Source organism: Rhinopithecus roxellana, chromosome 13 (genome assembly GCF_007565055.1).
Source record: "Rhinopithecus roxellana isolate Shanxi Qingling chromosome 13, ASM756505v1, whole genome shotgun sequence".
NCBI classification, from domain to species: domain Eukaryota; kingdom Metazoa; phylum Chordata; class Mammalia; order Primates; family Cercopithecidae; genus Rhinopithecus; species Rhinopithecus roxellana.
In genome coordinates this window covers 117240749-117465268 of record NC_044561.1, presented here as the reverse complement: position 1 = coordinate 117465268, position 224520 = coordinate 117240749, and the positions used below count along the sequence as shown (strand labels likewise).

The window sequence follows — 224520 nt, the reverse complement described above, 5'->3', positions numbered from 1 at the left end:
TGAATAAGCACTGCCCATGAAGTTACTCTCAAAGTTGGTGGTTCCCAGCGAGGGGGTTAGAGAAGAGGGTCCCTCAACCAACAGTAGGCTTGAGTTTAGGCACACCCTGTCCTCAGGAGCCTGGCTCCCCCACCCAACCCAGCCCTGTCACTGATGGGCCGTGTGCTCCCTCACTCCCTCTTTCTGTGCCTCAGTTTCCTCTTCTGCTGAGGAGACTGCAATCCCTGCCCTATGGCCTTCATCATAGGCAATGCAGTTGTGAGGCGCAAATGAGATAGATTATAGTGATAAAGAGGTTTTAGGCTGGGCATGGTGGCTCACACCTGTAATCCCAGCATGTTAGAGGAGGCTAAGGCAGGTGGATCACTTGAGGTCAAGAGTTTGAGACCAGCCTGGCCAACATGGCAAAACCCCATCTCTACTAAAAAAGAAAATACAAAAATTAGCCAAGTCTGGTGGCACGTGCCTGTAAACCCAGCTAGTTGGGAGACTGAGGCAGGAGAAGCACTTGAACCCGGGAGGCGGAGGTTGCAGTGAGCCGAGATCAAGCCACTGCACTCCAGCCTGGGTGACAGAGCAAGACTCCATCTGGGAAAAAAAAAAAAAGTTTTCAAAACTCTGGAATGATGCTGGGATTCCAAGAAGGATGGGCTTAGAGGAACCACAGGAGAGGAGGTGGGAGTGGGAATGAGGAGGAAATTGTTTTAATCTGTAGCCTTTGATAAAAACCCACAGAGGGAGAGCAGGTGGGTAGCCAGCCCAGTTGGCCGGTCTGCAGACACTGTGTGTGTGTGTTTGTGTGTGTTGGATGAGTTGGGGGCGGGGGTGGCTGTATTAAACTCACTTTGGATGGTTTACAAAGGAGGCGGCTTCCTGAGCCCCAGGATTGGAGACTCAGAGCCAGGTAGGGTTGGTTGAAGACAGCATCCCCTGTTGGCTCAGGGGTAGGACACAGCCAGGCTGATGCCTCCTCTTCTAGTCTTGACCACAGGCAGCTCTAGGAAGTCTGATGGGTCTCCCGCCGTGCCTGGAATGCATTTAAGGTGTTTTGTACCATGCGTGAACTTAAGAGCATTGCTGGTTCACTGCCTTGAGGTCTTTGCAGGACTCTTCCAGGGCAGTGTAAGGGAGGGGACCTAGGAACCATGGGGGTCAGATTTGGGATTCAGGCAAGAAGGGAAGTTTCATAATCTGATGGACCTACAGAAGACCCGGCTGTTCTGGAAGAGATGCAGGCCCAGATGATGACCTTTGGAGGTGCCACGCCTGAAAAAGTGATACGAAGATGCTCTCCCCCAAATAAGAAACTTAAAATACAAATAATACCTAAACTGTAAAACATGAAACTTGCATGTATGCTGAAACTAAAATAGCTCTTAGGTTCTTGCTTTGTGCGAAACTCTGACTATGCCTATGGAGGCCAAAGTTCCCACTCCCTCTCACTCTCTCGGCCTGTCTTGCTGGTACACTCAATGGAGTCAGGTGGCCATAGGTCAGGCCCTGTGCTAAGCCCTTCACCTCCTGTATGTGGTGGCAGAACAGCTGTATGGTTCAGCACATGGTTGCTGGTTCAAATCTTGGCTCTGTCCCTTAACATCTAGAACTTTCTTACTTTTCTGGGGGTGATGAATACCATGTTACCTGCCTCTTCAGATTGAAAATATGAACACAGAACTTAGAACAATTCCCAGCATGGTGTGAGCCGATGGTAAATGCACTGTTACTTTCCATTCTTTGCAATATCTCCATGATGTAGGTATTCATCCACCCATTTTGCAGATGAGGAAAATTGAGCCTTGGGGAGATGGAATGATTGGTTCAAGGTATCACAGTGAGGGAAGGACAGAGCTGGGACTGAAACCCAGAGCCTGTGCTCTCTTACAGAACCACACTGCTCCCACCATGAAAGAGTGAACTTCCCATCACTGCAGATGAGCCAGCTGAGGGGAGATGCTAGTCAACAGGGATGTAGCAGGGGACATTTGTCTATTGGATATGAGTGCAATGATTCAGAATTCCTGAAGGAGCTCAGGGAAGGAAGGAGGGGGTCTCTGAAGAAGCCTGAGGAAATAACTCCTTAGGTTGTCAGAGATGGAGGCACTCTAAGATATCAGCTCATCTGGCCCCCTGTTTTTCCTATGGGGAAACAGGTCTGGAGAAAGTGTCGTGATTTGTAAGGATCACACAGCAAGTCAGTGACAGAGCCTGGACTGAATGGGGAGTCATATTTTGTCCACAGACCAACTGCAGGTAAGACCCTCATGGAGGGCAACAGATGCCAGGGCACCCCATGTGTCAGAACATTCATTCACTCCAGGCTGTCTTGACCAGGTGCCTACATTACAGTTACTACTATTACTACTACTGCTGCTGCTGCTGCTACTACTACTACTACTTCTACTTCTACTTCTACTTCTACTAGTACTACTACTTCTTCTTCTTCCTCTTCCTCTTCTTCTTCTTCCTTCCTCTTCCTCTTCTTCTTCTTTTTTTTTTTTTTTTTTTTTTTTTTTTTTTTGAGATGGAGTCTCATTCTGTCACCCAGGCTGGAGTGCAGTGGTGTACAATCACTTCTTAGTGATCTTTTAAAGCTATTTACATCTTGAGGCTGTAGAGTCACAGCTACTCTCCCTTCAGACACCAGATACAAGTTTGGGGGTCTCCAGGGCCACCATCACTTCATACTGACTGGCTACAAACAAGGGGGTTCCTGTGACTACCCTCGTACTCAATAATTCACTAGAAAGACTCACAGAACTCACTGAAAGCTATTCTACTCAAGTCACATTTATTACAAACAAAGAATGTGAATCAGAACCAGCCAAAGGAAAGGGACATAGGGTGGAATCTGGGAGGGTTCCAAATGCTAAACACTTGTGTCCTCGGTATCTGTTACCTAGCCAGCATTGGTAAGTAACAGTTTGTCAAAGTATGGCCAACCAGGGAAGCTAACCAGTGCTTTAGTGTCCAGAGTTTTTATTGGGACTTCATTATGTAGAGGTGATTGATTGAATCATTGCCCACATGGTTAAACTTAACCTCCATACCCCTCCCCACACCCAAACGTCAAGCTGACATCACATAGCCCAAAGCCCCAATCCTTTAACCCTGTGGTTGATTTTTCTGGCATGGCCAGCACTCACCACAAGCCATCTTGTTAGCATAAACTATGAGTTGTGGTCCCAGGAGCCCACCATGAATAACAAAGACACTCCTGTTAATCAGGATATCATAAGGAGAAATTACTTCCTAGGAGCCAGGACAAAACTCAGACCTCTCTCTCAAGGCCCAGTTCCTAACTACACAACCCTGTATCTCTTCCTATCCACAGCTTCTCCACTACACTGAGTTCCTTGAGAGAGGGGCTATCTGTGATTCATCTCTATATCCATGCATTAGTTAGTGTAAGCTTGGCTGAGGTGATAGACTCCACAGTTCATAACTGCTATACACCATATAAGTTTGTCATAGAACAGGATAGACAGCTGTCCCTCATCACAGTGATTCAGGAGACCCAGGTTTTTTTCCATCTGTGGTTCTACATATCCTAGGGCTGTGTTGGTCTCTGCATCTGGCCAAAGGAAAAGGAAAGAGAGTATGGAGAATGGAATTTGCTTCCTAAAATCCTTCACCAGGAAAATAGCACACATCACTTCTGCTCATATTCCACTAGCCAGACCTCAGTTATTTGGCCTCAACTAACTTGAAGGGAGGCTGGGAAATATGGACTACGTGTGTCCTCAGGGAGAAGAGAAGGATGTGGATTTTGGTAAACAGACAAGACAGTACAGCCTCTAGTACCATCCGCATTGTCCCACTTAGGTCTTGGGGCAGAGTAGATATTCGGTGAGTGCTTATTGAGGAAACGGATATGGTGGCCAAAGAGGCAGTATGGTTGGGGAGTAGGGGTGGGTTGGGGCTTTGGAATTGGACAGACCTAGTTTCTAATCCTGGCTATATCACTTCCTTGCTGCATGTGGAAGATGCCATCACTGATTGGATTCTGCAGGAGCACACACTGAGAGTCACCTAGGCTGCAAGATGTTTATTAGGGATCAAAACCTGTGAGAGGAAGAAGGAGAATGTAGAATAGGGCAGAGGAAGAAGTCTAACTTGATGCAGGCCTGAGAAAGTCCAACCCAGTGGGAGCTCCAGAGCAAGGATTGCTTGCAGAGCATCTCCCATTGGGCTTTTATACCCCTCCCCTGCTCAGTTACTGGGTGATATGGTTTGGCTGTGTCCCCACCCACATCTCATCTTAAATTCCCACATGTTGTCAGAGTGACCCAGTGGGAGGTAATTGAATCGTGGGGGCAAGTCTTTCCCGTGCTGTTCTCATGGTAGTGAATAAGTCTCATGAGATCTGATGATTTTAAAAAGAGGAGTTACTCTGCACAAGTTCTCTCTCTCTTTGCCTGCTGCCATCTATTGTAAGACGTGACTTGCTCCTCCTTGTCTTCCACCATGATTGGGAGGCTTCCCTAGCCACTTAGAACCGTAAGTCCCATTAAACCTCTTTCTTTTGTAAATTGCCCAGTCTCAGGTATGTCTTTATCAGTAGCATGGAAATGAACTAATACATTGGGTATGGGCTGCTCTGGGAAGGGCATGACCTTGGGTGAGACAGCTCTCTGAAGCTGGGGCAGGCCTTGAAGAAACTGACAGCTGGAAGTTGTCTACTGACCACACTTCCCACTGCAGAGAAGCAAGTCCTTCTTGAAGGGATAAATGCATGATGCATCTCTCTGTCTACCACATACCCAGCAGTCATTCCTGACCCTCCTCCCATCTCTGCCTCCACTACAGAGACATGAGCAAAACTCATGAGCAAAACTCATTTCCTAGCTTCCTTTGCATCTAGGAGTAGCCTTGTGATCCAGGAGACAGAATTGTCCACGAAACATAAGTGAAAGCTCACCTGGGGGTTCCTGAGAAAGACTTTCTTCTATGATAAAATAAGAGATGAAAGCAAACAAAGTCTCTCTTGCTACCTTGGCTTTCCCCCTTATTCTTGCTTTTAGATGCAGGTTGGGGGTCATGGGTGCTGATGCTGTGGCAGCCATTTCACAACCATGAAGGGAAGGTCAAGAGAATTGCCAAGATGCCAACCCACTTGATTTTGAAGCTACTAAATCAATTCTTGAACCATCTACAACCAGACTTCTTGTTAAGTAAATAATAACTGTTCTCAAGATTTCAGTCCTTGTTCATCAGGTTTTTTGTTACTTGGAGCGAAACACATTCTATCTGTTAAAATGTATGACCCAGGGCAGGTCACACAATGTCTCTTAAACTTCATGCTTTTGTTGAGACCTTTCTGACACACCAAAGCTCTTCCCATACGCCAGATGCTTCTCTACGCAGGAGGTTTCCTGGCAGAGCATGGGTATGTGTGTGGGAATGGGGGAGTGGTGCAATTAATGTGGCCTTTGTACAGAGCCCATTACAAATGGGTGGGATTGGTTATGCGCACAAGGTGGTTTTTAGGTATGTGGATGAGGGGAAAAGGAGATCCCTGAGCCTCATCAGAAATACAAAAAGAAATTATAACATCATTTGAGATACATGAAAGTTAAGCAGAAAAGGGAGAGTGGAATGAAATTCTCAAAAAAGAAAGTAAGTGTAGTAATGCAATATTGCTGTGATAATACCGCATAACAAGCAACCCTGATGACAACAAACATTTTTTTTCTTGCTCATACATCTGTGGGTTGACTGTGTTGGCTCTGCTTCAGACTAAGGGAAAGGGTCAGGTTTCCTCCAGTTGTTTCTCATGTTGGGACCAGTGCCAACGGAGTATGTTTGTCTTACGGTGGATGGCAGAAGTGCAGGAATGAAAGCCTCTGCTCCTATCATGTCTGCATAGATCCTATTGGCCAAATCAAGTCCCATGACTGAGCCCAACAACAGTGGTGTGGGGGAAGTAAACTCTACCAAATCTAGAGGGAAGTACTTACCACAAAAGGGTGGATATATGATTTCTTTTCTTTGAGACAGGGTCTTCCTCTGTTGCCCAAGCTGGAGCACAGTGGCACCATCATAGCTCTTTGCAGCCTCAAATTCCTGGGCTCAGACTGTTCTCCCACCTCAGTCTCCCAAAGTGCTGCGATTACAGGCAAAAGTCACCACACCTGGCCATATGATTATTTTATAAGGAGTGAAGAACTGGGAATAAAAACCCAATCTACCACTGCAGAAGTCACAGAGAAAAATGTGGTCAGAGGAAGGGGTTCCTTGGGTGTCCAGTCTCCAGCCATGATGACATTATCCCTTCAGGCCCCCTGATCCTTTTGGGCTGCACTGATACTCACCAAGAACCCTCCCTCCAACTCCACTCATTATTTCATTTCGCAAGTTTAGTTTTTCCTCCATGTTCTCTTCTTTCCTCTGTCTCTTCTTCCCCCCAATCCTATCTAATATCAGTCAGTAGAATTATCTTTCTTAGTATTTACTTGGATTGGATCCCTGTATACAGGTAGAGACAGTGGGAAAAGGTTTTTACACAGCTCATTAATGGCTCATAATTGGCACTGTTATGTTATAAAAAACTATTTTTTCCCCCTGATTTCAATAAGAATGAAAGGATGTCAAGATGGTAGAAGCTAAGTAAGTGGTAGTACTTAACTTTCACAGACAAGGTGAGTGCAAGTTCTGTAGTGGGCAACGTGAACCAATAGCAATCAGGAGGTTTGACATGCAGGGATTTTTACCAGAAGCTAATCAATCCTGGTGTCCTTGGGGAGATGAAATAGCTGGACCATCTGCTAAAGTATTACTGGACAAACTGTAGGTTTGATAGGTAGAAGCCTTACTTGAGTCGCTGCAATAGAGAGCCACGGCCTCATACCTAGTTCCCAGACCTAAATAAGTTCACAGACCCAGACAGCCTTGACTACAGAGGAAGGACCCCACAATGATACCTTTGTGAGAGGACAAAGGTGTTCTTTCAGTTTTTTGAGGAATCTTCAACCTGTTTTCCAAAATGGCTGTACTAATTTACATTCCCACCCAGAGTACACAAGGGTTCCCATCTCTTCATATCCTCACTAACACTTGTCATTCATCTGTTTGGTAACAGCCATTCCAACAGGTGTGAGGTGAAATCTGATCGTGGTTTTAATGTGCATTTTCCTAATGATTAGAGATGTTGAGTATTTTGTCATATATCTATTGGGCAATTGTATCTAATCTTTAGTGAAGTGCCTGTTGAGAACCTTTGCTCATATTTAATTGGGTTATTTGTTTGCCTGCTGTTGAGTCTTTGAATTCCTTATATATTTTGGATATCAGCCCCTTTTCAGATGTATAGTTTGCAAATATTTTCTCTCAATTCGTGGATTGTTTCTTCAGTCTGATAATTATTTCCTTTGTTATGTAGCCTAGAAGTTATATAACCTAGAAGAAATGGATGACTTCCTAGAAGCATGTGACCTACAACGATTGAATCTTTATGGGAAGTTTAGACATTAGTAATTCAACCTCTTTACTTTTGATAGGTCTCCTCAGGTTATCTATTTCCTCTTGAGTCAGTTTTGGTAGTTTGTGTCTTTCTAGGAATTTGTCCTTCTCCACTCTTCTAGTGGACTTCTAGAATACAGATGGGATCATGCAGCTCTGTTGCTTACCTATGCCTTTTTTAGCTCTATATTTTCTGCAGCATTAATCTCCAAAATCAGGGGCAAGCACTGTAAGGAATGCACAATATTGAATGTGAAAGTAGATATTATTAATTTCTACCTATGTATTATTGAAAAATAAATATGTTTAATATATTGCTAATATATTGAGAGTTGTATTTGTGAATAAGCTTTAAAGGTACACAATTTCTTTTTTTACACTTTTAGGTTCAGAGATACATGTGTAGATTTGTTATATAGGTAAATTGCATGTCATGGGGGTTTGGAGTAGAGACATTTCATCCCCCAGGTAATAAACATAGGACCTGATAGGTAATTTTTTTATTCTTACCCTCCTCCCAACTTCCACCCTCAGGTAGGCCCCAGCAACTCCCGTCCTCTCCTTTATGTTCATGTGTATTCAATATTTGGCTCTTACTGATAAGTGAGAACACATGGTATTTGGTTTTCTGTTTCTATGTTAAGTTTACTTAGATTAATGGTCTCCAGCTCCATCCATGTTGCTGCAAAGAACATAATCTTGTTCTTTTTTATGGTTGCGTAGTATTCCATGGCATATAGGAATCACATTTTCTTTATCCAGTCTACCATTGATGGGCATTTAAGTTGATTCCGTGTCTTTGCTATTGTGAATAGTGCTGCAATGAACATATATGTGTCTTTGTGGTAGAATGATTTCTATGCCTTTGGGTATGTATTCAATAATAGGATTGCTGGGTTGAATAGAACTTCTGTTTTAAGTTCTTTGACAAGTTGATAGACTGCTTTCCACAATGGCTGAACTAATTTACATTCACACCGGCAGTGTATAAGTGTTCTCTTTTCTCTGCAACCTCTTTGGCATCTGTCATTTTTTGACTTTTTAAAAATAACCATTCTGACTGGTGTGAAATGGTATCTCATTGTGGTTTTGATTTACACTTCTCTAGTGATTAGTAACATTGAGCAATTTTTCATATGCTTGCTGGCCATGTGTATGTCTTCTTTTGAAAAATGTTCATGCCTTTTGCCCACTTTTTAATGGGGTTGTTTTTTGCTTGTTAATTTGTTCAAGTTCCTTATAGTTTCTAGATATTAGGCTTTTGCTGGAGGTATAGTTTGCAAATATTTTCTCCCATTCTGTAGGTTTTCTGTTTACTGATATTTCTTCTTGCTGTACAGAGCTCTTTAGTTTGATTAGGTCCCATTTGTCAATTTCTGTTTTTGTTGCAATTGTTTTTGGAGTCTTCATCATGAAATCTTAGTGAGGGCTTATGTACAGAGTGGTATTTCCTAGGTTATCTTCCCAGGTTTTTATAGTTTTAGGTTTTACATTTAAGTCTTTAATCCATCTTGAGTTGATTTTTGCATACAGTGTAAGAAAGGGATCCAGTTTCAATCTTTTGCGTATGATTAGTCAGTTATTCCAGCACCATTTATTCAATAGGGAGTCCTTTCTCCATTACTTATTCTTTTAGTTTTGCGAGTGAACTCTTCTTTTCTTTCCCTCTGAAGTCGTGTCAGATCTTCTAAGATTCAGTCTTCAGAATTTAAACAGAGCATGTGTCTAAGGTGAGTTCTTTAGGAATTAATCCTGTCCTGGAAACAATGTGCTCTTTTGGTGTCAAAATTTGAGACTTCAGGCCAGGTGCAGTGGCTCATTCCTGTAATCCCAGCACTTTGGGAGGCTGAGGTGGGCAGATCACTTGAGTTCAGGAGTTTGAGACCAGCCTGACCAACATGGTGAAACCCTGTCTCTACTAAAAATATGAAAATTAGCCGGGTGTGGTGGTGTACAGGTGGTGCACCTGTAATCCCAGCTACTTGGAAGTCTGAGGCAGAAGTGCTTGAACCTGGAGGCAGAGGTTGCAGTGAGCCGAGATTGTGTCACTGCACTCCAGCCTGGGTGACAGAGCAAGACCTTGTCCCCCCCCCAAAAAAAAAAATTCAGTCTTCAGCTAATAGAACTTATCCTCTCAAATAGGATTAATTGTCCAACTCTTCTAATTCTGTGTTTCCCTGCACCCTGGATTCTCATGGGGTGTTTTGTGCCTGCCTTCTAAATGTCCTCCCTTCCCCTGGTCTACCTGTTCTTTCATCCCTATGAGGAGATGTCCTGTCACTTACTATACCTTGATTCCCATTTATTCCAGTCCAACTATTGGATATTTCTTTTAAGTTTTCAAACATTCTACTTCCAGAAAGTCATCAAACCCAATTGCATTTTCTTGAAAGTTCTTATTTATTTGTTATTAAAGTGTTCTCATCTCTTCCACTAACTCTTTCACCTTCTTAGGAGTTAATTGTACAAATTGTCTTTGTTTTTCCTTTTGCTTTTTTATCCCAGGGTAGTTAATAGTGGAGGTAGTGAAAACCAACCACTTAAAGCTAACAAGCAGACACTAAGTATTTTAAATGCATGACATTTAATCCTATCAATGATATAATTAGACAGACACTGACATCATCCCTATTATGCAGATGAGGAAACTGGTGGCCTGAAAATTTACATGATTTACCCTGAGTAATTTACTGTGACTCCAGGGCCCACCCTTTTAACCTCCACCCTCCACCCTCTATCTCTGGTGGTAGAGAGGGTAATTACCTCCTCTCCTAACTGTTTTCCTTTGCTATTCTTGGCTGCTAGGTTCTCTGAGCTTTCTTATCGGTCACGACGTAAAAGTGTTGATCAGGGCAAAATAGCAGCAAGCACAATGCCCCGTGAGTGCTTATCTAACAAGCTGGCAACCTGCAAATATATCTAATATTCAGGAAAACTTTGTAGCTGCTTTTAAAAACTCTCCCAGCTGCAGAGATTTGAGTCCTGTCTGCTTCAGGTCTGTGGTATTGAGCCAAGGCCATACTCAGCAGACAGAAGATAACCCTTTGTGAATATCAGAGGCTGGCAAAACATGGCTGATGGGCAAAATCTGGCCCGATGTCTGTTTTTTTTTTTTTTTCTTTGAGCTAAGAACAATTTTTACATATGTGTTTATTTATTTATGTATTTATTTTTGAAACAGAGTATCACTCTCGCCCAGGCTGGAGTGCAGTGGTGGGATCTTGGCTCACTGCAACCTCCACCTCCTGGGTTCAAGCATTTCTCCTGCCTCAGCCTCCTGAGTAGCTGGGATCACAGGCATGTGCCATCATGCCCAGCTAATTTTTGTATTTTTAGTAAAGACGTGGTTTCACCATGTTGGCCAGGCTGGTCTCAAACTCCTGACCTCAAGTGATCCGCCCACCTCGGCCTCCGAAAGTACTGGGATTATAGGCATGAGCCACCACGCCCAGTCGGTTTTTACTGTTTTAAATGGTTAGGGTGGGAAACAAGGGAAGACCATTTCATGATGTGAAAAATCATGTAAAATTCACATTTCAGTGTTATGAATAAAATTCTATTGGCCCACAGCTATGCTCATTTAATGATGTGTGTTCAGTCTTCATATTGACAGATTGAACTGAGGCAGGAGAATAGGGTTTGGACCTGGGAACTTAAGGCCAGTGTGTGCTGACTTCCTAAAGCTGGATCAAAAGGGAAACACTTGGGTCTGGGGGCAGGGACTCTAAGACCAATTAACACCAACTTCCAAAAGCTAAACCAAAAGGAAAAACTTCATCTTGCCATGCTGGGATAACAAGGAATCAAAGGTTACTCTCCATACAACCTTCCACCATGTCTCAGATGGAAAGGAAAGTGCCTCGGATTGTCTGTGGGCCAAGTGCCGGCCATCCCCTCATCTGCATAGGGTGCCATTCCACTCCGTCTCCAGATGACTGCGGACCAATTCACTTCAGCCTTTAATTAGCCACGGGCCAAATCCTTCATCCAGATAAAGAATGGACATCTTTAGCGGCACCATTGTTCTTCCTACCACACTCTTCCACAATCTTGATGGAGTAACTCCAGCTCCAGAGCTAGCAGGAAGGTGAAACTTAGAAGGTGTATTTGATTTTGTTTTCAATCAGCCCTATCCAGTGTAAGGTGCATGTGTGAGATACAAATTCATGCGTTTGAACTCAAAGAATGGACTTAGAGACCCAGAGAATAGTGAAAGTGAGACTTTTAATGACCATCTTGCAAGACTGGGTGTCTAATGAGCAGGTGCACCCAGCACAGTCACAACAAGCAATTCATCCTCTAGTGCACGGGTCTCTCCCCAGGTTCCCCAAAGGCTGAGTACTGTGGGGTCACATTCTTCCCGGACTTCACCTACTGATGGTGGTTAGGGGCCTTAGATGTTCTGTTTTAGGGTTGTCTTGCTGCATTTTGTTGCAGCCCACAATGCATTGCAATCCTAGTTCGCTCAGGGGCTTTTTAAGTATTTGACTTATGACCTAATGACCTAAGTATCTGGGGAGGCTGATAAGAACAAAGTGAGCTATTTTGCAGGCTAGTAAACTTTCATTTTAGACTAAATGGCTTTGGTTTGAGTGAGGGCAACTAAGCGAAGGAGGAAGGGGAGAAGGGAGAGGCTGACAAGCAGGCATCGGCTATCCAAGCAGAAGCCTAGTATATCTTGTTTCTTCTGTAGTTTGCTGACCTAAGCCAATTCAAGGCACTTTGTCTTGGAAATGGACCACTGTATACATTATTTCCTTCACATGGATGCGCTTTGGTCAAGGAATCGAGGCAGACATCCAGGCCTGCATGACTCAGCAGGGTTGGTGTGCAGGCTCACACCTCCACTTGTTATATAACCTGTTTGTGTAAGTTCGTACTTGGCTCTATGCCACTATTGTCTGTAAAAGGTATGACTGTCCTGCCGACACTGCACGGGGCTCTGGGGACATGGCTGGGCTTGGCTCTTGGGCGTGGCTCGACATGGTTCGGCTCGCTGGTGCCCAGAGGAACAGAGAGAGCCTATGTCCGTCTTGCAGGCAGGCGGTAGGGAGCCAGGAACCAGCTTGTACCCAGAAAAAGAGTTAAGCTGCTGACCCTGAAGGCAAGGGAGAGCCGGCAGCACAGCGGTGTGTGGGAGCAGCCAGCGCAAGCAGCTAAAACAGGGCAGACAGTGTGAGAAAACTGCTGATGAGAGAAGAGTGTGTAAGAGCTGTTGATGAGAGAACTGCTGAATAAAACTACATTTCACCTGCCTACGGCACCCCGCCCAGTGTTTTTCAGCTATCTGCCCATCCACCCACTCCCCTTGGACCTCAGTATGGGCCTGAACCTGACCCCAAGCAGGACATTTGGCTTAGTTGTGGACCTGACATCCAGCTCCTGTCCTGTTCCCCAAATCTCCAGGGCCCAAAGCCTAGATGATCCTTTATTTTCTATAAGGCAAAACATGAGTTTGGTACTCATTTTTGTAGCCGATAGGGACCTCAAAACGAGTACTTATAAACCCAGAAAACTTCGTAACCAGGCCCTTGAGCTGCTTGCTCGGGCCCACTCCCACCTGTGGAGTGTTTTCCACTTTAATAAATCTCTGCTTTCGGAGAATGGCTTGAACCCGGGAGGCAGAGGTTGCAGCGAGCCAAGATCGCACCACTGCACTCCAGTCTGGGCGACAGAGTGAGATTCTGTCTCAAAGATAAATAAATAAATAAATAAAATAAAAAATCAATCCCTGCTTTCACTGCTTTGTTGCTTTGTTTTGTTCCTTTGTCACTGTGTGTTTTGTCCAATTCTTTGTTCAAAACGCCGAGGACCCGGACAACTCACACTCAAGGCCCTCCGTCTGGTCACAGAGTAGTTGTGACAGATTCCATGTGGCCCGCAAAGCCTAAAATACTTCCTTTCTGTCCCCTACAGAAAAGATTTGCCAGTCCCTGGTACAGATAATTCAAAAGCATCCACTGAGCAGACTCCCTCAGGGAGCTCAGGAAGTCCTTGGTCTTAAGGCCTGGTGGAGACATGAGCTTTTGCCATCTGAAGCTTTGTTTAACAGGAAATAAAGGATCATCTAGGCTTTGGCCCCCGGAGATTTGAGTGACAGGACAGGAGCTGGATAGGGCTGATTAAAAACAAAATCAAGTGCACTTTCTAAGCTTCAGTATCCTGCTAGCTCTAGAATTGGAGTTACTCCATCAAGATTGCTGAAAAAAGCACGGGAGGAGGAAAACTACTGCCCCTAAAGATTTCTGATATAGTTTGGATATTTGTCCCCCTAGATCTCACACTGAAATGTAATTTGCAGTGTTGGAGGTGGGGCCTAGTGGGAGGTATCTGGGTCATGGGGGCAGATCCCTCATGGCTTGGTGCTGTCCTGGTTATAGTGAGTGAGTCATCAGATCTGACTGTTTAAAAGCGTGTGACACCCCCTACCTCCCACTCCACCTCCCTCCCTTTCTCCTGCTGTCACCATGTAACAGACTGCTTCCCTTCATCTTCCACCATGAGTAAAGCCCCCTGTAGGCCTCCCCAGAAGCTGGATAGACGCTGATGCCATCCTTGAAACTGTAAGCCTACAGAACCGTGAGCCAATTAAACCTCTTTTCTTGTAAATTACCCAGTCTCAGGTGTTCCTTTATAGCACGGCAAGAATGGCCTAATACAATGTCCACATTCTAGTCCCCAGGACCTGTGAGTATGTTACCTTGCATGGCAAAAGGGAATTGATTAAAGTTGCTATCATCTGTCCTTGAGTTGGGGCGAGGAGCCTGGATTATCCAGGTAGATCCAATCTAATCACAGGGCTCCTTAAGAGCAGACAACCAGTAGCAACTGTGGTCAGAGAAAGGGACGTGGTGATGGAAGTAGGGTTGCCTACACGCTATGTTGCCGGCTTTGAAGATGGAGGAAGGGGGTCTCTGAAAGCTGGAAGAGGCCAGGAAGCAGATATCCACCTACAGTTTCCCGAAAGGCACATGGCCCTGCTGATACCTCAATCTCAGCCCCGTGAGACCCTTGCTGGACTCTGGCCCACAAAACTGTGAGATAATAAGGTAAGGTAAGATATTTGTCTTGTTTTAATCCACTACGTTTTGGTAATTTTTAATACCAGAAAACTTAATAGCAAAAATAGTAGAAAATGTATACGGAGGGTGAGCTGGGTCCACCTCTTTAAATCACCCTCTTGCCAGATTTTCTCATGTCTCTGATATAATTTTTGGTTGTCTAAATATATTTAGGATCATGTTATGTTTTAGAACTACAGAAAAAACCTCAGCATGTCTTGTGAATGTCCTATTTTATGCTTGAAAATGAAATATTTGAATCTAATTAACTTCATTTTGGTTATCACTGATGGACAGAGACTCAAACTTGACTTTTATTCCCAGTCTGGAGTGATTTGCATCACATGATCGGTCTCACTCCAAAAGCATTGTATAAAGAGGATGTATGTTTATTTTATTTTATTTTATTTTATTTATTTTTTTGAGACGGAGTTTCACTCTGTTGCCCAGGCTGGAGTGCAATGGCACCATCTCAGGTCACTGCAACATCTGCCCCTGGGTTCAGGTGATTCTCCTGCCTCCCCCATCCCGAGTAGCTGGGATTACAGGCACCTGCCACCATGCCCAGCTAATTTTTGTGTTTTTAGTGAAGATGGGGTTTCACCATGTTGGCCAGGCTGGTCTCAAATTCTTGACCTCACGTGATCTGCCTGCCTTGGCCTCCCAAAGTGCTGGGATTACAGGCATGAGCCACCATGCCTGGCCAAGAGGATGTATGTTTATTGTGCATAATCCCTACATGAGCAAACTTGATAAATGTAAGATTTCATTTTAGCAATTTTTTAAAGTCAAAAAAATATAAATGGTTGAGTAAGAGTTATGCAAATTATTAAATTTTTGGTTTCTTTCCAGTTAGGTAGGCATCTTTCTGTTTTTCTGATGTGACTTTGGAGTACTTCCTGTCTTTAACCTGTTGCATATTATTGGGTAAGCGATTCAACCTTTTCCCCAAATCATGAAATCTGCTTGGAACATTTGTAATAACGTAGATTTTTAAGGAGCAATTTTGCATTTTCTATTTATTTCAGTCATAACATTTTAACAGATTTTTCTTCTACGTGCAGAAATATGGACACATTATACAAACATAATGCTGGGTGAAACTAGACAGACCTAAGAGACTCCGTCATGATATCACTTATATAATGTTCAAAAACAGGGATAATCTATTGTGTTAGAAGTCAGGATAATAGTTGCTTGGGGGATGGAGGGATATTGGGAAGTGGCACAGTGGGAAGTTTTAGGATGCTGGCAATGTCATATTTTTGATCCAGGTGTTGGTTTCATGAGTATGTTCGCTCTGTAATGGGTTTGTCAGCTGTCTCAAGACTTGTGCATTTTCTGGAGTATGTTTTATTGAAATTAAAAGCTTTTTTATGAATAAAAACATATCAGAATCACCAGGACACAGCCAATACAGTGCTTAGCTAAGAACTCATACCATTGAATAGGTATGGAAATAAATATATTAAAAAGATAAAAGTTTAATTTCCAGCTCACAGTTAAGAAATGAACAACAATAAAAATAACAAAAGGGCCAGGTATAGTGGCTCACACCTGTAATCCCAGCACTTTGGGAGGCCGAGGCAGGCAGATCACTTGAGGTCAGGAGTTCGAGACCAGCCTGTCCAAGGTGAAACCCTGTCTCTACTAGAAATATAGAAATTAGCTGGGCATGGTGGTGGGTGCCTGTAATCCCAGCTACTTGGTAGGCTGAGCAGGAGAATCGCTTGAGCCTAGGAGGTTGCAGTGAGCCGAGATTGCGCCACTGCACTCCAGCCCGGGTGACAGAGTGAGCCTCTGTCTCAAAAACAAAACAAAAAACAAATATCAATGAAAAGATGTGGAAGGGAGAATTAATAAACACAAGTACCTAGAATAATCAGAAAAGGGAAAGGAAATAGTAGAACTCAGAATTGTTCCTGTGGAAAAAAAATACTAGCTAGTGTAATAAAGACAAAGGCACATACGTACAAAATATTGCAAATGACCATAAAACAAAACTGAAAAAAATTATGATACTATTTTATGCACAAAAATGTGAAAAATCTAAGACCAGCCAAGATACAGTACCAGAGACCAGAGGTAACCTCCCTTCTGGATCAACAAAAGAAGGGGCAAAACAATGGTTTGCAAGACACTGTATATCCATCAACAAAGAACAGTGATCCCTGAGAAATGGGAAGCAAATGGAGTGAGCCCTGTTATGGAAGAATTGTGCCACCCTCCACCTAATTCATATGTTGAAGTCCTAACCTTCGATATGAATATATTTGGAGGTAGGGTCTTTAGGGAAGTAATTAAGGTTAAATGAGGCCATAAGGGTGGGACCCTAGTCAGATAGGATTGGTGTCCTTATAAGAAAAGGAAGAGGTGGGGCACAGCGGCTCATGCCTGTAATCCTGGCACTTTGGGAGGCTGAGATGGGAGAATTGCTTGAGCCCAGGAGTCTGAGACCAGCCTGGGCAACTGAGAGAGACCCTGCCTCTTTAACTAAAAACACACATACACACATACACTAAAAATCCCTCCTTTCCCCAGTGTAAGCACAGAGTAAAGTCATGGAAGGACATGGAAGGACATTTACCATCAGGGGGCAGGTCCTCAACAGAAACTGAATTTGCCGTCATCTTGATCATGGACTTCCAGCCTCCAGACGTGGAAGAGCATAAATGTCTGTTGTTGAAGCCACCCTATCTGGGATCTTTTGTCATGGCAGCCCAGGCTAATGCATTCTACAATTGACCCAGTGAGTTTTCAGGTTGCAGTGCCAAGACAGGGAACTTGGCAGAATCCGTGAGTTGAGGACACTGGCTGAGAGCCTGGGAAAACCAAGGTAGGCAGACTTCTCAGGACAGAGTCCCAGAGAGAAGAGAATTACACAGAGCACCCCAGGTGTTTGCAGAGTGTCTCCCTTACTTGGCAGATTGCTGATCAGTGCATGTGTGAGATGGAGCTACGTGAGACTGGGGGAAGACGTGCTCCCTCAATACCAAGAACAGTGTCTGCTCCCACAGTCAGACTGGACAACCTTCAGAGTCACGGGCTTCTTGTTATCCAGGTCTCAGCTCAGGTGCTGTCTTCTGGGCGAGACCTTCTGTGACCTCCCCAGTTAGGTGTTTTTGTTTGTTTTTTGAGACAGTCTTACTCTGTCACTCAGGCTGCAGTGCAGTGGCACCACCTCTGCCTCCCTGCAACCTCTGTCTCCCAGGTTCAAGTGATTCTCCTGCCTCAGCCTCCTGAGTAGCTGGAATTACAGGCATGTGCCACCACGCCTGGCTAATTTTTAAAGTAGAGATGGGATTTCACCATGTTGGCCAGGCTGGTCTCGAACTCCTGACCTCAGGTGATCCATCTGCCTCAGCCTCCCAGAATGCTGGGATTATAGGAGTGAGCCACCGCACCTGGCCCCCAATTAGTTTTGAGCTTCCTGCTTCTAGGTACAGTCTCTTGCACATGACTGTTTGTTTATATCCAGTGTGTTTTCATTCTCAGAAATTCTGCATATCCTTATATTTTTATTTTCTGCTTCCCTTAAAGGGCCATTTCCACGAGAGAAGGAATGTTGTCTTCTCGAAGGTTGTATCCCCAGTACACAGAATAGTGCCTGGCAATTAAGGAGTTAATTATAGGTAAAAGTTATGATGCAGTTAACAGACATCAAAAGGTATAAAATGAAAGAAGGGTGGGGAAGTGGAAGGGAGTTTTCATCAATTGTAGTAGGGAGACAAAATTTATTGTAATAGAAAAGCTCATTTAATTGAGGTTTAAGTGCATTGTTTAAAGGTGTGATGTTTCAAGGAGCAGGAAAAAATCAAAGTAATCTATCAAAACCTTTAGAGGAATTTGGGAAGAACTAATGTCAGAGCTGATAAATTTAGAAAGAATGGTATAAATATATTACTTAGTTATACTAGGTAGTCACCAGGAATTACACTGTGAGAGTTGCGTTGGTGTGGAGAGAGGGGGTGGCAAATTACTGTTTTCTGTAATATGTCCATAAATATTTAATTTCTAGCCATAGGGACATTTTGCTTTGATTAATTTTTTTCTAATAGAGGAATTCAAACACAGGAAGAAACCTTAGATAAATCTGTAAAGGACTAGGATGAGAGATTTCATTCATTAATTTTTGGGAAGCATACGCGTAGAGAAAGCATCTCTGTCTTATTCTTAGACACGTGTACATATGGAGTCGGTTCCTTTCCTCTTGTGAATCATTTTGAGCCAAGCATAATGAAAGCACCTTTGTATAGTACTTGGTATTGTGGGTTTGCGTTTTTTTGGGGGGGGGGGAGGTGGATGGTTCTAGTCCAATGTTTCAGGCCCTTAAAAAAGGAATTGTTTATAACATGAGTCCAGAAGCAGTCACATCAGAGGGGAGTGTTCCCAGGCAGGTGGAGTGGGAAGCGACTTCCTGAGGCAGACGTCAATGTTGTCCCTAAATGGATGGCCCTTGTGGTTGTGGGATTTGAGGCCACAATGTCAGGAAGCGCATGGTCCCTCCTCTGTGTTTGGGGGCAGGAGAGAGGGCCTGACTTCATCAATTATGCAGGCAAATAACTCCACCTGTGGTGAGAATGGGCCTTGCAGAGTCTGAGGGCCATTCTCTGGGGTCACTATCTTGATAATCACCAGCTGTGTCCAGTTGGAAAATCACCCTTCCAGCTTGTTCACTTCCAAATGTGGGACTGTGGGGCATTTCCTGGCAAGGCTGTGGACAGTGATCTGACAGCCCAGGGCCTCGAAACAGCTCAGCTTCCAGCTCTGCAGCCTCTGCCTCCTTTTCCTCCTTTTCCTCTAGGCATGGCCCAACATGTCTTTGCTGTGTGCGGAAGGACATCTACCCTTTTTGGGAACTCTGCTTTCTGGTATGACCAGGTGTGGTGTTTGCAGCCATGAAGTTCACATGTAGGTATAAGGTGAGGTTTCAGACGTGGATTTGGGATTAGGACCAATTAGAAACACCTATACATCACCTGTGGTTACCTTGGGAAGAGTCTGCTCTTTGGGAGGGATACCACCATCCCCCAGAAGGTGCCCCTTGGTGATTATCATCGGTCAAGGCATGTTTTGCACACTCATGGTATGGATGAGAGCTTTTCAGACCTGCCAAATGTTGAATTTCGTTTGATGTTTCTGAAAGGGAGCCTGTCTCTTGTGGGTTGTGGTTCACGCACGTGGAATATTGTTTTCTGGTCATGTAACCAAGAGTTAAGTCTGCGAATATAGTCAGTGGTTGGTGGAGCTGTCAGATAACCAGGTGTTATCAGCTAGCTTATGCAGCATAACAAACCACCCCGGACTCTGTGACTTAATACAACTATTTATTGAGCTCACAACTCTGGGATGGCAGTTTGGGGTAGGTTCATGTGGGCAGTTCTGTGATTTTGCCAAGTTTGGCTTATCTCAGCTGGAACTCACTCATCTGAAGTTGGCTGCTGGATGGGCACAGGGCTTTCTGATGTCAGCTGGGGCACCTTCCTTTTCTCTGCAGGGTCTCCCATCATCCAGCAGGCTAGCATGGGCTTGTTCTCATGGTAACGGGTCTGACCAAGAGCAGTAAGAGGGCAAGGCCAGTGAGCAAGCACTTTTCAAGTTTCTGCTTGCATAGTGTTCGCTGCTGTCTCATTGGCTAGAGCAAGTCATATGGCCAAGTTGGGAGTCCATGTCAGAGTCATTAAACAAAATCAGAGCCATTCCTGCAAGCTGTGCACAGCACCAGGGAACAGCTGACACCGAGCCCACTGTTCCCATCCAAACATACCTCAGAGCAGAGAAAACGGCTCCTGTTATCCTAAAAGAAATCGAGGCTCCATTTTGTGACTCCTCAACAAGGTCATGTGTGAACCTCTGATCCCTTTGATCCCTTTTGTAGGAATGGTGGTAATAAAAATAATGATCAGTGACATTGATAACGACAGCTAACCTTGTTTATCACATTCCAGACACTTCTAATTGCATACAAGGATTATTTCATTTAATTCTTAGCCCCATGAGAATGAGAAGCTACATATACCAACATTACATATATCTCAAAAACCTGTAAGTGGAGAATGATATTGATAGTAAGAGAAATTTACACAAAATTCTAAAACACATAAAGCAATAATTTTTACATTTGTGTTTAAATAATGGAAATGATAAACTCGAAGCAGCTACTTTCAGAGGAGGATGGCAACTGGTGGAATGAAACACGTGGGAACCTTGATTATAATTATTGGGAAGAGCAGACTCTTCCCAGTAATCAAGGGGGTTGAGTTCTGACTGAAGTTTAAGAGTCGTAGAGGTTGCCTAGGTGCTAGTTATATTCTCTCTGTACTGTTGATGTCTAAAATATTTCAGAAAGAAACTAGAGGTTGCTTAACCCACAAAAATACTTAAGTATATTAAAAATCTACAGTAAAATCAATGGATCAATGGAATAAGATTTTAAAATCCAGAAATGGACCCAATTTTCTAATTAAAGGAGTGTCACTCAAAAAGGTGAAATGGGACATTTAATACATAGCAAAGAGACAACTGGGCAACCATTTGGGGAAAAAGTAAACTTAGATCCATGGCTCATATTTGTACTAATGTCACTCGCAAATGGATTGAAGATTTAAATATTTAAAATGAAAGTCCAAAAGTAGTGGTGAGCTCTCAGCCTCTGGGAATCACAGCTTTATAGGATGTGAGGTTTGGAAGTGACTTTATGGGTTACCTGTACTACAGGCGTGCACCACCACAGCTGGCTAATTTTTGTATTTTTAGTAGGGATGGGATTTTGCCATGTTGGCCAGGCTAGTCTTGAACTCCTGGCCTCACGTGATCCACCCACCTCGGCCTCCCAAGGTGCTGGGATTACAGGCGTACCATCTCTTTTATAGATGGGGAAACTGAAGGACAGGGGTAGAAGTGCATTTTTGCCCAGGCATTGAGCCCACTCAAATCGGCACTAGTGCCAGAGTTTCAACTAGATCCCAGGTTGTGGAGTAGAGTTTCTGTGCACTGGTGACCAGCTTGCCTGAATCCAGTGAGGCAGAACCCCCACGCACACAAGTTACATGAAATGGGTTTGGTACTTACAGACAGACAGCAAGGGACAACAGAAGCCTGCGATTCATTGCAGGCCAGTCCCCCAGGCTCAGGAAATCTTCCCCGGCGTGAATGGAGTCTCTGTGTGTGCCCCAATTGTACCACAGCTGAGAGACCCCAAAAGACAGCCCAGCCTGGGTTGTATACTTCAGGGGTAACACAATAGGCTGGGCTAAAACACCTAAGGATACTCTGTAGGGGAAAGGGGAATAGAGCCTGGGCTGTTGTAACCAGTTCCTATGTATCTCAGGATGTTGCATTCCTAGCACTCACCAAGTTAGTCCTGAGAATCATGCAAGAAAGCGGGTGGCCAGGCATCGTGGCTTATGCCTATAATCCCAGCACTTTATGAGGCCAAGGTGGGTGGATCACTTGAATTCAGGAGTTCAAGGCCAGCCTGGCCCACATAGGCCAGCCTAACCCCAACTCTACTAAAAATACAAAAATTAGCCAGTTGTGGTGGCACACATCTGTAATCCCAGCTACTTGGGAAGCTGAGGCAGGAGACTCGCTTGAACCCGGGATGTGGAGGTTGCACAGTGATCTGAGATCGCACATCTGCACTCCAGCCTGGGTGATAGAGTGAGACTCTGTCTCAAAAAAAAAAAAAGTTGGGGGATGGAGGGGTGGCGTGACAGGTAAGGAGAACTGGGTTGGTGGGTTGGCCCAAGGCCACCTGGAGAACTGTCCTGCACAGATCAACCAAAAGGTAATATTCGGTGACGACTTGTGCACCAGGCACTGTGCCAGGACTTTACCTAGATTATCTTATGTTTTCTCACCAAATGAACTAGTTGCTGTCATTATGCCCATTTCACAAATGAGGAAGTTGAGGCTGCGTGAGGTGGCTGAACTGCCAGTGGCGTGGCCTATGTGCTTTGCCACACTGTATCCCCTGGAAGGGTGGTGGCTGGTGGCCCATGGCTCTGGTGGGAGTGTGCAGGGCTGCAGTGGAACAGTGCTTCAAGGATAAGTTGGGGCAGGATACGGGGAAGATGGGAGGACAGGACAAGGAATTTGGAATCCAGCAGCAGCAGCTATGTGCAGGGGAAGAGTTTCCTCTCCTTTCACACAAAGCTGGCCATGCGCTTTCTATCCTAGATGAGCCAGCTGTGCCCATTCAGCTGCAGCAATGGCATTGGGGCCAAACCAGTTTTTAAAGGGCTCTGGCTGTGGGAAGTGGAGAACCTGCTGCCAGCCAGGCCGGGCCAGGGTGTAAACTGGAAAAAGGCTTCTCTTCCTCCAGTCATTGTTTTTTACAGTAGTTCTCCATCTTTGATATACAATATTTGTACATATTGATGGGGTACATGTGATATTTTGGTATATGCATACCATGTATCATAATCGAAGCAGGGTAGTTAGGATATCCATCACCTCTCCCCCGGGGTTTGTTGGAGGCAGGATGGCATTGTGCAGTGTGAACAATCACAGGTGGCCCTGGGGGAAAGCTGGACTGAGGCAGGATGGGACGCTCACTCTAGGTGAGTTGGGTGACAGTGGTCATGGCTAAAGTGTAAAGATAGAGTTCAGGGAAGGAGAGGAGGGGGGTAGGGGTCTGGCACTGGGCCGTAAACAGTAGCATCCAGTTAGGAACTGCAATTTCATAAACCAAGCTTTTTTTTATCATATTGCACACCAATAAAAAGTACAAGGGATTTGGGAGGCTGAGGTGGGTGGATCACTTGAGCCTAGGAGTTTGAGACCAGCCTGGGCAACATGGTGAAACCCCATCTCTACTAAAAAATACAAAAAACTAGCCAGGCACGGTGGCGCAAGCCTGTAATCCCAGCTACTCGGGAGGCTGAGGCAGGAGAACGGCCTGTACTGGGAAGGTGGAGGTTGCAGTGAGCCAGGATTGCACCACTGCACTCCAACCTTGGCAACAGAGCAAGACTTGGTTGCCAAAAAAAAGAAAAAAGAAAAATAAAAGGGATGGCTATACACAGCTGCAGGAATGAATCTTGAAAAAATGGTGCTGAAGAAAAGCCAGACAGAAAAGATAACAATATGAGTCCATTTATATAAAACGATAGAAAAGGAGGCAAACTCAGTTGATGGCAATAACAGTTAGGGCGGTGTTTACCTGGGGAGGTGGTGGGGAGGGAGGTGGGTGAAATCACTGATGAACAGGGGCGCATGGGAACTATCAGGGGTGATGGAAACATTCCATTTTGTTTTGGGTCATGGCTACAGAGATGGAGATGTGAAAATGTATCATTTTAAAACAAGCAAAAAAAGCCCTTCTAAATCAGTGTCCAGCGTGTATGCAACATACAAGAAATCAGGCAAATGCTACGCTGCTTCCTCCCAGGTGAACTCCGCTGCACACACAGATGCCACGTTCTGTGCTTCACACACCCTTACCCCCGATGCCAGTGTGCTCCTGCCAGCCACCTGCCACACTGAGGCCACAATGTAGGTCTGGGGTTGGGCAGCGGAGGGTGCGGCACAGGGTGAGCGTGTTCTCCCAAGCGTGTGGCATGGCTGGGGCTGCCAGCACTGGTTTAGGTGGGCAGAGGCTCTCCTATGCTGCCCCAGGACTCGGGTGGAAGCCCATGAATCTTTACCTCTGCCACTCATGTGAGTTAGTATGTTTGCCCTGTTGCCCTCAGATGTGGCATCCTTTTTGCAGTGCCCAACCTGGACACATGTGCATTCATGTCTTGCCCATTAGACTGCCCAGGGCAAACCACGTGGCTTCAAACCATTTTCCTACACTTCTTACCTGGTACAGGCAGCAGTTCTACGGTGGTTTGAATTTGGCATCTCAAGTTGGCAACAAGTGTGCAGAAGCACCCAAAGTCACAGGTAACCCTCCATGGGGTCCTGGACCTGGGCGCCAGCTTCTCACCCCCACCCGGGACTCACTTCCTAAGATGGAACCCGTGGGATTGAAGGTCTGGGGGGGGCCAGGCACGTGGCTCATACCTGTAATCCCAGCACTCTGAGTGGCAGGAGAATCACTTGATGCCTGGAGTTTGAGACAAGTCTGGGCAATATTGCAAGACCCCCATCTCTACAAAAATAAAAATTAGCCAGGCATGCATGGTGGCTTGTGCCTGTAGTCCTAGCTACTCGGGAGGCTGAGGCCTTGCTTGAGCCCGAGAGCTCCAGGCTGCAGTGAGCCATGATCGCACCACTGCACTCCAGCCTGAGCGACAGGGAACCTCTGTCTCCAAGGAAAAAAAAAAGATCTGGGAGTTGTCGGGTACATCCTGCAAATCTCAAGGCAAGTTCCAGGTGATCCTGAAATGGGCGACTGTCCCATTGGTGGCCCTCAGAGCCTGCTGCTGTTCACCTGCTCGTGCAGCCCCTCCCCTGGGAGCTGCGCTGATCCCGTTACTTACTTTAACCCAGCGGTTCTCAATCCAGGGGGCCTTTGTCCTCCAGGTGACATTGGGCAATCTCTGGGGACATTTTTAGTTGTTGGGCCTGATGGGGGTGCTACTGGCAATGAGTAGAAGCCAGGGATTCCACTAAACATCCTGGAACACACAGAGAAACCTCCTTCAATTCCTCTGCCCTCGCCAAACAGAATGAGACCAGTCCAGTGTCAATGGTGCCTATGCTGAGAGGCCCTGCTTTGCCCGATGAAGCATGGCGGGGTGATGCTCCATCGGTTCTGGGCTCAGCCTTCAAGATGCCATTAGCTTCTGCTTCATCCTCAGACCCCAGCCACCATGCAAGTTAGTTTCCCAGCGCTGCCATAACAAGGTACCACAAACTGGGCAGTTTAGGGCAACAGAAATATATTCTCAGTTCTGGAGGCTGGAAGGCCAAAATCAAGGTGTTGGCAGGGCTGGGTCCTTCTGGAGGCTCTGGGGGAGAATCTGTTCCATGCCTGTCTCTTGGCTCCTGGCAGTCCTTGGCATTTCATGGCTGGTGTTGGCATAACTCTAGTCTCCTCCTCTGTCTTCACATGGCCTTCGTCCCTGTGTGTGTCTGTCTTCTAACCTCCTTAGAAGGACATCTGACGTTGGATTTAGGGCTTAACCTAATCCAGTATGACCTCATCTTAACTAGTTACATCTCCAAAGACTTTGTTCTCATCTTTGCACATATAACTAGTTAAGATGAGGTCATATACAACCATACATCAGGTTGTATTTTGAGGTTCTGGGCAGATATGAATTTTGGGAGTACACTATTCAGCCTACCACATGTAAGAAGTCCAATTCAGCTGGTCATGGTGGCTCACGTCTGTAATCCCAGCACTTTGTGAGGCTGAGGTGGGTGAATCACTTGAACCCAGGAGTTCAAGACCAGCCTGGGCAACATAGTGAGACCCATTCTCTCTAAAAAAAAAAAAGAAAAAGAAAAAGAAAAATTAGCCAGACATAGCAGCGTGCACCTGTCGTCCCAGCTACTCAGGAGGTTGAGGTGGGAGGATCACCTGAACCCAGGGAGGTCGAGGCTGCAGTGAGCCATGATCATGCCACTGCATGTTAGCCTGGGTGACAGGATGAGACCCTATCTCACAAAAACAAAAAAACAAAACAAAAAACAAAAAAGCCCAGTGCTCCTAAGACCACCATGTGATGAGGGAGCCCAAGCTGGCTCCATGAACAGGCCACACGGATGGAGAAAGAGAAGAGAGATGCCCCGTCAACCCCAGATGTTTCAGTCATCTCAGTTGAGCTCTGGATCTGGAGAGAAACTGTCTTTTTCGCTCCAACTCCAGTGTCCTGTTGCCCTAGCCAACCATGTGGAGCAGGAGAACCATCTAGTCAACCCACAGGTTTGTGAGATAGAATGAATAATCATTGTAACCCATAAGCTTGGGGATTCTTCATTAGGCAGCAATCGATAACGGACATGAGGCCAGGGCTGAGCTGTTATTGACGGTGTTGTCCCCACTCTCACAGGGGAGATAATTCCCTCTCCCAGATCTGAGGTGTCCCGTGGGGCTGTGCAGCCTCACACCTGAGCACAGAAGTCTGGTCTGGTCTAGACAGGTCCTGCCTTCTCCTTCCTACCTCCCCTCCCTACCCTCCCAGCCTCAGGATAGCCCTGGTCACATTCTCTCCACCTGGCACTGATGCAAGGGACCGAATGAGCATCTTGCTGAGGGCCTCCTTAGAGGGAGTTGGGATGTCTGGCCCGGCAGAAGTTCTTTGGCCTCAGAAGCCTGCAAGAGGAGCTGGGGCAGAAAGGAGACGGCAGGTCTGCAGTGCCCAGCACAGGCCCCAGAGGGCGGGCAGCCAGCCAGGCAACTTCCCAAATGTCATCCTTTGCTTCTGGTCAACACCCAGCCCATCCCCAGGAATAATTCTAGTCCCCAGAAGCCCAGCTCAGGAGTCACATGGTACTTGTCTGGAAAGGAAGTCAGTTGGTAGGTAGTTCTGGCTCACCAGATGAGTAGTTAAAATTAATTGACCAGATCATACACCCACTTGGGGAAACAGTTTGGCAGGTTTTATTTTGAAGTTAAGCATACCTACCCTATGATCAAGCATTTCTACTCCCACGTATTTACCCAAAATAAATGAAAACATATGTCCAAAAAGACTTGTACAAGAATGTTGATAGCAGCTTTAGGCATAATTGCCAAAACCTAGAAACACACACATGACTCTCACCAGGAGAACAGAAAACAGACTGTGCCTGATCGCTTACAATGGTATCCTGTTCAGGGACAAAAAGGAAGAGATTAAAGACAGGCAGGGGACAACATGGATGAATTTAAAAGCCATTAAGTGAAAGAAGCAGACACATGTGCATACCCAGTGCTTCCATTGGTATGAAATTCTAGAAAAGGCAAAACCTAGCCGTAGTGGTAGAAATCAGAGCAGTGGTTGCCCAGAGCAGTAGGGGCAGGGGTTGGCTGGAAAGGGGTGTGGGAGATCTCTAGGGTGACAGGAATATCCTGTAGCTTGACTGGGACATACATGTGTGTCAAACTCATCAATCTGGCCAGGTGTGGTGGCGCACACCTGTAATCCCAGCACTTTGGGAGGCTGAGGTGGGCCAGTCACCTGAGGTCAGGAGTTTGAGACTAGCCTAACATGGTGAAACCTCATGTTTACTAAAAATACAAAAATTAGCCAGGTGTGGTGGCACATGCCTGTAATCCCAGCTACTCGGGAGGCTGAGGCAGGAGAATCCCTTGACTCCAGGAGGTGGAGGTTGCAGTGAGCCAAGATCATGCCCCTATATTCCAGCCTGAGCAATGGAGCAAGACGCAAGATTCCATCTCAAAGACAAGAAAACAAAACTGCATCAATCCGTACACCTAAAATGTGGGCATTTTAGAGGATGTAGGATGTAAATTGTACCTCAATTTTTAAGTTTGAAATTTTAAAAAAATTAAGATCCTTTAAAAGCAAAGATTAGCCAGGCCCTAGCTTTCCCAAGCCAAATGTCTGTCCATCTGTCAGTTATGACCAGTTACACATTTGGCCAGTGACTTTTGTCAGGGTGGGTCAGTGTCAATTTGATAATTTGTGCTCATGTGTGATTGATTTGATGGTAGAGTAATGGGCTGGATCTCGGTCAGTCAGCGGCAGGCCTCTTGGATTTGGAGGTGGAAGGGATGGCTCATCACTGGGTAAACATTGCACCATGGTGAAGGGTCAGGTAGTGGTCTGCCTGGTTCCCACCCAGGCTCTCCTGCTGTCTAGCTCTATGACCTTGGGCAAGTCACTAACCCTTCCGAGCCTCAGTTTTCTCATCTGTGAAATGTATACAATCGTTGTATCTATCACATGGGGTTGGTGAGATGATGAAATGAGCCAGTGGGTCTGCAGTGCCCAGCACGGGCTCCAGCACACGTGCTCTGGCAGCGTGATCTGTTATTCCTGTTTTTATTTCTCCATCTGGTGGCAGGAAAGGATACGAGTGGAGGCCCCCTTCCTGTGTTTCCAGACAGATGCTGCTGCTGTTTGCTGGAAGAAGAGCTCAGGACCTGGGGCAGAGGAGCAGGGCTGAGGAGGCCTGGGTGCAGGGAGCTCCCCCAGAGGGCCGTGGGAGAGGGGACCCTGCTGTCTGAGGTCAGGCCTGGCCTCTGGTTCTCTACTTCCTGGGGACAACTCAGCCAGCTTGAAGGCAGGGTCTCCCATCCCGGGCAGGCAGGAAGCCAGCTCTGTAGGCCAGCAATGGCAAGTGGGCAGAAGGCTGTGACTGGGGTGGGGGGCCCAAACGGAGATAATGACAGCACAAAGTGTCCCCCAGGCCCCTCTTGTCGAGGCGGGGAGCAGCTGATAAACTCATCCTCACGTGGGTATTTGGGACTAATACAATCACCCTGCCAGGGGAACTTGCAGTTTAAAAGAGAAGTCTGGATAGAGCAATGCATAACTCAAAGGAATACTTGGCTCTGGTGAATTTCACGTGTCTACAGCAGGTCTAGTTTTCTGGTCAGGGGCTTTGGTCTGGAGTAACCCCTTCCCATTGCCACCCGATAAAAGAAAAAATAACCAGGTACCCACCTGTTTCACCTTCTCGCAAGGGAGAAGGATGTTGACAGTGTGGTGCTGGGGTGTTCTGAGTTCTGACGTCATGCTAGGATCATCCTAGGATCATAGCACTTATTAAGGGCTTTACTACATATGAAGTGATATTACATTGTCTTGTTGTCAGAGCCACTCCGTGGGGTTGTAGGTGTAGGGCAGTTGCATATGGAGGCTAAGCATGGAGGTGAATGACCTGTGTCACCCACTCATAGATGGCAGAACTGGATTCAAACCCATTGTCTGACCCTAAAGCCCACTTGGCTCCTAGTCATTCTGTTAGGCCGGCTACACTGCTCTGCAGTTCCTAATTATGACCACCAGGAGGCACCACCACTCCACACGTGAGTACTCTCCGCACTGTTGCTGAGAAGGCTTAAAATCACATCACTACTTTTATTTACCACAGTAATATTAATAGCTACTATTAATTTAGCACTTGCTATGTGTTAGGTCTGCACTAAGCACTACATGCTTTATTTCATATATTTCTCATACATCTCTAACATTTGGAGCAGACCGTTTCACAGAAACACAGTGAAATTCAAAACCAGGTCTGTGTCTTCAAAGCCTGTCCTTTTAACCATATCCTCAGTGAAAGTCAGAAACTAGATGCTTGGAGGCCGCATTTGGTCAGCAAACTTGGTTTTGTTGGTTGGTTTGTGTTTGGTGGTTTTTGTTTTTGGCTGGCAGTGTTCCAACACACATTGAATTTAAATGCTTTTTGGCAGGGCAGCCCCTCTCCACTTAGGCCCAGTCCTCATCACTTCCTCTCATATGTCCCCCTGTCTCCTTCCTTTGCTTATGTTACCTGCCTGACCCTGACGTCACTGGAATTCGCAGCTTGTGATCATGAGTTTGTCGACTCCTTTTATACTAATAATATATTTTGGATGGGAGTCAAGGGATTTCAGGGAAGCTTGGAGGTTTAGGAAGGCACCCAGGAAAGTTAACAAATGATGTGGCTGAGAGTCGTTGTGGAGATGCGTGAAGGAGCCCTGTCCTTCAGTGTCTACCCTGGACCTATCAGTAAATGTCCCTTGTGCTCTGTCAGCATAGCGTGCATGGCACCTGCAAAGACGTGTGGATTTCCTGGGCTGGACAGTGGTGAGCTGGAGGTGGAGCATGCCGCATTTTGACTTGGCACTACTCTCCCAGAAGAGTGACCTGGTTACTGTGTACTCACAGAATCCTTCCTGAATTGCGTCTGTTTCCTTTCACCTGGCCTGTGAACCAGTGATTGGACTTAACCAGCACCGTGGGATTTCTAATCATTGAGCACCCCATCTGACTGAACTGTGCTCCCTCAAACTCACAAGTTGAAGTTCAAAGCCCCAGTGCCTCAGGATATGACTGTATTTGGAGACAGGGTGTTTAAAGAGGTGATTAAGTTAAAAATGAGGCCATTAGGGTGGGCCCTAATTCAATCTACCAGGTGTCCTAATAAGAAGAAGAGGCTTGGACACACAGAGAGACCCCAGAGGTGGAGAGGCACAGAGGGATGGCCATCTAGCCTTGGAAGAAACAAAGCCTGCTAGCACCTTGGCTTTGGAGTCCCAGTCTCCAGAACTGTGAGAACATTAATTTCTGTTGTTTAAACCATTTCTGTTTTTATGGTAGCCCAAGCTGATTAACATGCTGTCCCTCAAAGGTGGGCTGGGCAGTGACTGAGACAGGGCGGGCTGAGCTGAGGATAAGTCTGGTCAGCAGCCAGCCTTGCAGGGCGCTGTGGCTCAAGCCTGTGATCCCAGCACTTTGGGAGGCTGAGGCAGGAGGATTGCTTGGGCTCAGGAGTTCAAGACCAGCCTGGCCAACGTGATGAGACTCTGTCTCTACAAAAATTAGCCAGGTGTAGTGACACGTGTCTGTAGTCTCAGCTACTCGGGAGGCTGAGGTGGGAGGATCGCTTGAGTCCGGGAGGTTGCAGCTGCCGTGAACTAAGATCGCACCACTGTACTCCAGCCTGGGCAACAGAGTAAGACCCTGTCTCAAAAAAAAAAAAAAAAAAAAAAAAAAAAAAAAAACCAGCCTGACAGGGGAAGAGGAAGGAGCTTGGAGACCACCCTCCTACTCCCCACTCCCTTGTGTAAGACAGGTGGAGGAATTAATGCATGTGCTTTGTTTGTTACACTCTTACTATTAGTGATGAGAACCACTTCTTCATAGATGAGAGCATAAAGAAGCCAAATTCTTGGTTTCTAAGTTCAAAAAGATGGTGGAGGAGTAAGATAGAGGAAGCTGGAAGGGGAGATGCGGTCTGGCTCTCTTCAGATTGGAAGGGTCCACCTACCACCTGCAGAGTGAGGAAAGACCCACCTAAATCCTCGTGAGGTTTCAAGACATGGTGGATGAAGAGAAAATCTAAAAGTTACCAGAGAAGGGTGCAAAAAGTAAGCAGTATACAAAGAAATGGGAGGCAGAATAATATTCTACCTTCAACAGCAGCAAGGCTGGAAACGAGAAGTCAATGAAGCCGTGCCTTCAATATTCAGAGAGAAAGTTATTTTCAGCCTAAATGTCTTCACCCAGTCAAACCGTCAATCAAGTGTGAGGGTAAGACGAAAACATTTGCAGAACTGCACCTTTATTTCTCATCCATCCTTTCTTAGAAAGGGCCTGGAAGATGCATTCCACCACAACAAAGAAGCAAGATAGGAAGGAGGAATGGATGGGATCCTGCAAAGAGAGGGCCCGTCATAGAGGAAAGCAGGGGGGGTTGCTAAGTAATAAAAGGAAGCATCTGATGATGGCTGGAATCTGCCTGAGAAAGAGATCAGATTGGAGCACAAAGTGTCTGGCTATAATCAGAAGGGGTTTACAGCTCTGAGCTTTGGGGAAAAATGAGTGACAGGAAGGAAAATTAAGCACATGAAAAACAAAAATGAAAAATTATTCAAGGAAAAAAATATGTTGCTTTGACCCATCAGCAAACATCAGTTACAGAATAGGAATAATGTAAGCCTGGAATATTGATTAACCACAGTGATTGTGCAGTTCACTGGGAGGACACAGAGGGGGAAGCAAGATGGAGGAGGAACACTGAATCCTCTTTCTCCATGAAAAGAAGTGAATAAAAGGCATGAAAACATCTATAAATCGGTTAGGCTCATGCCAGCACTTTTGAGGCCGAGGTGGGTGGATCACGAGGCCAGGAGATCGAGACCATCCTGGCTAACACGGTGAAACCCCATCTCTACTAAAAATACAAGACATTAGCCAGCCATGGTGGCGGGCGCCTGTAGCCCCACCTACTTGGGAGGCTGAGGCAGGAGAATGGTGTGAACCCGGGAGGCAGAGGTTGCAGTGAGCCGAGATTGCACCATTGCATTCCAGCCTGGGCGGGAGAGCAAGACTCTGTCTCAGAAAAGAGAAAAAATCTATAAAACAAGTAATAGTGTGTGCATATTCAGTTGTTAAAAAGAGTTGAGCGTATTTACCCCCAGGTGGTGAGAGTCACAGATTGAAGGAGGGAAGGGCAGAGGACACCCTGACATCATTATAAGCTTCATGGTCTGGTTTGACTTTTGTTTTTTGTTTTTGTTTGAGATGGAGTCTTGCTCTGTACCCCAGTGGTGCAATCTCAGCTCACTGCAAGCTCTGCCTCCTGGGTTCATGCCATTCTCCTGCCTCAGCCTCCCGAGTAACTGGGACTACAGCAGGTGCCCGCCACCACACCTGGCTAATTTTCTGGGGGTTTTTTTGTTTGTTTGTTTGTTTTTGTTTGCCTTTTTTTTTTTTTTTTTTTTTTTTTTTTGAGACGGAGTCTCGCGCTGTCGCCCAGGCTGGAGTGCAGTGGCCGGATCTCAGCTCACTGCAAGCTCCGCCTCCCGGGTTCACGCCATTCTCCTGCCTCAGCCTCCCGAGCAGCTGGGACTACAGGCGCCCGCCACCTCGCCCGGCTAGTTTTTTGTATTTTTTAGTAGAGACGGGGTTTCGCCGTGTTAGCTAGGTTGGTCTCGATCTCCTGACCTCGCGATCCACCCGTCTCGGCCTCCCAAAGTGCTGGGATTACAGGCTTGAGCTACCGCGCCCGGCCGCTTTTTTTTTTTTTAGTAGAGACAGGGTTTCACCGTGTTAGCCAGGATGGTCTCAATCTCCTCACCTTGTGATCCGCCCACCTCAGCCTCCCAAAGTGCTGGGATTACAGACATAAGCCACTGTGCCCAGCCTGATTTGACTTTTTAAGGCAGGGATATGTGGTCAGTCTTCCATATCTGTGGGTTCTGCATGATGGATTCAACCAATCACAGATCAAACATATATTTTTTAAAAATACAACAGTAAAAATTAATATAAATAAAACCAAAACAGTATAACAATTATTTACATAGCAGTTATATTGGATTAGGTGTTACCAGTAATCTAGAGATGATTTCAAGTACACAGGAAGATACGCATAGGTTATTTGCAAATTCTATGCCATTTTGAATAGGAGACTTAAGCATCTGTGGATTTTGGTATCTGTAGAAGGTCCTGGAACCAATCCCCTGTAGGTATCAAGGGTTGATTATATTATTAAAATGTTTCGTTGTTTGTTTTTTGAGATGGAGTTACACTCTTGTTGCCCAGGCTGGAGCGCAATGGTGTGATCTCGGCTCATCACAACCTCTGCCTCCCAGGTTCAAGTGATTCTCCTGCCTCAGCCTTCTGAGTAGCTGGGATTACAGGCATGCATCACCGTCCTGACTAATTTTGTATTTTTAGTAGAGACAGGGTTTCTCCATGTTGGTCAGGCTGGTCTTGAACTCCCGACCTCAGGTGATTGGCCTGCCTTGGCCTCCCAAAGTGCTGGGATGACAGGCATGAGCCACTGCACCCGGCTGCAGTTATATTAAAGTTTTAAAGTTGAAGTCAAGGACCTTGAAAATTAGCACATCACACCCATGTAGATGTTGCTTCTATTTTAAAACTGTGTGAAAGGCCTGCGCAGGGCACCACCAGCGTGATTTTTACACTGCCAGGTCTGAGTCCCCTTTTCTTCTCCCCCTAGGGCCTTTTCTAACGCTGAGGGTGTCTTAGCTCAGGCTGCCATAACAAAACATCACAGACTGGGTGACTCCAGCAACAGAAATTTGTTTTCTTGCAGTTCTGGAGGCTGGAAAGTCCATGATCAAGGCGCCCGCATGGCTGGTTTCTGGTGAGGGCCCTTCCTGGCTTGGCGACGGCTGCCTTCTCTCTGTGTCCTCACCTGGTGTGCGGGAGGGGGATTCTGGTGTCTCCTCTTAGGATACTGATCCCATCATGAAGACTTTACCCTTGTGACCTCTTCTCAACCTGTCACCTACCAAAGGCCCCATCTCCAGATACCATCACCTTGAAGGTCAGAGCTTCAACATATGAATTTTGGGGAGACACAATTCAGACCACAGCAGAACGCAACAGTGAAATCACAACTGGCCCCTGCATCCTTCCTCTGTTGACTGGAACTTCTTCAAAGTGGTTTCTTTAACTGCTTTGCACTTGAACTTCAGAAAGCTCGTTTCTGTCCTCTGATTCTCTTCCTGTGCCTCAAAGTCAGCCTTGGCATTGGGTACAGGGGGCACAACAGTCACATGGCAAATGCATAGTGGTGCAGGCCCCAGGGCCGAGGTTCTGACTTGAGGACTGCGGGCTCCTCGTCCAGTGCTCTCGCCTGTGGTGCCCACAAGTATGTGTCCAGTTTCCAGTGGCATTCTGTGTCGTGGCAATTTGGATTCCTGTCCTTCACGGTCACCACCCTTGTCTAACGTCACCACCTCCTCTCCCCTGGATGACTGTGCAGCCCACTCCTCCACCCCCACCATCCCTTCCCCTCCCCTCTCAACCTGTAAAACTGCCATTTGGGTCACGCCTCTCCTAAACTTAGATGACTTCCCATTGTTCTTACAACACAGTCCAAACTCCTCTTGCAGCCTGGTCAGGCCCCTGCCGGCTTCTCAAACTCATCTCATGCCATTTCTGCAGCCAATGCTGGTTTCCTTGTTATTTCAGAGCAAGCCAGCATCTTCCCACCCCCGGCGTCTGTGTGCCTGTTCTTCTGCCAGGAACTCTGTTCTGGTGCTGTCCTTGCCAGTTCTTTGCTTCCTTTGGGTCTCCACTCAACAGTCAGCTCCGTTCCCTCTCTGAGGTGCCACACGCTACCTGTCCCCATTCCCTCTTTGAGGTGCCACATGCTACCTGTCTCCTGTCATGTTACCCTATCATATCTTGTCACCACCTTACACTTGCTGTTTATTCATTAGCATATTTGTATAAGAAAATGTTGATTGGAATCTTTCCTGTTGCCCAGGAGGGTGACTAGGGATCCCTGCAGAGGAGAAAGAGGGTGTAAGCGTGGCAGGAGTTGATTCGCAGTGGGGCCACACATCACCTCCCCGCCCCTGGCCCCTCACACTCATCCCTGGAGCTCATGAGAAGGATGGACAGTGGCTCCTCCCTGGTCAGCACCCGTATGCGTCCACACCTCCGAGCCCTGCAGGAAAATGACCGCAGGCTGGGGCAGACCCTCCAGGGTACTTCCGCAAAAGGCCTTTCTTCCCCACCTTCTCCCCATCTAAAACAGGCCTCCTTTATTCTTGCTCATAGCAGCGATTTTCGGCCCTTCTCAGCAGCCTCCCAATCGGAAGTCTTCTCTGCGTCTGCGCGTGTCCTTGCTTAGGGCTTATTTCTCCTGCTATCCTGACGTCCAGAAGGCTGGAGACCTGCCTGGTCTGTGTCACTTGTCACTTTGCCACAGCAGCTGACACTTAATAGTTCATTAAATGCTTGCTGAATGAATGCCAACTGACCTGTTTCTGTATTTAATAGAAACCTCTGGAAGGCAGCCTTCCTCTACTTGGAAGCAGAGCTCTAAAGCAGAAGGTCAAACACAGGCAAGGCCAGGCTGGCAGAGAGATGGGCAGGTGGGTGGTGGGTGGCCACACCTTCTGGTAGCAGGAGCAAGATTGGGGAGGACAGAAGCAAAGCTTGTACCCTGCAGGCAGAGTGAAACAGGGACCAGAGAGATTAAGGGTGACACTGGTCTCTTCATTCTCAGGCCCAGGTTCTTAAAAAAAAACATATAATAAAACATGAGAATGTGAGTTGTTATGAGCCAGACCCCTACAAATATACCATGATTTGCAATCCCAAAAAGTGTCCTCTGGGAATGGTAATAGTATTCCCATTTTTCAGATAAGGAAAGCAAGACTTAGAGAAAGATAAGCAAACAACATTTATTATATTAAATTGTCCCAGGCAATTCACACATACTGTCTCTTTACTCAGTAGGCTGAGCTATACCTATTACCATTACGGTTTTGCATATGAGAAAACCAGATCTCCAAGTGGAAAGTCTTCCAGGTGTCACAGCCAGAAAGGGTAGGGCTGGTCCTAGAACCCCAAAGCTGCTGCCATCCTCAGTCTCTGATTTTTGCCCGATGCTGTGCAACCTCTGTTGTGCCTGAAGTCCTTTCTGGTCTCTCTGGTCCTCAGCCAAGCCCTCTCTCTCCAGACTAGATCCACTCCCCAATGTCATCATCTTTTTCCTTCATTTGAAGGACAATGACAGGTCATCTGGTTCACTTTGCCAGGATCAGGCCATGTTGCAGAAATAAATGTGTCTAGTAACTCATGCATGTCCCCCTACACGTGTTGAAACCTAAGACAAAATTAGAAGCATATTAGATGATGCCTGCAGGGGCAGCCGGTGTGCACAGGACTGTTTGATCCTGCACCAAAATGTCCCCAGACCACTAAGTTTGAGTTCTTATATCTCCTTCCCTTGCCCAGCATTGCTTCTCATGGCTTTTGGTGTACCCTCCTCCAGCAGACAGTTTTTTGCTGACTTCCCTTATATGCTAGAGGCTGGAAGATAAAGTTGCTGGGGTTGTGTGTAAAGTGATGATCTGGGTGCTTTTTGCAAGTCAAGCCCCCAGGGCTTTAGTGCCTGAGCTCTCTTCCCTCCTGGAGTTTTGCTTCCTACGTGCAAGTGGATGAAATTTGGAAAAGGAGATATGTGGGGTCTGATGTCATTTTAATTCTCGGCTTCAAGCAAATTATGTGACCTCCAGCAAGTACCTTGGCCTCTCTGGGCAACATGTTTGTCCCCTGAAAATGTGTTGTGACATTTGGCAAAAGCATCGCAGTGAGTTCCACAAACTTGCATTTTTCCTCCAGGGCACATTTCCTCTAGGACAGTGGTCCCCAACCTTTTTGGCACCAGCGACCAGGTTCGTGGAAGACAACTGTCCCACGGCTGGCAGGTAGCGGGGAGATGGTTTCGGGATGAAACTGTTGCACATCAGGTCATCATGCATTAGATTCTTATAAGGAGCGCGCAACCTACATCCCTCGCATGCGCAGTTCACAATAGGGTTCACGTTACTATGAGAATCGAATGCCGCTGTAGATCTGGCAGGAGGTGGGGCTCAGGTGGTAATGCTCGCTTGCCCACCACTTACCTCCTGCTGTGTGGCCCGGTTCCTAACAGGCCACGGACCGGCGCAGGGGTTGGGGACTCCTTCTCTGGAATGATTCCATTTCCCATCCCTGCTGACTAGTTGTGGCCATCAGGGAATGGGAAACAGTGACAGGCATCACTTCGTTTCCTGCTTCTGCAGGATCCTCAGCTCACTCACCACTGGCTGGCTATAGAGGACCCAGGGGAGGGCTCCAAGGGTGAACGGGGTGGCAGAGCCAATGGAGAGAAGAACCTGGGATCCCCAGATAGTCTTGATGACTTGGAGGAGGCTTGGAGGAATCAACTCCATTGGGTTTAGCTGCTGAGATAGTCTTAATGACTTGGAGGAGGCTTGGAGGAATCAACTCTGTTGGGTTTAGCTGCTGAGATGGGAGCTGTTCCTGCAGCGTAGCCTAGCACATCCTGAATAGTACACAATGCAAGAAACTTGACCTCCCAGTACAGAGATGAAATATTATTATATAATAATGATAATACTATTTTAAGGACTTTACCTATATTAATTCATTGTTACAAACAGCCCTTCGAAGAGGAGACTATTATCTCCAAGTTAGACAGGTGGAAACACAAGTGAAGAAACTTGCCTGAGCTCATACAACTTGTAGGCAGCCAAGTGAATACTCTCCCAGGCAGGCTGTGAAGCAGCCCTCTCTCCTAACCACTGCCCCCACACTGCCTCTCACTCTGACGACCCTTCAGAGTTTCATGGGCTTGAGGTTATTCGTTTTGGGTAATTTGGGAAGCAGAGCTGGTTAATTACTGATGGGTTGAACATTTTTTTAAAACTCCTGAATCTGTAACAGCACGTCAGATCTTTTATGCATGGGAGTTACTTCAAACTTTCAAGAACAGATAATTCCATGCTAACGGATGTATGTATATGTGTGTGCTGTGCAGCAGTATGAACGGTCATGTGGTTTGTGTCCATGCGTGTATGTCTGCATGAGACAGGCATGTATGTGTAAGATGCACTTGAGTAGTGGATGGGGGATATGAAGGACATTTGTATGCATTTGGTATGTGTGTATATGTGTGTGGTGGGCTTATATGTGGTATGTATGTGATCTGTGTATATGCGTTTGTGTTATTGCATGATATGTGTGTACATGCGGCATGCACGTGTGCATGGGCATGGTGTACGTGTGGTATGTGGTGTGTGTCCATATGCTATGCATGTGTGTATGTGTGTGATGTGGGTCTGTGTAATGTGCCAAGTTTGATGTGTGTGTGAGTGTGTTATGTGTGTGCATGCATCTGTATGTGTTTTGGGTGCTGTGTATATGTGTGTCCCACCCACACATGCATACTAGCTACACATATGCATACCACATAACATACCTATACACATATACCTTGCCCTCGCCAAGCACACCATGCACAGGCATGCATGTGATGTACACAGATGCATACCACCACATGCACAGCACACTTATGCATCCATACATGCTGCACACACATCACATGGACACAACTCACCCTTACATATGAAACACACAAGACCACACTGCACACTCTCATACCACCTCCACATTCACACCATCCACACATGCACCGCTCTACACCACCACGCTGGGAGTCAGAGCTGGCCTGGACCCCAGGAGATGGCTGCAGAGGGCGAATGTTTGGGAATAAGCACCATTCGTGAGGTTCACCTTCAATCTGAGCACAGCCACCCTGTTTCCAATTCAAAAAGATCCCCATGCAGCTATGTGGATTCTGCCTCAATTTCCTCCAGAGAGAATTCTCTGAAATTCTTAATGAGGTTCACAGTTGCAGAGTGACAGCCTCTGGGCTGTGTGCTCAGGAAAGCGTGGCACACGGGAGCATGTGCCAGTCCTAACTCCAGCCCTGGTCATTTGTTGGGGCACAGCCCAGATGTCACCTCACCCAGGAAGCCTTTGACCCTCGCAGGATGGGGCGCCCCTGTTCCGCATTCCCCTGGTTCCCCTTTTTCCACTGGTCACATGGTATTCATAAATGTATACTTTTGTGGTTTATAATATGAAGTTGCTAGTATTATAATATTATATGTTCCATCTCTGTCTCCCCAAATGGACCTTAACTCCAGGAAGGCAGACTGTGCCCCATCCTGCTGGCATCCCCGGTGCTCAGCCGAGGGCCTGGCGGAGAGGAGCTGCTCTGTTTGTATTCTTGCTGAATGAACGCATCGAATTTTAGCATCGTGGGCTCTGAAAATTAATCTGTGCCATGTTGCCCACATTCCAATCCAGTGTAAAAATGTATGTGTATCTTTCCAGGGAGGAATTACTAGTGGGCAATTTTGGGACCAGCCATGCCTGCCTTCTGGGGTGGTCGGGGGACAGTCTCAGCCTCAGCCCAGGTTGTGCCTCCTGCTTGGAGATGCGTTTGTAGGGGGAGGTGTGAGATGGAGAAAGCTGAGGGAGGCGCTTGGCCCTGGGAAGGGTGAGTGGGGTTGGTCCCTGGGCCAGCTCTGTGGGCAGTGGGGGCAGGCTGCAGGCAGGAGTTAAAGGTGTTCACAATGTTGGGGCCACTGCTCTAGGGTACAGCAATAACTTGAAGCCTCAAGGTGTGAGGGACCCCGACCACAGACTGACCCCGACCGCAGACTGGCCCTGGCAGGTGGAGGATGCTGCAGGGAGAACCTGGCCCACGACAAGGCTGGGGGACCCAGGGCTGGCAGCTTTGGGAGCGCAGGGATGGGGAGTGGGAGAGCCCATGGCAGAGACCCCAGTGCTTTTACAGCAGGTGGGACCCTGGGCTCTTGGATGCTCTGTGGGTCGTGGCCAGCGTCACTGCAGGATGGAGTAGTAAAACATGCAGCAGACGCTGCCTCCCAGGAAGGAGGAAGCCCCTGGTGTGGGGTGGTTGTTCCAGGGCTGAAAATCTTATAGTCACAGGTAAGGTCAGAGCCAGAGACATTTGGAGCAATACTGATGTGACCCCACTTGGACCATGGGCATAGCCAGTATGGTAGGCTATTGCCTTAGAAACATATAGGCCTGGATGGGGATTCTGGTTCAAGCAATTTCCTGAGTGGGTACTCTCAGAAGAGAGTTACATCCTCAGCAGGGCGGGGTGGGAGGAAGGAGCTTAGCAAGGATGGTGTTGCTGCTGGAGGCGGCTTCAGGCTGCTCCCAGGGACTCGGGTTGTGAATGGGACCACAGAATTGGCGTCTCCATTATTTGGTCATTAGCTTTGGCAGCTCAAGGGGGTAATGACTGGGATGGCACTCAGGACCTGGGGATGGGCTCTGGCAACAGAAGAGCCCGGGGAGAGGGGGACACCAGCGCCAACCACTGTAGTCGGCGCTACAGACGGAAGGATTGTGTCCTCCCAGAATTTGACTATTGGAATCCTAACCCTCAATGGGCCAGCATTTGGGGGCGGGGCCTTTGGAAGGTGACCGAGTGGAGCCCTCAGGATTAGGGTGAGCGCTGTTAAATTCTGGAGAGTGCCCTCCCCTCCCGCCCTGTCGGACACAGAGAGGATGGATGTTTACACACCAGCAAGTGAACCCTCCCCCGACGCTGAAGCTGCCAGTGCCTTGATCTTAGACCTCCCAGCCTCCACAAATGTGAGCAGTAAGTTTGTGTTGCTGTGAGCCACCTGGCCCATGGCACTCTGTTATGGCAGCTGGGATGGACTAAGACAGGTGCTGTCCACTCCATGGCCCTGAAATCAGCCTTTAGGTTCTATTTCCACTCTCTGGGGCCCCAGAACACACCCGTGCGACAGTCCCCAGTATCTGCAGGCAGGGTGCTTAGGTTCTGCTTGAGGCCTCTGTGTGTCCCGTACAGCCCAGAGGCTGGCCTTGGCATGTGGACGCTTGGAAGACTCCTGAGCTCCTGGTGCAGCTGTGAGGGATGGCAGCAGGCCTCTGCCTCAGCACCACTTTACAAGGAGGGCCTTGTACTCTTGTCATTGTGGGCTGTCTGCGTGGATCCCAGTGATGCTGTTTTCGCAAACGTGGAAGCAAGAGTTGAATATTAAACTGTCTAAGCCGTCATGTTACTGACAAGCTCCACACAGAAAAGGAAATTGTAACCACATGAAATATTTATGCCGCACGTTGCGGTGCTGCTGCTGATGGGATGGCAGGTGGCTGGTTTGTTTGGGGTTTTCTTTCTTATTTTTCCAAAGTGGATTACAAAATGCCCTCCAGTGGGGAAACTGCACCCCACTCCTGGGCTGTCATCTGGAAGGAGGGGTTTACCGTGATTGGAGAGTGAGAGGCTGGGAGAGCTGTCCTGAGGGTGTAGGCTCCTCTATCTGAGTCCCGAGCCTGGCTGGGAGCAGGGGCACCTGCCCCCACCTCAAAATGGCTGCAATGCAGGGTGCAAGCGTTGCAGCTTTCCAGCAGGCAATTGGTATTTTTCCAGATGTAGTTAAAACAGTCAGGTATTATTTGCCTTTTGTTGTTGTTGTTAGTATCACCATCTAATATCTGCTGGGAAACCTGGTTTAAAGAATCCCGTCTAGGATGCTTCCTACACTCAGGTTTGAAAAACCCCTTGGCCTCCTCCCTGGGTTCCCACTGCTCACTTCCACAAGCCTGGGAGGCCCCATCCTCCAGAGGAAGGGCTCGCCACTGTCACCAGCCGATGCAAGTTCCTGTGTGGCGGCACTCTTGCCCATACCCCTTTTCATCATCACAAGAGCCCTACAGGTCTGTACCACCGTTACCCCCTTAGAGGGCAAGACTGAGGTCAGGGTGCTCCCATCAGCTACACAAACCCACACGGGCTGGTAAAGGTCAGGCAAGACTTTGACCTGAGTCCATCTGGCCCGAGGGGCTCTATGCTTACTTTAGGAGGTTCAACCCTGACTCACCAAGGACAAGGAAACACAGACTTGTTTTCAGCTTTCAGAAGTTTTATTATAAAGAGATTTGAGAGAAGCACTGGGCACCAAGACAGACACTCGCCAGGGCCATGAAACAGCTGCAAACGACGTCAAGAACCCAAACCCAAACCAAACCCCAAAACCACGCACACGGTAGGATAAGCTGCAACTTTGTTCTCAAGGTTTCTTCATAAATAGACAAAAGTCGTCGCTGGCAATTTAAAACAGATGAACACATGGTTAAAAGGAGAGCGGTGCTCCGGGGTGGCTAGCAATCGTCCGGTCCTTGCTGTGAGGATGACGAAACGGTTTGGCAGCCGCTTTTGTGCACGTCTCCCTTAAGATAAAACTTAAAAATGTGCTAAGGATCATATAAAATGATTTTTACCTTAAAGGAAACTACTTTTTCTCCCCACAAAATAATCTTACAGATGTCTTCAGCACAGTTCTAAAACACGTAGTCAACTACTTACACGGAACCAACAGTTTCTAGGTTTCGTAATCTTTTGTTCACACTGGAAAACCGATGTGCACGTCTATGATGGGGGCCGGCCCCCTGGCCCATGCATCTGGGGTGGGTGTCCGTTGGTAAGCGACCCCGCCAGGGGCAGCCCACCTGAGCTGGGGCTGGGGCCAGGCATCCAGACATAGGGTACCGTGCGCAGGGCGAAGACAGGGTCCACAGTTACCCTGGAGCAAGCAGGTCAGCGGGCAGAAGGTTCCTGCAGGTTCTTTGGGCTGGCGGCGGGCAGTGGGCTGCCTCTGCAGAGTCTGGTGGGAGGTCGAGGAAGAGACTCAGCCCTCGGCAATGGGTGTGTCACTGCTCCCTCCGATGGGCCACCCCGCCTCTGGCCAGGGCCTCTTTTCTGCTGTCAGCCCTTCAGGCTCTGAGCAGTGCCTTCCAGCGAGCCTCGGGGATGGTGGGGAGGCGGGATTAGGTGAGGTAGAGCGATTTGTCCCTAGGGAGCAGGCTGTGAGAGAGAGGAGGGGCTGTCAAAGCTGTTGGGTACCTCCCCAGGCCAGGGGAGCACCAGGACCCCTGCACTCTACACGCCCCCCCAACCCCCACTGGATTCAGCTGCCCCTCTGCAGCCGAATGAGGGACTTGCAGCTGCTCCCCCACCCCCACCGCATTCTGCACCAAGCCCCTCCTGGAATCCCAGCAGGGGACCACCTGGTCCTCAGCCCTGGGTGAAAGGGCAGTAGTGTGTCTGTCCTTCATCGAGGCGCATGCTGATGGCACCATTGCTCTCACAGCCGTTTTTAATCACAGGAATTTGTAAATCTCAAACTGAATTAAGGGAGGGACAGGTGCTTTTTATGTTTTTAAAACAGCCCTGTTGCAGTCCGACCTCCATGCTGGATGTGATGGGCCAGCCTCAGGAGGCTTGGACATTGCATGACACTCCCCTACATGCCCTAAGTATTCTGACTTTTGAGAAGGAAAGTTGGGGGCGGGAAAGGGCTGGGCAGGAGGGTCTGCACGTGCTTGGGGTGCAGGGAAGGGATTCTTGCTGAGCCGAGTCCGCCCACCCACGTAGAATCTCACCCCAGGCATGTCAGAAACGGGACATGCACGGTGGCCACTTGTTCAGTGCCCAAGGGTGCTGGCGGGGTCAGTAGAGGAATCAGCCCTGTGCTGGGAGGATGAGGCTGGGGCTGGGGGCAGGGGTTCTCAGCAGCAAGGTGGCCACCCAACAAGTGCGCTGTGGCTTCCAGGGTGTGGCGCTATCCCTGGAACAGCTGCTTGGCATTACATTCCCCAGGTGTGGCTGTGGCACTCATTTTTGCCAAGGGAATGGGAACCCGGCTGGCGGGTGAAGGAGCAAGCATCCCTCCTCACTGCATCCTCCCTCTCCTGCTGGCTGGAGTGAAAGGTCACTCTTCCCCGGAGCTGGGGTGGCGTGGATCCAGGAAGACCTCTTAGAGGGAGGCGTTAGCATGGGTTTGAAAGGTGGAGTGCAGGACGGGAACGGAGGCCCACGGGAGGACTAGGTAGGACGCTGGGGTGCAGGGGAAAGGGGTCTCTAAGGTGTCTAATTCCTTGGGATAGATAGTGGGTCCGTTCTCCCACCGTGTCTCACCCAGGTCCCCTGTCCTGCATTCTCAGCTGTTCTAGTCTTGGGAGCTGCCCTGCCCAGTAGGCTCCACTCCCCACCGGGGCAGCCCACAGCCGAGGGCTGACTGATGAAGGGGTTAAAAAAGCCAGTTCCCTGACCTCCAGGTGGGAGCCACTCTAGCACAGTTCATGCTCCAGGGCTCCCACGGGATGAGGCACAAGCGAGTCTTCAGCTGAGGCCACATCCCCCCTCGGCTCCTTCCCCCACCCCATTCTGCCTCCCTCACCCCCTTCGCCTGCAGGCTTTCCCCAGCACATCCCCAAGGGCACCCAATCCCTGCTGCCTCAGGCTCTGCTTCTAGGGAACTGGCCTAAGATGCAGGACTCATCTGTGAATGTCACGTGGAAGCATTTGTGAAAAAAACAGGAGCAAGGAAGGAGCAGCAAGACTGAAGACTAGTCAGTTTCCCAAGCAGGCCTCAGCATCAGGCCAGCAGAGTCCTTCCGGGGCCTGGCTCTGCGGTGTCATCTGAGGTCTCGATCCCCTCGGCAGGGCTGACAGTGACTGCAGTGTCCTCCCCTGTCCACGTTGCCCGTGGTCATTCTCCCATCCCTGGCCATCCTATTCCCAGTCTCCCTGGCTGGCAGGACAAAGGCAGGGACAGGTGAGGACTAACCTGCAGGTGCTGATGCCACACTCCCCGCTGGGGTAGCTGCTGTCCCAGTCCCCGCTGCTGGTGGGGTTGGATGGGCCAGGTGAGCAGGACCCCGAGCTGCTGGGGAACTCAGAGATGTGTGGGAAGTCCTACAGATGGGGAAGGAGGAGGCCATGAGCCAAGGAGAGAAGGGGGCAGACTGTCCCAGGCCTCCCGGGGTGGGAGCCCCTGTGTCCAAGGGTGTCCACACAGAAGAGACACTGCCTCCATGTCACCCAGAATTGCCTCTCTGCCTCCAGGGCTGCTGCCTTGCTCCCAGTAGAGCACCCTGAGAAATATTCAACCCTTGTCTTGGCTGAATCAGGGGCTGAAGGACTTTGCTTTCAGGGCCTTTCCCTTTGTGGGCCTCAGTTTCCCAATCTGTAAAATGGAATTACTAAGCCCATTGACCTCTAAGGGCCATGTGAACCTTGTAGCAATCTCTGTGGAACAATTAGCAGGGGTAAGGTCTCGAAGGCTTTGGGAAAGGCCAGGGCTAGGGCTGAGGATGCAGGAAGCAGGGACTGGAATATCCTGAGTCAGTCTGGCAACTTGTGAACTGTTCACTGCAGCCAGCACATCTCAGATAAGGTGTGTGAGACCCACTTCCTAGACGTGGTAACTGAGGCTCAGAGAGGTCAGGTGCCAAGGCTGAGGTTATATCACCGGTCAGTGGCAGGGCTGGGCTTTGAAAGGGCAAAGCCGCTTCCCCTCCCCACACAGTTACAGAGAGCTGTTCCTGCTCTTCCCTGCTTACCTGTGGCCCTGGAGGTGAGGGGCTCATCGCCAGCTGCACCTGGAGTGCCATGGGGGTGGGCAGGACAGGGGGCTGGGGGGCTGGGGACATGCTAACAGGTGGACTGAGGAGGGCGCCCTGGGCGTGAGGGGGCAGTGACAGCTGCTGGTGCAGTGTGGGGCTGAGCGGGAAGGAGGGTGGTGGTGGCGGGGACGCACTGAGGCCTGGCAGCAGAGACTTGGAGCCCAGCGTCCGGGCGAGGCTGGCCGGGGAGGCCCCGCTGCGGAAGGCCTGCAGGTCCGACGGCGTCAGGAAGGAGGCCAGGCCTGGCATGGCATACATGGGCTGCTTGGGTGGGAGCATTTTGGCTGGTGGGTTTGCCTGAGTGCTCTTGGTCTCACCTTGATCCGGGGAGCTCTGGAAGGAGACAGGTATCAGTCACTGGAGAACAGAAGAGGGACGAACCAGAACTTGGGCTGTGAGGCCAGGAGGCTCTGCAACCCACTGACACGGCCCCTGGCTGGCTCTCTTGGGAGAGAGCTTGGACTAACCAGAGCTAGCACAGGGGCCTTAGTCCCCTTGGCTCTGAACATCCAGCCACCCACTGCTTTTATCTTTGGGGGGGTCCCCTCCCCATGGGGGAATCCATGCGCCTCAGCCTGGCCAGTGGGACAAGCACCATCCCACTGAGCCAGCTCTAATCATGCCCCTTCCAGCTTCTCTGCCTTTGCAGATGTTGTTCCCTTGACTTTGAACCGCCTTTTACTTGGCCTTTTATGGACCAATTTGTGTGCCATCTCCTCTGTAACAGGAACAACACCCACCTCCACTTGGGTCACGCATCCACAGCCACACCTAGCTTCCTACATTGCTGGTGTTGACAGAGGAGGCCGGGGGTGTGGTGACGAGGTGCCATATTTTGGTGTAGCATGTCCCAAGCCCCATCAGTGGTCAGAAGTAAAAGCCACATAAAACTGGCAAAACTGGGTTTGAATCCTAGTGCAGCCCCTTCAACAAACTGGATCTTTTCAGGCAAGTTGCTCAACCCCTCTGGGTGTTGGGTTCTTGTTGGAAGAATCCAGTGGAAAGAAATGCGTGTAAAGTGCCCAGAATGAGCCTGGCACGCTGTAGGTGCCCTGCAGACATGACCATGTAGTTCTGACCCATCCTTTCTAAGACCTGGGGTGCTGGCCTTCCCACGGGCCCCGGTTCTTGCTCCATTCCTCAAATGGCCCCACTCTGATCAGGGCTGTGCCTGGAGATTCCAGGTGTTACCTTGGAGACGAGGCTAGCCCGGTAGGCTGCCAGAGCCTTCAGATATTCCTTCTTGGCTGCTTCTGTCTTCCTCTTATAGGCCTGGAAGAGTCAACACATGAGCAACACTGGGGAGAAAGTTGCAGAAGAGATGTGGTGCAGGGTCCTGGGGTGGGAAGGCATGGATTCAAGGATCATGAATGGATGAGGGGGGTGGGGTCAGAAGCTGAGTCAGCCAGCCACTGGCCCCATTCTGGGAGCACTGCAGAGAAACTGCGGAGACCAGGCCATATCCCAGTTCCTCAGCAACTCCCTGTGTGGCCTTAGCCAACAGGCTTCACTTCTCTGGGTCTCCACGTTACATCAGCACAACTGATCACAGAAAGACAAGGCCCTTTGAAGCCCCCATTCTGATCCAGCGCAGTGCAGATTTCTTAATGCTGAGTCACCTGTGCAACCTAGAACGAACCTACTTGTTCATAGTATATTAGGCTGGATTCGGTGTGCTAATATCTTTTATTAAAAATTTTAGACCTAGATTCATATGTTATCGTAGGATTGGTCCGCGTTTGTTCACACCTCCTTGTTTCCACGGCTTTTGGTAGAAACAAGGAGGTGTGAACGACTTCGAGCTTAGCCTCGTGTGACTTGTGTTGGCCAATAAAAGCACAAATGTGATGCAAGCAGAGACTGACAAAGTGATCACATGTTAGTGAGCCCTCTTGCTACTCTTGGAACTCTTACTTAAAAAAATTATTTTTGTACATGAGTAAGTTCTTTAATGGTGATTTCTGAGATTTCGGTGCACCCACCATCTGAGCACTGTACACTGTACCTCATGTATAATCTTTTATCCTTCACCACCCCCATCCTTTCCCCCAAGTCCCAGAAGTCCACTGTATCATTCTTATGCCTTTGTGTCCTCATAGCTTACTTCCCACTTACGAGAACATACAATGTTTGGATTTCCATTCCTGAGTTACTTCACTTAGGATAATTGTCTCCAATTCCATCCAGGTTGCTGCAAATGCTATTATTTCCTACCTTTTTATGGCTGAGTGGTATTCCATGGTGTGTGTGTGTGTGTGTGTGTATGCACATACACACACACACACCCCCTATATTTTCTTTATCCACTCATTGATTGATGGGCATTTGGGCTGGTTCCATATTTTTGCAGTTGTGAACTGGGCTGCTACAAATATGTGTGCAAGTATCTTTTTTGTACAATTACTTCTCCTCTGGATGGATACCCAGCAGTGGGACTGCTGGATCAAACAATAGATCTACTTTTAGTTCTTTGGGGAATCTCCACACTGTTTTTCATAGTGGATGTACTAGTTTATATTCCCACCAACAGTGTAAAAGCGTTCCCTTTTTGCCACATCCATGCCAACATCTATTTTTATGATTATGGACATTCTTGAAGGAGTAAGGTGGTTTTGATTTGCATTTCCCTGATCATAATGATGTTAAGTATTTTTTAATATGTTTGTTGGTCATTTGTATGTTTTGAGAATTGTCCATCCATTTCCCTAGCCCAATTTTTGATGGGATTGTTTTTTTTTCTTGCTGATTTGAGTTCCTTTGTAGATTCTGGATATTAGTCTTTTGTCGGAAGTACAGATTGTGAAGATTTTCTCCCACCCTGTGGGTTGTCTGCTTACCCTGCTGGTTATTTCTTTTGCTGTGCAGCTTTTTAGTTTAATTAAGTCCCATCTATTTATCTCTGCTTTTGTTGCATTTGCTTTTGGGTTCCTTGGTCATGAAGTCTTTGCCTAAGCCAATGTCTAGAAGGGTTTTTCCAGTGTTATCTTCTAGAATTTGTAAGGTTTCAAGTCTTAGATTTAAGTCTTTGATCCATTTTGAGTTGATTTTTGTATAAGCTGAGAGATGAGGATCCAGTTTCACTCTTCTACATGTGGCTTGCCAATTATCCCAGCACCATTCGTTGAATAAGGTGTCCTTTCCCCACTTTGTTTTTGTTTGCTTTGTCAAAGATCAGTTGGTTGTAAGGATTTGGCTTTATTTCTGGGTTCTCTATTCTTTTCCATTGGTCTATATGCCTATTTTTATACCAGTATCATGCTGTTTTGGTGACTATAGCCTTATAGTACAGTTTGAAGTCAGGTAATGTGATGCCTCCAGATTTGTTCTTTTTGCTTAGTCATGCTTTGGCTATGAGGGCTCTTTTTTGGTTCCACATGAATTTTAGGATTGTTTTTTCTAGTTCTGTGAAGAATGACGGTGGTATTTTGATGGGAATTGCATTGAATTTATAGATTGCTTTTGGCAGTATGGTCATTTTCACACTATTGATTCTACCCATCCATCAGCATGGGATGTGTTTCCATTGGTTTCATCTGTGATTTCTTTCAGCAGTGTTTTGTAGTTTTCCTCGTAGAGAGAGGTCTTCCACCTCCTTGGCTAGGTATATTCCTAAGTATTTTATTTATTTATTTTTTAATTTTTTTGCAGCTAAAGGGGGTTGAGGTATTGATTTGATTCTCAGCTTGGTCACTGTTGGTGTATAGCAGAGCTATTGATTTGTATACATTAATTTTGTATCCTGAAACTTTGCTGAATTCATTTACCAGTTCTAGGAGGTTTTTGGATGAGTCTTTAGGTATATGATAATCCCATCAGCAAACTGTGACGGTTTGATTTCCTCTTTACTCATTTGGATGCCCTTTCTTTCTTTCTCTTGTCTGACTGCTCTGGCCAGGACTTCCAGTACTGCATTGAATAAAAGTGGTGACAGTGGGCATCCTTGTCTTGTTCTAGTTCTCAGGGGGAATGCTTTCAACTTTTTCCCATTCAGTATAATGTTGGCTCTGGATTTATCATAGATGGCTTTTATTACCTTAAGGTATGTCCCTTTTATGCCGATTTTGCTGAGAGTTTTAATCAAAGGGATGCTCAATTTTGTCAAATGCTTTTTCTGTGTCTATTGAGATGATCATGCGGTTTTAAATTCTGTTTATGTGGTATATCGCATTTATTGACTTGTGTATGTTAAACCATTCCTGCATCCATGGTATGAAACCCACTTGATCATGGTGGATTATCTTTCTGATACACCATTGAATTCAGTTAGCTAGTATTGTGTTGAGGATTTTTGCATTCATGTTCATCTAGGTATACAATCATGTCATCAGCAAACAGCAACACTTTGACTTCCTCTTTACAGATTTGGATGCTCTTTCTTTCTCTTGTCTGACTGCTCTGGCTAGGACAGTATTCTGTTGAATAGAAGTGGTAAGAGTGGGCATCCTTGTCTTGTTCCAGTTCTCAAGGGGAATGCTTCCAATTTTTCCCCATTCACTATAATGTTGGCTCTGGTTTATCATAGATGGCTTTTGTTACCTTAAGGCATGTCCCTTCTATGCTGATTTTGGGCATAGAAGGAATATTGGCCTGTAGTTTCCTTTTTTGTTGTTGTTGTTCTGTCCTTTCCTGGTTTGGGTATTAGGGTGATTAACTGGCTTCATAGAATAATTTAGGAAGGATTCCCTCTTTATTTTGTGGAATGGTGTCCTTTAAAAGTCTCATAGAATTCAGCTGTGAATCTATCTGGTCCTGAACTTTTTTTTTGGTTGGTAACTTTTTAATTACCATTTCAATCTCACTGCTTGTTTATTGGTCTGTTCAGAGCTTCTATTTCTTCCTGATTTAATCTAGGAGGATTGTATATTTCCAGGAATTTATCCGTCTCCTCTAGGTTTTCTAGTTTATGTACATAAAAGTGTTCATAGTAGCCTGGATGATCTTTTGTATTTCTGTGGTATCGGTTGTAATATCTCATGTTTTGTTTCTAAGTGAGCTTATTTGGATCTTCTCTCTTCTTTTCTTGGTTAATCTCACTAATGGTCTATCAGTTTTATCTTTTCAAAGAACCAGCTTTTTGTTTATCTTTTGTATTTTTTGGTTTCAATTTCATTTAGTTCTGCTCTGATCTTGGTCATTTCTTTTCTTCTGCTGCGTTTGGATTTGGTGTGTTCTCTTTCTCTAGTTCCTTAAGGCATGACCTTAGATTGTCTATTTGTACTCTTTCGGACTTTTTGATGTAGGCATTTAATGCTATGAGCTTTCCTCTTAGCACCGCTTTTGCTGTATCCCAGAGGTTTTGATAGGTTATGTTACTATTATCGTTCAAAGAATTTTATAATATCCATCTTGATTTCATTGTTGACCCAACAATCATTCAGGAGCAGGTTATTTAATTATTTCCATGTATTTGCATTGTTTTGAGGGTTCCTTCTGGAGTTGATTTCCAGTTTTATTTTACTGTGGTCTGAGAGGGTACTTGATATAATTTCTATTTTCTTAAATTTGTTGAGACTTGTTTTATGGCCTATTGTATGGTCTATCTTGGAGAATGTTCCATGTGCTGATGAATAGAATGTTCTATAAATATCTGTTAAGTCCATTTGTTGTAGGGTATAGTTTAAGTTCATTGTTTCTTTGTTCTTCTGTCGTGATGACCTGTCTAGTGCTGTCAGTGGAGTATTGAAGTTTCCCACTATTGTTGTTTTACTGTCATTCTCATTTCTTATGTCTAGTAGTAATTGTTTTTTAAATTTGGGAGCTCCAATGTTAGATGCATATACATTTAGGACTGCGATATTTTCCTGTTGGACTAGTTTTATCATTATATAATGTCCCTCTTTGTCTTTTTAAACTGCTGTTGCTTTAAAGTTTGTTTGGTCTGATATAAGAATAGCTATTCCTGCTCACTTTTGGTATCCATTTGCATGAAGTATCTTTTTCCACCCCTTTACCTTAAGTTTATGTGAGTCCTTATGTGTCAGGTGAGTCTCTTGAAGACAGCAGATACTCAGTTGGTCAATTCTTATTCATTCTGCTATTCGGTATTTTTAAGTGGAGCATTTAGGCCATTTACATTCAATGTTAGTATTGAGATGTGAGGTACTATTCTTCTATTCGTTGTGCTATTTGTTGCCCAAATACCTTGTAGTTTTTAAAAAATTGTGTTATTATTTTAGAGGTCCTGTTAGATTTATGCTTTAAGGAGATTCCATTTTGGTGTATTTCAAAAATTTGTTTCAAGACTGAGCTCTTTTTAGTAGTTCTTGCAGTGCTGGCTTGGTAGTGGCAAATTCTCTCAGCATTGGTTTGAAAAAAAGAACTGTATTTTTCCTTCATTTATGAAACTTAGTTTTGCTGGATACAAAATTCTTGGCTAATTGTTTAAGGACCCCAATCCCTTCTGGCTTATAGGGTTTCTGCTGAGAAATCTGCTGTTAATCTGATAGGGTTTCCTTTCCTTTTTTTGTGATGAGTTTCTCAGGTGTTCTTTGAGTTTCTTGTATTTGGATGTCTAGATCTCTAGCAAGGTCAAGGAAGTTTTCCTCAATTATTCCCTCAAATATATTTTCCAAACTTTTATATTTCTCTTCTTCCTCAGGAACACCAATTATTCTTAGATTTGGTCATTTAACATAATCCCAAACTTCTTGGAGGCATTGTCCATTTGTTAAAATTCTTTGTCTTTGTTGAATTGGGTTAATTTGAAAGCCTTGTCTTTGAGCTCTGAAGTTCTTTCTTCCACTCGTTCAATTCTATTGCTGAGACTTTCCAGTGTATTTTGCATTTCTCTGTGTCCTTCATTTCTAGAAGTTGTGATTGTTTTTATTTATGCTCTTTCTCTGGAGACTTTTCTATTCATATCCTGTATAATTTTATTTTAACAACCTTCTGAATTCTTTTTCTGGCAATTCAGAGATTTTGTCTTGGTTTGGATCCATTGCGGTTGAGCTAGTGTTATCTTTTGGGGATGGTAAATAACTTTGTTTTGTCATATTACCAGAATTATTTTTCTGGTTCCTTCTCATTTGGGTAAACTATGTCAGAGGGAAGATCTGGGAGTCAAGCGCTGCTGTTCAGATTCTCCTGTTCCTTGGGGTTGTCCCCCTTTCCCTAGGGATGTGTTTTCCTGAGAACCCTGCTGCAGTGATTGTTATTTCTCTTCTGGATCTAGCCACCCAGCGGAGCTACCGGGCTCCAGGCTAGTACTGGGGAGTGTCTGCAAGGAGTCCTGTAATGTGATCTGTCTTCAGGTCTCTCCTCCATGGATATCAACACCTGCTCCGATGGAAGTAGCAGGGGAGTGAAGTGGACTCCATGAGGGTCCTTAGTTGTATTTTTAAGTGCACTGGCTTTGTGTTGGCCTCCAGCCAGGAGGTGGCACTTTCAAGAGTGCATCAGCTGCAATAGTATAGGGAGAATACAAGCTTGCCCTAGTGTCAGGCGGTGGGCGGGGCCATAGAGTTCCCAAGAGATTATGTCCTTTGTCTTGGTCTTTCTCTACCTGCCCTGTTAGCCTATCAGGTAGGGGCAGGGTTAGGCGTGTCTGAGCTCAGACTCTCCTTAGGTGGGGCTTGCTGCAGATGCTGTGGGGGGTGTGGTTCCCAGGGGGATTATGGCTCACTCTGCTGCATCACACAGGTCATCAGGGAAGTGAGGGAAAGCTGGCAGCCACAGGCTGGTCTCACTCCCACCATGCACCCCCAACAGCACTGAGTTTACTTCCAGGCAGCCAGTGAACAGGGCTGAGAACTTGCCCCAGGCTACAGGCCTCCCAGCTGAGAAAGCAAGCCAACTCACAGTTCCTTGGCTGTCCCAGAGAGTCTGCAGCAGCAATCCACCTCCTTCAAAGGGTCTATGGATTCTTCTGGCTTTCCTAGCATGTTCCTGTGGTAGTTCTTGGAGCAAAAGTTTACAATGTGAGTCTCCACGTGCTGCTCTGTCTGTCCGAGTGGGAGCTGCAAGTTAGTCCTGCCTCCTTTCCATCATTTTTCTGCTCTAAAGCTGCTCTTGGAACTCTGACTTGCTATGTGAATAAACATGAGCTAGTCTGCTGGATGATGAGAGACACATGTCCCAGTTTGGCTCCACTGCTCCAACTGACAGCCATCCAACTCCCAGAAGCAGAGATGCCTAATTTACTGTAGTTTACCACTGATGCAAATGGGTGAGCCCAGCCAAGAGCAGCAGCAGAACCATCCTGCTGAGCCCAGAACAGTTCATGGATCCTCAGAATCATAAGTTGAATACATGATTATTGTTTTAAACCATTAAATTTTGGTATTGTTTATTACACATTCAAAATTAAATGATGCAGTTAGCTTCATTATGTTTTAGTGTCAAGGTTACATTGTATATAAGGATTTGTGAAGGTTTTCTTATTTTTCTAAGTCTTGGAATTATGAACTCTTTGATGATTTGAAAGAACTTTCCTATCCATCATCTAGGCTTGAAACGTTTGGGGGATAGGCAGGGGTTTTTTATTTCCTGTTATTTTCTCACTACCTCTCTTGGTTGTTAGTGTATTAATAGTAAAATAAGAATATAAGTCACATTTCTAAATGTGATTTCAAAAACTGACACAAGCTAACATCCAGCCTTATGCTTAATAGTGAAACATGAGAGGTAATGCAAAGTAAGAATACCACTATCCCCACCATTGCTGAACATCTCTTTTTTAGAAGTCCTAGTCAACATAACTGGGAAAGAAAACAAATTAGAAATCTGAGAAGTGAGGAGACAAAATAAGGAGACAAGGCTGGATCTAGTGGCTCATGCCTCTAATCCCAGCACTTTGGGAGGCATTTGAGGCTAAGAGTTTGTCAGCCTGAGCAACACAGCAAGACCCTGTCTCTATGAAAAAACAAAATGAAATAAATTTTGTGGGGCATGGTGATGCACAGCATGCCTGCAGGCCCAGCTACTTGGGAAGATGAGCTAGGAAAAGTGCTTGAGTCCAGGAGTTCAAGGCTGCAGTGAGCTATGATCGTGCCACTAACCTCTAGCCTGGGTGACAGAGTGACACCCTGTCTCTTAAACAACAAAGGAGACAAAATTATTATTTGTAAAAGATATATGTGTATAAATATGTACATAACTGTAGACACTTTTTTTAAGCCTAGAAGATTCAGGAATTAAAAATGATCAGAAATGATTAATTTGTAACTGCCAAGCTTACTATTTTCATTCCTAACTTTTTATACATCAACAAGTTGCTAGGAAAATGGGGAGAAACATGCCATTTATAATGCATTAAGTAAAAGGAGAGAGATGCCCATTATTGGATGGAAATAAATATATGCCAAGTAAATATATTCTTGGGTTAGAAATAAAACACCAGGCGGGTAAGCAGAAATGAAACCGACACGGGCTGGGACTCTCAACCGCCTTTGCTTGCCTCTGGGCTGTGCTGAATGAGGTCAGAGAAAGCATCGGTGGAAGGAATGCCTGGGGACATAGCACTTGAGACCACTGTCTCTCCAGACGGTATAAAAGGGCAAGGAAATTCCTCCACCAAACAAAAAAAACCTGCAGTCTTTTGAAAGGGAATTGGTTGCCAACAAAACACACAAATGAAAAAGACAGATGTCGCTGTAGCAAAAGCCTCAGTGCCCTGCCAATATCCCCCGGTCCTTACCCCTGTCCTACAAACATGCTCTACTTCCAGCTGCCACCGGCTATATTCCTTTGCCTGGAGGTCCCTCTGGTGGCAGGAGCCTGGCATGTGTAGCAGGTCAGAGGTGCTGCAGAAGGAAGGAATGCTGGTGTCCACCCCAGCACCCTTGCCCCTCAGACAGGATGACCCTGAGGCCCGGCACATTCTAAGCAGGCTCCTGAGTTCCCAGCAGGACTGTGCTCTAGTTGCCCATGGTGGATTCTCCTGGGACAATGTGCCCTTTCCTGGCTGCCCTCCTTTCCCTGTCTCATTTCCCTACTCTCCTACCAGAGGTGGCGGTCATCTCACAAATAAACTCTCTGCATTATAACATATTCCAAAATTACCTAAAATTTCAGAATACAGTAAAGGAGATGTTTCAAATAAGTCAGTAATTCATCTCTCTGCCCCAAGCCTGCTACTTTCCCCATATTTCCCATCCAGTGACTGGCATCTCCATTTACTCAGAATGCAAGCCAGATGCAAGGAGGCTGCCAGGATGTCCCCTACCCCAAACCATTCTGGAAGATGCTCCAGGCCCCACCTTCCCCCACCTGGATGACTGTGCACCCTCCACATCTACTCTTACCTGCCTTATGCTGCCATTCTGGTCTCTCCTCTGCGTAAAACTCTTCACTGGTTTTCTCTGCGTAAAACTCTTTACTGGTTTTCTCTCCTCTTAGAACAGGGCCTGACTCCTTCCAAGGTCTGCAAAGCCCAGCATAATCTGGCCCCTGCCTGCCTTTCCAGCTCCGTCTCTGCCTTGGGGACTCTCACTGTCCCCTCTCTGGCCATCCTGGTCTCCTTTCAGTCCCCTGTGCTTTTCCACGCCCCTTCCCTTACCAGGCCTCCCTGCCTGGAACACTTCCCCTCCTCCAAAGAGAACTCACTCTTCAGGTCTCACCTGGAGACCTGACCCCAGGGACAATGTCCGTCCCTGCTCTTTCCACTCTCATGAACTATGTATCCTCCTGGTACATGGCACAATCACAACTGTAATTTTACATTTACTCATTGCTTATTTGATTCATGTCTCTCATGCCAACATCCCAATTGAGCCTCCTGCTTCTACAGATGTGAGTTCAAATCCTGACTCTACCTTGATCCACGCTGGTGACCCTGGGCGAGTCACTTTACCTCTTGGTGTCTCTACCAAAACAGGAAAGCAATGGCTACTCCACAGGGTGTTATAAGGATTCAGTGAAATACCGGAGGGAGAGCTCAGCCCAGACAAGAGCTCAGAGAATGAGTTGCCAGCACCCCTGTTTTACAGACATGAAAACTGAGGCTCAGAGTTTAGGTGGTCAGCCTGAGGTCACACAGCTGGCAACTCCATTTGCTTACCAGCTAGTTCTGCTCTCTATTCTCCCTGGAGGCCTTTAGAGGAGGCCACAGTCACATGGTCAGCGGGATAGGAAGCTCTGGCCTGGACTCCAGACTTTTAGGGTTGGAGGGAGAAGATGGATGGAGATGCTTGTTCTCGTTTTATCAAGGGGGAAGCAGAGGTTCACAGTGGTTAAGTTGCTAGTAAATGCAGTTGGTTAGTAGAATTGGAAGGCAACCAGCTTCCCAGTTTATGGATGGGCAACTGAGCCCAGGAAAGACCTCTGCAAGAGTCTCTAGTTCCAGAGCTGGGCCTGGTTTCAGACCTTCAAAGTGTGTCCTTGGCTCCAGGACCACAAAGCCTCAGGGGATGGCCCAGAAAGAGAGGGAGGCTCACCTGCTTCTGTTCCTCTCCCAGGCTGTCCCACATGGAGGCCACGATTTTGGACACGTCACCGAAAGTGGCACTAGGGTTCTGACCCTTGATGGCGGCCTGAGTGTCTCTGAAGAAGAGTGCGTAGGCGGACACAGGCTTCTGTGGCTCGTTGGGGTCCTTCTTTTTCTTCTTCTTTGGGTTCTTGGCCTTTTTTCCCGGGTCGGCTGAAGGTCTCTTTTCTCCCGATATCTGCCCAAGTGAGAAGAGTCAGATAACCAAAGGGCCTCCTGCCAAAGGCAATCAACACAGACTCCGGCCAAGCTGCACTTTTCCAGCCCTGCTCATGCACAGATAACCACTCGCGAGGTGGAAAGGGCAATGGCCAGACAGACACACACACCCTGGGTGGGTGTTTAACTCATTAAAGAGAACCAGCATGATTGTAAAGTTGATTCAGAGAAATGCAGGAGGAGAAGACGACTGCATAGTCACTGAAAGAATGGAAAGAATGCTGGAATTAGATTACTAAATTACACGTAAAAGTGGTTAGTGCCAATAGAACACTAAAACTATCACCTTTAGGACTTTTAATCTTTTCTACTGGACAGAAATTGGCATCTCTACTAGGCAAAGTTAATTTGCCTTATAGTCAGACAAAAATCACTTATATCTCTTATTACATTTTCCCCCCCAAGGTAACCTCTTCTTTTACAGAGTTATAAAATCCCCTAATCAATAATGAATAATGAATCAAAGCAAAGGTCCACTTTCCTAGAGAATCAGATAATTCTTGAGTGAGCCTGTTAGCCAGTGCCTTGGTATGACATTGAAAGAATGTGCAGTTATTTGTGGGCCTATTTCCAAGTTTGGAGTGTGTGTGCATGTGTGTAGATATATGTGTGTATATATACATGTGTATATGTGTGTATATATACGTGTGTGTGTGTGTATATATATCTGCTCTCCTACTTGTGATCACAAATAATCCCCAAAAAGGATCCTGCATTACAAAAGGCTGGTCTCCACCACTATGTTTCAGCTGTGCAGCTTTGAGCAGGTGGCTTAGTCTCTGGACCCCTGTAAAGTGGGGAGGGGATGAAGCTAAAGCGACTGTTACTGGGTCAGCCGTGGAGCCAGTGGCTTCACCCTGGACAGACCGCAGGACCACGATCCTGTGAACACTGACTTCGGGCTTCCAGAGCGGGGGAGGGGGTGGTTGGGATGCCCACCACAGACCTCAGTGGGACTCTGTTGGGTCACTCAACCCATGCAGGTACAGGGGACTTTGGTCAAAAGCCCTGGACCCTGCAGTGAAGACTCTGGCTCTAGGAGCCAAGAAGATGGAGGTGACACATTGAACTGATGATAAAGCCATGGGCCAGTAGGCATGATCAGGCATCCATCTCTGAAGAACATGGTTCTGTTCCTGAGGCTTATCTCTGTAGCCACCCCCTTCTCCAAGCCCCAGTTACATTAGCACCATGGTGTGGTGCTAGCAAGATCAGGGATGAAGAGGCATGCTGTCATTGATAAAGTCCTGAACAGTCACAGCAGGGCAGGGGGTTGAAGGCACATGCACTGGACTACACCTGTAGCCTCCTGGGTTTGAACCCTGGTTCCCCAACTTACTAGCTGTATGATAACAGATACATAGGGCCGGGCACGGTGGCTCAAGCCTGTAATCTCAGCACTTTGGGAGGCTGAGACGGGCGGATCACGAGGTCAGGAGATCGAGACCATCCTGGCTAACCCGGTGAAACCCCATCTCTACTAAAAAATACAAAAAACTAGCCGGGCAAGGTGGCGGGCGCCTGTAGTCCCAGCTACTCGGGAGGCTGAGGCAGAAGAATGGCGTAAACCTGGGAGGCGGAGCTTGCAGTGAGCTGAGATCCGGCCACTGCACTCCAGCCTGGGCGACAGAGCAAGACTCCGTCTCAAAAAAAAAAGAAAATAGATACATTATTTCCCCATCTGCCAAACAGAGATAATAACGGTCCCTGCCCCAGAGGACTTTTATGAGGATTACATGGACGTATACTTGTTACGTGTTTAGAGCAGTGTCTGGCCTATAGGGAGTGTTTGTTAAACAAAAACCGTTCCTGCAAGAACTATAATAGAGGTCGAGTCATCCTTAGGATGAAGCTGGGCCAGGATCCAGAGGTAAACTCCCTCTTCCCCCGAAGTCCAGGGTTACTGCCCCAGGTCTCTGGGAGGCCACCATGTGGAAGGAACACTGGATCGACAGAGGTAGGAGGCATGAAGGGAGGTAAGTCTTGATTCCACCACTAGCTCGCTGGGAGGCCCCAGGCAAACACCTTCTGTCTTTGGCCTTTCTGGGCCTCTGTTTTTCTCCCTGGTAAGACCAGATGTTCTCTCACTGGGAGGTGGATTTGGAGTCAATGCAAAGAAGGGCCAGAGCCTGGACAGGTGGCAGGTTCTCATCCCTACTATGTCTACCATGTTCTTGAAGAGGACAAACCACTCGACTCCAGGAATGTTGGGGGGACCTATGTTCCCACCGGGGGGGGTCATTTTTGCACCCCACCCTCAAGGTCAGTGAATACTCTAGGCCCAGAGGTGCTGCCTTCTGGACCACACAGTTTTGTCAGAATATTTTCTCCTAAAAGGGCCAAATGGCTGCAAATGTGACCCCAATGGCCTTGCTGAAGCCGTCCACACCTCTGAAATCGCCTACTGGCCTTCAGGAGTCAGGCTTTGCCAACTTTCACAGGATTTTCTCACTCCATTCCCTCGACATTTGTTGGAATTTTCTCTGCTTTACACACAAGGCTGTGGAAGCCCCGAGGGGGGACACAGCTTGTCAAGGACACTCAGCACATGGAGCAGCCAAAGCCCTACGTCCCAAGGCCCATAGGTGCCATCCCCCTGACCAGGTGCTCCACCTGCCAATGTGCCTTTTCCTTGGCTTCCAGCATGGCCTGGGTATCTTAACAGAAAACCATTGAGCTCTGTGGCGGATATCTCAACCACCACCAGGAAGGCCTGCTCAGTCCCAAGACATCGGGCTTTTCTAGTCTTGACTAGAGGGAGGCGATGCCCATTTCCCCACAGGACCCCTTCCCTGCCAACAGGAGAGCAGCTTCAGGCTCTGTTCCTCCACTGCACATACCTTGAAATGCGCTTCTGACTCCTCTTCCTGCGTGGAGCTGGAGGGAGAGGGGGTTGCTGACTTGCTCCCCGGGGGTGATGGGGAGCTGTGGGCGATGCTGCTCCGGATGCCCATCTGCGAGATGAGCTGGGACTGGCTGAGGGCACTCATGTGGCTGGCCAGCATTGCCGGGCGACCCAGCAGGGGCCCGGGCCGGCCTGAGTCATAGGCAGCCACCTCCGAGTGGACCATCTCCTGGATCTAAGAGAGGAGGACAGGGGGTTTGAGTTAGGAAGGATCTGTCCTGCCACTCCATCACATCTGTGCTAGCAGACTGGGAGGAGGGAATGCAGAGGAGAAGTGATGGGTGCGGCTCCTGCTCTGATCCCTGACAGGCGAATCTCAAGATGGAGCCCCAACGCACTCGTGGGAAAACGGCAGCTCCGTGGCTGTGTGCCATTCTACTGACACTCACCTCGGACAGATGCTTCGCATTTCAGCCCCTGCCAGAGAGCTCAGTCCCGTTATGTTGGATCATTTGATGAGACTGAGTCTTCCCTCCTGGAATGTGATATGTCTCGGCATGAACTAAGCAGTCAGCATGACAGCAAAGCACACGGATGCTGGACACTAACTACATTTTGAATCCTGGTCCTGCCATCTACCAGCTGGGTGACTTTGGCCAAGTTACTTAACCTCTTTGTGCCTCAGTTTCTTCATCTGTAAAATGTGGATACGAGCAAACCTACACTCTAGAGTTCTTAAAGATCAAATGTACCTGGCATACCATGAGCCCTATACTGTATAAGCATGTGTTAAATACACTGAATAAATTTCTTGATAAAGTTGAGCACTTTCCTTCCTACAGGTCAGCAATTTTATTGTTAACTCCATTCCCCATTATATTTTCTAACTGGTTACTTCTGGAATATAAGCAAACTACTGGTTTTTACATATAAGCATTTCTCACACTAAACACACATTTAGAATAAGACTTTGGACCTAAATATGTGTCCACGCCCTGTTCAGTGAAGCATACCTATTTGCATACTCGTACGAGTTTTCTTTCCTCTGCATCTGTGGCTATTTCCCCTTTCTAATTTCTAACATCAAGTATCTGTTTTTCTCTCACTTTTTCTTCATTAGGAAAACAAATGGCCTTTCAGTTTTATGTGGGTTTTGTTTCTTTTCTCCTCAAAAGAATCAAATCTCAAGTTTATCACTTCTGCCTCTGTTTTCTAATTCTTTAATATCTCATCTTATCTTTATCCCTTCCTCCGCATTTTAAAGATTTATAGTTGTTGCTTCCCCCTCAATTTTGAGTCATATTTTATTTTTTAATTGACAAATGACAAATTGTATATATTTATATGTACGATATGTTTTGATGCATATATACACTGTGAAATCATTAATATATTCATCACCTCATATAGCATTGCTCAGATGAGAACATTTAAAATCTACTTTCTTTGTTCCAAGAGTTGTTCAAGAAGAGTTCTGGAATACCATTTGACCCAGCAATCCCATTACTGGGTATGTACCCACAGGAATATAAATCATTCTATTATAAAGATACATGCACGTGTATGTTCACTGCAGCATTATTCACAATAGCAAAGACACGGAATCAGCCCAGATGCCCATCAATGATAGACTAGATAAAGAAAATGTGGTACATATACACCATGGAGTACTATACAGTCATAAAAAGGAATGAGATCATGTCCTTTGCAGGGACATGGATAGAGCTGGAAGCCATCAACCTCAGCAAACTAACGCAGGAACAGAAAACCAAACACCTCATGTTCTCACTTATGAGTGGAAGCTGACCAATGTGAACACTTAGACACAGGGAGGGAAACCACACACTGGAGCCTGTTGTCAGGGGCAAGAGGAGGGAGAGCATCAAGAAAAATGCTAATGCATGCTGGGTTTAATACCTAAGTGATAGGTTGATAGGTACAGCAAACTACCATGGCACACATTTACCTATGTAACCTGCACACCCTGCACATATACCCTGGAACTTAGAGAATCTAACTAAAAGAGTTCTGGAAATTCTAAGTGGCTAATTTTCTTTTGGCTACCATTTCTAGTAACAAAAATGATGAAAGAATGGGGTCTGTACTATTCACAAGTTTGAGACTTTGTTAAGGTTTTCTTTGGGACCCAAATATGATTAAATTGTGTACATATTCCACAGTCCTTATAAAGAATAGGGCATGTTTGCAGATGAATACAGCAGTATAATATTTATCCATTCCATCAGCGATTATTCTTTAGATTCCTCACCTTTTTGGCTCTTTAATCTGACACAGGCTTGTCCAGATTGCCTGCAATTTTTTCTGCTTTCATAAAAAATTTCCCTTTAATGCATAAAGTGTTTTGGGAATTTGATGTTGGTTTTGTTTTGTTTTTGAGACGGAGTATTGCTTTGTCGCCCAGGCTGGAGTGCAGTGGGCTCACTGCAACCTTTGCCTCCTGGGTTCAAGTGATTCTCCTGCCTCAGCCTCCCAGGTAAGCTGGGACTATAGGTGGAGCCCCCATGCCTAATTTTTATATTTTTAGTAGAGACAGGGTTTTGCCATATTAGCCAGGCTGGTCTCAAACTCCTGACCTCAAGTGATCTGCCCACCTCGGCCTCCCAAAGTGCTGGGATTACAGGCATGAGCCACCACGCCCAGCCCTGATGTTCGTTTTTATTGCAAAAAGAAGACAATTATATTTTCATTATGGGGATTAAACTAGTATCTTTTTGGTCTCATATTTTGCCTCGAATTCCGTGGAGTCTGGTATTAATAATGCTGTCCTTGCCTGTATATGTGTTTGAATGTGTCTGGCATGTCTTTTTTTATTACATATCTCTTAGTTTTTATTTTTTAGGGTTACTTTTGTCAAATGGTGTTTTTGTTATGATCAGCTTTAGAAAATGAACTTTTCCCTTATGCCCTAGAACAGAATAAACAACATATAAATTACATTTTCCTTAGAGAATGGAAGAGCTTAAACAGAAAACCATCTGAGGCCCAGTGCTTTTTGTTTTCACAATATCCTTCATGGCTAATAGGTCTATTTTAGTTTCCATTTTTTCTTGAGTCAGTTTTGGTAAATTTTATATATATATGCATACATACACACATTTATTCATTTTATCCAGATACTAACACATACTAGCATATAACTGGATAATATGTTTTTAAATACACTCTATGGTTTTCATCCATTCCCATTCACAATTGTAATATTGTGAATACATGTTGCTTTTTAAAATTTTCCTTTTCAAAAGTTTATATATTTATTTTTTATTTGAGACGTAGTCTTGCTCTGTTGCCCACACTGGAGTGCAGTGACACTATCTCGGCTCACCACAACCTCCACCTCCTGGGTTCAAGCGATTTTCCTGCCTCAGCCTCCTAAGTAGCTGGGATTACAGGCCCATGTCACCACACCTGGCTACTTTTTGTATTTTTAGTAGAGAAGGGGTTTTGCCATGTTGGCCAAGCTGGTCTCAAACTCTTGACCTCAAGTGATCCGATCTCAGCCTCCCAAAGGGCTGGAATTACAGGCATGAGTCACTGCACCCAGCCAAAACTTTATATATTTCAACTGTCTAGCCAAAGAACCAGTTCTTAAATTTTTTAAAAAATTGACAACTTTCATAATTCATTAAATTCTGCTTTCTTCTCTATTAATGTTGACTTGAGGTATCATGTTGTTGTTTACATAGGTTTTCAAATTAAGCTATTTTTCACAGTTTCTTTTTCAGTAATAGAAACATCTAGGGCAGGAATTGAGACAAGCAATTTTGCCATGCAGGAGGCATTTCTCTGAAGACATTTTTGGTTCTGACAGCTGGAGGGTGGGAAGCTACAGGCATCTGCTGGGTTGTGGCCAGGGATGTTCCCACCAAACAAAGAATTGTTCATCCCAAAATGTCAATAGTGCTGAGGTTGAGAAACCCTGCTCTGTAACTATGATTTTTCTCCTGAGGAGAATTTTAGCTACATGTAAATATTTTTAAAATAGTCTATGCTGATTATTTTATTTCTTACCCTAAAATTATTTGGAAGAGTGATTTTATTTAATGTATCCTTCATTATGATCAGAGACCATGAATCCTAGAATTTTATCTTTTTGGAATGTAGTGAGGTTTTTGTTATAGCTTAGGATATGATCAATTTGTTTTTCCTTTTTTAAAACGTTTAGGTTCAGGGCTATATGTGAAGGTTTGTTATATAGACAAATTGCATGTCACAGGGGTTTGGTGTACAGACTATTTTGTCACCCAAGTATGATCCATTTTTGTAAAACTGTTCATGTATATTGGAAATAATACTGTATATTGTACAAATTTCTCCATATGTCTATTCAATAAACAGTTTTGACTACTTTAGGTGTAAAATCTCAAAAGAATTGGCTTATTTCACTTAGCTTAAGGTCTCAAGGTTCATCCATGTGGTAGCTAAATTGGAACTTTCTTCCCTATTTAAGGCTGAGCAATACACCCTTGTGTGTATAGACTACCTTTTGCTTATCCATTCATCTGCTGGTAGGCACTTGGTTGCGCATTATGAATAATGCCGCTAGGAACATGGGTGCACACGTATCTCGTGGAGACTCTGCTTTCAATTCTCTTGAGTAGACACCCAGAATTCCAACTGCTGTATCATATAGTAACTCTGTTTTTAATTTTAGGAAACCACCATACTGTTTCCCATAGTGGCTATACCACTTCAATTCCCACCAGCAACACACAAGGGTTCCGGTTGCAGTTTCTACACATCCATGCCACTTGTTTCTCTCTCTCCCGCTCTTTTCAATAGAGGTCATCCTAATAGGTGTGAGGTAGAGTGAAACTCATTCTTGTCCATAAAAATGCAAACAAATTTTGTCTCGTAGGGATATAATTGATCCCACCCTGTAAAAAAGGTGATTGCAAACATTATGTGTGGTGGCTCCATAGCTATTAACCCGTTTTGCATTTCTTAGAAAATTTATTTCACCATTCCTGTTCGCCTACATATGTGTCCATTCTTCAGATTTGCCTTTGAATCTGTTGTCATATCTTACCGGATTCCTCATTAATCATGACTTAAATGAATTTCTGGCACACTTTCATCTTATATTTATATGAGAATTATGATGTTACCTTTAGAAAGTTATGCATTACAACAAAGATGATCGTTATGGCATTTAATTCCAAAAAAACTGGAAATAATGTAAACATTCACTAACTGAGAGATGGAAAAATCTGCAGTGTATTCACATAATGGAATTCTGTAGAGGGTTCACCTGACCAACCTGGACCTACATCTGCCAGTGTAGATGAACTCAAAGACAATAACCAGTGAAGAGAGTTTCAGAAGGACACGTATAGTATAATGCCTTTATGAACACGTTTAAAATATAAAACATCACTGTCAGGTGTTCAAGGATATATGAAAATGTAGTAAAAGCATAAAAACACCCACTATAGAATAGTGGTTATTTCCTTCTAAGAACAGAGAGGTACAAAGGGACCTTAACTTGTACCTGCAATATTTATTCAAAAGCAGATCCAAAGCAGCAGCAACAACAATATGGGCTCTTCCAAGCAGAGTATTAAATTTAAATGTGATGGGTTCCGGGAAGTCTGGAATGAGGGGAAATGGCTGGTACCCACGTGACTTAATTGGCCATATTAGGCACCCTGAAATGTCTGAAATAGGGTCAGCCTCATCCCCTCACCTCCAACCTGGGCTCCAGACTCCCACATCCAATTGCCTGAGTGACATCTTCCCTCGGATGCCCTGCAAGCATATCAAACTTCACACGCTGCAATGGAGTGTGTTTCTCCTGAAACCTGTTCCTCCTCCAGTTTTACAAAATAGTAAAATGGCACTGGCATTCTTGCTGTCACCCAAGCCACAAACCTGAACATAAACCCTGTCTTCTCTCTTTCCCTTACAACCCCAGGCACTGGCCAGGACATGCCATTGTTGGTTCCACCTCCATAATGAATCCTGCGTCTTTCACACTCCTCACATCCCAACCAATTAACATCTCTCTAAAACACATACACAAATCAGGCCAGGCTACCATCCTCCTCAAAATTCTTCACTGGCTTGTTGATCCTCTTAGAATAAAATCCGATCCCCCAAATAATAATGACAACAATAACGGCTTTTTTGAATCTCAAAGTTTCTTTGAAATAAAAACATTGCACTATGATGTTTTTTACACGTGGGTAACAGATTTAATTTTGCTGATATTCACTAGGTCCTTTGGAACATTTTCCACTTTCTTCAGATAAGTGATATTTTCTACAATTATTTGATTATTGCCTTTTTGCTAAGCTTCCTATTAAACACATTGAATCATCAGGATGTTTTATCTTTTCAGGCATAATTTTGAGCCCTTTAACTTCTCCCTTGGAGTTTTAGGAGTAAACCTGGAGCTGATCATCTTCGCTTATTTGGTTACAACCAGTGTTGCTCGCTGCTTTCACTGAACTTTTACATCCAGTGGTCACATCTCGATATGGTTTGGCACACAAATCTCATCTTGAATTGTAGCTTCCATAATTGCCATATGTTGTGGGAGGGACCCAACAGGAGGTAATCGAATTATGGGAGTGGGTCTTTCCTGTGCTGTTCTTGTGATAGTGAATAAGCTCATGAGATCTGATGGTTTTACAAATGGGAGTTCCCCTGCACAAGACAAGAGTCTGCCACCATGTAAGACGTGCCTTTGCTTCTCTTTTGCCTTCCGCCATGATTGTGAGGCCTCCCCAGCCCTGTGGAACTGTGAGTCCATTAAATCTCTTTCCTTTATAAATTATCCAGTCTTGGGTATGTCTTTATTAGCAGCGTGGGAACAGACTAATACACACGTTTTACCTGAAAGCCATCTTTCCTGATTGCAAATTCTTCTCATCACATGGATATACCATATAATTGAAGTTTATTATGAATGTTTTTGCCTATTTTTTGGAGTAAGATTCTTTAGAACTACAGATTTTGTACAATTGTCCAGTGACTTTTCTTTATATCCTAATTCCTGGATTCAAGCCAGCATACTGCAAAAGCAAATGCTTGTTGGACCTATTTAATAAAATTAAAGCCATAACAGCAGAACTGGATGCAATCCAGGAAGGATGTCAAGTCTCTGTGGAGAAGCTTCATTCTTGCTATAGTTACAAATATATTCTCAATATATGGTCAGACCTTTCATGAGTCCATGCTTTGTGATGGACACAATGCCAGGCTTTGGGGATGAGAGCGCCCACTTCCCCAACTGCACTTCAGGGTCTCACAGTCAATTAGAGAGACAGTTCCCTTCATAAAGACAGTACATGACTGGCTATTCATAGATAAAAACCAGCGAGACATGGGGACAGCCACTAAGCATCCCAGGTTTTCTAGGGCATTTAAAACTTTGTCCTAATTTCCCCAAGGTGAAAAATGTGCCCCTAATTTGAGGCCTGCTAGCTGAGGATGCCCGCTGTAGTGGATGCTGTTGGTGCCGGATCCCACCCCCTTTACCATGCTGCTGTACCCATTCCCCTGTGTTCTGGGAGCATTGGCACCTGCCCCCATCTCCAGAAAAGTGGCCAAATGGGAGCTGCTTCTCCCAGGAGGTTATGACATCTCCTTAACACCAACAGCCCGCCTTGTAGCAGACCTCACCACTGCTTGACTGGCACAGGGGTACTAAAGGCCACCCTGTTTGCCTGCAGCGAAGCTGCGCTCCAGGGCTCCCTGTGGAATCAGGCTGAAATGAGTCTCCAGCCGAGGCTAAATCCATGCTCAGCCCCTTCCCTTGCAATCCCTGATTCCTGCAGCTCCTCCCTCAGTAAACAACCTTCACAAGAATCCCATCTCAGGCTCTGCTTCTAGAAAGCCTCTGCCTCCATCGGTCCAGCTCCCGTCTCCCCTGTCTGTCGGCTGCATCTCATCAACATCACTCCTCTCCCATCTTCAAATTAACATCTCTCTTAGCTCCAGGTCCCCTGAAAACTTCTGCCCCAACTGTCCTTCGTCTCCATGCAGCCAACTGTGCAAAGAATTGTCTCTCCTCACTGTCCTTGGGCCACTCCTTCCACCAGCGACTCACCTGGCATCTGTCCTCATTACTACCCATACCATTGTAATCAGTGTCCTTACCACCATCCTCATCAGGAGGAAGAGAGGAGGAAGAAGAGGAGAGATTTTTATCTAGCACTTAATATGTGCCAGACACTGTGCTGAGCATGTCCACATATGACTCATTTAATCACAACTACCATAGGAGGCAGAATATAACCATCCCCAGCAGAAAAAGCCAAGTCTCAGAGAGGCCAAGAGACTTGCCCATAATCACACAGCTGCTAAACGTGGAGCTGAGCTTCTCTAAAGTATCGCCCTCCTCCCTAAGTTACGATGCCTTCCCCAAGACACTTCTCCATCCTCAACTACTGCGCCTGCTGCCTCCCCTCCCAGCCCCCTTCTCTTCATCAAGGGCCTGGTGCTTGGCTGCCCAACCACCTCTCCAGCCAGTCCTTCCTGCTCTTCTTCAGCCCACCCACTAAACACTGGTGTTCCTCAGGTTCTGTCTGACATTTCCTCCCATCTTACTTTCCTTCCAAGTGAGTCTGTGACTCCTCCATGGACACCTACAGATGGGGCATTCCCCATGATGATTCTAAAATTCCCGTGTTGCACCTAAAAACGTGTTCTGCTTAAAGGCAATTTCAGCCTTTAGAAGAAGAAAGGTGAGCTCACAAGAGAGGGACACAGAAGTGGTGAGACCCTGTCCATCCCTCCATGCATTCTAGAAAACTCTACCAGTTCACAAGACCTCTACTCCAGTCAGAATCCATACCCCACTGCCCCAACACTTTTAGCAGCTACGGCCTTTATTCCTGATCAGCTGCAGCAGATGCAGTGGGGGCCCTGCCCCTCGGCCCTCGGCCCACCTCGGGGGTCCCTACAGAGGGTTATTGTACATGCAGACGGCTTCCCTCCCTCCCTGTGTTCTCTGGCCCAAACATCCTGGAATTGCTAACCAACTGGGGCCCCAGGAATGACCCTCAGCCAGTGAGAACGGTTTGCAGATGAAACCTCCACTTCCTCTCCCCTCAGTGGGATGATTCTGAGTTGTGTCCCGGAAGACTTGACATCCTTCCTGGATCACATCCACAAGTCTCTCAGAGGGTCCACAGCAGGACCCCATTCCTGTTGCCCACAGTGGTAACAACCCATGACTTTCTTTCCTTTCAATCTCACCTGCCTTCTTCCCTCCAAGGGCTTCCTGGGTTCACCCCGAGACAAACTTCTTGCACCCAAACCTTTGTGTCAGGGTCTGCTTTCAGGGCTATCTCAAGCTCTGCAGCTCTGGTCCCAGCCTCCAGCATGGCCTCCTGAGTCCCGGTGCCATGGTGGCCCCTGCAGTGACTGTTCTGGGGCATGAAATGTCACCTCCCTGTTCTCCATCTCTCAGGAGCTCCCACGGGCCCACTTAGCCATGACCTAGCTGTGTAAAATGCCCCTTGAAGATCTGTACACTCTCTCTCCTCCTGACCTCTCCAGCCCCTTCCCAGAGTTCCCTGGGGACATGTGGGCTTCTCTCTAGACTGGGCACCTGCCCTCTGTGTCATCCTCCTTTATGGCTTATCTGAAACCTCACCTCCTCAGAGAAGCCCTCCCTCTTCAGCTCCATCCTCTGGCCTCACCCTCTTGCCAAGCCTCTCGCAGAGCTCTCCACATTGCCTCCCAGCATCTGCTCGAGTGCAGAAACACCTGCCTCCCAGCACCAGGCAGAGGGCTGGGCAGTCAGCTGGCACTCATGAGATGCCTGGGAACCAAGTGAAGCCAGCCTCCTGCTTCGCTCATGGAAACATATGGCCACGCTCCCGAGCCACATCTGCACCCGCCCCAGGAAGGAGGAGGCAACAGGAACGAGGCGGCTGTGAACATAATTAGGATCGCAGAGCTTAATAGCTTCGCAGGGCTGCAGGAACACAAGGGCGTTTTTCACAAACTCCCCGTTTGCAGTCTCTGTGGAGAGCAGCCTGGTGTGCTCAGCGTAACCCCACACAGTGAGGAGAGAACAAGACAAATCACACCTTCCTCCTTCCCGCCTTCTGCCGATTCACAGAGCTGGCAGCCGCCCTGCGTCCTCCGAGGCCTGAACGAGTTATCATTCAACACAGCCTCACACTCAGCCCAGGAAGGTGGAAATTTTTTTTTCTTTTTTTCCACTATGAATTTTTTTTTTTTAATTTTCTTCAGCCCAGAAAGGTGGAATTTTCCCCCCACAATTAAATGTTTTTCTTTTCTTTTTGTTTACAGGTCAGAGTTGTATACATGTATAGGGTCCAGTCTGATGTGCTGAGAGATGTATACAATGTGGAATGTATTTTCTGATGACAGCAAAGGCTGTGTTCAATTGTGCTCTTATTTAAGTCCCTGCTTCAGTTTGAGAGGGTTCAGAAACTTCTCCTTAACTCCCGGACTCTGTTGCCCAGGCTGGAGTGCAGTGGTGCAACGACTGCTCACTGCAGCCTCCATCTCCCAGGCTCAGGTGATCCTCCCACCTCAGCCTCCCTAGTAGCTGGGACCACAGGCAGAGCCATGGCATCCAGCTAATTTTTTGTATTTTTGTAGATACAGGGTCTCTCTATGTTGCCCAGGCTGTTCTTGAACTCCTGGGCTCAAGCAATCCACCCTCCTCAGCTCCCCAAAGTGCTGGGATTGTAGGTGTGAGGCGTGGCACCCAGCACTTCTCATTAATTTCTGAGCACAATCAGAAATTACAGCATAGCAAGAGTGACCTTTATTCCAGTTGTCAATAGGTTCCTTACCTCCATCTGAGACCACTGAACTTCACTGTCCATATCATTATCGGCATTTTGGTCAAAATCATTCAACAAGTCTCTAGGAAGTTCCAAACTTGCCCGCATCTTCCTGCCTTCTTCTGAGCCCTCCAAACGCTTTCAGCCTCTGCTTGGTACCCAGTTCCAAAGTTGATTCCACATTTCCAGGTACCTTTATAACATTGCCCCACTACTGGTACCAATTTTCTGTATCAGTTCATTTTCATACTGCTACAAAGAACTATCTGACCCTGAGTAATTTAAAAGAGCAGCGCTTTCCATTAGATCCCAATGTCCTTGTTTTACAGAAAATGATAGAAATAATAATAACGATAATAATATCTAGTATTATAGTGAGGGCTCACTACACCCCAGGAACCATGCTAGGAGAGTCACCAGCAAATCTTTGATGTAAACACTCTTACCACCCCCGTTTGACAGTAAAGACACTGAAACCCAGAGAGGTTAAGTGACTTGCCTAAGATCACACAGCCAGAAACTGGGAAAGCCAGAATTCTGCCTGTCTTCTGAGGCTGAGCTGTTTTTCACTGTATCCATACAGATCTTAACAGCTTCAACACAGGGTAACAATGACCTTGCCCTCATGGGGCAGCTGTGAGGATCAAATGAAAAGGTAACTTTGTACAGAGTCAGACACATAGTGAGTGTTCAAGAGAAAAGTTTTCCTTTTTTCATCCCTTCATGAACTTGCTTAAGGTATGAGCTTGAACTAGATCTCCACTGGGCTAAGAAGAGGTGAGAAATGACCGGGCGCCATGGCTCATGCCTGTAATCACCTGAGGTCAGGAGTTCGAGACCAGCCTGACCAACATGGTGAAACTCTGTCTCTACTAAAAATACAAAGATTAGCTGGGCATGGTGGTGGGCTCCTGTAATCCCAGCTACTTGGAAGGCTGAGGCAGGAGAATCACTTGAACCTGGGAGGTAGAGGTTGCAATAAGCTGCAATTGCACCATTGCACTCCAGCCTGGGTGACAGAGTGAGAATCCATCTCAAAAAAAAAAAAAAGAAGAAGAAGAGGTGAGAAACAATAGAAGGTTCTGAAATCTGAGAGGGAGGCCAGGAGGGAGGCTCCAAAGACACTAAAAATGACAGCACACTGCATGGCACAGGAGGGCGCTTCACAAATATTTGCTACATTTGTCAGATCCAGGGGTTGACAAACTCTGTAAAGGGTCAGATAGTAAATATTTTAGGCTTTGCGGGCCAGATGGTCTCTAATCACTACTCAAATCAATTCTGCTGCAGGAGCAGGAAAGCAGCCATAGATGAGAATGCAAATGAAGGGCTGTGGTTGTGTTCCGATAAAACTTTATTTACAAAAATGGGCAGAGGACCTTTGGCCCAGGGCCATAGACTGGCAACCCTTCTGGTAATGGAGTGTGGTAAGTAGAAGCAATGGTAGAAATGCTATCCTTTATGTGGCAGGTAGCATTTGCCAGACACTGACCTGTTGACCACAGTTTCTTCTTACTCAGGCATGCAAGAAAGGGGTGCTTATCATCAACATTTTACAGACGAGGAAACTGAGGCTCAGAATGAGAAGTCACGTGCCCAAGGTCATTTGGCTGTAGGTGGCAGAGCTGGATTCACAGGAATGTCTGTGTGGCTCCCAGGCCTGTGTCCTCAGCCCTACCCCATTGCTGCACCCACTTGCCCGGCACAGCCTCAGCGAACACCTACTCAGTGTGCTCTCACTTGGCCAAGCCCTGCGCTGGCCACAAGTGGGGCTCTTGCTCTGACCTGGCATTGCAGCCTCTCTCTAAAATCAGTGCAGCTGTGACCCCTGCATGCCCCCATGGCCCCTTCACAACCACGGCACTCAGTTCTCCAGCTGCTGGGCATATGGGCTTCTGACAGCTCACAGCTGCACCCCTCTCCAGGAATTGCCTGTGGCTGGTGGAGCTGCTTCCCCCATGGTTACAAGTCCTTTGAAGGGGTGGTCTACACTCAGTCATGTGGGGGTTCAAAGGCCCAGCCCCCTTGACTCAATTTGGGACATCTCAGAAGGGGTATCCTAGCATTCCAGAGCTCACTGGATTGGCTGAGGCCTCTGTAGCAATGCACGTTGGTTCAAGCTCTCTCTGCCCCAGGCTGCTTCCTTTATTTCTCATGGGTGACGTTCCTGAGAGTGCTCCCCCAAAACTTGCTGTACACAATCTCTATCTCAGAGTCTGTTTCCAGGGAACCTGACTGATGACAACCACCTGGCTGGCCCATGCCACCCCATTACCCAGCACATTCAAGCTCTCTGCATCTCCCAGGCATCGAGCAGGGTCCCAATGCCTGGGCCAGAACCAGCCTCTCCCCATGCAACAGCCGCGCCTCCCTCCAGCCCTTCAGCAACCCTTGTTGAGCATGTCCAGTGCTGAGTGCAGATGCTGGGTTAGAGAACACATGGCTGACCAGAACACAGTCCCTCCTTCCAGAGGCCTTGCGTGGTGGTGGCGGGGCGAACAGGAGTAAGACGTGTGCAGAGACCTTCCCACCTAGTCTGCAGAAGAAGGTGGCCACCGAGAGGAAGTGGAGTCTGGCCTAACTCTTGCAGCTGCTCAGGAGTTAGCTGGTGAAGAGGGTGCGGGTGTCCAGGAAGAGGAAACAGTCTGTGCAAAGCCGTGGAGCTGACATGGACCTGGCAGGACCCAAGATGGCTTCACTGAGGCTTCAGAGGCCAGCAGGGATGGACAGCAAAAGGCCTGAGAGCCAGAGTTGGGGAAGGTTCTCCCAGGCCCATGGGGAGCCACTGAAGGGATTTCAGCAGGGGAGGGATGTGTTCAGAATTGCCCTATGGAACCATTCTGGCTGCACATGGATGAAGCAGTTGAGAGAGGAGACAAGAGGTCCCAGAGAGGGGGCTGGAGTACGGTCTATGGCAGTGGCCAAATCTACCAGGTAGGTCCGAGAGGCACTGAGGAAGACTGATATTGATAGGTGATTGAGTGGAATGTGTGAGATGAGTAGTGGCTGAGCCAAGCAAGACTCCTGGGATGAAATGGTGATAAGAGGTGCCTATTGCCGTTCTCTGAGGTGGAGACATAGAAGGAGAAGCAGGATTGGGCAGAGTGAAGGTGATGAGCACAGGCAGAAACGTGTTAAGTTTCGGGAATCAACATGGTGTCTATGGAAGCTAACATGTTCACAGGGTCTGGGGATTAGGACGTCGACATCTTTGCGGGGGATTCTTATCCAGCCCACCATACTCGGATCAATGATGTGAGCAGTCAACGACAAAGCTCCTTCATACCAGTCCTGGAAGGAGAAGAAGAGTCTGGAGTCCAGCCTAGAAGTCTAGACCTGGCAGAGAGGCCCAGATGGTGACAGAGACCCAGAAGTTGGCCACTGTTCTGTCCTCTGACTCTGAGCTTCCTTGAGTCACTGCCTCGAGCCTGTTTCTCATGTCCTCTGTAGGCCTCTGTCTTGAGCTGCCCTCATCACAACTCTCTCTGCGGCCATTTCCCTTCTCTAGACCTCCCGGAGCTCCAAGCTGTTCCTGGTACTCCATTCATTCATTCATTCAATAAACATTCCCTGAAGACTGTTATGTCTGAGACCCTGAGCTAGAAACACCCCATCTCAGGAGTACACCTTCTGGTGGGGGAGGCAGAAATGCGCCCACAATTTTAACCAGTGCAGCAACCCAGGTGTGCCTGGGGTCCTGTGGGGTGCCAGAGAAGGAGCCCCTCCAATACCTGAAGAGCCAGAAAGCCTTTCCACAGGAAAAAACAAAACAAAACAAAATGGAACTGACTCTTGAAGTCTGCCGAAGATAAGGAGGGTGCAGAGGGTATATCAGGAGCAAGAACGGCACATGCAAAGGCACCGAGGCATGGGCCAGTGTGATGAGCTCTGCAAGCTGCCTAGAGCCTGGCAGGGCTGGAGTGATGGGTAGGGTGGGATATAAGGATAAAGGGGTATCCAGAGGCTGGGACTTGGTGGAGGGTAAGTGTGCTTGTAGGTGCTAAGGGGGTGGCCACAGGCAAAGGGTGTGGGCACTGACAACTGACAAGAAGCCTTATGGTCTGCAGCATATCTGCCTCCCCAGTGAAAGTCGACATGTCTCAGTCCTCTGAGAAGGCAGCAGAGACTCTGTGTATTAGTTTCCTATTGCTACTGTAATAAATTACCACAAACTTAATGCTGTAAAATAACACAAATTTCTTCCCTTGCAGAAGCAAGAACAGCACATGCACTTCCTGGAAGTCAGAAGTCCAAAATCAGTCTCACTGAACTAAAGTGAAGGTGTTGGCAGGGCTAGTTCTCTCTGGAGGCTTCGGGGGAGAAGCATTTCCATAACTTTTTTTTTTTTTTGGATGAATTGTATCCTCATGCCTTGGCTTGTGGCCCCATATTACATGACCTTTTTGCTCTCTGCTTCTGTGGTCTCATCAGCAGTGGCTCTGTGTGTTGGGCCCTCCCATCTCCCTCTTGTAAGTACTTCTGAAATTACATGATTGAGCTCACACAAAGAAACCGGAGCCATATGCCCATCACAAGATCTTTACCTTCATCACATCTGCAAAGCCCGTTTTGATCGATAAGGTAACACAGTCACAGGCCCCAGGGATCAGGACATGGGCATCTGGTGAGGCACGATTCAGCTTACTGCATCCCAGAATCAATGATGTGGGAAGTCACAACTAAAGCTCCCCCATGCCAGTCTTCCCAGGGGCACACTGCTCTCTGAGATGTCCTGGGGCTTTAAGCGTCAAATAATTGAAAATTATCTCTTTTTTGGAAAAAAAAAAATCCAGCACAAAAGAGAGGAAAAGAGAACCAATAGGAAGCCTCCCCCAGGCCTGCCCCTGGCCCCAAAGCCTCGTCGGTAAGTATTTCTAATACACTTTCATGCTTGGCGGGAGATCCTTCGCACGCTGACAAATTTCTCCTGAAATTTAGATGTCTTGTTCAGAATAATAGCTGTAGCGCACAGGTGCCCAGCTGCTATTGTAAAATCAGTAAGCATTTAATTGAAACAAACGACTATAATAATAGTATATTATCCCTGCAGGCCGAGCGCCATCACAGTTTTAATTATTGAGTTAAGAGTCAGACTAATTTATCCTTTAAGGCAACAACCCCATTCCTGGTGATACTGATCATCGTGTTATGAATATGAAGCCACCAGCGGAGAAGCAGAGAAATGAAAAGCAATTTGTCCCCTTTGGGGGCTGGTTTTGTCTTTGAAGAAAGGTTTGCAAATACAGGTCACTGAGCCCCTGGGTCTGGGATTGCTCAACCGGGGGTGTGAGGTTTCTGTTCAGGTTGGGATGGGGCTGTGGTGGGAGGGGAGTCCCCGTGTTCGCCATCTCTGCAATGCAGACCCTCTCTCCTCTGCTCAGAGCCAGCTATAGTTCCCTACTACATCTCAAGTAAAAGCCAAAATCCTTACTGAGCCACAAGCCCCTATAAACTCAACCACCACCACCACCTGGCACCTCTCTGACCTCCTCCACTACACTCCTCTCCATCACATCCAGCCCTTGCTCTTCCTTCAACACCCGAGCAGGCTCCCACCACAGGGCTCTCTTCTAGCTCAGTGCATTTTTGCCCCCAGGAGATACTTGGCATTATTTGGAGACATTTTTGTTGTTACAACCGCAGGGACGCTCCTGGCATCTGGTAGGTAGAGGCCAGAGAAGCTGGTCAACATCCTGCAATGCACAGGGCAGCCCCGCAACGAAGAACAATCCAGTCCAAGATGTCAGTAGTGCTGAGCTGGGAAACCCTGGGGGTTACCCACTGCCTCTGCATGGAAAGTTCTTCCCCCACCCAGCAGGGGGTGCTCACCCTGTTCCCTCCCTCACCTCCTGCAAGACTTCCTTCAAACCAGTTTTCCCAGAAGGCCATCCCTGACCATCCTACCCAGTACTGCAACGCGCTCCCCTGTCCCACACACCGGGCCAGCGTTCCCCAATGCATTATGCTTCTGTTCTTTCTTCCAAAGCACTTAACACGTGCTAACATACTGCATGACTTATTTAGTAGTTTATTGTTTATTATCTCACTCCCCCTGCTAGGATGTAAATTCCACATGGGTAAAGATCTTTGTTTTGTTCACTGATGTATTGCCGGTACCTAGACCAGCAGCCACCCGACACTGTGATACCTAGCAGGGGATTCAGTGAATGTTGAATGAGTCATCCACCAACCTCCCCCTCGCTTCACCCTCCATGTCCGCTGGGCCTCCAAAAGCACATGCCACCTCCTCCTGGTCTCCCAAATCCACCCCTTCTTGCCAAAGTTCCGAGCCCACTTCATTTTCCTGGACTATGGTAAGTCTCTTACCATAGGCAGCTGAGGCATTTCTCCAGCAAGTGCTTTTGGGTAACTCCCATGGGCCACATGGTGCATTCTTGGTTGGTTCTTTGAGGGCAGAAACAGTGGCCTGTGAACTGTCATAGCCCCAGGACCTACACGGTGATGGTCAATGAGCCACAGGATCTGAGACCCAAAGAATGCACGCACAGACCTTGCCATGCAGAAGGGGCCACCAAGTCCAGCGGGACAAACAGATGGAATGAGCTAATCGCACCAACATAGCACAACCCACACTACTAATGCACTCACCCACTCGACAAACGCAGCGCGCTCCTGTGACACAGTATCTCACCCCTTTCAGTGAATGGGGAAAGGAGCATTGCAGAGGAGTCCTGCTCAGTCACACAGGCTTCTTCCAGCGCAGTACTATTTTATGCTACCAAGGAACGGTGGCTGAACACAGAGGGTGCTAATAGAGCAGGACTCCGCAAACAGTGGAGGAAGCAGCGCCGCTTCCAATGCCCCATTTGCCCACCCTCCCCCACCGTACCACTTGGCCACATGCTCTGGTGTAAAAGTGCCAACTGCTTGCTTCTCCATCTTTGTGCATTTTGCCCTTGTCTCCGTAATTCAGCAGTGAACCTCACACCTGCTTCCATCAAAATGCAGCCCCACCCTTCCTCAAACCCCCTTGCATCAAAATGCCTCCCCAGTTGTTAGAGGGTTTTTAAGGAAGAATTTAACAGTGCTTTTTAATTGTCCAGGTATACACATTAGGAATGTTACGGTTTTCTGTTAGTGCTGTGGTTACAAAGTTGCATAGACCTTGAGTAGTTTGTACCAGCTCTATTTTTCCCATAAACTCTTGTTCTTAGGATTTTGCAGGTTTTTCAGGAAGGCATGTGTCACTTTATAGCAGGCACATCTGTATTTATTAAATATCTGCTATGTGCCAGGCCCTGTGCTGAGCACTGCTATGTGCCTGCCCTGTGGAGCTCATCTACATCCAAATCAATACACAGTCACTGAGGTGGTGAGGGCCGAGAGGGAAGCCACAGGCCAAGTGAGGCTGAAAGATCAGGGGTCAAGGGCACACTGGGCATCAGGAAAGGCCCTGATTTGGCAGGAGTGAAGGATAGTGGGAGGGGTAAGGAGGGTTGGGGAAGGAGGAGTTTAGAGGTACAGGCAGGGGCCAGGCTGGGTGGGCCTTGAACACCAGGGGAAGACATTGGACTTTATCCTGAGGGTCTCTGGAAACCCAGAAGAGTTTTAGGCAGAGCAGTGACTTGTATTTCCGAAAGGCCAGCTTGGCTGCTAAGAGTAGGGGAGAGTGGCCAGCCGTGGAAGGCTGAGCTTGGGGATGACATCCAAGTGGGGGTCTCCAGGTGGGGGCCGATTGCATGATCTGGTGCTTAGGAGAGGGGATAGAGTGGTGGAAATGGCCTGGACTCCTTTGTGGTACCCAGCCATGAGTGTGGAGCATCAGGAGAGTCCTATAAAGGAGGGTGCAAAAGGGTGGCCTGAGCGGTGGAGGACACCAGGAGCCTGATCTAATACAGCCAAAGTCAAGGATGATAAAGACAGCAGGTGCCCAATGGGTTTGGCAATGTGAAGGCCATCAGTGCCCCTAACCAGAGGAGTTTTATAGTCGCAGGAAGACAGGGGCCAAGGTGAATGGGAGGGGAGGACATACAGACAGCCAGAGTCGACGACCCCCTCTTGGAAGCTCTGCTGGGACCACGATGGGAGAGAGGAGACAGTATGCAGGTGTCACAGGATGACTTTCTATTTAGATGCTGAGCAGAAAGTGCAATTGTGGAGGGCAGGTGTTTCCATCACAGCAATTCCCCATGGGCATCCTAACTGCAGAGCTGGGTGCTGTAACATGGCTTTGCCACTCACAGGCCACGTTCTCATTTTTGGGGTCAAGTGGTTCTTTTAACAACCCTGTGAGGTCGCTGCTGCTATTTCCACTTTACAGATGAGCAAATGGAGCCTCCAAGAGGTGAGGTCCATGGCTTCCTGTCTGCTGCGCACACACAGCAGGATCAGGATCCAAACCCAGGTCAGTTTGACCCCAGAGTCTGACCTCTTTTCACTATTGAGGGCAGAGGAGCATGGTATAGGCTGGGCTGGCCTCACCACATCCTCTTACCCACAGTTACAGAGTGCCCAAAAGGGCATGATGCTTGTTATCGCCAAGCAGGTCAGCACAGCGATATCCGTCTTGTTTTGACTAATCTTTGTGACTTATCTCTCTGTATCTTTGTGAAGAACTGAGAGGGAACCACTGGTCAAAAACAATGACAAACCGCAGAACTGCTGTGATGGAAGCAGAGCTGGAGGGCAAGGCTTGTTGTTCAGCATCAGCACCGTGGCAACCCTGAGTGTCAGGGGGCTGCTAGGACTCCAGAGTTCGCCCCCAAGGGACGAAGCTTGGGGAGCCAGGAGGGGCAGATCACAGGGGACGAGGACTTGCTCTGGCAGGCACTGGGGAGCCAGAGTGGTGTGTGAGTGGGGGATGGCCCAGCAGGTTTCCCTGTGCTCAGGGCAAGAGGCTAAAGGCAGGGTCAAGAGGCACCTGGGGCAGATGTCATGGACGGGAGAGAGCTGAGGAGGCAGAACTGGCCGCCCTTGGTCACAGCAGGTGGATAACTAAAAATGACTGTCCAAGCTGTGATTCCTCCAACTGCCTGAATTTGATCTTCAGTTTCTATTTCAAAAAGGGTCTGAGAGCCCTGCCCACAGCACCAGGGCTGGGAGGGGCATCGGTGAATGTGGCAGGGAACCTTTCCTCCCCCATCTGAGTGACCGGGAGGGCACATTTTACTCCTTTGCCTCTTAGTCTGTCTATATCACTGGAATGTAAGCTCCATGAATCAGGGATTGCCAACAGTTTTGTTCACTGCTCAGGGCTTAGAAGAGTGCCCAGTACATAGTAGGGGCTCAATAACAGTGTGAGGGCTGAATGAATGAGTGCGTGAGTGATCCTGATGGAATGAAGCAGTGAAACTCCAATGTCTTGGCTCAAGGTTTGCAGCTCTAAGCGCTGCAGCCAGGGTTTGGGAGCAGAAAGAAGGTTATTTCCTCCTCCAGCAATGAGGTCCACATAAGCAGATGCCCCTCTCCCAGAAGCAGTCCAGCCCCACCCTAGGCTGCTGCTGGAGGCTCTACTAGACCCCAGCCCTGCCCCCTGCCCAGCCACAGCACCCCCTCTGGGAATGGAGCAGCTCCTTCCACCTGGGACCAGTTGGCCTCTTCCACCACTCCTCACTTTTGGACTCAGTTCAAATGCCCCTGCCTCCAGGAGGCCTTCTCTGGCTCTCCCACCTAAATCAGGATCCCTGCTGATTCTCCCTCCTGACACCCTGTTATTTTTTCCATTGAACTTGTCACAGCTGTAGTCATACCTTTGGCTGAGTGTGTACATGGCTCTGGTTGTGTGCTCCATTTATGAAAGTGGGAACTGTGGCTGGTACTTTGCTCTGAGCCATTTCCCCAGTGCCCAGCCTGAGGCATGGCACCTGTTGGGCACTCAGCACATGTTGAGGAATGAGCCAGGTGGGCCTGGGAGCTCTGGGCCCCAGACTGGCAGCCTCCATGATCTCCTAAATGGGACCTCCTTCCTACATCCTCCACCCCGAAGCATTTGAGGCACGCCTCGGTCGGGCCCCCACTTTCTCCAAGCCTCTGCTTGTCCTGCTCCCCACTGGCCCCTACACACTGAACATTCCTGCCTTCTCGCCTTCGCCTGTGCACTTCCTTCTGCCAGTGATGCCTCACCCGTCCCAAAGCACCTAGGCACTGGCTGAAGTCAGCTAGTCTCTGGGGCCTATTTGAGCTCGACCAGCCGCTTTCTCTCTCTGGGCCTCCTCAATTAAGGATCTCCAAATGGGGCAGAGATGGAATCAGATCTGCATCCAGTAAGTTCCCACTGGCTGCCCCCACGGGGATGAACTGGAGCAGGAGACACAGAAGCAGGGAGACCAGGTCAGAGGCTTCTGCAGCTGCACAGGCCAGGGCAGAGAGGCCTAAGCTGGGATGGGGCAGTGGAGGCGGGACAGACTCAAGGTAGGAAGCCTGGTGGTAGGTTCTGGGTGGGCTCAGCATGGCTCAGGGATCCCAGGCAGGTGGTGGGACCTCCGCATGACGGGGAAATGTAAGAAGGAGGGGAGGGTGACCCCCCTCCCCTGAACGCTGAACATTCTCCATTCTGAATTGGCACGTGTGCTAATTAAAACCATCTTTCCAAAGAATTTATTACAGGCTATTCCGAGCTAATTATAAATTCTCTGAAGCCGATCCTGAGCAGTCTGCTAATGCAGTGTTGAAATCTCTTTGGCCACCCTCGTTTAAATTATTCATCAGGCCCTGCAACAGTTGTGAACTGTAATTTAAACAGTCAGCTCATGAATATTCAATTAACACAACAAACACTGGCGTGTTTTACTGCCTCGTCGCTCAATATTTTGTATCCTTACCCGTGTTTACATGTTTTTATGAACTCTCGAGAAAAGTGTTGCCTGTTGAAGTGCCTGGTTAAGCTGAGATTGAAATGCCCAAGGTGGGGAGGAGGCGGCAGGAAAAGCTTCCCAGATCCTTTCCTAGGAGAGTTGTGGGTGCTCAGGGATGGGGCTCAGTGGCCTCACCCCACAGAAGAGGGAGGGAGGCCAGAGAAGGTCAGGACTGGCCCTGAGGTCACACAGTGGACCTGAGGCATAGACAGGACTTGGAGTTCTGGGGTGGTTCCTCCCGCCTAATTTACCACAAATTAATAGATAAAGGGGGTCTGGGGAGGTCTAGCCTCTGAGACAATGTCGGGGGGGCAGAAGAAGCCACATATTCCCTGCTCTCCAGCCCCCCCCTTTTTCAGGTTTATTATTGATTTTTATTTTTGAGGTAAAACAAATTCCTAGGGTTTTTTAAATCCACAATTTAAGAGGAATGCCCACTATTAATATCAAGGAGTAATCTTTAATTCAAAATATAATGTTTACCTTCTTTTTCCCCCTCTTCTCACCCTTTCCCCATGAATCCCCAAAGTCCATTGAGTCATTCTTATGTCTTTGCATCCTCATAGCTTAGCTCCCACTTATGAGTGAGAATATATAATGTTTGGTTTTCCGTTCCTGAGTTACTTCACTTAGAAGAATAGTCTCCAATCACACCCAGGTTGCTGCAAATGCCATTAATTCATTCCTTTCTATGGCTGAGTAGTATTCCATTGTGTGTGTATATATGTTTGTGTGTGTGTGTGTAGAAACTGTATAAGAAACTGTGGTGTGTGTGTGTGTATATATATATATATAGTGTATATATATATCCACTTTATCCACTTGTTGATTGATGGGCATTTGGGTTGGTTCCACATTTTTGCAATTATGAATTGTGCTGCTATAATCATGCGGAAAGAAGTCATTATCCCCAGCCCCTTTTCGGCAATGGCCAAATGTTGACCAATCAGGTACAGCCATTCAAGACAGCAGGCCATCTTAGAATCCAAGCTGGCTTAAAGATCAGAGATCCCCCTACCCCAGACTCCGTGGCCATGTCAGAGGACTATGTGTCCCCACCCCGCCCCACCGTGAGCTTTAGGGCCTCTCAACCTGTAAACAGTTTGGAAGGCTCCACAAATGGCTCCTCATTTATCCTCACATCCCTCCTCTGAGGCAGGCACTATGATGGTTACCATTTTTTACAGATGAGAAAGCTGAGGCTGAGAGGGCGAAGAAGCTTGCCCAGGATAGAGCTGGGGCTTGAGCTGGAATCTTCTAGCCCCAAGGTCCCTGCTCTCCTGATGGCATCAAATTGCTCCTCCACTGAGGATCTGGGTTCTGTCTGAGGGTGGGGGAAGCTGTAACTCATTCCTCCCAAGGATCCAGACATGTGGTGGGAGCGGGGAAAATAACATTTTTCGCACATAGGATTAGTTCAGATTTTTTAAAAGTTCTACAAAATTCAGTGCTGACACGGGCAGGAGAACTCTGGTATCTCTGGCACCATGAGTGGGGGTGCAGCTGATGTGCCCATTTGCTGGATGGTGTGTAGGGATTAAGTGCAGTGATGCTGGGCAGACCCACCTGGTCTGAACACTTCTCCAGAACACACTGCACAGCTCCACCCCCTCAGCTGCCTCATCCATACAATGGGGTGACCATAGAGTCTACCTCGAAGGTTTCATGAGAAAGAATGCATGAGGAAGCACTCAGCAAAGTGCCTGAGAAATAGTAGAAAAGACCTCGATCCACTAGAGCTCCCACGATCACCACCATCTCTCATCCAAATCAAAATGACTTGGCAATATGCTTCAAAACGTGCATGTCTTCTGGCCCACCACTCATTCCAATTTTATTTAAAAATAATTGTTGAATGCCTCCTATGCACCAGGCACTGATTTTGGTTCTGGGGATATAGCAGTGAACAAAACAGACCAAGTCCCTGCTCTCAGGGCACTGGCGTTCCAGTGAAGGAGACAGAGGTGACACCAGACACACAAATAAACATATCGTGCTTTAGACAGTGGTAAGTGCCAGGGAGGAAAACAGAGCAGGGAAGATGAGCTCGAGGTGCTGGGTGGGGGATGGGTTGCAATTTTAGAAAGGGTGGGTAGAAAGGCCTCCTGAGAATGACATCTGAGTCACTTTTTAAGAAAGACAGAGGTATGAGAATGTACTCTGCAGATGTCTGCGGAAGAGTGTTTCAGGCAGAGGGAACAGAATGGCAAAGAGCCCGAGGCAGGCTCGTGCCTGGCATGTTCAAGGACTGGTGAAGAGGCTGGCAGGGCTGGAGACAAGTAAGCAATGGCGGGGGGGGGGGTGGCATGCAGATTATGTGGGGTCTTATGAACATTATAAGTCACTGGCTCTCACTTTGAGAGAGATGTGAAGGCACTGGGAGGCTGTAAACCAGGTCCTCACCTAGAGCTCTCTCACTGAGAGGAAAGATAGTCTGGGATGATGACCCCTAGCTGTGTGGCCTGAGCAACTGGGAGGATGGAGCTGTCTTTTGGTGAGATGGGAAGGAGTGGAGGGCAGTGGAGGAGCAGTGCAGGGGAAGTGTTAGGACATTGGATTTAGAGACAGTACGTTTCAGATGCCTGTTAGACAACCACAGTGATACTTGGTGCTGGAGATAAAAATTTGAAAGTTCTCAGGACATAGAGAGTATTTAAAACCACAAAACTGGATGGGATCATGGAGTACCTGTGATAGATAAAAAGAGGACTGAGCCCTGGGGCCCCTTCAGTGCTCAGAGGTAAACCCAGGAGACTCACACAGAGGGAACAGAGAGAAGCGGGAGAGTGTGCGTCCCAGCAACCAAGTGAGGAAAGCGTTGAGCAAGGCTGAGAAAGTGGCCAGTGATGTCAAAGGTTGATGAGCAGGCAAGTAAGTCAAGGGCTGAGCACTGACCCTGGAATTCAGCAACATGGAGGTCATTAAAAACCATGAAGTGGGAAGCTTCAGTGAAGGGCTTAAAACAAAAGCCAAGAAAGGGTGGGAGGACAGAATTTTGGAAAACTGAACGCACATGACTATTTCAAGAAGTTTTGAAATTCCAAAGGAGATACATGTACAAATAGAAAGGATAAATCCGCAAAAATGCTTGACTGTTTTTGTAGTACAGGGTCTCACAGCTTTGGCATTAACGCTATATGAGGCCAGATAATTTTTGGTGGTAGGGGTGGGGGTGCTGTCCTGTACATTATAGGATGCTTAGCAGCATCCCTAGCCTCTACTAAACTAACTCCAGTTGTGACTATCCAAAAGGTCTCCAGACACTGCCAAATGTCTCCAGGGGGGCAAAGCTGCCCCTGTTAAGAACCACTGATGTAGTAGAAGTTCTTGTTCCCTTCCTGGGCTCCCTTTGCTGGAGCAGCACCCCATCCCCTAGCTGCTGGGAACATCAGTTGGTGAAGGCTCTCAGCTGGCTGCTTCTTCAGAGGACACCCCTTGCCAACAGGTACTGCAGCCCCAGGAGGTCACTCAATCCCCCAATCTCTGGCCAATGACAAATGGACATGAGGGTGCCAAGGCTACCCCTTTACCCTATGATGGGATCAACTATGTGGTGCAATTTATGCTCCAGAACGCCCCTGGGGGCAGGCAGAGTCTCGAGGCATCCAAGGGAAACTTCTCTGTCTGCCTTAACATCTCTCCCTCCCTCTCCTGAGATCCCACCCTCAAAAAATCATTTTCACCACTCCCAAGCAGCCCATCCCAAAAGAGTTTATCATAGAAAAGATCAGAAATAGTCTAAATGTCCATCAACAGAAGGTTAAGTACATGATGAAACACCCATAGGATGGAATGTTATCTAGCCACTAAAAGGAAGAGCAAGACCTGTAATTATGCACGTGGAAGTATACACATGATACACTGGTGCAGAAAATTGGCAGGTCCTAGAACTGCTCCAATAGAACACACTGGAAAGTACAAGAAAAGGCGTCACGTTTGGATCCCATTTATGTAAATTTTGTATATATTTTTATATATTGTATATATTTGTATACTGTATATTTTTGTGTATTGTATATATTGTCTTTGTATACAATGCACAAAGATAAGACTGAAAAGATACTTAGTAAATGGTTGGGTTAATAATGATTATTTGTGGATGGTGCAGTTTTAACAATTTTTACTTCTATTTGTTGGTTTAATTTTTTTTTTTTCACAGTGAACATGTGCCATTTTATTTTAAATCCAATCCACAAAGCTATGATTTGGGAAGAAAGTAAAAGATGTAAGAATACTTCATTTCAAAATTTATAGGATACAGCCAAAGCCATACTAAGAAAAAAATGTACAGCCATAAACTTTTTATTAAACAATAAACAATAAAAGTAAATGAATTAAAGGATTCAAAATAAAAAATTTAAACATCTACAGAAAGAAGGGATTAATAAACATAAAGGAGGAAAACATTAAGAAAGAGAAAAGGGCCAGGCGCGGTGGCTCAAGCCTGTAATCCCAGCACTTTGGGAGGCCGAGACGGGCGGATCACGAGGTCAGGAGATCGAGACCATCCTGGCTAACACTGTGAAACCCCGTCTCTACTAAAAAATACAAAAAAAACTAGCCGGGCGAGGTGGCGGGCGCCTGTAGTCCCAGCTACTCGGGAGGCTGAGGCAGGAGAATGGCGTAAACCCGGGAGGCGGAGCTTGCAGTGAGCTGAGATCCGGCCACTGCACTCCAGCCCGGGCGACAGAGCGAGACTCCGTCTCAAAAAAAAAAAAAAAAAGAAAAAAAAAGAAAGAGAAAAGTAATAGAATTGGAACATAACTCTGATGCTTAGTCCTCTGAATAAAATGAATAAAACAATGTAGATAAAGCAATAAGATGGATAAACCCTGGGTAAAGATGAACAGAAAAGAGAGGGAGAAACTACCAATATATGACTTTAGCATTATGAATCAGGGTGTAATTATAGATACGAAGACCATAAAAGAGATAAGGTAATACCATATACAACTCCATGGTAATAACCGTATAGATTTCAATGTAATAGTCATCTTATGAAGATGGTATAACCTCAGTACAGAAGTATGAGATCTCAGTGTAACAGTCAATAGATCACAGTGTAATAGATTACTCAGTAGATCTCAGTGTAATAGTCATCTTATAAAGACAGTGGAACCTCAAGACAGAAGTATGATAAAGCTATTTTATAAAAAGCCAGCCATGGATGCATTTTATCACAGAATTTGGGAAAAGTAAAGACACATGACTGTGGAAAAAACTCAGGAATGTAAAAGAAAAACCCTAAGTAACACTAAATCAAATCCAGTCTCATATTAAAAAATATATGTATGTAGTATATGCATGCATTTTTAGAAGTGTACATATACACGCACACCATAATCAAGCCAAACACGTTAATACTGGGGAATCTATTAATGAAATTTCCCACCTCAATGTACCAAGGAAGAAAGATGATCTATTCACCTCAACACATACTAAATAGGTACTTGAAAACCTCAACAAAAACTATGAGTAAGCTGAAAAATTAAGGATGGTTTTTAAAAGATGCTAAAGAAAACTGACTTCATGCCATCAGTGAATTGCATTTCCATTAAATTGGGTGAGGAGGCAGGGATCACTGGTCACCGATATCAGCACTAGAAAATAAAGTTCAGCTCCACGTAATGAAACAAAAGGAAAATGAGTTACAACCACTGAAAAGTATCTTCTCTGTAGATCGGAGGGCATTTCTGTAAACCTCCCAAATCTCAAATTCTAAAAAGTTATACAATTTGAGACAGCCAAATAAAAATAAATATCAGACCATAGGAAGATTCAGAGACCTGCTGTTTCTGTGAAGTTCTTAGGGGTCCAGTCAAAGTCAAAGACAAATGTCTGCATCTTGCTTCCCTACCACAAAAAAGGAAGTGCAGGGCCTAGGAGTCTTCTTCAGGTTCTGAAGGCTCACATTCCACACCCAGGGCTATGCTCCAGCCCATGTATTAGGTGACATGGGGAGCAGAACAGGACAGAGCTCCCCAGTGGTCCAGGTTTCAATGCAAGGAGACCTACCACGTGGGCCATCGGATACAACAGAGCCTAGGGTGTTGACTGGACATCTCAGTGATGGCATGAAATGTCGTTCAGAGCTTATAATAGAAGTACAATACAGGTGCCCAGGATTCTGAGTACAGCCATACCATTTATAGAACATAATTAGACTTCTTGGCCGGGCGCGGTGGCTCAAGCCTGTAATCCCAGCACTTTGGGAGGCCAAGACAGGCAGATCACGAGGTCAGGAGATCGAGACCATCTCTGGCTAACACGGTGAAACCCCGTCTCTACTAAAAATAGAAAAAGCTAGCCGGGCGAGGTGGCGGCGCCTGTAGTCCCAGCTACTCGGGAGGCTGAGGCAGGAGAATGGCATGAACCCGGGAGGCGGAGCTTGCAGTGAGCTGAGATCTGGCCACTGCACTCCAGCCTGGGTGACAGAGCGAGACTCCGTCTCAAAAAAAAAAAAAAAAAATTAGACTTCTTTTAGGAAACAGCTCCTGGAGTGTTATCAGGCTGTGGTGCAGATGGGACACTTGGCCACGGGCCATGGATCTGGAGTTGGCTATTAAGAGGTGGGTTCGGTTGGACAAACCAACTCATCATAACATCAGAGGCCCCCAGCAGCAGTCCCTCCTAAGATGGAAATGGCATATTCAGGACAGAGCCCAAGCAGGACCAGAAGCATGAGGACACGGAATGGGAGGACAGCCCGGCCTCTCACGTCACATGCCATAACTGTACCAGGGTCCCTCCCACAGCTCACACCCATGGCTGTATTGAGGGTCGTGTGCAACCAGCTAAAAGAAGAAGAAAGACCCAAGTATGATTTACAGATGAGTCGGGTCCATACAGAGGCATGAGCCAAAAGTGGACAGTGGCTCTATCACAGCAGCATGCATGGAAGTGGGGCTTGAAAGCGACTAGAGAGAAGCCTTCCAGGGAGGCGGTGATGAGCTGTGGACACTGCACCTAATCGTGTACTTTGTGTGGAAGGAGAAGTGGCCTGAGATGTGAGAATATACAGTCAACTCTCACTATTCACGGTAGTTATTTTCTATAAAGTCACCGCAAATACTGAATTAGTGAATACTCATTGCTCCTAGGGGAAATACAGGATTGGGTTCCCATGAGCCCCTGGTCACAATATTTTTATCAATCGATCAATACAGAACCTTGTTTGATGTGTGTTTCTGTTCAAAGACACCTCACTGAATATATACTGTTAACTCATTAACACTGAACTCAGCACTATAACTCAAGGCTGAATGAAGCTTATCTGACACACCTGTTTTCTCCATAAGGCACATTACGGCCTTCTTGCACTTAGGAACACTAGACAGAAAAATTCAGTACTACATTTGGGGGCCATTTTAAACAGTGAAATTGGGAACAAAGAAGCACAAAAATGCAAAAAACATAGCACTAAATAGACCATAAAAAGGATACTTGTTTACAGTACCAAGGCTAAACTGGAAGGCAAAATGTCCCTTTGTTTGCCCTCTGCTGGGGACGTGCCCACTGGATGACTCACATTTTCTGCTGCTCTGTGCATGTTTGCAAATGACCACGAAAGCATGGCGAGTGTTGATTTTGGGTTACAAATGGATTTCGATGAGTAAATAACATTTATCAATTCACAAATACAGAAATTCTCCAATTATGAGGATCTGTAGTTTACAGATTCACCGGCAATGGCCCATAACTGGCTATCTGCTCAGGAGACTGGAGGCAAAAGAACTGTGGTCTTGGAGACAAGCTGATCTGGGATGGCAGCATACACATGGAGGTGTGGGAGTGAGCCTAGGGTGTGATTTTTGAATCGTGCATTTTGCCAATCCGAAAGCATTTGCCACAGAAGAGGCACTGACCGGTCAAGGAGATGAAATGGCTCAGGCTGTTGATGGTAGCCACACTTCACCACTGGCCACCACAGCACTGGCACTAGGCACGTGAATGGAGTAGCCAGGGTGACAAAGATGAAGGATCTATGTGAACTCAGTGGCATGAACACCCATTTAGCAAGGCCAGTCTAGCTGATGCTGCTCTGAATTTCCAACGGGTCAGCAACAGAGACCAGTTCTGAGCCCTCAAGACCAACCAGCCACCCAGTGGCAAGTTGGCTACACTGGACTCCTCCGATCATGGACAGGTCAGCAGTCATCCCCTCGGGGACAGATGTTCTGGGCATGAGGTTGTGTCTCCTGTCTGCAGAGCCTCAGCCAGCACTACTCTCTGGGACCCTTGAGTGGGGCATCCTTGGGGTCCACGCTTACCCCAAGCACACCTTCCCTAGAAGGTAAGGCTGAGCAAAGGCCTCGTCCATAGGCCTGGAACCCCACACAGCATAGCATCCACTGTGACAGTGAAAGCAGTATGGGAATGGGGCCCTTGCCACGGGCCCTATCACATATCCCACCATCCAGAAGCCACCAGCCTCAAAAAATGCTGGAATGGCCTCCTTCAAGTGCAGGTGAAGCCTCAGCTTGGAGACGCCGCTCGGAAAAGGCAGGCTGCTGTCCTTCGGGACGTGGTACTTGTATTAAATCAGGGACCTCCCTATGGCGTTCTGAATAATACATAGTCCAGGAGTCCAGGGGTGGAAACAGGAGTGGCCCTGCTCACTATCCCTCCCTAGGATCCCCTAGGGGATATCATGCTTCCTGACTCTGCAGCTCTGGGCTCTGCCGGGTTGGAGGACCTGGCCCCCCAAAGGGGGTGGGTGCACTCTTGCCAGAGAACACAGCAACGGTTCCAGTGAACCACAAGTTATGGCCACTGCCATGGTCCTTTGGACTTCTAACATCCAAGGACTAGCAGGTGAGGAGTCACCATCGTGGCAGGGGAACTGCTCCCACAGAGCAGGAGGAGGAAGGGCTGCTGTGATTCAACAGGGCAGGGAGGAATCCACGCATAGCCCAGGTGACTGGGCACTCGTGAGCGCTTCCTGGAACGCCCTTCTCCACTGCAACTGCGGGTGGACGTGTGCAAGAACCATGGCCAGAAAGTACATGATGGCCTCCCAAAGTGCTGGGATCCCTTCCGTGCCTCCCTTCTGTCTCTTCCTTCCTCTATCTTTCCCTTCTACCTCACTTCCTTCCTTCCTTTCTTCTTTCTTTCCTTTCCTCCCTCCTTCCCATCCTTTTTCTCTCTGGTTTCAGACCTATGTCATGGTCTGAAGCTCCCCCCACCTCCCTTTCCCTCTCTCTCTCCTCTTACATGTCTAATCCTGTCTGGTGCCTGCTTCTTGGTAGACTCCAACTCATGTACAACTAGAATCTGTCTTTGGGAGAAAAATTTTACCTGTTTGATAGAAACACACTGAGGACCTGCTTGGGGTGGAGGGTGGACCCCAAGGACACCCCACTCAGGGGTCACTAAGCTCATTTCTAAGGAAGCAGGTCCTGCCCGTGGAGGAGCCTTGGTTTCATGGGGACAGAGGTAAGTATAGAGGAGATGCCAGGGCTGAGGGGCTCACAGTGTGACAGACAGAATCGAGAGGAGTCCCAGGTACGGAACATGCCACAACTCACAACATGTGAGCGAGGGATACACTCACAGGCCTACGGTGAATGTGGCATGATAAGGCAGGGAAATGCAGAAATGAGTAAACTGTTTGTGCCGGGTACCCCTGTGAGACCACGTGGGCATCCACTGTCAGTTCACCAGTGCTTGAGAAGGTGGACTTCCTGAGGGAACCAGAAAGGATACAGAGCCCTCCATGTGGTTGGCAGGGAAGAAAACAGAGACAGCTCACACATAAAGTGCTTAGAGACAAATAATAGCATTGCCATGGCTCCCGTGCTGAGTACTTTATAACTATGACAGCATCTAATTTTCAAAGCAACTCACAAGGTAAGGATGATTAACACATCTATTTTACACACAAAAAAAACACTAAAGTTCACAGGGCCTGGGTAACTTGCTGAACACGCATGTGGCTGGAGAAACTCATTTAAATCCAGGTCTCTCCAAGTCCAAGGCCAGTGACATTAATTCTGGCAACGTGCTGACTCCGTCTCAGCAGGGCCATGGGCACAGAGAAGACAGGGAGAGTCCCAGTTAAGGGGCTGTTCCCGAAGGACAGTTTTGTCTCCAGCATCATCGGCCGGCCACTGCTCACTTGTGCTGTGGATGCGTGCGTGGGTGGCTGGCCTTCCACCACGTGCTGAGGGCAAAGTGAGCCTGCTCCCTACCACATCTGGAATTCATTTTGCAGTGGGTTATGGGAAAGTACAGTTCTGGTTTAGTGTGATCAAGGTCACTTAGGCTGGGCGTGGTGGCTCACACCTATAATCCCAACAATTTGGGAGGCCAAAGGGGGAGGATCACTTGAGGCCAGGAGTACAAGACAAGCCTGGGCAACACAGGGAAACCCCATCTCTAAAAAACAAAAAAATAAAAAAAATTAGCCAGACATGGGGGTATGCGTCTGTGATCCCAGCTACTCAGGAGGCTGAGGCAAGAGGATTGCTTGAGTCAGGAAGGTAGAGGCTGCAGTGAGCCATGACTGCACCACTACACTCCAGCCTGGGCAACAGAGCGAGACTCTGTCTGAAAAAAAAAAAAGGTCAACCTAGTGGAAGCATGCAGGAGGGCACAGCCAATGTACTGGCTAGAGTTAATCTGCTTCTCAGAGCAGGGACACAGAAGCAGAAGGTAAGAAGGTGTCAGGTTCACAAGGCAGACAAAAAGGGAGTGGTTGGGGGTCTTGTGTGCAGAGGGACAGGGGCCTCAGGTCTGGGGTTCCCAAAGGAGAAGAGGAGTCCTGTGGGATGGGGTAGCAACTATCTCAGGCTGATCCTTCGGTCTCAGAATCTCGGTTTACAGCTCCATAATTTGCTGTTACCCTGTGCTTCTGACCAACGTCCAGTTCTTCTGGGCCAGTTGCTACCAGTGCTACAAATGTCTAGTTTGAGTCCTTTGTTCACTTGATCACACTCTGTCCTCCTATGATCTCGAAGAATGGGCTTCGCTGATCCATCCCTTCCCTAGAATATGCACACCCCTCTCCCCCACAAGCAGTGGGAAGAATCTTGTGTTCTGGTCACACAGATGTCCCTGATACCTCCCCTGCCCTAGGCCCCCTTTCTTTTCCTTGTTGCATTTTGTTCCTGGTTCTACTTAGGCCCTTGGTGCACAATTGCCCATAAAGCAGCACCCCAGGATGAGGCATCATGCAATTCAGGAAAACCTGGAGTCTTTCTGATCACAGGCCGGGACTGTCATCCTGCCAGAGGGTCTCCTTCAAGGCCTGTGACAATGGGAGGCGTACAGGGTAGGAAGGAACCAGGAACCACAGGCAGAGGTGTTGGTCCTCGAGATTCTCTGGAGGAAAAAGTCTGCAACCATCAAGAGTGTGATGAAACCCTCAAGGCAAACAGAAACACAAACACGTCCCATGTGTCCTAAAGCAATTGAGAACTCAGGGCTCCACGGAGGATGACCACAGCCCAGTAGTTCTGGGCTGGCATTAGAAGACCCCGAAGGTGTGGTTAGGCATGGGCTGCTGGGCCCAGCCAAGTCTCCCAGTCACCAGGTCTAGGGAGGAGCCTGAGAATCTGCATCTCTAACAGGTCCCCAGGCAATGCTGCTGCTGCTGCTGGCCTTAGGATCACGTTTCCAGAAGCAGCTCAGCAGTAGTCTGTCTTGCTGGATCCCCTGCTGGGAGAGTGGCTGCCAAAGGCACACACCTGCCCCTTTCTCAAGAACTGCCCTTAGCCAAAAGGGGCCATCTTTTTTTTTTTTTTTTTTTTAATTTTACTTTAAGTTCTGGGATACATGTGCAGAACGTGCAGGTTTGTTACATAGGTATACATGTGCCATGGTGGTTTGCTGCACCCATCAACCCGTCATCTAGGTTTTGAGCCCCACATGCATTAGGTATTTGTCCTAATGCTCTCCCTCCTCTGGGGGGCCATCTTACATAGGAAGTTATACAGGAGCTCCACCTACTCCTGGCCTGTGACCTACGGCTGATTCACACTTCACACTGGGGAACAAATGCCAGCAACTCTGTGGCCTAATCCACACTGCAGTGCTGCCTGTGGGACGAGGCAGACCTCCCTCTAGCGCGGCTTCCAATAGCATCTCTAATGTCTCATTTACTCTTCACAACATCCCTGGGAGGAAACTGTGGCACAGAGAGGTTAAGCAGCTTGGCTGAGGTCACACAGCTGGTTACATGTGCAGCTGATGCTGCCTGACCTTGGAGCTCTACCTCCTAACCTGGTGGCTCTCTGGAGCCAGCTGTGATCCACACCCTCCAGGGACTTGAATCTCTTCAGGAGCTCATTCATGAAATGCTTTAGAGGCCCCCTCTCCCTTGAGCCTTTCCACAACGCCCTGGGGTGATTTGGGTTTTGTCCATTCAACAGGTGAAGAAGGTGAGGCCGGAAGGAAAGTGACTTGCCTCCCACAATATCTTAGTGGTGGCAGAGACAGGAAGTTAAACCCAGACTTCCTGATTCGCGGTCTTGTTATCAGTTTCCGGGGTGACAGGAAGAACTAACCATGCTTAGTTGGTTAGTTGAAGATTCTTCAGGGCTCCAGCATCCCAGTCCCTCAGCTCCACCCAACACACACACCCCATGACAGGTTCTTACTACTCACCTGACATTCCTTCCCTTTTTCCTTGCTACCAGGGGTTTGGAGACAGAGCCATTGAGCCAACATTTTTGCCCTCCTAACCCTGTCTCGGCTGAGAGCTTTGACCAACACCCACACTTGATGGGGAGACGGGGCAAGGGTCCCACCTTTGCCCACCATCCCAGCTTAGAAGCCTGGGCCAAGAATAGGGTGAGGGATGTTTTTGTTTTGAGGACATAAAGCAATTCGGGTCAGGGGAATCAGGGTCCCATCCTGTCTCCATCACTTTCTAGCTGTGTGTCTTGGGACAAGCCCCCTGCCCTTTGGGTCTTGGGAACACCTCTGTAAAGGAGCAGGATTCTATCTCCCTTAAAGCCGATGGGAGGGCTAGAAGAGATGAAGGAGACTGCAGCGTAAGACAGAAGAGGCTATAGGGTCCCCATGCGACCTAGTCTCCAAAAATGGTGTAGCATTCTAGTTTGAGGTGTTTACAGAGGCATTTATTTTTCATTCATTCATTCATTCTTCAGTCGGTCGGTCGGTCAGTCAACAAACCTTTTAAGACACCTGCTGCATCCCACACATGAAGCAAAGCATCAGAAATATTCATTGGCACGTTTAATCCTCACAGTCACTCTGTGGAGCAGACGGCATCAGCTCCGTCTCACCTGAGGCTCTGACAGAGAGAGAGAGTAATTCACCCATGGTCACGCACTGGGGTAGAACAGGGACCCAGGACCCCAGACTCCCAGTTAAGTGCTACTGCTTGGGCAAGCAGCTGCCACCACCACAGCCCGGGCCCCAGCCCAACCCAGCTGCTGAGCTTAAATCTCTGATGGGACACACTTGTCCTGGAAACGCTCCCAGCCTCCAGTCTTCCATAGTGCCCCGATACTCTCTCCTACAGCTTTAATATTTAGATGAGCTGTATTTGTCTTGCTGCCTTTTATAAAGACTCCGAGTTCTAAATGGACAAAGCCACAAGATGAGAGAAAGAGAGCTCATGAGACTGACTTTTTATTATCCAGCCAGAGCAGGGGGAAAATGACTCCAATAAATCTCAAGTTTTATGTGCTCCAGACATTCTGCCGAGCCAAAGACGGCTTCTCAGCAATGCCGACGGTACATTAAAAGCTCATTTTCCCAAACATGGTCCTGAATATGCACTCGGAGGAAAGAGCCATTACACCCAGTAATATCGAAGCTGCAGCTGACGAATGTCACTGTGATTTTCCCTGAATTCTCCCTCATGACTCAGGAGCAGCTCTCAGAGTTCATACCCTGTTAGGCTTGGCATCCTGCCTGGCGTGGAAGTTAAACACCTGGCCCTTGCACTCAGCCTCGAGTGCTCTGATTAGGAGCCCAGCAGGGGGTGGAAAGGGTGGGTACCAGAGGGCAGCTGAGCGACCATAAAATATCACAAATTGTTTTATGAATTTCAGCGGAAGGGGTACTGATCAGGTCTGAACAGGGAGGTCCACGCAAATAGGAAATTTCTTCCTCTCAGGCTTTCCCACTGTCCTCTGGCTCCCAAGGCTACCACCTCCAGGAAGCCTTCGGTGCCGGGACTGTCCTCTGAGCTCAGCACTTCTTCCATTTCTTGTTCCAAGCTGCAAGTGCCTCACACTTCATTTTGAGATTATTTATGAATATGAATGGCTCAACTCAGAGCTGGGCAGATAAAGTGGGTCTCCACTTTGTCCCACTCACTGCCTTGCTCATTTACTCATCCACTTTGGAAGGCTGCATAGGCTAGATATGGAGAGCCCAGGCTGGGGAGTCGGGCTGCTTGGGTTCAATTCCTGGCACCATCATTTTGATAACTGTGTAGCCAAGTCATTTACCCCTCTGTGCCTCTGTTTTCTCATCTGTAAAATGGCAACAATAACAGTACCTTCTCAAGGTCAAGGATTAAGTGAGATTATAAATAGAAAAGGTTTAAGTAGGTGCCAGTTCCATAGTAACTGCTAAATAAATGTTACATGACAGTTCTGAATAATTCACCCATTCGTTTAGGAAAAGTTCACTGAGAGGATACAAAGTCAAATAAGGTGTGGTTCTTGACCTCCAAAGGCCAAGGTGAGGTATCTGGCCCCATGGGCATGAGCAGTGCTGCAAGGGACTGGCCATTGTGACATTCTTGGGGACGCTCCACATGTCACTGAGCTGCCCACGTCAGCTCTTGCCTGGCACAGAGGTGGTGAAGCTGAAATAACAGCCACAAGGAAAGTCGGGTTGACGCCAAGCTGAAATCACGGCCGCTGTTCCCTGCCCACCACTCCTAGACAGTGAGCACCCCAGGGCATCTTTCAATCTTCTGCAGCTTAGGTCACTACTCAGCAAACAACAAAGGTTCACCCCATACTCATACTCAGCCAGGCAGGTGCAGGGAGCACTGGGCTTAGAGTCAGAGGCCCAGGTTCAAGTTCCAGCTCTATCCTTTTTCTGGCTATGTGACCCTGGACAAGTAATTCCCTTCTCCCATTCATTAGTAATTAACAAACAGACATTGAAGGCCACCTGCTAACCAGGCCCTTTGCTAGATGCTGGGGCCAGAGGAAGACACAAGGCCCGGGCTCAGCCTTCAGGCCATCCAGGGGCATTTACCGCCGCTGGTAAATGCACCACCACATATTGCCATGAATTCAGACTGATCCCACCTTAATTTACATTTCTGATATGCTGTTCATCATGGTTTTCTGTGTTAATTTTGCCTTTTCAAAATATTTCATTAAAACACTATTTTTATCTTGATGACTGAGTTTTTGGACACACCCTTAAATTTTATGGTTGAGGCACGAGTCTCACCTGCCTCACCCTAGTTCCGGCCCAGAGCATTCAGGCAGCCTATGTGAGAAGATGACTTCTGAATTGGGTCCTCGTACAAGAACAGGAGTTCACTGGGTGGACAAGGTGGAATAGGCTTCTCAGCAGAGCGAACAGCATGCGGAGGCTCTAAACCAGGGGTGATTTTGCTCCCAGGGGATGTTTGGCAATGTCTAGAGACATTTGCCATTTTGATTTTGACTACGGTAGTGCTACTAGAGGCCAGGAATAGCGAGTGGAGGCCAGGAATGCTGCTAGACATCCTACAAGGCACAGGACTCCCCCAATAACAGAGAAGTATCCTACCCAAAATGTCAGTGGTGCCGAAGTTGGGAAAGCCGGTGCTAAAGAACACAGGTGGGAAACACCATGGTTTAAGATGCTGCCTCAGGCCAGGTGTGGTGGCTCACGCCTGTAATCCTGGCACGTTGGGAGGCTGAGGCAAGCGGCTTGCATGAGCTCAGGAGTTCAAGACCAGCTTGGGCAACATGGTGAAATCCTGTCTCTACTAAAAATAAAAAAATAAAAAATAAAAGAGATGTTACCTCAGCCCGATCCCGTGGCTTCTTTAAGCCTCAGTTTCTGCATCTGAAAAATAGGTACCCCAACGGTTCCTACCTTAAAGGGTGCTGGGAGGAGGGAATGGCACCAAGACTCTGCAGAGCAGGTTCTCAGTGAATATCTGTGCCCCCTCGTCTCCCAGTATGAACACATCCCAAACCGCAGAGCAAACAGTTCTCAAAAGAGACAGCGTCCCTGGTTCCAAAGAAAACTGGGACATGGAGAAGAACATGTTTTGTTCCTTTCCGACTTTTCTTGTAGGGAAAACCATGAATCTTATCTCGTCAACAAACGTGATCCTGTTCACGGAAAACCAGCCTGCGTGTTAGCTTATCACTGGCCTGAGTTTTAACAGGGAGTGAATTTTTATGACCGAGTTGTAAACCTTTGCAAAAACCATTTTTAAACTAAAGAACGCTGACAGATTCTTAACTACTATAGCTGCTAAATTAAGCATGAGGGATGGGATGGGGGGTTTATGAAAGAAGAGAGAAGTGCCCTAAAAGAGTTAGTGGAGGTAAAATAATGTTCATTAAAAATAGAAAAACAAACACATACAAAAAAATCTTTTGTGTTCAACTTCACACTCGTACATCATAATGTTCCAGTAAAAGGCCATTTCCCCCTGAGATAATAAAAGAATTGAATTTTTCCTTATCGGTCATCTATTTTTCTAGCCGAAGCTATTACTCCCGCTCTGGGGTTGCTAGGCAACAAGAAATATTAATAGCAGCTTTTATTAGCTTAGCTTTTGCAGCCGAGTACCAGAATGAGAAAATGGGAAACATAAATGTGTTACATAAATCTTTCAACCTTTCAGAGCCGGTGTTAGTCTCTGTTTCCATAATGATTTATTGAAGTGATGGTTCATTTATGAGAAAAAGGAGTTCAGGGTAAGAAAACGGAGCAGTCCCCTGCAGGAGTGTTTGAAAATAAATAATTATAGTAGGGGAGCAAAAGCTGTTTAAAGCCATTTTTCTGAGTTTTATAAAATGTAAAAAGACGTATTTCTTTCACTTACTGCCTCTGAAAAACAGGGGCCAGGAGTTTCATCTGGACTCTGATAAATACAAAGGAAGCCCTGGGTCTCTGGTTACCACTGTTTAGGACCCTCAGAGACCCGTTTGGGAGATCAGTGCTCCCCCTGACTTCCATCCCCAGAGGGACGTTAGACAAAAACATGGCACCCTGGACAAGCCCAACTCGGAGGTGCCCCGGTAACCCCCTGCTTCGACTAAGATGGATCCTTCCCTTGGTCACGATGCCAAGAAGCATTGCATCTTGGGCCCCCGCTTTCTTGGCAAGCAGTGGAACTGTCACTTCGCTGTTGCTTTTAAGCTCTAAGCTCTGACAGAGGTCCTAGTGTAATTAATATGCCTTCCCCTGCCTGTCCCCACAGCTGGGGGCCCTCCCGCTATCCCCAGCCACCTCAGCCTCCGACAAAGTTGGTAACCAGCAGGTCAGCCTGGATAAACTTAGAGATGAGGCTGAAGCCACCCCAGCCCCGTCAATCAAGTGGATAAAGTAATAAACAGAGCAGCTTACATTTACCAATTGCCTATGTGTGACACTTCACCTGCGTCGGATCGCTGACTCTTTATAAACTCCTATGAGGCAGGTAACAATATCTCCATTTACAGATAAAGAAACCGAGGCTCAGGGAGGATCAACCCCTTGCTCTGCGTCACAGCGTTGGGGGTAACGAGGAGGGGAGCTGGGATTTGAACTTAGGTCGGCCTGACCACGTAGCCTATGCACCTGACTACTAGATGATACTGTATCCCAAGAAACCAAAAATGCACAGAGAAAACCCAAAATGTCATCATGGTAGGTTACAAAATTAGCTACACATTCTTGCCTCTCTGTGTCCATGCCCTTCTACGATGTGACTCTACCATTTCTCTCTTCAAGAGGTGGGATCTATTTCTCCAGCCCTTGCTCTGGGATTTGCCATGTGACAGGCTTTGACCAATGCGTCAGGGGCAAATAGGATGTGTGCAGAGGTTTGAAAAGTACTGCACATTGGGGTGTACCCTCTCTTGCTACCCCGGGCACCCTGTGTCCATCACCATGTGAACGATACTAGGCCACCATATGATGAGAGACACACATCTCTCTTCCCCCTCCCCCCGCTTTTTTTTTTGAGACAGTCTCACTCTGTCACCCAGGCTGGAGTACAGTGGCATGATCTCGGCTCACTGCAACCTTGGCTTCCCTGGTTCAAGTGATTCTCTTGCTTCAGCTTCCCGAGTAGCTAGGACCACAGGTGCAAGACACCATGCCCAGCTAATTTTTGTATTTTTAGTAGAGATGGGGTTTTACTATGTTGGCCAGGCTGGTCTTGAACTCCTGACCTCAAGTAATCTGCCCATCTTGGCCTCCCGAAGTGCTGATATGACAGGTGAGCCACGATGCCCAGCCTTGAGACATAAACCTCTCATCAGGAGATATGAGAGTGACCAAATCGTTCTCCTTTGGTCTCAGCTGACATTGAGTCAACCACTGCAATGTCAATAAGGCCATTCTAGAATAAGCAGCTGCAGGCAGGCTGTAAGCTGGACCTCAGAAATCACCTGAATCAGTCCAGATCAAAAGAACTACCTCGCTGACCTGCCGAATAACAAGAAATCATAAGAATGTATTGTTTTAAGTCATTAGGTATTGCGGTAGTTTGTTACACAGCAAAAGCTAACTGATACAATCATAAGACAAGACCAAACTAAAAATGTTATGTATTAAGAGTAATGAAGGCCAGGCGCGGTGGCTCAAGCCTGTAATCCCAGCACTTTGGGAGGCCGAGACGGGCGGATCACGAGGTCAGGAGATCAAGACCATCCTGGCTAACACGGTGAAACCCCATCTCTACTAAAATAATACAAAAAAAAAACTAGCTGGGCAAGGTGGCGGGTGCCTATAGTCCCAGCTACTCGGGAGGCTGAGGCAAGAGAATGGTGTAAACCCGGGAGGCGGAGCTTGCAGTGAGCTGAGATCCGGCCACTGCGCTCCAGCCTGGGCCACAGAGCAAGACTCCATCTCAAAAAAAAAAAAAAAAAAGAGTAAGGAAATGAATAGGTTGGACTAGGGGGTCCCTATTGCCCCTGTGTTTCAGAAGACCAGAGGACCAAGGGTTGAGGGTCTTTTTTCCTTGTGCCTGCAACTCAGGAGGGCATTCCTATGTCTCAACTTGTGAGAATCTAACAGGAATAGACCATGCCTTCTTTGGGGAGGAGGAAAGTGGCAGGGAAGAGGAAAGAGAAAGGAGATTGGAGGGGAATAGTTTAGAACCGGAAGAAAATGGGGGAGGTATTAGGAGGTCTATCAAGGACCTCCCAGAGTCAATACCCAGACACTGTCCCTAAGTCCAAGGCCCTGCCCCCAGGATCAAGTCCCCACTCCAAGTTTTAAGCCCTGCCCCCAGGCTCTGGGCACAGGAACCATCTCTAAAGCAAGGGGGTCAAGTGGCAACTAAGGTACAGCTCAGCCCCCTCCCCAACAGCCTAGCCCAGGGCACCAGCATGGAAAGGCCCTTCGCTTGGGGTGGGGGACCCTGGGCCACAACCCCTAGCCCTGTGTGAGCAGCATGAAGGGCCTATCCTGGCAAGATGCTTTGGGACAGGGACCTAGAGCACAAAGGATCTGAAACACAGCACTGAGTACTGCGTTTGATAGGATTTGAGCCCCTCTAGACCAGTGGTATGTGTGATGTTGGCAGTGGGAGGACTATTGAACTTCAAATCCAGGTACTTGTCTAGTACGTCACTGCTAACAAAACAATTATACCCATTTTCCTATTTGTGAGTTCACCAGAGCTGAAATCCCAATCCCCATTTCATAGATAGGAAAACTGAGGCTGGGAGAGAAGTAACTTGTCCAAGATCCCAAAGAAAGCAAACAGGAGTCAAAGCTGGGAGGAGAATGCATGAATGACACCTGCATACCTCTCCTGCACTAAGTGAGTCCCACAGCAAGACCACACAGCTCCAGGGACCCACAGGGCTTGGCACAGGAGGGACCCACAGGGCTTGGTGCAGGAAACACCCACATTTCCCTGATCACCAGAATCTATGGCTACTGTTGGGGGAGCTTTGCCAGAATTCATTTCTGGTTGGGTCCAGCCTCCATCTGCCCGAGGCTCTCCCAGGAGTTTCTCTGGTCTCACAAAAGGTGCAGGTTCCCCAGTAATCTGTCTGGGAACGTCCAACTCTGTCATCTCCCAGGGTAATTCCTCTCCTGGGTAAGCCAGGAGCATAAGCTCGAACATTTCCCAAGCATGACTCCAAAATAAATGATTTCAGACTTAACAGAAGCAGCTTAATAAATTCCACTCTTCGAGTTTCTTTGGGTATTTTAGAAACTGATTTATACATACAATATCTCTCTCGAAATGAGACAATCAACACAGGATAAAATTATTGAGTTATGAAAATCAGGGTCAGACAGAGGTGCAGTACTTTAAATTAAACTGGCAAAATATATCTTTCATACTAAATTGACTCTTTTTGTCTTGGAAATGAATGTTTAATCAGTTAAGATGCTCAAGTGGAGGGAGAAACCTTAAGCATATTTAATTTTGTAAAAGGGGTTCGATTCCAATACTGTACATGACTCCTGCTAGCTGCCATACCTTTAAAGCAGAAGACTAACTCCCACACATGCATGCAAGGCTGAACAGGCCAGGGCAGGGGACCAGAAAGAATTGGTGGCCTCTGGGATCAGAGCCAAAGGGGCTTTGGCATTTATGAGATGGCTGTCAAATACCTTGGCCTTGCCCGCCTCTCCAGGGATGACATCCTCAGTGTATCTCAATCTGTGCAGACAACGCCTGAAGCACCCTGGCCATCAGTGCATCCTCTGTGCCACCTGTGACCCTGCAGCCCAGCCGCACCATCCCTCAGTCATCTGGTAAAACTGAGAGGTGGATGGATGACAGGGGATAGAGCTGGGTTTGCATTCTGACCTTGCTGTTTAGGAGCTGTATGACAGTAATTCATTCACAAAGTACTTATAGAATCTACTCTGCATCAGGGGACACTTCCTCTAGGAAGTGATAACCCCACATCTAAGGGACCTCTTCCGGGCACAGAGCACCACACACTGATGCTATTAGAGAATGTACCACAGTTTAGAAATCGGCTTTTCACCTTCTCTCCATCTGCACCAGGAGTCCCTCAAGGGCATCTTGTAGGTCCCAAGCCTAGAACAATGCCTGTACCTAGTGGGTGCTCAATGAAGGCTGTCACACAGCTGAGGATCACTGTGGTAGGTTGAAAAATGCCCCCCAAAGATATCAGGTCCTAATCCTTGGAACCTGTAAATGGTACTGTATTTAGAAAAGAGGGTCTTTGTAGATGTGACTAAGGATCCTGAGATGGGAGATTATCCTAGATTATCCCCAAATGCCCTAAATGCCGTCACAAATGTCCTTAGAAGAGGGGCAAAGGCAGTTTTGCTGACAGAGGGAAGGCAATGTGAAGACAGAGGCAGAGATCAGAATGATGCAGCCACGAGCCAGGGAAGACCAGCAACCCCCAGGAGCCAGAGGAGAAGCAAGGCTGGGTTCTCCCCCAACAGCCTCTGGGGAAAGTGAGTTCCTTCTGACACTGTGATTTCAGCCCAAGGAGACTGCTTCTGGACTTCTAGAGGTGTGACAGAGTAAATCTGTTTTTTTAAGCCCCCAAGTTGGTGGAAATCTCTTAGAGCAGCCATGGCACACTAATATAATCACCTGCCACCTTGGGGTCTCCATCCCTTCATGATAGTATTATCACGATCCCTCGGTTTGCTTCTTGGGGGCATTATGCAAGAAAACATTTGAAAGCCCTCTGCACGGTGCTTGACACCCAGCAGGTGTTAACACCAATTCCAGTGTCACCCACGTAGCGCGTATGCCCATGCACATAGAGCCACGCCCCTTTGTCCTGTGGTTCAGATGAATTTAAAAACTTCGTCTTGAAGAGCCCCTTGTCTCTCTTCACCAGACAGTCCCAATGCATGTACATCTTCTTATCTGGTTTTCCCAGTTGGTCCGGGTGCCCTCCCCTGGGTAATAGAGTTTGGCTTATCTTTCATGACATAAAGAGGGAATATAAAATTCAGTGAACCCTTGCAAAGTCTGACTAATGGAAGAATTAAGGCTATCTGAATTTGTGAAGCCTCTTAAACATGAGCTAGTTTTAAAGAAAATCTGGGAAGAGACTGCGAGTGCCTATTTGGACAGAGCCCAACAAAAGCATTTCCTAGGAGGGGAGATTAGGGGGTCATCTTTGATAAAAAGATAACATGCTTTGTAATTATCAGAGCTATTGTAATCAGGTGGCCCTACAAATGTACCTGAGGGTGTCTGCAGTCTGCTCCTTTAGGTAAATGAGACTTAAGGGAAAACACTGCCATTTAGTTACAGTGGGAATTCATTTTTACTACAAATAACAATAGCAAATGCTCATTGAATGTTTACTTTCTGCCAGACATTTGCTAAGACTTTACATACATTATCTCTGATACACTTCATCACAGTCTTCAGGTGGGTACGATTATGATTCCGAGACAAGGGAACCGAGGCTTCAAAGGTGAAGCCAGGATCTAACTCGGGTGTCTGGGATCAACCACCACCCCACACTGCCTCCATTCACCCCAGTACCAAAGGCAGCGACACAGTGGCCCCAAACTGTAGCCATGCTCACCCCTGCACCACATCCCTGCTAGCAGATGACAAGGTGCCCACCTGGCCCTGCTCTCGCTTGTATCACCATAAATCCCAAACAGGGATGGTCCTGAGCAGTGAGGTTCCTGCTAGAAAATGAGCCCAGTAAGCAAGTAAGGTACAAACATTCTAACGAACTAGAAACCCATGTATGCCTAGTGTTCCATTATTGAAATGCTAAGCATCTGGGAATTATTTATATCCTACTGCTCAAGTTCATTGCCAAGGTCTGAATGCAAAAATTCGAAAAATTGCAACCTCAGGCATCAATGGGTTAAAACCATTCCAGACATGGCGGTGTGAGTCTGAATCGCTAGGTTTGAGAGAGAGAAGAGGAAGCTGAGGACTTGCATTATTGATGGACCCACCAGGAAAAAATTTCTGGAGAAACGGGCATCCATTTTCATTGAACTCTTTCGTGAGAACCAAACACTGTAAAATGTGGATCTCGAGTTCGTTTCCTCCCATCCTCCTTCCCTTCCTTGTCTCCTTTTATTTCTCACCTAGCTTCAAAAACAAACAAAAAAATGTGACATGCCTTACAATATTACACAGAGGACACCAGCTTTTTTAAACAAGGAAGTTTGGTGGTAATAAAAGAAGACTAAACAAAATACAGTTGAGATCGTTTGACTACAAAGCCACGTCCTAAGGTCCCAGGGGTCTGCTAGAATTGGGCCACAGATTTGGCTGTGGCTTCTGAAGAGTCATATCAGAGGTAGACACAAGCCACCCCAAACCATGAGATTCTGCTAGGAAAATCAACTAAGCAGCCCTCCTCCTGTGCCACAGGTGCGTGTGTGACTCAAGACGACAAAATAGTGAACAGCTTCCTCCTAGACATAGTGTTCTGTCCAGCGATACTGTCACGGTCCTCTCTGCCAGAGATGTCAGAGAAGATGCTGGCTGCCAGCAGCCATCAAGCCTGTTGTGTGCAAATGGGCCTTGTGACACTGGTGGGGTTCCTGGATTGAACCATGCCTGAAACCCTGTATCCACTCCCTGGATATTTCAGATTCTTTTGCATAAGTTTGAGTTTGGTCCCTGTCACTTAAAAATGAATGTAGGCCGGGCGCGGTGGCTCAAGCCTGTAATCCCAGCACATTGGGAGGCCGAGACAGGCGGATCACGAGGTCAGGAGATCAAGACCATCCTGGCTAAGATGGTGAAACCCTGCCTCTACTAAAAAATACAAAAAACTAGCCGGGCGAGGTGGCGGGCGCCTGTAGTCCCAGCTACTCAGGAGGCTGAGGCAGGAGAATGGCGTAAACCCGGGAGGCGGAGCTTGCAGTGAGCTGAGATCTGGCCACTGCACTCCAGCCCGGGCGACACATCGAGACTCCGTCTCAAAAAAAAAAAAAAAAGAAAAGAAAAATGAATGTAAGAGTCATGACTAGTACGTAATATTAAGTGTGAAGGGAAAAATAACAAAAATAAACACAAGTCCCAGTTGTTGAGAAGAAGCACTAGAATCCCCTTAAGGAGATTTTTCTATGGTATTAAAAAAAAAAAAAAAAAAAAAAAAAACCAGCTCTACTGTTCTACCATTCTTCTATAGATTTTGATGGCTCAAATCAGCCATTATTACTTTTTTTTTTTTTTTTTTTTTGAGACAGGGTCTTGCTGTGTGGCCCAGGCTGGAGTGCAGTGGCACCATCTCGGCTCACTGCAACCTTTACTTCCCAGGTTCAAGCAATTCTCGTGCCTCAACCTTCTGAGTAGCTGGTATTATAGGTGTGTGCCACCATGCCTGGCTAATTTTTGTATTTTTAGTAGAGACGGAATTTCGCCATGTTGACCAGGATGGTCTTGAACTCCTGGCCTCAAGTGATCTGCCTGCCTTGGTCTCCCAAAGTACTGGGATTAGAGCAGTGAGCCACCATGCCTGGCCTCAAATCAGCCATTCTAAGGATATATATCTCCTCAGAATGGGATTCAGGACCCTTATGATGCAGGCCCTGCTGAGCTCTTTCATCTCCTCTCTCTCTCCTTGACTCCAGGTCCTTCCTCTTTATCCCAATAAAAAGAATGAACTACATGCCATTCCCAAGCATGGCACGAGCACCCTTGCTGCCCTCCTTTTGTACCTGCTATTCCCCTAATCTGGGAAAGGTTCTTTCTTGCCTTCGTCTGCCTGCTACATTTTTACCTATCCCATGAACTTTAACTCAGTAATCACCCTCTTCTCTAGCAGCTTAAGCAAGATACAATTTTTTAAAATTATATGATTCCATTTCTATGAAATGTCCAGAATAGGCAAATTTATAGACACAGAAAGTCAATCAGTGGTTGCCTAGGGCTGAAGATTTCAGGGGGTGGGTTGGGAGTGATGGCCAAAAATATGATGTTTCTTCCTGTTGTTTTTTTGAGAAAGGGTCTTACTCTGTCACCACGGCCCTGAACTCCCAGGCTCGAGTGATCCTCTCACCTCAGCCTCCCAAGTAGCTAGGACTACAGGTACATACCACCACACCTGGCTAATTATTTTGTTTTGTAGAGACAGGGTCTTGCTATGTTGCCAAGGCTGGTCTTGAACTCCTAGACTCAAGCGATCCTCCTACCTTAGTATCCCAAACTGCTGCGGTTACAGGCGTGAACCACCGTGCCTAGCAATACAACATTTTTCTTTTCTTTTTGTGACAGGGTCTTGCCATGTTGCCCAGAGTGCCATGCCTTTTTACAGGCACGATCCCACTACTGGTTAGCAGGGGAGTTTTGACCTGCTCTGTTTCCGATCTTGGCCAGTTTACCCCTCCTTAGGCAACCTGGTGGTCCCCCACTCCCAGGAGGTCACCATATTGATGCCAAAGCTAGTGCAGCCAACTGATTTGCATAGTGCACTACAGCCCAGAACTCCTGGGCTCAAGTGATCCTCCTACACAGCCTCCCAAGTAGCTGAGATTATAGGTACACATCACTGTGCCTAGCTAGTGTTTCTTTATGGGGTGATGAAATGTTCTAAAATCAATTGTGTTAATGGTCACACAACTCTGTGAATATACGAAAAGCCATTAAGTAGTATACTTTAAATGGGTGAATTGTATGGAATATAAATTATACCTCAATAAAACTGTTAAAAAATAAAAATGAGATTATCCTATTAATAAATAATGCAAATCAATACCGAGATATTGTACCCAGAGCTCCAGAAGGAAGGAGCGTGCTGACATTAGATTTCTCTCCATGCCCACCCGCCGTGTCCCACAGACTCCCACACAAGCAACCTGCTGAACCCAGACCCTGCCCATGAGTAGAGGGTTCTTATCAAAGCATCAACATTCTTCTGCTTCCCTCTCAACCCCCTCCCTGCTGTCATCAGCAGGAACTGCAGCAGGTGACAGGGACTCACCGTGGGCAGCTGGCCCGACAGCAGGTGGCTGTCCTGTGCTAGCATGTTGGACACCATGATGGCTGGGAGGTCCATGGCCTGATAGGAGTAGGCAGGGAGCAGACCGTTGGGGGTGAGGCCGTGGCACAGCGGGTGGTAGCTGGCTTCGTGGTCCCCCAGGTGCAGGAGGGATGGCTCAGGGAGATTGGGAGGTGTTATCGGGGGGATCTCATAGTCTTCGTTGTTCTCGCTCTGGCTGTTGAAGGTCTAAAACATCAAAAAGACATGTTGGTAGGGGTCAGTGCCTTACAGCACAGAACATGACCGACAACATCAATAACAGCAACGACAATAATGATAGCAACCCCTTAGCAAAGGAGAGAAGGGATGACGCCTCTGCAAGGCAGAGGGTCAAGACGGTGCCCTAACTTGCTCAGACTCCTGCCCTATCCCCAAACAGATGCTTCCTCCCACCAAAGGCTCTGCACACAAAAGCCTGCCCTCCTGGAGAATGGGGGCCAGCTTCTCTGTTTCTCTCTGGTTTCCCACCAGATCTGGCCATCACAGCCCACCTTAGATCCATCTTTCTGGCCCACCCATTTCACAGATGGGGACTCAGGTCCAGGGAGGAAAGCAGTCCATCCAAGGCTGGGGGAAGAGTTGGGAATGGAGCTGAAGTGTCCTGATTCCATGCCTGGTGATCTTTCCAGGGAAGGTAGGCCATTTTCTCTTGTGCTCCCAACACTCAGCCCAGGGCTTCTCAGTCTTTCTCATCTTGGTAAATGGCACAAACATCCTCTCAGGAGCACAAGCAAGAAACCAGGAGTCACCTGGGCACCTTCCCTTCCAATACTTCCTTGTTTATTTTTTCCCACCTTGCCAAACTGTCCAGGAACCTCCAGGACAACGCTGAATAGAAATGGTGAGAGCAGACATCCTGGCCTTTTTCCTTATCATAAAGAGCTCAATATTTCACCACAAAGGATGCCATTTGCCATGGGTTCTTTGAGGTATTCATTAGCAAGTTGAGGGACCTCCTGGTGGGTCAAAATGTGTGGCTTTATTAAAATCGCGCATGGCTTTTCAATTTTATCAAATTCTTTCCCCCTGCATCTACTGACAGGTTCAAATGACCTTTCTCCTTTAATTCAGTTAATGTAGTAAACATGTAATTTGGTTTTCTAATAAGATCGATCTTGCATTCCTGGAATAACCCCTATTTGGTCATGACGTATTATTCTTTTTATAGATTGTTGGTTTTTGTTGGCTGATATTTTGTTTAGGACTTTTGTATCAGGTTCACAAGTGTGACTGGCCTGTAATTTTCCTGTCTCATACTGTCCTTGTTGGAGTTTTAGTACCAAGGTTACATTGGCTTGAGGAGTCATTCTTCCATTTCTACACTCTGGAAGAGATTAGACCTAGCAGAAGAGAGATGTGTCAACTGGAAGATAACTCAGAAGAAATTATCCAGAATTCGGCATAGAGGGTCAAAAATATGAAAGAGAGTTTATGTGCACAGCAGGCAGAGTAAGAGTATCTAATGGATGCCTGTTCAATCAGCATTCTGGAAGGAGAAGAGTGAGAGAACAGGTCAGGGGAGAACTGAGGAGATAAGAGTTGAGAATGTTCCAGAACAGAGGAAGGATATCAAAGGCACTGGTAAATATAAAGGTAAATGTTTTTCATACTTTTTCTTTCATTTTTTAAATGGACATAAAATAATGGTACATACTTATGGATACACAGTGATGTTTTGATACAAATAATGCATAACGATCAGATCAGGGTAACTGGCATATCCAGCATCTTGAACATTTATCATTTGTGTTGGGAACATTCAACATCTTCCTTCTAGCTCTTTCAGACTGTATAACTACATAACATATTGTTACGTACAGTGTTAAATCTTAAATCAATCAAGAAATACACATATAGGTGGGGGGAAACCTAAACCACAATAGCATGTAAGAAATCACATCTTCTAGCATCACTGTATTGTTTGTTAAGAGCGTGTGTTAAAATAGTGAAGGTCACTGAGCCTGTCACAGGACCTGGTTGGTGGTGGCCAGTCCCAAGTGTCTGCTGGGTGAAGTCACTGAGCAGTGGGGATAGCTGGGTGTGCGTACAGCCTGTGGCAATGGCAGAAAGCATAAGACACCTGAATTCCATGGGGAGGAGCCCTAGACTACCGTTTACAGTGGTAGACCAGACTGAGAGGGTAAGTGCCTTGCCACCCTGGGACCCACCACCGGGACCCAGAGCCCACATGGCCCTTTGCTCATTGCCTCCCTCTGCAGAGCTGCAGTGGGATGATCTCACAGATGCGCAGTCATCTGGGAACAGGCCATGACCGTGCCCACCTTCCTGCTTCACCTTCGCCTTCTCTGTTCTCATGCTAGAGTTCCTCAGGCTGTCCTGAACTCCCCTCTCTTCCTGCCCTACGTTGCCTCCCCAGGTGGACCTCAACCAGTCTGGGTTTCGATTCTCATCTAGGTGCTGCATTTACCCTCCAGCCTTGGTCACTCATCTGAGCTCCAGGGCTGAGCCCCTCCATGCGCAGTCAATGTTCTCGTTTGTTGATCATAATACCCCTTCCCCTGGCGTGCCCCTGTGTCCTCCCCATCTCATCAAGTGACACTACCTTCCATCCAGTTCATAGAACCACGAACCTGGGAGTCACCCTCCGGCATCTCTCAAATCCAATGAAATGCCTCCAAAATATCTTTAAAATCTGTTTCTCTCTCACTGCCACTATCCTAGTTCAGGCCACCACCACCTCTTACCAGCCCTTTTCATTGGTCACTCTGGGCTGCTCTATTCTCTTTCTGTAGCCAGAGTGGTCTCTATCAAGATGATCATCACACGCTGTCAATCCTACATCAAATGGTGAGCTCCCCACTGCCTTCAGGATGAAGTCCACAGTCCCAGATCCAGCCCTGGAAGTTCTTGCATGGCCTGGCCCCGCCACCGCTCTAACCACAGTGACCTCTCCTGCCTCTGGGCTCTCCCCTACGTGGTTCCGTCTGCTGGACTGCTCCACCCACCACACGTTGTCTCTCCCGTGGCTCCTACTCATCTCTCCACAATAGGTTTTGTTTAAATGTCTTCCCTGATACTCCAGGGTAGATAAAACCCCATTTCACACACCCAAGATTGCCCAGAATTTTTCCTTGGCGACACTCATCATATAAGTAGTTAACTGACTTTTTTTTTTTTTTTTTTGAGGCGGAGTCTCGCTCTGTCGCCCAGGCTGGAGTGCAGTGGTGCAATCTCAGCTCACTGCAAGCTCCGCCTCCCGGGTTCACGCCATTCTCCTGCCTCAGCCTCCTGAGTAGCTGGGACTACAGGCGCCCACCACCTCGCCCAGCTAGTTTTTTGTATTTTTAGTAGAGACGGGGTTTCACCATGTTAGCCAGGATGGTCTCGATCTCCTGACCTCGTGATCCGCCCGTCTCGGCCTCCCAAAGTGCTGGGATTACAGGCTTGAGCCACCACGCCCGGCCTAACTGACTTCTTATGTGATTATTTGTCTGATGTTTAATGTGAGTTTTACTCCCTATATCCCCAGTGCCTTGGTCAGAACCTGGCACAGAGTCGGAACACAAAATAAGAGCTCAGAAACAATGAGTTGGCCTGTAATCTCAGCACTTTGGGAGGCCAAGATGGGAGGATTGCTTGAGCCCAGGAGTTTGAGGCCACTCTGGGCAACATGGTGAAACCCCATCTCTCCAAAAAAAAAAAAAAAAAAAAAAAAAATTCGCTGGGTGTGGTGCCATGTACCTGAAGTCCCAGCTACTTCGGGGACTAAGGTGGAGGATCATTTGAGCCCAGGAGGTCAAGGCTGAAGCGAGCTGTGATTGTGCCACTGCACTCCAGCCTGGGTGGCAGAGTGAGACCTCATCTTAAAAAAAAAAAAAAAAAACAGAGTTGAATTGCCAGCCAGGTCCTGCGGTGGACGCCGTAAACATGCGTCTCACTCAAGCTTCATAACTGCCCTGGAGGTGGGAACTACTGTCCCTATCACACAGGAGGCAGTGTGGTGCAGTGGTTAAGAGCCAGGCAGCTTGGATTTGCATACTGGCTCTGCCACTTACTGCCTGTGTGTGTGACTCTGGGTAAATCACTAACCCTCTGATACAGTTTGGATATTTGTCCCCTCCAAATCTCACGTTGAAAAGTTACCCACTGTTACAGGTGGGGCTAAGCCAAAAGTGTTTGGGTCATGGGGCAGATCCTTCAGTAGTGGCTTGGGATCCTCCCTGTGGTAATGAGCGAGTTTTCGCTCTATTCATTCACGCAAGAGCTGGATGTTTAAAGAGACTGGCACCTCTTCCCCTCTCTCTCTCATTCTTTCTCCTGCCATGTGACATGCCCACTCCCCCCTTCACCTTCTGCCAAGAGTAAAAGCTTCCTGAGGCCTCATCAAAACCTGAGCAGATGCAGGTGCCATGCTGATACAGCCTGCACAGCCATGAGCCAATCAAACCTCTTTTCTTTGTAAAAGATCTAGTCTCAAGTATTCCTTTATGGCAATGCAAAACAGACTAAAACACCCTCTCTGTGCCTCAGTTTCCTCATGTGTGAGAAAGCGAGTAATGACAGTACGTATCTACAGGGCTGCTATGAAGAGTAAACAAATCAGTAACATGTAAGTTTCTCAGGACAATGTCGAGCACACAGTCAGTGATGTCAGTGTTAGTTATTGCTATCCTTGTTGCCCTTATCTGGAGTTTCAGAGATGGTTGGGACTTCCCCAAGGACACAGAATAAGTAAACAGTGGCACACTGGGATATGGGGGACAGGGACACAAGCAAAAGGTAAGTAGAATCAAAATGGTTGCAGGTAGTCATGAATACTCTGATACTATGGGGGGACACACACAAGGGATTGTATAGGGAGCATCAAAGGAGTACAGTCTTGCCTTAGAATGGGCAGAGGGGTTGGGAAGGCTTCCTGGAGGTGGTGACTCTGAAATGGAAAGCCAGCAGTGGGACTCTACTTTCTGGGGTGATATGACATCTGTGGCTTATTGCCACCTAAAGAAAATCGGCTCCCAGCCCATCTCAGTGGTCAGGCTGAAGACACACATCACCCTGTGGTGCTCAGACCTGTGTTGCGTGAGCTAGGAACATTCATGAATGAGGATCCTGAGCCAGTGAGCTGCTGTTTACTTATTCTGTGTCTTTGGGGAAGTCCTTTAATTGTCTTGTCATCAGTGCCTAGCACAGTGCACAGTAATGACTCATGACAACACAATAAATGGGCACAGGAAATGGGGGAATGTCCCAGGCTCTAGTTTCAAACCACAGCTGTCCTTCCCAACATACTATACACCCCTCAACCACCTGCTGTTCATGTGTTTGACCGCCACCTCCCTCCTTGTCCTTCAGCATCTTTACAATAGGTGCTGGCACAGAGCAGATGCCCAGTGAATGCTAAGTGATTGCTCAAGTCCATTCCTTTCAGTCAAAAAACAAAACTTCAATCCACTGGAACTGGCCCAATTGACCAGAAGCCTTTTGGAAAAATAAGCATATGCTGCATCAAAATATTGGAATCACACAATGATGACAATTCACTTAAAGAGGCAATTAGCACACTTAAAAATAACTAAGCATGCAAACATGAACATGCCTCTTCTGAATGCAATCAAATCCTACACGCACGACACTGAACACAAAACAACTTGTCCTGAGTATCTACTATATGCCAGGCACAGAGCCCAGCATGTCCATATACATTCTCCATTTAATTCATATGTGTTCTGTAGAGAAGTGATTATCTTCATTTTGCAGATGAGGGACATGGAGCTTAGAGAGTAGAGGTGTCACATAGCTAGATCTTGGTTGTGATTCAGACCCAGGTCTTGTGACTCCAAACCCAGTATTTTCCTACCAAATTGGCCATTCCAAGGTGCCTAATTTTCTCTCTACCACTGGCATCCTCATGAAAATACAGAAAGAGATGCCAAGTCGTAAGAGCTTTCCCAGTTAAAAATATTAGTAAAATCTTACAGGAAATCTGGGAAGAGTTACCTCTTCCTTTCCACTCATTCTTTCTCAAACCCATTCCAATCATGTTTTCATCCCACTTCCACCAAAACTGCTTAGGAAGGTCATCAATGACCTCCATCTTCTTAAATCCAGTGGTCAATGCTCAGTCTTCATCTGGCCATCTGACTTGACCTTATCAGTGGAATTTGATATAATTAGTGCATCCTCCCCCCTGGGAACAAACTTCTTCACTTGGCTTCTGGGACACCAGAGATATTGGTCCTTCAACATCACAGGCCATTTATTCTGTATGTCCTTTGTTGGTTCCCATTCTTCTCCTTAGTCTATGGATGATGACATGTCCCAGAGCTCAGATCTTAAGACCCTCCTCTAAACATACTCACTCCTTGGTGCTCTCATCCAGACTTGTGGCATTATGGACCATCTGTATGCTGCTGAGCTCCAGTTCTTACCTCCAGGCCAGACCTTCCCCCTGAAACGCAGACTCACATAGCCCACTGTTATTTGTCCTTCCCTTTAGATGTTAATTGATATCTCAAACAACTTAACACATTTAAGAGAGAACCTACCCCTCCCACAGTCTTCTCCACCTCAGCTAATGGCCACTCCATCCTTCTGGTTGCTCAGGCCAGAAACCAAGATGTCATCCTTGACCCCTCTCTTCCTTTCACATCCTACACAAAATATGTCCAAAAATGCCATCAGCTCCACCTTGAGCTATCGCCCTCTTTGCCCTGGATGACTGCAGTACTCTCCTCCCTGGCCTCTTGGCCTCCCTGCCTCCACCCTTGCTAAGGTCCATTTTCACCTCAGGGCCAGAACTATCCTGCTAAAATATAAGCTGTGCTCACAACCCTCTAGGGCTCTCCTTCTCACTCAGATAAGGAACAATGGCCCCCACCCCGTGCTATGTAGTGTTGCTTTCCCCAATCCCACATGTCCTTTTTTACCTCTCTGACATCATCATCTCCTATTCCTCTTGTTCATACCACTCCAGCTACTCCAGGCACATTTCTGCCCCAGAGTCTTTGCAAGGGCTGCTCCCTCCCTTTAGAACACTCTGCTCTCAATATCCACACAGCCTATTGTTTTTTCGCCACTGAATGGTCTTGACACCCCTATAGAAAATCAACTGGCCATAGATGTATTGGTTTATTTCTAGACTCTCAATTCTATTCCGTTGGTCTATATGCCTGTCCTTATGCCAGTACCACATTGTTTTGATTACTGTTGCTTTATGGAAATTGGGAAGTGTGAGTCCTCCAGCCTGTTATTTTTTTAAGATTATTGGTGTTTTCAGGCCCCCTTGCAATTTCACATGAATTTGAGGATCAGATTTTCCATTCCTGCAGAAAAGACCAGTGGAAATTTGATAGGGATTGCACTGAATCTGTAGATGCTCAGATACTATTTCCATCTCAACAATATTGTCTTCCAATCCACAGACATGGATATCTTTCAATTTATTTAGATCTTTAATTTCTTTCGGCAATGTTGTGTAGTTTTCAGTTTAGAAGTTTTTTCCCCTTCTTAGTTAAATTTATTCCTACATATTTTATTCTCTTAGATGTTATTATATATGGAATTGTTTTTTTTAGTTTCCTTTATGGGTTGTTCATTGTTGGTTTATAGAAACACAAGTGGTTTTTCCATACTGACCTTGCCTTGAAACTTTGATGAATTCATTTATTAACTATTTGTTATAATTTTAAGGAACAGCAAAAATTTTACACCATTGGAGGAACCAAAGTAGAAGAAAACAGAACTTTATCAATCTAGAAAAATCTGTGAAAAAAATAGGATTGAACTATCAAACATAATAAAGAATACTCATAAAATGGCAGCATTAAGACTAAATATTCATAACACAATAGGAATGATTTCAATTGCTTCATTAAAAGACAAAATATTTTTATTAAAATACATACAGTATATGATTTATAATAGACATGCCTAAAATAAAATGACCTGTAAGGTTAAAAATAAATAGACATTAGCCAAGCGTGGTGGCTCACGCCTGTAATCTCAGTACTTTGGGAGACCAAGGTGGGCAGATCACCTCAGGTCAGGAGTCCAAGATGAGCCTGGCCAACATGGTGAAACTCCAACTCTACTAAAAATACAAAAATTTGTTGGGCATGGTGGCGAGTGCCTGTAATCCCAGCTACTCAGGAGGCTGAGACAGGAGAATCCCTTGAACCTGGGAAGTGGAGGTTGCAGTGAGCTGAGACTGTGCCACTGTCCTCCATCCTGAGTGACAGAACGAGACTCTGTCATAAAACAGACAGATAGATGGATGGATGGATGGATGGATGGATGGATAGATAGATAGATAGATAGATAGATAGATAGATAGATAGATAGATCAGGCCAATAAAAAGCAGAGTGGCAAAATTAATTACAAATTAAGTACAAATCAGGGCAAAAAAAGCATTAAAATATCAAAAGGAACACTTAAGTCAATAAATGATATAAATCTAAGAAGAAATCAGACATAAACTTTTATGTAAATTGATAAAACCATAGAAATATAAAATGTAAAAAATTGTTCGTACAAAACCATAAACAAAATGGGCAAATCACAGTCAGAAATGAGTGAGGATTGAGGATTTGAATAACACAATTCACTCTTTTGATTTATTCTTTTCAAATGTCCATGGAACGCTCGCAAAATATAACCAGGTAAGCTACAAAGAGAATCTCAAACTCTTTAAAAGGTATACATTAGATAGATCACATTCTAAGACCTAAATACACTGACACGCTTTGGCTCCGCATCCCCATCCAAATCTCATGTCAAATTGTAATTCTCAGAGTTCAGGCAGGGGCTTGGTGGAAGGTGGTTGGATCATGGGGACTGATTTCCCCCTTGCTGTTCTCGTGATTAAGTAAGTTCTCACAAGATCGGGTTGTTTGAAAGTGTGTAGCCCTTCCCCCATCTCCCTCTCTCCTGCTGCCATGTGAAGATGTACTTGCTTCCCTTTCACCCTTCTACCATGATTGTAAGTTTCCTGAGGCCTCCCTAGCCATGCCTCCTGTACAGCCTGTAGAACTGTGAATCAATTAAACCTCTTTTCTTTACAAACTACCCAGTCTCAGGTAGTTCTTTCTAACAATGTGAAAACAGACTAGTACATGTACCAACCTAGTTATTAACAAAAACAAACAAGCTGAATAAAAATGGAGGGAGGGAAATCCTCCTACATACTTAAACACTTTAAGAGCAATCATCTAAGTAACTTCTGTGTTAAAGAGGAAATCACAACTGAAATGATGAGACTACCACCTGACAAAACTTTTGAGAGATGGACAATGAAAAATTATACCTTTTTATCGAAACGAATTTATTAGAAGACAAGAAAGACAAACAAACTCAGCACTCAACTCAAAAAGGTAGAAATAGAATAATAAAATAAATGGAAAGTCTATAGGAGAAAACGTAATACAATGGAAAACAAATTTTAGATAAGAAATGTAAGGAAGAGATAGTTTTTTGAAAAGCCTAATAAGGAACCACCGACAAGAAAAAAGAAAACGATACCCAAAAGGGAATGAAAAATATATTACTTCTTTAAAAGCCATTGAGAATTCCTTTGATACAGTATCAGGCTAATTTTGATCAATATTTATAATTTTCAGCTTGTTAATTCTACCATTTAAATCTTCCAAACTATTACTTTCCTTTTTCTGCTTGATCCTTTGATTTCTGAGAGAAGTGTTTTAAAAATTTCCACTGTGATTGTGATTTTATCAACCTGCTGTATTGCTTCATATATTTCAAAGCTATGTTGCTTTATATATTTTTGCTTCATATACTTCAAAGTTATGTTGTTATGTATTTACAAATCAATTGTTATTGTATCTGCTTGGTGAAGTGTTCCTTTTATTAGTGACGGCTTTCTACTTTATCCCAGTTAGTGCTCACATGAAGGTTCTCAGGCTGCCATTTTGACTATCGATCTCCATTTCCCACCACCATGCTGTATAAGAAAGAGGTGAAGATTCGCTGAGGGAGTAGTGGGTGATCTGACCTTTCTCCCAAGAGCTTGTTAAGAGTTGGAGTATAGCATAAAAGGAGAAGTGGCATTCACTCCCTGGAGATGCACGGTGAGAAATGATTCTTAGGAGAACCCAACTTGTGTCCCTAGAGTTGAATCCCGATTATGTATTCCAACAACCTTCAAGCTTTGTTGGGAGCAATATTTGAAATACATGGAAACATAAGGTGCTGTAATTCTCATGTATTGAGAGTTACATTGTTGATCTGCAGAAAGAGCTCTGGCTTTGGAGTTACACTGACACAGGGAATCTTACTTGCTGAGGGCTTCTGGTAACTTATCCAAAATGCCTACTACTCAGTTTCCCTTGCCTACAAAACCCCACCTGAGAGCCGAGGGAGCTACACAAGGAAACAAATGGGAAAACACACGAACAGAAAGTCAGCATAAATCCCACACACACACCCAAGGAAGAAAAAAAAGACCTCAGATGATAAGCAGAACAAGTAAAAAAACGGCATTTTCATTTTACAGATGAGGAAACTGAGGTTCAAAAGGGAAAAATGACTTATCCAAAGTCATATGGGTAGCACTTATGAAAATGAGGACAAGAAGCCCTGCCTACCAGTAGCCAAAGCTTTGCTCTGCCACTGTTCCAGCTCCTCCCAACACACACATGAACCCTGGGTTAGGCCAGGGCAGGCCTGCTCTACGCCTCTTGTTCCAGTGTCAGGTTAACAGTGTTTTCTTTCACTCTAAACAGTGTCTTGGTTTGGCCAATGAACTATATGGTCACCCTTCCATCTTGCCATTTTAACAAGTAAAACGCACACCAGCCAGAATATCTCAGCTACCACATCACCGATCGTTAGGGAAATGCAAATCAAAACCATAATGAGATACCATCTCACACCAGTCAGAATAGCTATTAAGAAAAAGTTGGCCGGGCACGGTGGCTCAAGCCTGTAATCCCAGCACTTTGGGAGGCCGAGGCAGGCGGATCACGAGGTCAGGAGATCGAGACCATCCTGGCTAACACGGTGAAACCCCGTCTCTACTGAAAAATACAAAAAACTAGCCGGGCGAGGTGGCGGGCGCCTGTAGTCCCAGCTACTCGGGAGGCTAAGACAGGAGAATGGCGTGAACCTGGGAGGCGGAGCTTGCAATGAGCTGAGATCCGGCCACTGCACTCACTCCAACCTGGGTGACAGAGCGAGACTCCGTCTCAAAAAAAAAAAAAAAGAAAAAGAAAAAGTCAAAAAATAACAGATCCTGGCAAGGTTAGAGAGAAAAGGTAAAACTTACACTGTTGGTAGGAGTGTAAATTAGTTCAACCAGTTGTGGAAAGCAATATAGCAATCACTCAAAGAACGAAAAGCAGAACTACCATTCATTCAACCCAACAATCCCATTACCAGATATATACCCAGAGGAACATAAATCATTCTTCCATAAAGACACATGTATGCAAATGTTTGTTGCAGGACTATTCACAGCAGACATGGAATCAACCTGAATGACCATCAACGGCAGATTGGATAAAGAAAATGAGGTATGTAGTACATATACACAGTATACACCATGGAATACTATGCAATCATAAAAAAGGATGACATGTCTTCTGCAGGAACATGGATGGAGTTGGAGGCCACTGTCCTTAGCAAACTGATGCAGGAACAGAAAAGCAAATACCACATGTTCTCATTCATGAGTGAGAGCTAAATGACAAGAACTCATAAACACAAAAAAGGAACAGCAGACACTGAGGTCTACTTGAGGGTGGGAGGAGGGAGAGGAGCAGAAAAAATAACTAATGGGTACTAGGCTGAATGCCTGGGTGATAAAATAATCTGTACAACAAATCCCCATGATACAAGTTTATACCTATATAACAAACCTTCACATGTACCCCTGAACCTAAAATACAAGTTTTTGAAAAGTCATCTCAGCTAAAAGACTGTAGTGCAATTCAGTGTTTCTCAACTCTGTTTTCACAACAGAGAATGGCATCTTATCCAAACTCCAAATCCCATCAACTGGAGTTGAGCTCCTAGCACTGTAACTTCTTACCACGGGGATAGTGATTTCATGAATTCTGCCGGGAATGAAACGCAATTTTGTCAGGCTTGTCTGTGTCCATAATGACCGAGTCAAATTAATCATCTCAGATAATACCCCTGTGTCACCCATCCCAGACATGTTTAATAGAATCTTTCTGATTCGAGTCTCACCATACATCTGATCTGGAGAATTGCAGCACTTCTGAAAATCAGGACAATTATGCCTTTTGCTTGGCCTGTCATTTTCCTGGACTAAATTTGCTCCTTAAAAAATAAAAAACTAAAATTCCGTATCATATATAAGTCAAACGGGAGTGAAAAGCCATATCGTTAAAATGAAGCGTGGATTCTGGAGGAGGTGGGGGAGGGGAATGTAATATCTTTTTTCAGCCTTTATCTACAGGCAGAACCTCCGAGCCGAGCCAGGGCACTCACACAGGAATGCGTCTAATACCCTCCCGCCGGCAGTCTGCCACACTGCCAGCCACGGTTGCTCTGTGGCTATTCCTGACCCTGAAATGTTTGGATCGGGGCAGACAGAGGCATCATAATGGGACAATGACAGACAGTCACATTAGACAGGAGTTTTGTTGACTAAAACCCTATCTGGGAACAAACATGATAATCCCCATGTGTTCTGGCTCGGAACACAATCTGACTCAAGCTGCAGTTCCAGCAGCATCCTGGGTGATTCACCGTGCAGGGACGGGGAGGCTCTGGAAAGATACATGATTGGTGGGTGGGTCTGGGGGTCCTTTTCTTTAGGAAGAAGCAGTCCCAGCAGAACTTAAGTAGCAAAAGTGGCAAGGCTGGGGATAACTTGTGGGCAACAGCATTTGAATGAGAACAGGCAGCCTGAACCAGGCATTGCCCCCATCTTACAGTTAAAAGTGAGTTAAGGAAGCTCACTTTTCCAATAAGTGGTAGACTTTTTTGGGGGGGTGTGGCAGTGGGGGGAGACAGGGTCTAGCTCTGTCAGCCAGGCTAGAGTGCAGTAGCATGATCTTGGCTCACTGCAGCCTCTGACTCCCGGGCTCAAGCCATCCTCCCATCACAGCCTCCTGAATAGCTGGGACTACAGGCACCAGCCACCAAACCTGGTTAATTTTTTTGTATTTTTTGTAGAGATGGGATTTTGCCATGTTGCCCAGGCTGGTCTCAAACTCCTGAGCTCAAGCGATCCACCCACCTTGGCCTCCCAAAGTGCTGGGATTATAGACGTGAGCCACTGTGCCAAACTCTGTTTTGTTAATTGACTTTTCTTTTTTGAAACAGGGTCTTGCTCTGTTGCTCAGGCTGGAGTACAGTGGCATGATCACAGCTCACTGCAGCCTCAATCTCCCAGGTTCAAGCAATCTTCCTACCTGAGACTCCCAAGAAGCTGAGACTAGAGGCATGTGCCATCATGTCCTACTAATTTTTCTTTTTTTTTTGTAGAGACAGGGTCTTGCTATATTGCCCAGACTGGTCTCAAACTCCTGGCCTCAAGCAATCCTCCCTGCTTTCCATTCCGCAGTACTGGGATTACGTGAGTGAGCTACCATGCCCAGCCTCAAATGACGTTTTTATAGCTACATATCCAACTGCCTCTTTGATACTTTCCTTCCCTTGGATGTCCCACACAAGGGCCCAGCAAACTTTTTCTGCAGATAATACATATTTTTGGCTTTGTGAATCATATGGTCTCTGTCACAACTATTCAACTCTATTGCTATAGCATGAAAGTAGTCATAGGCCATATTTAAACTAAGGAGGATCCCATGTTCCAGTAAAGCTTTATTTACACAAAACACGTGGAGGGTCAGATTTGGTCAAAGGCCCATGATTTCTTTGACATGTCCAGAACTGAGCTCGTGGTCCTCCTTGTACCCACCAAGTCCGTTTCCCCCTCAGTACTCCTCTACCAGTGGCTCCATTTGGGAACCTGGGAGTGATGTTCAGTTCCTCCCTCTCTCACTCCCATTTCCAATCAGTCACAAAGTCCTGCCAGCCCCACCTCCCCATGTATCTCAAATCTTCCCACCATGATCCATCTGCAGAGCAACCATCCTAGTCCAAGCGGTTATCACCTCCCACAAGGACTGCTATAATCGCCTCCTCAATGATCTCCTAACTTCTAATCTCCTTCCTTCCAAATTGTTCTCTCCATAGCAGCCAGGGTAGAGGTTCTACACACAAAACTGATAGTGATACTCCTGTTAGGTGATGTCCCCTTTACGCTCAGGATACAGTGTGTGTGAAATCCTCTCTTCAGCCTGCGAAGTCCTGCATGATCCAGCCCAGTCGCGTTCCAGTCTCACCTCCTATGACACCCCCTCATCGCTATGGCCAGCCTGGATGGTGTCTGACATGCCACGTGCCTTTCTCCTTCAGGGGGGACTCGAACATCACTCCCAGGTTCCCATCTTGAGCCACTGGTGGAGAAATACTGAGGGGGAAACATGCTTGGTGGGTATGAGGAGGACCACAAGCTCAGTTTTGGACATGTCAACATTCCTAAAACAGTTAGGATCAGCAAATCACAGACCATGGACCAAATCTGGCCCTCCACTTTTTTTTTTTTTTTATAAACCCCACATGAATGTGTTTCATGTTCTAAAATCACCATTACCTCTGCCATTTTTCTATTGTTTTATTCTATGTATTTGCATATTACATGCTACAAATATTACTCCTGATTTGCCACTTGATTTATAACTTCTGCCATATCAAGGGTTTTACATTTATGTTAATAACATTAAATGTATTAATGTATGATTTCTGGCTTTCACATCATGCTTAGAAAATGGCTTCTCTATGCTGGTATTACTAAGACATTCAACCATGACATTCTTCAGACACGGGCCTGGCTGGATCTGAAGGCCATGATCCTTCCTTACGCCACACTACTTTCCCACAGTAGCCTCAAAGTGGGAGCTCCTTTGGCTCCAAGACATTGTGAGATGCTTAGACTTCCCTTTAAATCACTACAAGGGATGCCACGCCATATGAACATGCCCTGCCCACATGTCAATGCTGGGAGGCCTTACAAGGGAGGTGGGGGTATCCCAGCTCCTACACGATCACTCCTGATGCTGTCCTGGGTCACTCACCTCTGTCCACATCACACGTGGTTGGGAGCTGCTCTTGACCATCCCAGCCGTCATTCAGATAAGTCTCCCAGCTCTTCTACCGCACTCCCTCCACTCCAACCGCATTCCTCAAACATGCCAGGCACACTCCCACTGTGGGGCCTTGGCACTGGCTGTTCCTTCTACTGCAATGTCCTTTCCCAGATCTCACCCCCTCGCCCCTTCAAGTCTTTGCTCAAATGTCACTATCTCAGCAGCACCTTCCCTGGCCACCCTGTTTGCAAGTGGAGCTCCTGCGGGCACACCCAGTTCCCCTACCTGCTCAGTTTCCCCACAGAACTGTTACCTGCAAACATACAGTATACTTTACTTTTTAAAAATAATGATTATGGCTGGTTGCGGTGGCTCATGTCTGTAATCCTAGCACTTTGGGAGGCCAAGGCAGGTGGACCACTTGAGGTCAGGAGTTCAAGACCAGCCTGGCCAACATGGTGAAACCCCGTCTCTACTAAAAATACAAAAATTAGCCGGGCATAGTGGTGCACGCCTGTAATCCCAGCTACTCAGGAGGCTGAGGCAAGAGAATTGCTTGAACCTGGGAGGCGGAGGTTGCAGTGAGCTGAGATTACACCACTGCACTCCAGCCTGGATGACACAGCAAGACTCCAACTCAAAATAATAATAATAATGATTATTGCCTGTCCCCTTCACTAGGATATAAATTCCATCATTTGGTCACTGATATATTCCAAGGGCCAAGGACAGTACCTTGCACATAGTAGGTCCTCAATAAACATTTACTGAACAAAAGAATGCATGAATGAGTAAGGACTGGAGTGTCTGACTGCTTTGTTCACAGTCTCATCTTAGCGCCTACACCGCTGCCCGGCACACAGTAGGTGCTTAGTAAATATGTTTTGGAGTGAATGAATGAACGTCCTAATGGTCTGCTATGGCATTGGGCCCGGTGCTGCACCATCTTTCCTGCAAGCTGTAAGTCAGCAAAGGTCTGAAAGCAGCCTCCCCGTCAGAGACGCTGTTCAGCATGAAATCATTCTAACTTGGCCCATCAGGGTCTCCTGGTTCCCGATCCTTATCTTAGCATCTCCCCATGAAGATTTGAGCCCCTACCTCTGACAGGCTGTGTGACCTTGGACAAGTCACTGATCCCTTTTCTGGGCCTCAGTTACACCAACTGTAAAAAGGGGCAATTGGATCAAGGATTTTAAAAATCAAATTCAATTCATGCCTGTGCTCCTTGTGTGCAGGTACCCAGGCACACACAAGGCAGTGCTGATTTTAAAAGCAGCCAAAATGATGAGTAGGCTCTCTAGTTGTTTCTGTCTTAAAATAAGCTTCTGGAAAAATGATGTCTATTTGCAGCTTTTTTTTCTTTCCCATTTCTACCTTCTGAAAACGACAGAAGTAGCATTGCCTAAAAATGTGCCAAGCGCCAGCTGCCTGTGGATGAAGGCACTTAAGTTCTCCAAGAATGGTCCTCATGAGTGCCCTGAGATCCCAGGACACCAGGCTGTGCAGTGAAGTCCTCTAGAGCACACTGCTCCATGGACACTGCCCTGCTCAGACCCTTCAGAGCAGGGTCCCAGCCTCGGCTTGGTATCCACGGCCTCCTGGACCAAGTCCTGCAACCTTGCCTGATACTAGCCACAGTGAACTCACTGTAGGCCCCAGACACTGCATTCTGTGGTATCACCGTGCCCCTGGGTGTGCTGGCCCCTCTGCTCATCCATTTTCCTCCCAGGAGACAGTGACAGGACTTCTACACAATACCCTACTGCCTTCCCAGGTGGTGGCACAACAAATGGGGCCCAGTGATCTGGGCAGAATAGAGCAAGGCCTGCTCCTCTTGCAGCCTGGACCCCATGCTCCTGTTACTATGCCCCAAACATTCCATCAGGGGACTGCCACCCAGAGCTCATCTACTCCCCTAAGATGTAGTGAGCACCCACTCTGAACTAGGCTTGTGCTGCAACCTACAGTTACTAGTAAAATTTTTTAAAAAATAGCTCAGCCCCCATCCTCACATTGTTCTGACCTGCTTTTCTAAAGCTTTTTTCAAAAAGTAATAGCAGAAACCATTTATATAGCACTTACCATGGGTAGGGGTATCCCTATCCTATGTACTTTTCACACATGAATTTGTTAATCTTCACAATAACTCTATGAGGCAGGTGTTATTATTATACCCATTTCACAGAGGAAAAAACAGAGCCACAGAAATGTGAAACTTGCACAAAGTCACACAACTGGTAAGAAGGGATGGAGCCATGATTCCAACTCAGTGGTTCAGCTCAGGGGAACTGAATCCAGCCAACAACCAAAAGACGGAACTTGGAAGTGAATCCCCCTTCAGTCAAGCCATCAGATGAGACCACAGCCCTGATTGTCACATTAAGATCTCCAAGAGATCTTAAGCCAGAGGCACCCCATGAAGCCACACTTGATTCCTGACCTGCAGTAACTGAGATGATTAACATATGCTGGGTTTTTTTTTTTTTTTTTTTCCTGAGACAGAGTCTTGCTCTATTGCCCAGGCTGGAGTTCAGTGGCGTGATCTCGGCTCACTGTAACCTCCACCTCCTGGATTCAAGTGATTCTCTGGCCTCAGCCTCCTGAGTAGCTGGGATTACAGACACATGCCACCACACCCAGCTAATTTTTATATTTTTAGTAGAGATGGAATTTCTCCATATTGGCCAGGCTGGTCTTGAACTCCTGACCTCAAGTGACCCACCCATCTATGCCTCCCAAAGTGCTAGGATTACAGGCATGAACCACTGTGCCCAGCCCTAATATATGCTGTTTTTAAAATTAAAAAGCCTAGTTCATGAATTGGCACCCTTAACGACCGTGTGATTCTGCTTCTTTAAAAACAGAAGGGACTGGGCTCCCGCATGTGTGATGCTGAGCTTCCATGTTGATTCTGTCTTCATAGGCAGCTTCTGACTGCCTCCTCTCCCATTCTCTAACTGCTCTTCAGGGTGGGCATGTACCGGTGCCCCACCAGCTTATGAACCCCCTCAGCATGGGCTCTCCCCTTGCAGTGCTTGGGGAAGGCAAGGTACACTAGGCCAGCACTTCTCCACCTGTAACGTGCACACAAATCAAGTAGGGATCTGTTAAAACAAAGATTCTGATTTAGGAGACTCTAAATCAGATTCTGGGTGGGGACTGAGACACTGCATGCCTAACAAGCTCCAGGGGATGATGCCGGTCCGTGACCACACTGGGGATAGCACGGCCTGAATCATTAAAAGCACTTTGACTCAGACTAACCACGGTTCAAATTCCAGTCTGTCACATGCAGCTGGGAGTCCTTGACCTCTGAGAAGAGAAGAGGCTTACTCAAGGTCACACAATAAATTAGAGTTACCTGGAGCCATAACCAAAACCCATTGTTCTCCCTTCTAGTCCAGAGTCCCCAGAATGCAGCTAAATCCACCCTCCTAAGTTCTGAGTCTGGACACATTTGAGTGTGTGCGTGTATATCCCTGTATGCGCCTACACCCGTGAATGAGTGTCAGATGTGCTTGTGAATGTGTCTAAACAGCATCTGTACCAGTGGGTTTCTGAGAGTTGTTCATCACCAGATATTAGCTTACCAGATACCAACTCCACTCCTACCATGTGCCAGGTCCCTGCCCCCATGAAACCCACAGTCTAGGAGGAAAGCAGCCATTAAGCAAATAAACAGAAACTAAAATCTCATTTGTGTGTGCTTGTGCACATGTGAGAGTACTGCTCACATTAGCCCAAGAGCCAGGTGATTTATTATCTCCATTTCATTGCAGAAACTGAGGCAACGAGAGATTAAGTAACTTGCCCAGAAGCACACAGCAATGCTCGACGTGCCTTTCCATACACTGAGCATGCCTACAAGTTGTGTTTGTATTTGCTTGTATTTGTGCATGAATGTATCTGTATACAAGCATGTGTGTGTCTGTGACCAGAGAAACTTTTCCAAAGATATCTTCACATGTTCCATTAACAAGATTTTCTGGCACTGCAGCACAGCATCACAAAAACCACACATACACACACATACACACGCATAGGCATGTGCTTTAAGATGTTGATGTTTTGGTCGGGCGTGGTGGCTCATGCCTGTAATCCCAGAACTTTGGGAAGCCGAGGTGGGCAGATCACGAGGTCAAGAGATCAAGACCATCTTGGCCAACATGGTGAAACCCCGTCTCTACTAAAAATACAAAAATTAGCTGGGTGTGGTAGCGTGTGCCTGTAATCCCAGCTACTCGGGAGGCTGAAGCAGGAGAATTGCTTGAACCCAGGAGGTGGAGGTTGCAGTGAGCCAAGATCGTGACACTGCACTCCAGCCTGGAGACAGAGCAAGACTCAGTCAAAAAAAAAAAAGAAAAGAAAAGAAAAAATGTTGATATTTCAAACATTTCCTAAAACTCTGTCCACAGGGAAATAGAAGTGGAAGGCCAAAGCCTGCAGAGCTGAGCAGATCTGGGGAAGCCCGTGCCACCTGCTTCCCTGGGGCAAGCCACAGCCAGAGCAATTTCACAGCTCATCATCCATTATGAGGCTAAAATAATTCCTCCCCTCCCAGGAACTTAAATACATTGTTCAGGCCGTAAAAGGCTCGTCCATCCATGTTCCCAGTGGGAACGTACTACCCTAGTGACCGGATTAACACAAGATACAAATGACCAAACCTGGCTAGGTTCCCTTCCCTGACCGCCCTGTCTCTAAAATTTGAGATACTTGTAAAAATACAATGCCTTGATCTTTCTCTTTTTTTCATACCTTATTGAGGCATAGAATACAACAGAAAAGTGCACAAATCATAAATGTACAGCTCAATGAATTTTCATAAAATGAACAGATTTGTGTAAACAGCACTCAAAGGGAGGGAGAAAACCTTCCCAGCACCTCTGAAGTCCCTCAAAGTCCCTCTAGTCACTCCCCACCCCTCTTCCAGGATAACTGCAATTCACATTTCTATCTCCATTGATTAGTTTTGCCTGTTCACGTGCAGTATGTAAATGGCATTGTCTAGAAAGTTCTGTCTTGTCTGGTTTCTTTCACTCAATGTGTTTGTGAGACTCATCTGCTTGATGGCATGTGGTTACACATCATTCATTCTCATTGCTGCATAGTAGTCCACTGTGTAAGAATATTTCAGAATCATTTATCCAGTCTACTGTTGATGAGCATTTGGATTGTTTTCAGTTTTGAGCTTTAATGAAAAACACTCCTATAAATTTTTTTTTTTTTTTTTTTTTTTTGAGAAAGGGTCTCACTCTGTCACCAAGGCTGGAGTGCAATGGCTCACTGCAGCCTCAATCTCCAGGTGTCTCCAGCCACATGTCTCAAGTGATCCTCCCACCTTAGCCTCTCAAGTAGCTGAGACTACAGGTATGTACCACCACACCTGGCTAATTGTTTAGTTTTTTAAAACAGGGGTCTCACTACGTTGCCCAGGCTGGTCTTGAACTCCTGGGCTCAAGTGATCTTCCCACCTCAGAATTCCAAAGTGCTAGGATTACAGGCGTGAGCCACCATGCCTGGCCTGAATATTCTTATGTGCATCTTTTGGTGAACATACAAAGGCATTTGTGGAGTTGAACTACTGAGTCACAGAGACATATGTTCAGCTTTAGATACTGCAAAATGGCATCTATGGTGGTACCAATTTACACAGCAGTGGGTGAGGGTACCGGTTCCTCCAGATCCTTGTCAACTTTGTCTTTTACATGTTCTCCATTTCAGTAAGAGTGCATCATGTTAATAAATTTTAAAGCCGGGCACGGTGGCTCACACCTGTAATCCCAGCACTTTGGGAGACTGGGGTGGGCAGATCACTTGAGGTCAGGAGTTTGAGACCAGCCTGGCCAACATGGCAAAACCCCGTCTCTACTAAAAATACAAAAATTAGCCAGGCATGGTGGCATGTGCCTGTAATCCCAGCTACTGGGGAGGCTGAGACAGGATAATCACTTGAAGCCGGGAGGCGGAGGTTGCAGTGAGCCAAGATCTCACCTCTGTACTCCAGCCTGGGTGAGAGAGTGAGACTCCATCTCAAAAAATACATACATACATACATACATACATACATACATACATACATACATACATACATTTTAAAAGGCTTCCTCATCCCTTCCCATTATATCTTTCCCGTTGCAATCGCCAACAATGGTTTATGAAGGCTAGTGGCAACAATACAACTACAACTGCTCAGTTTACACACTGCACAAGTGTAACCACTAGCCACAAACTTCCCACCCTTGAGGGCCATCCCAGCAGTCAACAGCCAAAGGTCATATCGTGCTAACTTTTAAAGCCTTTGGGCAGTTACGAAGAACTTCACTGAAGGTTTTCTTCAGGGGACTTACAAGAGCAAGATGCCACCTCCCAATGCACAGCAACCTTCCTCAGAGCCCTCCTTCCCCATCTCTCTCTCCAAAGGCAACAGTCACTCTCATGGCCCACTCATCCTTCCCCAGCTGGACCCACACTCCTCTTAAAGCCATGCACCCCAGCTCCTCAGTCTGCTCTCAGCACCCTCCCAACTATGAGCTCAACCTCACTGGGTGGCTGTCGGCACAGACCCTCCTACCTCACAAGCAGATGCATCCTCTAAGGCCTGCATCACTGGCCTGACCTGAGGGCTTCTGGGCCTCTACTTGGGGCTGATTATGTACCTGTCCCATTTTACCTTACTGAAAATAATGTTTTCCATCTATAAAATGGGTATTTTCGTAGCACCTTAGGCTCACTACCATTTGCTATGTACCAAGCACTAGAATAACTACTTTGTATAAACACATCTAATTTACTTCTGCATCACTTTGAGGAACTTCTAAAGACAAAATTGAAACTCAGAAAACTTGGTTAACCTGTCCAAGCTTCCCCAGCCACGTGTGTCAAGATTATCATTTGAGCCCAGTTCTGCCTTCTCATGTCATTACCTTTATAACCCAGAGCCTTATCATCATCCCCAGGGGGCTGAAATGTGACACACAGCCTCCAGCTTCATTGCGGGGCCCTCTCGGCATTGGTGTGACTCAGCCAGGTGGGGAAGGCCAGTCTCTGACCTCTGGGGCAGACCGTCATCCGTCCTGGGCGCTCGGGCGGTGGGTGAAGGGGGCTGAGCCCGTGGCTGTAAGTCAACCTGGAAGGTCCCTCAGAGATAGTCATCCAATTGCCATTCACAGATGCGAAAACCAGAGCCCAGAGAGGACAAATGACCAGTCTGAGGGGACACAGGGAGAGGGGCCAGACCCAGGATCCAGACCCTCCAGAAGGTAAGAACCCAGTCCCATTCTGAGGAAGTGCCCACTCCTGGCTTCATTTCCACTTCTTGGTCACGGGTGAGCTCACATGCAGCAATGAACAATATATAAAATCTTTGTTCTCTGACCCTGCCCAGCAAAAACCCAGGTCCTACAGGGGATGCTAAGTTCGAGGTGACTGGGAGAGGGGAAGAGTGCTGTTTTTAAGAAAATCCTTGAAATCACGTGTCCACCCCACTGCTATCCCCTCCCCCAAGCCCCTGCACTTCCCACATCATCATCATTGTTTCCATCCCATTTAGAGAGAGTGAACATTTCCTGGGATTCAATTTCTCTCATAATAGTTGGAAGGAAACAAAACTATATGCCATAAACATTCACTGCATTGTATGAAAAATATCTTTATGACAGGGGAGGCACCATAAATGCAGACCAAAGTCCTCCCCACATCCATCCCCCAATGCCTCCATGCCTGTGCCCTCGAATATTTAAACATCTCACAGGCAGGAATCAAGAGCTTTAAAATAAATACATTTTTGGCCATTGGGATGTAAAATTAAGATTGGTGAGATAAGTACTCATTCCTCCTCGGCAGTTTTCTCTCAATGAAAATAAGAGAAGCTAGGTCATTTTTTCTGGGTATGTGTTTAGCGTTGATGGGGAGAGCTCATTAGTTCAATCTGACATATACTCAATTCTCTCCATATACATAGGATGGGCTTTTTCCCCCTCCTTGTATTTTATTCTCCAACTGTGAAGTGATGTTAAATTTCATCAGATGTGAACAAAATCTATGGTCTTGAAATAGTTTCCTTTAAGGTCCCCGGTATTTATTCAGAACTCATGAATCATGTTCTGATAACACAACCATAATTATTTTTAAAGTGTGATGTTTGTGGCTTTAATAGGAAATGCTTGCAAAAGGCCTTTTCTCTTTGATTGTTTGTAATCTTAGCAGTAATCACTGCTGTTACCTTCTCCGCACCACAGCGGGCAAAACACAATTTCATTTTAATATGAATCGCGAGCTCTTCACCCAGGTTTTAATTAAAGCAATAAAAGCCTTGTCATCTTTGCCCTTTACAGTGTACACAGACTCAGAGGCTAGAGTTACTAAGACGGAAATCTTAGATTTCAACAGTAGCAGGAGGGTGGCCTGCCTCCAATACATTTCCTGGGAAGGGTTTTTATTAGTTTCAAAAAATCTCACCCTCCTCTGACTCTCTGTGCTGCAGTTTCCTCCTCTGTAAAATGGGACAGCAATAGTGCCTACCTACACAGTTAATATGAGGATGAAATGAGATCACCCATGGAAAACATTTAGCCCCAGAGCCTGAGCCTAAGGAGGTACAGGGCAAATGTTAATGATCATTGTTATCATCATTATTTAGCGCTGGAGAAAGCAGACCATCTACCCTCATTATCACATGAGGAAACAGGTTCAGAGTGATACCAGCATAAGTGAAGGCCTAACAGCGGGTGGAACCTCGAACTCAGAGCTCCTGACTCTTTTTCCCATTCTGGGCATCTGACACCGCCCCCTGCTGGAAGGAGGCTGTGACTAGCATAGACCTAGGGTGGGGAGATGGTACCATCAGGAGGCCAGAAGACAAGGAGCTGGTGATCCTACAGAGGTCTGAGATCTCCTCTATAGGATCACCAGCTCCTTGTCTTCTGGCCTCCTGATGGTATCATCTCCCCACCCTAGGTCTATGCTTGATCCAAGTAGTGGGAGAAACAGACCAGGCAACCTTGGGGATCTGTGAAGGAAGGTTGCTGCACAAACATATGGTGGTGCTGGAACCAAGAGCAAGAATCACAAACTCCAAGTTCTTGTGTGTCTGTTACATGCAGGTGTGGTACAAGGCACTGAGAAGCCTCATTCTGTAGCATGAGGATGTTGGCCTGTATGACATGATGGCTGCACTCCAGTACACATTCTGCTGGAGCATCGGGAAGGGATGCTACAGGAGCAGAGGGGCCAGGGGGAACACTGGGTGCTGCTCATGCCCTATGAGGCTCACAGCCAGCAGGTTCACATTTGGTGGCACACACTGTACCCCAGAGACCTGAGGGCACCCCAGGGAGGACCTCATGTGTAAGTCCCCAGTATCTTCAGGTTCAACTGTGCGGTGTCATTCCCCTTGCAAACAGCTCTGTAGCCACTGGGATTCTCACTCTAGGAACAAAGTACTCTATTCCCAGCCTTGCCTTAGAACACGTCTTTTGCTTGCCTCCTGCCTCAACAGGAATTTCAGAGGAATTGACATCCTTCTCCCTCTCCACTGACCCATCCATTCAGACCCCTGCTGATTGTCCCTATAAATCCTACCACACCCAGTCCCATTGGCATCCAGCCCCTCATTCTTCCAGTCTTCAGTTCTGAGTCCCACCTTCCCATGCACCCCACCCTGGCATCCTTCCAGAACCCTTTAGCTCAGCCACCATGCTGTGCTCAGTTGCGGGCTCCTCGCCTCCCAGGACCTTCTCCCCCATGCAGCTCCCTGCTCCCAAGGCACACCAGGCCCCTGCCAATGCCATGGCCTGCTCACTTCCAAAATCACCAGCCAGCTTCCCACTCTGAAGAGGGTGTCCTTGCCATCCAGCTGCTTCCCAGTAGCTCTTCCGCTGCACTGGACCCTGGGCATGCTGTCTTGTCTATACACCGCTTAGATTCCCTGATCCTTTATGACCGTCTCTTTTTAGCAAAAAAGCTGTTGTGTCCTTCTGACGCACCTGCCTGGCAGACCTCTTGCCCTGTATTAACCCACCCGTCTCTCCCACAGCACCAGCACCAGGAGCTCATTCTCCCATGCCCTACAGCAAATACCCCAGACCTCCCCACCACCTCTCACCTACAGTCCCCTGGCTCTTGGCCCACCAACTCTCTGAGAAGACTGACACTTTCAGGTACAGACACCCTCTGCTCCCAGCCAACCCACCTACAAAGTCACACTCCTTTTCTCTGCTGTCCTCCACACCCAGCACTCCCAGCTAAGGCCAGAGCCACCACCTCTGAGCAGGATCCAGACTCTCCCATTTTCTCTGAAATCTGAAAGCATCCCTTAGCTTTTCCCCCTCCTAAACCCAGAGCTTCATCCTCTCTCCTGACACCTTCCATTGATGACTAAATATTCTAAAGGCCTTTCTTAAAAAAAAAAAAAAAAAAAAAAAAAAAAAAAAAAAAAATCCCTTCTATGGAATCCTCATCTCATTGAGCTCGGCCCTGGCCCTTGTCCTGCACAACTAAACTTCTCATACAAGTTGTCTATATTTACTGTTTACATGTCCTCACCTCACGCTTCTCAATCTGCCCATGGGAACTGCACAATGATCCTGCACATGAAAACTGCTTATACTGAAGCCCAGAGTAACTTCCCTTTTGCTAAGATGATTGGACACATTTCAACTTTCATCTCACCCAACCCCTCAGAAGTGTTTGAGCTAATTGACTCTCTCCTTCTTTTTATTTAAATTTTATTTAACTTTCTAAAGTTATAATAAATTCCCATGGTTTAAAACTCCCTAAACATAAAAAAGATACAGTGAAAAGTATTTTTTCTATCCCTGCCCAGCACCTGCACAGTCCCCATACCACACACACACATGCATGGAGGTACATGCCTATACAATGTGCAAAGCCACTACTAGCTGCCATATATCCTTCCAAGGTTATTTAATCAAATGCAAGCACATAGAAATATACATTCTTATCACCTTTTTGTATAAATGGTAGCATACTGTACTTACTGTTTTACATCTTTTTTCATAAAGCAATATCAAAATGAATAGTCTTGAATACATCATTTATCATATGTACAGATATATCTGTAGGGCATATTTCCAAAAAAAGAATTGCTGGGTTGAAGGTCAATGTATTTGTAATTTTTATAGATGTTGTCAATTTACCCTGCCCACAGCAATGTATAAAAGTACCTGTTTCCCCGTAAGAACTCCAATCGAGTGTGTTATCAAACCTCTGGATTTTGGTCAATCCAATTGGTAAAAAATGGCTCTCTTATGATTTATCTCATGAATGATTCTTAGCACTTTTCACTTACTTAAGAGCCACTTGTATTTCTTTTTCTGTAAACTATTGGTTCATATCTCCTTCCTTTTTTTCTACCAGGGTTTTGAACTGATCCAGCAACTCTTTATGTATAAGGGTGATTAGTTCTTCAACTATGGTGTGAGTTGAAAATATTCTTGCCCAACTTTTGTCTACTGACTTTACTTATGCTGGTTTGGCCATACAAAAGTCATATGTTGATTTTATGTTAATTTTTATATTTATATTAATTTAGTTTTATGTTAATTTATGGTCCAATTTTAAGTCTTTTCTGCTGAGGCTTTGAATAGTAGAAATGCCTTCCCCACACCAAAGTTGTAAAGTATACCTTAAGGTTTGTTTTGCTGGTGCCTTTATGGTTCCCTTGAGTATATTTAAATGTTTGATTTAACATTTATCAAATCATTTTTTATTTTTAATTTTTGTGTGGACATCGATGTACATATTTATAGAGTACATGAGACATTGTGGTACAGGCATGCAATAATAATTACATCATGGAGAACAGGGTATCCATCCCCTCAAGCATTTATCCTTGTGTTACTAACAACCCAATTATACTCTTTTAGTTATTTTAAAATATGCAATTATTGACTACTTTGTTGTACTATCAAATATTAAATCGTATTCATTCTTTCTATTTTGTACACAGTAATCATCCCCACGTCCCTCTCTGCCCCATTACCCTTCCCAGCCTCTGGTAACCATCCTTCTACTCTCTTATCTCCATAGGTTGTCTTGATTTTTAGACCCCACAAATAAGTGAGAACATGCAATGTTTATCTTTCTGTGCCTGGCTTATTTCACTTAACATGATGATCTCTAGTTCCATCCATGTTGTTGCAAATAGACAGGATCTCATTCTCTTTTTATGGCTGAATAGTACTCCATTGTGTATAAATACCACATTCTCTTTATCCATTCATCTGTTGATGGACACTTAGGTTTCTTCCAAGTCTTGGCTGTTGTGAACAGTGCTGCAACAAACATGGGAGTGCCGACATCTTCAATATACTGATTTCCTCTCTTTGGGGTATATACCCAGCAGTCAGATTGATGGATCATATGGTAGCTCTATTTTTAGTTTTTTGAGGAACCTCCAAACTGTTCTCCACAGTAATTGTATAATTTTACATTCCCACCAACAGTGTACGAGGGTTCCCTTTTCTCCATATCCTCACCAGCATTTGTTACTGCCTGTCTTTTGAATATAAGCCATTTTAACTGAGGCAAGATCATATTTCACTGTAGTTTTGATTTGCATTTCTCTGCTGATCAGTGATATTGAGCAACTTTTCATGTGCCTGTTTGCCATTGCAGGTCTTCTTTTAAGAAATGTCTATTCAAATTTTTGGCCCATTTTTAATTAGATCATGAGATTTTTTTTCCTATAGAGTCATTTGAGCTCCTTATATATTCTGATTGTTAATCTCATCAGGTAGTTTGCAAATATTTTCTCCCATTCTGTGGGCTGTCTCTTCATTTTGTTGATTGTTTCCTTTGCTGTACAGAAGCCTTTTAACTTGATGTGATCCCATTATCAAGGAACTGTGGATCCGACATCCTTTTCCCTTAGATCCCCTCTCTTTTTCTTGAATTACTCTGCCCCTGGTTTCTAAGACTCCAAGTTCTCCTCCTACTTCTCAAACTACTCCTTCTTAATCTACTTCACAGTCTTCTCCTCCTCCTCTACTTTGCCTTCAAATGTTGGAGCACAACATCTCAGAGTCATTGGTCCTCTGCTCTTCTCATTCTTTCCTCTCTCTCCATAAATCTCCTTCACTCCCAAGGTTTTGACATCATGGGCTGAAGATTTCCAAATTTACTACTCTCATGAGCTCCAGATTTGTACCATCATCTACCTACTGAACACCTCCATGTGGATGAGCATCTCAAATGTAACACATCCAAGTCTGGCATCATCAAACCTGCATCTCCTAAGGGTTTCCCCAACTCAGAAAATGGTACCACCATGCCTAAAAATGGGCTCTTGGTAGAAGCCTAGGAGTCATCATTTTCCCCTCCATTTCTCTCTCCCTCTATGTCCATCACTGTCAAGACCCACCAACTTTATCTCCAATGCATCTACTTCTTTTCATCCCCTCTGCTATAGTCTAGATCTTGATCCTTTACTTGGCCTATTACCACACTCTCCCACTTGGTCTCCCTGTATTCATTCTTGTCATTGAGAGCTTTTAATACTGCAAATCTGATATCATTCATGACATTCAGTCTGACTCTAACACACACACACACAAAGTTCTTTCAATAATTCCTGTAAAAATGTGAGCTCTTTAGCAGAAGTGGTATTTAGAGCCAAGAGAATGGAAAACTCCACACACAGCCAGGAAGGCTGTGATGAGGAGGTGACATTTGCAGTGCCCCTGAAGGAACAAATAGGCATTTGTTGGTTGAAAAACACTAGGGGATTCCCATCAGAGGAAACAATGCATACAAAAACACCAAGTTGTAAATGAGTGCAAGAGGTGACCAGAGGCTCTTGTGTGACCAAAGCATTATATATAAAATAAAGTCATAGCTAGTTTTTCCGAACTCTGGTGCTTTACATACTCTCAATTTAGCTTCCTCTGAAGTACAGCCTGAGATGGGGATGCCTGTGAAAATGACTTGAAGAGGGCTCTCAGAAGAAGGAAGGGAGGCAGGACATGACAGGGGAGGAGCTGAGTAGGGATTTGGCCTCAGCTGGAGTCTGGCTGGATTAGCTGGAGCCCATGAAGAGTTGCAGAGTTGGTCACCCCTTGAGATAAGGATGTTGGTTTCTAGACCTCCCCTTCTATGCTCTCCTGGGTTCACAGTTCCAGTTTTCCAAAGAAGGAGTAGCTGTGAATAGTTAGCAGCCAACACTCACAGCAGCTGAATGATAAGCGGGACTCTGGGGAGGCAGCAAGAGAATCCACAACACACATACACACACACCTCATTTACTTCTCATGACACTCTAGGAGGCAGGCGCTACTCCTCCCATTTGATAGGAAGCTGCTATCACTTGCATAAGGAAATCTGGCTCATGCTGAGGCATGGAGGAGCTGGAATTTGAATCCAGGTCTGCTGAGTCCCAAGTCCACTACTCCCTTTCCTCCTCACCTCATCCCAGGAAGGAGGAGACTCTTTCTGGGTCACATAATCTGGAAATATCCATTCCTGTAAATCCTGGACAGAGTCTGCTCTCAACAGGAAAGAACTGACCTCTACCAGGTCCTCTACCCGCCTGGAGCTGCTGATGGGGACACAGCTGTATCTGAGAATTATACCTCATTCTCAGGCCACCCTGGCAAGTCTGGTACAAAAGTAACCCAAGGTCCAAGGAGGGAGAGGGAGTGTGATCATTTGTAAAAGCTAAAGCAGCTATGTGAAAATTTCTGTGGAGACTTGCAAAAACCAAACAATGGAGCATGCGTTTGCAGAAAAAACTTCAAGCCCATAGAGCTGCTGTGAAAGTTTTCAAAAAGGGACACAGTCAGCTAATACATACCCTAGAGGAGCCTCTGTCTCAGCTGCGGTTTCTAAGTAAAGAAGATGGTATTTCAGGAGAAGTGTTACATTAAAGAGCAGGTTTGTAATATGATTTGAATGTTCTGAGCCAGGCATAGTGACTCACACCTGTAATCCCACCACTTTGGGAGGCCAAGATGGGCAGATCACTTAAGGTCAGGAGTTCAAGACCAGCCTGGCCAACATGGTGAAACCTTGTCTTAAAAATACAAAAAAAAAAAAAAAAATCAGCTGGGTGTAGTCGTGGGCACTTGTAACCCCAGCTACTTGGGAGGCTGAGGCAGGAGAATCACTTGGACCCAGGAGGTGGAGGTTGCAGTGAGCCAAGATCCGGCCACTATACTCCAGCCTGGGCAATAGTGAGACTCTGTCACAAAAAAAAAAAAAAAAAAAAGATTGGATGTTCCGGAAGCAAATGTTTTCCAGAAATGGCTTCCCACTGATATTCAGAGCCTTGCATATAACAGGTGCCCAATAAACATTTGCTGATTGGGTGAACCTTGTATTTAACTGTATTTACAAAAAATATTTTATGCCATTTAGAGTGTTTATCCTCTGAATCCTCTAATGGCTGTGACAGCTTCATTTTACCCAAATGTTGATGTCAATCATTAATCCAGTATTTGGGACAATACAATTCCTGCAGTTGATGAGACAATACATTGTGAAAGGGTGCTTGTGTGTGTGTGTGTGTGTGTGTGTGTGTGTGTCGTGAGTTCAAGAAGCACTCCAGGGAAAAGAGGAAGGAAATATATAGGACTTTCATCATTAAAGACTAGAAGCCAGTAGGGTCCCACTGAGCTGTAGGAAGCTATTGGTACCAGAAAAGTCTAAGTTACTTTTCAATAAAATCAGCATGAATCATATCCCATATGTTTCCTACATGTGGTAGTTTGTGAAAAGGCCACAATACTTTGCAGCCTTTCCCATCAAAAGGTAGAGGCTATTTCCCCATTCCTTGATTCTAGGCTGGTCCTGTGACTGGCTTTGGCCAACAGAATGTGTTGGAAGTAGATGTGTGTTTATTTCAAGCCTGGACCTCAAGAAATCTTGCAACTTCTGCTCTTGCTGTCCTGAGAACCCTTCTCCTACCATGTGAACAACCTGAAGCTAGCCTGCTGGAGGCTGAGAGACCATGTGGAACACAGGTGATCCTTCCAAACCAACCGGCCCATTGCTGATCTGGCAGTGTATTGCTGCTGCTAAAGTGATCCTAGGCAACGCCAGAAGAACCACACAACTGAACTCAGCTAAATTGCCGACCCACAAAATCATTAACTAGATAAACATTTGTTGTTTTAAGTCACTAAGTTTTGAGGTGTTTGTTATGCAGCAAAAACTAACAGATATGCTATAAGAAATCTAACTGCAATTGCAAAATTTGTTCACATTAAGATTGGCTCATGCCACTGGCTAGACTTAATTAATCTCAGAGAATTTTGATATCTTCTTCATAAAGTCCTAAGTTAGGGAGACCCTCTGGGTCACAGCATAAAAGATTTAGAAGGACCCTCAGGAAGTCCAACCACCTTGTTCCACTGTTAGAAACATTGAAGTTCAGAGAAGAGCAGGGGCTACCATCACTCATTACACAAATATTTTCTGAGTGCTCTCAGTGTTCCAGACACTATGCCCCACTGGGATACATAGCATTGGACCAGAGAGACCAGATCCTTTCCCCATGGTGGTCAGTTTAGGGTGGAAATCAGGCATTAACTATGTCATCACAAGATAAGTAGACCACAGTGACAAACATCATGAATTAAAAAGATCTGGTGCCATTTTAATGAGAATCATGGAAAGGGGACCTCACGTGGGTTTGGCAGTCACAAAGAGCTCTCTGTAGAAGTGACATTTAGGCTGAGGCAAGTCAGCGGACAAGGCAAGGGAAGCTTGTGGAGCTCTGAGTCTGAGCTTCACAAGTTCGAATTGCCAGCTCTAGTGCTCCCTGGCTGAGTCACCTTGATTGAATCAGCCAGCATCCTGGATCTTCAGTTACATTATCTATAAAATCGACTGAACAATAATTCGACTGAACTCATTCTCGAGGTTGTTGTGAAGATTAACTGAAACAACCATTGAGAAAAAGGCTTTGCAAGCTGCAAAGTGTTGGGGGGAACTGTTGAGGATATGACTTTTAATGGTTTGGGGAAGGTGACATTTATTTGTACCAAGTCTCCTCTCCAAAGTACTGTGCTCCCATCTGCCCAGACCTAGAGCAGACACAGAGTCCCACTGAGTCCCACTTTCCCTTGTTGGTGGAAGGACATTGCCAATGCTTTCTAGAAGGTTCCAGGACAGAATTCACCATAATATAGTTCTGAAAACCAGGGCTCAATATGTTAACAAAAATACTATCTAAACATTGTGAAAAGGCTCAGATGAGATGCCAGGGCTAACTCTGGTCTGCTGAGAAGACATTTCAGTTGATTATGTACAATTAAATGACATCAGTGGATTCTTCCAAAATAACCACTTTCAGGGCCTGGAGTCTTGCCCACCAGTCTTGCATGTTGGTGCATGTCAATGCAATATAAAGGCAGCTTTGCAGCAGTGGCATGATGCTCACACAGGGACAGGCCAGAGAGGGGCATGGTATGGTGGCCCTGCCATGAGCGATCCTGCAGTGGCAGGGGAGTGGGTGCAGCACCCTGCAGCAGAGCTTCCATGCCCCACTAAGACTACAGTATCTTCCTCACTAGTAGTGCCTCCTAGGGCCACAGACCCTTGTCTTACTCATCTATGGCCTCCATGGGACCTGTCACAGAATAGGGACATAAATATTTGTGAGTTAATAGGCTTCTATTGCCTCAGCTGGAAAATATGTCCCGGGCCTGATGGCTGAGGGGCCACCCAACTTGGACTGCCATAGCCCCCACAATGGTAGAGACAGAGGGTGAGGTCAGCTCCAGGACCGGGGTTGCCCTCCCATTTCCCAAATTTCTCAGCAACTACAACCCTTCTTGGCTCTCCAATCAGTGTCCTGAGCTGGTCCCACCCAGCAAGCACCACTGCCTTAAGGAGCCATCCTCCACGATGCCATGCCTGCAATGAGAACACTCCCTGGTATCCCATTCTGCCATTGAGGACCTTCCCTGGGGTCCTGGCCTGCAGTAAGGACCCTCCCTGAGGCCCAGACTAAACTGAGGACCCTCCCTGGGGCTCCAGCCTGCACTGAGGACCCTCCCTGGGACTCCTGCCTGCAGTGAGGACCCTCCCTGAGGCCCAGCCTACAGTGAGGACCCTCCCTGGGGCTCCTGCCTGCAGTGAGGACCCTCCCTGGGGCCCAGCCTAAACTGAGGACCCTCCCTGGGGCTCCTGCCTACAGTAAGGACCCTCCCTGGGGCTCCTGCCTGCAGTGAGGACCCTCCCTGGCATCAATCAGATTCTGCAGGGATGACCTTCCCCAGGGTTCTGACCTGTAGTGAGGACCCTCCCTGATCTCAGCCTGCAGTGAGGACCCATCCTGGGACCCCAGCCTGCAGTAAGGACCCACCCTGGGATCCCAGCCTGCAGTGAGGACCCACCCTGGGACCCCAGCCTGCAGTGAGGACCCATCCTGGGACCCCAGCCTGCAGTGAGGACCCATCCTGGGACCCCAGCCTGCAGTGAGGACCTACCCTGGGATCCCAGCCTGCAGTGAGGGCCCACCCTGGGATCCCAGCCTGCAGTGAGGGCCCACCCTGGCATCACGTTCTGCAGGGAGACCCTGCCTGGACCCTCAGCCTGCAGCAAGGACCCTCTGTGGCATCATAGTCTATAGCAAGGATGCTCCCAGCTGAGAGAAACCTTAATTTTCAGAGACCAGGCTCTCAGTGGAAAATCTGATTCCAACTGACATCTGTGATCCCCAACGGGCTGGGGTTGGGACAGCCTTGCCCAGGAATGACTCTGCTTCCTTTGCTACCGGGAAGGCCCTCACAGGAAGCCCCTGCTCTCCTCCCTTGTGCCCTGTCCGCAACGCTCCCCTGTGGCCTTCAACAACTCCCAGCGGGCAGGGGAACCATGCATGCCTATGCATGGGTGTGTGCATCCAAACCAGAACATGTCCTCATGGTTGCTGTGTAGTGGCAAGAGGCAGGCAGCACCAGGCACCTCAACTCACTGCTGCTGAAAAGCTGCCCCAAGCGTGGGGAGTGTGGGCAATACATTTCAAGTTTCATCCAGTTCCCAATCCATTTTAAGCCAACAGTAGCCAGGTAGCTGGTTTACAGAGAACACTATAGTCCCACTTTGATTGTGCCTTTTAAGGATTTGCTATTTGCTATTCTTGATCATTGAGAGAGAGGACAGCAGCAGGCTGTGCTGGCCCCCACTTTGCACCCCCCACTCCACCCAGGAAGAGCTCGGCTCCAGCCAGCCCAAATCTTAAGTTCAAGAAGGATGGGGCACCCACCTGGCTGGTTGACAGGAGCTCTGGGTTTCCGTCACTCATCCCCACGTAGGCACTGTCACCATCAAACTAGAATAGAGAGAGAGGGAGAAGCAGCTCTGATTAAAATGTTCTCAGGAAGGCACCAGGAGAAGCAGTCCGAGGAAGGCAGGACTGAATGCAGGGGACTATGGGGGCTGCAGAAGCCAAATCAGAGCCCAGGATGCCCAAGGCCCCATTTCAGCAGGGTTACCTCTAGGGTGGAAGGAGCAGCCCCTGTTCCATGGCCCTCAAGTGTTCAGGTTCATGCTGTTAATCACACTTAGAATGAAAATAGGAAAACCTTTCTGCCCTCTATAACTTATCCATAGACACAGCAGGCTGCCTTGTCAGGTGCTGAGCTGCTCATTCTTGGAAGTATGCAAACACCTCCCTTGACCAAAATGATATCAAGTGATCAGCTAAAGCTGATCCCGTGTGCTGGGGGAGGCCAAGAACACCAGAGCCTTGATCATGACAGCCTTCCCCAGACATGCCCTCCGGGTCCTGCCATCCTGAGTGGTTGTGGCCCATCACCTATGCCATCCCAGCCCCTAGGGCCATGCCTGGCTACAGGCAGTGAGGACTCTGGTAGAGACTATGTACAGGAACTATATCCTGTGTACAAAGAAGGTGCTAAGTCTGGATTCAGGAAGATTTCCCTATAAATATGCCTAAAAATTCAGGAGCAGGTGCAGGGGAAGAGATGTGGGCTCTGGGACCCCTGTCTCCCTCTTTGCCCTGAAGTGTGATCTCAAGCTGGTGTCTCAACTTCTGAGATTCCTCATCTGTTAAATGAGGGTGATGCCTGTAGGCCCCTCTTCATAGGATGTTGCACTGTAGGGCACTTGACTCAACACATTAATAGGGAGAGCACTTAATTCCAGTTAGTTCCCTTCCTTTGAGCTACGTGTCTTAGATAGGGTTCCCTAGAAGCAGAGCCTGAGGCAAGGGTTCAGATGCATGTGGTTATTAAGTGCTCCTTAGGAATAACCTGTTAAGTGTGGGGGGCAAGCCGGACAGGAGTGGGTATAGCTAAGCAAGGATGTGGTCTTGGCTGAAGACATCCTTCAGCCTGTTCTGGTGGGGAGCTCTAGGGCATGAATTGTACTGCAGAGTTAGTTCCAACACGAAGGAAGGGGTGGCTGTTGTAGCCCAGGTAAGGAAATCATCTGCCATGGGCTGCCCTCAGGGGATAACCTTCTGAGCAAGGTGGACCCCAATTGGCCAAGGACAATTCTTCAGAGAACTATACTGCCTGTGAGCCATTTGTAGGCAGCTCCTGCTCAAGGCGGGTAGGAGATGTCTGTGCTGGTCAGTAAAGGGTTCTGGGTGGGGCACCAATAGCAAACAGCCATTTTATTTTAATTGAACCATTTATTTATTAAGATATATTCACATGGTTCAAAATTCCAAGAGTACAAAAAGCAACACCACCCCACCTCCCAGCCATCCACTGCCCCTCTCCAGAGGCAATGTCTCCCAGCCTTTTTATATCCTTTCAAAGACTGTCCACATATACACACTTTAGAGTCATTTATTCTATTCAGACAGCATGCTATATGGCTTTGCACTTTATTTTTCTCTTAGCAACACATCTTAGAAAATGTTTTACATCAGAACATAATTCTTTCTTCTGTATCCAGTATTCCACAGTATAGATATAACACATATATTTAACTAGTTGAGCACATGGGTAGTTTCTAGTCTTCTGCTATCCCAATATTGCTCCCATAAATATTTCTGTGCATCCATCATTGAGCACGGGTGTGAGTTTATCTGTAGGATTCATTTGTGTAATTGCTGGGTCCGGCTGTATGTGCATTTGTAATTTAGACAGACATCACCCAGCTGCCCTCACGGAGGCTGCAGAAATCCACACGCCCACAAACATGTGAAATGTCAGTTTACCCAGCCCCCTTCACTCAGAGAAGCTTTGCTTGACAACTGGCTCAGATGCCAGCCCCAGCCCCAGCCCCTGTGGGCTAAGAGCCCACCACCCTTTCTACCACCACTTTCGATGTCCTCGCCCCGTCTTCCCTTGGTCTTTGTTCCATAGCTCCTATTACCTTCTAGCATTCTCTATATTTACTATATTCATTGCTTACTATTAGATTCCTCCTACTAAAATGGAGGCTCCCAGGGATCAGGGATCTTTGTCTATCTATACCTTGATGCCTCCCAAGCTCCTAGAACAGTGCCTGGCACAGAGAAGGTACTCAATAAATGTTTGTTGAATAAGTAAATAAAGCAGCCAATACCACATTCAGATAGCCTCTGACCAGGCCTATCTTCCCATCTAGGCAGTTGGGTTGATGGTTACACCAAAGAGCCTCCTCAGCACAGGGACGGGGAGAGTCCCTCAGTGATTGCTGGATGATTAAAAGAAAAGGCTGTTCCATGCCTAGAGTTTGGGCACTGACCCCGAATGCAGGACTCCATCCAGCACACTGCACCCAGAGCTCATGCTGCAAGACCCTGCTTAGAGGCTATCTCCTCCAGGAGGCCTGCCATGCTCTCACCTCCTCTGGCTGTTCCTCTTATAACATAGACTGTCTCCACATTTATCATTTGTCCTAGAGTGGAAGCAACATGGAGGCTGGAACTGTGTCCTGGTCATCTCCAAATCTCCCAGAGCCTGGCATTAGGGATGGGGCTACAAATTAGGCAGGGTAGGGGCGCTTTCAGCAAAAGCTCCTGGGTACTTGACTTGATGTGTGACCATGGCCATTGATCATTTTGACAAAAGTAAAACTTTTTTAAAACCACACGTAACTTATAAGTAGACCCTAACAGAAAGAATAATGGGAGATGGAAGAACATTAAGTTTAATGAAGTGTTTGAAACATTTTATAAAGCAATAGTAATCAAACAGTATGGTATAGGAATATACATAAGAAACAGAGGGAAAGATGTCCAAAAAACCTTTGAATGGTCACCATTTATTAAATGCTGGTGAGAACAGAGCCACTGCAAGGCAGGGGCCAGCATCTGCTTCATTCCCCAATATGCACAGTAGACAATCAATAAATATTTGGTGACTGAATATTCCTGCCACTGAGCAAAATGCTTTACATAAAAGACCTAATTTAATCCTCACAACAACCCAATGAAGAAAGTATTCTTTTCCCTGCTAAAACCAAGGAAATGGGTAGAGAGAGGATAAGTAGTTGTCCAAGATCACACAGCTGGGGAGGGATGGGATTTAAGAGTCCCTTGTTGGATTTTTTCTGCTTGGACTCTCCCACTAGCAGAAAGTGCATTCACAGCAGGGACCCATGCTTTTCTAGATCCTACTACATAATCAATAGTCTGCCTCGGGCCTGGCGCATAACAGGTGCTTGATAAGTGTGTTAGAGGTTCAGGAGAGGGAGGAATTATCCAGAGAGCAGTGGGAATGGCACTGGAGATGGAGGGCAAGGGGGCCTGGTCTCTGATGAGAGTGTGTCAGGGGCAGGCAAGGGGGTGGGCAGTGGATTCCCATGAGGTCACCAGAGACTGTCTTATTCATTCACTCCGTGATTCAACCAATGTCTAGGAAAGAGCTGCCACTTGCTGGAGTAGAGCTTGCTTCTGGCTTTCAAGGAGCACTTGAGAAGTTGGCAGAGGTTCCTGAGGCAGGGCCTGGGTCTCCTCAGTTCAGTTACCCCTGGGCACCTTGCACGGTGCCCTGGAGCCTGCTGGGCTCAGAACCAGCTGCCAAGCAGTGGTGAGCAGAGGCCCTGAAGGGGCGGGGAGGCCTGTTCTCTGCCCACCTCTGCCAGGGTTCCACCACATCGGAGCCCTTGGAGGGCATGAAGGAATCGATGGCGGACACTGAGGGTTTCCAGGCTCCCCCGGGCTTGGCTTCCAGGACTCTAAGGCCTGGGGCTTACCCCCTCAGCCCCTCCTCATCTGGGACCTTTTCTGGGTAAAAGAACTTGAAAGCCAAGGGCAGAGGTCACAGTCACCTCTGCCCTCAGACACAGCAGGGCTACCTCGTCCTCCACATGTGCACAGACAAGATCAAAAACACCCACATCTACACCCACCACAGTGCATACGCTGTGTGAACACAAAGGTACACGATGTACACCATGTGCACAGTGTGGGCAGCGCACACACGCACCACAAACCTATGTTTGTGTGGACCCATGTCACGCAGCACAGCGTTCAACACGGCAGCATTCAACTCACTCATGTACCATGTCCATGGGTAACACAAACCAACGCACACACAGCACAAGCGTGAGTGTGGCACATGTCAGAGATCCTTTATACAGCTGGGCACGTAATAACCACAGCATGCACACAAGGAAAGCAGGGTGTGCCCAAATGTGTATAAACATTCCATGCGTTTACAGCCATTTAAATGTGACTGACATAAATGTGAACACAAACATACACTGCATGTGCATAGAGACATACAAAGCAAAGATGCACATGAACTTCAATTCTATGCATATTTCACAGTTTATCAGTTCCTTGGTCAAAAGCCTTTCTTTTATACCGCACAGCCTTCCCTATGCTTTAAAATGTGAGAAAAAAAATGTAGGGAGAAACAACAGCTTAAGAATTTCCATGAACGCCAGGAGAACATCCTCTTACCAGTGACTGGAATAGATTAATTTTCCCCATTTCATATTCTAATTATAATTCCTTTTCCCATTGCCATCTTCAGTCCTCATTACAGCTGGAAGATTGTTCTGCAAAAGCCAGGCCTTCATCTTCTCTTCCCAAGAGTTTTGTCATGGAAATGAGTTTTGGAATCTGAAAGAACCCACATTTTTGCAAATATCGAATGTGTAGGGATAACCCTTTCATGACGGCCACCAGGGACACAGCTTACAGGGGCTTCTAAGGAGTCTGTCTCTCCCCTACCTCTCCTTTCCCTGTGTGGTCCCCTCAGGGAAAAGAGCTCCTCAGCCACTATTCCAACAGCCACCCCCCAACCTAAGCACACCATGCTTCGCCAAACGATTTTTAAAGGAAACTTAGCAAATAGGCAGCCAAGGTGAAGAGCCCCGATCTTAGAGAGTCAGATCCCAGGTCCATCTGTGCCACGTTGGGCAAATTGCTTAATTGCTTTAAGCCTCAGTTTTCTCATTCTTATGACCACAGAGTCACTGATTCATGACAAGTATAAATAAAATATTTGTGGGGTAAACAGATGTGATAAGTGGGTAGATGAACGGATACAAAGGAGGAAGGAGTAAAGGATGAGATGGATGGATGGGCAGATGGGTGGATGAATGGATGGGTGGATAGATGATTGATAGATGGGTGATGGATAGATGGATGATCAGCGGGTGATAGACGGGTAATAGACGCAACGGATATACGGGTGAATGAACAGATGGGTGAGGGATTGTACACATTAGCACTGTCCAACAGAAATATAATAAAAGTTACAAATGTGATCCACATGTGTAATTCAACTTTTTCTAGTAGCCACAGTTTTTTTATGGGGCACATGAGATGTTTCAACACAGGCATGCAATATGTAATAATCACATCATGGAGAATGGGGTATCTGTCCCCTCAAGCATTTATGTCTTGTGTTACAGACAATCCAATTATACTCTTTTCATTATTTTTAAATGTAGTAGCCACAGTTTAAAAATATTAACAGATAAAAATTGTAATGCTATATTTTATTTAACTCAACATATTCATAACATGATTTCAACACGTAATCAATATAAAATGATTAATGAATGGTTTATTAATGAGATGGAGGAATGGATGGATGGACGAATAGATGGGTGGTTGGGGTGTATGGACAGGATGGCTGGGATGAGAGGGAGGAGTGGATGAATGGATAGGTGAAATGGGATGACTGTGTGAGTGTGAACAGACAAATGTATGGAAAGAGATTGGGATGGTGGATGAGATGAACACTGATGGGTGAGATGGGTGTTGGGGATGCATGGATAGATGCCTGTATGTGTGGGTTCCTGGGTGGATAAAATGGGTTGAGTGGTTGGGTGGAATGGATAGGTGCATAGACCTGTGGGTCTGGTATTTCCTTCTCACTCGATTCACACTTTCTCTGGACAATGTCATGGCTACTCATGGTTGCAACATCACCAATTCTCAAATCCTCATCTTTAGCCAAATTACCTCCAGATTCCAATATATAGTTTTCTCCCTATCTCCCCTATTTGCCCATGAGCACCTCAAATTCAACACCTCCAGCACTGAACTCATAGCATGTACATGAACTTTCTGTTTCTCCAGCACTCCCCTGTCATAACAGAAACTGTCACCTTCCACAGTCCCACAGTCAGTACCCCTGGGGTGACTCTGGTCTCCCTGCCATCTACATCCCTCTGATCCAATCACCTGCTACATCTTTCTGCTCAGCTTCCCTAAGAGTATTCTGAGTGTGAACACAAAGGTAAACAATGCATGTGGTATGCACAGCGTGGGGGCACACACAGGCACCACAAACCCATCTTGGTGGGTCCATATCACACAATCCATCTCACACCTTGGCTATCACTAGCGATCTTTGGGCAATCGCTTCACTCCTCAGATCCAAACCCTGCAGAGACTCCACATCACTTAGCCTATATCCAGGACCCTCCAGGACAGCCCCAAGTCTCAGTTCCCATGGGGTCCTCAGCATAGTGGGAGACTCCAGTGCTCCCACTTTTTTTTTTTTTTTTTTTTGAGATGGAGTTTTGCTCTGTCGCCCAGGCTGGAATGTAGTGGCGTGATCTCAGTTCACTGTAACCTCCACCTCCCAAGTTCAAGTGATTCTCCTGCCTTAGCCTCCTGAGTAGCTGGGATTACAGGCATGCACCACTATGCCTGGCTAAATTTGTATTTTTAGTAGAGACGGGGTTTCACCATGTTGGCCAGGCTGGTCTCAAATTCCTGCTGTCAAGTGACCTGCCTGCCTCGGCCTCCCAAAGTGCTGGGATTATAGGCATGAACCACCACACCCAGCAAGTGTCCCCACTCTTACACATCGTCCCACCATCAGCCTGGAGCACTCTCCCTTTCTCTATCCACTGAAATCCACCTCTTCCTAGCCCCTCTTTATTTCTGGCTACGAACTCCAACCTTAACACTGTCTTGCTTGCTTTTATAAACCCATATTCTTGGACCTAATCAAAAGCTTCCATCTAAAATCAGCTTTGGACTTAATTCAACTCCTGTGTGCAGTGTAACACACTGGGTAACAGCACTGATCTGACAATGGTTCCACTACTTACGAGCTCAGTGACTTTAACTTCACCTTGCCTTCCTTTCCTCACCTATAAAACAATTATGGCAGCTACATTGCTACCTCATAAGGTTTTTGGTATCTGTTATCAGACATCAGCTATGAGTTAGCATTCTTAAGCATTATGTTACAGATATTAACTATTTTTGACAGGTGCTTAATAAATGTTACCTATTATCATTGTTATGATATACTCAACTCCTATCCCTTTATCAGCCCGCATCTCCCTCAGTCTAGCAGATGACATTGTCTCCTCTGTCACTGAGGAATTGAAGCCATCAGATATTCCCTCAATTCTCCCAACCTTCCCTACGTTATTTACATCATGCTCATCTCGACTTCTTTTCTGTTAGTCTGAAAAGGTATCTCCCTCCTGTTCAAGGTCAGCCTCTTCACCTTGACCCTGTCCCTCCCACGTCTTCCGCCCATTCACTCCCACTCTTAGTCCTGGGTCTAAGATCTCAATTCAAATGTGCTGAGGCAAAACAAGCCCAAGGCAATGCTTTTGTTGTACGGTGTACTGGGCACCTATCGTGTACTGAGGAATATGCTCCCAGCCACTGGGGAATCTACGAGTGAATTTTGCCACTGCCCCTTGGGAAATCTATGCAAATAGATCATCACAAAGGCTCTGAAAAGAGATAAATGCAAAGGTACTTGAAGGCAACAGTTACTGTTCATTGAACGATATCTTGTGAGTGCTTACTGTGTGCCAGGCAGTGTGCTAGGTGTCAGGCATGCCAGAATGACGACACAGCCCCTGCCTTCAAGGAACCCTCAGTCCTTTGGAGAAGATGACAGCTATGGAGGGAGAATAAAACCTTCCTATTCTCTGAATCTACAAAGGAAAAGATGTTCTTTGACCACAGTCCCAAGCTGCAAACAATGAAATCCCAAACTTAAAAGTTTAAAGCTCATCCTCATTGGTCACTGGGAGCTTTACAGTCCCACCTCTGAAAGTCAAACAATCAATAATAGTCTCACTCCTAACAGCCACATGTCCACCATGGGGACAGCCAGCCAGTCTCAGAACCTCCTGCTCTGAAAGTCCTCCTATCCCAGGACTCCATGCTTCCCCAAACCCTGAAAAGATCAGCTCTTGCTTGATTTGGGGAGACTACCTTTGCAAAGTATACCAATGAATTCAGCTTCTTGCTTTTGATATTGAATGATGCCCTCTTCTTTGACACATGTGACAAAGGCCAGGATAAGGTTAGCCAAGGGGAGCAGAAACAAGGCAGAGGGTCTTTCCAGAGAAGCATCCTGAAAAAGTGACTTGGAGGCAGTCATGACGTAGGAAGCATGGGAGGTGACCAGGCAAAGAGCAGGGAATATGACATCCAAGGCTGCTGTGAGCACTGGCCAGAGAGCACCTACTGTATACCAGCCCTTGTCCCAGAGGTGTGCCCAGCCATCTCACTGGAACCCCCTAGAAATCCCAAGGCTTCCATAAGCAGCCCCACTATCGAGATGAGCAAGGTGAGGCTCAGAGTGGTTGGGAGCTCGTCCAAAGCCACCCAGGAAGTCTGAACTTGGCCTTGACCCCAGGTACCAAAGCAGCAGCTGTTCCGTAGAAGCTGTTGCTCTTCCCCTCTGCACAGAGACACAGATCAAAGACCAGGGATGCACAGCCATCAGCCTAGCCAGTCACAGGCACTGACAGCTGCGCCTCACTGAGATCTAAAGAGGAAACAATCAAAGCAGCACACACTGCTCCCGCCTGCCCCACATCGGGCCGTGAGAACGCTCATTCTGCACAGATAAAACACAGCTCTAAAGAGAGAGGCAGCTGCAACCTAGGTCCTGCCGAGAGTGCGGTTTTATGTGGAAGTCTCATGGGGAAATACACATCAGGGCCAGGAAGATGCCGGGGGAGGGGTGCAGGCAAAGAGGCCGGCACAGATGGAAGAGGAACAGGAATAGAGCATGGCGTGGGAAGCCTCAGTCTCAGTCTGAACCGGGCCCTGTACACCAATTCCAGGCCCATCACTACATGGAGAAACATGATGGCACAGTGGATACAAACACAGGCCCTGGTCTGGCTGCCAGGGTTCAAATCCCAGGCTTGTTGCTTTCAAGCTGTTGGGTTTTTTAACTACGTTACTGTGTCTCAGTTTTCTCATCTGCAAAATGGGTATGTCTGTCATTTGCATTAACTATACAGAAATTCAACATTGTGCTTAGAACATTGCCTACCTAGAGAAGGCACTCAATCATTATTAGCTATTTCGTATTATTGAATCCTAAGAATGCTGCCAGTTGCTATAACTACCTCTCTTCTGTAGATGAAGAAACTGAGTGGGGCTTCGTGCAAATCTCTGAGGTCTTAATCATGGAAAAGACCCTTGATGCCTGTGCCCACTGTATGTAATTTGAAATAAAATTTGCAAATTAAAGTCTTTGTAAGAAAGTCCAACTGCAAGGGCCGATTTTTCCCAACAACAACGTCTCCCATGCTTTGTTCCTAAGATATCAGATATTAATCTTTTTTCAAAAATGTTTTTCTCCTGATTGATGCGCCTGCTTTGCTGGGTACAATGCACATTTGTATTCTGCCTGGTGATAAATCCTCCCCTACGACGGAGGCCCAGAAAGTTTAGGGGATCTGCCTAAGACCACACAGCCAAGACTTGCCTGAGCTGAGTCTGAAGTCCAGGCTGCTGGCTCCTAAGAGTACACCCTGGCTTCCCACCCCCACGGCGTGCAAGCCACGTGAACCAGAGAAGGTGACCTCATGACTATGGGCCTGGGACCTTAACTATCAGAAGCAGGGACAACGCTTTGGGCACTGCCTGCCACAGAAGCTGGGGATGTCCCTTGTAAGCAAGCTCAGTGCTTTGAGCCCCTGCAGAACCCTTGTCTCCACCGCCAACAAGAGTTGGCTTGGATGGCGCCATCTATTTCAGTCAATAAAAGACATGGAGGGGTAGTGTAAAAATGGCAGTGATCACTATGGCACCACAGGTAAGGGCTGCCAGGCACCTGGGCTCCTCTGGGAGGTGGGAATCATTGTCCCCTCCCACCTGGCTCTAGCTGTGCTCTTTCTAGACCTCCTCCATCTAGAATGATGGCCGCTTACCACATGTGGCTTCTGAGCACTTGAATTGTAGCTAGTCCAAACTGAGATGTGGGTAAGTGTAAAGTCCACACTGAATCTCAAAGACTTCAGAGCAAGAATGATGACGATGACAACAAAAGGGAATGTAAAATACCTTGTCAATATTTGTATATTGATGATGTATTAGAATAATATTAATATTTGGGATATACTGGGTTAACTAAAATATTAAAATTAATGTCACCTGTTTCTTTTCACTTTTTCTGAACATGGCTATTAGAAAATTCAAAATCATGTATATGGCCTGCATCGTATTTCTACTGGATGGTGCTGGTCTAGTCATTGTCTGCTCCTGACCCAGAACCCCAGAGACGGAAGAGTTGACATCAGCAGTAGCCGAATCCATTTCTCCGTGATAGATATGGGAGAAATGGGGTTTGCAGAGGGAGAGTGACATGCTGAAGGCAAGAATCTGGTAACGAGGCATTCAAATGTTAACTGACGCCTTACTATGTATGCTCTGGGTACTGGGAAACAGCAGAGAACAAAGTAGAGGGCCACATCCCAGTCTAGGGTGAAGCCAGTTTGCAGGCTGGGGGTGAACATGGTGATGACACAGGAATCTCTCCCCAGCCATGGGATCTTGGGGACCTGGGCAGCTGGACTCAGCACTAGTCCCTCAGCCCCTCACAGTTGGCTGGATCACAGATCTCACAGGCTGCAGGCAGGAACTCCAGCTCCAACGTAGGGCAGATCTGTCCCCAGGACCACCAGTGAGTCCCATCCTAGTACACTCACCAGCTGCAGCTGCCCAGAGGGCCTGGCCTGATGGGCAGGGCAGCCCCCTAGCATAGATAGCATGGAGGCCTGGCAGGCCTGTATTTCTTCCCTCCCTGGTACTGCCACTGGTAGCTCACACACCGTCTGCATTACTGCAGATTTATGGCAAAAATTATCCTCTCTCTCGGCTCCATTTAAAGCCATTTGGAGCTCTCTCCCATCCCCGATTGTAAATCTAATTGCACATTCCAAACAGACAAGCGCTCATTAAGCTTTAATTATGCACATGTTGTTTTCAACAAACATTTTCATTTGGCGCTGTGAGGGGGAATGGTTCAAAGAGGGCTGCAGACACTGCCTGGGGCTGGAGGGAGCTGGACTGGGAAGTGGGGCAAGGTGTAATGAGATGAGGCCATCCAAGAGGCAGGGCCAGGACCTCATCTGATTGGGCTCACGACTGTGAGGCCTTTCCCTGGGCTTCTGCTGTGGGGGATGCCAACATACATGCTCTCAGCTAGTCTCACCGGCACTCCCTAAGTCCCCAGAGTCTCATTGAAGCCAGACCCATGGACCTCTCCAGTGATAAGAGGGAAGATAGGGACCCACGGTCTGGCTCAGAAGGACAAAATCCCCAACCAAGAGCCAGTTTCATCAGAGCCTGTGGGCTCGTCCCTGCTCCCAGCCGCCCGCCACAGTGCAGCTGGAGGCCTCTTCTTCAGCACCATCTTCCCTTCCCTCATTCATTCACTCATTTATTCCACAACCATTGACTGAGCACCAACTGGCTCAGGCAGTGCAGGGTCAGTGGGGACCATGATGGGTAAGGCCTCTGCGTGGCTCTCCCCAAGTCACTCTCCATCAAGTCTCATTCCCTCCACTGGGGAAAAGTTTTAATTCTTGGCCACAGCATTCACTTGAGCCTCTGCCACCTGCCAGCCCGACGGTCCAGGCTCCCTCCCACCCGTCATGCGCCCATCCCCTCTTCTGCCTTTCCAAGCTCCCTGCCCAGACCACACTCTCCCGCATGCCTCATCCAGGCCTCTGTGGCAGCTGTGTCTCCCCCTGAAACTCCCCGCTGTTCCTCACTATTCATGCCCATTCAACTCCCATGCTGTCCCTCTTCCAGAAGCCACTGCTGATTCCCACTCCTGGGCTGGCCTGGCCACGCCTCTGCCATGGGGGCACCCTGTAAAACATGTGTTGGACCCTAGCGCCACAATATCACAACAGCCGCACGTCTGACTCTTAAGACCAGCCTGCTCACTACATCCCGAGACACCATCACATTCAGAGATGGAAAGGAAAGGCACCACTCACTGTGTGTCCTTGAAAAAGGCCTCCCCCTTTCTAGGCCTCAGTTTCCTCACTTGTACCTGGAAGGGTTGAACGGGTGACGCCCTCTGGGCCCCTGGGGCGTTCCATCAGTTTTAAGTTTTATGATCTGCCCAGGAGCTAGGCCACATTCTTCCCATCAGGAGCCATGGAGGTGACCAAGGCATGCTGACAGTGCCACACAGAGGGTGGAGACAGGGGTGGTGGAAAACCCAAGGCCACTCCTCAAAAAGCTTCCAAAAATACAAGCAAGTGAAATCAGCATGTGCTTTAAAATGGAAATCAGATTCCATTCAGTGTCTGGATAGCTACCTGTTGTTTCAGGTACCGAACAGACTCTGAGGGTGAAATCTACAGACAAGAAATATACTGGGAAGTGCTATAGGAGAGTGGGGGAGCAGGCCAGGCCAGAGGGACAAGTCAAACTGTGATGCAGTCACAACAGAGGCCTCCACCTGTCCCAAGGGGAGCTCCGGAACTGGGATGGCCCAGCAGAGGTGTCCCAGTTTGAGGCAGGGAGCTAAGCACTGTGTATCCCCACATGGGATGGCCATTGGATCCAGGATGCCCAGGGGGCAAGCGTTGATGACCTTGGCCAAGTCTTCCTCTTTCCACCAAAGGCACCATGGAGCTGCCCTTTCCACCAAAGGCACCATGGAGCTGCCCAGAGAGAGGCTCAGCTGATAGGGGCAGCAGCCAGCACTCTAAGCAGCAGACAGAATGTGTGCCTGGATCTGAGGAGGGACTAGGGTGACACACGACAGCATCCACTATGGCTACGATCATTTATTCCTTAGAACAAATGTGTGCAGTGTTTACATCACACTGATGACAAGCCAGGCACTCTTAATTGAATGACAAATATCTATTCCTGTAATCCTCACAACCACCTCACGAGGTAAGTTACTGAGGCTCCCATTTTACAGATAAGGAGACTGAGGCGAGGGAGGTTATGTAGCTTGCCCAAGGCCACACAGCTAGGAAGGGGTGGAGTGAGGATTCAAATCCAGGAAGTTCAACTCCAGAGCCTACACTGTAACAAGAAGGCTGTGCTGCTGCCAGGTCTTGCCCTGTTACCTCCCAAAACATGCAGCTGCCCAGCTCCCGGCTCTCCCCAGAGGCTGGGCTGCGGTCAGCGGTCTAGAGCCTCAGGTTGCCCTGCGCTGCCAAAATTTTATTTGACAATTATCTATCATCCAAGCGGTTGGGAACAAGTCCCAAAACTGATTCTTGCCGAAGACCATTAACTAAAAGCCGCGTGAGCGTACGTCGGTGGCACTGTGGTGTGGGGGGAGCAGGCGTGCCTGAGACACTGAGCAGCAGATGATGTGGAAGATATTTTTCTCCCCAGCACTACAAAACAAGCCCTCAATCACGCCACAAAGGGCTCGTGTTGTCGGAAGGGAAATATGTCAACGACAGCGTTTGCTCTTAGAGCGGTTCAAAAAGAAGAAGAAAAGAAATCTTTGAAATTGTAATTTGACCTAGAAATGTTTTTCTAGGTCATCTGAACTTGGCACTTATGCCTCTAACCCCAAACCTAACACAGACAAAGTGCCAGGTTCACTTCCTTCTACCAGTACCAGATAACACAGGAAACAGTATTTGTAAACACTGCTGGTGTATTTTTAAGCGCCGTCTCAACATCGGCCTTTGGACTGGGAGCTGTGAGAACACTGGTGAAGCACAGCTCTGGAAGCGGGCAGATCTGGGTTCAAGTCCAGGGTCTGCACTTAGTTACTGCGTGGCAGTGGGCAGGGATCTTACCTCTCTCATCCTCAGATTCCTCCTCTGGAGAACAGGAATGGAACAGGCAGGGTTTTGCAAGCTACCTAGCAGTGTGCAGAGAAAGGCTAGCTCCCTGCTTTCGCCCCAGTTGCCTTCCCAGGCAGAGAGCCACCCCTCTGTTCTTGACTACTGAACCCCTCTGATCCAGATCTGGGCTCTCTCCTGGAGACCCAGGAGGGCAGTTGGGGGCTCTGTCCTAAGAGGCCTTTTCTCTCCCAGAAATCAGAAAACTGCACTCGAAGGCATAGCATGTGCCAATGAGTTATTCTAATTCATCTTTACTATGGACCCTGTAAGATAAATAACGAGGCCTCAGGGCTGGGAGGGTTTTAACCCTCTGGCTTCTGCAAATCCCACTGGGGAAACCAAGGCCAGAGCTGATAGATGACCCAACGTTATTGGCAACAGCATGTCCAGAGTTACAACCGCCAAATTGTTGGGTCCTCTAAGCCTGCACCTCCAGAAGCAGCCAGATTTGGCCCCGTTACTGTCAAAAGTCCACGGGCACAGTGAACATTCCTGTCTTCTCCAAGCCCTGACCTCAGCACCTACAATGTACGTGGCCACATGCCAGGTGCAGAGGGGCACTAGGGACCTAGAACCAATTCCCAGGGAAGCTCAGATCCATAGGGAAAATGGGTATCTGCACGATGACACGTGGGGAGTGATAAAGCAGTAAGGTGGAGATACGCCAGGTAGAGCGGTCGGTGCGCATCCGGGAGGCAGTGAGTCCAGAGCGAGCAAAGGCTAGGCAGCCAGGTGTGGAGAAAACCGGTGTGTGTGCTGGGGAGCGGGGAGAAGGGGTGTCTAGAAGTCACTGAGGTGGGTTACAGTACAGAATGGGAGAGAGAAAATCAACATTCACTAAAGAAAACAGGTGCGTGTTTAAAGCAATATTCTTAAAGACCAACGGAAGGATGCCCAATCTGGCCAGAGAGTGAAACATTCCATGAAGCCACAATTAAAGCAGTGTGGCAGTAACAGAAAACAAGAATTCTACATCAAAGAAACAGAAGGAAAAGTACAATGTTGGACCCAGTCAGGTATGGAAATGTATCAAGATTAAGGAGGACATTTACTTTATGCCAGGTAACGTGTGATGTGCTTTACACATGATCTTCTGCTCAATCTTTACAACGATCCTAGGAAGGAGATATCATCATCCTGTTTTACAGAGGAAAAAACAAGCTCAATCTAAGCAATGTGCTCATAGCTCACACAAAGTGGCAAAACCAAAATCTTCATTCTGCTAAAGCTCATGCTTATAAGAGCTACTCTATTTTGTCTGGCCTTTTGCAAACAAAGAGACAAGGACTAATTATTTAATAAACAGAATGGGGACAAGAGGGTTATCCTGTTCCTATTTAGGAACACTGAACTAGATATCCACAGAAAGACACCCACCAAAATGCACTCCAAGCGGATTAAAGAGTTAAGCATAAAAAGTCATGCTACAGGGAAACAGAAAACAGAACAGAATGTTTATCAGATCTGTGGAGGCAGGATAACTTCTTCAGTCCTCAAAGCAATCACAGAGGAAGAGAGATTGACAGATTCAAATACATATGCATTAATATCTTCTGTGGAAGAAAACATAATAAAACCAAAATGAAAAGGACATCAGACTAAGAAAATATCAGCACCAACTATAAGACAGTTAATATATACAAGGTGGAAATAGCTCAGTCAAATTAAACAGAAAACAAGATGCCAACAGACAAAAAGACATGGGATTCAAACAAAAGTCACGCAAGAGGTGTTATCTTAAGAAACAAATATGGAAGGGAAAAAAGGGACACCCGATTCAACCGCAAGTGGGGAAATGCACATACAACAAACTTACTGCAATGCAACTGGGATATTTCATACCACTGCTGACACGGGAAACAGGTTCCAGCTTAATGGAAGACAATATGGCAGCCACTCTTAGGCAGACACAGCCAGCCAGAGGCAGGGGACGAGGACTCAAGGGCTTAAAACAGTCTTGCTTAAAACAGTCTTTTACTCTGAGTGCTGGGGATGGTAAAGTGATATACAGAAAACACAGTTGTTTGTTGTTTTTTGGTGTTCTTTTTGAGACAGATCCTTACTCTCACCCAGGCTGGAGTGGAGTGGCATGGTCTCAGCTCACTGCAACCTCGGCCTCCCGGGTTCAAGCGATTCTCCTACCTCAGCCTCCTGAGTAGCTGGGATTACAGGCGTGCGCCACCATGCCCGCCTAATTTTTGTATCTTTAGTAGAGATGGGGTTTCATCATGTTGGCCAGGCTGGTCTCGAACTCCTAACCTCAGGTGATCTGCCCACCTCAGCCTCCCAAAGTGCTGGGATTGATTACAGGCGTGAGCCACCGCAACTGGTGGACAGAGTCTTTGTCCTGGAGCTCATGGTCTAGGGAAGAGGACAGGACCAGGAATCAGAATATGGGTGGGTGATAAGTCGATAGGAAGCCAGGTTCATGGGGCCTAGACAAGGGCCTTGTAAAAAGACTTCATGGAAGAGGTGGTTTCTAAAGCAGATCTACCCGCGACATGCACAGAACTAGCCAGGCGAGGGCAGAGGCCAGTGGGAACAGCATTCACCAAAGCCTGGGAGCTGGAGGGAAGGGCCCATTCATGGAGTAGAAAGGTGGTGCAAGATAAGACAGAAAGGCAAGCAGGGCCTTATCACAAGGGAGCTTCAAGGGCCAGACTGGGGAGGTGAGACTGAAGCCCAGAATGTGAGCTGCACTTCAGAAACTGGCCTCTGGCTTCTGGGTGGAGAATGGGTTGCAGATGCTAAGATGGGGAAACAGGAGTCTGAGCAGGGCTTGGGCAGGGAAGAAACACTGGCTAACGCAATAATAAGTAAAACAGCGTGGCAGTCATTCAAAAATAGACATCTATACTGATGGTTAGAATGAGAAGCAGGTTTGGAGCCAGAATAAAACCACGACAGCCCCAGCATGTTGTGTCGAATACGGCCTTGAGAGTGTCAGAGATGAGTGAAAATTGCCAAGGGCAAGGGATCACCCAGGAGTCAGAAAGGGGGTGACTCATGCAATTTGCAAACCCTAATTTCCTCTCCTTGGTCACACACTTCCTTCTGATTTCTTTCTTCTGATGATTCATTAAAAAAAAAAAAAAAAAAATCTCCTTTTAAATTCACATCAGAAATGTTTGAGTACCTGGGCTCACCCTGCCCTAAACTTTAACCCCTGCCCCTGAACCAGCAAAACCAACATAACCCCAGGTGGCTAAGAAGACACTGGCTGCTGAGAAACCAGAAGCCAGCCAAGGGGAAACAAGGGGTTTCAGGCTCTGCAATAGCTTCCAGAGGCCTCCATGGGCCCTTCTGTGCCCCAGGAGGGTTTTCAGCAGCGACTCATATACACAGACCCACAGCTCTCAGCCAGAACTCGTGCAGTTTCAGAATTTGTTTGAATTTCAGAAAAGTAATGAAGTGCAAATTCTGCAAATTATGCCATAGCTTCAGTGGAGCCTCAGGCAACACCTGCAATGGAACACATTCATATTTCTGCAGTGGAACATATGAATATTCACACAAGTGGGGTAAGTAAAGATTACAAAGAGCCTCGCGTCAGCTCAGGTCAGATTTTGGGGGCCAAATGAGTTTGCAGCATATAAAACAACTTTTGGTTGCAGGGCTTTTTGGATTGCAGATAAGGCAGTTTCAAGCTGAATCAAGCACCAGGACTCATGTGCTAGGACACTGTCCCTCTGTATGCCCATTTTACACAGGAGGAAACTGAGGCTCAGAAAGTTAAAGGAAACTGCGCAAGTTCTCATAGCTATTAAGTGGCTGAACTGGGATCTAAACCCAGGTCTAATGTCTTTCCCTACACCCTCATGGATCCTCCCAGAGGCTGAAATGTCAGGCAGAGCGTTTAACGTGACAGGGAATGTGGACAGCACAGGGAGTGGGTCAAGGCCAGGTGCAACAGGAATGGGGCTGCCCAGGTACCCAGAGAAACCACTGGCACTCCTCCTCAGCTGGCCCCTGCATGGTGTCTGTCCTCTGAGGCAGGTCCAGGATCCTCCAGCCACCCTCAAAGGTCCAGAGTTCCCCGCATCCTCTGCACCCAGGACGCATCCTTCATCCTTCTGCAGAGGTTTGCTGAGTGCCCCACTTCAAGCCAGGTCCTGTCCTGGGGGCTGGGACACAACAAGAAGCAAGGTAGACACGGTCCCAGCCCCTGCAGGCCTCAGAGTCCACCGCAGGAGGCAGGCAACAAGCAGGCAAACCCACAAAGGTGGTCACACATTGCATCGTGCTAAGTGCTATGTAGCAAACACAGGAAGTGCAGAGACAGAGGGTCTCTCTGTAGAGGCCACAATTAAACTGAGGGAGCCCGGAAGGGAGAGGAGGAGGCTGTCAGGCAACAAGTAGTGGGTGGGAGCATGTAAGGCAGAGGGAGCAGCAATGCAAAGTCCCTGAGGTCCACAAGTAGAAGCTCTCGCATGCAGGGGGAATAACGCGCAGGACACAGTAGGCAGAGGTGCGGGGCGAGGACGTGACGTGGAGTCCTAGGGCCACCATAAGGCACTCAGATTTCATCCTAAATGGGAAGCCCTTGGAGAGTTCTTGCAGGGGAGTAACATGCATTAATTTATAGTTTAAAAGATGACTCAGCTAGCCACATGGAGGATGGATTCCATGAGGTTCCATTCCTTGAGTCTCAGCTTTCTCCTCTATAAACTGGACGCACGAGAAATCCTATGAAAAGCATAGCTCAGGAGTGTCTGGCATACAGTTGACTTCCAGAAGATGGGAGAACAAAGACAGCCTTCTAACCTAGTCACAAACCAGGAGAACCCAGTCATCAGTCATTCATAGTCGCTTCCCTGCCCAAAACCCTTCTAAGGCTCCCCTCTGTCTTCAAAACAAAGATTCACCTCTTTCTCTTGGTCCCAAGGTCCTGCTTGACCTGGTCCCTGATGATTTCACCATCCTTCACCCTCCCACCATCTCCCATGTGGCCTCTACTCTTCTGCCAACTGAGCCACTTCTGGGGCATGCCAGGGCCCTTTGCCTAGAGACAAGTTCTTTATATTGACATTGCCACCAGCCTGCCCTGTGTTCCTACAGACGTGGACACATACCAACCCAGATCAGCCCGAGAAATGAGAGGCTCAAAGAGTGGCTGAGGGTGTGCATGTTGGAGCATGGGTGTTGGGAGTGGAAGGACTATGTTAAGAGACACCTCTGCTTGTGCATGAATGTGATGACAGATGGGTGCAAGGGGCACCACAAGAGACAGGAGGAAAGGGTCGGTTCTGTCTGAGCAGACAGAGGAGGCTTCTATGCAGTGGGTTTCATATGATTTTCTGACTGAAGGTGATATATTAGTTTCCTAGGGCTGCTGTCACAAATCACCATAAACGGGTGGCTTAAAACACAAAATTTATTCTCTTACAGTCTGGAAAGTCAGAAGTCTAAAATCAACCTCACTGGGCTAAAACCAAGGTGTCATTAGGGTTGGCTGCTCTGGAGGTTCCAAGAGAAAATCTATTTCCTTGCCTTTTCCATCTAGTGGCTGCTTGTATTCCTTAACTTGTGGTCCCTTCCTCCATCTTCATAGCACATCACCCGTCTCTCCTTCCGTCCTCACATTACCTTCTCCTGACTCTGTGCCCCCTCCTCACTTACAAGGACCATTGTGATTCTACAGGGCCCACCCAGACAACCCAAGATACTCTCCCCATCCCAAGATCCTTAATCACATCTGCAGAGCCCCTTTTGCCATTTAAAGCAACATACACAGGTTTCAAAGATTAGGACCTGGCTATACTTAAAGGGCATTATTCAACCACCCACAGTGCGTCCCGTGAGTAGTGTCTCAGTCCGCCTATATGTCTGGAGAAGGCAGAGTGGGAAGCACCTGCTGTGGCAGACTTTACTACTGCTCTCCAATATCCGGCTCTCCTCTCCTTCCTGGCACACAGGACACTACACCTCGGGCTCCCCTTGCCATTTATTGGAACCACGTGTCTAGCTTAGGCCAATGGGTTATGAGCAGAAACAACATGGGTCTCCTTCTGGGTGGAAGTATAGAAAAGCAAACTTGAGATCTGCAGGCTCTCTCTAGAGGACCAGCAAGGTTCCAGATGGTCAAGACTTGGCCAACCTACAGCCCTGAGTGATTTGTGGAGCAGAGCCCAACCGTTCCTTCTCTGCTGATTGTCATGGAACATGTAGTAAGAGCAAAAATAAGCCTTCCTCATAAGCAACTGAGATTCAGGGGGTTGTTACTGCATCAAAACCCTAACATGCTCAGTTAGGTTTAGGCCAGGTGCAGTGGCTCACACCTGTAATACTAGAGCTTTGGGGGGCCAGGGCAAGAAGATAGCTGAGATCAGCAGTTTGACACCAGCCTGGGCAACACAGCAAGGCCCCGTCTCTCAAAAAACATATATATATATATATATATATATATATATATATATATATATATTTTTTTTTTTTTTTTTTTTTTTTTTTTTTTTAATTAGCCAGGCATGGTGGTATGCACCTGTAGTCCTCATCAGGAGGCTAAGATGGGAGGACTGCTTGAGCCCAGGAGTTTGATGCTACAGTGAGCTATTATTATCTCACCGCACTAGAGCCTGGGTGACAGAGCAAGACCCTTTCTCTAAAAAACATATAAGCTGAATAGCAATGATCATGTGCTGATCATCTACCATGAGCCAAGCACTTTACCTACATTGCATGTAACCCTCATAATCACCACCCAAGCAAGGTCGGAATTCACTACTTTTCTTTGTTTTGTTCTGAGACAGAGTTTTGCTCTTGTTGCCCAGGCTGGATTGCAATGGCATGATTTCAACTCACTGCAACCTCCGCCTCCTGGGTTCGAGCAATTCTCCTGCCTCAGACTCCCGAGTAGCTGGGGTTACAGGTGTGCACCAGCACACCCGGGTTTTTTTTTTTTTTTTTTTTTTTTGTGTGTGTGTGTTTTCAGTAGATATGGGGTTTCACCATATTGGCCAGGCTGGTCTTGAACTCCCATCCTCAAGTGATCTGCTCGCCTTGGCCTCCCAAAGTGCTGGGATTACAAGCGTGAGCCACCGTGCCCAGCCTATCTACTCTATCTTAAAGGCAGAAAACTCAAATACAGAGAGGTGGAGGTGAAGGCTCTCTACCTAGGAAGTGGTGGAGTTGGGATTCAAACCCACAACAATGTGGCTCCAAAGCAAACTCTTAACTACCGCAAGGGTCATTCCTGAAGGGCACCATAAGTTTCCGGACCCTTCTCTGGCCCCAGACAGCTATCGCCCTGAAGGTCAGCAGGGGCTTCTGGCCAATGCAGGTGAATCCTGGGGCCAGAATCCTCAATGACTATGTGAGCCCATCCCTGGGGCCTGGAGCCCAGAAACAAACTCCCTTCACCCCAAAATCTGGCCTGAACCTCTTCTGATTGCTGGGCTGGTTCTTATTCATGCACTCACGCATCCATGCACTGAAAGAATATTTGCTGTGCATGTAATAGTGCCAGGCACTATTCTGGACTCCTGGGAGATGGCAATGAACAAAGACCCCTGGAGTTTACCCTCTTGCATTGGAGACAGAAAACAATACATAGTCAATAAGTGACTTTCATGGTCTATGGAAAGAAGAAAGAGTTGAGCAGGTCAGGGGTATTGGGAACGTCGAGATGGAAGGTATGCAAATTTAAACAGAGCAGTCAAGGTGGGCCTCACTGAGGAAGTGATAGTGGAGCCATGACTGGAAGGAGGTGAGGGAGTGAGACTAGCAGATGTGTTGGGGAGAGCATTCCAGGGCCCAACAACCTGTGTGCAGGCCCTAAGATGGGAGCCACTGGCAGGTGTGACCTTGGTCAGCAAAGAGACCAGCAAAGACGGGCAGAGCAAGCAGGGGGGAGGGGGAGGGGGAGGGGGAGGGGGAGGGGGAGGGGGAGGGGGAGGGGGAGGCCAGAGAGGCAACTGGGGATGGAGTGTGCCCTACAGATGGCACTGAGATTACCCCTCCCCAGGGAGAGGAAGCCAGCACTTTTTCCACCGGCCTTATCTGATGCTGTGGTTGGGGAGCCAGCGAGGGCAGGCGTGAGGGCTGCATAGCTCGGCACATCCGAGGAACCTCAGCAGGGCCTCAGAGCAGCTGACATCCGCTTGGCCTGCGGCTTCTTCCTGTGGCTTCTGCAACTCAGGTTGCCCTGATGGCTGCTATTTTTGCTCCTGTTTGGGGTTCTGTGGTGGGCTCCTTGTGCGCATTGTTGAGTCTGCTCTGCTCAGAGCAAATATGAGGGGTTAAACATTCCAAGTGTCTTTGGAAACATTACTATCCAGCAAGTGGGAAAGAGGAGGATGTTTGTTATACATGTCATCTCGTCAATCCTCGTGACCCTCCAAGCTCAGAGAGGCTAGGTGACTTTCCAAGGTCACACAGCCAAATCAAACCACAGTTTGAGGATCCTACTCCAGTCTGTCTAGGTCTGAAGACCCTTAATTTGCAGGGAGGTCTTTGCATTTACTGCCTAAATTAATAGTCCTGTGCTGTCTGGCCTTGCAGCATGTGTGAGAATAAAGGTACATCGTCGTGGGTGATGTCCTCCCAGAGCACCACAGCACTGACGGGGAGGACAATGACTAAAGTGGGCACAGGGAAGGGGACCCTGGCTCAGACAGCGGGTAGACAGCAGGGGAAATCAGAGAAGGCTTCTGGAAAGCCATGGATGTTGTGACCACACCTGCAAGAATAAACAGGAGTCCAAGGGGTAAAAGAAACATTCTGGACAAAGGGGTCTGAAAGCAAAATTAAGAGGCACAATCGCTTGGTCAGTGAGGAAGGGGATTTAGGAGGGAGCAGGACAGTGATTCTGTAGGAGGCAGAAGCTAGCTTGTGGACTGCAAAAAGTGAGGCCAGACAGGTGCCCAGCTCCCCCAGGTGGGTATATTAAAGATACAGAACAGATCCACCTGATTATAAAAGACACCCAACCACAGGCTTTAAGCAGGGAGGGATGTGCGCATCAGGCAGTTCTCAGAGATCCCACTGGCTGCTGTGAGCAGAACAGACTAAGGGGGAAGGGTGGAGGCAGGGAGGCCTGGGAGGAGGCTCCTCCAGTCACCCCGGTGACAGGTAATAGTGAAGCAGGGAGACATCATTGCACTCTGAAGGTATAGCCAGCAGCACGTGCAGGCGGATTAGATGCAGGGAGTAAGGCAGACAGAGGGGTCAAAGATGATCCCACATCTGTGGCCTAAGCCGAGGGGTGGACAGTCATATATACAAAGTGGGCACAAAGTAGAAGGGGAATTTTGAAGTTGGGGGGGCGGTGTGAATCAGGAAAAGGGCCATTGAGAGTAACTGTCCCCTTCCAGATGAGCCCCCTGGGGTGAGGACATGCAAATCAAAGCTGCCTTTCTACGCCAATCCCCCCATGACTAGGGGGCAGCTGCTCCCATGGCCTCAATTCTCTTCACAGCAAGGAAGACCCAGGGAGGTTAAGTGAGCTGCCTCAAGCCTCACAACTAGAAGTCAAGAGAGCAAAGGCTGAAAATCCAGGTCCACCCAATTCCTACTCCAGGCTCAGCTCAACACCCAACAGCAGGAGGTTCCCAAGGCCCTCCCTGGAAAATAGCTCCCCAGGCCCAGGAGAAGCTGGAGAATTCACTCCCCATCTCCCCATCTATGATATTTCAGGCCTCACTTTGCAACTGTCCAGATGTGTGAACATCTGCCAGGCCCCCTGGCTAGACAGAGATGGCAGCTCTTGGGCAGCCCTGGGCCTCCCAGTGGGTGGCACAGAGGCTGCCCCAGTAGGCCCCCAGCTGCCTCCACGGGAAACCCCGCCTCCATGCCCCTGCTTCCAATTTCATTAATTACCGGTTTGTTCATGCACAGTGCAGCAGGGGAGAGTCATCAGGGATGCCGCCGGCCGAGGAAAGGAAATTAATTTCAAACATGAAGCTCATCCTGCTCTGGAGGCTCCCACACACCCGATTTCCAATACAGTGAAAGACCAGGGGTTGAGGCCATCAGCCTGGATTCTTCTTCTGAGGGAATCAGAGGTCCAAAGGGGATGAAGAACTGGCCCAAGATCACACAGCAATTACTAATGGCAGGAAAAGCCCTGCAACTCAGGCCTCCCACTTCTGCACACCTTCATTCTTCCCATAAATACTCAGCAGGTGCCCACTGTGTTTGGGCCCCTGCGTGCCAGCAGACACCCTGGTTTCAGGCAAAGGCTCTCCAGGGCCTCTTCCCTCCCCAGGAGAACATGTTATTTACTGAGCACCAACAATGTGCTTTATATATTTTATCCCACTTAGTCCTCCTAACAATCTGTCATTTTATAGGCAAGGAAACTCTGACTCAGAGAGGTTGCTGAGGTCACACAGCAAGCAAGGAACAGAGCCATGACTTCAAACAAGGTCTTAAACCTGGGTTTAAGCTTCTGTTCTCCAGGCAGGGAGCATGTGTGGGGGTGCAGTTCTCAGCCACTCTCTCCCTTCCAAGACTCCCTTCCTTCCAGTACCCTCCTTCCCAGCCAGGGGCTCTCAGCAAACAGGTCGTCAGGTAGCAATCTGAACGCTGGCTTACTGGCTGGCTGTTTTCCCAGGGCGCCACCAACACAGTGCTGATGAGTGGTATTCAGTAAGTTGTTCAGGAATTAACACTAAAAGGATCGGTTGGTTCTGTTTCAAAATGGCCAGTCTCTGCCATAAACTCCTCTCCCAGTCAAGAACCCATGGAAGTGACCAGAAACACAAAGAATTCCTATCAGCCAGGGCTGTGAAACAGACGTGGCCCTCCCTTCAAGCTCCCCACATTCCAGAGCCTCTGACTCTAAGCACAAGAAGCGATTTCCCTGGATCATACACACAGATGCACACAAACACATGCCCCTGTGAGTCACGCCCTCCTCCTGAGCTGAGCCGACATCCTAGGTTATTTGTTCATTCATTCATGCCTCATTAATGAGGTCCTTCCACCTACCAGTCTTATGCAGTGTGTGAACATGTGCATGTGTGCATACATACACACATGAACACATGTAAATGCTTATATATACACACTATCATGACAACACAAGTAGGCATCAGTGTCCCCATTTTATGGATGAAGAGACTGAGACTTGGAAAGCTCAAGGAACTTGCCCTATGTCACAGATTGTATTTGTGGCCGAGCTGAGATTTGTAAGCAGTGCCTAACCCAGGCCCCAGTTAGCTACGTTCTGTGGCCAGCTGGCTCCTCAGCCTTCCCTTGCAGACCTGGGCCCACTGCCTCCTGCAGGCTTTCAGACCCACAGTGGAGAAGGTGGAAACCATCCCAGGAGGCAGAGAAGCTGGTGTTTCCTGGTCTCTCCCGGTTCACCCAGGAGGTTCCAAATGACACAAGGCAGACCTGAGCGGGAGGCTTCTGTTGCTGGGACGCACATGCTTGAAGCCAGATTTCACCAATGGCTGTGATAAATCAGAGCTCCAGAAGAGGTCGGGCCTCCCGGTCTGCTGGGTGCAGCGCCATCAACAGCAACAAGCCCCGCCCCCAGCCCAGCCAACTCCCATCACCAAGATAGCCTCCCAGGCACAGCTGGGATGGCCATTCACCTTAGGTTTCTGCATTTGAAATCTCTGCCACCTATTAAGGGCATGTGTGTCCCCTTAAGTTTGACTAGGTCCTTTCTCATTTGTTGCTGTCCTGTCTTCTACAAAAGTATGGTGCGTGGAGATCCCAACTGGTTATTTTTCAATGTCCTTACTTAACAAAAGGAAAAGGTGGCATTCACCACATTTGAGGAGGAATTTTTATTGATTCCCCAAACTCCAAAATCCAGTGGAAGAGGCAGCTCGGGTATTCCTGGTGACGTCCTCAGCTGCTTCTCACCCCTCTTGCCTTCTTGGAAGGCCCCTGTCACTCTTTAGCCCAGGTGTTCTCTGGGCTCCTCCCAAGCCATGGGCCATCCCCATCCCTGCTCCCATTGTTTCCAGTCTGAATCAGCCAGACCCCCAACCCACACCTGGCCAGGCCTACTGTAGGGTGTGCTGAATGAATGAATGAATGCTCCCGAGCAGCCTGGGCACCAAGGCCACAGCCTGACCCTGCTCTCCAGAGGCCAGCCCCAATGGCCTCCAGAATTCCTCTCCAAGAAGGAGCTGCCAACTGCAGGCCTCCTGGCCCCTCTCAAGCATCTTCATACCAAAATGTGACAAGCAGCAGTCCAGGTCCCTGCCTGCCCCCATCCAGACATCACCTGTCTTCAGCCCAGAGGGACGGCCTGACCGCCTCCACTTCACGGGGCGGCGGGCACCCGCTGCTTACCTTCTGCAGAAACACACCTGCAATGCACCAGCGTCTTGCAAGTAGAAGGGGCCCGAGTCTCTTCCACAGAAGCCCAGGCAGCGAGAGAACGCGCCCGCGACAGCCTCTGTGCGAGTCTGCTGCATAATCAGCAGAGAAAGAGGAAAAAATGCCAGAAATAGCAAGCTTTATAAGCCCTCCTGACAACTCTTGGTCCTCTATTGGCTGGAGGCCCAGCACCCCCACCCCCCCCCATCCCGTTCGTATAAGGTGAAATGGAAAAACCTGTTATTTAACCTCTTTTATCAAAATCCATCTCCTATTCCAATTTGGGCCTGTGTGTTCGGAGCTCCTGGTGGCGGTCTCCACGCCAGGTCTCGGGGAGCAGCAGGGGAGGCAGCCCCTAAATACAGCGCAGCTCCACGTCACTTGTGGCTTAAGAGCCTTCCCCACTCACACACACTGCCTTGGGAGGGGTGGTGCACTGGAAGAGCCTTCGGAAGGCAAACTGGTGGCACCTGTCAACGTGTGAAACTTGCATGCCCTTTCATTCAGCAATTAGACTTCTGAGCATCCATCCTGCAGAAATACCTGTAGTCAGTGCATGGATGCATGCCCAAGGATGTTGCTTGTTACAGAGAGAATTAGAGACAGCTAAATGTTGAAAGCCAGGATCTGGCTGAATAAATTGAAATACATCCGATGGAATGAGGAAGGCGTGTAGGTACTGACTTGGAACTGGCTGAGAGAAAAAGTCAAGGACATGGTTCCATTTTTATAAAAACAATAACGGTGTATATATATGTGTTTGAACATGGACTATAAAAGATACCAGGCTGTTAATAGCGGTTACACTAGGGAGGAGGAGATATTTTCAGTTGCTGCTTTTTCTTGCTTGCTTCATTTTTTTTTTCTTTACCACAAGCATGTATTACATTTGTAATTTAAAACAAAAAAATAAGAACTGCCCCCCCGGTTCCTTTCCACTCTTCTGAAGCCATCAGGCCAAAGGCCAAGGTCACCCACCACAAGCCTTGATCGGGCTTGGAATAAAGCTGGCCCAAGGCACTAAGGATTAACCAGCAGTCTCTCATCAGCTTTCACACAAATGCCGTTAAACTAGGGCTCCATGAAGAAGGCAGACTTTGAAATAAGACAGACCTGGGTTCGAATCCTAGCTCTGCCTGCTGGAATGGGCTAACTTCCCTGAGCCTCAGTTTCTTCACCTGTAAAATGGGGATAATAGTACCTATTAAGTGTCATGTACTGTGCCGAGTGATATTAAACTAATTTTAATTTTTTGGACATTTCAGAAGCAGCAAAGGCTGTGAGGAGGCATCACAGAGCTGAGAGGATCCAGACTAAGCAGGAAGAGCTCTGGGGAATCATCCTATTCCTGAACACTTGTAACAATACTAAAGTAAGTGACAGAGAGAACGGCCTAGGAACAGCAAATTTCATGTGGCAAAGGGGGCTGGTGCCCAGCATGTCTGCAGGAAAAGGGAGGGGCTGGAAGGGGGATTACAAAAGGCTCCAGAAAGGAAAAAGTCTTGCTTCCCTGCCTCTGTACCTTTTTCATGCTGTTCCCTCTTCCTGTAATGCTCTTCCCCTGACCTTCACACAATGGACTGCTTCTCACCCTTCCAGCTCTGCTCAAAGATCTCCTTCCTCCCCACAGAGAGCTCCTCTAATCTCACCTGCACCTGAATCACTTTGTCCATAGCACACTCCTCCAGCCAATGGTTTCTGCTTATGTGTTTGATGGCTTTTGTTTCTGTGTTTATTGTTCTTCTCTAGGCTCGGAGCTTCTTGATGGTCAAGATCGTCTGTCTTGCTCATCTCTGGGTCCTGGCTCCCAGCATGCGGCCTGGCACACAGTGGGTGCTCACCAAATAGAAAGTGCACACAACTCATAGATCCAAGGTCCATGGCACTTGTCTCAAGGCAAAAGAGAGGTGCATTTTGCACTGTGATACAAAGATGGATGGAAATTTCAGACATACCAAAGATTTAGAAACACACACACACACAAAGCTGTAAGCGTGCAAGAACAAACTCCATGAATAGTTATATAAGCTTAGGATGAGAAAGAACTTTCTAGGCTCAAATTTGTGTGGACAAGGCTATTTATTGCATCGTTATTTATAAGAAGATGAAAATGACAATAAAGTCCATTGATAGAGGATTGCATAAATAAATCACAGCTGTCCACAGAATGGAATACTATGCAGCCATGAAAATGATGGGCATTTGTTGATGCTGAAAGAAGCCATGTTGCTTGTTCAATGTTAAACTTCTTCATCAGAAACAAGAGATAAGTAAAAGGTATAATTGACTGTCACAGAGAAAACACAAAGGTAAAAATCCTTCAAGTACCATTTATTTATTCATTCACTTATTTATTCACTCAAAAAACTTTTTATTTATTACCTCTGCCTCCTCCCTACTTCACATAGGTCATAATTCCAGAAGTTGGAGCAATGTGTGAACAGAACACTGCCCCTGTCCTCAAAGGAAGCCCAGCTCTCACACAGAGGTGAGTATGATATAATTGAGACAGTGCTCACGGCTAAAGGTCTCAGAGTGGTCGCCTGGGCGAGGGCTTCATGAAAAAGGTGAGGTTTGGAGAAGGGGCAGAGTTTGAGTACATAGAGAAGGAACGAGGCATTTTAAAAGGCAGAAGCTGGGTGATACCAGACAAGCACAGAAAGCCCCTGCATTCTTCATCAAACGCTTACTGAACCCTACCATCTGTAGGAGAGAGAGTTTATAGGAGCTAAGCCGAGGCCCAGATTCTGGACTGGATTCTGCCAAAAGTACTGGGAGGAGGCATTTGGAGTTGTGATTGTACCATCCACAGGTGTGCAGGTGAGAAAGCATCCTCCCAATCCTGACTTATACATCCCGAGAGCACCAGCCCCACAGAGAAGGCAGGGCTGGGGCAGGTGCACCTGCCTGGCAGGTTGGATAACTGAGGCTTAGCAAGGCAAATCCCAGGGTGTGAGACCGGATTCCAGGTGCAGTGCTCTTGGCATTGCAATAAATCTTCAGGTGGAGGTATTTAATGTGGGTTGGCGGAGGGGAGTCCCATCTCTACGGCCCCTCTGCTCAGCTCCTTCTGGGGTGGAGACAAGAAGGGCCTCTGCACCATGGAGAAACTCAGCATTTTTGTAGTTCTTTTTTAATTTTTCAGATTCTGAGGCAACGTGATGGTTATGGTTCAAAACAAAGAGAGATGACTCAGCTTCCTGTGGAGGAGCTGCAGCCTTTTGGAAATGATCTTTCAGTTTTAATGCTTCTCTCTTCTTATCCACAGAGGCAGCTTGTCCAAGCTACTCATTTTCTTCTTTTCTTTTTTTATTTATGTATTTATTTAATTAATTTATTTATTGAGACAGGGTCTCCCTCTATTGCCCAGGCTGCAGTGCAGTGGCCTGATCATAACTCATTGCAGCCTTAAATTCCTGGGCTCAAGAGATCCTCCTGCTTCGGCCTCCCAAGTATCTGGGACTACAGGCATGTGCCACCACACCCTGCTAATTTTTGTATTTTTTCTTTTTTTGTAAAAATAGGGTCTCACTATATTGCCCAGGCTGGTCTCTAACTCCTGTCCTGAAGCAATCCTCCTGTCCTGGCCTCCCAAAGTGCTGGGATGACAGGCATGAGACATGTTACTTGTTTCCTTGTTGTTCAGCTGTTCCCAGGGTGAGGGGCAGGGACAATGACCGGGCTCTGTGGCCAGAATGCCTGGGTTTGAATCCTGGCTGTACCCTTAGATCCTGGCCAAACTTAGATCCTCTCTGAGCCTTTGTTTACTAACATTAAGATGGGAATAACAGTTCCCTCCTGGTGGGGTTTTTGTGCAAAGCAGCTGTCATTGATGGAAAGTGCCTGGTGTGGTCCATAACCATCACTGTTAATAGCCAACAGCCGCCATGCTGAGGGTCTACTGTGCTTTGATGATCTCATTTAATCCTCACACCTGCACAAAACAAGTTCCCATTTTACAGATGAGGAAGCTGAGGCTCACAGTAACGAGTTGACTTCCATCTTCTTATTCATGAGGGTCAGTGCACACAGCCCAGGCAAACTCACAATTGAATCATTATAAGCTTTTGTCCTTTGATTTTCACTACAGTAGCAACCAAGCCCATCTCAGCCCCTTGCTGTCTTTATTCACAAAATGGAGACAAACATTCTGAGATTGCTGAGATGTCCCAGCCAAGGTTTACCAAAAACAACTCTGTGAAGGACTCAGGAACCTTCCATCATATCACATCATTCCTTCCTCTGGGGCAAGGAGGAACCCACAGAGAGCTGAGCTCTTCCTGCGCGACATCCCAAGGAGAGGCCAGAAGCGAGTCAGGAAACCCCTTCAAGTCAACAGAAAACACCAAAGCTGAGAGAGGGTGTGAGCTTACGCAAATAAAAAGAACAGGGCTTTAGGCCAGGTACAGTGGCTTGTGCCTGTAATCCCAACACTTTGGGAGACTGAGGTGGGTGGATCACATGAGGTCAGGAGTTCGAGACCAGCCTGGCTAACATGGTGAAACCCCATCTCTACTAAAAATACAAAAATTAGCCAGGTGTGGTGGCACATACCTGTAATCCCAGCTACTCAGGAGGCTGAGGCAGGAGCAACGCTTGATTCTGGGAGGCAGAAGTTGCAGTGAGCCAAGATGGCACCATTGCACTCCAGCCTGGGCAACAAGAGTGAAATTCCATCTCAAAAAAAAAAAAAAGGAAAACGAACAGGGCTTTAAAATCACCTGTTATCCAAATGGCGACCCTGCACCATGATATTAACACTGGGACTCAAACCTTTGTCCTAGAACCAACTTTTTTTCTTAAACGTAGTGCAGGTGAACATAAGGTAACCCACAGCAGCCCAAACCCAAGCTTCCACGCCCCTTCCCTCACATCACCCTGAAGCATACGCTGACAGAGCAACCTTAATAGTAACTGACTAATTTTAAACCCTGTGATTACCAGGGTTGATTTCCACGGAACCTTCCTTTCGCAGCACCGAGAACCTCTCATGAGCGGTAATTGCCAAGTTCAATTTTAGCTCTGTCATACCCAACCATCAGTGCTAACTAAGGCGGCTGCTTCATCACCAGGTAAGCTGGTAATGAAGTCGGCTTCATAGCTGCATTTCACAATATTGTGATGCCCCCGTCAGCACCTGCTAAGTGCTGAGAAGCTGCAAGCTTCCATTAAACAAATCTCACCCAAGGGAAGTGACTAAAGCCGTTTTGCGCTTCTAAGGTGCCCTGTCTACATCCTCAGGCCCACTGGGATTTTGTGTTTGCTTAATCCCATGTGCCTCCTCTCTGCAAAGCACTGACCACCAACGCGCCACACCACACCCCTAGGGTGCCCTGATCGCTGCCTCATCCTCTGCAGTCACCTCTCATTCCCGCTCCATCCCTGCAACTCTGGCTCAGCCTCTCACCCTTCTGGCCCGGATCCCCATAGCAGCCTTTTTTTAGCTCACCCTCCCCCATTTATTTTCCAGGCCAATCAGCAGAGTTTTCTTAGGAAAAAAAAAAGTTGCCAGGTGCGATTGCTCACACCTGTAATCCCAGCAATTTGAGAGGCCGAGATGGGAGGATTGCTTGAGGTCAGGAATTCAAGACCCATCTCTGAAAAACAGACCAAAAAAACTATCTGGGCATGGTGACGCATGCCTGTAATCCCACCTTCTCAGGAGCCTCATGCAATAGGATCACTTGAGCCCAGGAGTTCAAGGCTGCAGTGAACTATAATCACGCCACTACAATTCAGTCTGGGTGACAGAGCAGGACACCATCTCTTCACAAAAAAAGTGACGTCCCACCATTTAAAATCCTTCAACGGCCCCCACTGCCCTCAAGGTAGAAAGTCTTTACATTGTGTTTTCTTTCTTTCTTTCTTTTTTTTTTTGAGACAGAGTCTCGCTCTGTCGCCCAGGCTGGAGTGCAGTGGCGCCATCTCGGCTCACTGCAAGCTCTGCCTCCCGGGTTCACACCATTCTCCTGCCTCAGTTTTCTTTTAAGGTTCTTGACTGAGCTCTGCACCAAGCTCCTAGACCCAAGGCCCCATCCCTCAGTCACACTGTCCCAGGGACTTGTCTGCAGTACCCCAAGCCCCATACACCCCTGCACTGCACCATCCAGGTGAACAAGTGCCACGACTTCATTTTCCGTAAGGAAAAATGTCTCATACAGTGCATGACTCCCTGCCCCTTAACTATAGAAGGAAACCTCTGCAGCATATCGGAGCATATCCCTGTGGTCACTCAGTAGCAGCACCGACTGAATCACATAAGCACCCCATAAGACACTCTTGGGGTGTTTAGTAAGCATGTACTCTGTGCCAGGCACTGGTACTTTCTGTCACCTCTTTAATCCTTAGGCAATCTAGCAAAACGAAATGAGTTGTTTTTCTTTTCAGGTGTGCCAACAGGCTCAGAGACGTTAAGGAAGCTCTTGAAGTCACACAGCTTCTACGCTGCAAGGTCGGTTTAAACTCATGTCTGACTATACGAACGGTCTCACCAAATGAACCCTCGCTCATCTTCCAGCCCCACCACATGTATTCATTTGTGGGACTTACACACAATGCCACATTCCAGCCGCATTTTGTTAAAATGCCTCACTAGTCTTGGCATCCGTCCTCCTAATCAGTTTCCATCCTCTACACATATACACCCTCCCCCGGCTGGGTTCCGGCAACAGAACTGTACTCTGAGTGCAGCAGAGAGTGCTTGGGCCGACTTTGTGCTAACTTCAGCTTTTGCCCAGAAATTGGCAGAAGCTAGACCAAGGTTTTATCCTTTCTACTTACTCAACTCCTCCAGTTCCAATATGATGAAATCTCTGTGCAAGCCTTACCACAAATTAAGTAGATGCAATTATTATCCCCATTTTACAGAGGAGGAAACTGAGGCACAGAGAGGTTAAGTAACTTACTAGATGTGCACAGCTAGTAACTGTCACAGAGAGAATTGGAACTAAGGTCCTAGGACCTAACACACATGCCCACCACCAATATGCTACGCTGTCCCTGAGGCACTCACTAATCACCTCATTTTACAGATAAGGACACTGGGGCTCCAAGAGACAAGGGGGTTACCCAAGCTGGGGCTTTGCCATCCTGTCTGGATGGCTATAGACGCAGGTGAAGCCAGCAACTCCAGGAAGCTCCACCCTGAACTCCCAGCTGAGGCAAGACCATGCTTCTAGAAGCGAGGGCACCTGTCCACTCCTGCCAGAGCTGCACAAGGAGGCCATAAGGCAGAACACTAGGGCTGGAAAAACTCCCTGGCCTTCACAGCTGCCTCAGATGCCCCCCCACCATGCCTGGACCCATTGTGCTGGGGGCAGGCATCACAGACCAGTCATCCCCTCAATGCAGGGAGCGACCAATGCTCTTTGCCTGCCATGTGGTGGCTGGGCCTCCACTTCAGCTAAAGCCAGTGTGGAAATAAGTCCTGGGGCATGAAGATGCAGGTTCGAATCCCAGCTCTGTCAAATACTAGCTGTGAACCCCGGGTAAAGAACTGAAGCCCTCTGTAAAGTGGGGTGTTAATGCCACCACCTCGCTGGCTATCTGAAGACTGAAGGAGCTCACAGGCTCAGCACCCTCCCTCTCAGAGTAGATTTGCTGCCATTTCAGTGCTCACCTCCAGCAGCATCCTCATAACTCCTAGTGCACCCATCAGGACATGGGGCGGGAGCCAGGACTGCTTCAACTTATCTCATTTGAGACATGCTTTCCGGGACAAGCATTTTATTATTAAGTAATAGTAAAATCTGAGGTTGAACGGAAACCCAAAGTCAGGACTGAACTTCTCAGTCCTACCTCAGGCAGGACGGGAGGGCTAAGGGGTCCCGGTGGGTCATCCCACAGCAGGTGGAGTTGTGAGTGGGGCCTGCATCTGTGCCAGGCCCTTCTCCTGGCCGTCACTGGGACAGGCTGCCAGTCCACGTGACATATCCTGGTTGCCACGGTTTCTGTTTATTCCTGGGAAGAAAGTTCCATTGACATGGGTCCTGTAAGAGGAGAGTTTGCTTCACTCCCCCGCACAGTCACTGGGGTCCCCGCATTGTCCACAAGCAGTAGACTGAAGGTGCTGACATTCACAGCCCTCAAAGCTCCCTCTTCACTTAACTGAGGGAGGGGGAAGCTGGCCCTATTTCCAGATGAGAAAACTGAGGCTCAGGACTGGGCAGCTACTTGCACGGTTTCATGGAGACATTGGCGAGAAGCAGGAACCCACACTCCTGACTCCTCCCATTTTTCCAACCTGTGCTGCTTCATTAATGATCATTATTCTGGCACCCAGTGATGCTGGGCCTTTTCCAAAACCACAGCCCCTGATCTGCCTTGAGAGAAGCTGTTGAAGGCTCCAGGAACATCAACGGCTGCTTATGCGACTGGGCAGGCAGCTCCCCAGAGTGACTCGATGCTCCGGTTGCCCCCAGGATGGCCCTCCCAGCCTTGCATATGGACATAGAGGCTGGCTTAGGGTTGGAGACCTGGGGTGTGGCTGGGGAGGGTCCCCAAGTCATTCCTCTGTGCACCCTCCCTACGGGCCTCCCCAACATCTGATCACCTCATTCTCAATCCACGGTTCAAAGACTACCAGCCAGCAGGACTGAGTCCAAACCCCCTCACTTCCCTCACACATCAGTCCTCCCAAATCCTCCGCAACTGACCCCTTCCTTGCTTCATCCTCCCCCTTCCTCAGGCTGAACCCTGTCCCCACAACACCCTTCCCAACGCTCCAGTCTCTCCTGGGTCTCCTCTCCCAGTCCACAAAACCCAGGAGCTGCCCGTGGGAAGACATCAGCTACCTCACTCCTGAGACTGCACCGCACGGGAATGCTCAGGGGACCTCTGCAAACCAGAATTTCCTTTCTCAGCCCAAGGTTGCCAACACTTAAAAGAAACTGGCGGCCGGGCGCGGTGGCTCAAGCCTGTAATCCCAGCACTTTGGGAGGCCGAGACGGGCGGATCACGAGGTCAGGAGATCGAGACCATCCTGGCGAACACGGTGAAACCCCGTCTCTACTAAAAAATACAAAAAACTAGCCGGGCGAGGTGGCGGGCACCTGTAGTCCCAGCTACTCGGGAGGCTGAGGCAGGAGAATGGCATAAACCCGGGAGGCGGAGCTTGCAGTGAGCTGAGATCCGGCCACTACACTCCAGCCCGGGCGACAGAGCGAGACTCCATCTCAAAAAAAAAAAAAAAGAAAGAAAGAAAGAAGAAACTGGCACTTTCTTAGGGTGGTCAAGTGTGCTGGCCTCCTCCTTCCACAGGGCGTTTGCACGTGCTCTTCCCTGTCTGGAATGCTTCCCCCGTGCCCATCATCTAGCAACTCCTAGTCTTCCCACAGTCCCCGAAATGCTCTCCGTTGCCTGGTCTCCCGGCCCAGTGTGGGTCTCCTTCATCACACCTGTTCTGCTTTCGTTATGTGTCATCATGTGATTATTCACTGGCTAGACTAGAGGCCACATGCCCACTGCACGAGGCCTGTCTTGTTCACCCCAGAGTCCCTGCCACAGTGCCTGGCACACAGCAGGGGCTCGAAGAATGTCTGCTTTCTGAAGAGTGGGAGCAGCTGTGTAGATTACAAAGATGACCACTAATCATAATCATAGCTTCCTGTCCTGCATGCATGCCCTCGGCACTGTGAGGTTGCCACTCCTCTTATCGTTCTCTCTTTATGCTTTGAATGTGGGCTTGGCCATACGCTTGTATTTGACAAATGGGACAACAGCAAATGTGACATAAGCAAAGGCTTGAAAAGCACCAGGACACTGGGGTTTGCTCTTTCTTGCTGCACCAAGGAGCCTGGAAGCCTCAGGTACACATGCCCGAGCTAGCCTGCTGGAGGACAGGAGATCACGCACGGAGCTGAGCCAACAACCAGCCAGCCCCCAGCCAGCAGCGTGCAAACTGCCAGCCATGCGAGGGAGGCTGTCCCAGATCACCCAACTCCCAGGCCACTGGCCAACAGACCACGATGCAGGGAGAGCCTGTAGGGACAACCAGCCTAGCCAGGAAGCCTTGCAGCCAACCCACAGAATCATGAGCTTGATGAAATGGTTGTTGTTTTAAGCCATTAATTCTGGTGGCTTACTGCACAGCAATACACAACCCATACAGGACCTAATAGAAGAGGATTTGCCCTGATACGCTCACAGCCAAAGAACATGTGTCTGGTCTACTCAAGTTGAAAACAACAAAGCCTCTTGGGGGCTGGGAAGCAGCTGGGATCAGGGAAGTTCAGACCCTGAGTTTGAGCCTGCTGGCCTATGACATTGGCGTGAGCTGGAACAAGGTGGGCACTCACCTCTGTTGGTAGGTCTGCCTGTCTCCACCAGCGGGAATGACATACGCCATGCCAAGCCTTCTCAGGTCAATGGTCTGAGTCTAAATGAGGACCACATGAAAGGGTCTCCAAAAGGAAGCTAAAGACCCCTGTGCATGCAAGAATATGTGGTGCAGAATAAAGAGCATGACTTCAGAGCTAGACGGATTCAGGTTCATGATCCATTCTGCTTCTTATTTTATTGTATTTTATTTTATTTATTTTTTTTTGAGATAGAGTTTCACTCCTGTTACCCAGGCTGGAGTGAAATGGTGCAATCTTGGCTCACTGCAACCTCTACCTCCCGGGTTCAAGCAATTCCCCTGTCTCACTCTCCCAAGTAGCTGGGATTATAGGCATGCGCCTCCATGCCCATCTAATTTTTTGTGTTTTTAGTAGAGACGGGGTTTCACCATGTTGGTCAGGCTGGTCCTGAACCCCTGACCTCAGGTGATCCACCCGCCTCGGCCCCCCAAAGTGCTGGGATTACAGGCATGAGCCACCGCACCCGGAGTTTCACTCTTATTGCCCAGGCTGGAGTACAGTGGTACAATCTTGGTTCACTGCAACCTCCGCCTCCTGGGTTCAAGCGATTATCCTGCCTCAGCCTCCTGAATAGCTAGGATTACAGGCGCTTGCCACCACACCCAGCTAATTTTTTGTATTTTTGTATTTTTAGTAGAGACGGGGTTTCACCATGTTGGCCAGGCAGGTCTCGAACTCCTGACCTCAGATGATTCATCCGCCTCAGCCTCCCAAAGTGCTGGGATTACAGGCAGATCCACTCTGCTTCTTACAGGCTGTGTGACCTTGGGCAAGTTTCTCTGAGCTTCAGGTATCCCATTTGTGGCATGGTAATAGTAATACATAACTTGCAGGGCTATCGTAGGGGTTAAATAAGATAGTATACAAAAGACACCTAGCACAATGCTTGGCACATAGTTAAGTATTCAATAAATAGTAGTTCCTCCTCGTCCCCACCCCCACTCTGCTGGTACCTTTCATTCAACCATCTTATCCCCACATCACCGCTTAGCACTAACAGTTTCCATGTTTGATATCAGCATCTCGTGCCAGGTTCCAAGCTGTGACTGTAGCTTATATAACATCCTATGCAAGAAAGGCTTACAGGGAAGATGACGGAGAAAGAGTTGGATGTTCCCAGCTTTGACTGGGAGAGAAAACTCAGGCCACAGAGGTGGAGAACAGAGCGAAGAAGACTGAAGATAATTCAGAACCGAATCCTCCCCGCAAGGTCCTGACGCACCCAAGCTCAGTCTGTCTTCATCTGGGATAATGAGTTGTGCTCCTTCCTCCATTCACCCCCAAGGCACCAGTGCACAGAATGGGGCTGGCTGCATGGGAAGGGGAGAGAAAGAAGGCTCACCACAGCGGCCAGACACCCAGCTGTCACCAAGATTCCCGGACAGAGCATGACTCCAGGGATGCTGCTGGCAGCTTGGCCTGGCCTCTGCCCCACAAAACACTTACAGCAAAAATAGATTACCTTTGCCTGGAGTAGCCCAAATGTCCAAAAAATGATCTATAGAAAGGGTGCAGGATGGACTCCAGCCACCCCAACACACACACACACACACACACACACACACACACACACACACACACACACACACACACACACACACACGAAGCCTGAATCCAGGGAGGGCAAACAATGTGGAGAAGCTGGCTCAGAGTTGGGTTGGGAAGGGGGTCCCAGGGCAGAGGGTATGACACTGCACCATTGCGCCTGCCCCAAAGCCCTCCATGGCTCCCCAGTACAGAATCCAAATCCCAGAGCCTGGCACTGAGTGTCCTCCTAGCCCCTCTGTACGAGCTTCTGCCTATCCAGGCAGGTCTGCAGTAATTTCCAAGGCCGCCAGTTCCCCTTCCCTTTCCACACACCCTCTCCCTAGGTGGTGTGGTCCCTTAGGAAGAGAAAGTATGTTCCTGGCAAGCAGGTTTGGGTTCCAATCCCACTGTGACCCCGGCCTAGTGCCCTTACCTCTCGAACCTCAGCTCCTTACCTGCACAGTGGAGGTGGCTTTCTAAATAGGATTGTTGTGAGTATTAAATAAATAATGTAAGTGAAATACGCATCCTATGATGGATACTAAATAAATGCCTCTGCCCTTCCCCATTCCTCTATGTTCTCCTCCTACTCTTGGAGGTCTCGCCTAAAGGTTCCCTCTGCCAGGAAGTCCTCCCTGAACACTGCAGGCCTCAGGGGTACTCTCTCTCTCTCTCTACCCCACCTTGACCTTGGGCTCTGAAATAAGGGCTGCCTCTTCCTGTGCAAACCCTCCCCCAATCCCCACCCTCAGCCTCCATCACATCCTGAGGACCAGGACAAAGGACCAACCACAACCATCACCTTGTGAGCCTGCAGCACATGCAGCTCCCAGAAAGGAGAAGCAGCCACCCCAGGGGACACAGCAGAGTCCACACTGGAGCCCAAGTCCTGCCTCCCAGTCCACCCTCCTCAAGGCCATTCTCAGGCGAAGATACTGTGACCAGATGACCACGAGTTCCACCCAGAACCCCTCTTTCAGGCTGTGTACCCACTCCCCAGGGGCTGAGTGCTGATGCCCACAGCTGCCCACAGCTGCTCCCTCTGGAGAAACACCTGCTGGGAGATGGCACAGGAGGCATGACACCTCTCCCTCTCCTGAGCAGCCCATGGCCAATGACTAATTGATATGTAGGGTGCAGAGGCACCACCCCAGCCTCCAGATAGGATGCACTTCCTGGTAACATTCCTGCTTCAGGGCCTGCTCCCTTTCTCCTGTGAGCACTCCCCACAGAACTTCTCGCACAAGAATCCTTGCCTCAGGCTCTGCTTCTAGAATCTCAGCCTACCACAAATGCCTTGATTCTCAAATCATAGCCCTCTGACCAGCATCATCTAGGCCTTGTTTAAAATGCCAGATCTCTGGACCTGCCCCAGATCTATGGAATCAGAATCTGCGTTCTCACAAGACCCTCATGTGATTCAGGTGCTCTTCCGTTTCAGATGTGCTGGTTTGAGGTAGGCAGTCACCAGCCCTCTGTGGGGATTAGCCAACTAACCTGGGTATTAACCAAACCCACTCCTCTCTCATGATAATCGTATTGCTAATATGCATGTTATCTGCTACAGTCTGAATGCTGTGTCCCCCCCAAAATTCACATGTTGAAATCCTGATGGTATCGCAGAGCCCTCCTGATGAGGATCAGTGCCCTTATAAACGAGAGCCCAGAGAGCTAGCTGGCCCCCTCCACCATGTGAGGCCGGAGTGAAACAAGGGCTGTCTATGAGGAAGTGTGCCATCATCAGACACCAGACTTGCCATGCCTTGATCTTGGACTTCCCAGCCTCCAGAACTGTGAGAAATAATAAATACCACTCAATCTCTGGTATTCTGTTACCTGAGCCCCAGTGAGCTAAGACATTATCCAAACTTGACCATCAACTACAGAAATGAGCCAGGTAATGGAGACATTCACCACCTGACCACCACCTGTGGGGGTCAACATGGTCCCCTTTGCTCCAGGTGAGTGTGATCCCCAACATTACCCAGGTGGAAGCTTCTCACCCTTCCAGTTTGAGCTCTAACCTCTAGTGACCATACTTGATCACTAGAATTCTGTTTCTCTTTGGTGCCTCAGGGTCTGCATTAGTCAATTACAGCCCTTGCCTCTACTTCCTTCTTGAAGGGACTTTGCCCCGGCCACCAGACAGCTAGGAAAGGTTCCCCAAAAGCACTCCCGGGGAAGGTGTCAGAAAGAGAGGTGGATGAGATTTGTCCAGGCCCCTGGAGGATACGTGGAGGGGAGCAAGGCCCACTGATGTCTCTGCTTAGAGGAAGAAGCTGCTGACCTGCCCTCAGTCAGAAATGGCAGGGAAGGCATCAACCCCTCTCCAACCCCTTGTCTTTAGCCCACCCCAGGGTGTGAGCCCCCAATCCTGGTGTGAGCCCCTCAAAGCCCCTCTGAGGGGATGTCCATGACCTTTGCAAAACTAAATGCAATAACCAAGTCCTATGTGCAGAGAAGACCCCAGAGTCAGCCCCAAAGGCTGCAATAATCCAGGCATGTGTTTGGACAGGAGGCACCCTGCAAAGCTCCGTCAACTCTGCCTGTTGCCTGAGGAGGGAAGCGGTTCACCTTTTGCTAATCGTCCTAATTCATTTTTTATTACTAACTTTCCTGTTTTTTATTTGCTGTCTGATTGAAGATATTACCAAAGGCATTTAAACAGCATCAGACCGTACCACAATGGCAAACATAACTCTTTTTATTGAAATCTGCATTAATATACATATAAGTCCCCAATCACAAAGACCTCAGGGTCCACATGCTAGACCTAAATGAAGGCAGATTTGGCAGGAGGTATATACACAGTGGAAGGGTTTTCAAAAGGTAATAAGCTGCGCCAGGAGAGCAGGATAAAATGGGCACTTTCTCGTGCTTCTGGGGAGTGGGGGTGACCCTTTCGGAAAATGACAGGTCAGCATGAATCAGGTGCCATAAAAATGCTCACTCTTTTTTGACCCAGAAATTTTACTTCCTGAGTCTTCTTTGATACTCCACTCTCCACCATACCCCAGATCCAACTCATCCCCAAACTGCATACATCTTCCCTCCTGTTACCTCCCACACCCTTCTCTTCATTTCCACTCCATCACCACAGTCCAAGCCAGAGTGGACCAACAGAACTTTCTGCAGGGATGGAAATGTCTGTATCTGCACGGCCCAATAGGGGCTAAAACACCCATATGTGGCTAGCGAGTACTCCAAATATAGCTAGTGTGAATGAACTAAATTTTGTTTTATTTTCCCATATTTTAAATGAAAAGAGCCACACGTGGCTACTGGCTACCTTATTGGATAGCGTGGCTGCAAGCCATCATCAATTCTCCCTTGAACCACAGGCACCACCTCCCAACTATTCTCCTGCCTCCACTCTTGCCCCATCCCATATTTCCCCCCACAGAACTACTACAAAGATTCTTCTAAAATGCAGCACACCTCCATGACTCCCACTGCTCTTAAGTCAAAGTCCAAGTGCCCAGACATGGCCTCCGAAGCCCATGTCTCCTGGCGACACTGGGCAGCCCAGCCCCAGGGAGCCCACAGTGTCACAGATACTAGATGGGAAGGGCAGTAGCACAGGGAAGGACAGCAGTGAAGGCCTCCAGGAGGGGGTGGGACTTGAGCAGAAATTTCACAGACGTGTGTGTTTAGCCAGGTGTGGTGGCACATGCCTGTAGTCCCAGCTACTTGGGAGGCCGAGGTGGGAGGATCACTTGAGCCCAGGAGTTGGAGACCAGCTTGGGCAACATGGTGAAACCCCTCATCAAAAAATTTAAAAATTAGTCAGGTGTAGTGGCCCGTGCCTGTAGTCCCAGCTGCTCAGTAGGCTGAGGCAGGAAGATTGCTTCAGCCCAGGAGGTTGAGGCTGCAGTGAGCCATGTTTGTACCACTGCACTCCAGCCTGGGCAACAGAGCAAGCCTCTGTATTTTAAAGAAAAAAAAAAAAAAAAAAAAGATGTGTGTGTAGGAGTTTGCCTGGTGGGAAACACTAAAACCAGAGGCCTGGCAGTCAGAGTCGCTCTGAAGTCTCCACCCATGAGCAAACAACAGAGATCCCCACACTTGCAAAGCTGATATGCTAGTGAATGGGATAGAGGAGGAAGGAGAGAAGGGCATAAACAATAAACATCAGGGATAGGTAGAAAGAAAGCGATGGGTAAGGGGCTTCCAGTGGACCATGGTAGGGCAGTGCAGTTTGCAAACCTTGAGTATTAAGAAGGCAAAGTGTCAAACACTGCCCTTGAATCTGCACCGTGAGATCATAACAGGTGACTCCCCTCATTTCCTAAACTTTTTGGCAGGTAACAGTGTTCATAATTTATAGTTTAATTTTTTTTTTAAGAGGAATGATAATTTTAGGAGAGAAGCCACCCAAAAGTCCTGCTTGCTCAACAGAAACATCCCCAAAGGCTGGAGATAGATTTTATTATCTCCGAAGGCCAGGCCAACTGTGCCCCAGATACCCCAGCCCAAGCAACTGGGAGTGACGCCTCCCTCCTGACAAAGGCAAGGTCATCATTCCCAGGGAGATGGGAAGGGAACAAAATGGGCTGCATCTGCCAGCCCTTGCCCCAAAAGGTCAAGCATTGATTAAAAGCCATGAAGACAAGGATTTCAAACATCATCTCTCTTGAATTATATCTCAACTTTCCTCCTTGGGCTCAGCTGAAGATGGTCCTGGCATGTTTCTACAATAAGAATTCTAAAATTCGCATGGATTGACACCCGCAGGCCCCAAACACTGTGTCCCTCACATATATGTGTTTAATCCTCCTGGCAACAACATATAAACAGGGTAAGTGAGGCCTAGAGAGGGTGAGTGGATTCTTCTTAGAAACACAGCCTGGGCTATGTTACGGTGGTCATCTCTGAAAAATATAACCTGCCTAATTCACTTGTTCAATCTTTCAACCACTTTTTACTGAGCACCTACTATAGATCAGACACCATGGGGATGCAATGGTAAACAAAATAAGCATGAGCCTATTGCTTCTTAAAGTTTATTATACTGAAGGGGGAGCAACCAAGTAATTTCACAGATATATGATGCCACGAAGAAAAATACTCAGAGGCAGCCGGGCACGGTGGCTCACACCTGTCATCCCAGCACTTTGGGAGGCCGAGGCGGGTGGATCACGAGGTCAGGAGTTTGCGACCAGCCTGGCCAACATGGTGAAACACCATCTCTACTAAAAATATAAAAATTAGCTGGGCATGGTGGTGTGTGCCTGTAATCCCAGCTACTCGGGAGGCTGAGGTAGGAGAATCGCTTGAACCTGGGAGGTAGAGGTTGCAGTGAGCTGAGATCACACCACTGCACTCCAACCTGGGTGACAGAGCGAGACTCCATCTCAAAAAAATTAATTAATTAATTAAAAATTAAAAAATAAAAATGCTCAGAGGCTATGGCAGAGAAAAAGCGAGATAACCGCACAGATGAGCAAGTCAGACTCTGGAAGATGAGGATGAAGCTGAGGCCGGGCCGGAGCCAACCATGTGAAGAATGAGGGCAAGAACATTCCAGGCAAAGGGAACAGCACGTACAAAGCCCCCAAGTGCAAAAGAACATGGCGGGTCTGAGAAATAGCAAGAAGACCAGGTGACTGGAATGGAGTCATTGAGGGGGTGACTGGAATGGAGTCATTGAGGGGGTGACTGGAATGGAGTCATTGAGGGGGTGACTGGAATGGAGTCATTGAGGGGGTGACTGGAATGGAGTCATTGAGGGGGACTGACTGACTTTGCTCATCACCATGTTCCCAGCATGAAGTCTGGTCCTAGAACAGAGGCTGGAAATGCAGACAGGGGCGAGCTTACGTGAGGACTTATGGGCCAAAGAAGGAGTTGGATGTTATCTACTCACCAGGGTAAGGCATTGGAAGGCTTTAAGCAGAAACCTAAGAAGATATGATTTAGGTTTGTCAGAGTTCATCAAGCTGCAACAGAAAGCCATTGAGCAGCTTTGTGGGTTCCTCCACGCCTTTTTTAATTTTTTATTTTTTGAGACAGGGTCTCACTCTGTCACCCAGATTGGAGTGCAGTGGCATGATCTCAGCTCACTGCAACCTCTGCCTCCAGGGTTCAAGTGATTCTCCTGCCTCAGCCTCCCAAGTAGCTGAGATTACAGGCGCGAGCCACCATGCCCGGCTATTTTTTTTTTCCGTATTTTTAGTAGAGACGGGGTTTCACCATGTTGGCCAGGCTGGTCGCAAACTCCTGACCTAGAATGATCCATCCACCTCTGCCTCCCAAAGTGCTGGGATTACAGGTGTGAGCCACCACGCCCGGCCCCATTCAGCAGGTTTTTATAGAGAAGGGACAGGATCCAATATGCATCATGAAGACATCAATGGTGGCCACCATGGCTCCTCAGCTCATCCTGACCTTTGGTCACTGGATAGTAAATGTCTCCAAACTCCATGGAAAGCTAAGTTTCCCCCGCTGGCATGTGGGAGGTGGCCACCTTTCGGCAAAGCAAGACAAAGCAGCAAATGACAGGGCATGTTGACAGAGCGTTAGACAGAAGTATGGCCATAGGCAGATGAAAAATTGTCCCACCTCAACAGGCCGTGACTTGCTGTTAGCATCAAGCCATTAAGGAAACACAATGATGTGCTTCGCTGATCCTGAAGGACATAATCCAGGTCGGCACGCAGACATTTAGTACTCCGTCCAAAGGAGCAGTAAAGCAACCAACACGAGAGCAGCTGGAGGAAACCTGCACTGTGCAAGTGGGCGGCCAGGCCCTTCAGTGCTTTTTATTCCTTCTCTCATTTAAAATCAAAGCCTGGCTCTTAGGCATCTGTAGACAGATTTGGAAAGGGAATTGAAGCTAACTACACCAGGTGCTTAAACATACATCATTACCTCATTTAATTTCATAAACAAGTAAGCATTGCTCATCACATTTTGTGAGAAAACTGAAATCAGAGATAATAAATAGCTTTCCAAATGCCCCTGGCTCCCTTCTTCAGCCTCACCTCTTGACACTCTCAGCCCCTTCTATGCCTTTGCATATGCCGTTCCTTCTACCTGGAATGCTTTTCTCTACCTTCTTCACTTGGCCAAGTTCTACTCACCTTCAAGCACAGGCAAGTGTCCCTTCCTCTGAGAAGCCTTCCCTGACTGTCCCCAGCCTAGCCTGGGGTCCCACACTCTCCTGTGCGGCTTCAACATAATGCTTACCACACACATTTGAAATTGTTTATTTCTGTCTCTCTAATAAGATCATGCTTCTCAAGGACAAGGACCATGTCTTTATCACCTGTTCCTGCCTGGCACCTACCACAAAGCCTTGCATACAGCAGGCAGTGCATGCTCTTTGGATGGCTGTATAAAGGAGGGAGAGAGGGAAGGAAGGAAGGAAGGAAGGAAGGAAGGAAGGAAGGAAGGAAGGAAGGAAGGAAGGAAGGAAGGAAGGAAGGAAGGAAGGAAGGAAGGAAGGAAGGAAGGAAGGAAGGAAGGAAGGGTGGGTGGAGGGAGGGGGGGAGGGAGGCAGGAAAGGAAGGAAGGAAGGAAAGAAAAAATTTAACTCTTCATAGGTGGCAAAGCCAAGATTTGATCCCAGGCCAGTATGTCCAAAGCATATCTCCCGGCGTGTGTGTGTGTGGGTGTGTGTGTGGGTGTGTGTGTGTTATATAGATCAATCAGAAAATGTACACAGTGTGGAATATATTTAGGACTCCATTCGTCCTTCCAAAAGAGATGCCAAAAATACCAGCCCACAGGGGAAAAAAGGAGGATGATGAATACGGGGGAAAGAAAGGGTTAACCAAACCCTTTTCCTTGTTGCAAGATAATTTCACCTTTGTTAATTGCAGAGCATAACTTCCCTGGAAACCTGATGAAGGTGGGATGTTAACTATGTTACCAGGCAACTCTGCTTACAGTAAAAATGACCCCTGATTGGTAAGTTGCATTTGAACTGGGAGGAACTATAAATAAGTTATAAATATCTGAAAAAGAAGCCATACTTTGGGGTTTCCTAGATGCAGTGACATTTGTACCTGACATGCCCCTGGGTCCTTGAAGCTAAGCCTAGGGAACTGTTACAATGGATATGGCTGCTGGGAGAATAAGGCTTCTAAGCCAGGGTGGCTCCCACAGCCACCCATTGCGTATCTCATCCCTTTGCACTTGAACTAGATCCTGGGAGGGAGGGGGCAACAAAGAGAATAGCTCCTGGCCACCTTGGTGGACCACTGCAGAGACTGTTGCAAGAATTACTAGTGCAGAAGAGAACAGCTCACGTGCCTTGCTGGCAGGCTGTGTCAGGCTGTGTCCCAAATCTTTCGAGGACACTGGTGCCAAGTGTCCCCTGTGTTCATCTTGTGAGTCTGAATGTTTCATTGGTCCTTAAAAACTCCCTGTGGGAATTGCAGTGAGAAAGAAGGGAACTGATACAGGAGAGAAAAGAGACAGTCCCAATGGGAACAAGCGCTACACTGATCCTGAACTGAAAAGCTCCTTAGACTGTATAATTTATAAAGGCACTAAAACCTAGTATAGGGTCTATGCTCACTGTTCTACAGAGGGCCCAGTTGACCTAAACAGTGCTTGGAGGAAGAAATGAGGGAGGGGAAGACTTACTTGCTCTCCCATAGACCTATAACCACCAACCTGAGATGCAAATGTGATTATGTGAAGAAACCATGACTCAGAGAGGCTAAGTGACAGGTCCAAAGTTATACAGCTTATAAGTGTCAGGATATGAACCCAGGCACTTCCATCAAACTCAAAGGCACATCTGGATCCAACATCTGGGTTTGCATAAAAATGAGCCTCCATCTCAGGTGGACATAGAGAACACAGAAAGCATGAGAGTGGGGGTGGGAGACCTTCCTAAATAATGTAAACAGGAAATAAATTTGCAGAATAAATGAGACATAAAGAGCCCAGGGTCCATCTTCCACATCATAAAGTTCAGTTCAAGTCAAAACACAGCACGATGGAACAATAAAATGTATGCATGGGATTGACCCTGGGTTATACTACTGAGTCGATTCATTTCCAACAAGTTTCTAAATCATTCCTGCAAATTAGGCCCAGCTTCGACATAAGCACATTTTAATTAGCTGTGATGTAAAGGCGCTCTAAGACACGGGACTAGCGATCCACTCTTCCAGCCCTACAGCAGGAGGAAGTGAGCTCCCCCTGGCACCCTGACAGCTGGAGAGCAAGCTCGGGCCAAATTTCAGCTCTGCCTAACAACCTCCTCTGCCGCCCTTCTGTTACTTGATTCATCCGGACCTCAGTCTTCTCACCTAAAAAATGGGGACAAATGTGCCCAGCATAGTTCTTAGGAAGACTTAAGGCACATAAGAAAACAAGAAAAGGCTGGGATCAGAAACATTACGAGATTGCTAGAAACTAAGAAGTCAAAGAAACAGACTGACAACGAAGCCTGTGAGTACTAAGAAACCGGCACACAACACTTAACTGAACCCCAGAACATTCCCAGAGAGAGGAAGCCTGCGCTGGGACCCCTGTGTCTGTCCAAAGCCCTAGGAGAAGCTGTTTGTTGGTTTTGCCCCCAGGCTAATGCCAAGGAGAAGAATTCTCTAATTGAAATGAGAAATCTCCCTGGGAGACTCCCTCCTGTGGGTGGGCCAGTGCCCACCAGTGCCCTGGGGGTAACTGCTGGCTTACCTGAGGGACAAAGAGGCCCACAAGGACATCGTAGGCTCATCCCACACTGCAATAGAGTCTGCACTCACACAGCACATCCAGGGCGTTTCTACTCAGCATCCACACTGCTCACCCACGCAGTCATGGCTTCCACCCGTGCTGAGGAAACTCGCAACCACAGGACAGATCTAGACCCCCCCCTCCCATTTACAAATTTAAATGTCAACCAAGAATCACCAGGCATTTGTAGAAAATATCAGCATAAAAGAGAGGCCTAAAAGTAAACAGAAGAACCACCAATTAAACAGAGTTAAATGCAGGAAACAAAAGACCACTTTTTTAAAAATCGAATTACCATCTTCAAAGAGATTCAAGATAGTCAAATATCCATAAAAGAATAGACCATGATGAGATGAGATCAATCAAGAAACTCAGAATTCCAGGAAAATAAAAAAATGATTACAGAAATAAAAACAACGAATGTATTAAAAGTAAGGAATTGAAGAAAGGGTTTGATGAGAAGTACACCCTCCACACCCTTTTCAGTGGATACCCCGGGACACAGGGCTGTGTGTGGAGAAGGGAGAGGGACAGAGAGTGACAGGGACTTCACTTGTGTCTTTCCTCTTCTAAAATACTTCTGTGTGTCTTACAAGGAGCAAAACCAATGTTTAAAAAATAAAAGAGTGGCAGGACTCAAGAGAGAAGGGGAAATGGTAGAAAGTGAAGTGCAGTGGGGAGTGAGTTAATGAACGGTAGCCACACCACAATAGCCTATGTTATGGCTAAAGGTGACCCACTCCTTTGCCTCTGAGCTTCCTGGGAGTTCAGTGAAGGTGAAAGGCAAAGCCAGGGACACTGACCTGCACTGAGGCTGGGCAGAGCAGACGGCCTCTTGTTGAACGAGACAGGACTCCAGCCCAAAGAGAAAGCCCTGGCTCTTGTCCAGAGGTGACCTCCTTAAGCATGGCCCAGAAGCCCCTTGGAGACCCATCTGGAGTCCTCCCTAACAGATAGGAAGGTATATGACAGCTCAGTCCAAGGACTCTGGAATCCCACTGTGGAGTAGAGCATCTTTAAGCCCCTAAAAACTCCATTAATTACCATTCGTCTTCCTTTGGACCCAAAAAGTAACTATCCTGCCTTTCCTACGCAGAGCAGGTGACACATCTCTCTCACTTCATGAGACAAAGAAGAACCTTGAGCAAGTGAGTGACAGTCACTAAAAGTCATCCACATGCTGGCCCTTGACTTCCTGGGAACCAAAAGGAAGGTGTATTTTCTCTGCAGGATGCATCTCCCTGAGATGGTCACAGTGTTACTCCCCGGCCATCTTCCATATGCTCATCCCCCAACCCCAGGAATATCAGCGGCTGGGCTGGCAGCTCACCCTTCAATGGGACTGCCCTCTGCTGCAGTGAACTCCTTCGCCCAAGGGAACTGCCTGCTGTTCACCTTTAGGCCTCTCACTTATGCTGAAGTGACCGGATGATGCAGGAATCAAAGGCTTGGGCAGTACCCTCATCTCTGTCTGGGGCAACACTGAAGAGCCATCATAGCGCCAGAGCTCCCTGTGGGATGGCATTCATCAGAACCACAGGCCAGGCCAGGCCAGCTTCTCCCCCGCCCAAGCATGTTTCCTCCTGTGTCCCCCGCAGTTGCACCCCTTCCACCCACCTCACCGCAGACAACTTCCCCACATACACCTTCCATGAGCAACTCTCCATCTCAGAGTCCATTTCCAGGCAACCCAATGTGAGACTTTCCCCATGGTGAAGAAGACTCTCCCCACGACTCACCAAGGGGCTTGAGAAGGACACCTAACCATGTCCCCACCAGGGCTCCATGCCCCAGGCCAGCAATACATCTCTACTGTCCTCAGTTAAGGCAGGACAATCCTGCCACGTTCTAGTCTAGACCAGAGGTTCTCTAAGTGTGGATCCCAGGCTGGCACCATCAGCACCATTGACTTGCTGGTAGTGCTAACTTTCAGCTCCTCCCCAGGCCTGCTGAGTCAGAACTTCTGGGAGTGGAGCACAGCAGTCTGTTTTAACTGCGCTCCAGGTGATTCTGGTGGGCTAAAGTTTGAGAAGCAGAGTATCTATCGCAGGCTACTGGGGGAAATCAAATGCAAGTCATTAGACTTTCCCACCAGCAGAAGACCAAGAGACAGTCGTTGAGGATGGTCAGAATCCAGCAGCGTGATGCATTCCGTGCTTTTGCACTGCACCCCTGGTTCCAGGCACACTCCTCTACTTAAAGCCCCACAGGCTGGGGTGCAAGGCTCTTCATAACCATCTCTGCTGATGTCCCAACTCGCACACAGGCAGGTTTCCCCTCCTTAGGCTTACAGTATCCCCAAACCACCCCTGCAATGGCTGCTCCCTCTGCCTGGAACACCCCCTACCACTCTACATGCCCCCAGGTAGCCCACCTGGCATTCCTGTAAGACTCTGCCGTTGTAAACCTTCCCACACTCCTGGCGTTGGCACTGCTCAGCCAATTTTATATTTAATTATTACTCTGCATTTTGAGCCAATTGACTATAAATCCACATAGCCATTCACCCAGTAAATAAAACTAATAAAACTTTTCTATGGAGTCACTGAGCCTCCATGACAGCGCTGAATCCCCAGCACCCAGTAGGCACTCAATAAAAACCTGCTGAACATCTGAGAAACCCAGCAGTAAACAGGCCATTAAATATTGAAAAACCACAATCAGGTTGCTCATGCCAGCAGGCACCAGAATTAGCAACTGTACAGTAGCAAGTTTTAAATATCAGGGAAATTGATCAAAATGTATTATCCTGTGTCATACAACATCGTTTCACTAAGATATAAAATTACAATTTATCACAACTCATTAGGTTAATAATCACTTACCATATGTTTTTACTGTTGCTCCCAAACCATGCTGAAAAATCACCCTGTAGGTCTGAATCCATGTAAATAAGATGACTGTCAACCCCTTGGATATAGGATTACTGAAGGGAGACAGTGGACTGAAGCCCTGGCCAGAAAGCACGGGCCCTGCGGCGGCGCTGCAATTCCCTTCACCACTAACCTCTAGTTTACCTGTGCTACACTTTCTTCCCACATCACTGGTCCTCAACCAGAGGCAAAGTCTGGAGACATTTTTGTTTGTCACTACTCGGGGAAGGGGGATGCTCTTGGCATCGACTCGGTAGGGCCTGGGATATGGCTAAACGTTCTACAATGCATGCAACAACTCCCACAACAAAGGGTTATTAGGTCCAAAATGTCAGTAGCGCCGAGGCTGGGAAACAGCACTCTAGATTAGACAGAACTTCCATACCGATTACTTTAATCTGATCTTCACAGCAACAACAGAAGGCAGGCATTTCTGTCCCCGTGTACAGATAAGAACGCTGAGACCTGAGCAGCTAAGTGATGGTATAAGGTCACCTGCCCAAGTCCGTGGATGGTGCAGCTGTGATTTGAACCAATTTCTCTGCCTCCAAAACCCACTTTCTCTGCTACACAGATTCAAGAAGGTAGCAGAAGGTGGAGGAAATGAGCAACTCTCTCCCGGTTCATAATTCCGGACACTCCAATGAGAGACTCCTTCAACCCAGAGGCTCAGGAAAATCAGGTCTAGGGACCAAGACAGGGGAGCATCCGATGTTGGGACTGCCAGCAGCCCAGGGCCAGAAGTGGTGGTTCATGCATGTAGTCCCAGCATTTCGGGAGGCCAAAGTGGAAGGATCATTTGAGCCCAGGAGTTTGAGCCTGCCCTGAGCTATGATTGTACCACTGCACTCCAGCCTGCGCAACAGAGCAAGACTGTGTCTCTAGAAAAAAAAGAAGAAGAAGAACATGGCGGGGCAGCTGTGGGGCATCCTCCAGCAGCTGGTGCAGAAAAGCAAGTTCCTCTCGCATTTTAACTTTCAGTTGGGCTGCTCTTTGTGGATGAAAATGAAAGCATTTCCTGCTGGGGCCAAGTGCTACACACACGTGATCTCCAACCCTCCAGCTCCGAAGGGGAGATGTCAATGTCCCCATTTGACAGATGAGGAGACTGAGTCCAGGGAGGTTAAATAACTTGCCCGCCCTGATGGTGGTGAAGGCAGTGTTCAAACCCAAGCCTGCCAGGTTCCAGAAACCATGCTGCCTTCATATCCTGAGACCAACTCCAGGAAATCAGAGAAGCAAAATAGATTGCCCTACAGAATCACATGGGGCAAGAAGCCACACAGCAGGGGGATCCCTGGACCAAGGGAGAGGCACAGGACATTGCCCTTCATGCAGGCTCAGCTCCTCTTCCCGTCTACAGGCTGCTCTGTTTGCCAGGCTCTGTCCTCTGAGCCCACTTTGGAAAGCTCCTCTAGGAATGGAAGGTCAGCCAAAGACTCTGCGCCTCTGCCCTGCCCTGCCCTGGACTCCTTGTGCCCCACAAAGTCTTCAGATGACAACAGCCAAACAGATGCTAAGTTCCTCAAGCCACAGGTTACAACTGGCAAGCCCTAGATTCATTCATTCTACAAATATTTGCTGAGCATCTATGTGTCAGGCTAGCACTGGGAATACAAAAGTAAAGGCAGATACAGTGGTTCCTGTCCTCTCAAGGACAGCAGGCCCATCTCCTCAAAAAGCACCATTCCCACCAGCATTCCCTCCCAGTGCACCCTCCACAGTTAGAAAGGACGTTCTCAGCCTTTATTTCACTATATTTCCACCCCCACACCATCCCTCTAGCCTGAGGGTCACCGATTTGCCTTCCCTTTGCACACAGGGAAACAGAGGCCCAAAGAAGGGCACTGACAGGCTCAAAGTCACCCAGCAGATTGGGGGCAGCAGTGCCAGGCTTGGGCTGCTGGTCCTACCATGCAAAAGTCCTGGGGTCCTTCCTGGAGGAGCCTCCAGCACAGGTTGGGGGAGGAGCTACAGGGAACATGTTCAGATGGAAAGTAAATGAGAGCTTCCTAGCAGAGAAGCAGACATCCATCTAGTGTTTCCTGGGACCAGCCATCTCAGCTCTAAGCCCACCCATCCCAGGGTACCTTCCATGGGACTCCCTAGCAGCCACCTGTGCCCCTGAAGAAAGGATCTGCGGGAATCTCACCCACCAAGGATGCTGGGCAGGCCTCACGCAGGTCAAGTCCAGATCAAGTCTGTAGTTTAACCCCACTTCATGAATTTTTGTCAAAAAGAGCCTCCAATCGTTCATTAACCAAGCTCGCCCAGATCTCATCCTTACAAGATGCTGTGCCCAGAGCTGTGTGGGTGGGAAGTTGAATCCTTCACCCACCAGCACATATTTACTGAGCAATTATGAGTCAGGCACCATGCCATGTGCTGGGCAGAATTCCTGCCTGCCAGGAGCCCACAAAAGCCTGTACACAAACAACCAAACAACTGCTACACAAAGTGTGGTCCTTGGATGGGCAGTAACATCACCTGGGTAGCTCATTAGACATACCAATTCCTAGGGCCCCATGCCAGACCAACTGAATCAAATCCCTGGGGGTGGAGCCCAAGAATCTGTTTTTAAAATCTTGCCAGACAAAAGACACGGAATCAACCCAAATGCCCATCAGTGTTAACCTGGATAAAGAGAATGTGGTACATATACACCATGGAATACTATGCGGCCATAAAAAGGAACAAGATCATGTCCTTTGCAGGGGCACAGATGGAAATGGAAGCCATTATCCTCAGCAAACTAACATAGGAACAGAAAACCAAACACTGCATGTTCTCACTTATAAGTGGGAGCTGAACAATGAGAACACATGGACACAGGGAGGGGAACAACACACACCGGGGCCTGTTAAGGGGATGGGGCGGGGAGGGAGGGAGGGAGAGCATCAGGATAAATAGCTAATGCATTCAGGGCTTAACACCTAGGTGATGGGTTGATAGGTGCAGCAAACCACCATGGCACATGTTTACCTATGTAACAAACCTGCACATCCTGCACATGTATCCGGGAACTTAAAATAAAATAAAATATTGAAAAAATCTTGCCAGATGATTCTTCATGTGTACATAGATTTGAGAAACACTATTCTAGACCACAAGTCCTTCCTCAACTTCCCTATTTAAAATCACAAACCAGCCCCAAGCCTTGGGACCCCCAACTCCCTTTCCTGTTCCATTTTTCTCCAAAAGTCATATTCCAAACAATCATGATACCATATATTTCACCCATATATTTATGACTTCCCACACTGATAGATAAGCTCCAGAGGGCAGTGATTTGAGTGACTTTTGTTCACTGCTGCAGCATCAGTTGCCTTGTACAGTGCCTAGCACCAAGAAGTGCTCAATAAATACTGCTGGTAGAATGATGGATGGCAGAACATGCCACATCCTATGTGGTACCAGTTCTTGGGGAAGCCTGGAAGGAAAGAGAAGTTTGCTGGCTGTGAAGCACCACATGGGGAAGGTGGCACCCAGGTTGGCCTTGATGAAGGCCTTCATCCCTTCAGTCCAGGGATGAAGGATGCTGGAACAGAGATGCTAAGCCTCTTCCTGGAATGGCCCCAGATGGTTGATATTGTTGTTATCTAATTAGTAGCTGGTATGTGCCAAGAACTGTCCTAACCTGTATCACCTCACTTAACCTTCCAGAAACTCAGAGGTAGGCAATGTCGTCTTTGAGAGATCACCAAGACTCAGAGATATTAAATGATTTTCCCTGCCCACAAAAAGACTTGTATAAGAATGTTCACAGCAGCTTTACTTATAATAGCTCCAACTTGGAAACAAACCCAAATGTCCACCTGCAGGTGAACGGATAAACCAATTGTATTATATGTATACAATATAATATTACTCAGCAATTAAATGGAACAAACTAGGGATATATGCAACAACCTTGATGAATGTTGAAGACATTATATTGAGCAAAAAGAAGACAGACACACAAATGTTTATGCTGCATATCAAGTTCTAGAACTTAAACATGGTTAATATACCTAAATTGAACTTAAAGAAAGCACTGGTAACAGAAATCAGGTAAGTAGTGGCCTCTGGAGGTGGGCATAGGGCGTGCTGACTACAAAGGGATGTGAGGGAACTTTCTGGGATGACGGAAATGTTCTTTCTCTATCTGGAGTGGGATGTTGGTTACATGAGTGTTAATATTTGTCAAAACTCATGGAACTGTACATTTAAAATCTTCATGTTATTGTATGTAAATCATATCTCAGTAAAAAATGAGCTAAAAATCATTTGCCCTAGGTCACTGAGCAACAAACGGACATTTGAACCCAGGCTTGCCCAGCTCCAATGGCCAGTTTACATTAGTTTGCCATAGTTGAGCAGGGATCCCCCAGCTGTCCCCCAGCCTGGTAAGATGCCTTGCTAAAATCTGAACCAGGAGTTCATAGTTACCCTAAGAAAGATGTTATAGGCTCTAAACCCCTAAACCATGACAGAGACTTGCAAAAAAGCCAAACAAGTGTCCTGCTGGGAGTCAACCCTGGGCTTAGGCCTCATCTTCACTCCTTACTTGCTGTGTAATCTGTGAGTACACTCCTCTGTGACTCAGTTTCCCCTTCTGTAAAGCAAAGAAGGAGGAGACCAATGGTTCCCAGCATGGAGCCACAGATGATGGGAGCCATGGGGCCACAAATCCCTATGCTCAAAAAGAACCTTTATTACATTAAATAGTAATGAGTCTTATTCATACCTGGTAAGCTGTTTTTCTACTGCATGCTAATATTGTGATTAATAAAATACACATCTATTTCAAAGCAAAAATAAAACCATAACAGCTTTTCATTAGTGTGTATTTTCTCAAACAAAAGATACCAAAAGAACAACCAATGTTCGTGACTTTGGTTTAAAGAGGCTGGGAATCTCTGTGTAGAGGATCGCTAAGGGGACAGTCGCCAAGGGGATGGTCGCCAAGGGGACGGTCGCCAAGAGCCCTTCCAGGTCAACTGCCCCATAGTTGTCGGGCATCGCTTGGGCAAATGCTTGCCCTTATGTATATAAAGCCTGGCTCCCTGTGCAAGGAGCCTCATCTGGGCTCCAGGGACAGAGCCCCCCATGTGTGGGTGTGTCCACCCCACAATGTGTGGATGCAGCCAGGCCTGCAGGCCCCAAGTGTGGTCACTACTGCGCCCTGAGCCTCAGTGTCCCCTCCAGCTTTGATAGTGACTAGTGTAAAAGTGGAGCTTGGGCATTTCCCTCCCCAACCTCTTCCCCTCCACTTCTTGAGCCAGAAAAGGGGAGTTCCCGGTCACCGCCCGGCCCTACCAGCCAAGCACCACCACTAAGGCCATGCCCACTAGGGAATCCCTTACCAAAACACCTCTAGCCCCTAGCTAAGTATGGTGACCTCTCCCCTCCCACCTCACCCTGCTCTAGCCTGAAGGACTGAGTAGCAGGTTTCACATCCCAGTGCAAACTCAGACCTTCCTTTCACCTATTCAGTGGCTCAGCAGCATCCCCACCCCCATCCCTGCCCCGCCCCATTCTAGACACATCCTCAGCTATGGGCCAGGGGGTCCTACATCCCACACAGAAAGAAACCAGAATCGCTGGCCTCTCATTCCCTCCCTGCCGGCCCTTCCCGGCGAGATTCGCACAGGTTCTGGTGCTGAGTCAGAGGTTTACAGAGCATCGTAATAAAGCAGGGGGTTCGGCTGAGTCCTGCCTCAAAAGGCCCCTATTAGGGGCAGCCCCACCCTGGCGAGATTTATAGAAACACCACCCTCAAACGCAGCGCTCCAGGCTAAGCCCCTACCCACTCAGACTTTGAGGCACAAATGCCCAGCCCACCCACACCCGCAAACCAGAGGCTGTAACCTACCTCGCCAACTTCACGTTTTGAAAAATAACAGAGCCAAGGGCAGAAGACAGGCCAGCTGCCCCCACACCCAACCTTCTCCTCCCTGAAAACTCCACTTGCTACTTTTAATCTATTTCTCCTCCATCAGACTGGAGGCAGCTCCTGAGGCTACCATCCCCCCCCCCCCTCTTCGGCTTCTAACTTTGCAGGTCACTGGACAAAAGAGAACCACCCCCACTCTTCGCGAGACCTCATTTGTCGCCCACCACCGCCCCACATCGCGCAGGCCCTAGTGGCCTGGACTCTTCCCGCCCCTGGCGAATTGCGGGGAGGCTCTGCCAGAAGCCGCTCCCCTAGGGCCTGAGGACGCACTCCGGGAGGCCCAGCCAGGGAAGCCCCCGGATCCGCGCCAGGACGCCCCCCTCCTGCCGCATCCCCACTACCAGGGGCCTGACGAAAAGCCTGCGAGGTTGGGGAGAGACCCTGGGGAGCGCCGATGCAGCCACTGGACGCGCACTCACCCCGCATCGCCAAGGAGCCCGCGCGTCTGCTCTGGGGCCACGGGAAACCCACGCGCGCTGTTCAATCCGGGCTCCGAGTGACGAAAAGCCGCGCCTGGCTCCAGCCGGCCCGGGACCCACGCACCTACCGGCGGACGCGCGGACAGTCTCGCTTCCTAACTAAGTTTGAAAGTTCCCTCCCCGGCGACCGAAGGGGACGTGGACTGCACAGAGGCACCCAGGCCATCCGGGCTGGGCCAGGCGGGGCAGTGAGACCTGACGCCTCGGGTTCGGGGTTCCAGGCACGCAAGCCTCCATCGCTGGGAACGCGCCCGGCGCAGCGCAGCGGGGACCTGGCTGGGGTAGGGGGAGGAGATCCTGGAAACATGGAGGAGGGAGGGTGTCCCGCACTACAGCCCCAGCCTGGAGGGACGCCGGCTAACCGTTCCCAGGAGGGGACAGGCCTCTATTGGCCGCCGCCTACTAGGAATCCGAGGCCCCGCCGGGCAGTGACTGCCAATTACTAAACTGCCCAATTAGTGTGCAGCGGCGCTGAAAAGTTAAACCTCGACGCGCGACTGTGGATGACCGAGGTGTGGCCGTCCCTGGGTGTGACCGCGTGTGACTGTGTGGCCGTCAGGACCATCTGTGTCTGAGGCTCACCGTCCAGCGGGGTGGCTGTGTGTGACAGCGTGCGCCTGGGTGAGGCGTTGTGGCTGCGAGCGTGTGACTGTCGAGCGACTTCTTTGTGTGACTGTCCCCCGCTGTGCCTGAGTGTGACAGCGGGTGAGGGCATGTCACGGTGTGTGGGGCATCGGAGCGTCCGTGGGTGACTCGTCTGTGGCGGTAAGACTGTTCGTGGGTGAGCGGCTGGGTGTCGTTGTGTATAGGTGACTGTCAGGGTGACTTTCGTGGGACGGCGGGACCGTGTGAGCATTGCCTGGCCGACTGCGTGTGGCCGTGGGCCACTGTGTCAGCTTGTGAATGACTGCGAGGCTGTCAGTGGGACGTGAGTGAGGGGCCACTGTGTCGTCGCACGGGTGGCTGTCGGGATGACTTCTGCCCGCGATCCCAACAACTTAGGGCGTGAGCTTGGCCGCGAGGGGATCGAAGTGAGCCGCCCGTGCCCGTCGGCGGGGCTGATGTGCGCGGCCCCGTGGGACCCCTGGAGCGCCCGCGTCCGGAGCTGCCAGGTGACTCCGGCCCCGCCCGCCGGGGACCCCCGCCCGCCCCCGCCTACCTTGCCGCCGTGGTAATAGTCCAGGTGCGCCAGGCCGGTCGGCTCGGCCCCGGGCCGCGCGCCCACCGCGGGCGCCGAGGGGTACAGGCGGACGTCCATGGCGGGCGCGGCGGCGGCGGCGGCGGCTCCCGCGGGCAGTGCCTGGGCGGGCGGCGGGTGGGAGCCAGTGTGCGAGCGGGACTGCGAGCGCGGGGGGCGGGCCGGGGGCGGTGCCCGGAGGAGCGCCCCGCCCCCGCCCCGCCCGCGCGCGCTATTGTTCCGGCCTCGGGCGCTGCCTAGGGCCGGGGGCCTGGGGGCCCCGGGGCCCAGGCCGGGGCGGGAAGGTCCGTCCTCCGGGCTGGCTCCCCGCTGGGTCCCCCGCTCGGCCCTGCATCCCTGAGTGGGCGCGCCTGTCCAGACGGCGCTTTTCCGTCCCGCCTTTCGCCACCCACGGTGAGGAGAGAGAGAAGCCCGAACGACACCCCTCCCCAGAAGTGGGACACTCCCTTGCCCTAAATATTTGAGGCGGCGCTGGCCCCCGCCCCGCGGCGTGGGTGCGGGGGGAGAAGAGGAAGGTGGTGACAGGACCACTTTGGAGATGGGTGCTGCCTTCCCCGGGGGACGCGAGCCAGCGCTGGAGGATGCTCTTAGGATGCCCGCCCCCTCCTCATCTCACTGATCTGAGTCAGTTTGAGAGCCCCTCCCGGAAATTGCCGCGCTTAAACTCTCACTCACTTATGGGGAAACTGAGTCAAAGACTTGCAGCACCAGTAATGGAGCTCCAGGAGGGTGGGCTCCCTTGCTCCCAAAGGATCCAGAACTGAAACCACTTGGAGAAGGCAGAAGGACCCCACCCCTTTTAATGATAGGGAGGGGAGGGCTGTAGTAATGCCTAGAGCTGGAAGTTCTGAAGAGGGGTCTAGGATCTGCCCGCAGTCACGGTCTCTTGGAGTGAGGAAAGAAAGAAACTGAGATTGAAGTGGGATGACTCTGATGGTGGGTCAGAAAGGTGACTGTGAAACGGGGATCCTCCCCAACCAAAAAAAACCCCTCTAGTTCTTGATATCACTTGCTGGTTGCTAGCCTGTTGCACCCCATCCCCCTTTTCATGCACGAATTGTCTACACTAGCAATCTCCACTAGCAATCTCACTGCTCACTGACTGCTCCAGCCAGGTATGTCTGACTGGGAGAGGCCAGGAAACAGAAGTCAGCCAGAATGGCATTCTTGTGTGGCATCAGGATATAGGATGCCACTGGGAGAAAAGGACTTGAGCTTCCTGCCCACTCAGGAGCTAGCTTAGAACTTAGTTCTCAACTGCTGCTTGGGCTTTGCTGGTCCTGGCCTAGAACTAGGACCGTAAGAAAGATGCATTAACAAAAGATAGGTGTGGGAAACAGACATTCACTGAAGGCTTGGGAACAACAGAGGGAAATTATAGCTCAGAAAGGAAAGAACTTCCAAATAAATTTCAGCAGTCATTGTTTCTAGAAATACAATGCCACACCTCATCAGAAAAAATTTTCCATTGTCCTGTCTCTATTTTTTTCATCTGAATAGCCAAATGACCAGCACTCTTTATTGAAAAGATCACCACCACCTGCCCCCCTACCCACACACACACATACTCTTCTGCAGTGCTAACATTGTCATAAATCAAGTAGTCTATATGTACATGAGACTGTTCCTGAATTCTCCTGTTCTGTTAGCCTATTTTTCTCTCCCTGTGCCATTAACACAATGTCTGGATTACTGTGGCCTTATCAGTCTAAATGTCCCGTGAAATAAGTCTACCCACTTTGTTCTTTAAGACTGCATTGGCTCTTCTTGATGTTTATACTTTCACAGAAATTTTGGAATCAGCGTACCTACTTATATGCATACATACAAACACACTGACACAGTCTTGCTGGGATTTCAATTGGTATCACTTTGAACCTTTAGATCAATTGGAATAAAATTAACATTTTCAATAGTAAAACTTCTTATCCATGAACATGGTATGTCCCTTCATTTATTTGGAGTTTTAAAAAAAGTTATCTCAGTAATGTTTTGTAGTTTTCTGTGTGGAGACCTTGCACATCTTTTATTAGATTTAGCTCTAGGTATTTTTTGTTGCTATTGTGAATGGCTTCTTTATTTTCTGTTTGTTGTCAGTACGGGGTTGTTGTTTTACAACAAGTCCACAAGTTCTTTGACAACCTTCCCAAGAAGTAGAGTCTAACACTCTTCCCCTTGGGAAAGGGTTAGTCTTAGTGAATGGGTTTTAACAAAAAGAATGTGACAGAAGTGAATCTATGTGACTTCTGAGGCTAGCTAGATCATAAAAGTTAATAGGGCTTCTACCTGGCTACCTCTCTCGGGACTTTTGTCTTTGGAACACTAAGCTATCATATGAGAACTCTTAGGCTGCCATGCACTGAAGAAGCCCAAACTAACCCACACAGAAAAATCATATGCAGAGACCCTGATACTAAGTAAAGAGGGATTCCTAGCCAGTCCCCAGCTGTGCCAGCTCCTACTGTTCCTGTTCTGTTATCTGACTGCACCCACATGAAAAATGCTGAACTGTGCAGATGAGCCCTTCTTGAATCCAAAATGCACAGAAACCATGAGAGATAATAAATGATTATTGATATTTTAAGCCACAAAGTTTTGGAGTGATTTGTTACTTAGCAATATAGGTCTGAAACATAATATAAATAGATTTTTATATAATGACCTTGTAACCAGCAACATTGCCAAACTCATTTATTAATTCTAGTAATTCATCTGCAGATTCTTTTCTTTAAAAAAAATTTTTTTCTATCTCATCTGTAAAAATGAGAGTTTTAGTTTTTTCTTTTCAATTCTTATAAGTTTTGTTTCTTTTTCTTGCCTTGTTGCACTGGCTAATATCACCAATATAATTTTGGAAAGAAGCAATAGTAGCACTCTTGTCCCATTCCTGATCTCCAAAGGAAAGATATCAACATTTCACCATAGTTATAATGCTTGCTGTAGTTTTATGTTTTGTTTGTTTAATTTTGCTTTTTTGTTGTTGTTGTTGTTTTGAGATGGAGTCTCACTCTGTCACCAGGCTGGAGTGCAGTGGTGCAATATCGGCTCACTGCAACCTCCCATTCTCTGGTTCAAGCGATTCTCCTGCCTCAGCCTCCCGAGTAGCTGGGATTACAGGTGCATGCCACCATGCCCAGCTAATTTTTGTATTTTTAGTAGAGACAGGGTTTCACCATGTTGGCCATGATGGTCTTGATCTCCTGGCCTTGTGATCCAGTTTTTTTTACAGAGACCTCTGTTGCAGGTTGGGGAAATCAGTCTTCACAGAAATACTCTGGGTCAGGAAATAAGACTGCTGTGGCCATTTTACAGATGAGAAGATTGAGAGCCAGTGAGGAATGCACGTCGTGACAGTTAATAGTAGAGCCAGGACTACACCTAAGTCTGGAAATTCCACCTGGAACACTTCCTACTGCCCATATTTCCACAGTGTTGGTCCCACTAACTCTGGCCAGAGGTGTAGAACAATGTCCGCCAGAGTTTGAAGACGCATGTGCAATGGGTCAGCTACAGGCAGCTATTTGACTTCTCTGGAGCCTGCCAGCAGCAGCAACCATAAACCCTGCCAGTCACCTATATCCACTTCCTTCCCTGGGGAGGGAGCCAGCACCAAGGAGATACCTGAGAAGTCCAGCAGCAAAGTCCAATAAGGCCCCAAAGCTTGATCTTGCCACTTCATGTTGGCAGTTGATCAGACAGGAAGCTGATGACTCAGTTCCCCCAAAGAAACACCACAGCCTCATCTGTTGTCTTGAAGATGGGAGTGATGCTTCAGTTCTCCTCTCTTCCCTTTGATTGCAAAGAAATACCTGTGAGAGAGGAACCTCAGATCTCAGCCAGTAGCCCAGCTGGTCCAGTCTGGAGACTCAGAGTATTTGTTCATCTTCCAGCTCTCAGTTCTGGTATCATAAATAGCTGAGATATCAGAATATATATGGGTTTTAATATGTTTTATTAACCTCTAGGTATGGTAAAAACAACACATCAGGAGATGATTGCTATGGAAAAGATAGTTTGGTACTCCCAGGTGTCAGGAGAAGGGGACATGCCATGTCACTGGGGGCCACTGGGGAAGCACCAGGTCAGTCAGGAGGCAGAGGGAGAAGGAACTGTGGGTAAGAGCCTTTACTGTGGTTTCTGCAGGAAGGAGCAGACAAGGCAGGGTCGGCAGGTTTACGATTGGCATGTTTGAATAATTTCAGCAGCTCTGGGGTATAGGGGCTGTCCCTAGTTGTCTGGTACTGAGCCTGGAGTAATTGGGCCAGGTAGATAGTGAGTGGGAGTGTGAGAGCCCAATAATACAGGTGGTTGGAAGTGTATGCTCTGTATTGGTTTGCATTTGAAAATATGCTCACGGGCTCACAGGTGAGCGTTTCCTATTTCTAGGTATTGGCTAACCCTAGAAGGGGCAGTCCCTCCAGGGTCCGCAAGACCCCAGATGTCAAAGTATCAGAATAGAGAAAATAAGACATGGTTAATACAAAATGTGTCCACTTACTTATGGGATCCAAGAGGGAAATGAGTCCTACTCCATCTATTGCTCCTTTACCTAGGGGATGTCTTGGCTTTAAATCAAAAGGACTAATCCCTAAAAAAAAACTATGGCAGAGGAACTAAATACTCAATTGTAGGAGCACTTAGATCTAGTAATGAATCTTCTTCCTCTTTCTCCTTATAGGCACATGGTAGACTTGTACTCCCCCACCCACTTGAACTTAGGTGTGACCCTGTGACACTTTAGCTAATGGAACATGAACAGAAGTGGTGTGTGTCACTTACAGGTGGAAGCTTTAAGGGCCTGAGCATATTTAATCCTATTCTCTGAGCCATAAAAATCCTAACAAATGTCAACTCATTTTTTAAGACCTAATTCAAGTAACATTTGTTTGGTTAAGACTTCTCTAAGACTCCAACTTAGTGCTCCAATTTGCTGCTCCAATAACCATCTGCATACAGGACTACTAGTGTGAATCTCAAAGAACTGCAACATCACATTTGCCCAATGAGTTTCTCCAAGGCGAGGACCATAACTCACTCATCTCAGTGTCACCAGTGACTAGCACAGGGACTAACAAATCCTGGATGCTTCATGCCCACCTTTGGGGAGACCTTCCTAGATACACACATACAGACATACCCCTTCCTACACACACACACACACTCACACACACACAAAGAATTTAATTGTTCAGATTCCAGTTCACAGATGGGCCATGTTTGCCAGTGAGGGAAGTCACAATTCAGCCCTCCGGTGAGGCCCTAGCTACATCTGTCTCTGTCCCCTCCTTCCCAGTAGCCAGCATACATGTGGTGGAATATGTTAAGCTGGATTGAGGTGCAGAAAATGGAAGTCCACTGGGAAAACCTCACTTCAAAAGCTCAACTTCTCTTAGTTGAGGTCAAAAGCAGATCCTGAGACATAGATTCTGGTGCACGTAGTTTATGGGAGAGCAATTCCAGGACACACAGGTAGTGACGTGGGAAAGTGAGACAAGAAAGGAAGACAGTCAAGAAAGGGCGTATTATCCAACAAATTACTACCATGAGTGACTAGAGCCTAACTCCACTGGGGAATTCTGGAAATAGTGTAGAGCACATACTCAGAGTTATCCCCTTAAAGAACAAGGAATTGGGGTCTTTACCCACCAACTCTCTTAACACACTTGGTTAAAGCCTACTGTCTGGGGCATTCATTCCTGGCAGCTCAGAATGAGAGGCACAACAGGGCTGTGGCAACCAGAGAAAGCCCTTAAGCAAAGAGGTGGGTACAAGCTATACACTTCTCCTCCAGGAACTTGGTTGGTGGGTAGCTATTGTCTGAGGCAGCAGTTGGCATTCTTAGAGCCCTGGCCATGGTGCCCTCTGGCCAACAGCATGCCAACTTGTCCATTATTTCTGACAATGAGCCAAAGAAGCCCACAATTTGCACTCAAAGTGTCTGCTGGACAAAAGATCTAATGGACCAACATGTGTGTGACAGACTTTGGCACAAAGTGACTTACTCTGGCACCTGTATATAAGAATACCAGATGAGATGTGAAAGACTCTGAATGCAAGTCCTAGACTCTGCTCAACTCCCTTAGCCAACAATCTCATGACGTAGGTCGTCCCTATCTTATAAATGAGGAAACTGAGGCACAGAGAGGCCAAGTAACTTACCTGCCATTAGAACAAGTTGTAGCCAGGATGTGCAACTAGCCAATTTGGCTCCCAAATTCACACTCATAACTACTACACCTCACTGCATCTTTCTGATCTGTCATACCAATTTCAGATTAAGGTAAAAAGAAAACCCTATTAGTATTTTACTTGAAATTACATTTTTCAATTAACTTGGGGAGAATTAAATTTTTTATTAAAAGTTATTTTAATTCAGATAGACAGGAATACTATTAAAGTTTTCAAAGTTGATATTGTATCCAAGAAAAAATTTAAAACTCTCTTATTTGCTCTGTTTTTCTATAGATTCCCTTTGACTTTCAGTGTAGATGGTCATGTTATCTGGAAGGGGGGATTGATTCTGTTCTTCCTTTTCAATCTTCTTACCACTTCTTTCTTTGTCTTTTCTTATTGCATTGTCCAGCACCTCTAGAATCAATGTTAAATAGAAGTGGTGATATCAGGCATTCTTGTCATGTTCCTTACTTCAGTGAACCTACTTCTTATATTCCACCATTAAGCCATTAAGTAAGATACTTACTGTAGCTTTTGGTAATATATTTTATCAATTAATAAAGTTTCTTTTTATTCCTAGTCGCTAAGATATTTTTTCTGGCATGAATTAATTGTAGTTTACAATGTGGTTTACTTTTGGCATCTATTGAAATAGCCATCTGGGTTTTATCATCTAACCTATTAATGATATGTACTATATATATAGATATTATTCATAATGAACCATCCTTGAATACCTTGGGTAATTGTTGGGACTTCTATTTGGTTCTAATTTTATTATTATTATTGGAAACAGGGGTCTCACTCTGTCACCCAGGCTGGAGTCCAGTGATGTGATCATAGCTCACTGCCACCTCGAACTCCTGGGCCCAAGTGATCCTTCTGCCTCAGCCTCCCATGTGACTAGGATTAAAGCCATGAGCCACTACCTCCAGTCATAATTTATTTTCTAATATATTGCTAAACTCCATTTGAAGTTATTTCACTTAGGGTTTTTTTTTTTTGGCGTCTATATTAATAACCAAAATTGGTATAAAATTCTGTGCTATTGTTGCCAAGCTTTATGTGTCAAGGTTATACTGGTTTTGCCTAATGAATAGGAAAGGAGAATTTTAATAACTGATTCAACTTCTTAAATTATAAAAAAATTTATACTTAAAAAATTTTATACTTCTTAAATTATAGTTGGATGATCATATCATTTTTTCTTGGTAAATGTTGGTATGCTTTTCTAGAACATTGTTCATTTCACTTAGCTTTTCAAACGTATTGGGTTAAACGTGTCTTGAGTATTACCTTGTGATTTTTGAAATGCTCTTGTATCTGTTACATATGTTCTTTCTCTTCTTTTCTTAATCAATCATACTTAAAGTTTGTCTGTCATTAAACTATATTTTTATTCTATATTTCTATTTTCTATATTCTCCAAGTTTTTTATAGTAACTGGGAAGAAAAATTAACATTTTTGCAAACAAAGATAATACACGTAAAGCACCTAGTACTTAGAAAGCATTTGGCAATATTGGTTAAATTAATACAAGAAAAATATTTTTTAGCATATGCCAGGGACTAGAGATTCAAACTATGATTGAGACATGATTTGTACTCATAGTTGAAATGGGGAGACAGACAGGTAAGTGGTCAATTAAGTATAGTATGATAAACATAATAGAGTTAAGTACAAAGTGAATTGGGAACACAGAGGAGGACTTCCTGAGGGAGGTGATGCTGAGCTGGGCACTGTAGGATGAGTAGGAGTTAGGCAGGTGAAAGAGATGGCTGTTTCTTGTCCTTGCTTTTGGACTCATTTTCAAGTGGCTCAGCTCTGAGCAAGGGTGAGCTGCCCGGACCCAGGAATTTGTGATCTTAGGCTCCTTCATTTTTACAAGAGAATGTCTACTAATGTTTCCCTCTTCTAAGGATGACAATACTTCACTTTGGTCCTACATGCCCTTCTGGTGCCATATTTTCTATCACCTGCTATAGCACAGGCTTTGGCAAAGGAAAATAAAGATAAGAGTTAGCTGCTACTTCTCACCTTGAAGAAGACCTTTGGCAAAGCCCCTTGTAGTAATGACAATTCCCCAACTGCTGGTGGCTTCGTAAGCAAGCCGACTTTAAGGGACACAAGAAGACAAGAACATAAAAATAAAAGATGCACTACTCTCTGGTCACTCCCTTCCAACTCTCTACTGAGCCTTGGAAAATCATTCTGCAGAAGCCTAAATGTCCTTGTCCAAAAACGTTCAGAGAAGGAGGGCTTTTAATAGCCAAAATTAGACAGGGACAGTAGTCGAGTTAATGGCCATGAGAAAAATAAAGGGTTTTAAAGTCCTGGAGTGCTGACAACAACCATTCAGCTATGGCCTCCCTCAAGACAATATGTTTATTGAGCACTTACTAGGTGCTAAGTGGGTGGCATGTATCATCTCACATAATATACCCACTGTGAGGTTGTTGCTAATGTTACCGTCCCCAGTTTACAGGTCAGGAAAGTGGAGTTTAGAGAGGTTAGATGGCTTGCCCTACAAAACTCTAGGCCTGAGATTCAAACCCAGAGCATTCACACACCATCTCCTATGGGGACATGTCCCCAGTGCTTGGGACAGTGAAGGCCCTGGGTAACTAAATAATGAATGGATTAAGTGAACAGAAGAATGAATTACCATGAAAACTAGAAAGCAACATGAGAGCATTATTTTTGCTATAATCGTTGGTAAGTGGGGGAATTGACTAGCCAGGAACATGAGGAAACTTTCTGAAGTAACCCTACTATACTGTATCTCGATGAAGGCTTAGGTTACACAACCAGTCACATTCCTCAAAACCCAGAAAATATACATTTAAGGTTTGTACATTGCATTGTATGTAAATTTCACATTTAAAAAATTACAAACAAATAGTAGACTCTAATTGATGATACACATACTGATGTATTTTAGGGGAAGTGGAAGGATGTCTGCAATTGGAAATGCACCCACAAAAGAAGACAGCTTGTTGAATGGATAGAGAAACAGATAGATGGATAGTAAGTATGTGATAAAACCAGGAGAGGAAAGTAATGGTGGAATCCAGGTGGTGGTTTACAGGTGTTCACTCTGATATTCTTTCCACATTGTTTATTAAGCTGTCATCATAAAATGTGGAGGGAAAATCCCTTGTGTGTTATGGTGGCAGCTGGGGAAACATTTGTGCCTGCATCATGCTACTTACCATGCTTTCCACTATGGAAGAATGTAGAGGTAGCCCTTCCTCTTTGTCCTCCTTCCTTCCCTCAGGGTCTCCCTCATTCCACCCAGGGAATAGCAACAAAGTGTCAACACTGGGTTGGTGGCAGATCCAAGTTCCACTATTCCCTGCTCACCTCTGCTCATGCCACATCGATTACTTCCTCTGCCTTGACCTCAACTAAAGGGAATGTAGCGTTGTATGGAGATCACGTTTACATGGGACCACACTCTACCATCCACCTTGGACAGCAGGAACCTGACGTCTCTTTGCATGCCCCAGCCCAGCTCTCAGCCTGGCATGCAGCATATCATCCAGTAGCAATATGTGGTAAACACAGAGACAGAGACAAGGAAAAGTGTCCTGTGTCCAGTGACTGGAATTTCAGATGATTTTTTCCCCTAACTTTCTTTAATGATGTCTGATTGCCTTTTAGATAAGAAAAACCCTCAGCTCACCCAGGGCCTCCCACAATGCCCTCAGCAAGGCTTTTCGCCCAACTTTTTCATCAGGAGGGGAGGAGTCAGCATGCTGAATTGCAATGTTCTGTATGCTGCTTGACCACGTGTTTATTGTTTACTTATTTTTTTCTTTTGTTTGCGATGTGGTTCCTTTAAAATATCCAGAGAAGGAAACCACTCTACATAAAGAAATCTGAATTTTTGCATGCCCGGTTACCATCTGAAATGTCACTTGCACGTTAAGTCTGTGTCCCTGAGTTGCTGTGGCAACCTCAGCAGCACTCTTTGCCCGGGGTGATAAAGGGGTCCTTTGTTAGCCGGGAGACCAGGTCTGGGTGCAGGGACATCCTATTCAGCCCGTCCTAACAAAGGAGCACACGTCCCTCTCTCTGAGCAGGCCAGCCGCCGGCCTGATTGTGCCTGTACTGTCGACAACCTTCCATGGGGAGACGGGAAAAGAAATCCCCTATTATTGGCATCTTTGAACTAAAGTTGTTGGGTTTTTTTCTTTTTCTCTCTGGGCTCTGCTTGCTGTACAAAAACCCCTGCAAAGGGCCCCACTCATGCTTTCGCAAAGAAAAACACCAATTGTGAGGCCTCCCTAGAAGAGGGATGAGGCTCCCAATCTTAATTGAATCTTCTAAACTTGGTTATTAAAATGGCAACTCTAGCAGCACTGGGTAAGCAGATGGGTTCTTCGAATTTTAGCAAGCAGCCTGGGTCTGGCCCAGAAAGAGGTCCTGGCTGTCGCTGGCTCTGTGGTGGCCTCTGTACCCAAAAGCAAGGGGCTTATGCCAAGGTCAGTCCCCCCGTGGACTGAGATCAGACCTCGGGGCTCAAGTTTCATTCAGCCATGGATTCTTCTCCCTCAAAGTTGCAACCAAGAGCAGGGCAGTGCTTTGCTCAGGCTCTCTGAGCCGCTCACTTGAGAGAGAGGTCTGGGAGTCCAGGACCCTAACTTCCAGGTCTAGGCTCTTGAAGGTCACAGGTGGGTAGGGAACAGCTCCCAGGCCTTGGCTGTAGCCCGTGACCCTCCTTCTGCTCCCAGAATCATGGGCTTCCATCCCCAGCCCATGCTAGGTTAGGCCCAGTTTTTCCTTTCCTCTCACATTGCCCAAACCAGAATCACTATTTACACTTCTCTTTCTGGTACGATGATATATATGAGACCTAAAGCTGGGAGCTCCCACATAATCAGAAATGGTTGTGCACAGTGCCCCGGGGCCAGCACAGCCCCTGGCACACAGCGTGTGCTCAAGAAGTATTTGTTGACCCAGTGGATCATGAATGAGTGAATCTATCAGAATGGATTCATTTCATCCTATCAAGCACTCTTTTAGATTAAAACCGTTTTCCTCATTTAATTCCATTTCCTGCTGTCCTCTGCTGCCAGGTCCTGAACTGGAGCAGGCTACCAAGGTTACAGATGTGATCCCTGCTGGAGAGAGGCTGTGTTCAGACAGATGTGTGGACAGAAACGGCAGTGGAGGGCAATGAGTGCACAATGGGGGTTACCCAGGGGCCACAGGGGCTGGGAGTGGAGGCTGCAGGAGGCAAGAAGGGATGCAGAAAGACTTCCAGGATGGGGACACTCCCAAACGAGGTCTCAGAGATGACCAGGAGCCAGGTGAGCAAAGCAGAATTCTTTAGTCAGAAGACACAGTAAGAGCAAAGACAGGGTGGTTTGAAGTAGCCCACTATACACAGGGCTCCCCAGGAAGCTGTCTATTGGTGGAGAATCCAGGGCATGACAGAAAGGGCCTAGATACAGCTGGAGGGGCAAGCCAGAGGGAGGACCCCACAAGCCAAATTTAGGAGCTCAAAGCCAAGTCGACCATGTATAGTTGTATAGGTTGCGTACTGTGTAAGAGAAGTGAATGAAGTTGAAATCCAGCCTATGGTCTGCTGGCCAAGATCTGTGGACACAGTTAAACCCTTCACTTAAAGAGGCAGCAAGGTCAGCTTACAAAGGCGTCAGTAGTTTACATTTCCATTTCCAGGGGTGGACAGTGATGTCCTCAGCTCCAAGCAGTGTGTATGTGGTATGGGGGAAGCAGGCACTACATCTGAAGGGAGGCCATGCAAAAGAATCAGGACAAATGAGAAGGCCCTGGAGAACTATTAGTAGCTCCTGGGGCTGCCAGGGATGACTGAACATGCACCCTGCCATCTGTACCAGGGGTGAAGACACAGTGAAAATGCTCAGCTGTCAGGTCGATCCTAGATTAAGAGTGAAGGGAAGGCAGGCGGGGGACAGATAATGATAAAAGGAGGGGGTTCTGGTTTTGGAGGTCTCCATGGGATGCAGTTGGAGGAAAGGTGAGAGGGCTGAGGATGGAATGGTGAGGACTTTCAGTTGGATTTTTACATGAATGAGGGGGAGTAGCAGTCCTAAGGGGAACACAGTCTCTAGGGCAGTGGTCCCCAACCTTTTAGGCACCAGGGACCGTTTTTGTGGAAGACAATGTTTCCATGGACTGGTAGTATGGGGGAAGGATGGTTTAGGAATGGAACTGTTCCACCTCTGATCATCAGGCATTAGATTCTTATAAGGAGAGTGCAACCCAGATCCCTCATATGCGCAGTTCACAATAGGGTTCACGCGCCTATGAGAATCTGATACTGCCGCTGATCTGACAGCGGGTGGAGCTCAGGTGGTAATGCTCACTTGCCTGTCGCTCACCTCCTCCTGTGCGGCCCGGTTCCTAACAGGCTACAGACCAGTAGAGGTCCATGGGTCTAGGGGTTGGAAACTGCTGCTCTAGGGTGTATTGTTCACAGTGAGTAGGGGCTGGTTTTTGAAGAAGGGAAAGTCCAGGATCAGGGGTCTAAGGGTGGGCTGGATCCCCAGGTGGGAGAATGAGGGCCTCAGGCCTCAGGCCAGCAGCTGGACTTGGGAGAAGGCCTGGACATGACCTCCTCCAGAAAGGGTAGGGGTGTGATCTGCATTGTGTTGGGGATGTTTAATCTTACTCCTTGCACACTGCAGATGAGTTATAAATATTTGTTCAATCAGTGACTAAGTTGATAACATCAGTGATCCAGTTCCCCTGGATCTGTGTGGATGTGATCTGTGAATGTCTGAGAGGTTTGAAAGGGCAGCTTGTGCCAGGGAAGGTGAGTGTGTGGATGGTGTGTATCTTCTGGGTAACATTAGCTACTGCAACAAATAAGCCCTGAATTTCAGTGGCTTAATCTCAGAAGTCTGTTTCCTGCTCACTGATTACTCCAGTTCACTGAAAAGTCCAGTTCCTTGTTTGCTGACAGCTTTCCTCCATGTGGTGATTCAGGGATCCAGGCTTCCTCTATCACTGGCTCCACCATCCCCCTGCTTCACATAAACCCCAGCCCAGAGGTGACACATTGCTTCTGCTCACTTTCCCTTGATGAGAACTTTTCATATAGCTAACCCCAGATGCAACGCTGGCTAGGAAATGTAGTGCTAGACTGGAAGGACGCCTCCTCAAAACAATTTTACACCATGGAAGGACCAGCAGAGATTTTGGGTGCACTGACATAGGAAGTGACAGAAACAAGAGGAAGGTGGGACCTCGAGGCACAAATTTGTGCCAGTGGCCAAGGACATGAGCAGCGACCCTGAATTCAGTTCTTGGCCTTCCCTGAGATTCTAACTGGAACATGGAGATGATGTGTGTGGGGGTAGGAAGGAACAAAGCATGAGTGGCTCTCTCACCCACTGATTGCTATATTCCATCCTCACTTAGTCTTGGGAGATGGAGCTCCTTTAGCTCATTATTCCTCTTTTACAGAGGAGCAAACAGATTGAGAGAGAGCAAGCCTTGGGCAAGGTCATTCCCGTGAAGCCAGAACTCGAACCCAGAGCATCTGTTTCCCAGTCCTGTACTGGCTCACCAGATTACCTAAGTCTAAACTGATTCTCCAGAATACATCCCTGTGTTATTCTAGAAAAACAATGTATAGTCTGCCACATCACAATTTTGTTCCCAAGCATCAAGAGTGGCACATGGCCATTAGGCAGGAAGATTTCTTTCAACTGACAGCTTGGAGGAGGAAGCTTTTATTCCCGGGGGCCCCCAGGGGAGGGGCTTGGCCAGGCCTCTGCTGTGTCAGGAATTCTTCCATTGTAGCTTACTGACTTTGTTACAAAGTATAAGATCTTTTAACATATTTTTAAACACTATCAATTCTGCTCTGTGTTCCTTGCATTTCTTTTTTGTCCTGAAGCTCAACCCGGGCAAAAACATTTTTCCCATCAAAAATTAAATGGGGCTTTTACAAAGTGACAGCAGATTAAATAGCTGCATTTATGATCCCCTCCCAGATACACCCCCCCCCCTTTTTTTTTGGCCCAGCACCAAAAATCAAATGCCAAAAAGGCAACGAATCTCAGCTGTTTTGAAACAAGCTGTGTCGGTCCAAAGGTTATTTTTTTTTTGGACACTGTGTGACCCCCTGTTTGGGCCTCATTTTAAATTAATAAACGCATGAGGATAGTCAGTACTCTAACCCCAGAGGCCAGCGTGCTGCCTGGCCCATGGCAGCCTCAGTAAATTTAGGAGGAAACCCACACCCTGGAGTTCTCTGACCTTGATGAAAGGCAGTTGAGTAGACTTGGCAGAGAAACCTTGTCATTTATGGTTTTCCATTTTAAATCTAAGCATTCTCACATTGTCTTAAAATTTATAAACGCATGGGTGTGGTGAGTATTCCAAGTGTTCCCAGTGCCTAGCGAAGTGTGACTCAGAGTAAATAATAAATTATTTTTTAATAAATCAACCAAATAAGTAATTAACATTTCTCCAAGTGGGCATTCATGCATTGCGTTGTTTCCTGCAAACAAGTTCAGGAGGATACTTTCCATGTAGTAAAGGGAACTCATTGCAAATTGGATGACTGGGAGAGGCGAAGTGGCAGCTCTGGGGCCTGCAGGGACAACCCCCCCCACCTCAGTTGTCCCACCTCTGCTGCCCTCGACTGCCGCCCCCGTTCTAGCTGCATGGGCTCCCTTCTCTGCTTTTCTCCCTCCTCACCTCCCCTCCCTGCTGCTGCGCACAGCCTTCCTCTCTCCTCCCACCAATCCTCTGACCCAGAACCCACTCCATCCCTCCGCCCAGCACTCCTAGCCCCTGCCTTTAGCTTGGATGCCAGCCTGGTCTTGCTTTCTGAGAGAAGAGATCTCTGGTGACTCCTGTCCCATACCATCACACCTGGTGCAGAGGAGGGACAGGAGGGTCCAGGTGGGCCACCAGGATGGAGGAGAGGAGTACATGGGGCTTTCAGCCCTAAGTACTTAGGAACCTGGCCCAGCCTGCCCACCTGGAAGTGGCCTGATCTGGTGCAGGTGCAGGGAGCCTATATCTGCAGGAAGGAATTGATGGACAGAGTTTAAGGCTCTTCCTCTCCTTACCAAAGTATGTATTTAGCTCCCAACTTTACTCCTACCCCAAAGTTAACATTAATGATATTAACCATTTCTCTCATATATGTTTAAAAGTTTTTTTTTATTTCACAGTATTGTTTATCTTTTAGTTTTATCATTCATTTTGCTCTATAGAAGTTTTTTATTTTGTGTAATTAAATCTGTAAATCTTTATTTTTCTAAAGATTACTAAACCATTCTGTTGTGTTCTCTTTTATACTGTATGGATTTTTTTTTCTTTTTATCTTCCATTTTTCTGAAGTCTCTTTTGGAGTAAGACTCAGGGACAGTTTCTAGTTTTTTTTTTTTTTTTTTTTAATCTAAATGACTAGCTAATTTAAACAAAAATTAATAAGTAATTGATTATTTCCTCCCTAAATATGAAGTGGTCAATTTCATTATCCACTGAACAGCCATGATGCTGGAGCCTGAGTCTGCACTCAGTGGCCCCCTTATTCATCATGCCATGCGCCTGTGGTTTGGTTTCCATTAATTTACCTTTATAATATGTTTTGGTAAACAGGTAGGACAAGTTCCACTTATTATGCTTCCTTTTCAGGAAATTCAATTCTATTCTTTTTTTACCAATTTTCCCAGATTTATAATAACTTCGTTAAGTTCCTATCAGTTTGAGTAGGGTGTTTTTACTGGAATTAAATTGAGTTAAAGACTCATCTAAGAAGAACAGACATCCTTACTATACTAAAATTTCCTATCAAAGATGTGTCTTCATTTATTGAAGTCCTATTTCATATCCTTCAGTGGAGATTCATTGGTTTTTTTGCTAGTAGACCCATTCCTGATCTTATTTCTAGGAATCTGCCTCGAGGCACGTTTTTATTTGCCTTCCAGGACATCACATGTTCCTGTTCCCGGTTTCCTCCTACCTCCCAGCTCACTTCTTTTTGGGGTCTTTTACTGGTTCTTTCTCTTTTCCCAGACCTCTTGTTATGTTTGGTTTTGTTTTGAGATGGAGTCTCACTCTGTCACCCAGGTTGGAGTGCAGTGATGCAATCTTGGCTCACTGCAACCTCCGCCCCCACAACCCCCAAGTTCAAGCGATTCTCCTGCCTCAACCTGGGATTACAGGCATGCACCACCAGCCAGGCTAATTTATTTTGTATTCTTAGTTGAGACGGGGGTTTCACCATGTTGGCCAGGCTGGTCTCAAACTTCTGACCTCAGGTGATCTGCCCAACTCCGCCTCCCAAAGTGCTGGGATTACAGGTGTGAGCCACAGCACCCGGCCTCTTCTCCCAGACCTCTTAACATTGGGCTCCGGAGCTCAGATTTGTAATTCCAAGGATTCTACTGAATAAACCATCACCAGCAATTAAGAGATAAATATCCTTTGTGTGCGTGTGTGTGTGTGTGTGTGTGTGTGTGTGTGACGGAGTCTCGCTCTGTCATCAGGCGGAGTGCAGTGGTGCGATCTTGGCTCACTGCAATCTCCAATTCCCTTGTTCAAGCGATTCTCCTGCCTCAGCCTTCCGAGTAGCCAGGATTACAGGCATGTGCCACCACGCCCCGCTAATTTTTGTATTTTTAGTAGAGATGGAGTTTCACCATGTTGGCCAGGATGGTCTCGATCTCCTGACCTCGTGATCCGCCCACCTCAGTCTCCCAAAGTGCTTGGATTACAAGCATGAGCCACCGTGCCCAGCCTAGAGATAAATATCTTTGTGCAAATGATTCTTCCATTTTTCTCCTTAGGATTCCTCACAAGTGGAAACAATGAGCAAAAAAGTCACGGAGGATTCAGTTCCTTTTCAGGTCCACATTGTCTAGAATTGCCTGGATTCCTACAGAGTTGGCATGGCATAGCTGGGAGAAATTTGGGAGACTAGGATAAAAAGGCCTCTTGTCTAGGCCAGGTATGGTGGTTCAAGCCTGTAATCCCAGCACTTTGGGAGGGCGAGGTGAGCAGATCACTTGAGGTCAGGAGTTTGAAACCAGCCTGGCCAACATGGTGAAGCCCCATCTCTACTAAAAATACAAAAATTAGCCAGGCATGGTGGCGCAGGCCTGCAATCCCAGCTACTCCGGAGGCTGAGGTGGGAGAACTGCTTGAACCCAGGAGGTGAAGGTTGCAGTGAGCTGAGATTTCACCACTGCACTCCAGCCTGGGCAACAGAGTAAGACACTGTCTCAAAAAATAAATTAAAATAAAAGAAAAAGGCCAGGCGAGGTTGCTCATGCCTGTAATCCCAGCACTTTAGGAGGCCGATGTGGGTGGATCACGAGATCAAGAGATTGAGACCATTCTGTTCAACATGGTGAAACTCCATCTCTACTAAAAATACAAAAATTAGCTGGGCATGATGGCACATGCCTGTAGTCCCAGCTACTTGGGAGGCTGAGGCAGGAGAATCGCTTGAACCTGGGAGGCAGAGGTTGCAGTGAGCCGAGATTACACCACTGCAATCCAGCCTGGCAACAGAGCAAGACTTCATCTCTTAAAAAAAAAAAAAAAAAAAAAAAACACAAGCATCAGAGACATTGCCTTAATACAATGGCAATTATTCAGGAGAGAGGTGAAAGTACGTTAGGATACAGGGGTTGCCATGAGTATGATGAGAACTTTTTGGATTCCAGATGTTTTGCAAAGGTAGAGTCAGTGGAATTTGCTCAAGAATTGGTTGTAGGGTGTGACAGAAAGGGAATATTTAAGGATACATTCAAAATGCCTGAGAAATCATAAGAATTTAGTTGTCATTAAATAAGTTGCCATTGAGGTTGAGACTGGAGCAGGTTTAGGGGGAAATCGGAAGTTCAGTTGGGACCAGCCACAGTGGAGGTGTTTATTCCCATCCAAGCAGAGAGATCAGGTAGGTAGCTGGATATATGGGTCTAGGGACCTGGTCTAGTAGCCCAGAGCAGCAATACAAATTTAGGATTAAATAAGATAATAAGTAAAGTGTTTAGCCCTTTGGAAATCTTAGAAAGGAGACAGACAGGTCTATGCTGGGTTCTTGTCTAGGCTCACTCCCTGCTAACTAACTTGCTCTAACATATCAGTGTACACAATTTAAATCAATGCCTCTGCAAAATCACATTTTTTTTTCCATGTCAAAGTCCTTCCAGGCCTCTCACAGATGAGTTTGAATAAAAGTATGCATTAGGGGGCCAGGTGTGGTGGCTCACAACAGTAATCCCAGCAGTTTGGGAGGCCGAGGCAGGAGGATCAGTTGAGGACAGTTTGAGGCCAGCCTGGGCAACAGAGCAAAACCCACTCTATTAGTTCGTTTTCACACTGCTGATGAAGACATACCCGAAATTGGGAAGAAAAAGAGGTTTCATTGGACTTGCGTTTCTGCTTGGCTAGGAAGACCTCAAAATCATGGAGGGAGGCTAAAGGCACTTCTTACATAGTGGCAGCAAGAGAAAAATAAGGAAGAAGCAAACGTGGAAACTCCTGATAAACCCATCAGATCTCGTGAGACTTACTCACTATCACGAGAATAGCAGGGGAAAGACCAGCCCCCACGATTATATTACCTCCTCCTGGGTCCCTCCCACAACACATAGGAATTCTGGGAGATACAATTCAAGTTGAAATTTAGGCAGGGACACAGCCAAATCATATCACCCAGTCTCTACAAAAATAATGTTTAAAAAATAAGTTTGGCATGCTAGTACATGCCTGTAGACTTAGTTACTTGGGAGGCTGACGCGGGAGGATCACTTGAGTCTGGGAGGTCGACGCTGCAGTGAGCTGTGATTGCACCATTGCACTCTAGCCCAGGCAACAGAGTGAGGCCCTGTCTCTAAAAAAAAATAATAAATAATAAATAATTTTTAAAAATAAAAGATAAAAGTGTGCATTAGGAAGACCTGAAGAACCTTCTCCAAATACTCCATTCCTGAGTCATGTCCTTTCAAATTCCAGCTCCATAGACTCCGTTCTTTATTTTGTAAAAGCTTCTCCCAGGGGTTTCCATGAACACCCCTGTGATCACCTGTTGGTCAGAACCTTGAATGCTAAACTCGTAATGCCAAGAATATGGTAAAAGAAATTTTAAAAAATGGAAACAGGTGAAACCCCGTCTCTACTAAAAATACAGAAAATTAGCCGGGTGTGCTGGCGGGCACCTGTAGTCCCAGCTACTCGGGAAGCTGAGGCAGGAGAATGGCGTGAACCTGGAACTCAGGTGGCGGAGCTTGCAGTGAGCCAAGATGGCACCACTGCACTCCAGCCTGGGAGACAGAGCGAGACTCCGTCCCAAAACAAAATTAAAAATAAAAATAAAAATAAAAAAGGAAACGATCTAAATACCCAAATACTAAGGATGGTGTTCTTGTCTTCATTTTATAGATAAAGAATCTGTAGCTCAGAGGTAAATCCACTTTCCTAAAATCACATAGCTAGTGAATGGCAGCCAGGATGTGACCCAAGTTTTAGGGCCAGATGTGTGTTGTCACCACCTCCTGCTGCCTCCTGCTGCTGGGTCACTCTTAGTGGGTCTATCCCACTGAGAAGGTGGGAGGCTATTGTGATGGTTGGAGTGGCAGATGCATGTCAGTAGTAAGTCCTCCTGCCCTTTTAGCCAACTTGTCCCCCTGAAAAAGGTAAAGATTTGGTCAGTGAGTCTCAAATCCTAGTAAAATCAGAATTCCCAGGGGGGTTCCTGCACCTCAACCCCATAAGTTATGCTTCATTAGGTCTGAGTGAGAAACACAGCCTTAAATGCAAAGTGCTAGCTGCCCCCAGTACTCAGTCATTCCACATTTCTTTCTCCCACTTCCCCCTGGATGCCCGGCATCAGATCAGTTTTTTAAGAGACTAGAATTAAAAATCTAATATTATTACAATTATGCTCAAAACCTTCATCGACTCCCATTGCATTCTAAATAAGAGCCTAAGTTTAGTCTAACATTCCCTTTTCTAGAATATGATCCCAATCCTCCCCCACCTCAGCACTGGCCCTGGGGGGTCCTGGCAGGAGAGGGTTAAAGTCCTGAGAACTAGGGGCTCTTGTCTCATGAGACTGGAATGTGGTGGAGGGGAGTGAGCTGAGGGACGCTGGTGGTCCAGCCCTGAGCCTGGCCATTGTTGCAGAACAATTGCCCCCCAGGAACAGAACAGCAGACGCTAATTATGAGACACTTGTGTCCTCCATGTAATTATGAGATCTGTGTGACCATTAGCATAAGAAACTAGCTTGCTGGCTTGTTGTGGTTATAACTGTCCCCAAACTGCTGTACTCAGGAATCTGAAGAAGTAGAACTATGAACTCAGGGCTTCACAAAAGACTCAGCCCAGAGATCTTCAAGTTTAGGTACATGAGAATCACCCGGATCTTAAAAAACATGCAGATTCTCAGGTCTCGATTCTAGAAACTTGGATTTGGTGGGTCTGAGTGGAAATGAAGGTGGTTTAGCCATTGAGATTCATAGAAGTCCAAACTTAGTTCTTTCCTTTGGAAGCTGGCAGAAGTCCTGGCACCCATCTCAAAGTTTTCTAAGTACCTCCACTCCCTGAGCAAAGGCTCTCACTGCCCTGCTGATGCTGCCTGAGCCTCAAGGGTTAAGCCCAAACACTGATTGAACCCCAGGCTGGCTCACAGGGAGGAGCAAGTCAAATGACTATTTCCCTGCCTAGACAGAGCCTCAGATCTCATGGGAAAGGTAAGACTGGAGAATAAGAACATAAACCTGGAGCAAGGAGGAGTCTGGGAAGGGTCCCCCAATCCCTGACTCCTGAGTTCCTCAGTCATGCAAGGATCAGAAGTCTGTCTTAATCCAGTTTGGGTGAAAAGGTAATCAATGGGTGAGTTTGCTTAATGTGGAAAGCGCTGCAGCTGGCTGCAGAAATAACCAGAACCACAAAATTGAATGCCACCTGGGTTCTCTTCCTGCTTACACACTGGCTTTCTGGGCCACATGGGCACCACTGCCTCCCTACTTCACATCTTCCAGGCTCTTCCATCCTGAGGAAGCAATCCTTCTTTAACTCCAACTTGAAAGTTCCCAAAGAGTTCCACTTCCTCACCTGTGTGTCCAGAGAAGTAAAAGTGGCAATGACTGGCCGCCCACAGAACCAAAGGGAGGGAGTAGGAGAGGGGTCCTCTTCCCCCAGGAAGGGGAAGCTAGACTAGGCTAAATTAGTTCTCTAAGGCCCTTCACATACTGTACGTCGCTTACACCTTGTGACCACTGACTGAGACAGGTAGACTCATTCCTCATTTTGACAAATGAGGAAACTAAGCAGAAGGTAGAGTAACTTTCCCAAGGTTAGCCAGCTAGTCTTTGGCAGAGCTGGACTTCCTGACCAGGTCTCCCTGTATCCCAAGTCCAGTTCCTCAATGGCATTGTGCCGAATGGCATGTTCAATGCATGAGGGAGACACCAGGTTTTCTGGAATGTTTGGTCAAGTGTCCTGCAGAAGAATGACAGGAACTGAGGGAATATTGCACAGGAGACTAGACAGGTGGATTGGGATCATATTCTAGAAAAGGGAATGTTAGACTAAACTTAGGCCCTTATTTAGAATGCAATGGGGAGTCAGTGAAGGTTTTGAGCAGAACTATAATAATATTAGATTTTTGGCCGGGCGCGGTGGCTCAAGCCTGTAATCCCAGCACTTTGGGAGGCCGAGACGGGCGGATCACGAGGTCAGGAGATCGAGACCATCCTGGCTAACATGGTGAAACCCCGTCTCTACTAAAAATACAAAAAAACTAGCCGGGCGAGGTGGCGGGCGCCTGTAGTCCCAGCTACTCAGGAGGCTGAGGCAGGAGAATGGCGTGAACCCGGGAGGCGGAGCTTGCAGTGAGCGGAGATTGAGCCACTGCACTCCAGTCTGGGCGACAGAGCGAGACTCCGCCTCAAAAAAAAAAAAAAAAAAAAAAAAAAATTAGATTTTTAATTCTAGTCTCTAAAAAAGCTGAGCATATGCCAGTCAATGCATAGAGGTTAGGGTCTCAGGAGTCATGAACTGTTCAAAGAACCATCAATTCTCATCTTCTCCATTTCAGGAGCTGTCAGCCAGTCACCCTCACCAGGACATCCACAGGCCCTGGACTGGCCAACTTCTGGGCTCAATATGTATCCCCTCATTAACCTAATAACAAGAAGGGAATAGGAGTGATGATTCTAGTCATGGAATCCTAACTAGTTACTGGGAATATAAAGAATAGAGCTCCCAAAGGGGACAGGAAGGAGCTTGTGGGGTGAACACCTGGTCTTTCTATGTGTCTACATCTCTCTATATATCAATATTTTTGTCAATATAGATACTGGTGTCAATGCCAATATTGATGTTGATATCCTATTGGTTCTGTTTCTCTGAAGAACCCTGACTAATACAGGGACAAAGAGGGGTCAAGGTGATGACAGGAGAGCCACTTAGACATGTCCAGGTGATAGAGGTAGGACATAGTAGGAAGTCCCTTGCACATTAGAGGTCTAGGCACAACTCCATCCCATTTTTAAAACTGAGATACAATTCACACACTATAATATTTACCCCTTAAACTGCAATTCAGTGGTTTTTCATATATCCACAGAGTAGTTCAACAGTCACCACTATCAAATTCCAGAACATTTTCAGCACTCTAAAAAGAAACTCTGTAACCATTAGCAACCACTCTGCACTACCCCTTCTCCAAGCCCCTGGCAACCACTAATCTTCTTTCTGTCTCTATGGATATGCCTTTTCCAGACATTTCACATAAATGGAATCATATAATACATGACTCTTTGTGTCTGACTTCTTTCATTTAACAAAATGTTTTCAAGGTTCATCCATGTTTTGTATGCATCAGTAGTTCATCCCTTTTTAAGGCTGACTAATATTTCATTGTATGGATATACCATGTCTTGCTTATCCATTAGTCAGCTAATGGACATTTGGGTTCTTTCTACTTTTTGGCTATTATGAATAAAGCTGCTATGAACATTTCTGTGTAAGTTTTTGTGTGAACATAGATTTTCAATTCTGGGGGTCATATACCTATGAATGGAATTGCTGGTTCATGTGGTAACTGTATGTCTGACTTTATGAGGAACTGCCAGAATTTTTGAAAGCAACTTGCTCCTTTTTACATTCCCACCATCACTGTAGGCATGCCCCAATTTCTCTACATCCTCACCAACCTTTACTGTTGTCCAACATTTTTATCATAGCCATTCTAGTGGGTCTGAAGTACTATCTCATTGTTTTAAGCTGGGTGCAGTGGTGCATGCCTGTAGTCCCAGATCCTTGAGAGGCTAAGGTGGGAGCATCACTTGAGCCCAGGAGTTTGAAGCTACAGTATGCCATGAATGTGCCTGTGAGTAGCCATAGTGAGACCCCATCTCTTAAAAAGAACAAAAACAA

The 224520-nt window shown here is 47.3% G+C and overlaps 1 protein-coding gene and 1 long non-coding RNA gene across 6 annotated transcripts; both read right to left on the bottom strand.

The window, feature by feature from the left end:
• Positions 1-42327: 42327 nt before the first annotated feature.
• Positions 42328-201036, bottom strand: TOX2 (TOX high mobility group box family member 2). 5 transcript variants are annotated; one of them, XR_004052833.1, is made up of 9 exons: positions 200898-201036; positions 142385-142450; positions 107998-108243; positions 60371-60610; positions 57262-57489; positions 47081-47161; positions 46024-46222; positions 45052-45179; positions 42328-43286 (listed from the first exon to the last, which is right to left on the bottom strand). XR_004052833.1 is itself a non-coding variant. In XM_030915608.1 (9 exons), the coding sequence occupies exons 1-9, from the start codon at positions 200994-200996 to the stop codon at positions 43250-43252; spliced, it is 1521 nt and encodes a 506-aa protein (XP_030771468.1). In that variant the 5' UTR covers positions 200997-201036; the 3' UTR covers positions 42328-43249. The 5 variants fall into 5 exon arrangements, 4 of the variants coding, with proteins under 4 accessions (XP_030771468.1, XP_030771467.1, XP_030771470.1 ...); XM_030915608.1 differs by having other exon boundaries at positions 45827-46222; XM_030915607.1 differs by having other exon boundaries at positions 42328-43086; positions 45827-46222.
• Positions 201037-220491: 19455 nt separating this feature from the next.
• LOC104678882 lies at positions 220492-221194 on the bottom strand. The gene is made up of 2 exons (XR_750247.2): positions 221114-221194; positions 220492-220760 (listed from the first exon to the last, which is right to left on the bottom strand). It is a non-coding gene; the product is annotated as an uncharacterized LOC104678882 (long non-coding RNA).
• Positions 221195-224520: the final 3326 nt, after the last annotated feature.

Coding starts and splice junctions, on each gene's coding strand:
- TOX2 (XM_030915607.1), bottom strand. CDS start 200,996: ATGGACGTCCGCCTGTACCCCTCGGCGCCCGCGGTGGGCGCGCGGCCC. Junction 57,490..60,370: donor AGTCAGAAGCGCATTTCAAG/GTATGTGCAGTG, acceptor TCACTTGGGCAG/ATATCGGGAGAAAAGAGACC. Junction 47,162..57,261: donor TGGGAGAGGAACAGAAGCAG/GTGAGCCTCCCT, acceptor TGACTCTTCCAG/GCCTATAAGAGGAAGACAGA.